Source organism: Eublepharis macularius, chromosome 11 (assembly GCF_028583425.1).
Source record: "Eublepharis macularius isolate TG4126 chromosome 11, MPM_Emac_v1.0, whole genome shotgun sequence".
In the NCBI taxonomy this organism is placed as follows: Eukaryota; Metazoa; Chordata; class Lepidosauria; order Squamata; family Eublepharidae; genus Eublepharis; species Eublepharis macularius.
Genome location: NC_072800.1, coordinates 29,074,481 through 29,362,838, shown reverse-complemented (window position 1 = coordinate 29,362,838; position 288,358 = coordinate 29,074,481). Strand labels below are relative to the sequence as shown.

At 43.1% G+C, this 288,358-nt stretch overlaps 4 protein-coding genes across 15 annotated transcripts; 1 reads left to right on the top strand and 3 right to left on the bottom strand.

Annotated features, from left to right (window-relative positions):
• Positions 1-43,330: 43,330 nt before the first annotated feature.
• DCLK3 (doublecortin like kinase 3) lies at positions 43,331-73,797 on the bottom strand. Its single transcript, XM_054991804.1, has 5 exons — positions 73,713-73,797; positions 54,214-56,126; positions 48,469-48,601; positions 46,296-46,463; positions 43,331-43,681 (listed from the first exon to the last, which is right to left on the bottom strand). The coding sequence occupies exons 1-5, from the start codon at positions 73,795-73,797 to the stop codon at positions 43,485-43,487; spliced, it is 2,496 nt and encodes an 831-aa protein (XP_054847779.1). The 3' UTR covers positions 43,331-43,484.
• Positions 73,798-106,372: 32,575 nt separating this feature from the next.
• TRANK1 (tetratricopeptide repeat and ankyrin repeat containing 1) lies at positions 106,373-177,441 on the bottom strand. 3 transcript variants are annotated; one of them, XM_054991040.1, is made up of 24 exons: positions 177,324-177,441; positions 170,387-170,539; positions 163,634-163,763; positions 160,782-160,932; positions 159,282-159,400; positions 157,731-157,814; positions 157,262-157,400; positions 156,532-156,663; positions 153,172-153,342; positions 145,607-145,765; positions 141,907-142,158; positions 140,215-140,391; positions 135,999-138,911; positions 134,531-134,730; positions 133,222-133,359; positions 131,101-131,244; positions 129,215-129,371; positions 126,911-126,999; positions 122,559-122,662; positions 121,364-121,496; positions 119,707-119,852; positions 115,523-118,563; positions 114,966-115,067; positions 106,373-107,376 (listed from the first exon to the last, which is right to left on the bottom strand). In XM_054991040.1, exons 2-24 carry the CDS (start codon positions 170,536-170,538, stop codon positions 107,264-107,266), a joined length of 8,946 nt encoding a protein of 2,981 aa, XP_054847015.1. In that variant the 5' UTR covers position 170,539; positions 177,324-177,441; the 3' UTR covers positions 106,373-107,263. The 3 variants fall into 3 exon arrangements, with proteins under 3 accessions (XP_054847015.1, XP_054847016.1, XP_054847017.1); XM_054991041.1 differs by lacking the exon at positions 177,324-177,441 and adding an exon at positions 176,833-176,921; XM_054991042.1 differs by lacking the exon at positions 145,607-145,765.
• Positions 177,076-214,838, top strand: MLH1 (mutL homolog 1). Of its 6 annotated transcripts, none has more exons than XM_054991046.1 (20): positions 177,076-177,152; positions 187,590-187,726; positions 188,269-188,359; positions 188,465-188,563; positions 189,339-189,412; positions 191,532-191,604; positions 192,693-192,784; positions 193,651-193,693; positions 195,473-195,561; positions 199,749-199,861; positions 201,553-201,646; positions 202,212-202,365; positions 206,089-206,447; positions 206,789-206,934; positions 209,905-210,013; positions 210,795-210,858; positions 211,646-211,810; positions 212,386-212,478; positions 213,165-213,278; positions 214,632-214,838. In XM_054991046.1, exons 2-20 carry the CDS (start codon positions 187,611-187,613, stop codon positions 214,797-214,799), a joined length of 2,256 nt encoding a protein of 751 aa, XP_054847021.1. In that variant the 5' UTR covers positions 177,076-177,152; positions 187,590-187,610; the 3' UTR covers positions 214,800-214,838. The 6 variants fall into 6 exon arrangements, with proteins under 6 accessions (XP_054847021.1, XP_054847020.1, XP_054847018.1 ...); XM_054991045.1 differs by lacking the exon at positions 177,076-177,152 and adding an exon at positions 187,038-187,088; XM_054991043.1 differs by lacking the exon at positions 177,076-177,152 and adding an exon at positions 187,039-187,115.
• A 925-nt stretch (positions 214,839-215,763) lies between these two features.
• Positions 215,764-287,922, bottom strand: LRRFIP2 (LRR binding FLII interacting protein 2). 5 transcript variants are annotated; one of them, XM_054991050.1, is made up of 27 exons: positions 287,792-287,922; positions 279,467-279,615; positions 264,540-264,626; positions 261,174-261,224; positions 258,727-258,780; positions 256,650-256,718; positions 252,861-252,923; positions 251,350-251,424; positions 249,427-249,474; positions 249,299-249,343; positions 246,564-246,611; positions 246,402-246,455; positions 244,894-244,962; positions 241,438-241,551; positions 236,646-236,690; positions 235,792-235,899; positions 233,970-234,041; positions 228,025-228,195; positions 226,227-226,319; positions 224,855-224,947; positions 223,195-223,296; positions 222,845-222,977; positions 222,240-222,289; positions 221,725-221,842; positions 218,759-218,838; positions 218,065-218,169; positions 215,764-216,301 (listed from the first exon to the last, which is right to left on the bottom strand). In XM_054991050.1, exons 2-27 carry the CDS (start codon positions 279,554-279,556, stop codon positions 216,191-216,193), a joined length of 2,148 nt encoding a protein of 715 aa, XP_054847025.1. In that variant the 5' UTR covers positions 279,557-279,615; positions 287,792-287,922; the 3' UTR covers positions 215,764-216,190. The 5 variants fall into 5 exon arrangements, with proteins under 5 accessions (XP_054847025.1, XP_054847026.1, XP_054847027.1 ...); XM_054991051.1 differs by lacking the exons at positions 244,894-244,962; positions 246,402-246,455; positions 246,564-246,611; ... (5 more) ...; positions 258,727-258,780; positions 261,174-261,224; XM_054991052.1 differs by lacking the exons at positions 241,438-241,551; positions 244,894-244,962; positions 246,402-246,455; ... (6 more) ...; positions 258,727-258,780; positions 261,174-261,224.
• Between the last annotated feature and the right edge of the window lie 436 nt (positions 287,923-288,358).

The following is a 288,358-nucleotide window of genomic DNA, read 5'->3' as shown; positions in this document are numbered from 1 at the left end:
ATCCTTGACATCAGCAAGACCATAACTCTGGCTTCCCCTCTTCCTGCCGTATGGACAGACAGATCCCTCAGTGTATGGACTCTGTAGTGCAGCACATAGCTATAAATAGCTCCAACTTTGCAGATCTGTCTTGTAATTGCTTCCCCTTGCCCACAGCCTGTTTGCAACTGGTTCCAGCTGATGGGACCAGAAGCTCTGGCTTTGGGACATTGAAGGTCTTTTGTCCTGCAAGGAGCCAAAACATGAATTCAGCAATGGGAACAATATTAGGAATATGGGACTCAACAAAGCAAAAGCTTTAATCACTCAAAGATTAATTAATATAGAGTCCCGAAATGATGAGGCTATATTCCCTCCAAGCTATAACAGCTTTAAAAAAGGACTGAGTTACACCATATCCCCATATCTTTCAGATATTACAAACGAGAGATGTAGATGGGCCTTCTCTAGAGCACGATTTGATGCATTCCCCTCTGCAGTTTTGTAAGGGAGATTCTCTCACTTGCCTTTAGAGCAGCGTTGTTGTCCCTGTTCAAATAAAGTGGTCGAAAATATCACACCCATACTTTTGCACTGCGAATTCTATCATGAAGAAAGGATACAATTAATTATCCCACTACTCTATAGATTTAAACCATTACAGTATTATATGGATTTTCGTCCTGAAACCCTTCGGGTATATCTTTTAGAGGGTAGCCAGAGAAGTGTATCTTACGCAGTTGCAAAATTGTGTGATAGCACTCAGAAAGCAGAATCACTTGATGAAGGAAACATCAATTGCTGGGAAGTGAATTAATGAAGTGAGTGAGTTTTACAGTTAGATATATATATATATATGACTTTATCTTTTATGTATTTATCCATTTTAAGTATTTAAAAACTGCTCTTTTTATCTGTACTTAACTTGGCTGGTCTTGCGACCATAACAAACCTTTGATTGATTGGTTGATTGGTTGATTGATTGATTGATTGATTGATTGATTGATTGATTGATTGATTGATTGATTGATTGATTGATTGATTGATTGATTGATTGATTGATTGATTGATTGATTGATTGATATTAGGAATGAATGGGGAAGGGAATTGGAGACTGTGTAAGGCTGTAATGTTTAGGCCGGCTTTTCCTCACTTGATTTAAACAGTGTTCAACTGTTTTCGTATGTCACGTTTCTGGTCAAATTTAATGTCCTTGTTTTATTGTATACTATTTTGAGAAGCATGGGAAAGTAGTATAGGAATACAGCATATAAATTTCTGCCATGACAAAGGGAAACTACACTTTACCACAAACGGGGAAAGAAACAGGCCAGTGCCTGAATCTTTCTGAATTGGATGTTGAGAGATATATTGTTGTTCATTGATCATAAATGGATAGAAGTTCAGTTTGGTAATTTGGGCCTTAGACAGATATGAGATCGAACTCGAACTCCTAAGGAACTCTCCTTGGTAAAACTGGGTAACCTCTGCTTATATAAACAGCAGAATCCACCAATACAGCCATGGCTTAATATGGACACCTGCTTAGTTTGGTTAACACGCAAAATCTATTGGTCATGGTAATTTGAATTCAATTAAATTGCCTCCACTTCAAGTGCTTCAGGGAGTCTTCCTGTTTTGAAAGCTTCCAGCTCACGAGATCGCTTAATCACAGACCATCTGCACATTGCCTGAAGAAGCATTCCTTATCATCAGAGAAATAATCGGAACAAGCAGCTCCCTGCGCAAATGCCTTCTGAAGCATAACAAGGGCCAACATTCTCCTGGGGTTTTGAAAGCACACCTTGTTTTAATGTGTAAGAGGCGGTGCAAGGGCGTTTCCATCACCACTGCCCCCATTCACAATGCATACTTTTCCTTCATAAGTCTGCCTGAAGGAGAGGCAGCAAAGCTAGACGTGAGGAGGAGAACTCAGAGTTCCCACCCCTAATTGCCCTCATAAGGTACGAGCAGGGAAAGGGGACTTGAAGTGAATGAATGAATGAATGAATGAATGAATGAATGAATGAATGAATGAATTTGCAGTCAGAGACCATAACAATGACAATACATCCTTATCAATCAATAAAATAATTAAATCCAGCATAAAAATGTAAATGACATAAAAATACATTTAGCATTTAAAATCTTATCTTAAAATGTGTATAGTTCTCTGGGAACTGCAGGAATTCTAATATTTAAAACATTGACATTAAAATAGTTAAAATCATAAAAACAGCAGGAGACTATGCATGGCTATTCTTTTTATTATGGAATTTAACCAAATAGAGACAGAATTTGGCTATTTGCCTGGAGATAGTTGGATTTTCATCAGTTAGCAGTTTCTCCAGGCAGGCCTTATTTGCCTCTGCAATTGGTCTGTCTAGGAGTGGGGAAATAAACTTGTCCCTGTAGACTTGATGGAAAGGACAACGAAAGAACATATGAATAAGTGATTCTACTTCACCAATGGAGCAACGGCAGCATCTGTCCTCATTATCCCTCATTGAAGGAATAACTTCACATCGGGCCCCCTGCTTTCCCACTGTCTCTGCAAATGCAGGGTTGGAAGTGCCTACTTGGCAGCAACCATGTGCAGTGTGCATAACAGGAGAGCATTAATGAATGGCTGGAAGCACGAAGCTAGGGTTGTGAAGAGAGGCTTGCAAGAGAAGGGGCTGAAGAATTGGCAACCTGCACTGATGCTGCACTGGAACTAGCCCTGGCCTAGAGTGTCCTGCTACCCTCCTCTAAACAGGGGTGGAAAAGGCAAGAACGGACAAGCAGAAGCTGCTGGGACAGAGTTGTTCCTTTTGTGTTTCAAAAATGCCTTCCATTTGAGATGATGCAAGGTGTGGTGAACAGGAAAAGTATGGTTAACAAGAAGCTAGCAGGTTATGGATCGTATGGGAATTTGCTGGAATCAGGGGAGGGGCCATTGCTTTGTGGCCCCGCCTTAGTACTTTGCATGCAGAAGGTTCCCATTTCAGTTACTAGCATCCGCAGTTTTAAAAAGGATCGAGTACAAAGGACCTCCGCTTGACACCCTGGAGGGCCACTGCCAGTGTGAGTAGAGACTTTAATACTGCCAGGGTCCTAGTCAGCATAGACCAGCTCCATCTATGTGTTTATCATGTGCACCAACCTAATCAATATGCCGACCCCCAGACTCAACCGGGGGTCTCAGTTGTAGGCCGTGCAGAGAGGAGAGTGGAGGCATGGCGGCCACCATGTTGTAGGGCGGTGAGGGCTCCCTGTGGTCTCAGCAGTGCAACCCGCACCGCCCAGATTCAAATGCCAGCACCAGCCAATCAGAGCAGGCTGGCCTGGGCAGCAAGGGGCGGGGAGAGGGCTGGGGACCTGGGAGGCGCCTTCTCCTCTCAGGTCCACTGCCACCCCTTGTAAAGGGAGGCAGCCCCCAGCCCCTCAACACTAGGATCGTGGCCAGAATCCTACCTGACCCTCCCTTTCATCACAACTTTCAAGGAAGCAGGCAGTTTGGGCATCGGACACTGATCCGTTTGGGGGGAAACAGGGCCTAAGAGCTTAGTTTCCTTATTATGGGGATCCCCTTAAGGGGTCTGGGGGGTGTGACCTGGCAGGTGCATGCCCAGTTCAGGAGCTGTCAGGTCCGTCTCACTCCCAGGTGGCAGGGGATCCACACAGAGGTACACACCCACATGGTATCCCGCTAACTGCCATCCCATGGTTTCCCTCCCTCAGCAGGGGTCTGAGGGGGCGTGGCAGTCATCAGCTGGCAGGCGGGCCTGCCAATGTTCGGATCAGTGCCCTCAGCAGCACCAGTGCTCTGTGAGCTGTAAATCAACAAAGTTGTGGCCTCTTTTAACTCCATCATGGTTGTCTGGTGCATTTTGTTACCTTGCCTCCTAGCTCTCCTCTCCTTTTTGCCGCTGGCCTGCAACAAGTGCAGAGCTACTCTGGAGCCAGTTGTGTTTGAGTGAGCCTGGTAAGTCATGGATGAATCTGGAATATACCAGTTACTTAACAGACCATGTGCCTTACCACATGTCACCAAAGAAGATAGGGATGCTCTTGTGCATGAGTGAGTGGAGCTGCAAACAAAAGTCCAGCAGCAAAGTCAGGGTCAGGATAGCAGCAACCCAATCCTGACTCAAAATGTACCACAGACCAAAATGGAGGAAATAAAATGGCATGAAAACAGATGGTTCCAGCCAAAGTAAATCAAATACACATAACACACACACATATGCACTATATTGCATTTATGTAGAAAATATCAGTCCCGTTTGACAACTGAGGAGCATTGAAGTACAGAAATAAGTGACTGGTCAGCTACTGCATCAGTGTCAGAGAATTCTCAGAGAATGTTAGTTTGAAAGGATGGCATATGATCAGTCTCATAGATTAAAGCACAAACTTCTCTCCATTTAGAAATTATGCACTGAGCCCTCCTCCTTCAGCAGAAAACCACTTCACCCAAGAATCCACTCCTGTTTCAGTGGGGGAAGCAGGGTGCCCAGCATTTAATTTGCATTTAACACTGATTGGTGAGATTTCCAATGGTGGGGGATAAGAATTTACATTTCAATAATCCATTTTATCCCCATTTCCTTGCTTTCCTCAATGAGGGTGTTGTGTTATGTGAACGAAAGTGAAGGTATTTTCACATCACCAGTAACAAAAGGATAAAAGTTACAAACTTTTATATACCACCATAATAAGCAACTTCTATGTGATGCCTGCTCTAGGCTTCAGCATTAGCCACTATAGATACATACAGCAAATAGAAATAAGAAACAGAGCTTCAGTATTAAAAAACTGGGTCAGTTAAGAGGGTGGACATTTCCTGGGAGAGTGCTTGGGAAATGCTGGTGTCCCCGCTGAATTGGAAGAGCTGAGATTTATGCGGAACAAACAGGTTTACTGGGAACAGTAAAATACTATCTGCCTGGCAACCCTAGAGAGAACAGAGCATTTTATGGCCGAGCTTAATTTTTGTCCCTGCCTCGAATCCAAACGTTTAGTAAACAAACGCCCCTTCTGTTCAATGACTGGTCTGGATTTCCCACTACATTAAGCATTTGGGGGAGGTTTAAATATAGCAAAAATCACTGTTTTAAACGTATTCAAAGTCATCGTAACAGATCGTCTTCGTCCTTCTGTGCAGCCCCACATTGGGACTGCGCAGGCGCAGGCCAGCCGCGGAAAAGATTTTTCTAGCTCTAAGAGATGTGAGGGGGACGTTCGGATCCACCGCGCATGCGCGCCGGTGTTCCCGCCAATTTTGAATGCATATATATCCGAACGTCCCCGGCATTCCCTCAGTTCCTTTTTCGCCGCCGTCGAAAAGGTTCTTATTGTCTAGCGTTCGTTTCAAGCGTCTCTTCGGAGTTTTGGATCGTTTCTTCTGCTGGTCGGTATTTTCCCCTTGTCATCTGTCGGGAGATACCGTTCACTATGTCGCAGACATCTTTGTTTAAAAAGTGTCATAAATGCGGCACTAAGATGACCCATTCGGACGGCCATGAGCTCTGCCTCATCTGCCTGGGCGAGGGGCATGTTGTCGAGCGCTGCTCCATTTGTATGTCCTTCACTCCGAAGGCAAGGAGTGATCGGAAGGCCAGGCTCCGTGCCTTCTTGTGGGATGCCAACCTTCTCCCCCCCAAGCCGTCAGGCTCTTCGGGAGATAGGCCGCGCTCCGCCGCTCCGTCACCGGCGCCGTCTCGTAAGTCGCCAGAGCCGCTCCCCTCGGAACCGACGGGGCAACCCGTTCCGGAGGCCCGTCCTGATTCCGGTTCCGGGGATCGTCCTTCGAGCCGGAAGGCCAAGAAGCGTTCCGCGCCCAAGCCGAAGTCCTCCTCCAAGCCTTCGGTTCGGGAGGCTGTTTCGGAGCCCCCGTCCAAGAAGGCCAAGGCGAAGTCGAGGGCCAAGGACCGTGCATTGTCCCCAGCTCCGACTGTGCTGCCTGGTTCTCCGGCCGAACCAGTCCTGATACCCGACGATGTGGTGAGTCTCCACACCCCGTCGCCTCCTTGCACGCCTCCTCCGTCGGTTCCCGAGGAATTTGTGCCGTTTCCGCCTTTCCCGGATCCGTTCCAATCTTTTGAGCGCTCCCTGCCGTCCGCCCCGGCGCCTTCAGAGGCCTCCGTTCCACTGCCGTCTACCTCGTCGGTTCCGATGCCTCTTCGCTGGCCTGCCCCGGTGCCTGCTCCTCTGCCCCCTTGCCAGCCGGTCGCGGGGGTTGGGAACATGACCTCCTGGCAGGATTTTGTGGCGTGGTTCCAGCAGTCGCTGCCCTTCCTGCAACATCCGTCGGTTCCGATGGTCTCCGTTCCGGCTCAGCCAGTCGGGCTCCCGGCACCCGCTCCTCCACCTCCGGGCTTACCTCTGCGACCGCCGGTTCCTGCAACTTATCCGTCGGCCCCGACCGCTCACCGGTCTTCGGTTCCGACGCAAACCTCGCCGGAGTTTTCGGATTCCGAGGATGATGAAGGTCTGGCGTCACCGTCGGAGTGCTCTTCAGACGCGGCCTCGGATCCTTCCCCGGATGACACCGTGGGTGGGCCCCGCTCATCGTCCCCGAATGACGATTACAGGCTATTCTCCGAACAAATGGTGCGGATGGCCGCCGCGCTGGAGATAGACGTCTCCTCCACGACCTCCAAGCCCAAGAGTAAGCTGCTGGAGGCGCTGTATTCCGGGTCCCCCGCGTCGGTGGCGTTTCCCCCTGTGGAGGATTTTGTTGATAACGCTCTCGCGCTCTGGCAGGCGCCGGCGTCCCTGTCCGCGACGGCAAAGAAGGTGGAACGGTACTACCGTTTAAAGCAAGATGATTGCCCGTACCTCTTCAATCACCCGAAACCCTCGTCGATCGTGGCTGAGGAGGGTCAGGCTCGGTTCCGTTCCGGTTCCTCGTCGGCCCCGGCGGACCGGGAAGGCAGGAAGCTGGATGGCGTGGGTAGGAAACTCTACTCATCCGCGTCTCTGGGATTCCGTATTGCCAACTTCCAGGCCATAATGGGATCCTATAATCTATTCCTGTGGAAGAGGCTGTCTTCTTACCTCTCCGACCTCCCGGAGGATCGCCGCCACCTGGTTAAGGCCCTCCAAGCCGAGGCCGTGAAGCTGTCAAAACAGCAAATGACAGCTGGCAAGGACGCCGCCGACTCTGCAGCGCGAGCGATGGCAACTTCGGTGGTCCTGCGTCGGCACGCCTGGCTCCGGTCCACGGCCCTGCCTCCAGAGAAGAAGGCGAAGGTGGAGGACTTCCCGTTCGAGGGGCCCCAGCTCTTCTCGGAGAAGACGGATGAGTCCCTCTCCCTGATGAAGAAGAATCAGCAGACGGCCAAGTCCCTCGGGGTCGCCCCCTCAGCCCAGTCGTCGGGTCCGAGGTATCGCTATGGTCGGTTCCGATCCTACCAGACCCCTTACCAGCCTTACCAGCAGCGTCAAGGGCGCTTCTTCTCGGGCCAGTCCTACGGTCACCGATCCTACTCTGCCCAGCAGCGTCACCCTTCCAGGCGCTCCGGCCGGTCCAAGGGCAGGCAACAGCCCTCTTCGCCCAAGCCTTCGACCTCGGCGCAGAAGCCCTCGGTCTTCTGACTGCGCCTGAACGCTCCCCCGTTGGCCTCCGAGGGTGCTTCCTCTGCTGCCCAGTTTCTGGACAGGCTTCGACCTTTTTTGCCCTGTTGGCAACGTGTTACTTCTGACGCTTGGGTCCTGTCCATTGTGGCCCATGGTTACAAGTTAATGTTTACGGATGCACCCCCTCTCTCTCTCCCTCCCCGTTGTTCTCCATGTTGTGATGTTGTGTTACACAATAATGTTATGGAGTTGGTTACCAAAGGTGCTGTCCGGGTGGTCAATGTCTCTACTTCCCCATGGGGATTTTACTCCAGATACTTCCTTGTGGATAAAAAGGGTGGAGGTTCCCGGCCCATCTTAGACCTTCGAGGCCTCAATGGTTATTTGAAGGCTGAGAAGTTTCGCATGCTGACCCTGGCGCGAGTCATGGAACTCCTGGAAGTGGGCGTCTGGCTGGCCATTCTAGACCTGAAGGATGCCTACTTCCACATTTCTATATTTGAGGGCCACAGGAAATACCTGCGGTTTGTGTATGGGGATTCTGTGTATGAATATACAGTGTTGCCCTTCGGGCTAGCCTCTGCACCCAGAGTCTTCACAAAGTGCATGGCCACCGTAGTGGCATACCTGCGGTCCCAGGGTTGCTTTATCTACCCGTACTTGGATGACTGGCTCCTGGTGGGACCCTCGCCTGACTCTCTCCAGGCCCATATTGCCCTCACCTTGTCCGTGCTGGCTAGGCTGGGCTTGGTGGTTAATGGGGATAAGTCTATCCTGACCCCAGGCATGGCCATTAGGTTTATTGGGGTCCATTTCAATTCCCTGCTGGGTAGAGCCTACCTGCCCCCTGACCGGTTGGCCAGGCTTTCCGCTTTGGCCCGGCATTTTATGCATTGCCGGTATCAGACTGCCCTTTTGGTTCAGACTCTGTTGGGCCTTATGGCCTCCACCACAGGGGTGGTTTTCTTTGCGCGCCTGCGTATGAGGCCTCTGCAAAACTGGTTTGTCCGGAGGTACAACCCCCTCACCATGGGTCAGCACCAGAGGTTTTCCATCCCCAGGGTGGTGCTGCGCTCTCTGGCCTGGTGGACTGTCCCTGGGAACCTGTCTGAAGGTTGTCCTTTCGGCCCCTTCCTAGCCGAGGTCACGGTTTATACCGATGCCTCCAACTTGGGATGGGGGGGGCGCTGTGGACAGCTTTCGGCTCAGGGCATCTGGTCCCCATCTGAGGCATCCATGCATATCAACCTTCTTGAGCTTAGGGCGATCCGTTACTCCCTCGCTTCTTTTGCAGATGCCATTCGGAACAGGAGGGTTCAGGTCCTGTCGGACAATACCACGGCCTGCTACTACCTCAACAAGCAGGGAGGGACGGTCTCGCTCAAGCTCTGCAAGGAGGCAACAACTCTATGGAATTGGGCCATGGTCAACAACGTCCTTCCCAGAGCCGTGCACATTGCCGGGGATCTCAACACCTCGGCGGATGCGCTGAGCAGGGTGTTTCTGCCTCAGCACGAGTGGTCCCTAAACAGGGTTTACCTCGACCAGGTTTTCCGCACATGGGGCACGCCGTTGGTCGACCTCTTCGCCACTGCCCGCAACAAACAGGCCCCGCTGTTCTGCTCCCGGGCCGGCATTGGCCGCCACTCCCTAGGGGATGCCTTCCAAATACCTTGGTCCCCAGGGCTCTTTTATGCCTTCCCGCCCTTCCCGCTCCTGTACAAGGTTCTTTCCAGGGTCAGGGCCTACCGAACCCGCTGTATCCTCGTTGCCCCTCGGTGGCCTCGCCAGGATTGGTTCCCCCTTTTGCTCTCCCTGTCCCAGGGGCGATGCCTCCCCCTGCCTCACGCCCCGGACCTCTTAACCAGGGACGGGGTGTGGCATCACGATGTGGCTGTACTGAATCTGGCTGCCTGGCTTCTGGGCAACCGGGAATGAACCTCTCTTCTGGGGTGCTTGGGGTGATCTTGAATGCCCGGAAACCGTCCACCAGGTTGTCCTACCAGAGGAAGTGGTCACGTTTTTCCCGGTGGTTGGCCCCAAAGGGGGTTTCTCCCTTTAGTTGCCCGCTCCCTGTCATCCTGGACTACCTCCTGGATCTCTGCTCCCAGGGCCTTGCGTTTTCCAGTATTAAGGTCCACATGGCTGCAATCTCTGCCTTCCATGAGCAGATTGATGGGAAGACAGTTTTTACTCACTGGCTTTCCAAGCAGTTCCTGAAGGGCCTGTTCAAGACCTTCCCTCCTAGGGCCCATCCCATTCCACAATGGAGTCTCTCCCTGGTTCTCTCCCAGCTGATGCTCCAGCCCTTTGAGCCTCTATCTTCTTGTCCCCTGCCTTTGCTCACTCAGAAGGTGGCTTTCCTGGTGGCAATCACGTCCTCTAGGCGTGTTGGGGAGCTGTCTGCCCTGCGGTGTGACCCTCCCTTCCTGCAGTTTTTCCCTGGTACTGTCATGCTCCACACTAGCATGGAGTTTCTGCCCAAGGTAGTCTCAAGGTTTCACCTACAGCAAAAGGTGTTCCTCCCTTCCTTTTTTCCAACACCTTCATCCCCAGGGGAACGGGCACTACACACATTGGATGTAAAGCGTGCTTTATTGTTTTATTTGCACCGCACCAAATGTTTCAGGAAGTCTCCTGCCCTGTTTGTGTGTTACTCTGGCCCTCGCAAGGGCTCACCTGCTTCTGCCCAGTCCATCTCTCGCTGGATTGTGTCTACGATTAAACTTTGCTATCAGCATGCTGGAGTCCAGTGTCCCTTGTTGGTTACCGCTCATTCCACTCGAGCGCAAGCTGCTTCTGCTGCCTTCCTACGAGGAGTGCCGCTCCGGGACGTCTGCCAAGCTGCGACATGGTCCACTGCAGACACTTTCATCAAGCACTATTCTGTGGATGTGCATGCACGACGTGACTCGGCTGTGGGCACAGCTGTCCTGCAGTCCTTGTTCAAGTAGACACTCACACCCGCCCCCATTGGTGAGATGCTAGTTACTCTCCCAATGTGGGGCTGCACAGAAGGACGAAGACGATAAACAGGGTTTCTCACCTGTAACTGTTGATCGTCGAGTCTCTTCTGTGCAGACACACATTCCCTCCCGCCTGCCCCGCTGTGAGTGCTTGGTTTCTTCCATTGTTTCTCCGGCGGCTCAGGTGAACTGAGGGAATGCCGGGGACGTTCGGATATATATGCATTCAAAATTGGCGGGAACACCGGCGCGCATGCGCGGTGGATCCGAACGTCCCCCTCACATCTCTTAGAGCTAGAAAAATCTTTTCCGCGGCTGGCCTGCGCCTGCGCAGTCCCAATGTGTGTCTGCACAGAAGAGACTCGACGATCAACAGTTACAGGTGAGAAACCCTGTTTTTACATCCCAGTGTTTTTTTCAGGGGGAATGCAGTGGAATAGAGTTCCGGCACCTCTTGAAAATACTCGACAATAGTGCTTGAAAATAATATTACTTCAAAGAAACCCGTGTGTTTCTTCCTCATTTCCCTCTTGAGAGTTCCGCCACCTCTTTTCCCAGAAAAAAAAACCCTGGTTACATCTAACGCTGACAATCCTTTCTGCGGATAAAAGAAAAGGGCGAACATAACAGTCTCAAAAGATCCACTAGGGGTTTTAATAGAGTTACCATGTGAAAACTCAAGCCATTATGATGATGTGATGCATGGGACAGTTTTGTCATAAAATGGCTGCTGGCTTTTTCAGAGGCAGCTTCCTGGCCATGTTATGTAAATTCTCTGAGTGTGGCAACTAGCTAAGAGCTGCAGACCTGCCTTCTTAACAAATTATATGACACACCAAGCCAAAAGCAGCACACAGCAGCTCCAAAGGTTTGGCAGTCCCAGGCAGAAAAAAGGTATCAAATGCTTTATAGAGCTGGTGAGCTGGATTCATGCTTGTTTGTAAGTCGCATTCCTGCGAGTTGCATTCATCATTCTGCTTGTTCTTTTGCATTTACTCTTCTTTGAGACCTATGTGGTGTTAGCAGCATGAAACCCTTATACATAACTGATGGAGAGAGAGTTTGTCAGTAAGGTTCACTACTCATTATTACTAATGTTCATAGACTGATTTCAGGAGCTCCATCCATAATAAGTTATGGACCAGCTTTGTTCATATTTTCTTTTATGCCTAAACAAACTTTAATAACTGAAAATTAAATTCCTGTCTAAGATGATAACATTTCAAGTGGCTATCTGTATTGGTCTGCAGGAGAAAAGTAGGTTATGCGTCCAGTGGCACCTTTAAGAGCAAAAAGATTTTCAGGGTATGAGCTTTCGAGAGTTGAAGCTTCCCTTGGGTGCTTATAAACTTAAAATCTTATTGATCTTAAAGATCCTGCTGGTCTAGGATGATAAAAGTAAAGTTAGTCCCCCATGCAAGCACGAGTCATTAATGACCCATAGGGGGACGTCACATCACGATGTCTTCTTGGCAGACTTTTTATGGGGTGGTTTGCCATTGCCTTTTCCAGTCATCTACACTTTACCCCCAGGAAACTGGGTACTCGTTTTACCGACCTTGGAAGGATGGAAGACTGAGTCAACCTTGAGCTGGCTACCTGAACCCAGCTTCCACCAGGATCGAATTCAGGTCATGAGTAGAGATGGGCACGAATGGGGGGGGGGGGGGGCGAAAGCCGAACATGATGTTCATTGTTCATTGCCATCCACGAACAGGGACTCACAAACAACCACGAACATGGCCCTGTTCACGAATATGTTCATGGTTGGCTGTTCATGGGGGCCAGCAGGTTCTCCTCCAGCCATCATCCAAGTCAAGATCCCTACTGCACCACTCCCAGAAACCTGACCTGAGCAAGCATGAGGAAAGGTACCAATAATAAATAATAGTTTGGGCCCAGAGCCTGGCAGCAGTCCCGGAACTTGAAGAGGTAGATCCCTACCGCACCACTCCCAGAACCTAAGCAGGCAGCAGGAAAGGTAACAATAATAAATAATAGCTTGGCCCAGAGCCTGGCAGCAGCCCTGGAACTTGAAGAGGTAGATCCCTATCCTACCACACACAAAGAAAATTCAAGCTCCAGTGGACTCTCTCTATCAAAATGCCAACAGCAACTCTCTCCTTCTCCACTGTCTGCAAACTAAGCCAGAGCAGGGAGCCCCCCCTCCCCCCTGGTCTTTGCTCCCTTGTAACAAATTTGGAGCTCCACACTTGAAAGGAAGACCTGCCTATCAAGCTAAATTGGGCTTAGATTGGGGTTTCCAGGGCAACAGCAGGAGTTCAGACAGAGTTCAGACAATCCCTGCCTAAGTTGCCAAGGGAATTGATTGCAGGTGCCAGACGGTCTGGCTTGATGAACAGCAATGAACAAGGCTTGCAACGCCCACCTGTTCATTTAGAATGGGCCCTCACGAACAAGTTATTCGCAAACAGCAGATTGGGCTGTTCGGGGCTTTTTGTGTTTGTATTGCTGTTCGTGCCCATCTCTAGTCGTGAGCAGAGCTTCGTCTGCAGTACTGCAGCTTACCACTCTGCCCCACGGGGCAGGATGATAAAAGGGTAAATGATAAACAAGTTGACCACTAGGAATGTGTGACTTTTTTCCCAATATCTTATATAGGATTGGAACCCAGCTAACATTTTTGCTGATGAAAAAGGAAGAAGAGAACCCCACCCAAAGGCTGAGAATCATGGAACCTGCATATACAATAGCCATATGGGATGGAGACTATAGGAAGGAGAAGAATTGGGTCAGATGGAATGAAAAAGGTGGTTGGAGCCAACCCATAATAAATTTATGTCACTAGATAGCCAACTATACATGGTTGCAATCAGCCCCCTTGATGATGTACTTACTTTGCTGCCCCATGGGGAGAATATAATTTGCCAAGTTAAAAGGTAGCCCCACTAAGAAGATTGGTTTCAAATGAATAATTCAAGCAAAATCAGCCTCATCCTATAAAGCAACGGGCTGCAAAAGGCTTGACTTCTATTCCAATAATTCAGCAACTAGGTTCATTTTTATTCAGGGACATGGTACACATATTTCCTGAACATGCTCCTGTAATTAAAAGATACGGACATTAACAAGACATGTGTATACTAGCACTCAATAAAGAACCTATGCAGCTCAGACATCAAACGTGCAACTGATTAACCCAAGATTTAGGAAACAATCCAGACACTTGAAATTAGCAATACATAATCCTTTTTTCTTGGCAATGGGCCTTATAAACACCTGGCAGAAGCTGTTGCCAGTAGCACAGAAAGGTTAATGGCCTTGGTGGTACTGTGCGCTGCAAGTATTCTCACTGTTTTTTAGGCAAGGAGGAATGCAAGACTGAACTATTTAAAAAGGGCTTAAAAAGAAAATTGACTTGTGCTGATAGATAACTTTGTTGCAGGTAATGGCAAACCATCTCTGTCAGTCTCTTGCCATGAAAACCCCGGCAGGAGTCTCCATAAGCCCGCTATGACGGTACTCTCTACCACTACCATCTACCGCTGAAGATTTTGGTATGCCAGCAAACAAAAGTGGAATAAGAGATGAGAGTTAGAGTTGGCCAGGCGCAATGGGAGCAAGCTGCCAGAGCCCTGCAGGCTTGTCTTGTATCCAGCAAGTGATGAAAAGCATAAGCTATGTCCATTGCCTTCTCCCACACCCCCTCCATGGGACAGCACCTCAGGAGCTCGCCTCAGTTCCTTGGGCAAAGAACCTGCTTGCCTACCAAGTGAAATGATCTCACATTATATTGTTTGGCATATCAGCTGCAGGGCCTAATTGCAACCTGCCTAAACCGGGTTTACATCTGTAAATGCTACCCTCTCCCCTCTTTGTTATTTCACAGTGAAGTGAATTGCATAAAACAGTTGGCTACCTGGAGGTGAACACTTTTTCCGTGGTCCATTGTTTAAGTAATTAACACCATTGTGAAGAAACTATCCAAGAGTACAACTTTGGCGACAGTAGAATCCATGTCGAACAATTTTGCCCACTAATTGGCCACCAGAGTCAGTCCCTCCTGGGGAACTGAACTGGAAATCTCTGGATCCAAAAGCGAGGGGTTCTGCACTTGAAATAAAAGAATTCTCTGTAGTTTTCATTTGTTTGATACTGGGTGCTTACTTCCAAATCCCCAGATTTAGATGATACCATATACAGGCATCATGGCCGTCTGCTATCCCTCTACAGATCAAACTCGTGACCTTTGGCTTTGGAAACACCAGCCGCTGTTCAGCAAGAGCAACAACCTTAGCAACACATCCCCAGAGAGAGAAGCAATTAACAGAACAGATGGTATGGGAGATCTAGATATTAAGGAGCTCCGGCCATAAGTTCACCTCCCAGGAGGACTGAGTCAGCCTTTTACTCTTCTAAGATAAAATGAACACTTTAGAGCCTCCTGTGTATAGATCAGTCTGAGAAGGCCTTAAAAGCTAAAAGAGAACAGAGACTAAATTCTGCATGCACTTGTACAAATCAACAGTTAACACCATGATGTTACACAGGGACAGTTTAGCACAGCAGTTAAATCTTCAGCACCCTTCCTTTGGGGGGAGGGTGTTTTTTCACCCAACCATTTCCAAATTTAACGAATCAGTTCCGTAGTGTGCAGGATGCTTCAAGACAGAAGTTCACTACGCCCAAATGTTTGATATCCAAACCACTTTTGCAAGTTTGATGCTTTGTCTTGTTGAACAGACATACACAGAGGATAATCGGTACCACTTTGTCAGGCAAATGCAGCGGAGCCCAACCGGTTATCCAGCCAGCTCACTAAACAGAGAAAGATGTATAACCTTATCAGCGTTTTAGGAAATGTTAACAATCAGTATCCAGCATATTATTGTTAACAATCAGTATTAATGTTAACAACCAGTATTAACCTAATTCACTTCAAGATGTTATGTTGTTTCAAACCATTGTGGTCAACAAATAGCTAATCTAGTAACCATCAGCCTCACTGCACATCGGAGCAAGAATATTTGGATTAATTTAAAACTATACCAATGGAACTAGGAAAGAAGTATAGCTCAACAGAACACGTGCCTTACAGTGCAGTCTTACGAAGGGTTCCTCCAGTATAAAGCCATTGGTTTCAACTGATTTCGGCTGGAGTAACTCAGCATAGAGGGATTCAAACGCAGTTCTCTCGGGTCCTAGTCTGACACTCTAACCACTACACCACACTGGCTCTAATCTTAATCCTAATCTTACAGAGGATCCTACTCACAGTTAAGTGTACATTAATTACCATGCATCTCAATATCTCACTTTAACATCTCCTTTATTATTATTTAGTATTATTTATCTTGGGACTGAAGAAGTCCCAAAACCTACAGACAGTTCTGACTCATTCCTAGAGTTTCTGTCAACTAAATATTTTTATGAACATATATTAACAGATTCATATATTAACAGATTATGTCTAATAAAGCTTGCAATAAAACTGTGAGGGGGAGGGACATGTAAGAATCTTCTCTGCAAGTAGAATCAAGAGGGAAAGCAAGGCCAAATTTCCATCCAGTGATCTTCCTCCATTTCCTAGCTGGAACATAGAACAAAAGCTGGAATCCGAAGAATTATTTCCTAGGAGTAAGTCCCACTGAATAAAATGGGATATACTTCTGAGTAGGATTGCCCCAAAGGCTGAGACAACGCATGTCCAAATCCACACAGCCATAAAATTCATTAGGTGGCTTTGGGCCTCTCACTAGTTCATAGCCCTATCTACTTGACAAGGTATTGTGAGAATAAAATGGGGAAGGGATACCCTGTGCGCTGCCCCTGAGTTTCTCGGAGGAAGAGTGGGATTTTCAAATATAATAAGTAACTATTCAGATAAAGGACTTCCACCAGCTAGCTGGTAATTTATATCTCCAGGCCTGGTAGGTAATAGGGTACCTGGTAAAAGAAGCAAGAAATAGGCTGTCCGTCTGCAGAGTTAACATTAAAGACCTGTCCCTCCACTCACCATTGCTCATCTCCCATCCCTCTGACAGCTGCAGACTTGCAAATAGGCTTAGGGCTACCAGTTGTCCACAACAGCATTGGATCGCTCATATTTTGAAAGGTCCATCCTGAATAAATCAAAACAATATAGGTGAAAATTGTTGGTATTTCCTGTTCTTATGAGTTACTTCGCATAAGAAACAAAATCCCAAGGGGCAGCGGTAAATTTTACATAAATTACAAATCACAGGTGAAGATTTTACCATGTGAACGGTTTGAACAAACGATGATACACTCTTGAAAAAAAATGGCAAGGGAGTAAAATTCTCATCAGGCTTTAGTAGTTCCTCAGGGTCAAGCGACACATAACGCTATAGTTCCATGACTGGAACTCGAGGTGTCTCATTTGACCCTGAGGGACAATGAGGAGGCCAACACAGATGGGAGCTATGATGCATGGAAAGGGTCTAGTTAACTCTTTCCCACTATGTCCCCTGCAGGGCTTTGTGCTCTGCAGATAAGTAGCTCCTGGTGGCCCCCAAACCGCAGGACATTCGTCTGGCCTTGATCAGGGTCAGTGACTTTTCAGCCTTGGCTGCGGCCTGGTAGAACACACTCCCAATTGAGATATGGGCCCTGCATGATGTGTTATAGTTCCACAGGGCATGCAAAATAGAGATGTTCCACTGCACCTTTGAATGAGAGCCAGCAAATTGTCCCCTTCCTGTTTGCCACACCCCATGTTCCGCTGGTGGCTGCCCAGGGCACTGCCACAGCTATGTACATGTTTTTTTAGATATTTATTATAGCCTGAATTGATCTTGGCGCCAGTTTGTTTGTATTGTTTTTTTGGTTTTTTAGATATGTGCGTGTGTTATGTGCTGTCAAGTCACCTGCGACTTATGGCAACCTTATGAAGGAAAGACCTCCAAAACATCCCATCATTAACAGACTTGCTCAGATCCTGCAAACTGGAGGATGTGGCTTCCTTTATTGAGTCAAGCCATTTCATTTTACATCTCCCTCTTTTCCTACTGCCTTCCACTTTTCCTAGCATTATTGACTTTTCCAGAGAATCTTGACTTCTCATGATGTGACCAAAGTACGATAGCCTTAGTCTTGTCATTTTAGCTTTTATGGAAGATTCGGGCTTGATTTGATCTATTACTCACTTATTTGTCTTTTCGTCTGTCCATGGTATCCGCAGAACTCTCCTTCAGCACCACATTTCAAATGAATCAATTTTCTTCCTGTCAGCTTTCTTCACTGTCCAACTTTCACATCCATATATAGTAATGGGGAATACCATAGTTTGGATTATCTTGATCTCAGTTCCCAGAAAGACTTCTTTCTCTTTAAAGATCTTATCTACCTTCTTCACAGCTGCTCTGCCAAGTCTCAATCTTCTTCTGATTTCTTCATTGCAGTCTCCCTTTTGATTGATGATTGAGCCAAGGAATAGAAAATCTTGAACAATTTCAATTTCCTCATTGTCAACTTTAAAATTGTGTAATTCCTCAGTAGTCATTACTTTTGTCTTCTTGATGTAATCCTGCTTTGGCGCTTTCTCCTTTAACCTTTGTAGTCGTTTCAAGTCTTCACTATTTTCTGCCAGTAAAGTGATGTCATCTGCATATCTCAAATTGTTAATGTTCCATCCACCAATTTTCACTCCAGCTTCTTCTAGATCTAATCCAGCTTTCCTTATTATATACTCTGCATAGAGGTTGAACAGGTAGGGATATCATTTCTGGTGACGTCACCTCGCAAGCACAGGAGTGCTCCTGCACATCGCAGCAGGCTGATTGGGGCCTCAAATGGGCCCGTTTGGTGCCCAAATCAGCCTGTGGCGAAGCACAGGAGAGCTCTTGGGGTTGCGCAATGACGTCAGTAACACTGTCATGGCACCCTAGAAGCGTGCCTGGGAGGCCTGTTCCCACGCCTTCCTTCCCTGCCATCCAGGTAATTGGAGGCAGGGGGTGGAGGGTGAAAGTGGGGGATCCCCTGCCCTCACTGGGGGAATGGGATCCCTAGTTCACAGGACACCAACGCCACCCACTTTTTATACATCTTTAATATCAATTTGTCCAAAAAGCAAAATAAAGACTGAGTCAGTTAGGATGGGACTCAAACTAATGCTGCCAACCTCCAGGTGAGCCTGGAGATCTCTCGGAATTTTAACTTATCTACAGACTATCGAGACCAGCTCCCCTGGAGAAAATGGCTGCTTTGGCATCTGGTCCCTCCTCTCCCTAAATGCCACCTTTTTCAGGCTGCACCTCCAAAATCTCCTGGAATTTCCCAAACCAAAGCTGGCAACCCTAGCAAACAGAAAAGATGACTATCACAGATTTTGAATCAAACCCTGCTTTATTATTTGAACTCTAAAGGGGAAAAAATAATTTGTGCGTTTTAAAAGGGCACACCTTTTCTCTTTCAAAATGCTAACAACAATGCAGGGGGCCCATTGTTGAAAAGGGAAACTGGTGGAAACGGAAGGGTTAAAACCTACTCCCTACCTTGCACAGCTCTGCATGAGCCTGAAATCTGGGAGTTGTGGGGGTGTAAAATCTTCCTCCCTGGCCTGCTTGAGCCCCTGTTTTCATCTACATTCAAGGCTCAGAGTTGCTTGCCACCCCAACATGACACAGCAGGCCGATACTGCCACCACGAGATAAGTACTAGCAGCACACGCACTTTTGTTAGAAAGCGAAGGCCTTGCATCCATAATCGCAAATGCGATTGTCCAGACCTGTCAGGCACTGGCAGCTGAATACATTTCATTATTACTATTTGGAGGATAATGGAGCATGTTTCAAACAAAACTATGTAGACAGAGCTGACTCACTCCTTATTCTGCCCTTCTGGATTTCATACTCATTGGCAAGAATGTCCATTCAAGGCATGGCTGGTAGCCGAATGCCTTCCTGGAAACAAACCAATGGCAGGACACATTAAGGGGTTCTAACTGACCGAGGAGGGAAGGGAGAATAAATACACTAGTTGGGAAGTGAGGTCTGGAACTTGCTGTGGGGCACTATTGTTGCAAGCCGGCTCTGTTTCGCAGAGCCAAAATCCAACACCTCTGATTTGTAAGCGCTGTCAACACCTGGTGTCATGGTTCTTTTTAAAAAGAGCCCAGCCTGGCAAGGAGACATATAGTGGCTCATTCATTTTCCCCTGTCTAAAATGTCCACTTTGCTTTCATCAGGATTTTTTTGGGTAGAGACTTCAGCTATCATTGCGCAGAGAGAAGCAAAAACCAGCTGACGGCTTGGCTAAAAATTGCCATACAAAAGGGAGAGACAATACCTTTTTACTGAACAAATTGTATCTGTTGGAAAAAAATAATATTCCACAGGCATACAAAGATTTCCACCAAGCTCCAAAAAAAGAGTTTACTTTGAGTTCTCATGTATTCCAGCTTTCCTGACTTGTTTCCTGATTTCTCAGAGAAAGAGGTTGACCATACTTCAGATGGTTGCCTCACAAACCAGGAGAGCTCTCATTTCAAGTATTATTGGAACCGTAGCAACATTGGGGCCCCGTTTCCACACTGCCTTAAAATAGCGGCAGGCCCCCGGAACGTTGGCGGCTTCTTCGCACGATATGAGCTGGAAAAACGTCCCGCATCTGTTTTAAAGAAAACATCGCGCAAAGAAGCCGCCAGCGTTTTGGGAGCCTGCCACTTTTTAAAGGTAGTATGGAAACGGCCTAGGTTGGATCCAACCAGTGTTTTCACTCAATTGCACTCAATTTCCCTCCATACAATAGCACCTATCTTACATAGCTTTGGGGAGAGCCATTTTGGTGTAGTGATCAAGAGTGGCAGGACTCTAAACTGGGGAACCAGTTTTGATTCCCCACTCCTCTGTTTGAAGCCAGCTGGGTGACCTTGGGTCAGTCACAGCTCTCCCCAAAGCTATCTTACATAGCTTTGGGGAGAGCCATTTTGGTGTAGTGATCAAGAGTGGCAGGACTCTAAACTGGGGGACCAGTTTTGATTCCCCACTCCTCTGTTTGAAGCCAGCTGGGTGACCTTGGGTCAGTCACAGCTCTTTTAGAGCTCCCTCGGCCCCATCCACCTCAGAGGGTGATGTTTATGAATATATTATCATGATGCTGGGAGTTAGAAAGAGACACAAGTAGATCACAAACAGATGTGGCCACAGATGTGGACTCTTTTCAATTTTGCTACTAAAGACTAACATGGCTAACTCCTCTGGAGATGTAGCAGAGTTGACGCTATTGGACTGTAAATGGTAAGCTGCACGTGCACACTGTGGCAATCCAGATCACGGCTGAATGGAAAGAGGCAAGGGGGGTTTAACCTTTCTTGCTTACTTGAGTTTGCTCTACTTCATCCTCTACTTGAGTTGGCTAATCAAAACTGGGCCTCCCATGCTATTATTATTATTATTATTATTATTATTATTGTGAAAGGGGAAAACAGGTTTTTGAAGGACACATCTTTTTAAATGCTAATAACAGTACAAAGAACTCAGTTTTAGAGAATGGAACCCAATGAAGGTCGAAGACGCTCTCCACCTACCCATGCAACATCTGATCAAAATCATAACTGCACACATGGGCATTTTAACTTTCCCAGGGTGAACGGAATCCTTGATCTTTGTTACTTTGTTGATCTTTGTCACTTTGTTTGCAAAGTGCAGAACCAGATAATCACTTCTGTGTAAAATTCTGAGCACGTAGTACCATGGAAAACTGATCGTCTCATCTTATGTCCATTTCCTGACTACAAGTAACCACAGCATGACATGATGGCAGAAGAAGTGTCTACACAGCACCACTCATGACAATATATCTCACCCGACACATACACTAAACATTCATTTCTCATACCTTTTTCTGTGCCAGTGTAAGCCACCTCTAGGATTACCGCATACCACATACCCAAAGCACTCATATGCCTAAAAGACCCAGAGATCATTATTTTTCTGACCTAGATATACCTGATTTATTTCTCTGTGCTCTGCATGTCTTGACCCCAGTAAACATTCCTCCCAGTCTCTCCTTTTCCCAACCAAATGGTTAACCATGCATTTACCTTGGGTCCTGCAGGTCGCTATCAAACTCTTCTCCTGACATGCTTCCTTATACAATGGCTCATGAAACCATGATTTATTTTAACTATGGCTAGTTTATGAATCCAGGATTTGGGTTGCAGACGATCACTCAAACTCTGGTTTACCTTGACAAATGCTGGTCTTGTCACTTGTCTAGGCATCTGTGTAGCTGTGGAGTATATGAAGGTAGTGTTGAGAAACAAGGGCGTCCACCTTGGTTTGTCACGTGAAGCCATAGATAACACAAACCTTGGTTAATAAACCAATTTCTAGCTATGATTTCAGGTGCTGGTTTGACGGCCTCTGATTAACCATGGTTAGCAGCATGACCTGCATTCAGACAATCATACTAATAACTGTTTAATTAAACAGAGTCAACATGTAATTGGGAGAGAAGAGACAAAACCTGCAAAGAAGAGTTTTAGTCACTCTCCATTCATAATACAGTCATTCCCTCTTCCCCCTCCCCCACCCCAAAACTATCCAAAAGAAACACAGTCTATACATGAATGATTTGTGATTTGGTCCATTGTGGTTTTCACAGCTTTGGCATACAGGAGTGTGAAAAAGGAGTGTGTATATATGCATTTACAGTCAACCAAACTCATCATCCAAACTCCCTGAAAATACAAGGTCAATAATGAAACATTTTAAACCAAGCTATTCAACCGTTTCACAGAGAGTACATTTCAAAACTGACTTTCATGCTTCATTAATAAAAAAATAGGCAGTTCTAGCAGAAGTCTCTTTTTTAAAACACTAACTTCCCAATAAAAATTAGAGCTCAGCCAAAAGTGAGGTGGTTTTGTGAATATTTTCTGCAGCATCAAAGACCACATTCCCTCCTGCTGAGGCATTTTTCAGACATTGCGAAGAATGGGGACAAAATTATCCACCAACTGAGAGCTTTCATCTTATATACTGAGGTGGCCCTCAAGTTAAAAACAACACAGTAAAAGTCATAAAACCAACAGCATTAAGCTCAGGTCTAAAAACAGCACAAATTCCATTCAGCAGCCTAAACTGATAGCCATAAAACCCTCCTCTAGGTACAAGCATGCCATACAAAGAGCTTTAACAGATGGATCCCCTCAGTTTAAAGTCTGAGCACAAAGGAATGGTTTGGTCTGACATCTCAATAGAATTATGGTACGGGACAGGAAACACAAGTGGACACCAAGAAGTATAGCATAGAGACCAATAAAAAGGCAGAACCAATGAGGAACCCTTACTTCCACTAAGACTCAAAACAGACGTGATGAAATACCTAGGTTCAGCTCGTGTTCTCTTACCTCAAGGTTTGTCAGGAAGTGTAGGCATCCTTGCAGCATAAAGTTTAGCATTTACAGAGCAGCAGGGAGGGAAGTGCAGGTGTCCTTGCAGCTTAAAGTTTAGCATTTACAGAGCAGCAGGGAGGGAAGTGCAGGTGTCCTTGCAGCTTAAAGTTTAGCATTTACAGTGCAGGCATCCTTGCAGCTTAAAGTTTAGCATTTACAGAGCAGCAGGGAGGGAAGTGCAGGCGTGGGGCACCTTTCCTCCCGCTCTCAAGGTGCAGTGCGGCATTTTCCCTTCCCCTCACCTGGCCTGGCCCTGCAGAGCGACGCCTGGCTGCACCGGGAGACTTTAAGCTGCAAGAATGCCCACACTTCCCTCCCTGCTGTTCTGTAAATGCTAAACTTTAAGCTGCAAGGACACCTGCACTTCCCTCCCTGCTGCTCTGTAAATGCTAAACTTTAAGCTGCAAGGACGCCTACACTTCCCGACAAACCTTGAGGTAAGAGAACACGAGTTGAATCTAGGTATTTCGTCTCGTTTGTTTCGGCTCTAACTGACCTCTTCAACCCTGTTATTCTCCTCCATGTACATTCGAAGAGAAGCAAGAGGTGTGGCTCCCTTGTTCCGTACACACACACAATAGCAGCAGAGGAAAAGAAGCAAACACCTTTGGTGGCTTTTAACCTAATGCACTTTCAATGCACTTTATCAACCGTTTGAGGTGGATTTTTTGTTCCGCACACGAAAAAATTCGTTCCAAATGATCTATAAAGAGGATTGGAACTGCATTATCCAACATGTGCGGAATCAGCGTATACGTGCTCGCAATCCAGCAAGTAGGTCTCCACAGTCCAACATGGTGATCAAAGACCTAATGCAGCCAAACTCACTTGGCTACATGCCACCCTGTTCACAATATCATCCCAGTTTCCAGGAACATCGAAGAGGCCTAGTAAAGAGAAGAGGGGGGGGACCTCTATATAGGGTCACTGAGACTTGGTGGAAAAATTCCTGGAGATTTGGGTGTGGATCCTGGAGAGGGCAGGGTTTGGGGGAGAGGAGAGACCTAAGCAGGGGACAACACCATAGAGACCACCCTCCAAAGCATCCATTTTCTCCAGGGAATTGATCTCTGTTGCCTGGAGATTAGTTGTAATTGCAAGAGATCTCCAGACCTCACCTGGATGTTGGCAAGCCTAGTACCAAAGCAGCAGCAGATAAAGAGGGAAAGAAAGGGGGAAAGGGCAAAGAATGCAGAGAGAGAGAGAGAGCATTCTCATAATTACAAAGGTCTTCATTAAATATTTCACCCCAGCCTCAAGCTTTGCTTTCTTTTCAAAAATTAATTCAATGCAGCCTTGGAAAAAATAAAAGCAATCTCAGTCATACGAATACCCAGCTTGGGAATCAAGTGACTCCTTTTCCCTTTGCTAATAGCACCCTCTGCTGTACAGAACTTCAAACTGATAACAAAGAGTGGGAGCTAGCGGACTACAGAAGAATTATTTGCTTTATTTCTCCCCGGCTTTTCATTTCTCACCCAGTGTGGCTTACATGGTTCTCCTCTCCTCCACTGTCTCTTCTGCAGGTCCTTGTGAGATAGGTAGGGCTGAGGGAGTGGGACTGGCCTGAGATCACCCAGCAAGCTGCTGTGAAAGAATGGAGATTTGAACTTGAGTCTCCCAGATCCTAGTCTAACCCAAAGTGCTCAAAATGCCATTAACATAAAATCCATTGAAGCAGTTAAAGAGAGATGAATATTCCACAAACAATTTTTTAAAAACCTTCCTTTCTTATATAACATGATTTTTTAAATCCTTCCATTGTTATATAACATGAAGGATGAATGCAGATCTAACATAAAAAGACAATTCACAGCAAATCCCCTTAGGTGCGAAAGGAGCCCAATTTCCTTCTGGTGTTGCCGTTTGGAAAACAAAATGTACATGAATCAACACTATCTTCTTGCTCCTCACCACATTTATTTGCTTTATTTATAGCCAGCCTTTCTCACTGAGACTCAAGGTGGATTACACAGTATAAAATGATGCAAAGAGAATGATAGGCTGCGATCTCTAATAAACAATGCAATAGGATTACAAAAATGAGAAACAATGCAAAAACTATCAGTCAGGATCTGTCAAACCATGCAGAGCATGAAATTACAGCATTAGAACTCAATATTACAATAGCAGCATAATACATACAATAAACAGATAATATATATCATAAATAGTGGTATATACTACAGGCCTGTGCCACATCTTTTACAGGCCACATGCTCCAGGCAGGCTGCTGGTGTGTTGTTCATTAATTGCGTGTTTTTTAAAAAATAATTTTAAAAAAATAATTAAAACCTTAGACTTGGTGAGAGGTTTCTTAGTTACATAATGGAGGACAGCCAATCTGTCAAACCAAGCCAAAATAGCCAAACCAAGGCTATTTTCACGTCTTTAACATCGCAGGTGGTTTGCAACTGCCCAATATAAGACTATACTATGAAGCAATTTGTCTGGCATGGTTAAAAGATTGGATAACATTAAAAAACTGTAAATTGCTGGCTTTGGAGGGACACAAAAAGTTGTTTGGATGGCATGCCTATCTGTGGTACGATAAAGTTAAAGCAGACTCTATGTTTTTGCACCACTATATTCGAAGAAGCCTCTTCACAATCTGGAAGAAGTATAAGGTTTATTTGGAAGATGGAATTCCTTCATCGGTGGTTCCGTATGAAGTAATAGATCCGAGAACTGTCGACAATGAACAGCAACGTTTGACCTACAAGGAGATAACACAAATACAATATTCAACAATAAGAATAAAGACAGAAGAAGAGCTGTCTCCTTGTTATGGATGGTTTCAATATAGACAGATCAGAGATCTTTTCAATTCGGACTGTTTAAAAGGAGGAATAAGAATGGAAAACTCAGAATTAGAAGAAGTGATATTACAAGAAGGCAAAAAAGAAATTTCAAAGATTTATAAAGTACTTCTAAAATGGCATACGGAGGATGAAATAGTAAAAGTCCAGATGGTGAAGTGGGCAGTAAATAAAGAAATAACAATGGAGGCGTGGGAGCACCTGTGGAAAAACACATTGAAGATTTCAACTTGTACGAACATTAAAGAGAATGTATACAAAATGATCTATAGATGGTATCTAACACCAAAGCAGATTGCGCTAGGAAACACTAACATGTCAGATAAATGTTGGAAATGTAAAAAGCACGAAGGGTCACTATATCATATGTGGTAGACTTGTGAGGTAGCTAAGCAATACTGGGGAGATATAATTGAAGCAATTAATGAAATTTTACAAATCCAAATAAATAAGAACCCAGAATTGTTGCTACTGAACTTGGGAATGGAAGGTGTTCCAGTGCAGTACAGAACATTGTTATTTTATATGACCACAGCGGCAAGACTTTTGTACGTGCAAAAATGGAAAATACAAGAAATACCAACTATAGAAGATTGGATTTATAAATTGCTGTACATGGCGGAGATGGACAAAATGACAAGAAAACTTAAAGATCTTGATCCAGGACAATTTATTGCTGATTGAGGGAAATTGAAACAATATTTAGAAAAAAAATGGGATGTGAAGGGAGAACTGTGGCAGTTTGAGAACTATTAAAATGTGATGTTGTAAACAGAAGAGAAGCGACTTTACCATTAAGGGGGAATTTAATTATTACAATCTAAGCTAGTATTATGTTTAAGAAAATCTTACTTAGAATATAGAGTTTAATTAAGGAAGAGTAAAATCGACACATTGGTGGATTAGTGATTTTAATACAGAATATATATAAAACAATTCGAATATGCTTAGAGTAAGAGATATTACAATATATGTGTTATAGAAGAATATAAGTGAAGTCAAGTTAAGTAATAAGAAGGGTTAAGGGTTGGAAAGCTGTTGGAAGTCAATAAGGAGGGGGGAGGAAAGGGTGGGGGTTAGAGTAAATTAGATATGATGGGAATGTATGTGTTAAATATGAAATATAAACTCACCAATAAAAATTAAAAAAAAAAACATCGCGCAAAATTCACAGAATGAGAGCGTCTTCAGGGTGCGATTTCTGACATCATCATACCACAAAAATGGAATCATGATGGGATGATGTCATAAATTGTGCCGTGAAGACACCCTCATTCTGTGAGTTTTGCACAGTCAAAGACGTGAAAACGGCCCAAGTTTCTCTGCCCTGTAGCAGAACAGGGGTTTTCCCCACCAGAGTTTGATTGAAGCAGAAAGGTACATTCAGTTAAAATCATTAAGGACACTTCCAAACCAGCCCCTAAAGACACTGTCCCTATCTTCACCTCCATTTTCTAGTTCTTCCTAGTGTATAAAACAGTATTAGATTCACTATTAGGAAGTGTAACAATACAGCCCAACTAGGATCTTCATGAGACTAGGAAAGGAAGCTAGAAATATAGTTAAATTCAGAGGATGTCCTTGGGACATCCAAGGAAGTTGAATATGTTTTGATGACTGAAATCTCCCTTACAAGGAGTGGTCCATTTGGCCCCATGGACATAGCAAGATGGAGGAAGTCATGTCTCTGGAAGAGTCCAGTGGGCTCAGAGGTAAAAAATCTGCTCCTGTTCTTCTTTGGAATTGGGAAGGTGCAATTTCCTCATGAAGCGGCTCAGAAAGAGCCACCATGAGTGATCATATTTAGGCGCTTCACACAGTAGCCACAAGCTACAGTTCTTCCAGTTAGTATATTCTGTGGTCATCTGTGTCCTAGTCCATCAAGACCCATCTGCTGCTAGTCTGGTACCCATATGTTTTAAAACATATTTTGAAGTACTGCACAGATATATACTAAAATATGAAATTGCCCTCAGAAGCTTGATCGAGCATGTTATGGTTTCAGAAGTGCTGAAGGCTTGGGAGTTATATGGATAAGGCAGTTGGTGGTGGGGAGCAAGATGGAAAGACTTCAGAACCAAGAGGTGGCACCATTCACACATTCCTCACAAAGACACTGCATTTCTGCAAACTGGACTGCTTCTTCCTTGTTCACTCTTCTTGAGATCTACTTTTCTCCTGAGTTGGCACCAGATTCCTAAGAACCTGCTTGGAAAGGACCTCCAGGTAGAAAATGAAAGGGGCTGGAGTCTTAGAGTTGGTTGGTTGGTTTGACACAAACACTAGGAGTTCAAAGGGCCAAGTAGATTGTGGGGGGAGCACAGAGAAAATTGCTCTGTTGCCACCATGAATGAATGGAGAATTGCCACTGTGTGGAAGCAGCTATAACTGAGAAAATGGATATGTCCCAGAATAGTTTAATGGTTCAAAGAATCCATTATAAAAATAAAATCTACTGTGTAAGGGCCAAAGATCAAGAAAGTCCATACATTTGTTGAAGACTGGTCCAAGTTTGTAATGAACTGAAATAAGAGACTTCACAATCGTACACACTGGGGCATCTCCGACCATGCGGTTTCCCTGATGGAACAACATTTCTGTTTGCAGAAGATGGAGCAGCAAAGTTCCACTGATTCCACTCTCCTGCTGCAGATGCCCACTTTGCACTGTATAGTGTTCTTGAGAGTCAAAATTTCAGGAGGCTCAATTGGCTGCAACAGGAGAGAAGCAGGGAAGTCCCACACTGTGAAGACCACAGATGTGTCCGGGAACTGAGGCTCAGTCCCCGGACTTACCAGAAGGAGGGGACAGGAGGCGGTTGGGGGACAGTCACCCAGCCGCCCAGGACCAGAACAGACCAACAACTGAAGGGAGGAAGGAGGCATCCCAGCCACAGGAGGGCAGAGAAGCTCCCAGGCAGGTGTGATGGTACCCCTAGTCCAAAGTCAGGCATACTGGCACCTCACTGGGCAACGCCCAAGGCAGAACCTGACAAGATGGTTTGGCACACCTTCTTGTTTTCACATGGGTGCTATCTGGCCTTTTTTAACACTATGTTTTAAGAACCTCAGGTGCCTTGCTGGACGAGATCAAAGCCCATCTAGTCTACCTATGAATCTCCAAATAGCTGCCAACCTTCTGCTTCCAGATGACCACAAGCAAGACAATGAGCATCTATAGGTTGCTCCCAGCAGCCAATACTCCAAATTTTTATTTTATATAAAATTATATAATCAAAGAATCTTGAAATCCTGCTCATTCTCATCTTGTGGCACAGGGGCCTGCAACTTCCGGCTGCTGAGCCAAATATGGCTCTTTTTTAAAAGTACACAAAATCTTTAAATTTTTAAGTATATCGGAGGAACAGATGTGATATGCTAGCCTAACCAGGACGTGGAGAGAATAGCATGGATAGATATCTGTTTATGAGGCCAAAGGGCTTCTTAGAGATGCCTCCCAGAAGGGGATCTATGATAGAGATGAATAGTTGCCAGTAATCCAAGTGCAAATCCTGCACAGCTCTATGCCAGTGCACTAAAACAATCACCTGTATATTTATTACTTATTGTGAGACCTCATGGGTGCCACTTCCTAACAAAGGATTACAGCAACCACTGGTTGTGTAGCAGAAACTTTATGTTGATTATTCATCAGCATGCCAATTTGTATAGGTTCACTTATGCAAATAGGCTGTATTATACCAGCTTTTTGCTTGATCTCTTGTTCTGAATTTTGACAGCATTTGGCTCTGTAGCTGTCAACGATTGCGGACCCCAAGTCTGATGGCTTGTATATACAGGTATAGCCCACAGCTCCAGCCCCATATTCTTTTCCCATAGATCAGCTAAGAGTCCGGGGCCCAAGTGCGGCAAGTTACAAGCGTCCTCCTTCCCATTCCTGAGAGATTTCCCAGCATCGCCTGCTGCGGATGCCGTCTGTCTTACCTATCAGTCCTCTGAGAATTAAATGTGACAGTTTCGCAGGCACTTAAAAATAAATGTCAATGGGATACTCGCTCAGTTGAATCTTTATTCAATTATTTATATGGTGGGGCAATGGCAGTTTTATTTCTTCTAAAGTTTGGGGTGTTTTTTTCCCTGCCTCACATTTAGGGAACGACAATCCCCAGGGAGAGATGTGTGCTTTATTAGACTGTTTATGCAGACTTCTTCTTCTCCCAAAGCCTCCGCAGGAAGAACCAGCAAATGGCAACTGGCGCACTAAGTGTGCGAGAGAAAACATTCTTTCATCTCCCCCGCCAAAGATTTGTTAGGCTGTTTACAATGCTGATTAATGTAAGAAATTAACATCATCTTGGGGGGAAAGAAAAGGCCACTTGCCTAATTATTAACTCTTGGAACATTTTGACTGGATCCCTGCTCAGGTGCCTCTTCAGATTTAGATTTGTTTAAACATAGGCATAATGCATTAAATCAGAGCAGAAAACTGGAAGCTGGGCCCCAGGCAGTCCTTTTGTTGGAATAGCACAATTCTAACATGAATGAGGAACAGGTCCCATTACCACCACATTCAGGTAACATCTCAGAAGAAGTGGGACCTCTGCACACACAATTCGCCCCTCAGAAAAAAAGGTGGGGTAGGCTTCAAAAAAACAATAGGTCAGATCCAGCCAGCTTTTTCACTCAATCTCACCCAATTCCTCTCCCTACTACAGTCTCTATCCCACACGGCTTTTGTACATACAGTCCTATCGGCTCCAGCATAGTTTTGGGGGGATGTAGAAGAGATCTCTCCTTATTTTTTCTCCAGCAGAAAAGCTGATTGGATCCAACTCTGTATAAATCCTTACCTGGACAAAATTGGAGGAAAATCATCAAGGAACCTAATTTTTTTTAAGGAGGAGAAAAAACAGTACTTTTAAAAAAAATCATCTCCAAAAGAACCTTATAAGCATCTGGTATGGATAGCTTTACAAAGGAAGTTTATAAACAGATATTCTGGCACCCCTTTCAACAACGTATTAGATGGGGATTCCAGATACATGGTATCAGACTAGGTCGATTGTCATCTGAAAGTAATTGAAAAGAGGCCACCCATCTGCAATCATATCAATCCACAGTCCTGCTTAAAGTTATGTTTGGACCTCAGAGAAAATGCTATGTGACATTGCTATTCATTCACAATAGACAACTTGGAGACTCCATCAGAAAAATATTGAAACATTATGGCAATCAAACGAACAAACCAGTTACCATATTGCCAGCAAATGTGTGTAAAACTCAGGGCTTTTTTTCAGCTGGAACGCGGTGGAACGGAGTTCCGGAACCTCTTGAAAATGGTCACATGGCTGGTGGTCCCGCCCCGATCTCCAGACAGAGGGGAGTTTAGATTGCCCTCCATGCCGCGAGTGGTGCAGAGGGCAATCTAAACTCCTCTCTGTCTGGAGATCAGGGGGCAGGGCCACCAGCCATGTGACCATTTTCTCCGAGGGCAACCCACTGAGTTCCACCACCTCTTTTCCCAGAAAAAAAAAAGCCCTGGTAAAACATGTTATGTTAGAATAGTACTTCTTGATTTATTTACTAAAGGTGGATTGAGGGGGGGGGACTTCTTTAAGACTGTCACTCCACAGTGCTCATTCTCCATGGCTGTGGTACGAACACATGCCCTAGGTTTCGCACCCTTCGCTCTCTTTTATTTCCCACTAAATTAGGCTGCCTGTTGTTTTCTGTTGATATTAAGAGGTGCTTTTCAGCTGTTGGCAGTTAGATGTTCCTCATGGAATACAAAACAATTCCTCATTGCCGTATCACTGCAACCTCAGCAAGAGTCATGGCTTCAGATGGCAAGCTAAACAGAGTCATTACACTCAGAGACGGAGGCTTAAGTGGGTCATCCTAGGGTTGGATGCACAGCCCGTTCTGTTTGCAGTTTCTGTAGCATCTCTGATACTTCACAGGGTTTATTATAGCATTTACTCTGACAGCCCAATATAATTTAAAGTTCTCATTAAGAAGGGCAATTGGTCAAAATGATTCTGGGTGGGTGGCATCTTTTCCCAGATTTTGGGGCGGCAGTTGGCCCAGTATGATGCCATTTGTCCAACATCATACCATCTTTAATATTCTAATATGTTGTTAAATAATATTGTTAAATAGGGTGCCAAGTATCTGAAAATGCTTATCTTGTGTACTAATAGCTAAGTGGCCCCCCACAGATACTTTAATCTGCAGATCGGGGCCAGTAGGGTACAAACCTGATGCTGCTGCTGCAACCTTGGGGAACCCTTCAGGGTGCCTGAAAAATCTTATACCATAAAAAAAAAACAATTGAAGGTTTAAATCCCCCCCAAACCACTTACCCAACAGCTGCATATGTGCAGTGGTGCACTATGGTAGGAGAAGCAGGAATTATCTTCCCTGCTGGCCCTCGCCTCTCCTAGGCCTAGGCAGGCAGCAGTGAGCTGCCCAGGAAGCACCTTGTAAAGCCAACATTGGGCTGTGGGAAGCACCAACGCACCCACCCAGTGCTGGGCCACAATGCACCTGGCCAGTGCTGGGACGCAGGGAGCCCCACCATGTCCAGCCAGCGCTGCAGCAGAGTGGGACACTACTGGCCCAGCTTCCCCTAGTAAGTAGGAAAAGGGAGGTATTTGGGAGGGAGGGGGAAGAAGGATGTTCGATGGGGGAGAGGGAAGGGGAAGGGTTTGGGGAGGGAACCAGGGAGGGAGGGAGGAAAGGGTATTTGCCAAGAGGGGATGGAAAGGTATTCACCAGGAAGGAGGGACAGCATAAGTATGTATGGGAGGGAGTCAAAGAGGGAAGGGGGTTGAGGTATTTGCTTGAAAGGGAGGGGAGGATGAAGTTATTTGCTAGGGAGGTAGAGAGAGGCACAGCCCCTAATTGTAACATAAATCGTGCTCAGATATCTGTCAGCTCCGTAACAACCATTTATAACTGTGCATTTGTTTTACCTTTTCCTTTTTCACCTCTCTTTCCTTTGTTATTACATTTTGTTCTTCTGTAACCGTATGTTTTTTTAAAAAATATATAATTTAAATAAGCGTGAAAAGTTTAAACCGGAAAAGTAACAAGAGGTGGAATGAGATCGCACAAATGTGCACATACCAAGTTTCCCTACACCACGTCAGGCCATTAGCTAGTACTGTCTGTTTTGACTGTGAGTGGCTCTCCAGGGTCTCAAAGAACTTTTTCCACACTGGAAACCTGTGACCATTTTTACTGGAAATGCCGGAGATGAATGTGGGAATTAAACAAAAATGGCTGTTCCTGTACCAAATAGACAAAATCCAAAAGAGAGTGCACTCACAGGAGCATACAAGTTATAAATTTATAAGTCAATTAATCAAGTGCTTTTGCTACATGTTACTCATAGAGAGAGACCTCATTCATTTTAGTCCATTAGAATCAAGATGAAAAAGTTCAAAAAGTTCATTAAGTGTTGTTCCCTTGTGGTTTCTTCTGTATCAAATGTATCAAATTAAAGCAACAGTGTCCCAAACGAAATTCTTCCCCTTCCTCTTCTCCGGAAAGGTTCCCAGTATATTACGCCGCGGTAGTGTTCCAAATGATGGTTAATGCCCAATCTGACTGCCGGCTGTATAAGCTCAGATTTCGTTCATTTGCTTCCTCAGGGGCATTATATACCGCTGTAATACATACATATATTCATACATAACCTTTGTATTATCAATACAGCAAATTAAAAATAATAAATAATAAATACTCCTCATCATTTTACCCATACAGACCTGTTGCTTTCTTGTATTTTCTAAATTCCCTTGGAAAGGGAGGACACCGGTGGCTGCATGTGGATTCGCGCAGCCTCCCTATTGTCCGTCGGTGTCTCTTATGCAAATTCTTTAGAATCAACCATTTCATTTAAAGGGACCGTTTCTAATTCTCAAGTAAAACCCTTGTTACAACAATTGTGGATTCATTTATCAGAAAACCATTTACAAAAAACAATTCAAAGAAAGTTCATTATTCAAGCCTGAAGGTTTAACTGTTTGTAATTCATGAATCCAAAAAGCCTCCCTCCGTAAAAGAACAGTTTGATCTGTTACCTCAAGGACCGCAACTTTAAAACATCTCTCATTGTGAGTTCTTTCCACAAAATGCTGAACTAGAGGCGCTTCCAATATTCTGTTCCGGATTCGAGACATATATTCCAGTATACGTACTTTAAGGGGTCTAGTAGTACATCCAACATAAAATAATTTACATGGGCATTCAATTATATAAACCGTATTGTAAGTTTGACAGGTAGCAAATTGTTTCAGTATCAGTTTCCTGTCTCCAATCTGTATCTCCTGCCCCTCCCAAATAAGTCTGCACACACTACAGTGACCACATTTAAAGGTACCTGACGGGAGTTTAGAATCAACTCGCGGTTTTCCCAGCTTAGCATGGACAAGCCTATCCCTTAGGCTACCTGTTCTACGTAATCCACAGACAGGGCGCTGTTCACATCCTTCAATACCCTCAATAATATGCCAATGCTTATTTACAATCTTGATAATCTGATTTGTCAAAGGGGTAAAGTCAAGAGCCCATTTAATTCTCTGTGTTGGTTGTTGGAGCTGTGTCTCAAACAGGCGTGATCTATCAGTGGCCTTAGCACGATTTAGGGCCGCCCGAACAACTCTCCATGGATAATTTCTATTAAGGAAATCCCTACACATATTTTCACTGTCCCTTTCAAAATCACACATTGTCGATGAATTACGTTTGATACGCAATAATTGCCCATAGGGAATATTCCTTTTCAAATGCTGTGGGTGAAACGACCCATATTCCAAGTATGAGTTCCGGTCAGTACTCTTTATATATGTCCTAATCTTAACCTTATTAGTTTGGTCCCTATAGGTAATCACATCCAAAAAATTAATTTCCTGTCCATCATAAGTCCAAGTGTACTGAACATTATTATCTCTGGTATTCAACCAATTGCAAAAGGGTTCCACTTCCTCCTTTCCCTTGAATATGAAAAATAAATCATCCAAAAATCTAGCGAAAAAATATATGCACGTTCTATATGGATTAGATAAATTCATAATATGTTGGAAACCTGTGACCATTTTTACTGGAAATGCCGGAGATGAATGTGGGGCCTACTGAACACAGGTGTGTGCTTTGTCAGCAAGCCTTGTCCCTCTCTGCACTTCTTTTCCCCCCTCAGTATTCATGTGACACTGGCCCTTTTCACACTACTTACCTGCTCCCGGAACATTGCGAAACATCGCACAAAAACCGCGAAATATAGCATCTTCTCACAAGAGTTTTACGTGACATCGCGCAAAACTCTCGCGAGAAGACGCTATCTTCCACGTTTTTTGTGCGATGTTTTGCAACATTCCGGGAGCAGGTAAGTAGTGTGAAAAGGGCCACTATCACACCCACAGGAGACATTATCTCCATGGTAGAAAGGAGCAAGAACACTCCTGCCAGAAGCCTGATGGATTTGCCTCAGGTACCCATACCCTGAGAAATTAGAAGGGGCAGAGATAAATGAATGCAGATCATTTTTAAAAAAGAGTAAAATGAAAGAGGAGAAAAGCAAGGAAGAGGAAGAGAAGGAACAGTTGTTAAATTTTGCTACAAGGGCTACCTCCTTGCAAGATATGGCTGGGCAGATGGAACTATTAAGCTTAGACAAAACAAAAAGAGGGAAACCTTAAAATGTTTAGCAGTATTTCATGACAGGCAAATATTTGCCTCAGCCTCCTTGTGGTAAAATTTTCAAAATAGCACAGCAAGCAAAAAAATCACAGGTATTGCTATTTACTGTGCTCTGCCTTCCCTGCGCCCCTAGCGGCTACAATGCAGAACTACATTAAAAGCAAAATAAATCGAAATGCAGCATTACTCAGACAGATATGGGAGCCCTGAATTTTGTCCCAGCCCAGTCCCCCCTCTCAGCAGCCCTTCCTGCAGCTCCCCATAAGCAGGTTGAAGAGTGGTAAAATGCAGATTGTCTCTTCTTTTCTCACATCTTGGTTATACATTTTGTACCACATTACCCTGTACAGGCAGCTACTCTGCAGTCAAGGCTGAGCAGAGTCAAGGTGATTGGGTCAAGACAGCAGCTGTATCAGTTCACAACTGACCAAGAATTGCCTCGTTTGACTTCAAGGGCCCGAGACAACAGCCCCATAAATACACAGGGGCTTTAATGGCAGAAAATGGAGAAGTTCCATTTGCGAATACAAGATGGGCAGAAATCTCTCCATAATCCTGGCTTTTGACTGGGTATCCTCATAAAATAGCAAGAAGATAGCATCCAAATCAGTCCAAAAAACCAAACGAGGGGGGGGGAATTAAGAGAGGTGACAGCAAAGTGCCACACTGAGCTCTGGTTTCTTAGGCTTTTGTGTGCATAGCGAAGCTGGGAGTTAAATAGCCAAAGAGAATGATAAGGTCCCTTCTGGGCTGCAAGTCATACAAAGAACGTTGTTTAATAATTGAAGCGAAGTCTTCTCCTCCTCGGAAGCATGAAAGAAAATCACAATAGGCGGTTTCTTGAAGGACAACAAAACACAGCCTGAAATCTAGACTGGCAGGATTTCTGAATTTGAGAATGTTTTCATCTCTTCCAACTTTGACCTTTTAAAATTACTCTGTAGCCTTCAGCCAGTTGTCTGAAGTGGCATTTTCTAAAATCAGGTTCAAGTTTTTAATCATCATTCCTGGATCTGAAAACTCTGAAGAGCAAACAAACTCTACAGCGTGCTTTAATAAAGTGTACATTATAGGCAAGACAGTTTTTATTCTTCTCTGAATACCAAAAGCGTTGGGGTTGCCATAAGTCGATTTAGTTCACGTAGAAAAATTCCACTCACAAAAATCTTGCATGTATGAAGACGGGGTCCCATCCGCTGCCATTATGGTATTCATAGTTCCAACTGCTATAGCCAATATAAGACGATTCATTCTCACTTCTACCCATCTACCTGACAGGTCTTCACATGAACACAGGAATCAAATAACTTGGAGATACCAGAAATTCTACACCTTTCACAAGAACAAGCTTTCAGTTTTCAAGATAGAGAAGGAAAATTATATTGGTGATGGGGTGATATCAAATACAGCAAGTTTCTGACTTAAACACCTGAGTTACAAATGATCCAGAGTTACAAGCAAAACAGAGACCAGGAAGTGACTCGCGTGTTTCAGAATTGACATTGGGGAGCTATGGGAGGGGAGAAAATGACCCAACAGGGTAAGAGGGAGTGTTGAAGGGAGAAGGTCAGGTGAATCTTTAATATGTTAAATTGGCCACAATTGTTAGCTGTCAGACCCCCTCCCTCATACTAAAAGGGCAGTTTATGGATATGAAATATCATAAACCCCTTGCTTTAAATCTCAGACACTGCCTGGTCCCAAGCAGGGCAGATGCCAGCTGGCCAGGAGACTGGAACATTACCAAGACATGAGTCATATGGTAATGACTGACTGGTGGCCCTCCACACCCCAGAGGGCAGCAGAGATAATAAAGCTTCCTGAGACACCTCCCTGCCTAATCCCATCAAGTCCCTTCCATGCTTCCCCTCACCCAGCTAATCTAATCAGGCTGTTCAGTGAAACTGGTAGCCTTCCTGTCCAACACTTACCAATATTTTTACCTATAGTCCAGCCAGGTTAGTCACATCAAACCTCTCCCAACTCCTTTGTCCACCTCCAGAGACAGCCATTAAGCCATTGTTTTGGGGCAAGATATCAGTTTTGCCTCAGGAGACACATATTTCTCTATAACCAGGCTTCCCAGCCATGTGATCAGTGTGTGTGTGTTCTGAGACCCAGACACACATTCTCAGGTTCACTTAAGCCTTCTCTATTCTCCATGAAACACTGGTCGTTTTGCTGCTGCTCTCAAGGACCTCTTCTCCTCTCCAGAACTGGTAAATATCACATTGCCTTGCTTTCCCATTTCCTCACTGTTTTCTTAGTTAGCTCTGTGTGTATGCTGTATATGTTTTCTGAATGCTTGCCTTTCATTTCCCTGTTAATTAAAAACCCTTTCCTGTTGAATATCTGCCTGTTTATTGGAACATTCTCTAAGGGAACTATCCTAGTATACATAGGTGGAGATTTCCCAGTTCCCCCCTCTCACTGTGTCTCCTTCAATGCTAATCACCCAACTCATAAGGAGACGCCCCCCCCCATTAGGGATGAGGGACACCTTCCCTTGTCTAAGTGTTTTTTGTTAGGAGCCCCTGAAAAAATACAAAAATCTGAAGTATTTTAGCCTCAGACATGAGTTAAAGACTCCCCTGCCTCCTGTAACGAAGTTTGATCTGTACCATGAAGCTGAAGGGCCAGACTGGACATAATTGTTTCCTCACAGCCACAAAGCAGTGGCAGGGAATGGATTTTAAAAAATAAAGTAGAGCTTGTTTGAGTTTGGAACACTTCAATGGAGAGAAGAGGGCTTCTGCCTCCCCTCCCACCCCAGCCATTTTCTCTGGGCCAAAATTACACTGGGGGACAGTTATTTTTCCCTTTTTGTTGCTCTATGTGAAGTATTCTGTGCACATGGAGCAAAAATGGGGAAATAACTCCCCCCCCCAAGCTGTTTTGTCATGGGAAAACAGCTCGGAGGGGTGGAGGAGCCCTTCCTCCCCCTGCTGTGTTAGTCCAAACCAAACAGGCTTTTCCTTTTAAAAAAAAATAGGTATTCCCCACAGCTGTTGTGCAACTCTTGGAACCTGAGGGCCAAGCTACACATGACGAATGACACTTGAACGGCAAGTGGATTGAGTGGAGGGCAAGTGAACAGGGAGAAATACACTTGCCGTTCAAGTGTCATTCGTCATGTGTAGCTTGGCCCTGAGATGGATCCAGAGAACCCAGACCCAACTCTTCAGAAACAAGCCCTTGCCCTCCTCCAATTAACCCTGCCTCCTATACGCAAGGCCACACCAACATTGAAAGAAAATAAAAAACAATTTCTTATTCAACATTTGTCTGTCTTATTTAATTACTGCACGATATGAAAACTGTATTGTTTTCCTCTGTTTCTCATTGCCAATGTACTGTATTTCAGCTGCATTATGGATTAAATGGCTCCTGTGAGCCAGCCTGGGAACATAATCACTCCTTGTTATATACACCTCTGGAAAAAATGTGTTCTGAGTTTCAAACATCCAACTTATAAACGAACTGCTGGAATGCAGACTGTTTGTAAGTTTAGAGACTTGCTGTATACAAAATCAAGCAGAACTGGATTCCTTATTTTCCTTATTCACAGTGTGGGGAAGCAGAGTATATGTAGCCCTGTGGCTCCCAGAAATTGACACAAGCTGGGAGAAACAAAAGGCCAGGTAACTTACCATTGGATAGAGCTGTACAGTCCATGCAAGCCGTAACTTGTATGTTTTCAGCTCCTAGAGATCCTAGTGAATTTATTTGCGGTCAGAGACCATAACAATGACAATACATCCTTATCAATCAATGTTTTCAGCTCTGAAAGTGATGAAACATGGGGAACCATGTTAGTTTATTCACATCCACCCCAGCTCGTCTCTAAGACAGGAGGCAGAGTCTAATTTTTCTACAGCTAAACAAGCACAGAGGTGAAGGGGGCTCTCCTACTTTACTGTTTTGCACCCAATTGCTTGAAAACACTTCTCTTTCCACTCCCACCACTCCCACGACTGATTTTAAATGTGAATAGGTTATACCAGGGAAGAACATCGCATACACTCTGGGCCCCAAAGTGTGAACTGTCTCTTTTTTTTAAAAAAAAAAAAAGCAAGACTTCGTGGAAAATATCTATGCTGTTAACAATGCATAATTTTAAATAACGATGCTATTAAAAGTAGCTGAGAAAACAATTCATGGAGGGACGATTAAAATCAAAATTGCTTTACAAACAGGAAGCTGTTCATTTCATGTATCCTTCACAAGCCAAAGCAGCAGATTTCTCATTGCTTTCCCTTTTTACTGGTTCCTCCCACGCCCAAGGAGTATTTAATAAACACAAGCAAAGATATTCCTGAGGGTTTTTTATTTAATTCATTCTGCTCATCAGTATCACAAACCAGCCAAAGGAAAAAGATACAAAAACCAGGCTGGCAAACTTGCAGTTCAGAGAAACACATTCTGCAGTGAATGGCCATCAATGGAGAAGCATGCCGCCACCACACACCATGAATTGTGGCTTCTCACATATCCCTTCCTTGGAAGCAAGCAGAGTTTTTGCAGAAACTGAATTTTTTGTTGTGATAACAAGGAATCTAATATGTTGGCGAGGGGGAGTTCTTCGTAATGAGCATCATCTAGTTTAACAAAAAAAAATCAGACCAATGCCCTGTCTGAGAGTCTTCTTTCTATTCACCGCCTGCATCTCACACAGGCCACAGCTAAATCAACGGATAGAGAATCTGAAGCCCGGAATTGTCAGGGGAGAAGGTAACACTCAGATGATCAGGTGGGACAGAAGACCAGACTTACCATATTGAGACTGCTCCTGGCCACTTCAGAGGCCACACATTGCCTACCAATTGCAGAGGCAGTGCCTGAGGCCTGAGCATATACTGTGCACTGTTCACTAAGTGAGGTTCTAACCAGTTTGGTGTTGTGGTTAAGAGCGCGGGACTCTAATCTGGAGAACTGGGTTTGATTCCCCATTCCTCCACTTGAAGCCAGCTGGGTGACCTTGGGTCCGTCCCAGCTTTTAGGAGCTCTCTTAGCCCCAACCAGGGCTCATTTGGAGCCGGAACGCACAAGAACGGTGTTACGGAAGATCTGAAAAGAGGTCACGTGGGTTTTGGCCCCGCCCATGTGATTCCTTTTCCTCCGAGTGCAAGTCGAGTGGTGCTGGGCTCCAAAGGAACGTAAACTGCTTCTGCTCTGCTGCTTTACTTTCATTTGTGACTCATGAGAGAGGGAAGGGGAGAGCGAGAGAGAGAAAATGAGTGAATGGGTGCAAGCCAAGTGGTGCTGGGCTCCAAAGGAATGGTAAGCTGCTTCTGCTCTGCTGCTTTAATTTCATTTGTGACTTGTGAGGGGGGGGGGAGAGAGAGTGAATGAGTGCAAGCCGAGTGGTGCTGGATTCATTGGATTCATTCTGCTCTGCTGCTTTACTTTCATTTGTAACTCATGAGAGAGGGGGGAGAGAGAGAGAGAGAGAGAGAGAAAATGAGTGAATGGGTGCAAGCCAAGTGGTGCTGGGCTCCAAAGGAACGTAAGCTGCTTGGAATTCATGCTGCTTTATTTTCATTTGTGACTTGTGAGAGAGAGTGAGTGCATGGGTGCAAGCTGGGCTGGCTCTCCAGAGGAGGGTAAGCTGCTTTGAGTTCATTCTGCTTTAAGGAAATACCTTGAGATTTTTGTGGAAAGGGGCCTGAGGGGTGGATGTTGCCTTCTGACACACTTCCGGTGATGGCAGGGGGTGTGGCATATGCTAACGAGATATGCTAATGAGTTATGCTAATGAGTTATGCTAATGAGTTCCTGCAGTTCTTTTTCTAGAAAATGACCCCTGGCCCCAACCCAACTCACAGGGTGATTATTGTTGCGGGGATAATAACAACACACTTTGAAAATCGCTTTCAGTGGGTGTTAAGTTGTCCTGAAGGGTAGTATATAAAATGAATCCTATTATTATTATTATTATTATTATTATGAGTCTCTATAGATGAGTCATCTTACACGAGGCTGTTTGAGTGAAGAGAGATGAAACGTTAGCCAGGAAACTTAGAGCCAAGCTACAAGTGACGTATTACACAGGTTGGACACTCGTCAGCTTACCTCAAGTTTTGATGGGAAATGTAGGCATCCTGGTCTTGCAACTGTAATGGAGAGCCAAGCTGTAAAACCAGAACACCTACATTTCCCATCAAAACTTGAGGTAAGCTGACAAGTGTCCAAACTGTGTAAGGCATCACTGGTAGCTTGGCTCTTAGGAGACAGAGTAGAAGGCTTCACTTTCTGCCCTCTACAAAGAGCAGGGAGGTTGCTCCTTGGAGGGTTTGTTCATTTCTTCTTTGCCTCCCTGAAGGGAGGTGAAACTAACATAGCTTTCAGGGAGAAGGGGAAAGGGGAAATTAACAAACCCTCCCAGGAGCAATCTCCCCGTTCTTTGTAGAGAGGTGAAGGCAGCGAAGCCTTCTGCTCTGTCTCCTATGTTTCCTGGCTAACATGGCGTCTCTCTTCACTCGAACATCCTCGTGTAAGAGGTCTCGTCTATAGAGGCTCTATGAGGTTCCTGATTCAAGCTTGAAAAATTAGAAGCACAAGGTTAGCAATCCCTCCCATCTCATACACTGTTCACAACAGCACCTCAATATCCCAAAGAAAGGATTCAAACTCAAGTTCTGGCCTCTCAGTATTGAAGCAATTTATCATTTTATCCTCCTGCACACCAAGTCACAAGATGAACCTGTTTATAGAGATGACCCAGTCTATCACCACTGCTTGGCTAAACAAAGAGGGACGCTGCTTATATGGCCCAAATCTGCACCTTTTATACTGAATTTTTATTTTTTTATTTAAGATCACTGAGGTTACCAGGATAGCTTAGTATTACAATAACCTTTAATTGTTTCCTCAATTTCTATTACATTCTTAGAATAATATATATATATATATAAAGGTAGTCCCCCATGCAAGCACTGAGTCATTACTGACCTATGGGGGGACGACCTTTTCTAGGCAGACTTTTTAAGGGGCGGTTTGCCGCTGCTTTCCCCAGTCATCTACACTTTACCCCCAGGAAACTGGGTACTCATTTTACCGACCTCAAAAGGATGGAAGGCTGAGTCAGCCTTGAGCCGGCTTCCTGAACCTCGCTTCCTCCAAGATCAAACTCAGGTCGTGAGCAGAGCTTGGGCTGCAGTACTGCAGCTTACCACTCTGCTCCACGGGGCTCTTATATATAATTACACTGGAAAGAAGACTCCACATGTACTATACAAAATACATCCAAGGTGTACCCGGCCCCCTCCATTCCTTATCATTAAAATATACAGATATTTTAAATATACAAAGAAAATAGACCACCAAGACTGAATTCAACAGCCAGGATCCAAAGAAACAACCAGTTTGTATGTCCCAGGGAAGGCAACCTGACTCTCTTCTCATGGTAAACACCTTTGAAAGTAAGTTAAATTTAAGAACTTTATATACAGTCCTATGACTGAAGTCCAAAACCCCACTGGCCATTGCCATACCCAAGTAAACAGACTTATTTCAAGTAGCTCTTTCGGTCCTCACCAAAATTGACAACACATAAAATTAAAATTGCACAAGGCCTTTACAGTTTTGCATTTCCCCCCTAGCACATTTAAAATCTATTTTTGTGTGCCTGAGCAGCAGCAAAGCACAGTCCTACGCTTCAAAAACATTGTAAGAAGAATGCATACAGGAACAGGATTAACAATAAGGCAGTCTTTGGGTGCATACAGGTGTACCGAACGTAGGGCGGGAGGTCACAGTGTGTATTTCACTAGGGAGTCAAGCCCAGTTTCCTTCTGCATTGAGAATGCCAATGATAGACAAAATTCTCAATGAACAGAACATTGATTCAGTCAACTGTCTTGCCCTGCCCTCCACATTTCTGGCAGGCCTTTTTTAAAATAAAGAATGCAGCATATATGTTTCTATTCAAAGGAATATTTAATACTATCTTCGCGACATCACAGGGAGACAGGGAGCCAATCAGTGCTTTGCATAGTTGGCATCAGCTGCAAAACAGCTGAGCTCAGTCCTTATCTGAACACACAAAAAAACAGAGACTGCGCACTTGAACAGCAGGCTCATTGCTCAAATGATGTATGTCTGGGCACACTCTTTATGTATCTTCACCAGTCCCTTCTTTCTTGCGCTGGCTCCGGAAGTGGCGTTCCAGATTGAGAGTCACCTCTCTCTGCAGATTTCTGCTGCTGTTTTTTCCAGCGGTCTGGATCCACAGGTGCTGAAGAACTTGCTGCGCAGTGTAACGCTTCAGAGGATCCACCACAAGCAGTCTGCTTATCAGGTCTTTTGCAGCTATTTGGTAAAAAAGACAAGAGCAGGTGTTAATGTGGACTTGCTTTGAAAAGACCCTTACGCTGGAAGAACTCCATTAGAGGCAAGTGACAGAACGTGGCAGTGCCGCGATGGACTGCTATAGAGACTTGTGAGTTTAGTCGGCGGTCCCCCCCCCCCCTTAAAATGGCAGTGAAAAAGCAGAGTCCCGCTTTGGGCAAGTCAATCTCGGCTGCCCTGCAGGGGAAAAGAGAGTCACTCGAGGACTTGGTGAAGAGGTCGGTTATCGAAGCCATAAAGCCCTTTGTTGACAAGCTGAATGAAACAGATCAAAGGGTGGGCTTAATTGAGAGCGAAGTGAAAACCATTAAGGAAGTAGCGGGGGGGGCAGAGAAGTCTGCTCGGGAAAATGTGTCACTCGTGAGGGCAACGAATAAAGAGTTAAAGCTGGTGGAGAACCAGCTGATCGGGCTACAAGTGGAACGAACACAGACAATTTTGCGCCTCCAGAATGTGAAAGAGGAGGAAAATGAGGATTTATGGGGTCTGGCCTCGGAACTGTTGGCGACACCCGCGAGGGCAACTAAAGAAGAGGTAAAAAGCGCCATTTTGGAAGTCCGTCGGGCTTCTTCAAAATATGCAATGAAGCGTCAGCTGCCTCGCGAGATCATCATCGATTTTTCATCTAAGAGGATCTGAGACACTATCCTATACAACTCATACAATGCGGATCTGGACTTTCTGGGCAATAAAGTTAAGATACTGAAGGACGTTCCATTTTTAGTTCAGAAAAGAAGATTTAAGTATAAAAAGTTTGCAGCCCTTCTGAGGGAACGTGGAATAAAGTATAAATGGCTATTTCCGGAAGGTATTTGGTTTAGTTACAAAGATCAAGCTTACAAGATAATATCAGAAGATCAACTAAGGGATTTTGAGGACAAAAATCAAGAATTTCAGCAAGACACCAAGCAAGAAGAAAAGGATTTGAAGCCTGAAGGGGGGGGGGAAGAGCACTGCGGTTGCAGTTGCTCAGAGAGAACTGCGTCCGAGGCCCAGGGGGGGGAGGAAGACTTAATTTGGATTGTAATCTGTATTTTGCAAGGTCAACCACTCCATCAATATCTTACAAAGTTTTAATTTTTTAATAATGGCAGTATGAAGGGAAAGCATTATTTGTAGTGTAGTGTTGTTATATGTTGCTGTTTTTTTTTCTTTCCTTCCCCTGCCCCCCTTCTTTCCCTCTGTATTATTAGTTGATGTAGGTAATAAAAAAAAAGAGAGAGAGAGACTTGTGAGTTTAAATGGTCCAAAAGAGTCCAATGTGGAGCCTGTATGGGGAAAGGCTTGTGGACACACTGCTGGAGAGGTTTCTGATCCCCATCTTAATTTCTCCATTAGAATAATTAAAAATACAATAATAATAGAAAATGCTAATTGATTTTTTAAATAAGGGTATGATCCGGCAAAAAGTGATGTTCACCTTCATTAAAAATGCAGAGGGAGGGGTTTCACAATATAGTATATGACAACCTGTAAATTTACACTGCACTCCCCCTCCAATACATCAAAATTTTACGCAATAAATTCAAACAATATTGAATTCTGTGATCAGTATAACTATGAACTGAGCAAAGTATCTGCTTACATTGTATAGTTCGTTCTGCTTCTCCTACCACACATTTTCAAGCCTGTCTTTTCAGATGTAAAACCTGGAAACACTAAAAATAAAATAAGGTTCCCGGAATGCTGTGGAAATGCCAACATGTTACATTGGCTGCTTCCACACAGAGGGTTTACTCCACCACGGCTCTCGTAATGGAAGGGGGGCTTTTCAGAGCATCAACACACCTTTCATTAGAGCTTCTTCCATCGTTTCCCCTGATTTCTAGAATCATCAAAGTCAAAGAGGATTTCTCCACAGCGTAGGTGAGAATATATGGATTTATGAACCTGCCTGCCTACATTCACTGGCATTATCACTCCCTAATTCTACCCACCATTTCCACCACCAGCAGCAATAGGTTTTTTGTCAGCTTTAAAAAAATTGGCAGTAAGTACAGCACTATAACTCTGTAGTGATATATCAAGTAGTGCTACCATTTAAAGCCAGTAAAAATCCTCCAAATATGGAGCCACTGTGAATGTCTCCGCGTTCTCAATGGCAGTAAGTCCAAAATATGTGAACACAGCTATATTAAACTGCCCGTTCACTCTGGTATTCTTCAGAGGTCCTGCTTTGGGGTCCCCACAGTCTGAGGCTGGTCAGGTGACAACCCAAGAAACGGCCTTCTTGGTCATGGCACCAAAACTTTGACTCCCTCCCCAGAGAGATTCATCTATCCCCTTCTATTGCTGTCTTCCATCAGCGAATCAAGACTTTTTTGTTTTGTTTGGCATACCTTCAGTAACTGTTACTGGTCCTTCTCTTTGTTCTTTGTGTTGTGTGTTTGTGTGTGTTTACTTAATTGTTTTTATACTTTTTAAAATGTTGTTTTAATGTTTGCTGCCTTGGGGACCCTATTGGGGAAGAAAGACAGTATACAAATGTTTTAAAATAAAAGCAAACAAATAAATAGTCACAATCATCATGCCAGGAAATATGCACAACTCAGGTTATAAACGCTTTGAAGTTTACCTGCTGAAATGTTGTCCCAATATGGTGAGAGAAATTCGTAAGTCCCGATCTGTATGATTTGGAATAGCTCCTCTTGATCTCGTTCATGACTCCGGAAGGGAGGGAAACCGCAAAGCAAAATATAGAGTATTACACCAGTAGCCCACATGTCCACTTCTAGACCATAGCCTAGGGATAAAGAAAAATAAGTCCAGAAACTTTGAGAAATGCAAATAAATTGTAAAGACCTGCTTCTATTGAAAGCTTAAAGACTGGATTCAAATGAATGACTGACAATATTTTTAGTAACATTAAGTCCTGGTCTAAATGATACATATTATGTGAAGTTTTGTAGCTTGTGATCTCAAGAATTTTGTGATGATTTCACATGATCTTAGCCTGTGGCAGTTTGAACCTTTATGTTTACAGGAGACAAAGCTTTTAAATATCTGCCAGCCACTAGTTTGATTCAAAACTGTCTACAACCGAGGCGGGCACAAACCGAAACACGAACCAAAATTTGTCACAAACTGGGCTGATTCATGGTTCAAGAACTGGCAGTTCATCAGAGCCCATTTCTGATGAACAACTACGAACTTTAGGCTGGTTCATTTGGTTCGGTTTGTCGCTGCAGACAGCCTGGCGCAGATTAATCAGTTTCCTAGGCAATGGGAGGATAGGCTTTCTGCAGCCCCGGTGGTGACTTTCTGCTGCCCCAGAAGTGACTTTTCACGAGCCAAACAAACCAGTTCGTGAACTCGGGCAAGTTCATGTGAAACGTGACAAACCACGAACTGCATGGTTCGGTATTTTCCCAGTTCATGCCCACCTCTAGTCTGCAATGGTGGAGATTATTTAGCTTTCTGTGTGTCTGTGGTTCTCCTTCAAAGTTTTAATGACTTGTTTTTATACAAATAATTTATTATTTTAGTTGCAGATCTCCTTGATCAGCTCTGCTCACGACCTGAGTTCGATCCTGGTGGAAGCCGGATTCAGGTAGCTGGCTCAAGGTTGACTCAGCCTTCCATCCTTCCAAGGTCAGTAAAATGAGTACCCAGTTTCCTGGGGGTAAAGTGTAGATGACTAGGGAAGGCAATGGCAAACCACCCCATAACAAAAGTCTGCCAAGTAACCGTTGTGATGCGACATCCCCCCATAGATCAGTAATGACTCGGTGCTTGCACAGGGGACTACCTTTACCTTTAGACCTCCTTAATTGGGAGAAACAATATAAAAACCTTCTAAATAAACAAATACTGGCTTCTACAACTTCCTTTAAAAGGCTCAAGGGAAAGATTTTTTTAATCCTTTCCACCATGCAATGCATATTAACATTTGCAACAATCAACACGTGCAGCAAATGCTCATGCCAGACATTAAATCACCTGCCAGAGAAACAGGTGATTTAGATCAGACCTGAGATAACTTTTTAAGAGTATTCCTCAAACTTTTGAACTTGGCTTCCCTACAACTTACTTGACCTTTTCCCATCCTCCAAGACAGCCCCAAAAATCTGTTGTGCATGTGAACATGTTTGTTGCTCACAGTTGTGAGCTCTCAGCCTTCTGATCCTGTGTGAGGATTTGTGAACTGATTCACTGATTCGCTTTTGAATTTTCAGCATATCTAACCCACCACACACACACACATCCCAAGGACAGGGGAATATTATAAAAGCAAAACTGCACTTCTTTCAAGGTCCCTTTTCCCTAAATCATGTTAAGATAACAGGAAAGTCTGGGAACTGTTGCATCTCCACACACACCCAGAAGCTAACTTAATATGGATAAGTAAGAATCCTTTGTCAGGAGGCATACAATCCACCCACAAAGGGATCACCTGTTCTACAATCCCCCCTCCTCTCTCTTTGGACTTGCTCCTCTCATACACACACTTTCACACACAGTGTCCCATGCCCCCAAAGGGCATGTGGCATCCCCCGCTTCTTATTGTACTTAAGACATTTAGGGTCAAGAATAGCCAGTGACAGTGTGACTGATGGGATATTTCCCTCTGAGTCTAGTAATCATGACAAGTCTGGTATTTTCTCCAGATAGCATCCCATAGATCCTGTTGTACTGAATGAAAATTAATGGCATTTCTCAGAAGATGCTGGCCAGAGGCAAATATCTGTATAATTAAACAATGCATGAAGTTAACTGATGGACATAAGAAGTTGCAGTTTAATATTCACCATTTTCAGCAAGTATTTCAGGGGCAACGTAAGTTGGAGTTCCACACACAGTAAAGATAGGCTTGGTCACCTGCTTTGCAAGGCCAAAATCTGCTAGTTTCAACGTTGTTGTTTTATCTGGATTACGCTGAACCTGTGCAGACAGAAACAGAATCCAGATCAATCTGTTAAGAGAAAATTTATATGTAGCATATGGAACATTGAGAACTTAAGCCCCACTGCTTATGAGCATACTGCTTTAGGCATAACTGCGAGAGGTTACAAGTTTCCCAAATAAATGTTACAGCACATTTGCAGAATAACCAAGGGTGGGACCGACTTAGTAGATCATTTACAAGTGGATGTCACCAACCTGTCACACGTAATCCCTTCTCACCAGACCATAGCTAAACAGATGCAATGTCAAAGAACACTTTTTAAACTCTGAACTTGCCGGGTTGCTAGCATGCCATGCTACTGTAGTAAATAAACTCCACAGGCAACACCAATGTTTCCCCAAAGACTCCCCGCCCTTCTTGTATACTGTAAATAAGCATATTTAATGCCTTGATATAGTATTTCATGCCTTGAATGTGGGACAGTATTGGAGCAATTTTGTTTTGTTTTATTTTCTCCCCAATGGGGACCCAAAGTGGCTTTTATCATTCTCCTCTCCTCCATTTTTTCCCTCAAAACAAATCCTGTGAGGTTGGTTAGGCTGAGAACGTTTGACTGGCTCAAGATCACCCAGCGAGCTTCCACAGCAGAGCGGGGAATTGAAACTGGGTCTGCCGGATCCTAGTCCATCACTCTAGCCACTACACAAGACTGGCTCTCAAAGATCATAGCTTATTTGTACAGCACACGTGTTGCGTTTAAAAGGTCCCACATTCAATCCTGGACTTCACTACTGAAAAGAGGACACTGAAGAGCAGGGCTGGGGCATACATGGACATGTATCATCCAGATAGCACTGAGAGCAGAACTACAAGTGACAAAAGGCACAGGTTGGACACTTGTCAGCTTCCCTCAAGTTTTGATGGGAAATGTAGGCAGCTTGGCGGAATGTTGGACAAGTGACAATTGAAACGTCCATTGGACAGCAGTCAGAGAGTCAAGCTGCAAGACCAGGATGCCTACATTTCCCATCAAAACTTGAAGGACGCTGACAAGTGTCCATCCTGTGCCTTTTGTCACTTGTAGTTCCGCTCTGAGTCTCTCTCTATGAGCGGGACCACAAGTGACGCCTGACACAGGTTGGACACTTGCCAGCTTCCCTCAAGTTTTGATGGGAAATGTAGGCAGCTTGGCGGAATGTTGGACAAGTGGCAGTTGAAAAGTCCATTGGACAGCAGTCAGAGAGTCAAGCTGCAAGACCAGGATGCCTACATTTCCCATCAAAACTTGAGGGAAGCTGACTAGTGTCCAACCTGTGTCAGGCGTCACTTGTGGTCCCACTCTATATAAGACATCTTACACAGGGGATGTTCAAGTGAAAGACCGTACACTTGTTCTCCCACTGTGGATACACTGCTAGGGAAACAGAGTACACTTCAATATAAGACCACACAGAAAGTAAGTCACTTAAGCGTCCCCATGTAATATGTCTTGCGTAAAGACACTTTCAGTGATTTCATAGATATAGGTATTCTCTTCATGTAGAATAACTGCAGGCTTTGAGCCTCAGTATTTTCCTCTGCTATACCTTCTGGCAACACAAGATGGCAACCCTATATCGTTATTTCAGGATATCCTCGCAGTACAAGCAACAAAATTCCTGATGTGTTCCCTGAACCATAGAAAAACAAGGGAATAGAATTAAATCCCAGCTCTCATTGTAGAAATTATGTTCTCTGCACATTCTTTTAAACTATATATACTCCTAAGTATTCTATCTGTAGAGGTGGGTTTAAAAAAATCTATTTTTTGAAGCATTTCTGATCAGAATTTACATCCAAACTGAAAATAAATTCTCACTAGAGGGCACATACTGTAGATTTATCTCTGCCTCACCATGTGCAGCTACCTGCCTGTTTTCAAGGTATCTGATGAAGAAATCTTTGACTTTCAAAAGCTTATATCCTGGAAAATTCTGTTGGTCTTTAAGGTGCTACTGCACTTGAATTTTGTTCTACCACTACAGACTAACACATCTACCCACCTGAAACTATCTATTTCCCATTATTCAAGTTTTCATGGAGCCTCTTTGTACAACACCACCAAACACCAGATGGCCAAGAGGGGGCAGAGGAGCAATGTAAAATAATTATTTTAAATGTTATCATTAAACCTGAATGGGGGCAACCCTAATTCAAAGAGTTGTTGGGTTCTCCAGCCACCTCTTAAGACGCTTGAAATGTATGCCCAAAGACGATAAGCAATGAAAAGCAATGAATAAGGCCTTTCCCAGTTCCTACGTTAGGCATCACCATGCCCGATTTTATGATTCTGTAGCCCATGTTACAAATCACAGAGAAGCAAATGCAGGTATTCCATCAAAGGTATAGTCAAGAGGAGCTGCAAGGAATCAGAGGTAAAGCGAGTAAGGAAGAGATTCACGGAAAAGAACAGAAGAAAAAGCACAAAGCACTGTGAAAAACTAAGCAACAAAATCAAAAACAATGTAACTATATCATTAAAGAGTGATTTATGACAAAATATCTTCAGCCTCATATGTTGTTTGATACATAATCAGGTGGCTGCCACAGAAATATAGACAAACTCAAAGGCCAGCACTTATTACCAATCAATGAATGACATACAATACCAGTCACAAGCTTGCAACAGTAACATGAGATTTTTAATATATCAATAAATAGGAAGAAAGTTACCTGTGCTCTTTAATGATATAGTTACATTGTTTTTGATTTTGATGCCTAGATTTTCACGGTGCCTTGTACTTTTTCTTCTACGAATCAGAGAAATGCAAGACAGAATTATTCAAGATGGCTTTTTCACACAGGTAATAGGGCTGTGCTGTAAGGAAGTGGTTCAGAGAGATGCTTTGGTATAGGAATAGGGACTGTAGACTATACTACTGGATAGTTTCTCCATGTCGTTTAATATGCCAATTGCTAATGTATTGTTTCAGTTCTATCTTAGATTTCTGCTTGTTTTTAAATTTCTATTATATTGTTTATTGAACGTCCCAGCCGTTGACTGGATTGACTTACACTGTGTAATCTACCTTGAGTCTCAATTAGAAAGGCAGATTATAAATAATTTAAATAAAAATAAAAGAGCTCCCGTACACGCATACATTTGCAAATCCCCCTTTGCCACATTCAAACTTAAAAAGATGTGTGTAAGTGAACATACACACCCTGATGACACAACATTAAGGAACTTATCTGGATTAAATGGGTCATGCTCAAGTCTCTGTATAGCAACTAGTAGACTGTCAAAGATTTAGGCAATAGAATTTAGCAGCCAGGTAAGTTTCAACTTCCAGACAGGTAATGCTCATGCATGCACAGTTTCACTTAGGAGGGGCCCAAAAATTTGGAAATTGTCCCCTACCCTTCAAAAAAAATATTTTTAGTACAGACTGGGGCAGGAGAGTGGTCTTTTGCAAATTGCTAATGCATTTTTTGTGGGAAAGGTGGGGAAGAAGAGAGACCGGGGACAGGGTTGGAGGGGGGCATGCACAGGCTTAGAGATTACCTATGTCTCATACCAAGATTAAGAATGGCACAGGCAGGGAGAGAAAGGAGAAGAATTTGTCCTGGCAGCTGCCTCCCACAGTGGCATGTGAAACAGGTTTTGTTTGGGACAAGGGATAAGAGAGAAGATAAACATCTTCTGTTTTCTAAGGAGCTGACCTATAGGAATGGACTATACTTCATGCACTCAGCCAGGCTAGCACTGCAAACAAACATTTCCCTGTTTTTGCTGCTCCGTGTGGAATATTCAGTGCACGTGGAAAGGCAAAACCTGGAAAACAACTCCCCCCACCCAGCGCTATTTCAACACAGGAAAAAAGCTTGGAGGGGAAGGCAGGAACCATTCCTTCCCCTGCAGTGGTGTTCCAAGCCCATTTGAATCCTTCTTTATTTTTTAACAGCATTCCCTGAAGCTGTGGGAAAACGAAGTTCCGTGGACCCAACTTTTTAAAAGCCTGAACTTCTTGTTTCACTCTAAGACAGTTTAACCCAAAACATTTGCTTCCATTATCAGAATTGTTATTTTCCATTCCAAGGTAATTCCTCTTCAATTCCTCTCTATATCATCATTTATTTTGTCTTCATCTTTCTTTTATCCAATTCCAGAAGACCTCACCCTGTGCTGTCTTCCTGCCTCAGAGTATACCCACCGGAGAGAAAAATCCCCTGATTTTCTGCCACCAACCAATTTACCACAGCTTTCTTTAATCTATTTACAGATCAAAGGAGGTACAAAGATGCTACAGGAAAGCATGTGTAGGGGAGAAAATACCATCTGAGCTAGGGCCAGGTACAACCAAGGCCTACCTTGCTCTCTCTCTCTCTCTTTTCCCCTTTAAAATCTCACTCATTACTCATCAGTATCAACGGGCTTCCCCCCACTCCAGACTGCTTATTTTCTGATATAGAAAGCCTTCCGTCTGGAGAGCTGTTAATCTTTTATTGTATAATCTTAAAACTTGGATACTTAACATCAATCTCCTCATGAAAGGAGATGGAAGAAATGTGGCTGTGTGTTGGGGAAAAGATGTGTGGGAGGAAAAAAGATGCAGTCACTGTACTTTAGAATCACAGCCAAGCAGACAATGACAGGAGTTAAAGAATGAAATGCCAAAATAGTGTGACTATGTGTTATCCCACCGTCAGTCTGCCTGTGATAGCCTCAGCCATTACGTCTCTCCTATGAAGCAGAAACCCATCCTTCTCCTCAGAAAGATGGAGCAGCACAGCGGTAGCTGCCTAACAGATGAGGAAGATAATGGACAAGATCTGACATCAGGAAAACAGGCCCAGTAAGAAATCAGGAACAAGAACAGAAGGTCGCATCAGGAATTCTGTCCAGTAGATACCATAACATCCTAACAGGAACCTACTCTGATTGGGAAACCTCTTTTTTGAACGTGATTGGTTAACTGCTATAGCTTGGAAACGTCCAGAAATTTGGTGACCCTCCACCTACACAGATCACATGGATATGTGGCATTTGTCATCTTGTGGGTTTGTCTACCCAAGTCTTCAGGAACACCTCCAATCCAGTTAATAAGAACACATGAAATCACTGCATTCTGAATTAGGCTGTTGGTCTATCAACATCCGTACTGTGTCTATTCTGATCGGCGGCAGCTCTCCAGAGTCCTGGGTAGTGGTTTTTCACATCACCCGCGCCACTACCAGAACCTTTTCACTGGAGAAGCCATGGATTGAACCTGGGACCTTCTGCGCATAATGCAGATACTCTACCACAGCTCTAGCATATGCATTTTCTGATATGAATATTCATGTCCAAAAAACAAGCAGGCCAGCAACCAATGGCTTAGAACAGATCTCTTTTACAGTTCACACCTTCTACAATTTCTTTCATAACAATAATGTCTTGCATTATGCTATGCTATTCCTGCAGTTGCAGTGCCCCATCAACAAATATATTTGATCATCAATATCTCCCATGTGTATATATAAAACGGAGGAGAGCGTAAGCCACTTTAGTCCCCTCTGGAAAGAAAAGGCAAGGTATAGATGAAGTAAAAATAAAATTAGAATACACACATTTTATACATTAAACTTCAACGGATGAAGGGAGATAATAAATATTTTCAATACTTACTAGAAGATTTTCTGGCTTGAGATCTCTATGGACGATGTTCTTCCCATGAATATAAACCAGAGCTTCACAAAGATCAGTCATCATGAGAGCAGCGTCACGTTCGGTGAATTTCACGCTCTCAATGATGGCATCAAACAGGTCCCCACCAGGAATGTACTCCATGATCAGATAAATCTCTGCCGCGGTTTCAAATACTTCTATGAGGCTGACAATGTTGGGGTGTGAAAGACTTCTGATGATCACAATTTCATTTTCCAGCATGTCTTCCTTTCCTTTCAGCTTAGACTTATCAATGATCTTCATGGCATAGTTCTGACTGTTGCTGCGGTGACGACACTCCATCACAACGGCAAAGTTGCCATCTCCGATGGTTCTGCCGATCTCATAGCAGCTCTCCACATCTACTCTGCTCTGGACTTCATGTTTCAGCCTTTTATCACTGGTCCTGTTTGAACTGTTCTCTTCTTTGCTGCCTTTAGTTTCTCCCTCCCTTTCATGCCTTGTTCGTTCACCTTCTCCATGGCCCACCTTCTCTTCTCCTCCTCCTATTTCCTCTTTTGATTTCCGTGCCTCTTCTCTCTTCCCCTGAATTTTTGGCAATTTATCCGCACCCGTTTCAGAACCCTTCAGCAACCAACAGCTTTGATTCACTCTAGAACATCTCCTGTGCTCCTTTCTTAGTTCATAAGCATCTCCTACAATGGTACGTTGATTTTCTATGGGCTTCATCTTTACCTTTCCTAATTCTCTGTCATGATTCTCCTGGGTTTGATGGGTTTGCTGCCTCTCCACGCTCCTCTTTGGCTTCTCCAGCTCTTCAGGGGCATTGTTTTGCGAGGCTGTCCACATACTCTGACCACCAGCATCGTTCCACGTAGTTTCACCTTCTTCTGCCGAGTTTTCGGACAATCTCCTGCAGTTTTGCAATTTCACAATCTTTTCCATGTGGTATCTTTGACACACTTTCATATTCATACCCCTGCTACCAAAAGGAAGATCAACTGGTCTCTCTTTCTTCAGTCTTTGCCTGAGTTGCCTCTCCCTTTGGCATTTCTCACATCTAACTATCATGTCTGAACTCTCTTCTGCCGTGCTTTCAAGATGTCTCTCTTGGTCAAAATATCTCTCTGTTTCTCTAGCTTTTCTAGAAGGTTTCACATCTTGCTCTCCATTCCAACTGTCTCTGGACCATTTCTTTTTGCTTCTCACCTTCTCCTCTTGCCTAGCCTTGGTTTGAGCTTTTACTTCATGCCTGTTAACCAGTTTAGGAGACAGGGGTTCCAGGCAGTTCTTGGCCATTACAGGCTCAAGTCCATTTTCTACCCTGGAAGTCTTTTCATACAACCTATTCTTAGGCTTTTGGAGTTGTTCCCAGTTTTGTGTGGATCCGGGAAGAGTAGTCTCAGCAGCAGGAGCATAAGGGTTATCTGGATAAAGTTCTTGGATTGCCACTTCAAGGTTCTTCAAGGTTAGCTGCTCCTTCCCCATAGCTATGAATGCGTCACCTTCTCTAAAGAAATCAGAAATGCTTCTAATTTCCCTTCCCTTTAAATTGTATAATTTCCGCACACGGTCATTCTTCCAGCGTGGAAATCCTAGAGCTTCTGAGATGTCCGCAATCAGCTGTTCAAATGACTGAACAGAACGCCGATTTAGAAGCAATGTTATCTTCCTGACCGTGTGCCCACACGGTTTTACTATCGTGACAATTCTTGGCTTTACTGGGCTGTTCTCTGAGTGGATCGTATGGAAACCAGCCCGTGAGTTTATAAATGGAGAATTGTAACAGTTTGTACCAAAGAATGGCTTCCCAAAATTTCCACGGCCAATTGGTGGGCAAGTACCTTGTAGCCTTCTCTCTGTTATGCCTGAGCTTATACAGTTTAGAGTATGATCAAAAAATCCGCGGGGCTCTGCAGAAAAGAAAGAAAGCACATGTAGGATGACATTTTTTCCCCTCTTCATTGCATACCTCTAAAAAACAAGTTCTGAAAGCAGATATATGAAGTACCCATATAGGAATAAACAGGGCTATTGAGGATATTGCTATTGCTCAACTATCAGCACCATGTAGCTGTTTAATGTGGCAATTTACCAAATGTTTTATTGTGCTTTAACACTTGTCTTGTAAGCTACTTTGTACAAAGCAAGGAGGCGTACATTTTAAATAAATGGGAAAAAATAAAACAGAGTAATCTTTTAGACTCATCCACCTCTACTTAACTCAGAAAAGGCAGAGGTAAACAGCCACATAAACCACATGGTTTCATAACAAGAATTCTGCCATCAATTTTCATACCATAGATAAGCCAATCAAATGAGCAGCTACAGCTTATTTCTCCTACACCGCTCCTCTACTTTTTCTGCTCCTCCTCTTCACGCTTGTGGGTGTGACATGTCTTAACATATATCTAGGGACTTTCTGCAGCATCCGATCTTCTCTATCTATAGACCATGGACATTCAATCCCTAGCAACCAGAGAGTCACCACTTATCCTTGATCACCTGCTCTGGTCTCTTAGGGATGTGAAGAAGCTATAGTAGTTCATGTGCATGCGCCACAGGCCCACCAGTTCCTGCTCATGCCATAGTTCACTACTTTGCCTCGTTGTCCTCCCTCCTTTACAGCTCATCAAGGGACAAAAAAAGAAAGTCCTCTACTCTGCTACTCCTCATCATTGAATGTACAGCTCCACTCCCTTGCAATGAAGCTCTCACATGTAATCCATCTACGCAGGATCTGAATGGTGTGCAGGAACTACACCAGTTCACACAACACTAAGCTATACTTCTGCAGTATAGGAATGAGCCCTGTGTTCTCATATTCCCTTCTCCCTGCGGTTTGAAACGGATTTGCAATCCTGAGTTTAGAGGACAACAACACTGTGCAGTTGGATGGTTCTGATGTAACAGTGAACTACGATTTGCACTAAAGTGCAAATCAAACTAAATCAAACTCTCCACAGAGTGGAGAGGAAAGGGGAAGCACCCAAGCATGAGACTCATTCATGCAACACCAAAGCAAGGTTTGGCATTTTGTGGGAACCAACCCAGTGAATTGTTGGAATATTGGTTGCAAGGTCTGACCTTGCAACCAAGGCACAAATAAACCTGGCACAGAGCCAATAGCCTTACCTATCTGAAAGCCCAGGAAACTGAGAAACTACTATTGGTTAATAGGTCAGGTGACTTCCTCTCTAAGGGTCAAGAAGCAGAATGGCCTTTTTTTTTACTCATGTGGTCATTGTAGAGTCAAGATGTAGGAAATAGAGTTCTTTGTTTCATAGCAATCATGTGTACCTTTTTTCTTTCAATGGTTTCTTAAAAGCAAACAACCGTCTGATTTTCTATTGCTCAAGATCCACTGCAACTCTGCATTTAAAACTATTTTAACCCACTTTTTCCCAACAGGAATGACACAGTCTCTCTCTAGACATGCAGGTTTTTAAAGAGTTGGGTCCAGGTTCCCAGACCCAACTCAGATTCCCTGCAGCAGCTGCAGGGCATAGCTGTTAAAAAAATTAAAAGGAGAGCCCAAACGACCTCAGAAAGCCATTTCCGCATGTAAAAAAAAGCACAGGGGGAGGGTATTTCCCTGTTTTTGCTGCTCCATGTGCACACAATACTCCACATGGAGCAATCCCACTTACTATTTTGGAAACCAGCCTGAGAGGGGAGGGAGGAGCCCTTCCCCGTGGCATGTTGAGGTCCTTTGTGCACTCCTTTATTTTTTTTAACAACCATTCCCTACAGCCACACAGCAGCTATGGGAATGCAAGATGGGTCTGGAGAAACTGGACCCAACTCTTTTAAAACCTCTAGAGAGCCCTGAGACCCAGTGCTGAAAATTAGGTTCCTTTAACCAGAAATCTCAGCTCTTAGTGCAGTACACCATTTTCCTCCTTTTGTAAAATTAGGCAGACCTCATTCATTCAAGGGAAAGGTTTTTCTAGCCAGGGCCAAGGAAAACCAGTACCTCAGCCCTGCCCCACCTGTATCAGTGGCACTATAAAAACTTCTTCTCGAGAAAGGATGTAGAACTGTCCCACTTGATTTGTGCTCCATCTGAGAATTGTTTTAATTGTTGTTTCTACTGTGTTGCTTTGTACTTGTTGATGCAGTTTAATAAAGCCAAAAATAAAATAGGGAGCTAAAACTAACAGTGAATTTCCAGGAACTATGCTAAGTATATCTCTTCTACATTTAACTTAAATTAGTAACTGCTTAAGTTACAACTGACCAAAAAAGCCATATCCCACTAAAACAAAAATAAAAAGGCTCATACACAGTTCTCGATTTCATTTTCAAATAAGCTGGTCACGGGTAGCACTTATGACCTATGAATTTCTCTCTTTTTTTCCAACAGCCTGTACTAATATTCCCTGTTTTATCTCCCCTGGAATAATAAATTATTAGTTTTGTGAAATAAGAGTCAGGAAGGAAAATGAAGCTCCTCTGTAACAACTGCAGTCCAAAAATATGCTAGGAATTTTATGCACATCTTTCACTGCTGGTTCCCTGTGCACATCTCAGTCTTCTATGTGGAAACAATGCCAACAAAAATAGTATCATTTTTCTATTGCAGCATGACCTTAAGGTTTGATGAAAAACGTAACCACCATTTTGCTCTATGGTTTATATGGCTATATAAAAATTTGTCTTACAATTCCAACAATGTACTGTGTTATCAGCAAGGCTTTTTTTCAGCTGGAATGCAGTGGAACGGAGTTCCGGAACCTCTTGAAAATGGTCACATGGGCCCTGCCCCCTGATCTCCAGACAGAGGGGAGCTGAGATTGCCCTCCCTGGCAATCTCAGCTCCCCTCTGTCTGGAGATCAGGGGGTGGGTCCACCAGCCGATGTGACCATTTTCTCCTAGGGCAATCCACTGAGTTCCACCACCTCTTTTCCCAGAAAAAAAGCCCTGATTATCAGCAAGTATAAATACCAACCAGGATGAAAGAGGCCCTTTTACTTAACAGGACATAAGGTAACAGGTTAAGAATGTGGTTAGGAATAAAGGAGGCTATGCTTCATTTCCAAAGAAGCACAAAAGAATTGAAAAATGTACTTTTTAACACAAAAAAAGCCAGTTTCTAGCCCTTATGTTTGCAAATATGTTTGAAAGTGTATGGGCATTCCTTTTTGCAGTCAATACCTTAAGGACTGGCTACTCCCATATGAACCTATCCAGCTACTATGGTCATCTTTCTGGCCACACTTCAAGTGCCCCCATCATCTGAGGCTAGACAAGTGGAAACCCAAGGAAGGGCCTTCTCAGTCATGGTCCCTAAACATTAGAATTCCCTTCCCAGGCAGATTTGTCTGTTTCCCTCTACCATTTTCCTCTGCTAGTGGGTCAAGACTCTTCTGTTTGGTTTGATGCTCCCTCACTGATTCTCATTGACCCTCTATTCTATTCATGCATCTATGTACTTTAATTGTTTTGAAATGTGTTTAAGTTTGTTTTAGTTCTTATTGTTTGCCACCTTGCGGCAAACAACTAGCATACCTTTCTTCCTGCCGCTACTTGGAACAAGGGTGGGAGAAAAATAAACCAAAAAATGACTGTCAGGCTGACATCACTTCCAAGTGAAAGTGGAACATAATATCAGTTCTTTCTAGAGATGAACAGAAACTCTGTGGTTATCCCACAGAGTTTCCAGTGATCCCTAGAGAGGTGTGATGTCACTTGCAGGTGTTCCCTGGAAGTGGTGTCACTCTGTCACAACCAGTGCCCCCCCATGTTCCCACCCCCAGGCTCCCACTGGTTGCCAGGCCATGTCTAGCAATCCTAGGACCATAAGTTAGCAGAAAGGTGACCTAAAATTATTTTAAACAAAAAAATAAGTAATAAATAACTTGTTGGCCTAATGAATTAAACAGCAAGGAGCTTTAATTCCCACCCACCCCCTGCCCCAACAAACTCAAGGAACTGTATTATTATTGTCAGAACCAAGATTATAGTGTACAAAGAATTCACAAATCACTGCACAAGAGTATGCATAAATGCCAAGTAAAAGATGAGCGACTTTTACGTACACATGCCTGAACTGTGCTCAGTCCTGGGCACTGTTGGCTTATGTAATGTGCACAGGTTTGCAATGCACGAACAGCCATTATCTGTAGGTTGTAACTTGAATCTTTTAGAACTATATTGACTTGGATCTCCTATTCCTTAAGTAAATTATTCACTCTGGCAACTTGCAAGGCCAGCGTACACTGCGTGTGCATGAGACGGTACAAAAGCAGGCGCAAAGAAGGTAGGACACTAAATAACAAGTGTATTAAATTAGTCAGATGGAAACAAAATGTGATCACAGGCATCCTTTTACAGCAAGTGAGTTTTATATCGGCATGGTTTACATACACCTTAGAACTAGAAACTAGCCTTATTGCCTTGGGACATAAAAGAGAAGTACATGCATGCAGTGAAGACTTAAGGAAGTAAAGAGCCCTGTGTGTTCAAAAGGAAGAAAATGCATACTTAAAAACCAAGCAAACAAATATACTTCCACGGATACTAGAAAGATCATTTGATGTATGTAAAGCGTTGCCTACTGCTACAAACTTTGCAGCAGCTCATTAATACAGACAAGAAAGCAAAATTTCAAGTAAACTTTTTTTCAGTTTTCCTAAGACGTAAGAAGGGGACTTCCCACCTTGCATATATCCATTTGCGCTAATTATTTTTGCAAGCCCATGTAGGCCTCTCCTGAGTGTGTAGTTTGGATCTAAAAGAACTGATGTAACATCTCCAGTGGCTCCTGTAAACCAAAACCAACCATTCCTGCAACACCTTATGAGAATCCTAGAACACAATCTCAATCTGAAACTCCAAAAAAGAAGAGTCTATGAAGTGGCCTAGGTAATAAAAGCCAGGAGCTGAAGGTCAAGTACTAATACTATCAAACAAGGTGACTTACGTTAGGAAAATATCAAGTATACATATTAGCATGTTAAAGTCTCCCGACCCTTTCAGTTCAGAGAGAGAGAGAGAGAGAGAGAGAGAGAAACTCAACTTCCACAACTTAATTTTAGACTATGAGACAAATAATTCAAAAAGTGATAATTTACTTTCAATGGGAGCAATTTTTTCCTCTAGCTTTGCAGACTACAGACACAGTAAACACATCTGAGAATACCCAAAATAGGCTTTTACACAAAACAATTAAGCAAACATGTCAAATATAAAGGTTTGGATCCTGCCTAGAATTCCTGTGGGCGTAAGGGGAGTGATTTTTGCCTTTCCCACCCCCACACACTGGGAAACCTGATCCCTCACCTCATGCTATTCCTGATGGTCCCTCATCCCCAGGCAGCAGCACTAAGGGGCATTTCAGGCTGCAGCAGGAAGGGGGAACTGGTGATAATCGTCCTCTGTCCTTGTATCCATAGAAAGTCTAGGCAGGATCCAAGCCTTTATTTAATGTGTAGTTTTTGCATATACAAGACAACATAAGAAAGCTCTCTCGTAGCATTTTTGTAAGCATATGTCTGCAGAGTTATGCATACTTACTTGTGAGTAAGTAGTAAGATGACCAGTGCAACCCTAAGCAGAGTTATACCCTTCTAAGCCCATTGAAGTCAATGGACTTAATTCTGCTTAGGGTTGCACTAATTAGTTCCAAGTAAATATACAGAGGGTCAGATTGTAAATTCAGCAGAGTAATCTCTCTATCCAAGAAAATAACACACACACACACACACACACACACATCTCAGGACTGCTTACATGAGCTATCTCATTTAATTCTCAACCACACTGCAAGGTAGTTTAGGTTGAGATACAGTGACATCCAAGGCTTGGGACAAACTACATGCAGCATGGCACATCTGCAAACCCTGACATTTTCTTTCACACTAAAAATCAGCCTGGACAAGGATCAAAGTGAGGCCTCAGCACTGGGGGAGGGTAAATTTCCCCCACTCTCAAAACTTCTATCAGGAGGGGGATGGGGAAGGAAAGACAGGAACACTATGTGTGCCCATCTTCCTACAACCACCCAGTGCAGCAAGTAGCAGCTTCCAGAGGAGACTCTTCTATCAAGGAAACAGCAAAGAGAAAAGAATTATCGCACCCTGTTCCAGTCCAATTTATTCTCCCTTCCACACAATGCATTTTGCTTCTCAGGGCCAAACTACAAGTGATGAATGACACAGGTTGGACACTTGTCAGGTTCCCTCAAGTTTTGATGGGAAATGTAGGCAGCTTGGCGGAATGTTGGACAAGTGACAGTTGAAAAGTCCATTGGACAGCAGTCGGAGGGCCAAGCTGCAAGACCAAGATGCCTACATTTCCCATCAAAACTTGAGGGAAGCTGACAAGTGTCCAACCTGTGTCATTCATCACTTGTAGCTTGGCCCCCAGTCTTTGAGAAAAGCATCAATTGACCCAATCATGAGACTCCAGAGAAAAGTGTAGTTTGGTCTGCCCAAAGGGGTTTAAACCCAAGTTCTTCTTTTCTACCACTAAACTAAGTCAACTCAAAGCCATTTCTGAATCAAAACAGACAGGTAACTGCTGAACAAGGGCTGGAATCCAGTACACCTACACTCCATGCTACACTCCAACATGAGACCTTAATTCTGCGGACAAGCATTTGGAATGACAGACTCTGCTTTAAGAGTGATTGCTGAAAGTCTTCATTACGTGTACAGGTAATTGCTCACATTAGCGTCCTAATTAGACTACATAAAATTACACTCTTAGAGAAGGAACCTGGGAAATGTTCCTGATTTTCATTTACAATGAAGCAAATTGCTTCCAAGCAAGATAAACAACTTTCGAGCTCTATTGAATTAATTACAACATGCGGCTCTGTATAAACTATTTATTTGTGAAGTCAAGAGAACACAGGAAGTTCACCCTTGAGATTGCCTGTCCCCGTTTTCTGAAGCCAGGGCTTATTTGTTTCCAAACGCATTAGTGATTTTAAACCCGCTCAGACATAGCATTCACCTCTCCAACAGACTCTTCCCTCTCCCACTGATTTAAAACAGAAACAGGGACTAAAGGAGTCTGTTCATTCCCCTGACATGTTCTACAGATAATTAGATTTACAAGATGATATAAAACATCCTGCTGCTAGTGATTTACAGGGAAGGGAGCATAATCTCACACATCGATTTCTGTCATGGGGACATTGGCAAGAAACACGTGGAAGCTGAAGTTCAAGGGTCTGGCTCTGGCCTGACTGAGCAAGAAACAAGGACAGAATAAACAGGCCCAGACACTGAGGAAAAAGCTCTACCAATCATAGAGGGGAAAGCAGTCGCAGAATCTGGCATTGGAAAATCATGCTAAGAAGGACCATGCAAGAGCAGATTATTTCGAGACTCTTTAATTTTAGGTTTATATGTATGTCATCCACACCTGAATCAACAGAGCGCAGGGAGTTTGATTGTTGGCAACCTTCTTGCCAGCTTCATTACATCATCTCAGCTGTGCTCCAATCTCCTTCCTGCTGGCAAGTATAAAAGCTAGGTTCCTGCCAGAGGCGCAAGCAAAAGGGCTCTTTGGCTGTGGCCACTCACTGTTGTAGCCATTGGATTTGGAAGCTACCCAGAATGTGATTATTATATTTTGCTGTTTGCTTAGTTTAAGTATTGTTGTAAACCGCTTCTGGTTCCCTATCAGGGAGAACAGCAGGGTAATAAATTATCTAAATAAATATTTACGCAGGTTAAGAATTCCATGCAATTTCACCTTATTTATTTAAATATATCTAGGATCTCTTTCCCCATGAATATGGGCTCAAAGCAGCTTATACACAAAAAAAAACCCACAACAATAAAACCAGACATAATCAACTGCCAGCCTACTGAAAGGACCAACTAACCCTGACATACATCCATAATACACTATTATTTATTCCAGTCCAAGCATATCTCCTTGCTTTAAATTGCTTTAAATCAAGCAAACAAAACAAGATCAGGTTAAGGCACAGTAATGTATTTCAGAATAACGAATCATGTAAAAGGCTACTACCACTTATTTTCCTTCAGATATTCCCTCAGCTTCCACAAGTCTCCAACACCATCCTACTCAACCCATTATGAGTAACGTGATTGCCATCCCCTGTACAGCTCTTGGAAGAACAAAGAAAGGAATGTATAGATATACTGGAAGTGTAACTACCTTATAGATGTACAGGGGTCATTTCATAGAAAAACAGCTGGAGGAACTCATTAGCATAACTCATTAGCATATGGCACACCCCTTGCCATCACCGGAAGTGTGTCATTGGTGTAACTGGTTTGCATATGCCACACCCCCTGACATCACCTATTCTGGCTGTTTTGGACCCAATTCTGGCCATTCGGGGCCCAAAATGGCAAAAAAGGGCTGAAAATGGCCGAAAAGGGGCCCAAAATTGTCAGGATCTGGCTGCTGCTGAGTGGGAGAGTGATCCACCACCCGTCAGAGGCCCAATCCGGGCCGTTTCAGTCCCAATCCAGGCTGAAACAGGCCCAAAATGGCTGAGAGTCAGGTGGGTGGGGCCACCTGACAGGTGACCTCTTTGGGGAACTGCCGGAACTGCGTTCCTGTGTGTTCCCCCTCGAAATGAGCCCTGTAGATGTATATTTCACAAAAGCAATATAGAATGCAAATATTTAGGCCTGTAATCAGGAGCACTGCAGTATATGAACTCATCTTACCTCGGTGTGAAATCAAAGAAAACCCCTAAATATAAAAGAGTCTAATATGTTTTATTCGAACCAATTTCACACAACAACTTTTTAGAACGTACTAAGTTAAGAGTTTGTCAGCAATCCCAGGCTTTCAACTTACTAACCAGGAGGTTGACAGACTGGGCCTATTTAGTTCTTCCCAGGCCACACAGTGGGAAAGTGTCTGTATGTAATCCTACAGACAACCTTTTTTAAAATGGAAAGTGAACATTCAAGACAGACGCTTCAGATAGCCACTCATCCAACAGCTTCCCTGCCTCAGCTGCAGCCCTGAATGTCAACCTGAAGCCCACTTCATACATCCAGTACAAGCAGTTCAGGTTTCCTCTTTACCAAACTGCCTCAAAGAAGTAGGGAGGGGGACAACAAATAAAAAGGAAATAAAGGAAACACGGAGTAGATTCTGCATCCTGCTATGTACTGTGTAACAATCAATAAAATACAAAGTGGACTTTCGTCTATTTTCATCCACTCACGTCAGGAGAAAAAAAAAGTCAGGCAGCGCACATTTTAATTTTTGAGCTAAACTGCCTCTTCTCTGCTGCCCCTTCCCCTTGCTGCTAGGAAGTATTTCCTTGGAAACCATCTGAGCTATGGGAGTCTTTTTTTACTATTCATAAAGAATGGCGATGTTTTAAACCAATTTTTCAGCTCTCACTGGGGTGTTTTTAATTGTTTCATGAATAATTTTTCAGCATTTCTTCATGAGTATCCGACAAGAAGTGCGTCCAACTGGAAATTATCATACAGGGCAAAACAATGAATGAAGAGGGGCAATAATCTAAATTTTTAAACTTTCTCCATCTTAACAGGAGCAGATATATTCCAGGGGAATTTTTTTGCCTCCTAAAATTTATATGAAGTCAGAAGAATTCAGAGTATTATTCCTGCTATTTAAAAAAGAAATACACCATGAAACCAAAATGTCCATGAGAGCTGAGAATTTAGAATACTGCCGAAGTAAATTTAACTAACCGTGAGTTTTACCCATTACAATCTGGTTCAGTCTCCATAAGCACAAACAACAGTTTCCCCCAAAAAACGCTTTTGGTTTAGCCTATCAGAGTCCTAAGACTAGCGGGCCATATTCACTATGGTGAAGATTCAAAGAGCCTCGCAGATTCGTTCATTTTAAGTTGTCTATGTTGCACTTTGTCACTTACAAGATTCAAGGCAGATCACAGTCTGTCAGATACAAGTAAACCAACTATCCACAAAATCGTCATAGATACAGACTCTAAACACTAAATGCCCATTTAAAAAACTCTGTCATACACTCCTTCCTGAATTCTAACATGAAGGCTAACAGCTTAACCTCCTCCATTCTACAATGACATGATTAATACTAAGACAGGCTCATGTCCTGGCTGCAACTGTTCTTACAGTCTTACACATTTCAATGCTCTGGCCTTGACCACAATAGCCACATAGCCTACAATTTTGTAAGGGAAGACAGCCTACCGTGTCTGACCACAGTTGGGAGGAAAGCAACCTCGGCTACCACACAATCTGTGAACACATCAGAGATGCCCCAATTTCCATTTCCAATCACAGCTTTTGGATTGCATTAAGTACCACCGCCCATTCATCTCTCAAGCTTTGGGAGCAACTTGGCTGAGAAGGCAGGGCTGCAACCAGAATGGGGGAGGGAGCGCACCAATACCTCACTGTGCACATTAACCAGTATTAACAACAACAGTTCTAATTAATCAGAATAGAGTATTAACCATTGTTTGTATGACAGAGGGCCAAGCTACAAGTGACAAATGACACTTGAACGGCAAGTGTATTTCTCCCTGTTCACTTGCCCTCCACTCAATCCACTTGCCAGGCAAGTGTCTTTCGTCATGTGTAGCTTGGCCCTCAGACATCATGGCAAATTAGGGTTAGAGGAAACCCAGAAATGAAGCAGGAAATTGGCACGAGTGGAGGAGGAAGCATACGAGCCCATGGCAAATTTCCAAATCTCCAAAGCACGACGTCTGATTTGGGCTGTATTGCGCAGCTAGGTGATAAATCACAGAGATTCAAGTAAGCAGCTGTATGGGTTGAGACTTCCTTTAAGGGGGCTGGCTCAGGCCCACTAGCTTCTTCACCATTACTTTTGCACTGAGAAACATTAGGACCAAAATCAGCCGTTCAGTTACTATGGAGGTGAAATATGAAGTCTGAGGGCCAAGCTACACATGACGAATGACACTTGAACAGCAAGTGTATTTCTCCCTGTTCACTTGCCCTCCACTCAATCCACTTGCCGTTCAAGTGTCATTCGTCATGTGTAGCTTGGCCCTGAGTGTACATGCAACATCGTGCTCTGCAGAAATGTGCTCAAATGACCTTCCAGTTCCTAAAGGGAAGGTCATCTGGATTTTGGTTTGGCAGAAATCTTCAGCAGCACACTGCCTTCACAAGAAGCAAGTGTGTGTGAAACACCCCATACAGGCAGTGTATTTTACTGAAAGTGGTATTCGCTTGTAGATAATACCACAGTGGTATTCGCTTGTAGGTGCACTTGTAGGCTGCACTGTAATCCAAAGGATTATTAGCCACTGAACTTGGTGGAACTGATTTCGGAACAAACAAGCTTAGCATTGCCATAAACAGCTTAATGATATCAGTGACCTCCAAATCACACACACTCTTACGTACATCATGCACGTTCCTATGCTCATCAGGGAAAACTGCAAAAATACCACAGGCAGATGAATGATGTTTTAATTTTGATCATTTGCAAGTGGGTTTTAGTCTTCCTGTCATATGTAGACAGCAACAGGTAAGCTGTCCACTTTTAGTTCTAAGGCAAGAATCCCCAAGATCCAAAAATTAAAACAGCAGTTTTCCAGTTAGGGTAATTTTTCACTTAACTCATAGTTCTGAGCCTAAAAACAATACATTACTGAATGTATTTCTGCCTTTTTCATGTTCAAATTGCTGGTCAGAGTTGTATCTATGCAATCTTCAAATAATGGTAAAATGTTTATTTAGTAAAGCTGAAGCATCAACTGCTTATCAGAGTCCACACTTGTATTTTGTGTTTACAATATTTCAGAGGGTAGCAGTGTTGGTCTGCAATAGAAGAACTCAAATATGTGTGTGTGTGTGTGTGTGTGTGTGTGTGTGTGTGTGTGTGTGTGTGTGTGTGTGTGTGTGTGTGTGTGTGTGTGTGTGTGTGTGTGTGTGTGTGTGTGTGTGTGTGTTTTATATAATAATATTTATGGTCTTTGTAACATCTTACAACCTTCCTATTCCATAACCTGTTAATATATATCCAAAGCAGTAAGTTCTCTCCTGTGCCTTAACTGCTCTCCTCTCTAACTCTAGCAAGATCTAAATCTGGATAATCAGTTGCAAGCTACTCCACAGCAACGTGTGTGTGAAAAAGTTGCATACAAAGACATGCATGTTTACAAATGCACACACACACAAATTGACACAGAGAGCTGCAAGGCAGAGCAGGCCTCAAGAAGAGACCGCCCCAAGCAAAAACTTGGGCACCTCTGCTTCTTTTCACCACGGCCTTCCTCCTTTGGTCGTGTAGAGAATAAGAGGCCTGGTGACCTTCTTAGCAAAATGAATTATTTAATACCAAGGGGAGAAAGTGAGAGAAAAACAATAATCTAAGGCTTTTCTAGCAGCCAGATAGGCCCGACTAAGGCAACGCATAGGCCTTTTTTGCACAGGTGATATTTGCCACTTTGGGCCCCAATACCTCTTCAGGTTTTCTTCCAAATTGCGGACACTTAACTTCCCCTTCAGATTTCAATGCGGCATTTCAAGGATTCTCTTCTGACAGAACCCTTCCAAGCGTGCAACCACGATAATGGCTAAAACACCGATGGAATCCCAAACACACTCTTTCATTTGAGAATGCCATTCTGTATTCTCATCTCAGTCCATCCCATCAGCCATATGATTATTTTCAGCAGATTTTCTATAGAGATATACTTAATTTCTCCTAACTTGGGGGGAGAACAGCAGAAAGTTTAAAGGTTGGCTATATTTTCCCTATTAAATCAAAAATCCTGAAGAACACACCACCCTTCTCTTTTTAAGTCCTGACCCGCATAGTCCAGGCAAGCCAGATCTTGGAAGCTAAGCAGGGTCGGCCTTGGTTAGTAATTGGATGGGAGGCCTCCAAAGACGACCAGGGTTGCTATGTAGAAGCCGGCAATGGCAAACCACGTCTCAGTCTCTTGCCTTGAAAAACCCAACAGGGGTCACCATAAGTCAGCTATGACTCGACAGCACTTTCCTCCACCACCTCTTTTACAAAAGAGACAGTATGAATGATCCTCTTCCAACATAATGTACATTAAAAAGGTTACTGAGGTCAAAACTGTACAGATGAAAATAGTGCGTATTTTTACTTTGAATAGCAACAGAATTACAGATCTCTAGAGCTCTGTTTTCTCCTTCTTCCAGAAACAACCACCACCGTCCTACAAACCAAAGTCCTTTTTGGGAGGGGGTCAAAGGTATCCATCTACTTCTCTTCTAATGGCTGTCTTTGGCTTAATATTCCAGTCCTGAGATATTCATGTGCAGCAGTAACAGCCACATGACTGCATACTAGCACCTGTAGAGAGGATGAAAATGAAATCCAGCCCTCAAGCCAGAGTTGACTTATGGCAACCCCTGGTAGGGTTTTCATGGCAAGAGAAGTGGTTGCCATTGCCTGCTAAGCCAACCCTGCTTCTGAGATCTGACAAGATCAGGCTCTCCTGGCCTATCCAGGTCAGGGCGTAGAGAGGATAACTAGTGTCAAGTTTGGTGTTATAAGTTTGGTGTTATAAGTTTGGTTGGGATAGCTCCCAACTTTGAAAAGCCTGAGAAACTCTGCATTAAGGGCAGGTACCTACACCACACTTTAGAAAAAGAATGTGAAGGGATGGATTAACTGTGCTAGAGACAATTTAATCACAGTCTTTTATAGTTTCCCTTTTTTCCCTCTAACATACCAATGGTCTGCCTATTTATTTAAGTTGACAAGAGTGCATACTCAAAATCACTTCACAAAGAAGTGTTCTTCGTTAAGTAATCTTGAGTATACTTTCTTATACCTCACTGAGATAAGCAATATCCGCTAATGCTCCTCTGCAAGAATCCCACCAACCATATCCCACGTGGTCTACCAGAGGACCATTCTCTACCTTCTGTCCACTCCAGACTTACCCCACTTGCCAGACAACTATCATATCTGACCCAGAGAAGGGGAAATGGATCTCTTTGTTCTCATGGATCAGACATCTGGAAGGGATCTTTTGCTACTAACGTACTGTGTTGTGTTATGTGCAGTCAAGTCACCTCCGACCTATGGCAACCCTATGAATGAAAGACCTCCAAAACATCCTATTATTAACAGACTCGCTCAGATCCTGCAAACTGGAGGACGTGGCTTCTTTTATTGAGTCAAGCCATCTCGTTTTAGGTCTTCCTCTTTTCCTACTGCTTTTCACTTTTCCTAGCATTATTGACTTTTCCAGAGAATCTTGTCTTCTCATGATGTGACCAAAGGTCAAAGCTGAGACACCAGACCAAGATGCATCCACCCCCTTCAGGAATCAATGGTCACATCAGCAGAAGAGAACTGAATGTTTCAGTGGTGATGGGAGCAGAAGAATTCCTGAAGGTTAATTATTGGGCAGCAGCACTAGAGGAAGGTGACACCGGTAAAGGATCTTTCACAGACAACGGCAGTATCACTTCTACTAACCCTGGTTAGTACTGTGAAGCAGAAGGCGGCAATGGTAAACCACTTCTGCTAATCTCTTATCTTGAAAACTCTATGATGAGACTAACATACTAGGATTGTGAAAATCTTGAGACTTGGGATGGGAAGCAAGACACACTGAGTTCAGTCTACATCTACGGGTTGGGAGTTTAATGTGTGGGAGACCTTAAGTCCATCTTATGAGAACAACTATGTTTGCAATTAATGTAAGATCAACCCTCCTGTATCAGAACAATGGTCCGTCCAGTCTAGCTGCCCTTTCCAAGAGGGGCCAGTCAGATGCCACAGGGAAGCAAGCCCACCAGCAAGAACCTTACCTACAGAATGTTCCCCCACCATCTGACAATCAGAGGTAGGCTGGCCCCTGTTTCCAAAGACTCCATTCAGTTACTAGCCATGGACAGACCTATCCTCCATCAATTTTCCCAACGTCCTTTTAAATTCATCCAAGCCAGCAGCCATCACCACACCCCCAAATAAATTAACTACTTTTTAAAATTTATTTTTTATTTTTCGAATTTTTATACCTCAAACAAGGCTCAAAGCAGTTTACAAAGATGAAAACCACAATAAATACCATATGTTAAAATTGGGAAGATCCCACCAGAATAGAGCAAGTAAAACAATGTAATCCCAATAACCGAGAAAACCCAAAATTAAGCAACCAGGTGGCAAAAATTCCAAATGCGGTGTCACTTCTGGTTAAATTCCTGCTTGGACAATTTCACCTTGCATGTCCTGTGGAACCCACTTGTGAGAAGTTTCAGATGGGTAGCCACGTTGGTCTGCAGTAGAAGAACAAGATTCGAATCCAGTTGCACTTTAAAGACCAAAAAGATTTCCAGAGTACGAGGTTTTGAGCGTCAAGCTTCTGACAAAGAGAGCTTGACTCTTGGAAGCTTATACCCTGGAAATCTTGCTGACCTTTAAGGTGCTACTGGACTCAAATCTTGTAAAAGGTAGACCTTCCTTTTGTGTATTTTAAATCTACTGCCAACCAGCTTCACAAAGGGACTCTAAACTCTAGTATTACGGGAGAAGGAGAAAAGTTTCTTGCTGACCATTTTGGCACAAATTATTTGCTCTGGGGTTCAATACTGTTGGGAAGCAGCCTTTTTTTCTTGCTTCCCCATTGCATCATGGTGCATTCCTGCATGTGGGGGGGGGCAGGGCTGGCTTTTCTCTGATCTTTTCCAAACATGCATTGCTCCAAAGTTTTGGGAAAGATCGCAACATAGCCTGGATGGGCAGAAAAGTTCATGTTTTATCAGTTCCACCTACATCAGCCATTTATCCCACAGCAGACATCCCATTCCACACCCTCTTAGCCACCAGGGATCTTTTGCATTTAAAAAAAAATTGACAGTTGAATAAAAGAACACACCTTGCAGTTGCAACTGATTCATGATGACCCCTTCCACAGGGCATTATGGGCAGGAGAGGCTTCTTCCATGTAGCAGCCTCAGTACTTCCTTTGGCAGTCTCCCATCCAAGTACTCACTGTGGCCGATCCTGCTTAGCTCTCTAGTAGTGACAAACTCAGGCTAAATTGGGCTATGGAGGCTGTCAACTAGCTGGCCTGATCTCATCAGATCTTGGAAGCTACTTGGATGGGACACTGCCAAGGAAGTCCAGGGTTGCTACCCAGAGGCAGGGAATGGCAAACCATCTCAGATAGTCTGTTGCCTTGAACACCCTGAAGGGTCACCGCAAGTTGGCTGAGAGTTGATGGCACTTGACGCACAATTTGCATACCAGGTCTCAGAATACGCCCCCCATGGGTTTTCACTGTGGTAATATAAAAGGAAAGGCACATCTGTACAAAAGAAGGGGCTAAAGAGGATTCCTTTTCTAAAGAAACAAAAGCTAGAAATTCAGAGAACCTGTTACACATACGGCTATTATGTTGCATCAATATAAAAGTATTCAGTTGCTGATTTTTTAAAAAGTAAAAGCCCAGAGGGCAGGTAATGGACCCTGCTGGCAGACCAGGGCTGAGAAACTACGGGAAAACACACGCCCGTCTCTGTGTGGAAAACACTCTAGCTGCTTTCTCTCCTCCAAGCCTCATTTTTCAGACCCACATCATGTCACCCCTTTTGTTAGACCAAAAGGAGGGGCTGCTGCTTTCGAGGCACCTGCAGTATCCTTTTAATGCCATTTTCCACATGAAGATAGCTTCATGTGGGTAGCTGTGTTGGTCATACCTTGGAAATCTAGTTGGTCCTGAAGGTGCTATTGGGACAGTATCTTGCAAGTGTTGATCCTGTCATCAGGGCATTAAGTTGAGAAACTGTCCCCAGCTCTCCAACACCCCCTTTTTGCTCTAACCCCACTCCTGGGCAGAAAAAGTTCAGGGCGACTCCTTTCTCCCCCTGTAAAGATCTCCCTTTGCCTTTGAGACAAGGGTACTCCAGAGGGGCTCGAGAAGATTCCCCCAACCAAACCAGATTTCAACCCTCTGAGCCATTGCGTTGCAAATCTTCCTTGTTCCTCCCCCCCCCCCCGCCCCCGAAAAACCCCTGCCCAAGGAGAGAAACGCAACGCCGAGCCTCTTTCCAGCATCCTGTGGAATCCCCCCCCCCGCCCAAGCACTGCTTCGGCTCTTGCTCCGGGATTAGTCACTAGAAGCAACAGGGTTGCCAACTCTAGGTTGGGAAATTCCTGGAGATGCGGGGGCAGAACCTGGGGAGGGGGCAGTCTGGGGAGGGGGCTCAGCAGGGATGCTACAGAGTCCGCCCTCCAAAGCTGCCATTTCCTCCAGGGGAACTGATCTCTGTAGTTCGGAGATCAGTGGGAATTCCGGGAGATCTCCAGGCCCCGCCTGAAGGCAGGTCACCATAAGAGGGGAGAGAGGAACGAGGCAGTTGTCCCCTATCCACGCGGCCGGGGGGGGGGGGGGGCTCGGGACGCGCTCATCTCCCGACGCTAAGAGGAACGAGCAGAGCCCCAATCCCGGGGACAGCCGAGCAAAGACGCGCCGGCAAAGCCCACGCAGGAAAGGCTGCGCGGGGCGGCGAGGGGAAGGGGGCGGCGGGCAGGCGCGAGGGTCCCCCGGCCCGGGGCCACTCACCGGGGTGGTGGGGGTACGGGCAGCCGCAGGCGCCCCTCTGCCCCGCCGCGGGGTGCAAGGGAGGCGGCGGCGCGGCGGCAGGCATGCTTCCCTCTCCGCCGCTCCTGGCGACTCCGGCGCTGGCAACGGCGGCGCGGAGGAGGCGGCGGCAAGGCAACGCCTCCTCCGCCGAGTGGGCTGGTCGCCTGCGCGCTAAAGCCCGGCGCCGGGGGAAGAGCCGGGAGGCGCCCCGGGCCCCGAGCCACGCCCTGCCTGGCCGCACCGCCTCGGGACCCGCCCGGCGCTTCTCCCCAAACTTTGGGCACGAACCGTTGGGGGGCCCGCCGAGCCGCGTTTCCAGGCAGCGCCTGCGTCTGGCGGGCAGGAGCGCAGACCCGCAGGGTCCCGCTTGGCGCGCCGTGCAGTCTGGCGTCCGGGGTTGCCAACCTCCAGGTGGGGCCTGGCCATGTTCCGGAATTACGACTGGTCTCTAGACGACAGAGATCGAGTCCCCTGGAGGAAACGGTGGGCTTTATGGCATTATACTCTGCTGCAGGCCCTCCCCTCCCTAGGCTCCCCCCTCAAAGTCTCCAGAAATGTCCCAATCCAGAGTTACAAAACACAAAAGGCTTTCCCCAGTAATAACCGTTCCAATACACAGACTATACACAGGGGAAAAAATAACAGTCACCTGAAAAATTAGTATGTACAAATGCAGTTCTTTTATAAATATTTTCACATAATTATAGATGAAAAAACCATTAAGATTGGTGCTCATTACACATAATAGAAGAAACAAACAGCTCAGTCCACAGTGTTCTTAAAGGTAGAGTCTCTAATTTCCGTGTTAATTTCACTTAGACGCTGAAGATATTGACAAATAAACACTTCTGGAATTGACCCTCTGTGTCCAGGAATGGAAACAATTTGTCACAAGCTGTCCTCTGCTGACCAGAAAAAATCAACAGTCAAGGTAAGTATGTTGAATAGTGACCTTCAAATGGTCCTTTTTGAATTGTATTTTCTCTTTCTTTGCAGGGTGGTGGAACTACAAAGATGTAAAGGTTCCCCTGAAGGGGTCCCCCCGCCCTACAAGTCGGCTTGTTTCGTGTTCTATCCACTTCCTCAGGGGCCAGATGCTTCTCCACCAAAGGAACACTTTTCAAAGAATCACTACAAACAATCTCTCGTGTATTCTTATTCAGCGCACATCAAAATGGTCAGTATAACCACCACACCTGACTTAACCTCACGTGTATTCCTCCCTGTTCACTGTTCATTTGTGCTCCACTTGCCAGGCAAGTGTAATTCCTCACTTGTAGCTTGGCTCTGACTGGCAGCAGATCTCTAGGGTCTCGGGGAGAGCTCTTTTTACATTGCCTGATCCTTTTGACAGGGTGTGCCAAGGACTGAACTTAGACCTGCACGCAAAGCCGATGCTGTCGCGCTAAACTAGAGCCTCACCCTAACAATTCAGAAGGAGGGGGTTCGAGAGGTCACCATGGCAGGTTTTTCCCTCTCTAGTGATGCTGTGATGGCTTTGGCTGTTGAATTATTTGCCAGTGATACATGTCAAGGGAAAAATAAGCCAGGAAACCCATCATTTAACCAGATTTCAGCAACAGATTTACACATTGTTTTTATAAAGTCCCCTCTACCACTAAGCTGTAAGGAATGCAGGACTTCCATTTCTTTTCCTGACAGATATTATCTTCGACAGCAGCACAAGGTGTAAGAATTCAACAGGTGAAGACTTTCTCCTCAGAAGTATTTGCCTCTTGCGCGTCTGCTACATTTATATCAAATTAAGCCAGAACTCCACAGCATGTATTTCCTGGCGCGTTACCTTCCCCTGCTGTTTCGACCTTTTCCCTGCAGGAATCTTCTTCTTAAGCAGAAATCTCTCTGGTGCAATTTCCCTGCTATGGAGACACAGTGGAAAGGGAAGCAGCACCCCTGTTGGTTGTCTTCTGGTCACATCGCCATTAAAGCATAAGAGACTGGTTTTGCTTTTGCTTTTTTTTTTGGTTCTGTACCTGCCATGTCATATTGAAATGCCATATCATATACCAGAAAAGTTTAATTAGTGAAATAAATCCAGTGGATATGTACTGGTTTGCACTTGACCCACGACTATGGGCCAAGCTACACATGACGAAAGACACTTGCCTGGCAAGTGGATTGAGTGGAGGGCAAGTGAACAGGGAGAAATACACTTGCCGTTCAAGTGTCATTTGTCACTTGTAGCTTGGCCCTATGTCATCGTGATCTGGGATGTTAATTGAACAGGCATGCGGAATTATTTGGGGGTAGGGTTGCCAACTTCCAGCTGGTGGCTGGCGATCTCCTGGAATTACACCTGATATCCAGGCCACAGGGATCAGCTCACCTGGAGAAAATGGCTGCTTTGGACTCTATGGAATTATACTATGCTGAGGTCCTTTCCCTCTCCAAACCCAGGCTTCTCCAGGCTTCACCCCCAAATCTCCAGGGATTTCCCAACTTGAAGCTGGCAACCCTATTTGGGAGGCTGAGGAAAATTCACCCCCCTCACATTCCCCGTCAGTCCAGTTCTCCCTCAGAACCTCTCATTGCATGGGCCTCCTGTATGGTACCTGTATTTCCTCCCTCCAAACACCTCACAAGACAAATAGAGATTTAAGTCAATTGAACTCTAAGAGAAACTAATTGGAACTAATTATGGAATTAATGGTGAGATGCTGGAGCAGAAGCTTTATAGCCAGAGCCAGTGTGGTGTAGTGGCTATGGTGGTAGGGTAGGATCTGGGAGACCCAGGTTTAAATCATATCTCTGCCATGAAAACTGGTTGGGTGACCTTGGGCCAACGACACCCTGTCAGCCTAATCTATCTGACAGGGCTGTTATGAGGAAAAAATGGATAAGGGGAGAATGATGTAAGGCACTTTGGGTCCCCACTGGGGAGAAAGACAGGGTATAAATGAAGTAAACAAGTGTTCTAGCCTTGACATTCCTCCATTGAATGTGGCCTAGAATGGCCCATTCCGACTCTCCCATTCTGTGACAGCCAGTATGAGAGAACAGGACAGATCCCTTCCTGCCCAGAGCCATGGTCCCAGTCTGAATCACATAACTCAGGGCTGCTTTTAGCCTTTTAAAACCTAGGCCGTTTCCACACGGCTTACCTTGTTCCGGAAAACAGCGAAATCTCACGCCAAATCACGCAAGAAGACGTTATCGCGTCTTCTTGTGCGATTTCGCGCAATAACAGCATCTTCTTGTGCAATTTCATGTGAGATTTCTCTGTTTTCCGGAACAAGGCAAGCCATGTGGAAACGGCCCTACAGCCAGGTGCAGAAGAAAAAGACCAAAAAGGCTAAAACCAAACAGAATGAGCTGAGTGTGAAGGTCACACAAAGCAGCCCCATGGAACAGTTCTAGGTGCAATTGCACTCTTTCATCACACTTTCCTATATTTGCGAGCCTGTGGCCACCAAAATCCTTCTTCACTTTCACCATTTTGAAAGCTGTTTTACATGGCAATTTGAAACGCCTTCAGTTTTTTTCACTTTTTAAAAATTTCAGCATTTTCTGAAAGCAGTTTTTATCCGTTAGTGACCAGAGACTGCGTAGTTCTGATAGTCACATTCTTATGCTTGTAAAGGTTGGTCTATTTTGATTTAGCCAGTTGGTTAGAAATGGAATAAATAGATTTAAATGAATAAATAGGCACAAATAAATAGACATTTGTTGTTTTGTGCTGCTGTTCAAAGATGGCCAAGACGTTTTAGTTCCTGCGACAGAAAATCCACATAGCATGCCTCGTGGTGGCAGGTAACGTGCTCTATCAATACCCCCAAATCTGCTGTTTGGGGTGGCTGCCTTATCCTCGGTCTTGTGTGGCCAACAAAGTTGCTGTAGTGAGCACCTATCCCTGTGGAGTTTTTCACTGTCACTTCGTTCTGTCCCTATTCCATGCTATGCAGTCAAGCATAGAGGATTGTAATTACTGAAGGAGGCTGGCTTGTGACCTCCCGCTTTCTACTGCTGGCTGGAATGAAAGCACCTGACATATTTATGGGTCTGTTCTCACAGCAGACCTCTTTTTTCTTTTTTTGAAGGGGAGTCATAATTACACCTCTGCCCATAGAATTTGCCATCCAAAGTTGGAAGACTTCAAGCAGAGAACGAAAACAAAGGATCAAGATAGCACAAAATGTACCCTTTGCAGCCACTGTTGCGGAGATCATGAGCCAGATGTTGGAATGGTTCTTCCTTGGGGATCAAAATGTGGCAATAGAGCTAAAACTGAAGAGCTGAATAAATGGGTCTGTGGTCTGGAGAGCCAAGATGGCCCTCATTCCTTCTTCGTTTTGCTCTGATCATATCAATTGGAAACAGTTATTCAAAAAGAAAGAAAACATATCTTGGGCCCGTCAGACCTACAGACTTCTCCACTAGGCCCAATGTTTTGATTCCATTTGTTTGTAAAATATACAGCAGCTGTCTGGTGCGCACAAGATGTTAGCTGCTTTAAAGCTGGCCTGTTTTATTTTCAGCAACTACTGGGAACTACCATCTGTCCTGCTGATTAACAGACACCTGACACGTAAGAGAGTACAAAAATAAAAAGTGGCTGTTATATCTATACTATAGCTTCCATAGTAAAAGCAGCTTATGCTTACCTTTATTTATAGAAGCAGAGTTCAGGGGAAGGAATTTCATTGTTAAAGAACAGCATTTATTGCTCCCCTAATGTCAGTGGCGGCGCTAATCCTCAGTGGTGCTGTTAAATTGATCCCACCAATGTGTAATGTGTCTAATGGTAATGGGATAGGATGCTGACTATTGTGAATGTGCTTATGAATCATGTCCTTTGGGACCATATCTAATCAGCATGGTATTTGTGGACCAAGCAGCAACTAACATCTCTTTATGTATTTAGTATTATATTATCGTTACACGGTTCTCCACTTATTCAAGGGATGAGAGGTTCCAGGGGTAGCAGTCACCTGGGCTGGTTCTGTTTGCAGGGAAGAGTACTGGAGACTGAAGTTACCTTGCTGTATTTACATGCAAAGCCCAGGTGAAAGCAGAAGAGGTGTTCTCGTGGGATCTGCTACCCCACATCGGATTCCCAGAGAGAGAAAGCTCTTGCTCCTCCAGGGTACTTCAACCTACTCAAAGCTGAGTCTGATTTCTCCTTCAGGTCATATTGAGGCCTGCCACAAGCAGTTTCAGTCAGAGACGCCTTGTGAGTTTCCCACTAGGAGCTCAGTTCTCAAGCACGTGTGTGGGGCTAATTCAAGTTGTGCCCATGGCATGTGGGGAGAGGGGTATAAGTGAAGCAAGGCTTTTTTTCTGGGAAAAGAGGTGGTGGAACTCAGGACTGCACAATGACGTCACTTTGGGTCAGCTGGAACAAGGGGGGAGTTTTTTAAAGCTTAAATTGCCCTCAGCGAAAATGGTCACATGGCCGGTGGCCCCGGGTGGGGCCACCGGCCATGTGACCATTTTCAAGAGGTGCCGGAACTCCGTTCCACCGCATTCCAGCTGAAAAAAAGCCCTGAAGTGAAGTAAAATAAAATAAATTTTCAATGCATATCTGACTAGAAGTCCTCATGGAAGACCAGACATGACTTTGAAATAGGCAATTAGACCTTCTTCCAGAATCTAAAACTTATTTTCTCACATACGCACAGATGTCTTACTGATGAGTGGCAACACAGGCACTAGGGCTGCTGTCTCAGCATTGTGCAAGCATTGAGGTGTTGACTGAATAGCAACCTGCACAACCCCAGTATGACATGATGAGCTCACCCTGCGCAATGCCATCTCTTCACCAGCTCGGTGCCTGCCAGACAGCAGTCCCAAATCTCCATTGTCACCTTCTGACACCCTCCAATAAAGTCCTCAGATTCCCCACTGTATGCAGCAGTGTTCAGTGGCCAAAGCTAATAACTTTTCAACAAACTAAACAAGCCACCGCTGGTCTCCACCGTGGTGTGACCAGTTGTACACAAGGCAAGCATGTCTACCACATACAGAGTTAATCAGCCATCAGGCAGGACTGTACAAACCCGTGACTCGCTCTCAAAAGGTAGGCAGCTCACCAGACACATGTCACATCTGACCACAGTATTTAATGCCAGCCTGCTCAAGACTGCAAAAATTGGGGAGGTGTCAAGCACATCTGGAAGGCCACAACATACGGCCATGCAGCTGGATGGATTATGAGTTGTGATGACCTGCTTCAATCTGGACCCTTTATTTCAAGTTGTCTGAGAGCCATGCTACAAGTGACATCTTACACGCGAACGGCACTTGATCATTTTCGCAAGTCTTTCTGTGAATTGAAGTCCCTCTCCCCCACCCCTTTTCTTTCTGTTCCTTCCCCTCTCTGTTAGAATGGCTGCCTGAAGAGACGGAGAAAGCCTGCTTTTGCAAATCACTCCTCCAGTCACAAGCCTGCTCTCAATGATCTTTGGGGGTGGGCAGCTGCGACTTTCTCAGCTTTCTCCAGAGCATCTCCCCCCCAGCAAGACGATTAGCAAAGTTGCAGCTGCCCACCCCCAAAGATCACTGAAAGGACACTAGGACTTCACCGACATGTCAGCTTTCTCCAGAGCATCCCCCACCCCCCAGCAAGACGATTTGCAAAAGCTGCTGTTGCCATAGGCTTTCTCCGTCTCTTCAGGCAGGCATTCTAACAGAGAGGGGAAGGAACAGAAATAAAAGGGGTGGGGGAGAGGGACTTCAATTCCCAGAAAGACTTACGAAAATGATCAAGTGCCGTTCGCATGTAAGATGTCACTTGTAGCGAGGCTCTGAGCCAGTGCCTGGAGAAAGAACTCTCTCGGTCCTGGTTGTTCATGCCCGAGCTTTCATGCTGCCCAGTGAAGAAGAACGGTCTTGATGTGCATCATAACTTCTCTTGACATAATTTTGGTTCGCAGACAAGGATGAGCAAAGGCCAGCTTGGTTATCACTCTGTACTTGGGAGGGATTACCCATACGCTGAGCAACTCAGTGGATGAACTTTTAAGGGGCCTGCACTAATTGGGGTGCTGAAGATCTTGCCAGTTGCAGAAGGTTCAATTAAAAATATGCAAGTATGCGGACATACATGCTTTGAAACTATATTGAGATCTAAAAGCTCTAGCATCAAACAGAGGGGAAAATAAATGTCGATTGGTAAAATAACATTCAAGAGAATAATGTGTTTTCTTTTTCTATCTTTCTTTGCTAAGATGTAGCCTTCTTTCTGTAACCAGGGATTGCTAGATTTCTGTTATGTCATTGCCGGGGAAGAAAGGGACTGGAAGCAAGGCTGCACACGTTTGTACAAGGCAGGTGGTTCCCTCCTTCCCCACTCTTCCAAAGTGTGGTGGGCTTGCAGCCACCCACGGTACTTGGAAAGGTCATGCCTGCAGAAAGACAAGGACTGGAGGAGGTGGAGGATGGAACAGGCAGCTCTGGGAGCTCTGTTCATAGGATTGCATTGTGCATATACATTCCACTATTGGGGTCACACTTCAGTATGAACCAACCACAAACACTAGAAAATGAGAATTTGAGGGGAAGGGTAGCTATGTCTGCTGCAACAAGAATAAAACACAAGTCTTGTGTTTCTTTCAAAACCAAGAAAATGGTAAAATAGAAATTATGTTGATCTTTAAGGTGCCACAAATTGGAACATGACAGAATTTGAACTGGCTGTTATGGAGAATCTCAATCAGATGGCTTAAAAGGGTCAATGCCTACCAGATTGTTAGAAAGGGGCGATGGTTCTTCCCTTCCTTCAACTTGGTTTCGTAAGAAACAGTGCAGTGACACAATCGTGTAGCCCCAGAATCAGAGCAACAAGAGCCTTTTAACAGTCATGTTATGCAACTGGCCCTGATAGACATAGCAACAACCACACACTTGGCAGAGCAAAGGCAGTCGCACAGCTCCAGCACTGGTCCCCAAGTAATATACAGAGAGGGCAGGCTCAGTTGCACAAGAATCAACACCGTACAGATAAGTACACTCACTGAGAAATAGAAGAATACCAGAGTACTACAGTGTGCACTGATCCTTCTCATGACTATTCTAGGTACATGTTCAGCAGCAATTCCTGTGATTTTTGGGCAAGGGTCTTGGAGTGTGGTAATAGAGTGTTGGTCTAGGATGAGGGAGATCTGGGTTCATATCCCTACACAAAGTACAAGCTTAACTAGATGATATGCCGGGAGTTCCATGTCAGGAGCTCCTAGTATTTTTTTAAATCTCTTACCAGGTGTTGGAGGGGTTCAGATTAGGACCAATAGAAGGGAAGTATAAGTTTTTACTAGAGCTGCCGGGCAGAGCCTGATTGGTAAGTGAAGCATGCTGTGATTGGATGGTAAAAGTGCCCTAGAGAGCTGAGTAAAGTGCGGTTTAATCAGATCACTGAGGAAAAGAGGTCAGTCAGTCAGTCTGTGTAGAAGCCTGTGTCTGTGTGGGTGAGAGATGAGTTATTCTCTGAGGGAAGTACTGAGAGGCGAAGTCTGTGTGTTTAATTTGTGGATGAACTCAGACTATGTAGCAAGTGAACTTCCAGGAACTCTGAGAATTTCATATTATTTTCTTTTTTAGCCTAAGTGGCAGCTGTGAGGAAATAAGTCTTTGTGACCGGGTCTACGGAGAAACATTTAAAGATGTGTACCTACTTTGAAACCACCAAGCTTATGAACTATTCTGAAACCAATACACCGATAAATTACTCTGAAATCATTATAAATATGTATTTATCTCCAGGAATTTCCCAACCCGGAGCTGGCAACCTTAGTGTTATGGTACTCACAGGTGTTCTTTCCTTCTTTAAGAATCGGCTTGTATGAGGCCAAAATCAGCCCCAGAAAAAGCGCAGGAGCACTCCCGCAACTAGCATGATGATGTAACTTCCAGAAGTGATGTCATTGTACCTGGCAAGGGCACACGTTCCACGTTTGCCTGGGTTGCCTGCCACAGGTGAGCAGCTTGCCACTTCTTGCCAATCACTAGTCATCTGCAGGCATTGGGGCAAACCTCTGGGAGTTTGCCCACCACCAGCAGTCACCTGAGACCCCAAGTTATGAAGGACACAAAATGTCACATCTGTCATGATATCACTTCTGGGAAAACCCGGATGTAGCATCGAGTAGCTCTAGAAATCACCATAAGCTCTACAGTGAAACCATTGAGTTTATGGTGATTCCTACTTTTAAAAAATTCTCCTGCCACCACTCTGAATGGCAGCAGGCAACATGGTTTGCCAGCAGGAGGCTTCTCACCATGGTGGGATACCTGGTAATCCTAGTCTTCACCTATTTCATTTTTGTAAATATAAATAGGCTGTTGTGTACTATTTGTCAAGTTAGGAAAACTTGACTGTATTGACACTGGTCTAGGTAGGCCCTCAGACCTTGGACTAATCACTAACTCTGTTCACAAGTTACAATGAAAGCGTGTACAATCTACGTACAGTGTACTCTTGATTTTTCTTAAATATCTACTGAGTAATTCTCATATCACATTCAACACTTGTACAACTGAACATGTAATACAAACCCCACATTTATCTAGCTATTGGTATCTGGTTTCATTCGTAAAGTGAACATACATTGGCTCTTTCTTACAAACATATTTCGTACAAATATGTACATGCAGGTTGTGTGTGCATTCATTGTCACACGTGAACAGCTTATCTTAACCTATCACACAGGAGTTTGCAGAGGATAAAATGGAGGAGGGGGAAAGTATGTGCCTCTAAGCACCTTGAAGGAAGGGAGGGATAAAAATGTGACAGACATTTCCATGTCATATTTTCCATGGCTGAATGCTAGCACTAAAAATTGATTCCAAGAGATACTTCTGACTCATCTTAGATCCTCCAATGACATCAGTAACACTGAATACATCTAACAATCACATCTGAAACAGTCATTTTTGAAGATTAAGAAGTACATAGTTTTTGACACAGCTGTTTATATGTAACTTTTGACACAGTCACAAGATTTTTAACTAATTAAGCCATACAAATATAGAATAATTAGAAGTCACAATAGCAGTAGCTTCTTGATCATGGTTATTTTATTGCTCGGAAGCTGGAGAATTCTCTGTAATTGCTTTTTTTCCTGAAACAGCTAATGTATCATGTTTTAATCTCTTGTCAGATTAATTTGGCAGAAATTATAACCGCTTGGCATTCTGTGCTCTTATACAACATACATTTTATAATGTGTGTTTTTTTAGAGCTGCAGTTAACTGTTTTGAAATTATACAGTGGTTGTGTTGATACACACGCCTCCACTCCACCCACCTTCCCTCACTGGATACTTCAGAAAGGATACATCACTTGGAGCAGCATTTAACAATCATAATTTTTTCATGGGTTGGGTTTCCTGGCCAGGTAAAACACAATTTTATTCTGTCTTGATAAATTAATTTGTGCTGTTGGTATGTCATTCGAAAGGTAAACCAGTAGTGAATGTATAAAATTCAGACAAATGTGAGTAAACTAACAGCGCAGTCCTGAGCTCTTACTTTTTCTAAGTCCGTTGAAGTCAATGAGGTTAGAAGAGTATGTGCTGTAAATGTAGGAGACATAAATGAGGAACCAGCCGTGTTGAGTCAGAGCAGAACTACAAGTGACAAAAGGCACAGATTGGACACTTGTCAGCTTCCCTCAAGTTTTGATGGGAAATGTAGGCAGCTTGGCGGAATGTTGGACAAGTGACAGTTGAAAAGTCCATTGGACAGCAGTCGGAGAGCCAAGCTGCAAGACTAGGATGCCTAAATTTCCTATCAAAACTTGAGGGAAGCTGACAAGTGTCCAATCTGTGCCTTTTGTCACTTGTAGTTCTGCTCTCAGATTCCATCTTCATCTAGGTGAGAATTCTGTTTTCTGGCATTGGCCAGCTAAACAGACCAAGAAAGTTCTTGAGCAAAGCATAGTGGATTTACCACTTGTTAACACTCCCCCCACCCACACACTCCCTACATATGGAGAGTAAAGATCTCAGAGCATGGGAAGCTACATTCCTGACTATTGTAATAACTATGGGACAGAACTAAGAAATGTGTATTAGATATAATACATTGGGTTGAATGTAGTGGACGTTGGACTAGATGATCCTAGTGATCCCTTCCAGTCCTATGATTCTATGATACATGAGAGGAAAGAAAAATGTGCTTAGCACAATGTCATCTGTGCAAGCAGTAGAGCTACAGTTGCAGCAACATAAAATATTTAAAATAATTATTAAGGAATAAAGATGTGCCTGTAGAGCAATGGAATGTATAACAGTTTAATAGTTAGTGTGGCAAACTAGGATCTGGGAGACCCAGGTTCAGATCTCCGCTCTGCCATGGAAGGCTGCTGGGTGACCTTGGGCCAGTCATGCATGCTTATCCTAACCTACCTCACAGGGTTGTTGCAAAGATAAAATAGAGGAGAATGATGTGAGCCACTTTGGGTGCCCATTGGGGATAAAGAGAGGTAATAAATGAAGTAAATAAGTTGTCTTTGATATTGTCTCACAGGAAATACTATGAGCTACATTTTGCATGCATGAAAAAGCCGGGGGGGGGGGCAGGAATACAGTCACTTAGTGCAAGCAAACAATAAGGAAGAATTTTAACATATGCACTTGCTCAAGGATTGCACACAGTACACACAGAAATCTTCAATGGAATCTTATCCAATATTATTTTGAATCCAAATGGTACTACTAACCTTTGCCTGAATAGCCTAGACTCTGGCCAAAACATCCAGAAAAGAAGAACTTTAGATGAAGAATATAAGAATTGTCTTACAAGCTTACTAGAGAGCAAATGTGGTGTAGCAGCAGAGTGCTTGCCTTGTGTTACCTTTTCTCAATCTAACCTACTTCATAGTGTTTGTCGTGAGGTAAAATGTGGGACCCTGTCTACAGTGACAATGACTTGAGCTCTCTGGAGGAAAGGAAAGATACGTATGAGCAAGAAAAGTAGGTCAGACCAAAACCAATCTATCTCAGAATTCCGCAAACAGCCAGAAAAGCAAGGGATTAAGGTGGCATCTTTCCCCGTTGCTTATCTGATAGTTAGAGTTAAACTGCCTCTGTACATGGAAGCTCCATTTATAGCTTACCATAGCTAATATAATTAAGAGGAGTTTTATCTACACAGTCACAATGACATGGAGGGCAAACTGAATTTTGGATAACTAGGCGACTCAGATAACCGAGGCTCAGGTGACAGCCGTTCTACTACTCTATCAGCAAATAACTTGGTGGAAAAAACTGTTTACCCATGTTTTATTTATATAAACCAAGTAACAAACTCTCCGTAAGATTTATTATTTATAATGCATTGGTATACACAGACAACTCTCAGTTTCATGAAGAGTGCTATGGTATTTGGGTCTTTCTGAAACTTCTTTCTCCTGGAGCCTGAGAAATCTCAGCATATATGATGAGAAACTGAATGTTGTATCAGTACAGAAAGTCACTAGTAATATAGATGTCATTAAAATATATTTGTCAGCCCCACAGACTGTATAAAGGCAAGGCTTGTGTACACATCTCACTGCTGCATATCTGTTTACTCCCTGCTCTGAGGTAGATGATAAAACATCCTTGGGGGAGCAGCTCATGGGAGATATTGTTTTTCAGTGTTATTAATTACCTTGAAAAGAGAATTTACGCAGTAGTGTTATGAAACACTATTCGACGTTGGGAGTCGGGACAGGTGCATTTACGTACATTGTTATAAAGAAGATTGTTTTGGAAAGACATATATTTTCCCTGCCATTGGTCCAGATTACAGACAAACAAAAAAGAGGAAAGAAAATTTTATTTCTAAATAAAATATTCTGATGTAAGATCAATGGTCAGTCTTTAGGGCATTTACAGTATAACCCTATGAAGGGTTCCTCCCCTCTAAACACATTGAAATCTTTGTGTTTAGACGGGAGAAACTTCATAGGACTGTACTGTTATTTAAGTAGGGGTCAGCAGTTGGATTTCTCAGACACATTTAGTTAAGGAGATCTCGAAAGAGAAAGCAAGATACAGAAGAGAAATAATTCTCTTATTTCCTGGACACATTTTGAGATGCAACAACCTTCCCTCATCAGTTAATCTTCATCTTCTAGATGTACAGTGTTCCCCGTCCCCCCACATCAGAAATCTCAAGGTTTGTTCTAAAAAAAATTCTAGTAAGGAAAGTTCCTTAGGGGAAGAAGTGGGAAGAAGTGGAGGAGAAATAATTTCTTTTCTCAACGGCAAAGTTTTTAGGCTGAATTCCATCTGTCCAGACATATGGACAGATGAAGCTGCCTTATACTGAATCACCCTTGATCTATCTAGGTCAGTGTTGTCTATTCAGACTGCCAGCACCTCACCAAAGTCTCTGATAGAGGGCTTTCACATTACCTCCAACACCGGGAGACTTGTTGAAACTAGACAAATGGGGACAGTATTTCACAAGGTGTCTGTGGTGGATGGGTATATGTTAGCTGCCTTGATAGCCCTGTGAGGGCAGAAAGGGCGGGTAAAAATCTTGTTAATAAAATAAAATGAATTAAATAAGCACACTGACATCAGCAGGCCAACTCCGCAATATATAAGTTACGTATAGGTCATGAACTTGTCCAGATGTAGCAGGTACAATAACATCTTGAGTTGCTTGCAAAAATATCTTTATGAGCCAGGTCCACACTGAATCACAAATGCACAAATATAGTTGCTTCTAAATTCTGGAAAACTGCAGAATTGTATAGCAAACTTGCACTTCTGTGCTTGGTGGTACACTGCTGCTGTGCACTAAGGATGTATCATCCAACAGCTTGACCATTGATGTCCAGATGCCTCAAATGTGGCATGAATACATAATGATATGCCATGCATAATACCTGTTCATGTGCAGAGAGGTATAGTGATATGCACGCCAAAGCTCCAACTCAGGGATCTGGTCACCCAGTTACCTTCAGAACTAGAATCAGAATCTGAGATAGGCAATAAAGGTTTAGCAGCCTTCAGATATAAAATCCAGTTCCACATGTGTGTTTTTTCCCTAGAAAGAACCATGTGACTTCTATTTACAAAGATTCTGTTTAGGGTTGCCAGCTGGCCTGGCATTCTTCTGTTAGTTTGAAATGAAATTAGTGGATAAGGCTTTGTCATTTGATAATTGCTGCTCATCAAAGGAACAGCTACTAGGACTGTTTCGAAAGTGGGAAACTCTCATAAAACCAGGGCTTTTTTTCTGGGAAAAGAGGTGGTGGAACTCAGTGGGTTGCCCTCGGGGAAAATGGTCACATGGCTGGTGGCCCCGCCCCCTGATCTCCAGGCAGAGGGGAGTTGAGATTGCCCTCCGCACTGCTCCAGCGGCGCAGAGGGCAATCTAAACTCCCCTCTGTCTGGAGATCAGGGGGCGGGGTCACCAGCCATGTGACCATTTTCAAGAGGTTCCAGAACTCCGTTCCACCGTGTTCCTCCTGAAAAAAAGCCCTGCATAAAACTATTAGGTAATTGGTGAGGCAATCTGACACAACCTTACATAGGCAACTGTGAGGGACGGGGTGTGTGTGTTTTCACTTTGACTATATCCTGCTTCCACTGTGCCTAGCTTCTCTTTTCTCATGGGGGGAGGGAGGCTGAACTGACACTCAAGATGAGTTTCCCCCCTCTAACTGGAAAAATAGTGCAACACAGAGAATTAGATTTTTATGCTAGAATTCAAATCCCTGCTGTTCTGTAAAGTGCGTGCGTGATCTTGTACTGCTTTTTACCTCCGAGCCTCCCTTGCTTCTTAGGATGGTTATCTAGATAAAATGAAATGGCATCCATTTGCACCCCACCTCAGTGCCTTGGAGAAAGGGTGTGATGAAACGGTGATTAAAACTAATAAACAAACACGTTTCTTTTGTTGGAGATGGCAGGGGTGGCAGGCAGCTCCTTGTGACCTTTTTATGTGCCTTGGCATTTTCAGCTTACAGTTAGAATCAATGGTTTGTGCAGGTTGACAAGAGCACTCCTGCAGATGTGTGAAACACTGGTCAACCTTGAATAACTAAATGAAGAGTTGAAATTATCAACTTTCATCTGTGTCAGGAAAAAATGCATGATAAGGTTGAAGAGTAAAGTTGTGTTTTCTTCCATGCACAGGAATATACGTTAACCTCTTTTCCAAATTTAGCCACACCCGAGGAAAATAAATGCTGCAGATATAGGAATCTAAAGGGCATCATTTCTGATATACAATGTTACTCAAAAAAGACACCACCCAGCAAGTTTTTCAGGTCTCTCTCTACCTCAGGCTCATAAAGTGAGAACCTGGTGTTGTTGCTGCATGGGTCCATTTCAGTGCTAAGCACTAGACTGCCTTTCAGCTGACATCACAGCCCTTACCAATTACTTTCTGTAAATAGCTTTCTTTTAAATTTTTCCCCTCAGAACAGAAACTAATTTTTTAATGAATAAGTACTAGTATTGTCAAGTCACCTGAATAAACTCCTGAAGGCTGTATTTTGTTAAAGAGAAGAGACAAATAGAGAATGTACAGGGTAGGGAGAAGAAAACGTTAATTTCCAATACATATTATTTAACAAGTAATTTGTTTTATCAAGCAGAACATTATGAAAATATCATACTGACATGGCAAAACAACCACAGATTTATTTAGTTAGATACTTATTGCAAATGACTGCCACACCTTTAAGTTAACAATGAGAGCAGAAGTTAAAATTACAGGGTACAATGAAATACAAATTAAAAAACAGAATAGTCAGGATCAGTCAGGAGATAACATCCAAGGTAACCATGAGAGTGATCACAAACCCAACGTCAACAGAAATGAGAATCAAGCATCAGCAGATTACTCCACCATAATCACCATTAACTCAGTCCAAAAGATTGCTGAAAAGGATAGTCTTCACTGGAAAGCTAAAAAGGGATTTTGTGTCTTTGTTTTTTTGTAACACATTTCTATTTTATACTCTCAAACCAAACACCCCTTAAGCTTTGTATACTATAAATTCAGAATATGGGGGGGGGGGATCATAATCACTAGTGCATATTGTAAGATTGGTAATGCAAGGGCTTTGTTGGATGCTACTACATCTAGGAATTTTTGGTAACCTTGGTTGTAGCATACAAAATGTTGGCATAGCTGATTCTGGGGAATTGAGTCACCTACTTTTCTTAAATGTAACAAAAAGAAACCCTCCAAGGAATGAGCATCCTTTTATCAGTGCGTGGAGGTCAGTCAAGGGGCAAGGAAGGGAAAGGGGAAGTAAATATGAATGACTGAACAGGACTTAAGACTTTCTTCTGAAGTTTAAAATAACCAGACTGTCTTATTATCCAGAGCTTGTGTATGTGCCTTTATCATGAAATGGCTCCCACTGGCAGCTCAAGGTCACCAATATCCTGCACCTGACCACCCTGGGGAGCCAGAGGAAATAATCTTTCTTCTCTGTTGGCTACCTGCCCAAGTTCTTCTTAAAATATTGTGGCAGGCTGCACATGTACTGCAGGATTTTTTGAACTCTGGTAAGATTACTTTCCTCTTGAGAGAGTTTACCCACCGTTTTGGTTGCCCGGGCAACAGGCAACTAGAAATGTCGGCTAAACTCCCGGGAGTAGGAACCTTGCAATAGTTTAGAAACTGGCATGCTGAGCAGCTTGCCAACTGCTTTTAAAGAGGCCTGGGGGGTTGAGGAGACCGAGGTTTCCTTCTTCTGGCTCCCAGGAGGAGGTGGCTGTCAACTGAAACTCAGTTGTCTAAACCAAGCGCAGTAGATAAGCCAGGTGATTTAGAAGGTAAACAATAAACGAAACTGTGACCGACTAACTAAAGCAATATCAGAAACACTAATATACAAATTTAATACAGTCAATAAATAATTAAAGTGAATAGTACAGCAGATACAAAATTATTAAGGATATAACGAGTTCCACATAAACATTCAAAATAGATTGCAAAGTGCAAACACTGAACTCTTATCAGTACAAAAGTACAAGGGCTCACAATCCCATCAGCATAAGAATCAGTTTCAATGCAGCTAAAAGCTTGCGTACAAACAAAGGATTATAAGGTGACAATTAACATAGCAGCTGAATGGCTTGCAAAAAAGACTAGCAATAACCGCTACGGGTTTGCATGCGAGGAGTGCCCGTTTCTGATTTTCCCTTCTTCCTGGCAGTTACAGATAAAGATTCCAAGGTAAGTCACACATATTTCCAAAAGCACAATGGCCGTTCGCTCAAGGGTGGAGGTAATTTAGAAGGTCTGTATTTAACTCAAGAAAGAAGTTCTAGTTTAGGAAACTGGCTGGCTAGGATTTCTTGGGTACTAAGAGCAGAACCACAAGTGACAAAAGGCACAGATTGGACACTTGTCTGCTTCCCTCAAGTTTTGATGGGAAATGTAGGCAGCTTGGCGGAATGTTGGACAAGTGACAGTTGAAAAGTCCATTGGACAGCAGTCAGAGAGCGAAGCTGCGAGACCAGGATGCCTACATTTCCCATCAAAACTTGAGGGAAGCAGACAAGTGTCCAATCTGTGCCCTTTGTCACTTGTGGTTCTGCTCTAAGTTACTTTTCCTTAGGAATCACTACCTGATTGTCTGTTTGATGGCTCACTATCTATCCAATCTGTGTATATGAGAAGGAAAATCAAGCAGTAAAAGCAACATGTGCAGTACTGAGCACCTTTTCGTCCACCCACCCCACTACCCCCCTTTGTACTGGTGCCCTGAGATGCCCTACCACACATATAAATGGAGAACAGGGAACAATTTGTTTTCCAGAATGGCTACACTTCTGCTTTTTTTGCTGATTAATCTGTTGCAAGACATCCCTAAATATACAGTGGCCTTTTTATCATGACGTTGATGTGATTAGTCAATCAGTTCATTCAATTTTAATCAGAGCTCTGTGGTAATGCTAGCAAGCTATTTGCTTCTCAGGCAAGGAGGCTAACAGCCAGGGGTCATTTCGTAGAAAAAGAGCTGGAGGACCTCATTAGCATAACTCATTAGCATAAGCCATGCCCCTTGCCATCACCAGAAATGTGTCATTAGCATAACTGATTTGCATATGCCACACACCCCTGACATCACCTATCCTGGCTGTTTTGGACCCAATCCTGGCCATTCAAGGTGGAAATTGGGCCCAAAATGGCAAAAAGGGGCTGAAAATGGCTGAAAAGGGGCCCAAAATGGTTAGGATCGGGCCGCTGCTGAGCAGGAGAGTGATCCACCACCCGTCAGAGGCCCAATCTGGGCCTTTTTGGCCCCAATCCAGGACGAAATAAGCCCAAAATGGCCGAGAGTCAGGTGGGCAGGGCTACCTGACATGTGACCTCTTTGGGGAACTGCCGGAACTGCGTTCCTGCGCGTTCCCCCTCGAAATGAGCCCTGCTAACAGCTGTTGCTAAGCATGCTTACTCTGAAGTAAGCGTAAATGAATTCAAGTATTAAAACACCATGTTTATAACAAGTTGTAACAGTGATTTTATTTTTCATCTTGAAAACCTTCATTAAAAAAATGGTGCTGTGACAGACGATATAAGGAACAGAGGAAAGAAAGTTTCTCTCAACAGACTTAGGAAAGCATTTCTAATCCCTCTCCGCTTATTAGGAATGGCCCACCAGGCCAAGGAGGATTCATCATTAGGCCCAGAGCCTTGGGACTCTGCTTTGCTACCATGGCAACTTATCTGCATCATCTTTAATACCCTGTGGATAGTCTTCTTCAAGCCCTATTTTCAATGAAGAACAGAATCAAGATGACTCAACTCATCCTTTTTGTATTCAAAATGGAAAAAAATAATAGAAAGAGGCTCAAATGACAAAACATTATTTGCAAATAATTACTCATAGAAAAGCCTTTTTAGATAAGTTGCTGCAGGATATTTCCCCCGCCTAACTATATATAGTTTTGTTTGAAAAGAGCAAAGAAAGGGAGTCCCTTAGCAAAGCTTTTAACATTTTGGCACCAGCTGGAGTGTTCAAACACAGACCGTTCAGTCTGCCTTGGAAATCACACAAAGAAATTAGCCTGTTTGTTAATGACACAATTGCAACAGCAACTCCATAGGAAGCCTGTCAGAGATCATTCATGAAGCACTTCCCTCCCAGCTGTTTTAGAAGTCTGAATTAATGTTTTCACATATATGTATTACAACTATTTCTTTCTCACAGTCTTCTTATATTCAAGCCCAGTGAATTATGGAAAGAGACAGACCAGTTTTGGAAATTTAAGGGGGTAGGAAGAGAAGCTTTTCAGTAATTAAAATAGAGGGCTGAAATTTTCTTGGCCGATTCCACACTACCTTAGCTCCCGCTTTTCTTGTGCAATGATTGCTCCATCTGTTATTGCGCGTTCTTCACTTGTTTGTCCACATCACCCTTTGAATAGCGCTTCTCCTGCGCAATCCGTTGATCACATCCCCTTTCAAAAAGACGGGTAAAGGGGCGGGAAAAACCCGAACGGCCCCGCGGTTTTTTTTAAAAAAGGACAAATTGACGCTATATCGACGAGTAAGCATCCTGGTTCAATGGTTCAACGACACCATTAATATAATATATTTTAAAAAATCACCCAAGACACTTACGATGAGCGCTCGGAACATCACAGCCTGCATGCTGGTTGAAATCATCCGGGAATGGGTGAGCGGTCACGATCACCTACAGCAGCATCCCACAGCAGAGCTTCATTTTGTCTTTGGAAAATTGACATCTGTGCCTAACTCGTCGGCACAGTGTCGGGGTGTAACATGAGCCATGATTTCAGTATCATGTGGATGCCCCCCCCCCAAATATATAAATTGAATTAACATATGAAATTGTTCCTCTGATATTTGAGGTCTGCCCGCTTTTTTAAAATGAGATTAATATGATGAGATGTCACCATATCGACACGGTACTCTTTTATTTTTTTAAAAAAGGGGTGGGGACAAAGGCGGAGAATTACTCCTTAATTGGGAGGCGGGTCAAGAGAGGCTCGGAATTCAACGGAGGGCAGTTATTCGTCAAAAGATAACCCGCGGCGAAAGTGCAATGGGCTGTGGTGACGCCATGCCGAATTAATGACGGCTTTGGAGACGATGCGTGTGAACAGATGAAGGAATGGCGCTGCGGAAGCGAAAAACTGCCGCAAGAACGACGGTAGTGTGGATTCGGCCCTTGTCAGGTAAATCAATAGATTAAAGGGAAAAAATGTAACCGAATCATATTGTTGATGGGCCTGTATTTTCAAAAGTCATCTTTGCTAATCGGTTCATTTTTTTCTCTAAGAATTCAAGAGATTGTATCAATTTAAGCACCAAGTATTTTCTCCAGATTTCCCCTGCAATATTTTTGAATTACTTGTGAGTTTAGAGCAAGGCTGTGAAAGTAGAAGGATTTGCCAAGAATCTGATGGGTCTCAGAGACAGGGTTAACCAAACTTCTGGTAGCTAGCTATTTCAGGCAGGGCGACTATGCCTTTCACAACTGCACATTAAGAAAAATCAGCAGGCATTGCCTTATTCAGCATGTGGAAAGATGGAAAAGATTTGTGCTCATCACATAGCTGTTCAAGGCTCAAAGGGGGGGGGCGGGTTATGGGATGGCAGCCATAGTGCACAAAATATTTTTTTTTAAACTCTGGTCTTAATGTTTGTTTTCTGTTGATTTCGTGAACCCTGAAAGTTCAGGAGCCCCAGCAGGAAAGAACTTGGCAACCCTACTGCATGTTTTCATTATACATATGCTGTGGCAATCAGGATGGAATTGGGGAGGAGAAGAGAGATGGGGGAGACTTTTGAGGTAACTGCCCTCTGGGCTTATGAGGATCTAAATACCATGTTCTGGCTTCTCTTTTTATTTGTTTAAAATTAAAAGCTGCCGTCCACAAGTATTAAAAAGAGGAGACAAGTTTTATTTATCTGGTTGGTAACATAAGCTTTTTGCTCCCTAAAGGTTCTTCTTTGTGACCCTAAAAGAATAATATGGAACTTAATTGTGAGGTAAGTATAACCCCTTTCACGGCTAATTTGACTTGACAGACAAGATGCAGATGAAACTGAACAACAAACATTTATTTACAAAAAAATAATGTCTAAAACAACTTAAAGAGCGTGGCTCTTGGGAACCAGCTATCACTGCGTCACCCACAGGTGTGCAGCGTCCCCCAGGGGGCGATACTCTCCCCAATGTTGTTTACCATCTATATTTGTCGCTCAGTTGGTGCGAAGTTTTGGACTGGGTTGTCATCAGTATGTGAATGACACCAAGTTATATCTGTTAAGGAATGGCCAGCCAGTTCTCCACCCTGGACAACCTGACCATGACTGTAGGGGCTATGACTGGATGGCTGAAACAGAGTCGGCTGAAATTCAATCCCATAAAGATGAAGGGCCTGCATCTGGAGCATGGGTTGATGGGTTTGGGAATCTGGCTGTAGGCCCTTGATGGGCCGCTGCTTGTGCCCGGGCCAATGGTAAAGAGTCTGGGTGTGGTCCTGGATGCTTCTTTATCAATGAAAGTCTAGGTCACAGCAGTTGTCAGATGTGCATTTTCCCACCTTCGTCGGATCAGGCAGCTCACTCCTACCTCTCGATCCATGACCTGACTGCAGTGATCCAGGCAATGGTCACCTCCGGATTCGATTGTTATAACTTGCTCTATACAGGGCTACCCTTGAGTCTGGTCCGGAAATTGCAACGACTACAAAATGCAGTGGCGCGTGTCCTTACAGGAACTCCCTTCCAGTAACATATAACACCTGTCTTGCGCCAGCTGCATTGACTTCCAATGGAATTCCAGATCAGGTTCAAGGTTTTGGTTTTCACCTATAAAGCCCCTAGTGGACTAGGACCAACATATATGCGGGACTGCCTTTCACCGTATGTTCCCAAGGGTGCTCTATTCGGCTGACAAACGTCTGCTGGTGATCCCTGCCCCCAAGGAGGTTTGCCTAGCCTCGACCAAGGCCAGGGCTTTTTTTGGCCCCAGCACCTGGCTGGTAGAACTCTGTGGAAACTAGGGCCCACCCAGCAGGACCTGTTATCATTCCACCAGGCCTGTAAGATGGAGATGTTCTGCCAGGCCTATGGTGGTTGAGGAGGACGAACTGTCCAGCTGGCCTCCACTAGAAGGGGGGCATTTGAGCTCCTCTCCTAAGACTACTGTCTGTTTTAAATAGCTCGCCACCCCTGCCCCACAGGTCGGAATGCTTTTTGGGCTACAATATCAAGCACTACATCTTAATCTTTCAAACAGTTTTATCGTAACTGTATGTTAGACTTTAAATTATGACTGTTTTAATATGTTTGATTATATGCTGTTATCCGCCCTGAGTCCACTTGTGGGAAGAGCAGGCTATAAATTTAATTGATTGATTAATTAAATATGGAATAATCAGTATGGAATGTACAACTGGATCTCAGTTTCACTCCTCATAAGTTATACTTTTCTCCCACTGTGATTTAACAGGTTGAACTGAGCCTTAGTTAACCAAACAGAAACACTGAAGAGAGATTTGATTCCTTTTTCTCCAGACAGGGTTCCTCAGCATTCAAGGTTCAACTATAACTTTTTTGATACAGCTGACAGGTTTACTACTCAGGTTCTAGGCTGCCTCTTTAACTCACAGAGATCCTGCTAGGGATCTCATCCCCTCAGTGGGGACAGAGGATCCCCTGCTCCCAGCTTCTACCCCCGCCACTACTTACCTGGCCGGCAAGGGGGAAAGGCAGGGAGGAATGGGCCCAGGAGGCAAGACACCTCCAAGGCAAGCATGTAGTGGGTGAGCTCCTAGCAGGTGAGACTGTATCACTTCCTGAAGTGACATCATCGCACTGGGACTGGGCAGGCTTCCAAGCTTTGCAGGGGCCAATTTTGGCCCCCACCGGGATGAATTGGCCTCGTGCAAAGCATGGGAGCATGCTCAGTGCCAGTACGATGATGGTGCTTCCCAGAAGTGACATCGTTACGTTGGCACTAGGAGTGTGTGCACACTTTGTAGGGGCACAGGAAGAAGACTCCTGGTAAGTGCCATGGTACTTGGGAGGGTATAGGAACCTGGCAACCCTACATCCTGCTCATAGAACCTGCACACAGGAAGTTTGATTTGAGGGGCCCTTAACAGGGTGCTTGTTTATCTTACTAAAAACCAGTTTTCTTCCCTAACCTGACCCCAAATCCTAACTAAAAGCTAAAAAGTCTATCTCAGCTTGCACTCTTATCCACAACCACCAAAATCCCCGTCTGAAGGAGAAAGTATCTCTTTTCCCTTCTTATGCTTAGGCTGGCTCACCCCCTCCCATCGAGTGGAGTTCCGGGGGCTCTGATTGGCTGGCAATCACTTCGATTTGCATAAGGCTTAAATTGCAAAGATTGGTTCAGGTAGGACTTTGGGGGATAATTGTTAGCAAGATGGCAACCATGGAGGGGGGTAAATGTGAGGCCCAGTATTTTGCATGGTGGTTGGTGTCCCCCGTCGGTCTTCCACTGAACAGCAATTCTAATTATAGCTTTTCACAATACCAGAAAACATCCAAAGGAGAAACAGAAGTGAGTTTCTCTTCTCTATGTCTATTTATGAGATGATTTATAAAGGAGGAACTCAACCATCTTCCCAGGGTGAGCAGAAGACAGAGCTGCTTACCTTTAAATAGTGATGTAGAATAGGTATTAAGCATGAGGTACTGGTAAGTGTCAGACTGGTTCACAGGGTGACCACGGACTAGTCACTCACGCAGCCTATGCTATCTCATCCCCGTAGTACTCCACTGCACACACTCCAGGGTATGAGTTAAAGTAACTTTGTATCTATCAGTATCAGCGTACTCAGACAAGGTCATTGGCAGAAGTGATGTATGAGAGTTTGGACGGGTCAATTATAGGGAAAGTTCCCGCCTTTGGGATAATGGTTGAGATTCTGGCGCGAAGGGGTCAAGAGGGGGAGGAAGGGCTTTCGAGACAGGAGGGGAGAGGGACTGGAGGAGAGAAGGAAAAATGAAGTCATTTTCAGTACCCAGGCTCAGCCGGCCTTCAAGGTCGCTCTCTCAGGCTGCTGTGAAAACAAAAGTAAATGCCACCATAGGCACCTGCAAGATAAGCAACTCCTAGCCAAGCAGGCTATCAATAGGCAACTTCGTGTACTCTCAGAGGATCATTACTCAGCATAGAACACAGAAAATACTCATGGCAGATATGTAGACAGACATATATGACAATGTCATTTATGAAAATAAAATGGGACGGAATTCTGTTTTCCATCATGACATCTTTGGAGGAAGGACAAGATTAAAATGCATAGACCTCCATCTATGCTCTGTCTGTATAAGAATAGCTTTTCTACTCTACATGACAAACGACACTTGACCACCATTACCTCTTCTGCATTAACTATGAAACAGGAGTCCTGCCTCATTTGTATGTTCTTATACTGGGAAATGTTCAAATCCTTATTCATATTTTATTGCAGCTGTACAAGTCACTTACAGTGCCATCCTAAGCAAAGTTACATTTTTCTAAGTCTTACTGAAGCCAGTGGGCTTAGAAGGGTGTAATTCTGTTTAGGATTGCACCATTAATGATGGGAAAGCAGCAGGGCTTTTTTTCAGCTGGAACGCGGTGGAACGGAGTTCCGGAACCCCTTGAAAAAGGTCACACAGCTGGTGGCCCCGCCCCCTGATCTCCAGGCAGAGGGGAATTTAGATTGCCCTCTGCGCCGCTGCGGAGGGCAATCTAAACTCCCTTCTGTCTGGACATCAGGGGGTGGGGCCACCAGCCGTGTGACCATTTTCACCAAGGGCGATTTAAACTTTTAAAAACTCCCCCCTTGTTCCAGCTGACCCAAAGTGATGTCATTGGCCCTGGGAGCATGTTTGCACTTTGCACGCGCACATGTGGTACCAGGGGCACCACCTCCCACCAAGAGTTGTCCCCTGTGCTGGCAACCCACTGAGTTCCACCACCTCTCCCCTGCCCCCAAGCCCTGGGAAGCAGGATAACAGCCAATCAATCAATAGATGAAAAACCAATAGGCAAGACATGAATGTTCTTCAGTAGCCGTTCAACAGGTCATTTGTCTTGGTAAGACCATATGAAAATATCTTTAGTTTTATATACCAGCAGAATATTTAGGTGAAAGAAGATACCCTAAATCCTTTGGGGGAAAGGTTTGTTTTAAACTCCCTCAGCCCACACTTTCTCAGCCAGACACAACTTTAAAGAGTTTTTCCTGCAGCTCAGCAGTAGCTTTCAATAAGACTTTCCGGAGTTTGCTTAGCAAATTGCAGTCCTTGGGGCTCTTCAGAGAAATCAGGCAATGGAAGAACAGAAAGTAGGACAAATATCCTGGAGGAAAGGGGAAGAAAAACAGAAGGCTGAGAGAGGCAGCGCTTGGATGTTTTTTCCCTATTCGTTGAAAATTTTGTTACACGGGTCAGCATTTATGCTGCTGATCCACATAACAAAACTCCCTGCTTCCATCATTATTGTGAACATGCCTCTGTCGCTTTCATTACTACACAACTATTTGCCTCAAAAGCAGCATCGAAAATAATGGGCCTTTTCTGTTACACATGAATTTAGATCAAATGATCCGCACATGCACACACAATAAAATTTAGCAGCTTGAAGGCAGGGCTGGCATCAGGCAAGCCTCTAGTGGGGAGATTGGGAAAAAAATGATGGGAACTCCCCATAATTCTTGAGGGAACCGAAGCAGCCAATAAAATTCTTGAGGTCTGCTTGTTTTTCAGGCTTCCTCTTTCTCTTTTATGAAGCAGGTGAGGAGGGAAGATGGTTTGGGAAGTGATACTATCCTACAGACCTCATTTAGAGGGGGAACGCAGGAACGCAGTTCCGACAGTTCCCCAAAGAGGTCACATGTCAGGTGGCCTCATCCACCTGATTCTTGGCCATTTTGGGCCCGTTTTGGCCTGGATAGGGGCAGAAACAGCTTGGATCAGGCCTCTGACAGGTGGTGGATCACTCTCCTGCTCATCAGTGGCCTGATCCTGACGATTTTGGGCCCCTTTTCAGCCATTTTGGGCCCAATTTCGGCCCTGAATGGCCAGGATTGGGTCCAAAACAGCCAGGATAGGTGATGTCAGGGGGTGTGGCATATGCAAATCAGTTACACTAATGACACTCCCGATGATGGCGAGGCGTGGCATATGCTAATGAGTTATGCTAATGAGTTCCTCCAGCTCTTTTTCTACTGAATGACCCCTGCTATCCTATGACTATATCCACCGGAGAAACAGGTGAGAAATTCACTACCAAGGGCAGAGGCCTTCAGATGGAGAGCTGACTGACCAGGAAGAAGAAAGCATGTAGGCATGAATATTAGTTTCCTCAAGACTTAACGTTTCTCTTGGTAGCCTGATTTTCTGTCACACTTAAGCCAGACTGGGTTGTGGAGCACTTCCAGCAAATGACATACATGTGGATCTCCCTATCTGAACTAGAGAGTCTGTTTCTCAGAAATTACCTCTAAGACTCTTTCAGTCACTGAAATATTTTGCTGAATATATTTTGCTGAATATTTTGATTGCAGGACCGTACAAGACCACAATCAGAGTGTACATTTAAGTGTTCTGTTCATTGGCAACCTGTTAAGTAGTGAAGGGAATTTTTTACCATTCCCGTTTCTAATTACCTTTTGCAATATATTACAAGTATCTGTAGGCACATGAAAGTAAAATGGAAGAGAACTAGGTGCCTCAGCCTGAGCCTCTTGGAGGGATAAAAATATATTAAATATATTAAAAATATAGTGTCATTATCGCACCACAATTCTGCTCTCGTGGTGCAATGAGGCCAGAAAACGTGCCAGGAAGACACTATCGTTCCGACAGTTTAGCGCTATGCCAGGACGTGTGGACTGAGCCAGGGTTTATTCTATGCTTCCATAGCAGTGCAGAGAGATTTTGAGTGGTACATCATGGAGATTACTCTGCTTTTATTTAAAAACAAGAGCTAAATTCCTAGTCTTTAAAGCTACAAAAATGCCTGAGAATGTAAGTGTTGCAGGGAGAAATCTCAGTGTGTGGCTGAGAAACTATTGATTTTAATTGTCTGCTTAGTTGCTTGCATTCCTCTGTGTCCAGCAAAAGCAAAAGGTTTCAAAACAAGGCACTTAATTGCATGAGGCATACATCTTACACATTTCAGTTTTTCAATGGTGCTGAATAGTTTAGTTCAGTAGACACAGCTCTGTGTGCAGCAAGTATGTGTAAGGTCCTTGAGTCACAAAAATAACTGGCTATCTATTGTGTTATTTTTAGTAATGCTATGGCTGCAGTGCTATGCACATTTACTTTGAAGTAAGCCTCCTTGAACTAAATGAGTCTTACTTCTGAGGAATGCATAGGCTGGAGCAGTACAACTTCTGTTTAATGTAATAAGAAAGTCGCTCGCCTTGATCTCCTGTCCTGAGTGGAAAACTTAATAAGCTTCAGAGCGTGGTTCTTGTATTCTTCACGCAGTTAGGCTTTAATTCATCCTTGTTTCACTAACATGTCATAAGCACACACCTCTTTGCAAGAGAAGCAACAAAAGATCAGATATTATGGCATAAAAAGTTCCAAACTCCCTCCCCTATCTACTGCAGGGAGAGATTTTTATTCCTAGACAATATGCTGGCTAGTTAAAAATGAGGCAGTTCTTTGCAAAATCATCTAGTGCCCTCCTCCACATGCACACCCACTTCCAAAGTGCTTCATGTTAATCACAACAAAGTGCATTTGCTTGCAGCGCTCTGTAGGTGGGTAGCTCATCTTAAATAGTACAGTTAAAATACATGTTTTTGAACCCTTCAATAGAATGTGATGCATTCATCACATGCTTGCCTCCCCTCACCCAGTTTTCAAGCTGTGTTCCGGGGAACCCTGGGGTTCCTCAGAAGCTCCTCAAGAAGACCTGTAATAGGTTTCCCAGGAACGCACTAATTGCCACAGATCTTCTCTTGGAAACGCACGGCCCAAAGGGAACATTGCAATGCATTCCAAGGTAGAAATCTTCAACAACTAGGCCACACAAGACTCAACTGAGTTGCAGAGCTGAACCTGCTGGGGAGTCAATCCCTATAGGACTGCTATCAGGGCCAAATTAAAACATGCAGCCAGGGATCCCCAACCTTTTTGAGCCTGTGAGCACCTTTGGAATTCTGACACAAGGTAGAGAGCAGAACACCAAAATGGCATCTGCAGGAGGTGAAACTAGGGTTCCCAGTCCCCTGGTGGGAGTAGGGGATCCTTCAATCAGACGCTCTGCTGTACAAGAGCCCCACCTGGCTCCACTCACCTTCTAAAAACACTTGGTAGGCACTGAGAAAGGTGTTAGTGGGCACCACGATAGGAACCTAAATTTAGGGTTGCCAGCCTCCAGGTGATAGCTGGAGATTTCCCAGAATTACAACTGATCTCCAGGCAACACAGATCAGTTCCCCTGGAGAAAATGGCTGCTTTGAAGGGTGAAATCTATGGAATTATACCCCCCTGAGGCCCCTCCCCTCCCCAAACCCCCCACCCTCTCCAGGTTCCACCCCCCCAAATCTCCAAGAATTTTCCAACCTGGACCTGGCAACCCTATAAACTATGTCAAATTTAAGACAACCCATAGCATTACCAAGAATGGTAATTGAGTAATTTTTAGGGGTCTAATTTAAAGGCTTCACATAGTCTGAGGCCCCTAAAATGTGCCTTGATTATCACATGAATAAATACAGCTCTGAGTGCCGTGTTTTCATGCTTTTTGGAAGGATCTGCTGCTAGTGCACATGCACAGAGAACAAGAGTGCCACGCCACTCTATGCATGCACACTGAAAGGAACAGTAGGATGAAGAGATGCTGTCATTCAGTGGTGATGACGACTCCTCAGTGGCTCTGACCTTCCTCACTATGGGGCACCCTCTGTTGTTTGACTTGCGTTTCTTGTTCCTGGGTCTCTTACCCACCGCCCACTATCCTGGCCTTGATACTAAATAGGTCTCAACATTGGCTCCCCATCTTCCTGTCACATGACTGATGTCACATGCTTAAGTAGGTCTTATGCTGCTGCCTGGGGATTAAAGGTCTGGAAAGGTTGAACATCCCTGTTCAAGGGCACATTTTCAAATCGTGCAGATTTTAAGTCCACACATTGAGAACATCCTACAGCTTTCCCCAGAATCCTCTGCAATCAGTGGCAGATGAAAGCTTTTAGGGGGTTCTCTGATGAATGAGGAAAGGCTACCATGAAGGTACGAAGACTGAAAAACCATGTTGCAGGTGGCCTAAGGAAGAAATGGATGTCTCTATCTCAAGTGAAACTATAGGGCTGCTACTGGACTGAGAGCAATGGGGGAAGGAGGGGTTGGCCTGTTTCTGTCCCTTTAACTGAGAGGTTTAATATTGAAAAAAATCAGCACATGCCCATGGAGCTTATCATTGCTGGGAGCTAAACATTATCATTTACTAATTACTGCAGATCAAGTTGCTGTTAAAGGGACAGATATAACGCCCCTTCAAAATTTGGCAAACCAGATGAAACCAGGGCAGCCCCAAATGGTAGCCAGCCTTGTTTAGGCTCAATACCTGAGGCCAGGTGCTGGAAACAAACTAAAAATCACCGTCACTCCCTGCTAGATAACCCAGAAGTTGGCTGATATTGGAATAGAATGCTGTCTTGGACACATCTTGGGCCGATTCCAGACGGCCCTCCCCATCCCGAAACGTTGCGCATCGTTGCGCGGAAAACGCGAAATATCGTGTTTTCTTGCGTGAGTTTTGCGCGACGTCGCGCAAAACTCGCGCGAGAAAACGCGATATTTCGTGTTTTCCGCGTGACGACGCGCAACGTTTCGGGATGGGGAGGGCCGTCTGGAATCGGCCTTGGTTTTATCTTGGTACAAATGCTAAGTTCTTAAACTACTTAAAGAACATGTTTAAAGGGAAGCCAACTTCTGCTTTTTTCAAACTATCTGCAACAAAGTGGAGAAAAGATTTTGATTGTTCGTGCAACAGAAAATAATCTTGCAAAGCAAGAAAAATCCATCTCTTTACTGAAACAGTTGCAGTATGTTGTGTTATCAAACGCAGTTCCATTTTTCCCTCTTCAGTCTCAAGGACTGAAGGAAATTTAAATCCCTTCATACTTTCCTGTCACCTTGGTGCCTTCTTCTCTACAAGATTTCACTTGCAGGAATTGGGCTTTTACAAAATCTCCCAAGTTTTGCCTTAAAAAAAAAAACCCAGAAAGTTTCTAATAAATAGACAACCAGAGAACCCAACTATAATATTTAACATCTAAGCACCAGCACAGTAGAAAACGGTAACTTTTCTTTGGACTTGACCTACCAAGTTAACAATGCTAGCTTACAGGGCTTTGTTGTGATGGTACTAGGGTTGCCAACTCTGGGTTAGGAAATTTCTGGAGAATTTATGGGTGGAGCCTAGGCAGGCAGACTTTGGGGAAGAAGCTCAATAGGGCATAATGCCAGCATCCACCCTCCAAAGCAGCCATTTTTTCTGGGGGAAGTAACCTCGTCATCTGGAGATCAGCTGAAATTCTGGGAGATTGACAAACCTAGATGGTGCCTTTTTCAGGGCTCTCCACAGTTCTTATCTCTGTATATCGGCTCACCTCACACAGCCAGAGAAAGAGGGGGACCCTCAGAATAATTTGGTGAGGATCTGCAAAGGGAGGAGGGAATTGGAGGAAATCGGCACATCTTTATATAAGAATACTAGCACTTTAAAAAACAACAAAAAAGCATTGCTAGCACATCTCCAACATCAAGGCTAGGCAGCATAGCTACAGCCCAAGGATTCAGTGTCACCCTGTAGCTGTGCAAATTGTTCCAAGGCTGCAACTAGAGCACCGCAAGCCTGCTTCTGGTTGGAGGTTGTTGCAAGTGTCCCAATCAATCAAAGGACGTTTGGGCAAAGGTTGTATGGTGAATTCTATCATTTGGTGTCCTAGACGTAAGCTATGATTAGCTCATTCCCTACACTCTCTCCTACTGTCCTTACATCATCTGGCTTTCACACCATTCCATCATTCTGTCATGATAAAAAACAAGCGTAGATACAAACTTAATTCTAAAGCACTCTCATTGAATTATATGGGGCAAATAAGCATTGCTGTCCCCAAGACACTGGCCTCAACAGTGGGTTCAAGGATGGGGACAAACAGGAAAAAAGAAGGTCCTTTGGCTAGAAGAAAATACAAATTTTCTTCACTGTTTATACTGGACAAGTCAGTATTTCAGCCTCAGGTACACCACTCGGCTTTCTTTATCTGTAATAATGATATGGTGAGACACAACTCTTGCAGGTGGGTTGCAAGATAGTACAAGGTTAACTGAGTGAAGAGGCCCTCTGTGGCTTCCTGGCAAATTATGGGTTGCTGCTGCTTCCTCCTCCCACGAGGCAGCCTGGTGGGTAATCAGATAAGGGGGGGGCAGGAGCCTGGTGCCACCCCAAAACTGGCAGGCAGGTGGTGGCAGCAGCAAGAGGGTGACCAAGTATGCAGGGATTCTCCCTCCATGGTTCTCACAGGTCCCCCACTTGTCATCTAATAGTGATGAGTGGCCCCACCATGCAAACCCAAGAAATCCACAAGGGGTACTACCAGGGCTAAGGAATATCTTTCTGTAAATCTGAGAGAAATCCCAGGTTTGCAGGAAAAGCACGGGTAAGAGGTTCCTCCCTCACCAGCGCTCCCACCTGACCATCTGCCATCCTCAGATGGGCAAGAAAAGGGGTTGCACCACCTTGTCCCTTCTCCAGCCTGCAAGTGACAGCACACGCCGTCTGCCTCTCCCTGTGATTCCTCCTCAGCTGCCAGGATTGCCAGCTATAGGCTGGGAAATTCTTGGGAGATTTCAGGGTTTGGGGAGGGAGCTTAGCAGGCTATCATGCCAAAGAGTCCACCCTCCAAAACAGCATTTTCTCCAGGGGAACTGATCTCTGTGGCCTCAGTTGCAATTCCTGGAGATCTCCAGCCACCCCCTGGAGATTGGCAACCCCATTCCCACAAACCTCCTTTTAAAGGACCCCCCCTTCTCCCCCCACCTCCTTGGGCTTCTTCCCAATCCTCAGCCATCTTTGCTGAGTGGCCCTTCTCCCAGCCTGTCCAATGAGAGGGCTGGGTAGACTCTGCAGCCTCCTGGCCCATTCAGCCCAGGGCTGGGCATTTGCTCTGCTCTCTGCCCGGCTTGCCCCTGCTCCCTCTGAAGCTTCTCCAGTGGCTCCCTTGGCAGCCTGGGGCTTGTGCTTGACCTGCTCGCGCTGCCAACAACCTCCTGTGGGCCTGGCTGAGGCTGAGCTGCTTGGGAGACTGCAAGAGGAAAGTGAATCAGCTGGGGGCCGTTGCCCAGGGCTGTGCATGGGTGATGGCAGCTGCTGTAGGGCTGGGGAGGGGCAGACAGATGGACGGAGTTGCCAGACAATGGATTAATCCCTATCCAAAATTCGATGTCTGTGTATGACCCCCCCCATATAAATATGAATGCATATACTTGCTCAGTACTAACTTATGTTTTATGTAAGGGAGGGGGAAAGTTTCATGAAACTACTTTGCAAGGTAGATCCCAATCCACACTTCAAAATATTTGAGAACGAACCATTGGCTTACAGGATTGATGTAAAGTAGTATCAATTATTTTGTAGGTTACTAATTCCTAAACTGATTTCACTTCTCTATTAAATGGTCAGGACGACTGGATACAATTTCAGTAATCTTTATTTTGTTCTAAAAATAATCTAATGCAAGTTTTTATTTATGGCATTCCAAACGTATAAAATCTTTTCAAATTTAAAATGCATATAAACCACAATGACTCTCTGAAGAAACATACCATATTTTTGACACATGTAAAGAACAGCTAATATCAAAACAAATTAAGGGGAAAAAAATCAAGAGAGCCTCTTGTCCCTTTCTGAGGGGCTCCGGAGAAAGACGGGAGCTTTTCCGTGTGTGTTAAGTTGTCTTTTGAACATTCTGAAAGTTTAAAATTCACTGGAACTTGATGAACAGTCTTCTCATTGAGGTCATTCCTAGACTAACTGGTAGATAAATAACGGCACTAAAATGGAAAATGGAATGTCGAAAAGAAGGGAGTAATTCTTTCTCCTCATTCTATTCTAAGGGCAGAATTACTCATTCACGGTAGACTGCAGTCCAAGAACCTGGCTGCAGAAGGGCATGATTTGAAGCAGATAATGAGACGGGCCCTAGATCCGGAGGAGGGGAGGGGGTGCTGCAGAGAAAGTGTGGCAAACTGGGGGGAAACTAAGCACTTCCCTCCCGATACTTAATCTGCTTTGAACGGCCCCTCCTTCTCCGTTGCTTTAGCTGTCCAGCTGAGATCTGGGTCTCTGCCAAATGTGGAATTCCAGACTGTCTTCCTGCTGAGCTGAATGCATCTGAAATTCAGCCTCTCTTGGTACTCTTAAAATCTGGTCATGATGATTATTAATTAGTCGTTAACCTGCTGCCCCAATTACAAAGGAAAAAAGAAAAAAACTTTAAACTTTTTTTTTGTTTATGCACTTCACTGCTTATTTTTCAAAAGAACCCAAATCAGAGGGCAGAGAGACCTCAGCATTTAAAAAATCATTTTCTTCTTCGCTTGCCATGTTTTCGCGAGGGCTTCTTGTGGTGTAGTTCTTCAAAGTTGATCTCTTCGCCTTTCACTTCATTGTCCAAGTCTTTGTCGTGGTCAAACTCTAGTTTAAGAAGAAAAAAGAAGACACTGTTCAATGCGGAAGCCTACTTTTGCCAAGCATACCAACAAAGCTTGTTTTTCATCAAGGATTCCAAACCCAGAACAAAGATGGCTAGAGATGTTTTCCACATAGCGACTACGATTCTGACAGAATCATTATTCTAAATGTCCATCATGTCATTTACCTTTTCAATCCAAGCAGTAAACTCTTGACAGAGAGAAAAACCTTGCCTCCTTAAAAATATGAACAGGACATGTGAGAAATTCTTTGCACATGCAAACTTAAGCTTGTGAAAGGAGGTGTTAAGTCTTTACCCCAAATTGATGCCTGCATCTGAAGTCCTTGGAATATCTAGAAGCATGCAGTTGCAGAACTTTGCATCTCATTGTTTCTCTGATCCCTCTGTCCTCTTTTTCCCCCTTACCCAAATGAAACCATGTACCAACGTAGCAGGCGCAGCTTCCCTATTGCAGTTCTCATCTTCATCAGGACACGGCAGTTCCATTTCTGCCTGCCACGCAACTCTTTAAGCTACAGAACTGCTACCAGACAAAAAGCTAACCTCCTTTCCCAGTAGATGTATCCTCGGCCTTGAAAGAGTGGGTATCTGTGTGAAAACTATCTACATGTTTAAAGTTGATGCCTCTGTTTAAACACCATACCGAATAATGGCCCACACAACAGTCTTTAGATGCTGGATAAAATACAGCCAAATAAAAGGAAACATACATTAAAAAAATAAAGAACTATTCCTTCATGTGAAGGAAAAAAACAGGGTTTCTCACCTGTAACTGTTGATCGTCGAGTCTCTTCTGTGCAGACACACATTGGGACTGCGCAGGCGCAGGCCAGCCGCGGAAAAGATTTTTCTAGCTTTCAGAGATGTGAAGGGGACGTTCAGATCCACCGCGCATGCGCGTCGGTGTTCCCGCCAATTTTGAATGCATATATATCCGAACGTCCCCGGCATTCCCTCAGTTCACCTGAGCCGCCGGAGAAACTAAGTCAACCAAACACTCACAGCGGGGCAGGCGGGAGGGAATGTGTGTCTGCACAGAAGAGACTCAACGATCAACAGTTACAGGTGAGAAACCCTGTTTATCGTCTTCGTCCTTCTGTGCAGCCCCACATTGGGAGAGTAACTAGCATCTCACCAATGGGGGCGGGTGTGAGTGTCTACTTGAACAAGGACTGCAGGACAGCCGTGCCAACAGCCGAGTCACGTCGTGCATGCACATCCACAGAGTAATGCCGGATGAAAGTGTCTGCAGAGGACCATGTCGCAGCTTGGCAGACGTCCTGGAGCGGCACCCCTCGCAGGAAGGCAGCAGAAGCAGCTTGCGCTCGAGTGGAATGAGCGGTAACCAACAAGGGACACTGGACTCCAGCATGCTGATAGCAAAGTTTAATCGTAGACACAATCCAGCGAGAGATGGACTGGGCAGAAGCAGGTGAGCCCTTGCGAGGGCCAGAGTAACACACAAACAGGGCAGGAGATTTCCTGAAACATTTGGTGCGGTGCAAATAAAACAATAAAGCACGCTTTACATCCAATGTGTGTAGTGCTCGCTCCCCTGGGGATGAGGGTGTTGGAAAAAAGGAAGGGAGGAACACCTTTTGCTGTAGGTGAAATCTTGAGACTACCTTGGGCAGAAACTCCATGCTAGTGTGGAGCATGACAGTACCAGGGAAAAACTGCAGGAAGGGAGGGTCACACCGCAGGGCAGACAGCTCCCCAACACGCCTAGAGGACGTGATTGCCACCAGGAAAGCCACCTTCTGAGTGAGCAAAGGCAGGGGACAAGAAGATAGAGGCTCAAAGGGCTGGAGCATCAGTTGGGAGAGAACCAGGGAGAGACTCCATTGTGGAATGGGATGGGCCCTAGGAGGGAAGGTCTTGAACAGGCCCTTCAGGAACTGCTTGGAAAGCCAGTGAGTAAAAACGGTCTTCCCATCAATCTGCTCATGGAAGGCAGAGATTGCAGCCATGTGGACCTTAACACTGGAAAACGCAAGGCCCTGGGAGCAGAGATCCAGGAGGTAGTCCAGGATGACAGGGAGCGGGCAATTAAAGGGAGAAACCCCCTTCGGGGCCAACCACCGGGAAAAACGTGACCACTTCCTCTGGTAGGACAACCTGGTGGACGGTTTCCGGGCATTCAAGATCACCCCAAGCACTCCAGAAGAGAGGTTCACTCCCGGTTGCCCAGAAGCCAGGCAGCCAGATTCAGTACAGCCACATCGTGATGCCACACCCCGTCCCTGGTTAAGAGGTCCGGGGCGTGAGGCAGGGGGAGGCATCGCCCCTGGGACAGGGAGAGTAAAAGGGGGAACCAATCCTGGCGAGGTCACCGAGGGGCAACGAGGATACAGTGGGTTCGGAAGGCCCTGATCCTGGAAAGAACCTTGTACAGGAGCGGGAAGGGCGGGAAGGCATAAAAGAGCCCTGGGGACCAAGGTATTTGGAAGGCATCCCCTAGGGAGTGGCGGCCAATGCCGGCCCGGGAGCAGAACAGCGGGGCCTGTTTGTTGCGGGTAGTGGCGAAGAGGTCGACCAAAGGCGTGCCCCATGTGCGGAAAACCTGGTCGAGGTAGACCCTGTTTAGGGACCACTCGTGCTGAGGCAGAAACACCCTGCTCAGTGCATCTGCCGAGGTGTTGAGATCCCCGGCAATGTGCACGGCTCTGGGAAGGACGTTGTTGACCATGGCCCAATTCCATAGAGTCGTTGCCTCCTTGCAGAGCTTGAGCGAGACCGTTCCTCCCTGCTTGTTGAGATAGTAGCAGGCCGTGGTATTGTCCGACAGGACCTGAACCTTCCTGTTCCGAATGGCATCTGCAAAAGAAGCGAGGGAGTAACGGATCGCCCTAAGCTCAAGAAGGTTGATATGCATGGATGCCTCAGATGGGGACCAGATGCCCTGAGCCGAAAGCTGTCCACAGCGCCCCCCCCATCCCAAGTTGGAGGCATCGGTATAAACTGTGACCTCAGCTAGGAAGGGGCCGAAAGGACAACCTTCAGACAGGTTTCCAGGGACAGTCCACCAGGCCAGAGAGCGCAGCACCACCCTGGGAATGGAGAACTTCTGATGCTGGCCCATAGTGAGGGGGTTGTACCTCCGGATGAACCAGTTTTGTAGAGGCCTCATATGCAGGCGTGCAAAGAAAACCACCCCAGTGGAGGAGGCCATAAGGCCCAATAACGTTTGTATCAAAAGGGCAGTTTGGTAACGGTTATGCAGGAAATGACAGGCTAAGGAAGAAAGCCTGGTCAGGCGATCTGGGGGCAGGTAGGCTCTGCCCCGTGGTGAGTCGAGATGAACCCCAATAAACCTAATGGCTGTGCCCGGAGTAAGGATGGACTTATCCCCATTAACCACCAAGCCCAACTTAGCCAGTACAGACAAAGTGAGGGCAATATGGTCCCGGAGAGAGTCAGCTGAGGGTCCCACTAGGAGCCAATCATCCAGGTACGGGTAGATAAAGCACCCCCTGGACCGTAGGTATGCCACCACAGTGGCCATGCACTTCGTAAAGACCCTGGGCGCAGAGGCCAGCCCAAAAGGCAACACCGTATATTCATATACAGAATCCCCATAGGCAAACCGCAGATACTTCCTGTGGCCCTCAAAGATGGAGATGTGGAAGTAGGCGTCTTTCAAGTCTAGGATAGCTAACCAGACGCCCACCTCTAGGAGCTCCAGGACCCGTGCCAGGGTCAGCATCCGAAATTTCTCAACCTTTAAATAGCTGTTGAGGCCCCTAAGGTCCAAAATGGGCCGGGAACCTCCATCCTTCTTATCCACAAGGAAGTACCTCGAGTAAAATCCCCACGGGGAAGCAGCGACATTGACCACCCGGACAGCACCTTTGTTAACCAACTCTATAACATTATTGTGCAACATAACATCACAACATGGAGAACAACGGGGAGGGAGAGAGAGAGGAGGTGCATCTGTAAACATTAACTTGTAACCATGGGCCACAATGGACAGGACCCAAGTGTCAGAAGTAACACGTTGCCAACAGGGCAAAAAAGGCCGAAGCCTGTCCAGAAACTGGGCAGCAGAGGAAGTGTCCTCGGAGGCCAACAGGGGAGCGTTCAGGCTTAGTCAGAAGACCGAGGGCTTCTGCACCGAGGTCGAAGGCTTGGGTGAAGAGGGCTGTTGCCTGCCCTTGGACCGGCCGGAGCGCCTGGAAGAGTGACGCTGCTGGGCTGAATAGGATCGGTGACCGTAGGACTGGCCCGAGAAGAAGCGCCCTTGACGCTGCTGGTAAGGCTGGTAAGGGGCCTGGTAGGATCGGAACCGACCATAACGATACCTCGGACCCGATGACTGAGCTGAGGGGGCGACTCCGAGGGACTTGGCCGTCTGCTGATTCTTTTTCATCAGGGAGAGGGATTCATCCGTCTTCTCCGAGAAGAGCTGGGGCCCCTCGAATGGGAAATCCTCCACTTTCGCCTTCTTCTCTGGCGGCAGGGCAGTGGACCGGAGCCAGGCGTGTCGACGCAGGACCACCGAAGTCGCCATCGAGCGCGCTGCGGAATCGGCAGCATCCTTGCCCGCTGTCATCTGCTGTTTTGACAGCCGTATGGCCTCTGCCTGAAGGGCCTTCACCAAGTGGTGGCGATCCTCGGGGAGATCGGAAAGGTAAGAGGACAGCCGTTTCCAGAGGAACAGATTGTAGGACCCCATTATGGCCTGGAAGTTGGCAATACGGAATCCCAAAGACGCGGACGAGTAGAGTTTCCTGCCCATGCCATCCAGCTTTCTGCCTTCTCGGTCCGCTGGGGCCGACGAGGAACCGGAACGGAACCGAGCCTGACCCTCCTCAGCCACGATGGACGAGGGTTTCGGATGACTGAAGAGGTACGGGCAATCATCCTGCTTTAAACGGTAGTACCTCTCTACCTTCTTTGCCGTCGCGGACACGGACGCCGGTGTTTGCCAGAGCGCGAGAGCGCTGTCAACAAAATCCTCCACAGGGGGAAACGCCACCGACGCGGGGGACCCGGAATACAGTGCCTCCAGCAGCTTACTCTTGGGCTTGGAGGTCGTGGAGGAGACGTCTATCTCCAGCGCGGCGGCCATCCGCATCATTTGCTCGGAGAATAGCCTGTAGTCGTCATTCGGGGACGATGAACGGGGCCCACCCACGGTGTCATCCGGGGAAGGATCAGAGGCCGCGTCCGAAGAGCACTCTGACGGGGACGCCAGACCTTCCTCATCCTCGGAATCTGAAAACTCCGGCGAGGTTTGCGTCGGAACCGAAGACCGGTGAGCGCTCGGGGCCGACGGACAAGCCGCAGGAACCGACGGTCGCAGAGGCAAGCCAGGAGGTGGAGGAGCGGATGCCGGGAGCCCGACTGGCTGAGCCGGAACGGAAACCACCGGAACCGAAGGATGCTGCAGGAAGGGCAGCGACTGCTGGAACCACGCCACAAAATCCTGCCAGGAGGTCATGTTCCCAATCCCCGCGACAGGCTGGCAAGGGGGCAGAGGAGCAGGCACCGGGGCAGGCCAGCGAAGAGGCATCGGAACCGACGAAGTAGACGGCAATGGAACGGAGGCCTCCGAAGGCGCCGGGGCGGAAGGCAGGGAACGTTCGAATGACTGGAACGGTTCCGTGAAAGACGGGAACGGCACGAATTCCTCGGGAACCGACGGAGGAGGCGTGCAAGGAGGAGACGGGGTGTGGAGCCTCACTACATCGTCAGGGATCAGGACCGGTCCAGATGGAGTACCAGGTCGCACAGTCGGAGCCGGGGATAAAGCACGGCCCTTGGCCCTCGATTTCGTCTTGGCCTTCTTGGGCTGGGGTTCCGAAGCAGCCTCTGCGGCCGAAGGCTTGGAGGAGGACTTCGGCTTGGATGCGGAACGCTTCTTGGCCTTCCGGTCGGAAGGACGATCCCCGGAACCGGAGTCAGGTTGGGCCTCCGGAACGGGTTGCCCCGTCGGTTCCGTGGGGAGCTGCTCTGGCGACTTACGAGACGGCGCCGGCGACGGAGCGGCGGAGCGGGGTCTATCTCCCGAAGAGCCCGATGGCTTGGGGGGGAGAAGGTTAGCATCCCACAAGAAGGCACGGAGCCTGGCCTTCCGATCACTCCTTGCCTTCGGAGTGAAGGACATACAGATGGAGCAGCGCTCGACAACATGCCCCTCGCCCAGGCAGATGAGGCAGAGCTCATGGCCGTCCGAGTGCGTCATTTTAGTGCTGCACTTAAAGACACTTCTTAAACAAAGAAGTTTGGGACATAATGAACGGTATCTCCCACCGACAAGGGGAAAAAATACCGACCAGAAGATCACGATCCAAAAACTCCGAAGAGACGCTGAGAGGATAAACGCTAGACAATAGAACCTTTTCGTATGGCGGCGAAAAAGGAACTGAGGGAATGCCGGGGACGTTCGGATATATATGCATTCAAAATTGGCGGGAACACCGACGCGCATGCGCGGTGGATCCGAACGTCCCCTTCACATCTCTGAAAGCTAGAAAAATCTTTTCCGCGGCTGGCCTGCGCCTGCGCAGTCCCAATGTGGGGCTGCACAGAAGGACGAAGACGATCAAAAGTGTACAGACACTGCTTTGAATACAAAACAGACACCTATACTGGGAATGAGTTTGACTTAGGACCAGATGTAAAAGGAGGGTTCCTGTATCTTTAATAGCTGCATAGAAAATGGAATTTTGATAAGTGCAAGTTGTTACAATATTATTTAGTTCCATGTATTACATTTATCTCATCATTCCTCTGTTCCCTTCCCATTTTTTCCTCACAACAACACTGTGAGGTAAATAAGGCAGAGCGATTGTGACTGGCCCAAGGTGAGCTACATGGCAGAGCAGCAATTTGAATCTGGATCTTTCTGGCCTGAGTATCATACCATCACACTGGCTCTCTATGCAAGATACAGTTTAGCCTTCAGTGAAGGCTACACAGAGGACTTGCACATCTCATGCAACACAGACTCACACATCTGTGCTAGCACTGGCGACAGCACTAAAGAATTTCCTTCTCTTTACAAAGGAGGTGCTTGTTGTCACTGCTTTTTCTTCTTATGTCTGCGAATGACACGAAGGGCCTCTGAGCAGAAGGAAGATTTTCAATAAGGGAAACTTCTCCTGTCATGTTGCTGAGAGCCAGTTTGGTGTAGCAGTTAAGAGACTCTAATCTGGAGAGCCAGGTTTGATTCCCCACTCCTCCACTTGAAGCCAGCTGGGTGACCTTGGGCTAGTCACAGCTCTCTGGAGCTCTCTCAGCCCCACCCACCTCACAGGGTGTTTGTTGTTGTGGGAATAATAATGGCATACTTTGTAAACTGCTCTGAGTGGGTGTTAAGTCGTCCTGAAGGGCGGCATATAAACCGAATGTTGTTGTTGTTATTATTATTACTTCATTATGGCATCCAACAGTGAACCCAACATCCCTAGTAATATGTTCCATGGCCATTTAAAGAGTATGCACCATATGCTGTATGCAATATTCTTACAAGCCCCCTCTAAACAACAGAAGTTTACTTTTTCAGTACATAAAATTACACAGCAACTTGCTATATTTGGATCTCATTAAGCTGGCAACATACCTTCCTCCTGTAGCAGGCTAGACTCCGTTTTTTTCAGCCATTCACAAGCATCGTTTAGATTAGTGCATAAATTCCTAGCCAACTTGGACATAACTTCTTCAGCTGGAACAGAAAACCAATTAAAGCACAAGTCAGAGAACCATGGTTCAAATGGAGACAAATCTTGTATGACTCAGCATATTATGAGCATACAGAAACAGATTAACCTGGAAATCAGAAAATGAATATTCATGAGGGGGGAAGGAGAAATAAACTGAACTGGTTTGGAACAGAAAATCCGTATGTACACATGTGATGGTCTCAGGGATTTTGGAGGTTGAAAGATACTGGATCTAATTGATATATACTGGATTTAATGCCTGATTCAAACAAGGAACCTGTTGTTGTCACAGAGCCTCATCAGAAAAAGCACATCTATATGATGAGGGCTCTGGGAGGGGTACTTTTCCATTTAATTGGGGGGGGGCTCAATTTTAGCCCCACCATTTCTTGGTTCATTGCGAAGAACTTTCTTGACTGCTAAGGTGGGACTTATGAAAACAATCAAAATGGCTCACCCTCAGACCATGCTTTTCGCTTGTAGATGTCCTCCACTGTATCTGAAATCTTTTTAATAGCTTCTTGGATTTTTGTTTGCTCTAGTTTAGAACGTTCCTTGAATGCAATGTGGCCTTTGATACATGTATTTTCTCCAATGCTTTCTACCACACTTATTCCATCACATAGCACTGGGTCTACCTCCTTTTTGAAAAAATCAAAGTATCTTTGATAAGAAACATATTTATTTTTATGCTCAGCTAGGATTATATGACTCTCAAAAGTTTCACCAGCAGTAATATTTTCATTTCTTTCCGCATTCTCTGCCCAGTCCCCCTCTATTGGTGTCGTTGCTTGAGTGGGTTCCTTTTCAGAATCCTCTGCCTGAATAACAAAGTTGTCAGGACTTTGGAGAAATTTCACTCCACAGAGATCACACTGTGTCCGGTCAATATCTGCTTTTTTAAAGACTCCCAAAGACATTTCCGAGGACTCCAGTTTTGAGCTGGAAACCCTTTTCCATCTAATACAACAGCGAACAAACCGGAAAAAGAACTGCAACTTCCGCTTTGCAGAGGCTTTCTGCTGTTGTTTCTGCTGCCTTAGGGATGCTATGTTAGCCAATGGATCCTCTCTCTCTTCAACACAGACATCTGTTTCAAAATCCATTTCTGGCTCTTCAAAGTCATTTGCCTGACTGAGATATGCAAATCTGTCCAAGTCTGCAACCTCATAATAGATGCCTCTCAGCACTTTGTTATCCTCATGCCAGGTACCCCTTGCTCCTCTTGGATCCCACCTCCAACGACAGTCGGCTAAAAACTCCTCATCTCGGCAATACAAAAGCTCCTTTAGGCCTTCCACTACTTCTTTAACCTCAGAAACGTCACTCATCAGATTCACAATCCTAAACAATCTTTCAGGAACTTTGGAAGGGCAGTTCGTTTTCATTTCCAGAAGGCTTTCCCTGATGGCTGGGAAGTGTTCCGCTAAAACCATTTTGTATTTCCAACTGAGCACCTGGTCAGCATTTATCAACATCACTAAGCAAAGCACCACCGTACGCTCAGCTTCTCCCGATGTGATATAATCCGAGTCACCAAAAGCATCCACAAGTACATTGAAGTCTTCATATCCACACAGAACATCCGCCAAATAGATGAGATGTTTTTTAAAATCTCTTACGGCTTTCTTCGTGTCTTCCGGCTTGTAGTCTTGTATGACAGAATACACGAAGTCTTTGTTGTGATCTCCCCTTCTGAATAAAAAATCCCAGTAATGGATGAGAGCAATGTAACTCTTGGGAAGGCAAAGAGTCATGTTTCTGCAGAGGCGCATCAGGACAGCACAGCCTAAGACAAACTGAAATTCTAGTAAAGCCACTGTGTTTCTTATGCTTGGAATCAACGGATCGATGCATTTCACAACCAGGATGTTCATGAAGCGGTAAAACATCCACCTGCAATCTTCGACATTTCTGTGAATGAAGAGCTGGTCCATGGAATCCTGCAGGAGTCGAATAAAACACAAGTAGGTGCTTTCAGCATTGTCTGCATATTTGTCAGGCATCACCATGCCATACCTGCCCTCTATACCTTTCGGTCTAACTCTTCCCCTTTCTGCAAGCAACTTGACTTCTCGGTTATACTCATCTTCCTCTTTGCAAAGAAGCCTCTCAAACTCTTCAGGGTAACTGGAAGTTAAAGCAAAGACCTGCATCGCCCTCAGCCACAGATCAGTCGATTCTCTTCTGTTTCGGGCAGTCTCATTTTTAAATTCCAATCTGATATATTCCCTCAGCACCATTTTGCAAGGATTTAAGGTTCTGTAGCCACCTCTGTGAAGACTTAGGATTTCTTTGCACGCCATGGGGTTTTCGGACACCATCCTCAGGTGGAAATGTTTAGGAAAGAAGGTATTTATAAGGGATTTACACAAGGCATACTTATCAGCTGTCAGAAGTTCGTCGATGGCATTAGGTTCACAAAACACATCTTTTGGAAACACTCGCTTTGCTTCCAACAGTAGGCCATTTATTGTAGCCAAATGCCTTTTGCACTGGAAAATGGATTTTATCTCATGACGTGACAAAGTTCTGTGGAAGTCTTCACAGTTTTCATCCTCACACTTCAAGCCGACAATGAATTTTGTGCAAATATCGGGGAAATTTCGTTCAAGTAAATTATGAGTAATGGCAACAAGCCTGTTCAATAAGTATTTATTTAGAGCAGATTTTACTTCTTCTAGACTTGTAACAAACTGGTCACTTGTTTTCTTCTCTCTCAGAGTGGCCTGTTCAGACAGAAACTCTAAAATACATCCAGCTTCATTCTGAGACACTTGGCAAAAAAATTTATCTATCGGCGCAATTCCAAAGTAATCAAAACATGACTTGACCATTTCTTTCTCAGCATTTGTGTCTGCTTTTTGGAAAGCTTTGACCAGGTTCAGAATTGCTCCTATGCCATGTGTGGCTATTAATCTCAAGATGCTCTCATTGCTTTCTTCACACTGAACTGCTCCAAAAAGTGCTTCAACGGCACCTGCATGGTGATTCACATGCAGAAACATATGGAAAGCATCCTTCAACTTATAGAAGTCCTTCTCTTCAATTCCCATCAGATACACTGCCTCGGCGCTGCTAGATTTTTGGTTAGTTTGTTCGCATAACTCCAAGGCTTCTTCCAAGATTGCTTTTAAATTCTCCAACTTGTAAACACCTGCGATGCTAAGGCGGGCTGCCGCAAGCAAACAAGACGCTCGGAAATCTCTCCGATTAGTAAGATTTGCTGCTTCCAACACAAAGCCATGTTGCTTCATCAGTTTTGCAGCCTCTTCATCTCGGCCTTCCCTCTTCAGCAGATCCGCCGCTTCAGAGAAGTATTTGTGAGCTTTCAAGAAAACAAGCTGATCTTCAGTGTCAAGGTGAGAAAGCACAGACATCATTTCATTGATCCTGTTTGCACTCAAGTACTTGGCAGCAGCTTCTAGATAAAACTGGCTGGCTGTATACGAAAGTTTTGAAGCCGGCTGCCCTTCTTTCTTTAGCAATTTCTCGTATCTGAAAAAAATACAGAGGTAAACGTCAACTGTGAATTAGAAGTCATCACAGTCAAACATTTACAATGCAATCCTAAACAGAGATTACATCCTTCTAAGAGCACTGACTTCAATGGACTTAGAAGAGTGCAACTCTGCTTAGGATGGCACTGCAAATCTATTAAGCTTTTAAATACGTCAAGAGTCAGCACTTAAAGGGGGGGCGGGATTCCATCCTGGGGAGAAAATCTTAAATGGAAATGCAACCCTTTTGTTGTGCTTATCCAATTTAAAGCATTAATTTGTCACCGCAACCAAGAGTACATGGCCGTGCTTCCCACTGTTGAGTAATGCTATATTTAAAATGAACAGGAACTTCATTCACAATTTTTCTCCTGTTAGAATAAGGGACAAAATGGAGCTAGCCACTTTGATTTGGTGATCTGAAAATTGCAACACACGTACAGGAGTTTCTTCATGCAGAATTTCTCCATTTCTCCATGCAAAGGAAGGCAATTCATAAATCAGGTCACTATTCCACACTGAGACCAACGCACTTTTGTGGGGGAGGGGCAGTGCATGCCATTTAAGTATGCAGCTTCACACACAATCTATGCACTTTCACAGCAGAAGTTAAAAGTTAACACACACACGTTGCTTCACAATACTTAACATCACCCACCCTCTTACCACTTTTTGAATGGAACAACCTACTTTTTGCACCTCTGAAAACGTCAGTGGTAAAATTTCTGCTGAAATAAGGACTTAATTGTCCCTGACAAGCAACTTTCACCCTTAAAAATAGCACGTGCGCACACGCACCTGGGGTGAGTAATATTTTTGAGAGCTGAGTAAATTAACTTTGCCTTTTTACAATCATCTACACAGTAAAGAGTGGGAGATAACATTTTGTGCCCAAGACATATAATTTGCATGCATGATTTCGCAAAGCTGATTTAAAAACAAAAGTATCCGCTGTTTTTTTAAAAAAGCACTTGTACTTTTCTATTATGCCTTTACAAAGTGTTTTAAAATATCCTCTGACACAAGGAATTTATTTTTTGCCAGCCTATCGGATAAGCTATACCAATGCCACATACATTTCAACCCAGGAATAATTTTTGAATTTGTAAAGGCTATTTAAAACGCCTCTTCAAGCACACACCTTTCCACATATTTTGCTGCTTCTTCATACAGTTCTTCGTAGCAACACATTTTAAGTGCTAGATCAAACTCTTGAATCTCTTCAAAGCACCTGAACGCATCTTTGTAGCACTGGCCTCTTCTATAGAAATAGGCAGCATCCTTCACCTGCACAATAACAACATATCACAAGTGTCCTTTCTATTTCATCCTTCCCTCCCCCTCTGGCACCCAGCTGACGGTTCCTCGCATTGCCGACTTCCCCTGGTCATCTCAGAGCTAAACTACAAGAGATGAATTACACGAGGATGCTCACATGAAAGGAGTAGCAATGTCAGCCAGGAAGCCGAGTTTTAAAAGACAGATCAGAAGGCTTTGTCAATTTCCTCTCTCTAGTGAGCAGCAAAGATGGCTCCTTAGAAGGTTTATTTTTTTCTTCACCTCCTAGGAGAGGTGAAACTGAGGGAGCCTTCAGGAGGCCAAGAGGAAATTAACAAACCTTCTGAGGAGTGTCTTTGCTGGCTCTGTAGAGAGGGGAAATTGACAAAGCCTTCCAATGTCTTTTAAAGCTCAATTTCCCTGCTAACATTGAGACTCTTTTCACGTGCACGTCCTTGTGTAATTTGTCTCTTGTGGTTTGGCCCTCACTCACCCCACTTATGCCAACTCAGTCACCGCCTTCCCCCAACCCTCCAGCCATTACTTTGCCTCCTTCCTTCTGCTGCTGCCTTTTACCCCTCAGTGGGTTTTGATTAGTAGATATATTGGTGGCTGTACGCCTCAAAGTTATTGGCAACAAGAGAAAGCAAAGGACACTAGGAGTTTGTTCACACTCGCATGGATGAGCATAACTATCAAACGATGTCTTGCCTATAGGAATTGCCTTCACACCAAGACCACTGACTGAATTTTCACGCTAACCATATCAAGTAAGCTGCATCCAATTACTGCTGTCTCCTGAAGAATGGGTGGAATTTCTCCATCTCCTTCAGACAAAGAAGGCTTGCCCTCTCCTGTAGCACGACCACAGAGTGAACAGAAGGGAAACTACTGGATTCAACCTTATGTGCTCCAACTGAAACAACTCACACATTCAGCTGCACATTTAGTCTACAGGAGGCTCAAATGTTACACAGGTCAACTAGTCCTGTTTGTCTGAATTATTTGCGGACAGCCGCCCCCTTTAAAAAGCCTTCTGGAAGAAACTTCATTTTCTTTACATGAAAGTGCTGTCATGTTGTAGCCAGCTTATGTTGACCCCAGCTGAGGTTTTCAAGGGAAGAGACAAACCACGGGTGGTGGGCCATTGCCTGCCTCTGCACAGCAACCCTAGACTTCCTTGATGGCCTCTCATCCAAGTACTAACCAGGGCTGACCCTGCTTAGCTTCCGAGACCTAACAAGATTGGCCTGGGCTATTCAGGTCCAGGCATGCACCTCCTACAGGCGTGCACCTCCTACCCTCTTACATATAATGCTTCACAACCAACATACAAACACCCATGGGCATCAGGCAGGCACATCTGCCTGACGGCTGGATGAACAAGTATCTCTGAGATATTAAAAAATTCGTATGTTCCATGCAGAAGGGAAAACTTCAAGGACTTATATATGCTTTCATATCAGACCAGTAAGATCTCCAGTTTTTAAAACAAACAGAAGAAGAGAGGCTGTAGTCACCCTTCCTAGCTTTTCGCAGAGCTGTGCGCAAAGTGGGTACTCTTTCGAATGGAACAGGCATTTGAGAGCCAGATTTGGTTCACCACATTCGAGATAGATTTTAGCCAGATCCATGTACTCCATTTGTTTGTCTCTATTAATAAAACAGAAAATTAATCATATATAAAGATATTTAACCATCCTAATAGATGGGTTAATTCGTTAAAATAAGTGATTTTTAAAGGCCATCACTCAGACAGGTAATGAACATAACAAATAATTAAGCTGCTTCCAAGCAGCCTTAAGTACTAAGCCACACACGTTGGCCACAGTCCAGATAAAGTTCACTTTGCCTGTCCCACTGAAAGCAAAGGGATTTAGCAAGTCACAGCTAACCGGTTGCAGTGATTCCAAATGGGACAGTAAAGCTTTAATAGGATCACATTACACCTCACAATAATTTCTGACTGCCAAACTGTAAAGCACTTGTGCACAGGGCAATAAGCAAGCACAACTGAGGCTCAGATTTGTTGTTAAGCTGGAAAAATTGTGGCTTGTAGTCTGGTTGGCAGGAGAAGGGACAAAACCCTTCTTTAATCACATCAGCAATCCTTGGAAGGAAAATGATGGGTCAGGTAAGTCTCATTAGCACCAGTCTTGGTTGTGGGGGAGGCCTGGGTGCCCACTGGCTAGGGAAAGCAAAGAAAGGTGCGCTTAGTGGATACCAACCCTTAGGTCTATTTAAATATAATATGTATACATTAATATCTATGCATGGATTATTAGTAGATGCCAATGTCAGTATCTTTCGTTTTGTAATAAATGAGCTCCAATAAAGTCACCAGCAGAGAGAAGTGGTTTACAGTCATGTCAGTCCAAAAGTAAAATCCAAAACACAGCACATGTTCCACAGTACAACATTCCAAGCAGTTACAGTTTGTGCACAAGCACCAGCTGGCAAGAAAGAAGATTGCTTAAGTTATTCTGGTGGGACCTGAAGTCTGCCATACATTTATCTTGCAATGTGGCATATCCTCTGGAGTGTGGTGTTTTTGACCTTGACTGAAGAGAAAGAAAAGGGTCCTTCCTTTGTGCAATGTTAGGTCACAGGTACAAGTACATGGGAAAGGAAGGCAGTAGAAGATTGATTTGTGGAATGATACCTGCATGTCAATTTTTCTGTGAAAACATAACAATATTTTTAAAAATCACTCACTTGGGGCTGATTTTCTTTGACTGCACTTGAAGCACAGCATCATGTGCCAAAGCCAGTTTTTCCTTTTCAACGGCTCCCCCCTTTTGATAGCACTTGGCTGCCACCTGAAACAGGATCACATTTATTCAGGGCTCTGAAATATACAATTAACCGATGATTAAAACAGCACACTCCAGGTAAGGTAAGGCAGCCAGCTTTTTCACCACACTGATTTTAAGCCCCTACCAGCAGCATAATCAACAGACCTTAGCTGGTGTTAATTCTCATCTCAGTGCAATAAAAAAAATTACCTGCTGATTTCTACAGGTAAATAACAACTGTTAAAGATACAGGAGCATACTTTTTTTCTTGACTAGCTGGCAACCTTAAGCCCTGATTCAAGTAAGTGATTGAGTGGATTCTCAAGGTGCTGTTTTTTTTTAAATAAGATACACAAAACTTTTTTCATGCTATTAGCTAGTATATTAAATGAGCCATCATTAGCAAGTCATGACTGCCAGTTAGTAAAGCAGTACCCGTAAAACTCATGAATGTCTTCACTTATCTTGAAAAATCATGCTTCAGACTAGGTCACAGAGTTAAGGTACATGCACAAGAATACAACTAAGTTAAAGGCTGGATTCAAAGAACTGAATGGCCACCAGCACGTGCGTAAGAACACAGTGTTGTCACAGGTAAGTTCTCTGGCAGTTCTCGCGCTGCCATTTGAGCAAAAGGTTGAGCACGTTCACTGCAGGCAAATCATAATTTAAATCTGAATTTAATAATGCAATATAAAACAATAATACAATATAAAACAAATAACAATAAGGTTATTGGTTTTATATCTGTTGCCTGTCTCTAAAGCTAATAAAATAAGTTTTGACCAAGCTGTGTCTGGAATCACTGAGATGTGAGTACATCCCAGGAATGAACCCAGGGACTGGAGGTTGGTGCCTCAGTGAAGGCAGAGCTTTCCATCCAATTAAGTAAAAGGTTAGTGCACTTTTTATATGTACCTTTTAAATATTTATTTTAAATGGCATGTCTCTCGCTGATGTGCAATCATGTAATTCTGAACTGATTTCAAGAATGTGATAGCCTCTGGCTAATAAACTTTGTTATTGTTGTATCTGTACAGTTTGTTTGAGAGGCTGGTGGTGGCATGCTACACTGGAAAGCGAGGTTCACTTCCCAGCTTTGTATTCTGTTCTTTTCACCCCTGGGAAGGGCGGCAGCCTTTTGGGGGATCCTAGATAGAGCTGTCCCCCCCTCTCCTTCATGTCACTTCTGTCTTGTCTGGGTTCAAATTCAATTTGTTCACTTTCAGTCACTTGGTCACAGCTGTCAGGCAGCAACTGAGGGTCTCTACTGCATTACCAGGAAATTTAGATAGATTTCTCCTAAAGGCTTTACATAGAGGTTGAATAAAATGGGGATAAGATTGCACCCTGTGGAACCCTGCAAGGTAATTCACACCCTGAAGACAGCTGGTCTCCAACAGCAACACTTTGAGCCTGATCCTTGAGAAACAAACCAATCCAAGGCACATAACCCTTATACCCACTTTGGCCTTAAAAACCTCAACAAGGTGGCATGATCTACTGTGTCAGAGGCTGCAGATTTATTAAGGAAGAGCAACCAAGATACATGGTCTTTGTCTACATTCAGACCGAGATCATTAGCTAAAGCCACCAGTACCATCTCTTTCCCATAGCCTGGTCTGAACTCACACTGAAAAAGGCCCAGAGCAGACATGTAAAATTTCTGGAAATTTTGAAGCCACAGGGGAAAAATAAAAATAACATAAATGGCGGTTCTCACGCTGCCATTTAAGCAAAAGGTTGAGCACATTCCCTACAGGCAGATCTGAATGTAAATCTCAATATTTCTCACCATCTGAGCTAGTGCTAGGGGTAAAAAGAACCCTTCCATCAGTGGCAGGCATCTTCTGCACATGGAAAAACACCTTTGGATCCAACCCAATGCGACTATGTGACCAAGTGGAAAATAACAAAACATCCACCTGCTACTACAAAAACTGTCCAAATGTTTCAATTGTGCAAGAAGTAAACTTAACGAAGGCAGGGATGTTATGTAGTATATAGTTAATTAGATTACTGAGTTAAAACAAAATTTAAAAAAAGAGGAATCCACCCTGTTAATCCAACTATGCCAATTTAATTATGTTCTGATATTTATACCAGAAAGCCAGGGGCAAGGGTTTTTTTCCCCATATGGTTGTGGGATTTGTTCCACAATTATTGATCTACTTGCTCGTCACATTTCACAGGCTGATACTCTATCAGTGACAATGAAAAATAAGCATTTGTGTTGCACTGCAAGGGAAAAAAAACATTTTTAAGTAAAGCAAACATCAATAGGGCACATAAGCTTCAACACAGTAGCTTGACAGGAAAACTCTTGGCACATCTATCAAAGACTGGAGGGCTTGATACCCAAAAGCTAAAATCAAAGGCCAAACCTACTCATTGAGATTGAAAATACTCACCAGGGAAGGACACGAAAAATACAGCTAAAAGTGGCCACATAGGATTGTGAATCTTTGCCACTTTCTGCTCCTCCCAGTAGCCATTGCTAACTCTGGGGAAAGGGATCAGAGGGACCCTTCCTGGAGCTATTAGACACACAAGTCAAGAGCCAATTCCCTTGTTCCTCCTCCATCAGCACTAGGCCGTTCTGTTCCCTTCTCCACCCTCCCCACTACAGCCTCCCAACCCACATGGCTTTTCCCAGGGCTGGAAATGGCTGCCGGGAGAGGAATGCAGGGAAAATTCAAAACCATCAATGCCTCCTGCTGATGGCTCACAAGATTCAACCCACAGCTCGCAGCAGGTTCAAGCTCTTGTTACTAGAAAGCAAATGTGATTCCTCCTCCTATGAGGACAGACACAGGGAAACCTCGAGCAGCCCTCCGTGTGCTTCTCTGGGGGTGGGTGGAAGAAGGAGACACCTTTTGCGGGAAAGGAGAAAAAAAAACCTGTAAGGGACAGAAAAAAGTGCAGAGAATCTGGGAAGGAGGACATTCCTGCCTGCCTTGCCCCCAACCATGAATTTACTGAAATATTTTATTTGATATATAGAAGCTAGGGAGTATTTGCACTTCCACAAGTCAGCAAGGAACCTAGAGTGCCCCTAGCAAGAAAATATCAGCAGGTTTCCAGGCAAGTTCCCAGGCCTAAAGCCTTTGTTCCAGAGGAGGACCCAGGACAGCAGAATGTTGTTTGTTCACTGTGCACTTGAACGGCTTCACTTTATCTCCAGTATATACAAGACCCAGGCACTCCAGAGATACAGGGAAAGAGGTCTGCATCAATACATCCTTAAGCATGATCTTCTAGCATTAGCCTCCTTCCTCCCACTCAAGGTTATAGACTTCAAGCTTCCATAGACCACCACTCTCTAAGGCTGTGGTCAAGTGTGTACAACATTCCTTCCTCTCCCTTTTGGTCCCCCCCCCGGCCAAAATGCCTCCCCCCGCACTTGAGGTGCTCTGGGTTTTCTTCCTTCCCCAACCAATGCCAAGAGGATATTCAGGACAGCAGTCTGCCATCCTTCCTTTAAAAAAAAACATTACAAGGCAAAGAGAGACTGCAGGTAAGAACCGGGAAGGGTGAGGAGGAGCGTGGTAGTAGTTACAGTATTCATGCTAGAGGGATGGAACGGGCTCAGGCAGAGGAATGAGACAAGAGGGGAAAGTTGCAGGAATTAAGGCTGGATGAGTGGTTGCAGCTTTGCCATTTGGATTAGGTGGTGGAAAAGAGAAAGTAGAGCTAGGGAAGAGAGAAGATGAGTAGGTTGGCTCTGGAAACTCATCACATATGAATCTGTCCTGCTTCCAACTCAAAATGATATAATGGACTAGGTTGTGTTTTCATTCAAAACTTTTTCAAAACTTTTTGGAGAAAGCAGTTCATCACTCTGTAGCATGATGGAAAATGTTACTTTTTTTTTTTTTGCATTTTCAAAAGGTTAAGTAGTAAAATAAGGATGTGTGATGTTGAGTGCAAGTTCATGCAACCTATAACCACATGTTGTTGTTTAAATAAAGAGAATCTTTGTTCTTCAATACTAACAATATGTCTTTTGCCGTATCAGGTAGCAACATATTAAACTATTTTAAATAAATAAACATCACACTTTGTAGGCATTTTCTTTACCAACGAAAAATTAGGTGATCAGAACTAAAGATGCAGATTATTAGATTTGGCAGTGGGGGGGGGGGGGTGAGGAAAAGTTGAGTAAAATGTGAAGGGGTTCCTCAAAGGCTTGAGGAGAGGCAGCTGCACTCCTGCCTTCTTCCCCACAAGCAAAAAAATAGTAATTTTTTTTAAGCAAGTTGGTGAATTTACCTTCCAACACTGGTGCTTAGCATAATATTCTCCCTGCGCAATCCATTCTTCCGGAGTGGATGTTTTAACAAACATGCTATCATCCAAGTCTAGAATTAAAAGTTTTTTTAAAAAAACATTTTACTTGTTACAAGCATGATCAGAAAAATGTATTGTCGAAGGCTTTCACGGCCGGAGAACGATGGTTGTTGGGGGTTTTCCGGGCTGTATTGCCGTGGTCTTGGCATTGTAGTTCCTGACGTTTCGCCAGCAGCTGTGGCTGGCATCTTCAGAGGTGTAGCACCACCTCTGGTGCTACACCTCTGAAGATGCCAGCCACAGCTGCTGGCGAAACGTCAGGAACTACAATGCCAAGACCACGGCAATACAGCCCGGAAAACCCCCAACAACCATGATCAGAAAAAGTTAACCAGGTAAATTTTGTGCTATAAAATGCACACATTCATTATATTATCTCAAATATTTGTATTCTTAGTTCAAATCATGGTAATAGTTTCTTCTAAACCAGCTAGTTATCCCATAGCCTGGCTAATTAGGTTGATATAATATGAAATTAGATACATTTCCTGTATAATATCTTTCTTAGTCATTGACAGAAACAATATCGGAAGTGCTTCTATTTGCTTTTGGCGATCTCTCTTTCTTGAATGCACACATTATTCTACAAACTGATAAATGGGCCGGTAGTACATTTAGAAGCAGGGGGGTAGACATAACATCTGAAGCGCTGATTTTGTCAAAGCCATGTCCTAAAATGGGCTCTGTGAAGCAAGAGATAGGATTACAGCCCAGATCTATACTTTGGTGCTCTGGACATGACATCAGAAGCACAGGTTTAGAAGCACTGATTCTTGTTATCTGTTACTCCAAGTTGTGATGCAATGGGCAAACTGTGCCCTGCAGAGCCACAGCTAAGATAAAGCACTTCTATGTGTATCTTCTCTATGTTCTGTTTGGTTTCAATTCAGAGGAGTTCTTGCACAAGCTACATACAACTAGTGCTTCTGCTGAAGCAGTCTAGAGAGCTCTGACATTTGATTATCATTCATAAAACTTCCAAACACTAATTGTACAAGTTTACTAAGCACAGATATCAGAGTGTACTTTAGCAGGCAATGATTAGAAATCCCACTTAACAAAGCTAGAGACAAAAAGAGGTGATAAAGGGATGGCAGTTGCTGAAATGAGAACTTGCTGACAATCACTGGGTATGTGTGCATTAGGGGTGTGCAGCCTGAAAATATTCGGGTTTCCTGCTTTGGGTTTACCAGAAGCAGGAAAAAATTTCGGAAATAGCATAATTCCGAAGCAGCATTTTACTCACTTCGGTATGCTCCGTAAATATCCTGCCACCTCCTTCATCCGCCAGGGTCGGGGCCGAGGAGTTCCCTGGCCCCGACAGCGCCAGCACTCAGCCGCTTGTTGGGGGAAGCCCCTGACGAGCAGCTGATTCAGGGGTTTAAATGCCCCTTTCCCCGCTGCTCACAGCAGCAGGGAAACGGGCATTTAAACCTGAAGCTTCCACAAAGCACACCCCCCTAGTGTGCATGTCTGGAGTAAGACACTAGATTTGCCCACTACTCTTTTCTCAACACGGCCCTCTGGCAGTTGGTTGCTGACCAGGAATGTGTTTCATTTTAACTAAACCCTACTGAAAACAACTGGAATATTCTTAAATACAGGCAGTGAAAAAACTCACAGCACCATTCTAAGCGGAGTTACTCCCTTCCAAACCCACCAAAATCAACGGTCTTAGAGCCAAGCTATAAGAGACGAATTACACAAAGAGGAGCATGTGAAGGGAGTCGCAATGTTAGCCAGGAAGCTGAGTTTTAAAAGACATTGGAAGGCTTTGTCGATTTCCCCTCTCTACAGAACCAGGGAGATCCCTGCTCAGAGGGTTTGTTAGTTTCCTTTTTGCTTCCCAAAGGCTCTGTCAGTTTCACCTTCCCTTCTAAGAGGCTAAGAGGAAATAAACAAACCCTCTAAGCAGGGATCTCCCGGGCTCTGTAGAGAGGGGAAATCGGCAAAGCCTTCCAATCTCTTTTAAAACTCAGCTTCCCAGCTAACACTGCAACTTCCTTCACGTGTTCCTCCTTGTGTAATTCGTCTCTTGTAGCTTGGCTCTTAGAAGGATGTATTTCGGGACTGCACTGTCAGTTACTTCACCGTTTCACCCTCGAGTGAAAATTACCCAAAGCAACCAAGTTAACTCCCTGTTACTTCAGTACTTGCATATGTCATGCAAAAATGAAAGAATAGTTCTGGGTCTGTCCACATAAAGAAATCGTAAGTCGCTCTTACCTTTATTTTCATCTGTTTTGACAACCTGAACAAATTCTTGCTTGATGAAATATTGAAATGCTGGTGCACGCCTGTCACTGTTTTCATCAAAGATCCACAGATTGACCCGGGCTCTTGTAATTGCAGTATATAATTGCTTTAGCTCTCCATTAAGCAACTAGGAATAGAGCAGTTCACGAATGTGTAACACACATGTAAGGCTTTGGTAAAAGCACTAATACAACTAAATGAGTTTCAAGCAACATCTCACAAACATATCTAATCTTACCCTCTTTGAATGGCCAAACACAATTCAAAGTACAATTTAAAGATGACCTAATTTGGTTTAACTCATCTCTCTTTTTTAATTTGCTTATATCACCTAAAGAAAGATGTATCTGAATAAAATCTGGCACACGTATCTAGGACACACTTAACCCTTCACACTTGCTTTCAAGCAAGCAAGGGAAGAAGCCCCTTGGAATTCTGGAATTCTGAGAGCTTAGATATGGCAAAGAAACGTAGTATGTATGATGATACAGTCTTATGGCTCAAACCCATTTAAACCCCCAACACCCCATCAGAAACTGGGTGACCCTAGCCTGTTCCTTGGTTTCTCTACCCCTTTGCTTCCAGTTTCTAGGCTTGGTTATACATAGAGGGCCTGTCTCTGAAAAAGTGCAGTCAGCATGACCTTGCAGTTATCAGAGGTAGAACAAAACCATGCAGATGTGAAATGACATCACAGCTTCCAGATTAAGCCAGAAGAGGGTTTTGCACTTACAATGTTTCATCTAGAGCAAGGGATCTTGGGTGGGAGAAAGTGCAATGCTTAGGAACAGACCAGCTGCAAGCAGCCTGGGATAAAGCTAGGGGTGGTGGTCTTCATTCCAGCTAACCCTCCCCCCTCCATTCTGTGAGGCTCACTGGTGGTTACCCTGTGCTACATGCTTTTTGGACCTGATTAGCAGGACTTCTGCCTTTGCACTTTTAACCTGACCAGGTAACATTTGTGTCAAGGGACTGAGGTCTGTAGAACCTGAGGATAGTTATTGAACTTTGCTATTTTCCTTTCCAGTTTGCACACTTTTTATTATTATTTATTATATTTATATGTCGCCCTCCCCACAAGTGGGCTCATGGCAGGTTACAACAGAAGATAAAATATACAAGATAAAATCACAATAAATTAACACAGCTTTCTAAAAAACACCTGCTCACTGTATAAAAACCATGTAACATCTGACAGAGGTGGAGGTGCAGCTTAACCATGCGTGGTCGCTCATCTATGTTTGTAATCATTGCACTGTTGTTAAATAACTCTATTGAGTATAATTCTGTGGTATTTGGATTTGGGGGCTTCAATCTGAGTCCAGTATCTTGGCATATTTGCCACAGCTACCCAAGTAATTGTTTTGTGGAACTCAGTCTGCAAGGTGGTTGACTTTGCAGAGCTGACTACTTTTTGCTGAAGACCTGGCAGCAGGATTTGAGATTTGTCTCTCGGTCTCAAGAGACTGGTGGCAGTTCGTTACCCTGGGAAGTAAGGTTTCACTCCTCAGTTTCAGATGTTTACTCTTGCCTTTCCACTCAGGGCAGCTTGTAGATTCAACTGTCCTTGACACACCCAGATAGATGCAAAATACAGCATAATTCAACATAAGAAATGAGTGCTGAGGCTACTATAATCTATGCCACTCAATATTATTAAGGGCTTTTCTCTTCCCCTTTCACTCATTTCTGAAGCTTCCCAGCCTCACTCTACCAAATACCTCATCTTCACTTTCCACGATTTCACTGATGGGGAACAGTCCCCTCCCCTCCCCACCAGTATAACCCAGATTGATCTGGTCACATGACTGAAATAAAAAACAAGAGCCATTCGGAAAATTGTTTTGATGTTTCACCTTGTACATTTCGACATTCAGAACCTGTGGCTTGCCTTGCTTATCAACATCTTTTTCCAAAGGCGTTTCAATGATGAGCTTGTTTTCTTCAGGGAAATGGCACGAAGGTGTGAACGAGGAAACTATCTTCCATTCTTTGTAAGCCTAAAATACCAGGAAACAAACATACAGCTCGACTGCAACACATACTATATTTCACAGGACGCAAGTGACTGCTTTTATACGCTATCTGGGATAAGCTACCATAAGAGAGCACTGTGAAGATCTGAAGCCATCTAAACCAGTGGTCTTCAATCCATTGGCCAGGACCCTCAGGTTTTAAGTACAGCCCCTTCCTAGGGGGTAGAGGAGCTCCTATAGGGCAGCCCTTTTTTGGCTGCCTTTTGGAAGGACCCGCTGCCTAAAAAGTAAGGATGCTATGCCTCCATGGCTATGAACTTTGGCTTGTACTTCACTACAGAATACATGACAACAACTGCACTTACACACTGCTCTTCTAGACAGATTAGTGCCCCACTCAGAGAGGTGAACAAGGTCAGTGTTACTATTATCTCCACAATGCAGCTGGGGAGGCGGGGCTGAGAGGAGCAGCTTACCCAAGGCTGAGCTCATGGCAGTAGTGGGATTCAAACCAGCAGAATGCCAATTTGCAACCCAATCCTTATGCTACAAAAGTTCTCTTATCCTGGTGATTGGTGTGATCTGCTACCTACAGGCATGATCATGATACTCGTGAAGTTGTAGCTCTGGCTCTCCTTCTTCCTATCACATGACTCTGATGTCAATGTGATTTCCTAACATGGGCTTGATGCTCAGTAAGCCCAAAGCTTAGTGGGTCTCAGATCTGGAAAGGTTGACGACCATGCATCTAAACCACGTAGCAGATTCTCTGAGAAACTTTTTTCACGCATCAGGTTCTGCTGTTCTCAGAATTCCTTATTTTGGCTAAAAATGGCAGTGGTGGGAGGAACCATGTTTCATTCCGTTCCCCAGCAAAATGTTTTGGGCCCCTGAAATGAAAGCATTCAAAGAGAACAGAAAGCCATCACGTTTGCTGCCCAATGTATTAGTGGCAACGCTATTAGGAAATATAGATCCAGAGGAGTTAGCCGTGTTAGTCTGTAGTAGCAAAAATAGAAAAGAGTCCAGTAGCACCTTTAAGACTAACCAACTTTACTGTAGCATAAGCTTTCGAGAATCACAGTTCTCTTCTTCAGATGCATGGAGGTCTCGAAAGCTTATGCTACATTAAAGTTGGTTAGTCTTAAAGGTGCTATTAGGAAAGTGACTCAATACCAACTGTGTCTACAAGAGCAAGAAAAATATTCTTGATGTGAGATGAAACAGAAGTGAATGAAACCAAACAGATTAAATGAAAAGGTGCATCACACAGTTAAGCAGGGACATAATATGTATTTATTGTCAGAATTACTTCCTTTTTTTTTGGAAAATAAAGTCCAACCCACAGTTGTACAGCAGGACCTTCATGCTAGCATCCCTGCTTCAAGCCTGTCTCTACACCATCCTGATTTTGTTCCAGACGCAAACTACAGGTACCCTTCAGAGTTCCTCAGGTATCTTTTCCTTTGCTGTTTCGTTTGCTACCATTCGTGGGGAGGGCGGGATATAAGTCAAATAAAATAAAATAAATAGTGCTGACCAAAAAAATGACCCAACAGCTAAGCAAGAAACAAACACTGCAGGGAAGACAAAGATGACTGCAGTCTCTGGTCAATCCAACCTGTGGTAGAATTCCCTCTTAGCCCCAAACATGGCATTTAGAGTATTAGCCTGTGAGAAAAGCACCTAAAAGAAAGTGTCTGACGGCATATCTCCACACAAGCCTGACATCCCAACTCAACAAACTAAAAGCAAGAAAACCTCTAACCTGTATTTAGTTAAATTGTTAAGATTGTTCTTTCGATACAAGCAAGGGAAATCAAAAGCAGCCTGGTGACAGAGCAAAATGCTGTGAGGAAGGGAGGGAGGAGCCTTCTTTGTCAAGCCGTCGGCGTGTTTTTCAGTTCTGGCCTACAGCGGACATATTCATCCGCAGACTACTCTCTCAGTCACACAGACGTGTAAATTCTGCAAAGCTAGAGGGTGAAACACGTTTCATACCTCTGAATCTGTAAAAAAGTTGTAGAGGAGAACATCATCAAATTCTAAACCTTTTGCTTCATAAATTGTCAGCACAAGAGCCAAACTAAGTTCCTCGGGTATCTTTTCCTTTGCCAATTCGTTTGCTACCAGTATCACCTACAATGAAATGAAGAACATTAGCTCACTGTCATCAAGGCCTGGTGCTCAGAGACAGAACATGCGCTTGCTCACTTGCACACTCACTCTCACTCTCTCTCTCACACCATGCTGATCCAGAGGAGTTAGCCGTGTTAGTCTGTAGTAGCAAAATCGAAGAGTCCAGCAGCACCTTTAAGACTAACCAACTTTACTGTAGCATAAGCTTTTGAGAATCACAGTTCTCTTCGTCAGAGACACGAAGCTCTCTGCTCTCTTATGCTACAGTAAAGTTGGTTAGTCTTAAAGGTGCTACTGGACTCTTTTCGATTTTGCTACACCGTGCTGAGTAACCAGTGAAGAACCTTGATAGTAAATAATGTACCACAGTAATGAGGACCAATACGTCTTGTATGCGAAGCATGGACTTGTTCTTCTTTGAGGAGATCCATGTCCTCAGGATTTCAAGGGACAATGGGTTGGATCCAAATTAAATGGAACATTTCCGCCAATTCCTTCTTCCCACTGCAGACTTCCTCCCCCCCCCCCCCGCCCAGTTGTTCCTCAGGGCTCTCTATTCACCAGGAACAGCATTTTGTGGAGATCAGTGGGCTGTAGTGGAAGGGAGAAGGTAGGACAGCTCTATTCTGTAAAATTTAGTCTGGATCCAACCCACTGTTTATCAACTCTAACTGGCATGAAGAGCTTAGAGGCCATTATTCTTGCCTTTGTAGCAGCCCCTAAGTTAGACAGCTGTAACAGGCGCTAAGGCACTAATCAGGATTCTCAATTTTGAAAAAATCAGCACCATTTTAAAAAAAGATCCAATTATGGAAAAGAAAGTACTAGTGTTGAAGGAAATTCAAGACCACTCACTCTGATTTATTGTAGTAACAATAATGGCTCAGCTCTTGGCTTGGATTTTGCAAAAAAATTCTGTTCATTTCCCCGTCCCATTGCACCCCACCGACTCTCACATCATGCTATCCCTGGGGGAATCGCAGTCCTCCAGAAGCAGCATTTCAGGGATCATTTTGGGCTGCAGCAGGAGGGGAGAGGTGAGGAAGTCCCATTCTGCTGATAGAAATTCCTTCCATGAGATCCAAGACATTGTTAAGAGATCATGAGAACCATGGAATTTGGTCACCAACAGATGCTATCCACAGAATATCATGTACTAAGTAAAGCATACTTGATGTGCTCCAAATTCTATCGGCTGTGTTTTCCTTTTGTTGCCTCTCAGCAGAATTGCCAAATCACTAACGCTGCAAGATTCCAACACAGTGGGCTTAGGCCCATCAAAGAGGCCCAAATCCCTAGGAAGACGATCAAAAGATTCAGGGAAATAGTACTGAAGCAAATCAACAACTCCAGAGGCCAAGTGAAGAATCCCTGCAAAGACAAGTGGGTGAAATTGACATAGTAAATCTATCTCTTCTGCGGGAAATGAAAAACATTAAGTGATAGCTGAAATAACATTAATCTTCAGCACAAAGTCTGGTTTAAAATGGTAACCGCAGTTTCTCTATTCCTGCTGACTGAGAGCGGGACCACAAGTGACGCCTGACACAGGTTGGACACTAGTCAGCTTCCTTCAAGTTTTGATGGGAAATGTAGGCATCCTGGTCTTGCAGCTTGACTCTCTGACTGCTGTCCAATGGACTTTTCAACTGTCACTTGTCCAACATTCCACCAAGCTGCCTACATTTCCCATCAAAACTTGAGGGAAGCTGGCAAGTGTCCAACCTGTGTCAGGCATCACTTGTGGTCCCGCTCTTAGACTAAAACACAGCTTAAAGCTGAGGTGTGGACTTTGGAGGGGGGTGTTACACCATATAGCAACCTCTACTCCCCACTGAAGAAATATGGTAATGCCAAATCCCCATCACAGAGCTGATGCAAGGCTGAGTAATATAAAGTGTTTGTGTGCTGCCTACTTCCACTGCCCAGGAGGAAAAACTGCAAATGATATCCGATCAAGGCACTGCTTTTAAGTCAAAGAAAATATATGATGTCTAGCCTCAGTAAATTATATTGCTTAAAAGGTACAGAGTGGCTATATCTGATATCATGACAAACAGAGGTTTGTTGATGTCCAGCAAAAATTCAACTTTTTTGCTGTGTGTGCAAGCTCTCCTCACCTCTCGCGAGTGCACAAGATTTCCTGATCTGATCATGCTGCAATTAGCTATGGCACCCAAATACAACTGCCTGCATGAAGTGGCGTTCGTTTACTGCCTATAAACTGAGATTTTAAACTACAACTTAATCCTAGTTTAGACTCTCAATTTGTGGGGAATTACTCCAGTTTCTCAGACTTTTGTTTCTGGATGTCCTGGTCAACTGGAGTTTGAATGAATCTAGAATTTTTCAATCAAGCTTTGGATTTAACAGGAAGTGGAGAAGGGGACCTTCTGAAGGCAAATAAACTACGTTCATTCCAAACATCAGCAAGTCTCTGTTTCATCTCAGTTTATGAGATTATATTAATATATTATATCATACTGTTATGTGGGAATGCATCCATTCTGTTCCGAAAGTTTTATCCACGACTGTTCAACTTGTTAGTTACACAGCTTTTGCCTCACAGAACACAAATAACCTCTTTTTCAACCTTCCATTCTGGCAGTCCTATAAATGTAAATATAAAATTTCAGTACCTGAATGGGATCTGTAGTTCTGATAAAGCTGATATATCCTTTTTGGTTTCCTTACGACATACTGTTTCTTGATAGCAGAGCTTTTGCTGGCATAATGGAAAAGCGATCTCAGGTCGCTGAAACGAAACGCAACTCCTTTCATGATGCTCTGAGCCGTATCGCCGGTCAGAAACATCGCATTTGGATCATCGATACATTTCATTAATAACACTAGCTCTGCCTGAGTGAAATCCTGAATTTCATCCCCATAAAGTTCATGGATGCACCACGGTAGATCATCAAGCCTCAAAAGTCTTTGGGACAAGTTGTACAAGAGGTCTTCTTCATCAAAATAGCCTCTTTGGGATCGTATTTGCTGGTAAACACTGAACAGTTGATAAATTTCACTACGATCTTCTTTGAAGTTCGGAGACCTCTTTCTGCCAAGTTTTTTATATTCTTCCTCTGTCAGTATGCCCTGGGGGCTGCTCAATGCTTCAATAGATCCTTTCAAAAAAGATTTTATTTCTTTCCAAACTAATGCTGGGTTGTAAGGACATTTGCCTTTTACCATTTTGGGCCAGATTTCATAAGCAAATATACTGTATGTCACGAATATTCGAGGATCGTGCTCTTTGGGGTGAACTTCTGCAGTCTTTTCATCCTCATCATAATCTACTTCTACATCAACATCCTCCTCTTCCTCTTGCCAATTTGAGATAAGAAACTCTTCTTTAGTGGACCAGCCAGTAATGGTGCGCTTGAGACTTCCATCTTCATTCCTAAGGAAAAACGGGTCTGGCATCGAGGCATCGAGTAAGAGTAACCACTGTTTTGACGTGAGGAAGAGGGGAAAATTTTCATCTTGAATATCCTGAAGTCTGTAAACAGTTGTCTCAAGTGGCTTGAAATGACTAGTTGCCTTGGAAGATTTACTAAGCTCAGAGAAGTTCCTCTGAACTTCTTGGCAAAGAACATGATTTTTCGTAATGAAGATCTGATGCAAATGTTCCAGTTTGTCAGATTCTTCTGCCGTACGCCTCTCTTCGTCCCCACTGTCATTCACCCAATTTATTTCCGGGTCATTTAACTCTGAAGAATCTTGCTCATCCTCATTGGGTTCTTGCTCATCATCTGTACTTTCAATTGTTTCCAGTTCACCAGAATCAACAGAGTTGCAGCTGTCTTGTTTTTCACTGTGATCTTCCTCCTCAGTGGTTGCACTTCCCAACTGCATATCAAATTTTACCCTGTGCCATTTCTGTCGTACCAGCAATGGACCTCCTGCATATTCCGCTTTCTCCCAGTAAGAGTGAAATTTCTTCCAAAGCCTGTACAAGCAACAAGTAGTCTTTCCTGTTCCACTCCGTCCAATTAAGATGATTGGCTCCAAGGGCTTAGGGTTCAAATCAATGACTGCATACTCTAATTCTCCAACTCTGAAAGGGTATTCGACAGTAGAAGTCATATCATTTATGATGTTGAGTGCCATGTTGGTACTGAAACTATGAAACTTCATTATATTGTATTCAGTTTCTACTGCACTAGCTGGGGGGAAATAGTCAGGTATGTCACAGTCTTTTGACTTTTCTGGCTTGGTGTCTTCAACATAAATGCGAGGAATGCGCTTTTGCGTTTTCAAGTTAGACGACACAAGAGCTGTATTTATACCTTTCAGTTTTTTCCTCAGGATGCAAGAAAGGCCACGCTTATATGCAACACAGATTGTTTTGATAGCCTGGTCAAGTTTGCAGTGATCGAGTACAATGTCCCATATCCGAATGATTTCAGTGTAAACTCTCCCTGTTTTTTCTGTAGGATGAACCGAATGCTCATGCTCGATGATCGTTTCTGCATTCTCACTGCAACGGGGAGAAAAGTCGATGGCAAGCTCCCACAGCATCCTTGCCCCTTTGTCCAACTTTGCTTCATAGAGTTGAATGTCAGTGTTCAGATGTTTCAGCCGCTTCTGCAAACCTTGTGTCCATTCTCCATTTCCTAGCTGTTGGATTACAAGTATTATTTTCTTCTTTATGTAACGAGGTGTGCTCTTGTTTTCCAGCTTCTTCAGTGTTTCAGATGTGCACTCGATTTCCCAGGTCATGTTATCAAAGTCTTGAGCATGCGCCTCAATCTCCTGAATATGCCCATCATCTTCAGTGGCTTCTTCCTCTTCTTTCAACTCCTTAAGCTCATCATGGGCCTTCTCTAATGGATCCCCACTGTTGACGCAAACATTAGCCAACCCCTCATGACTAAAGCTATGATGTTCACCCTCTTCACCATCAACTGTAGCTGTGGGTGGCTTTAGTATTTCAGGTCTCACTAAATCACTTCTTATAACTTCACCCAACGCCAATTTTTGGATTATATTTGCAATTTCTTGCACGAGGCACTCTCGTAGTGTTAATGGCTTATTACCATCTCTATCAGAGAAATTCTCCACTCCAGCAGCTTCTGCCTCGTCCCACTTAGAGCAATCGTGATCGGGTTTTGTCTCTCTATCCAAGGGCAATTTTCCATGTGGTGTTTTTGATACAGATGTAGCTGAAGAATGGTTTGTGCTTTTGGGCTGGGATCTGTTGCAAGCTGCACTCGGCTTTGCCATCCGAGCTTGGTGCCCGACCGCATCATGTCGACATTTCTTCTTGTTCTCGGCCACAGCTTCATTCCAAGCTATAAGCATTGGATCGTTCTTTTTTTTCTTGTAACGCACATCTCTCCCCATCTTATTTTTTAAATTGAAGTTAATAGAAAATTTTGCTAGCAAGCCTAGCATTTTCTTAACCTGCTTTGTCACTCCTTTCTGAAAAATAACGTGCATTACTGTATCTCCATTCTTATCTTGGTTGTTAGGATTAAGGTATGGAAATGTAGATGGATTTGAACCATACAAATCTAAAAGGTAGCTCAGGAACTGCAAACCAATGTCATCTGGAGAGGAAGAACAGTGTATTGAGATAACAGTAGAAATATTTGTGGAAAAAGAAAATATTCTTTTTAACAAGATCAATTTTCCCCCTATTTTAAAAGTGCAGTCCCAAGCAGGGTTACACTTTTATGTCCACTGAAGTCAATCGGTTTAGACAGCTGTAACTCTGATTAGGAACGCACTGTAAGAAGCCTTATGAAATTCACCTCTTTTACAGATGCTTCCCCAGTTTTCTACTTCCCTCTCCATTAACTTAACTTAAGTAAGGTGCTAACTATGACATTCTGCTGGAGAAAAGCTTCCCTTGTCTGCCCGTCCCCCATCAATGGTTTGGATCTTGCTGGTATATTCCATCAACAGGATACTTCCCATAGTACAAGGAACCTTTCCCTCTGCATCACAGCAAGGATCCTAGCACCAGGAGGAAGTATTACCAATAGCAGAATGTCCCTATGAGTCCCAACCCATAACAGAAAGAGTTACTCTAGCTAAGGAATACTCCATATGGATCCAAGTTCAGAGGTGTTTATTTATAAAGGGTTCAATAAAACAACACCGGAATATTTATGGACCATGACCTAAAGAGCTTGTTTGTTATATACCAAGACTTTTCTGTTTTAATCTGATTGACCCCCCATTTCTCCTGCCAACAGAACACTAGAAAAGTCCCCTTGAGCTTCAGAAATGGCTTTTTAAGCGGCCAATGGGAGAAAGAGAGAAAAGGTGAGCTCAGAAAGTCAGCTGTGATTCTACCCTCACAAATCCAACAAGCTCCAGCTTTCAATCAGCATCCATGGTATTTCGCCACCCCCCTCCCCAGTACCGTGTTTCATGTGCTCCCAATTAATGTGGAAGAAACTTCTCAAATCGGTTTGTTTTTATTCTCATTTCTCAGGTGACACTTCCAAACGGAGTAGTCTTATTCAACCAAATGACAAAAGGGGAGAGAAAGCATGTAATGCCCCTTGCCTCATATTATATTCCAAAGATTTAACTTGCATGAACACATGAAACAGTCAGATGGAATTAGACCACTAGTATATCCCAGAATTGACAGGGAGCAGTTCTCTAACCTGTCAAATTTTCTTGCTGTTCTTCATCTGGATGTGCCAGGGAGTGAATCTGCATGCAAATCACATGTTCTAGCAACGCACTAGTACCCCTCTCCAACTGATCACTTCCTGTTGCTATGAACCGCTCCCACTTGAACAGACTGTGCGCCGTAATACCAACTTCTTATCAGCAAGGAGACGGTGGGAGATGAGCTTTAGGAAGCTTATGAACCTATACAAGTCAAACGCTTACCTTTATGCTCAAAGCAAATGGACAACGCAGCATGTAAAGGAGTATCACCTTCCACCAAGGACAAAAACTGAGGATCAGCACGACAGCTCAGCAGCAAATATGCCAACTCAAAATCATGACTGTGCAAACATTTCTGAAGTGGTTTCTCATGGACGATTCCAGTCCCCTCTGGTGATGCTTTGAAAACAGATTACAAAACATCAACATTATAGTCATATGCTGGGGTCGGGAGGGGAGCTTCATGGATACAGGAGGTTAAATTCAACAGATAGTACAAATAGCCAGAAAGCATTTCATCTACAGTTAAACTGGTGACAACAGGTACATTCTGTGGAGGCTACACAGGGGGCTCCGGCTTTTCAGCCAGAAGAGAAAATGAGCTGCATGTCGAGTTTTCATGATACAGCCCCTTATTTTTAAAAAGATGGCAGTGATGGCCCAGGCTAGTCTGATCTTGGAAGCCGAGCAGGACTGGCCCTGATTAGTACTTGGTTGGGAAATTACCAAGTCAGTCCAGGTTTCTACGCAGAGGTAGGAAATAGGAAGCCATCTTTTGCCCGTAAAACTCTATGAGCTTGCTAGAAGTTGGCTGTGCCTTGATGGCATTTTACACGTATGCACGCACACACGACTCCATAGTCTTGCTTTGCATTAAGCAAGACACAGCTGTAAGAATGCCTGTGATCACTGTCTTGCTGCCGCTCCAGCCCTATACTCAGACATAGCGGCAGGGAGATGGTAACAGTCTTGGCAGGAGATACTGTCTTCCATCCTTGAATCTTGAATAAAACAGACCTTGAGGATTTTCATTTTATTTACGTTATTTATAGTCTGCCTTTCTCGTTGAGACTCAAGGTGGATCACACAGTGTGAGTTACTACAGTCAATTTCAAGGACATTTCAATAAACAATGTGATCAGATCTATAAATGCAAATTTGCAAAGATTTAAAACCAGCTGAAATCCAATATGGAGCTGAAGAAATGCTGAAACCGAGCATAAGCAATTCTGACGTATTAAACACCACCAAACTACCCAGTAGGATCATACTTAAAGTCACAGTCCATAGAGCTGGGCAACCACTTCTTCAGCAGCTTGTTTGCAAAAAAACACGGTTTGCAGCTGTTTAACCGGAAGTCCTTGTTGCCAAAGATGTTAAGCGCTCATTGTATTTTTATCCTACACTTCCTCAAAGGAATTCAAGCCAGTTTACATGGTTCTCTTTTCTTTCATTCTACCCTCACAACAACACTGTGAGGTAAGTTTGCCTGAGTGACAGATCAGGACTTGAATCCAGATCTCTTCACTTCTAGTCCACCATTTTAATTTATACCAGACTGGCTCCCCTTAAAGCACTTGAGGATATCATGTAAGCCTTCTCTCGAGTCAACAGTTCTCACGCAGGAACACGAAGCAGCTCATACTGCCAAAAATTCATTTGAGTTTGATTATATCCCCCTCAAAAATTATCTGTACTGCAGCCACAATGAATTTTATTCATGAGGCAGCGCTTCTGCTTTTTGAAGTTACACTTCAGCATACACAAAAGATCCTCTTGGGGATTTTGTAAATATGTGACCTCGTATTTCAGAAGATGGAGAAAGAGACAGACTGACTTTTAAGATGTCTGTTTTGGACAAGAATAGATATTATTCATATTTTTTACAACATTTCAGTATCCAAGAGTTTTCACCTCCTCTCTTTATCAAGCATCTTATGAGATGCACTCGTCGGTTATCCCTCCTGTCCACATGCTTCAAGATAGTGCCGATGTCAACATCTGAGAGGTTGCAGCTTTTAACAAGACCATCTCCTGACATCATCTCCACGGCCTTTCGGGTCAGCAGCAACAGAACTTCATGCCACATTTTCTTCTCCAGCAACAGCTTTATCAACTTGCTACCACAGGCAGGAGGAATGTCACAGACCACCTCTTCAGGGATTTCTGCCAACACACAAATACAGTCAGGACAAGATAGCCTCAGATTACCAAAGTACAGAGGCACAAAAACATATGTTGCTTTTCCATTCTGCAAGTGACAGAATTATGTTGTTTTACTGGCAGTCTCAGGGGGATGCAATCCCATAATGCATTCCACTATGACCCTGCTTGCTTACCACTGATGGTGGTGGCAGCACTAGTGCTGGCTGATGGTTGGCAAATTGGGAACCAGCGTCAGGAGTGTGTCTTCTCCCCCAGCACATTTTCCAACTCCTGCTCCTTTGCTGATCTTACCTACATTTTAGTGTTACATTTGCTAACCACAGTTAACATGATTCCTTTTTAAGAAGTGTTTGGAAATCCACTTCAGAAATATAGCTAAGGTGGGTGAGATTTGAGTCCACTAATGCCTTAAAGACCAACCAGATTTCCAGGGTATAAGCTTTCGAGTGTCAAAGCTCCCTTCTTCGGATAATTGTGATGGAAGTGGGAGGAAGGTGCCTTATTCCCCTAGACAAAGAGTTCCTGGAAAGGACCTGGTAATGGCTGCTACCACACACTGACCCCTTGAAAACCTGCTAAGAAAATGTCCTTCTAGCACAGTGCTAGACCAATAAGGAAATAACTGTGAGTAAACCCAGAAAACTATGTAGCATTCATGCGGTGTGGCACATAGGGAAGAGATGAAGAGAAATATTCCAAAGGAATATACCATACCAGACAAAGTATCTGACAAAGGGAGCTCTGATTCTTGAAAGCTTATACCCTGGAAAGCTGGTTGATCTTTAAGGGGCTGCTGGATTCAAATCTTGCTCTTCTCCTGCAGACCAACATGGCTACCCACCTGAAACTATGTTAATATGAGGAGCCTGGGTTAAAAAATTTCTGTAAAACAAATCAGGTCCACAGCTTTTTCCTACGGTTCTGAAAACCACGTATCGTGTGCACCAGTGACTTCCAGTCTACCAGACCCACCATAGCTTGGCTGCCTTTATCATTCTTGGTAAGTATATCACTGAAGTACTTCTAGCTTTTCTGTAATGTTAATACATCCTTACAACAACTGGCCTTCTACTACCACTTTACCTGTGGACCATCATACAGCTTCCCAAGGGACAATTAGCATGAAAATACTATCACTAGTATACTAGCTCAGAGCTCATTTCTTGCACAAAAATAAACGTGGAGCATATTTTTGCTTTTAAAAAAAGAAGCCTGCAGAAAATGTTTAAAATAATGCACTCTGAACTCAAGCAGCGTAAAGTTTCCTAACACGCTTCTTTAAAAAAAATCAGGAAACGTGATGTTTCATCTGCCAGTCTCTTCAAGACAAGAACAATGTGCTTTTTAAAAAAAATCAATTGTTTCTCTCCTTGCATCTCAGAAAGCTTCCCTTTGTGACAAGGATACAGAACCCTCTCCCGTTACAAATGTATTATAAACGCTAAATCACAAATAAGTCCTAGGTACGTCAAACTTCCTGGCAAACACTGAAAAGACTCTTGAAGTGAGACAAAGGTGGCAAAGCCTGTCTCCTTTTGATAATCCAACGATGCAATATGATGCTTCGGTTCCTCCACTCAGCTGGTCAGCTTTCGCTGCACATTAAAAGATCCAAAGAGAAGAACCTAAAAAAAATAATTGCAGCAGAGACTTTGGACTTGCTACACTGATCCCACTCAAATATTAATGGGGAGAAACTGCCACCGTATTCAGTGGAACCGGACGGCGTTAGTCAGTGTTTTATGCTACGAAACCTAAGCTAATGACTTGCTAGGCAAGGCAACTGATGGGTCAGTCAATAATAATACTTAACATTTATACAGGGGCTATAGAATGAACATTCAAAGCACTTCACAGAAATATTAGCTACCAGCCTGTAAAAATAAGACTGGTTTTTATTCCAGGCAGTGAATGACTGCTGAAAAAAAGTTGGTTCTATCTGCTGCCCAAGTTATTTTAAATCTTGTCCTGCTGCAGATTAAGGCTATAATCTTAGGGTCACTTTCCTAGAAGTAAGCCCCACTGAATAAAATGGGAATTACTTCTGAGTAGACCTGTTTAGGGTTGCTTTTACATTTGCTGTATTTTTACTATCCTGCTGCTTTTTCTATATTTCCTATTTTATTAGCTTTGGTTAGTTTCTACAGTTACGCTATTGTTTTTCTACATATAGGTTCACTACCTGCCCTTAGTGTCTTATTTGTGACAGGAAGGTGGGATATAATTTTTGTTCTATTTATACCCTACCATTCCAGTGAGAAGCTCAAGACAGGATATGTGAATGGAGTGTTCCCATTTGCCCCCCTCAACAACTCCATGAAGTAGATTAGATCAAGATACATTAATAAAAATACTGTAACTTCATACTGTAGTGCAGATAAGAAACTGAATCAGGGCCAAGCTACAAGTGACAAATGACTCTTGAACAGCAAGTGGATTGAGTGGAGGGCAAGTGGAGGGCAAGTGAATAGGGGGAAATACACTTGCTGTTCAAGTGTCATTCATCACTTGTAGCTTGGCCCTCAGAGGGAGAATGGTTTACCCAGAGCCACCCATTACATCACGGCTAAAAGCCAATCCAAGCCCTGCATGCTCATCCAAAAAGCAAACAAACTTCAATTCTTACACTGTTTTGGTCCTTCAAACATTATATTATTTAGGAAAGAACAAAGGATGCAGCTTGTGGCTGTTCCTAGACTATACCACTCTGTACAGCATGTGGGGGAATCCACAATTTTTTATGTTCCCCCAAATAAAAAGAACTTGCATGCAGAAAGCTACCACCCCAGGTAGAGACTCTAGAGTAAACTACTAGGACCGCCCAGAGAATGGAAGTACTTTAAATACTCAAAAGTGCTATACAATTAAGTACTATTAGAAACCATGCATTTATTTGTATTTGTGCCTGAGTACTGGATAGCCCAGGTGAGCCTGATCTCATCAGATCTTAGAAGGTAAGCAAGGTTAGCCTTGGTTAGTAATTGGATGGGAAACCTCCAATGATAGACCAGGATTGCAGAGGTAGGCAATGGCAAACTATTATGTATTTGGACTGTTGGAGCCACTGTAGTTTTGGGGGCGGAGCCACTAGTTCTCTTCAGAGCTGAGAGAGCCTGAAAAGAGTCAGTTACAGCCAGTTAGAGATGGCTGCAGTCGTTGTTCCCTGTTACTGGTTATTGTTCAGTGTTAATTGTTTGAAGCACTGCAGCTACCTTCCGGTCTCAATACGTATTACAAACCACCTCTGTTAGACACTTGCCATGAAAACCCCACCAGTCAACTCTGACTTGAGGGCTCTCTCTCTCTCTCCTCTCCACTGATTTTATAACAATAAAATGTTATTTGAAGAAAATTATGCTTACGCTTCAGAAATGAGAAATATATTCTTAGCTTCTACAAAATACTTCCCGGGGGGTGGGATGGACACCGACGGGGGGGCAACCTGTACCTCTTACTGCAGACAGCTGCTTCAGAAGCCCCTGAACTACTTTATGCTTCAGCAGGTTGGTGTTGTGGGCTTTGCTTTCCAAATGGCAAAAGCTTTCAAACTGCTCAAAAGCATCCTGAAGCGAGGCTATCAAGGTTTCACCTTCCGTCTGCCCTGCAGCTGAACAACATTGAAAAGCACAGTTGGGAAGGGGAGAAAACAGGGTTAACATACCTGTAACTTATGTTCATCGAGTTCTTCTGTGCTGACACACATGGGGACTGCGCAGGTGCAGGCCAGCCGCCGGAGAACTTTCTAGAGCTTCCATGGCTCCGAAGGGGCCGTTTGTCGCGCGCCTCAGCGACCGTTTTCCCGCCCAAACGGTCACGTGATCCTCCAGCGACCAACGGCCCCTTCCCTCAGTTCTCCCTTGCCGCCGCTTGACCAACACACTCCAGCCATAACACCTTAAAAACACCAATTTCTGTTACAGCCATCACAGTATTGTGCATTGGAGTTCACAGCGGGGTAGGAGGGAGGGTTGTGTGTCAGCACAGAAGAACTCGATGAACATAAGTTACAGGTATGTTAACCCTGTTTTCATCTTCGTTCTTCTGTGCCTCCACACATGGGAGTGTACCAAGCTTCACACAATAAGGAAGGCGGGGGTGAAGTCCAACACAATTTTATTGAACAAACAAGAACAACAATAAATAGATATGCATATATACATCTATATAAAAAACTGTGTAAGGACACATAAATACTCAATATTTACATATATACACACCCCCAGGTACATATATACACACTTTCACTCAAGGGTACCCAGCAGGTACGCCAAGAAAGTCATTCTAAAACTCCCTCAGGAAAAAAGGGAGTGTAAGACAGCCTTGGCCACAGATACATCCTGCTCCGCATTGACATCAACGGCGTAATGCCTGACAAAGGTGTCTGCAGAGGACCATGTGGCTGCTTTACAAATGTTAACCAGGGGCACCCCCCTGAGGAGTGCCGAAGAAGATGCTTGGGACCGCGTGGAGTGGGCTCTGACATGAAGCGGGCAAGCCACCCCTGCCAGGGAATAGGCCTTGCTAATGGCCGTCACAATCCACCTAGACAGGGTCTGTGAGGAAGCCCTGCTACCCTTGTCCTTGGCCCCAAAACATACAAACAGGTGAGGACTGGAACGGAATCCCTTCGTCCTATCCAGGTAATAGGCTAGGGCCCTCTTCAAGTCTAGGGAATGGAGGGCCTTTTCCCCCTTAGAGGAAGGTTGAGGAAAGAATGCAGGCAGCGAGATGTCCTGCGAGAGGTGGAAGGCGGACACCACCTTGGGCAGGAACCCGAGGCAGGGACGCAGGACCACCTTGTTGGGATGAAACACAAGAAAGGGAGGGTCAGACCGCAGTGCAGACAGCTCACTGACCCTTCTGGCCGATGTGACGGCCACCAAGAATGCTACCTTGTAGGATAGCATATCCAAGGGGCATGTAGCCATAGGTTCAAATGGAGGCAACATGAGACGTGAGAGCACCAAGGACAGCGACCACTGAGGCACTGGCGCCGACACAGGTGGGTAAAGATTGTACATGCCCTTAAGGAACTGGCGGGAATGTGGGTGAGAAAACACCGTAGCACCCTCAACTCGGGCGTGAGCAGCTGATATCGCTGCCAGGTGGACCTTGAGGGAGGACACCTTCAAGCCCAGGCCACGCAAGTGGCACAAATACTCGAACACAACCCCCAAGGGACTGCTGTCAGGCACCACTCCTCTGGCAAGTGCCCAGAGCTCAAACCTGCGCCACTTGGCCGCATAAGCGCGCCTAGTGGATGGCCGACGAGCATTCAGGAGGACCCTCTGTACCTCGTCAGTAAAGCCTATCGGGGAGGAACGATCCGCCAAGCCGTCAGGTGCAGCTTCTTGGGATCGTGGTGGACTAGGCTCCCGTTTAGGAGAAGGTCTTGCCGAGGGGGCAGACTCACATATGTCCGTTGGGACATTCGCAGGAGCTTCGGGAACCAAACCTGCCGTGGCCAGAAGGGGGCCACTAGGATGCAGTCCGTCCCGTCCTCCTCTATCTTGCACAGGACCCTGGGAATCAAGGGGAACGGAGGAAACATGTAGTGCAAGCCCTGCGTCCACGTAAACTGGAAGGCATCCCCAATAGAGAGGGGGTCGCTCCCTGCCCTGGAACAGAACGTGTGGGCCTTGGTGGTCGCCGCAGTGGCGAACACGTCTATCACTGGATGACCCCACATCTGGAAGATCGGCCCAACGCACTCTACGTTCAGTTCCCACTCGTGGTCCAGTAAAGGGACCCTGCTGAGGGCATCTGCCCGGGCATTGTCTGACCCAGCCATGTGTATAGCACGGAGCGACACGCCGTTCTTGATAGCCCACTGCCAAGTGAGTGTGGCTTCCCGGCACAGGGCCATGGACACTGTGCCCCCCTGCTGATTCACGTAGTACATGGCAGTCGTGTTGTCCGTCTGCACCAACACCTGACGATTTCTCAGCAGTGCTGTAAGAGACACAAGTGCGAAACGAATGGCCCTTAGTTCAAGCACATTGATATGGAGGGTCTTTTCCCTGTCAGACCAGACATCTTGCACAGACACATCACCACAGTAAGCCCCCCATCCCAACAGAGAGGCATCGGTGGTAACCGTGATGTCATGGTGTTGATACCCAAAAGGGGTCCCTTTAAACAAGTTGTCATCAGACAGCCACCAGTCCAAGGAGGAGAGGATGACCCTCGGGATAGAGAATTTGAGGGACGGAGGGTGCAGCAGAGCATCGTACCTCCGCACAAACCAGTTCTGGAGAGGGCGCATACGCAGCCTAGCAAAAGGCACCACAGAGGTAGCCGCTGCCATATGCCCTAATAAGCACTGGATAGTGCGCACAGACTGGAATCGGTTCCTTTTAAACATGGACACCAGACCCCTTAGGGACCGAGCCCTCTCCAAGGGGAGCAGAGCCTTACCCTCCACAGAGTCTAAGAGTGCGCCAATGTAGGACACCTTGCAGCTGGGCACCAGTTTGGATTTCTCCAAGTTCACCAGGAGCCCCAGGCGTTGGCAAGTGCTAAGTACCAAGCCAATGTCCTGCACCAGCCTAGACTCCGATTCAGCCACGATGAGCCAGTCATCGAGGTATGGAAAGATGGTACAGCCTTCTTCCCGTAGGAAGGAAACCACAGGGGCCACACATTTAGTGAACACTCATGGGGCAGTGGACAGGCCAAAGGGGAGCACCTTATACCGGAAAACCCTTTGCCGGTAAACAAAGCTCAGGTATTTCCTGTGCTCCTTCCGTATGCCCACGTGAAAGTATGCGTCCTTCAAGTCAAGAACCGCAAACCAATCCCCCTGTTTCAGCAAGGCGATCACAGCCGCCAACGTAACCATTTTGAATTTGGTCACCTTGAGGTAGGCATTAAGGCCCCTCAGATCTAAAATGGGACGTAAGCCCCCATCCTTCTTGGGGACCAGGAAGAACCTAGAGAAGAAACCCTTCACAGAGTCCCCATAGGGCAATTCTTCCACAGCACCCTTGGCCAAGAGCGACACGATCTCCGCATCCAGCTCGGCCATAGTGTTATTGACAGCTGTCAGGGGTGAACTGCATCTGGGCAGCTCAACAAACTCCAGCCCGTATCCCAGTTCAACAATAGTTAAGACCCATGAGTCAGATGTTATTGACTCCCACTCAGAGAGGAGTGGACTAAGTCTGTCCGAAAAGTTCGGGGATACGGCTGGCGTGACCCGTCAGTACTGCCTCCCGGCGCCCTGCTGATCTTTCTGCTGGGCCGGTTGCTGTGCCGGGCGAGGCTTGAAGGGCCGACGCCTCCTCTGCTGTTGTGCGGGAGGGTAAGGCCGCTGCTGGTAGGCAGGATACGGTTGGTAGCCCGGCCGCTGATGTTGGTATCTGCCCTGGTAGTGGTAAGGGCCGGACCGGGGAGCGTACCGTGGCCTGGAGGAGGGCTTGTCCGCTGGAGCCAGACCCAAGGACCGTGCCGTCTGCCTGTCCTCTTTTTTCTTTTTCAGGGTCTCGTCGGTCGATTTGGAGAACAGCGAGTCCCCTTCAAAGGGCATGCTCTCCACCCTGGAACGCACCTCCTGGGACAGGGCCGTAGACCGCAACCAGGAGTGGCGCCTGAGGACCACCGCCGAAGCCATTCCCCGAGCAGCAGTGTCGGCAGCGTGGCTCCCGGCATTCATCTGCTGCTTAGACAGCCGGACAGCCTCTGTTTGCAGCAGGGACACCACAGCCTTCTGCTCAGGTGGAAGGTCTCGAGTATAGGATGCCAACTTCTCCCAGAGGTACAATTGGTACCCTGCCATGATGGTCTGGTAGTTGGCGATCCTCAGACCCAGCGAAGCGACGATGTACTGGCGCCTGCCCATGGCATCCAGCTTCTTGCCCTCTTTATCGGCAGGCACCGAGGAGTGACCCGACCGTCGGGGGTTGAATTCCTCCGTGACCAAGGAGGAAGGTGGAGGGTGTTTCACCAGTGCCGGCCAGGTACCCTGCTTGACCTTGTAGAGCTGCTCAATCCTCTTGGATGTTGGAGGCTGATCACAGGGCACCTGCCATACCTTCTCCACGATTTCCTCAATACCCTCGAGCATTGGAAACCCAACGTACGCCGGATTATCCCCGTAAATACGTTTGAGGAGCTTGTCCTTGGTCTTCGGGGCTGCTGAAGAGATGTCCATCTCGAGAGCCTTGGCCATTCTTGCCATCTGGTCGGCGTAAATGCGGAGGTCCTCGAATGGGGAGTCCGCAGATGGCACTAGCTCCTCAGCTGGCGATGGTTCGGACCAGGACTCCGACTGGTAGCCGCCAAAGCTCTCGACATCCTCCTCATCGGAACCGAGCTGGGATTCCGGAACCTGGAGCGGAGGGGGAGCCCACGCCGACCTCGATGTCGAAGGCCTCGGTTCCGACACGGCGAAGCCCGCAGGTGCCCCCTCCCATTGGCAACGGTATGGCGAGGGGAGGTAGGAAGCCTGTCGATGCCGGGACGCAGTGGACCGGACTGATCGGACACTGTCCCCGGAACCATGCCGCTCACGACCGACCGGAGGTGGAGACGGACGGACAGGCGACGGACGGCTCCGACGAGGAGACGGGCTCGGTTCCAACCTCGGCGACCGAAGGGGAAGCGATGGTCGGCTCCGACGGCGCGGGCTCGGCTCCGGCCCCGACGAGAATTCCGCGGGCACCGTCTCGAAGGCCATCGGATCCGGCACTGGCACGGAGATGTCTTCTGGCTCCGGGGAGCCCAGATGAGGGGAAGGCGTGTGAGGAAGCACGATGACCTCCTCCTGAGGAGCGGGACGCGGCGACCGGTGATGCTTGGTCTTCTTCTTCTTCTTTGCTGGTTCCGAAGAAGACCTCGGAACCGACGCGCTCCTCGCCTTCGAAGGGGACCTCGGCTTCGACCTCTTCGCTTTGATCGGGATCGAACCGGTCGTCGGTTCCGACCGGGGACTCGGTACCAGGATCCTCGGTTCCGAAGCTGGTCTCGGATCCGACCTGGTAGATGACGCGCTACGGGGCGGCCGCACCGGTCCCTGCGCTGGAGAGGCCGCTCTCGACGCCGAGGTACTCGGGGGACGCGGTTTCGACCCCGACCTCGCGGAGGCCACTGAGCCAGCTCTCGAATGCCGTTCGGCAGAGGGGCTTGGGCCGGCCTTGGAGGAGGGCAACGGAGCGCCTCCGGACATGACCTTCTGCCACAGGGAGGAGTTCAGTCGGGCCTTGCGCTCCTGCCGGGCCTTGCTGGTGAAGCCCTGGCAAATCTTACAGGCCGTCACATTATGGGTCTCCCCCAAACAGAACAGGCACAGTTCATGGCCATCGGTCTTGGCCATTTTAGTGTGGCATTGCAGGCAATGCTTGAAGAGAGCCTTAGAGGCCATCTTCAGGGGCACGCGAAAGGAAGGTCAAAAACAGTCCGAGTCAAATTACCGAGTCCACAACAAAGTCCAAAACGAGATCCGAAGAATAGTCGAGGTCACGAAGTCCGAAGTCAAAAGCCAAGCAATCAGTCAGAATAAAGCACGAAGCACAAAAGCACAGAGCAACGAAGCTCACGTTCTCTCCAAGCGGCGGCAAGAAGAGAACTGAGGGAAGGGGCCGTTGGTCGCTGGAGGATCACGTGACCGTTTGGGCGGGAAAACGGTCGCTGAGGCACGCGACAAACGGCCCCTTCGGAGCCATGGAAGCTCTAGAAAGTTCTCCGGCGGCTGGCCTGCGCCTGCGCAGTCCCCATGTGTGGAGGCACAGAAGAACGAAGATGAACTTACAGATTTGGAACACACAAAGACAACAACAGCAGCCTGAACAACATTTCTTGGCCTCTCCCAGCTTGGTGCTATTCAAATATTTTCCATATCAGCCATCTGCCAAGGAATCTCCACCAACTGTATACAATCAGGAAAGTATTCTCCAGTAAACAGTTAAATTTATGTGGGAGACTGACCAGCCTGCTGAGCCTTGCCTTGCACTCTGTCGGTTTCCTGACCCTCCCCCTTTGGGGAATCTTATATTTCACCTCTCCAGAAATTTGCTCACGATGGCTCACAAAGTAAATACAATGCAATAAAATCATAAATAGAATTATTAATATTAGAACAAGCCAGGATTGTAAGAACAGTGTAAGACAACGTTTGGGAGCCTAAAATGTTATCCATAAAACAACCCTGCTAGATGCAGACCATGAAGACAACAATAAAAGGAACCTCTCAGTTAAAAGCAGAGGTTAAAAAAATGTTGTGGGTTGGCACCTAAAGGACAGTAAGGAAGGTGCCAGGTGAGCACATCCTGAACCCACCCACAATGCTCTGCCATTTCAAGTGTGCAGGGAAAGATTCAGTGGGCACCAAATGTCCATATATCATACTGATATAATCTTCACTGTAGCGGTAGCAGCTCTTAGGCTACAAGCACATCCTGGTTAGCATTAACCATGTTTTATGTATGTAAGGATGTAAAGACAAAACCTGCTAGTTAAAAGGGATGGCATGGTGGGGGTAATTCACACACAGAGGTGGTGGGAATATCCCAATCGATATATTGTCGAAGGCTTTCACGGCCGGAGAACGATGGTTGTTGTGGGTTTTCCGGGCTGTATTGCCGTGGTCTTGGCATTGTAGTTCCTGACGTTTCGCCAGCAGCTGTGGCTGGCATCTTCAGAGGTGTAGCACCAAAAGACAGAGATCTCTCAGTGTCACAGTGTGGAAAAGATGTTGGCAGGTCATTTATATCTACTCAGGAGGGGTGGGGTTGAGCCGAGTCATCCTGTAAGAGTTTCCCAGGGTGTGGAATGCTAATGGCGGGAGGGTTCACTGTATCCTGAGGAGCTTCTTTTGCATATGGATTGGTACTTGATGTGCTAATCTTCTCTGCAGGGCTATTGTCGGGTATAGAGTGTTTTGTTAGCCTGGTGTTTTTCAGAACTGGAATATCCCAATCCTTTAATCATGGCTTATATATGCAGCAGGCTATAACAAACAAAGGGTGCATTTTCACTAGCTTACTAGCAAATCGAAGGGGCAGCCACATTAAATACCTGATGACTCCTTGGAAAAGAAGGTGTTTCTCTCCATGTAGTTATTGATTATTTCTACAGGTCTGAACTTCTTGTTCTTTTTGAAGATATCTACGGCAGACTTTGAGTGTGCATCAAGGATCCTTGGGTCCACCCCAGCATTTAGAAGCATCACCACATCTTCAATTTGATCTAAATCACAAAACACACATAAGAAGATATAACCTTCATCATTCACAAGAGAAAAAGCTTCTTATCACACATTCGAGTTTGGAGACTGAGACCTCCAAGAAGAAGGAACCTCTGAACAGAACACGGCAGCAGTTTTGAAAACGGTCCAAAGTGCATTCAACAGCCATCCATTTGATGTATTCCACAAGATGGCACCAAGGTGCACAAGTCCCTCACCTGATTCCTGTCTGATATATAAAGCAGATGGTAATAACCACAAGACAAGTGAAAGAGTCCAGTAGCACCTGTAAGACTAATAAAATTTGTGGTCGGATATGAGCTTTTGTGAGTCACAGTTCACTTCTTCAGGTATCTGAAGAAGTGAGCTGTGACTCACTAAAGATCATACCCAACCACAAATGTTGTTGAAGTCTTATAGGTGCTACTGGACTCTTGCTCTTTTCTACTTCTACAAACACAGTTACCTATCTTGATCTATCTCCACGAGACAAGTGTGAGTTACACAACCCGCGTGGCAGAATTTCACTTTGTTGGTATGCACCAAATTGGTTGCATAGAGAAGTGCAGAGCAGATCCATTCTTCAGTTGGGCAGGATGAATGTGTGTCAAGTTACAAAGAATTCCAGGACTGAAGCCCTCAAAACCAGCAGGGCAACTCCTGCTCCCCACTATAAAATTGATATACAGCCATTCGAATTGTGATTTCAAACAAACACAAAAGGTGTACTTGGAATTATGCATGCTACATTTCAGGTAAGCAAACATGCTTGACATACAATAACCTAATCATCAGTACACACAGAAATCAAAAAGCTGTGAGGGACTCTCTTTCCCAGAAGTTTCGTGCAGATGCTGAAAGGCGCTACGGGTAAGGCTGAACCTTGTAATACCCCACAGCTCATGGTATACAGCAGTAACACCCAATGCTACTTTTTTTGACATTGACCCAGCACCCTGGGGGGGGGGGGAAGGTGCGATGGTGGCAGGCCGAAGAACCACTCACAGTACATGAACAAAAGCTGGACTCAAGCACCTCATTCTTTCATTTCCTTTTTGGCAAGGACTATGCATTCATCTGTCACGTTAAGTCTTTTTAGTCACAAAAATGTCTTCTGCTTACAAGGATGATGTTCATTGGGCAAGCAACAAAGGGATAGGATGTCGCAGCCGACTAGATTAATAGTCCCATACATATTACAAAGATAACCTGAATGAATTACAGGCCCACTGAGATGCTAGAATGGATATCTATTTCCCTAGTGCCACCCAGTGGAGTGAAGAAAAATCCAGTTTAAAAGAATTTAAACAGTGAGGCTGCAGATCTAGAAGAAAACATTGAGAAGCAGCGAGAGTGAGAGTGGTTTTTCACTGGGGGAAGAGGGGGAGTAAGTCCCTCAGGGTCAGACGCTGCTGATTGTTTCCATTTAAGCCCCGCTGACTAAAACAAGCCTCCTTTTGCAAACACGAACCTTAACACTTAGCATTCTGCAGGGTTTGCAACTGAGATGTCCAGGAATCGCAGCCAGAAGCCTGGGGAGGGAGGGGAAGCCTAAGAGTTGATGTAAGAGCAACAGCCAGCTCTCCCCACTTCCCTGACAGCGTAATCCTAGACGTTTGCTCAGAAATATGCTCTACTGAGGTCCCAGGTAAATGTGGGTTAGGCTGTAAGCCAGTGCCCATTTAGCTGGGAGTATGCCCCACTACATTCAATGCAGCTTACTTCTGGGTAAACATGCATAGGATTGAAATGAAAATCTTCTATATGCGCCAGTGTTCTGCAGCAATGGATATGCTCCACTTGGGCGAAGGCCTGGTTTGGTTGCTCATGTTCAGCATGCACGGTGCTGCAGCCGCGGTGGGGGGGAGGAGAACCAGTTCCAAACAGACTTAAGGAGCCACACCATGGGATTGATCTTCTAGGGTCCCATCAATAACAATGTTTCTCATCTCGCTTAAACTATGCCACATTTTGCCCTTGTGTTTGAGCATCCAGCAGACTCTTTTTAAAGCCTGGAGCAGAATTGCTACTAATTTCCTATAAAAATGTTTTCCCAGTCCTGTGACACTAAACAGAAAATAAACAGTCTTTATGTAGAGAACATTTCTCATATTTGGTCCAAGAGAAAAATGAATGCTCCTGATTTGAAATGCTACTGTTTCCCTCAAGTAGGAGAGGTTTTTATTTATTATCATTATCATTTAAAAAAATTTTTCCCAGCCTTTCCTGCTAAGCTCTCAGGGCATTGTACCTTGTTCTCCTATCCTTACAACAGCCCTGTGAGGTAGGTTAGGCTGAACAGATGTAAAGGCATCTAGCAATGAGTAAAAATTCCTGCTGGGTTTGAAGAAGAAAATAAAAAGGAATAGCATAAAAGAACCTTGTCATTATAAAGTCTAGTTAGTCCAGGACTTATTTTACTCTTACAGATAATATTGTGGTGGGATCAGATTTTAAAGTGGGCTACCAGCCACATTTGTGAGCCGTCTGTTTTAGATAAACATCTGAACTCCACGGAAAGACTCAGGGATAGTTTGACTCTGGGTACTCAAGCCAAATATGCTAGAATTTAGGGATCAAATCCTAGAACTTCTAAACAAAATTAATCAACGCAGGACCCCAACAAGAAAGAATGGCAAACAAGTCACAATCAATCATAGCATCATCTATAACAACTTATTAACACAATATTTATGTAAATGAATGAAAGAACTTCTCACTAAAATAACAGCATAAAAGTGAAATTGTTACTGCTAGTTGCAGCAGATTTCTGATGCTAAACTACCTCCCTACTTTGAAAGACTAGGAGATTTTTCACGTAATCAACTAAGGATTTGCCCCTGAGCAGAGCCTGCTGCTTGGTAAGAACAGTGAAGCCCATGAAAGTGTTGCCAGCAGCTGCTCCTTAGGTTTGTAACTTTCTTCCTCTAGAAGACTAGCAAAGTCAGAAGCACTTCTGCAAATGCACTGTTTAATATGGGCAGCACTTCCATGACTGGGAATGGGAATGGCACTCTTACAGAAAACATGCTTTATTTATTTTTCATGTGTAAGCGTTCTGATAAATTCTATTGTAAATGTTGTTACTTATGATAAGGGATAGGAGAGGCTAAAAGCAGAAAACAATTTCATGTCACAGCAAGTAAACATATGTTACAGCGAAGACAAGTTTCTAGCTGTGTTTAACTTACTTTTTAAAGAATATCCAACTGTCTGGGATGCTACAATGTGGAGAACTGTTGACCCATCTTCATTTTGCTGGTTGATAAGAGCCTTCAGTTCAGGTTTATGGGCAAGCAACCATGTGAAAAGGTGGTTTCCTTCTAAATAATTTAAAAGGCAGAAGCATACACCATTGGTCTAAGAGCAAGTTTTGTGCAGCACTTGCACAATGATCAAGGAGGGCAAGCAAACAATCTTATAACAGCACATTTGTTTTTACTTAATTTTATCTATTCTGTGGGTAATAGTTCATTGCAGGGCCCACTGTCAGACAATGGTGACCTTTCTGTTTATCAAGAAGACCACAATTCATGACCAAAGTATGAAAGAGTGCCACTCTAGTCCACATCTTATCAACTAGTTCATTTTTTATTTACTAGGTCAAGCTACAGAGTTTTTGTTTGCTAAACTAGGCCGCAATGCTATGCAGACAAGGCAGGCAGGCATGACTTCATGTCACAGGGAGACCCATCAATTTTCTGTTCTGGACTAGGAGGGCCATAAACCCCTGCGCTAGTGCCAATTACAGCACCCGCGCCACAAGCACTCTGGAGGAGGCTTTGAAATTTGCGTGGCTGTGGTGATTAAATTTTTGTTTCAGGTGTTCATTTTATAAATCGGCTTCAGCATTAAATCAAGTCCTCGAATGCTGCACAGAATTGTTCGGGCAGCCCTTCATTTACTGCTTTTTGAACTTACTTGCTTTGATACAAAGTTTGATGACTGCATGAAGAGGACAAGTGCCGACACTTTCTATGTTTGCTCCAATGGTGATCAGCCACTCCACCAGTTTGGGTACCCTTTCCATTCTCTCATACAGGCCAAAGAGGACATATTTCTAGTTTGAACAACAGAAAACACACTGTAAAGCCACTGGATATATGTAAAACCATTATTATAAATCAGGATAAAAAATATCCACAAAAGCCAACAATAAATTATGTTGTTTGTGGATCTCCCGCTAAGTCTTCAAATGGCTTTTCTGCCGATTTTTCCAATTCAGGGACACTGGGCTGTGTGTGCACTTCATGCAGGCACTTCTGGATTACAGAACAGGTATCACCTACCTTACCTGCTACTTATGCAAAAGCCCTCGGTGAAATTCATTTCCCAATTTTGCTCAACCAGTCCCAAGAAAAAGGACTCCTACTAGAAGGTTTGGACTCACATCAAACAGATCTTTCAGCGATAAATTGGTGACTCGCAGATTCCTTGGCAACCTGTCTTTTTCAGTTGCCAATAACAGACAAGCCTAGGAAGGAAAAAATATTTGTGAGCATGTGGCCTTTTTACGTATTAACTCTGATATGCGTCCAGGCCAATTCTTTTACAGATTAAAGAGATGTTTGCAAGAAACTTGCCCAGTTCTTAAAGGCCATGATGTTCCAGTGACACTGGGAGAGATGACAGGAGGCAACTCTCCAGCAGTATTTTCTCAGCTTGGAATTCAAACAAGTTCCTAATGCCAGTACCATTCTGAGGTTTTGTACGAAGCACTACTGTTCATTAAAAAAATCTCCAAGGTCCCATTTCTAGGGCCTTATAAGCCTATTTCGCATAGTGATGCCCTTAATTAGAAAGACCGTGTAATGCAAGTGCCCCTGCTGGTAATATTACTTTTTACTGAGTCCCCGGCCTGAACCCTTCTTACTCCAATCGTAATTAAAAGGCAAGATATATTTTAAGCTTACGTACTGCTTCTGCACCTGGCCAGTTGGTATTCATCAAACTAGATGACCAGGGATGGTAGCTACTCCCAGGTTACACTCAGAAGTTGATCATTTTATTTTCTTACTTGAACTTGAAGAAACTGTCCTGAGATTCTGGGAGAAAAGCGCAGCGACTAAACCACAGCAACAGGCACCTCTCTCTTGGGTGGCAGGTGTGACCCATAGGGCATGCAGCACAGTCACCACTGAAGGTACTGCTGCCATCTCCTCTCTTAGGGGACTCATGCCCAGGAAGAAATCTTGTGTCAGGCTAGTGACACAGGACGAAAGGGAGCACTGCCCTATGCCACATGTTGCGCCTTACTTCATACTACAATTTTTGAGCAGCAGCCAAGAATTTGTATGCACAAACTCTTGCTAAAACACACACTTTTTTTGAGCATTCACAGATGCTGTGCATAAATTGCTATTCAAGATGCTGCGAGTTTGCCATCACAAATTCTGAGCATACAAGCAGTGCTGTTTACTTGGACAGCAGTAACTACCTTTTGGGGGAGGAACATGATGAGCCCTGTACCAGATAACTTTTTTTTTAGGAGTGAAAAAGCACACTTCGTGCCACAGTGAGCACTACAAGAGAGATTTGCTTCCCTCTGCCAGCAGGACAGCAGATTGTTTTCACTACAGCAGGATACAAGAAAGGTGTTAATTAAGCTTCCATGTATTCGCTGCAAGACTGTTGTATTTTGCACAGAAATAAAGACATTTCACCTAACTCTTGACACCAGTCCCCACGGCACCTATCCACTCAACTTAATCTTTCTTCCCCCAACTCTAAAGATATGAACAAATTTTGAACTCCACCCAAAAACTGTATTAAGCATCTAAATTGAGAACTAACATTTACAGTTTACTCAACTAATCCCCATTATAAAAAGGGTTTCATTCCACAAAATCTGAAACTTTTATGTTGTCTGTAACGTCACTCTAAACTTAGGGAAAGCAAGATACCAGTATTTCAATTGTATAAATAAAAACTGTAAGCCTACCTGCCATTGTGCCCTCCTGACCAGCTTTTCAATCACGTGTTGCCAAACTGACAGACTGAAATTTTCTCTTACAATATCTTTAGTGATAGATAAAATCTGTGGGGTAATAGCTCTTACATCTAAGGGGGAAAAAAGCAGCTGAAGTTTACACCATTTTTTTTAAAGTAGTGTACTTATAAACTTGCAACACTGATGAACAGAATGGGGAATGTAAAAAACTGAAAATATGCTCGCTTAAAGCATTTTTTCATCACTAGTGGTGAGAATATCAGACTATGATCTGGGAGGCCCATGTATGAATCTCTACTCTGACAAGGAAGCTTGCTGGCTGACCTTGGGCCAGTCACAGACTGATCTGAGAAGTCTGTTGTTAGGATAAAATGGAACAGAGAATGGTGGAGGCTGTTTTGGGTCTCCACTGAGGAGAAAGGCAGGGTACGTTCTCATAGAAACAGGGAGTATTCAGGCCTATTCAAGCATCATTTTATTCAACCTGGTATAAAGAAGACAAACTTTTGGGCTTAAATGATCCCTTATCCCATCCCTGCCACCATGTAGAAAACAGTGTCCAAAGAGGGAGATCCCCTGAGCAGACGAGCACATTGTCTCACTGGGTCTATAATCCAATCTCTTTAAAAGAAGGAAACCAGATTACAGAACCTGAGAAACTCCATTTACAGGTAATCCCATGGGCTGATCATTTCAGAAGGGACTTCCACCAACAGAACTCCCCTGCCTCCCTCTGACCAGTACTGACCACTGACCTCTCCCAAAAGCTCCCATGGGACAGAGGAACCCCCCACCCCCACCAGAAAAGCATGAGGAGCAAATCACAGGAGTGAAAGTGGAACTGGCCAAAAATTATCACCAGGATCCAAAATCATGTCTCCAGGCTACTGGGATTTGGGGAGGAGGAATTAGCGTAATCCTGTTCCCTTTCATTTTTTAACTAAAATGGTATTTAAATAAGGCTTTAGAATGTCATTCCTTTGTTTGTTCACATTGAACAGTAGCTATGGTGGGAGTGGTACTTATTTAAGGAATTACGGAATATGAACTGAACCCACAGTCGGAAGTATGGTCAGCAAGAATTCTAAAAGGATGGCGAAAGTTAAGGGAAGTCAATGTAAGGGAAGCTAATAATATCCATCACGGCCATTACCCTAGATACTAATGGCTTGACCAAACCATCTGAAAATGTTTTCTTGACCTCTCCTACCTATGCAACAAGAGAAAGGCAGGCAGGTACACTCAGTCTAGGAGCTTTGCTCCTGAACTCTCAGAGATATCCCTCACCGAAGCTGCTTCTGAGGCACATATCTCTCTTGCTGGATTAGAGCAAGTACCTTAAAACAAAAGTGCACTGCAGAACCTTCATTTACAACCTAACTGAAATAAAAATCCACTTTGCAACAATTACAGTCCTCCACAGTGTCATCAGTCATTGAATCTACTCCTATTGCAAGTCTAGTTAAAACATAATTTCCGATGTTTACTCACTGTTAATGCTCGAGAAGATGCCAACTATAAACTCCGAAATTTGGATTACATCTGATGACTTTGGAAGAAGCTTCAAACCTTGATAAAATATTCTCGCTGCATCTAGAGGCCGCGACAACTTACTCAGAGAATAACCAGCTCTGTAGTAGCCCTAAAAGAGGGAGAAGTCATTATTACTTTTCAGTAAAACGTGAGTAGTGTGGCAGAGCCGAGTAATTTAACAGGGAGTGCATAATGGCCTGTCTTTCTGTATGAAGACTGAAGGAGAGAACTGTAAAGGACAGCCACGTGGAGAGACGACAGGGTGAACTGGTTCCATTCCTCAGCAGAGCTGCTCTTGTGGAAAAGGAAGGAGGAGCAATTTCACCTCTTTGTTCTTCCTGACTTCAGCATGTCCAACCTGCATGGCGATTTATTTATTCAGAAAACTTTTCAGATGCCTCTCCAGGAAAACCTGCCTGAGGCAGCTAACAAAATAAATCGTAATGAAAAACATAAAGCATTAAAAGGTGTTAATAAAAAAGCATTAAAAACTTGAGCCAAAGCATTAAAAGGTAGTTGAGCAGCTTAAAACAAATAACCGTTTTTAGATTAAATACACTACAAAGGTGATGTTAAAACATTAATCCCATAATTAAAAGCCTGAGAGAACAGAAACGGTTTGACTTAGCACCTAAAATAAAGTAACAGAGGAACCAAATGAGCCTCACAGGGAAGAGCGTACCACGGGCAAAGTGCCACTACTAAAAAAAGTTCTGTCTCTGATTACCACCTCTGATGGTGGAGCATAGAAAGCAGGGCTCAAGAGGATGAAAATTGGTGAACTGGACGGGCTATTCATCTACATGGGTCATGCAACCCTGGGAATGATCTCTCTGGGGGTCAGAAAGGAAGAAAGGCACAGAGTGGTGGGACAAATGCCAATATTCATTACCCCACCTGTTCTTATATACCAGTGTAAGTCGTACATGGTATAACCTTCGCCCTAACCTCCATTCTTGCCCAAAGAATTACTTCCTCATTTACTTGGATGCAATTCTTGCTAGTAATCCCAAATTTGGTTCAATATTTTGTCAAATCAAAAAGATTCCACACTCTGGTACCAAAATGCTTCAAGGAAGCCTCAAAAAGAGTTTCACAGGCAAAGCACCAACCCATTTGCAATCAATTGACCTCAACATGTAATGACTGACAGCCAAATGTGTCCCCCATAAAAAAGAACAAGATTTGAATAATAATAATACTAATAACTGCACTTATATACTGCTCTTCCAGACAGATTAGTGCCTCACCCAGAGCGGTGAACAAGTTAGTGTTATTATTATCCCCACAATACAGCTGGGGCTAAAAAGTGTGGCTTACCCAAGGCCACCTACTAAGCTCATGGCAGTAGTGGGATTCGAACCAGTAGAGCGCTGATTCGCAGCCAAACTACTTAACCACTGTGCTACAACAGCTCTCATGTTATTGTGATGCAAATCAATAGGGCCTAAAACCATACATATAGTGCAATCCTAGCCAAAGTTGCACCCTTGTACACCCACTTCAATAGATTTAGAAAAGGGTAAAGATTGCACATATGGCAACCAGCTAGCAGAGAAACTCCGGCACAAAACTCTAGCCGATCGTCATTCACAACGGAAAGAATACTTGTAATTATAAAGCATCAACCAGCATTGCATGTAGCAGGAAAAATAATCCTGAAAATTCTAAAGGCCATATTAACACTACAGGTGCCCGGATACCTTCCCAATCATTTCTGTTGCTTTTAACTCTCTCTAAGCAAAGGCCATATGGAGTTTCCCAATGTGATAAAATTACAAGTGAAACTCAACAAACAAATGTCAATTCCAAAGTTCTTCCTCACTGCAGGAACACAGTCAAACTCATTTCACCAAACACAAATGCAAAGGAGCAGCTCACCCAAATCTCCTCTTCCAAATGTCTTACCAAGTCACACGCTGCTTCAAATATGTTAAAAATATCAACATGTACCAGTATAAGAGAATGGCTATAAAATGTTATATAGATGGTATTTAACACCGAAAAAATTAGCCATAGCCAATAAACAGCTATCTAATAAGTGTTGGAAATGTAAGGAGCATGAAGGTTCTCTATTTCATATGTGGTGGACTTGCCATAAGGCTAGGGACTTTTGGACTGAAGTATGTGCTGAGATGTCTTTGATACTCCAGTATAACGTTGCTAAATATCCAGAAATGTTGTTATTATCTTTGCATCTAGAAGATGTTAATAGAAATGATAAGACATTGTTATATTATATGATAATAGCAGCAAGAATTGTATATGGTCAATACTGGAAGAAAGAAGAAATACCTGAAATTGAAGAATGGACTAGGAAATTGTTGTACATGGCTGAAATGGACAAGTTAACAAGAAATTTGAAAGATCAAGATCCGAAAAGGTTTTTGGAAGAGTGGAAAAAGTTGAAAAAAATACATGGAAAAGAAATGGGATGTTAAGGGACAATTATGGTCTTTTGAAGGGTTCTAAAGATATTAAGTAAGATAAGATATAGTTAAGATCTTTACTAATAACAAGTTAAGAACAATTATAGTATAGTAATAAGGTGCTAACAATAATGGGGGGTTGGAGTGCTGTTGGAAGTCAACATTGAAAAGGGGGAGGGAAGGGGGTGGGGAAATATGCATATGGGAAATGAAATGAATTGTATATGTGTTTTAATTTGAATATATTGACCCATCCAATACAATTTTTCAAAAAAAAAAAGTCACACGCTGCTTCAAAATTATTTGCTATTCACAACTTTAAATCTTGATCAAAGAATTTTAAAAAACCCAGCCTGATAAGCAACACAGAGAGCAGAATACCTTAACATAAGTTGGATCATACTGGATACTTTCTTGTGCTGAGTAAAATGCTTCATCCCATTTATTTAGATTGTAAAAGGCATTAGATCTATTGCACAGTAACACCGCCATGTCTCGGTCACGAGAAATCCTACAAGAAAAGTATTTTAATGTAACAGTCTTAAGAGGAATTGCTTTCAATCACTACTATGACAATACAAAGCAGAAATATTTCCTCCCCATTCTCTCCACAAGAAAAGAAGTATAAGGAAAAAATGTGTTGAATATTGTATTTGCTCTGTACAATTCCAACTGAATGCCACTAGAAAAAAGCACAAGATACATTTTATCTATTTGGAATAGCACTATTAATAACCAGAGATGGGCACGAACCAGGAAAAAAAACAAACCCTGTGGTTTGTGGTTCATTGCGTTTCACAAACCACGAACTTTTATGAGCCTGCCCTGGTTCGCAAACTGGTTCATTTAGTTCATGAAAATGTCACTGCTGGGTCAGCAGATCGTCACTTCCAGGTCAGCAGAAGGTCTGCAGAAAGCCCATCCCCATTGCCTAGGAAACTGATTGATCAGCGCCAGGCTGTCTGCAGTGACGAACTGAAAAACGAACCAAACTAGCCAGCCTAAAGTTCGCGTTGGTTTGTCAGAAATGGGTTCTGACGAACCACTGGTTCACGAACCATGAACCGGCTCGGTTCGCGCCAAACTTTGGTTCGTATTTCGGTTCATGCCCAACTCTATTAATAACCCCCAGACAGCTAAAACAGCTTACAGCACTTTTTCCCATTGTAGGGCTGCAGTTAGATGACATAAACTGGTGTTTATTTGCTGTGGATGTGAACCTGATTGTTGGACTTATGCATCAGTTTCCTCCTATCCCAATGGTATGCACCAAGACTGAAGTAAAAAAGTCTTCAATGAACTACAAGCCACTGTATTTTATGAAAATAGACACGTGATAAATGTTTTAAAATTTCTTATGTAACATTGTAATAAGTAACATCTTAATAACCAAATTCCCCCTTATATTATCTGAAGTCATTCCCAACTTGAAGATATAACTTCTTGGTCATTAAGTAGTGTACCACAGGAGTCCATGTATCTTCATAGCCTTGAGGAGAGAAATTTATCTTAGTCTCAAAAAAAGAGTTGTTTGTAATTCTACCCATAACATAGTTACACGAAAGTTTCTCTTGCCAGAGTGAGATGGGGAGGGAGGTGATTTCCATCCAGCAGCTAAAGTGAGTCTGGCAGCAGAAACCAATAAGGAGATCAGATTCTTCTGCTGTTTAGATTCTGTTTAGAGACAGCAGAAGAGGGCCGAAGATCTAACAACAAAAATTCAGGGGTAAACGGTACTGCAAAATTTGACACCCTTTCAATTTGCTCCGTCACCTCTTTCCAAAATGCTTGAATAACAGGACAAGACCACCAAGTATGAAAACAAGAACTTATTTAATTACAGTTTTTCCAACAAAATGGACTATACGTTTTTATCATCTTATTCCATTGTAATGGAGTATAATCCCAGAATGTAAACAGTTTGAAAAATTGAAACTGGGTATTATATGTTTGGATCTATTAGAGGGTGAGTTCCAAATTCTGGTCCATTCCTCTGGAGAAACATCTTTCCCCAATTCTTTTTCCCATCTCTGTAGATAGGACGTGGCAGAAGATGGTTTAGATCACATAACGATTTATACAATAAGGAACATACACCTTTATGTTTCTTCCCCTCCATATGAATAATTTCTTCAAATTAGTTAAGTGGCCTAAAAAGCTCTCCTAATTCATTTATGAAAGAAGTCTCTTAATCTGAAAGTATTGAAACCACCCCAAAGAGCATCCCAACTTATTTTCGACTTCCTCCTTAGTAATGTATACACCTGACTTAAGATAATCCGAAATATGATCAATTAGTTTATTATCCCAAGAATGGAAGGCTTTAAGTTCCTGCCAGGGGAAACCACTTCTGAGCAACAAAGGTCAAAACTGGTGAGATTCCCGGAGCTATTTTTGATCTCACTAAGTCCCAAATTCTGAGTGTATTTTTCAAACATCTACAACAAGAAATGCCAGCTGGATGCATTTTGGGATTGGTCCAGATGGTTTGAGCTAATGTCTAGTATAATCTGCCTCAATTTGCACCAATTTCTCCTCCAAATGCCCAGATAGTATTTTCACCAGAGGGAAGGTTCATTGCTAAATAATAATTTCTTTCTTTCCCAGTAACCAATATCCTTAAAGCATTCAGACAAACTGGAGTCATCTCAAGATTTCCATTCTCAATCTCAGTGCATTTAAAATTTTGAACAGAGTGGAGTAAAAGAAAACTGGGAGATTGCTGGAAAAACAGAACAGCTAAATGAAGTAGATTAAAGCAAGCAAAACCATGGATGAAGGCGTGTTCTGCACTCAAGACATCATGATTAAACTCTAGTTCCTAACAACATCCAACTGCAGGTTGCCAAAGTGGAAACTGTTGCTTGGTATTAAACCAGGATTCTAAATTATGGGTGGAAATTTTGCTTAATAAGCAACTGTTTAAACTACCAAAACATTTAACATTAGCAAATCCATAATCTAGCTAATTCCTACATATCAGCTCTGCTAGTGATTTTTGTTAGAAAAAATATGTTAATGTGGTTCCATCTCAGTCTTGTACATACACAATTAACAGCAAGACCAGCACGGACAAACGCATTCCCAGAATAACCAGGTAACTCTTTACCAGTTTTCTAAGCCTTGCTGTTAGTCAATGAATTCTCGTAGTTTAAACATTTAATGCCTATTCCTATTCTAAACCGTGGCTTGTATCTGACTTAACCATGGTTCATATTAAACTATTTGCTGTTACATCTGAATGCAGAAATCCCAGTTTGGTCAGAAGCACCACCTGCATACGGAGCAGTAAAATATAGCCATTTCAGCTGCTTTCAGCTATCAATAGTGCTTTCCCATGGAAATGCCCTTTTTCTCCCTTCTCTCCACCCACACATACCTTTCCCGTATTAGTAACGACTCACCAAGCAGAACCATGCAGCTCCAGCCACTCCAGAGAGGAAATTATTTAAATGGCAGTGGAACAAAAGATCTCACTTAATCACATACTTTTCTGCAGTCTGCCAACATGTACAATATAAATTGAGCTACACAGAACATTGTTGCAATCTAAAGCGCTTCACTGCCCACCTACTGCCTTACTTTCCTCCACAGATTTCAAAGCGAAATTAGAGAGACTGCTGAATTGCAACTGATAACGAAGCTCAAGACAATGCATCTCCCTGGACTGAATCGAAACCTAGGCTTCCTGTCTTATTACCAATGCTGATTTCTCCACACCCACCCCTCTGCATACCCCACCCTATTCAATCACACCTGCTATTGTCATTAACTGGCTATTGTCATTTGGCGTCTGAAATCATCCCACTCTCCAAGATACAAGGACAGATGGACTCCCATTCTAGCAGAAGCTGAAGAAGTGAGCTGTGATTCGTGGAAGCTCATACACGACCAGAAATTTTGTTAGTTTTATAGGTGCTACTGGACTCTTACTCTTTTTCCTACTCATAGTTCCTCCTTTAAACCCCTCCCCCAAAACCTCAAGATGGAGCAAGTAAGTAAATCAGTAATTGTCATGTTTTTCTTCCTAGGTTCATATGATATAGTAAAATGGAGTAAGAAAGGAATGAGGACTATGAATCTATTCCTTTCAGAGTAAAATAAAAAGTTCAGGGAATGCAGAAAAAAAGCTAGAAAGGGAGAGGAGAGCGTAGCTGCCATTTGAGACTGACAAAGGAGGCAACGGTTTAGCCTGCCCTAGCCATCCTCACCCTTTTCCTGCCAACGGCAAATGGAAGGCCCACACAGTGAGCTTCTGATGGCAACTGGGCAACTTCAAGGAGCTCAGGACAGCACCCAAAGATCCTGCTTACAAACAGGGCGTGCCACAGACGAACCAGGTCAATGAACAGAATGGAGTCTGTTATGAACACGTAACAGAATAACTAGGACTTATGTAGACATCTGAATGCAACCCATCAGTAGAAAAAAAGGAGCAATATTGTAAACTAACAAGTGGGGACCTGCAAGGACTTTAAGGAGGGCCAGTTTGGTTTAGAGGTTAAAAGCAGCAGGACTCTAATCTGGAGAACTGGGTTTGATTCCCCACTCCTCCACTTGAAGCCAGCTGGGTGACCTTGAGTCAGTCACAGCTCTCTCAGCTCCACCCACCTCACAGTTGTGAGTGACTGTTGTGGGGAGAATAATGACATACTTTGTAAACCACTCTGAGCAGGCATTAAGTTGTCCTGAAGGGAAATATATAAATCAAATATTATCAATGTTGTTATTGTTATTATTTAATTGACTCCGCCCCCTCTATTTCCTCTTTCCCTTCCCTGGCCACCCTCACAACCTCTCCACTTTTCCCGCTTTCTTCTCTCCCTCCCAGCCATTTTTTCTGCCCCCATCTTCACCTATCCACTCCCCAGCAGCCTCTCCCCTATGGCCAGTTGTGTGGTGTTGGCTGAGCCAAGCCCAGTGGCATGGTGGGGAACTTGCACGAGGTACAACATTTCCCTGTATCCCCTTCCCCACATTATTTCCTCTTTCCCTCCTCCTGGCAACCTCCATATGCTCATCTTTACCTATGTCCTTCTCTTCTTCAAACCCACTACATGACTTACCTTTTATTGACTCCCATCCTCATCTATATTTCTTAATTGACTTCATTTATAATAAAAACTGTGCTTATATACCATTCTTCTAGACAGATTAGTGCCCCACCCAGAGCGGTGAACAAGTTAGTGTTATTATTATCCCCACAATGCAGTTGGGGAGCTGGGGCTGAGAGGAGTGGCTTACCCAAGGCCACCTGCTGAGCTCATGGCAGTAGTGGGATTCGAACCAGTAAAGTAGTGATTCACAGCCAAACCACTTAACCACTGTACTACAGCCATTTTCCTTGTCTCCATATTATCCTCACAACAACCTTGAGAGGTAAGTTAGGCTAAGAGTGTGTGACTGGATCAAAGCTACCCAGTGAGCATCCACCACAGGGTGGTAATTCAGACCTGGGTCTCCCACATCCTGCTGAAATGCTTGGCGGCCGGGGGGTGGGGGCTGAAAAAATGGCTGGAGCCAACTTATTAAGTTAAACAGTTTTTTAAAAACTACAGTGCACCCTTTCAGACTGTATAAAGGTGAGATTCTGTTTTAAAGCAATACATTTTATAGCAGCCAATTACTAAACACTTCTATTTAGGAATAGTTTTTAAAAAAAATATTTAAATTGACAAATTAAACCAGCTTTCTTCGCTTTGTCCAGTGCAATCCTGAGCAGAGTTGCATCTTTCTAAGCCTACAGACTTCAATGTTTTTAAATTAAATGAATCGGGTTAGGATCGCAGTTAGCATTTGAAATCTATCTACCCCATTACAAATTATTACACCCTAATAAACCTTAACAGAAAAGCATCAAGGGATTGTGGGCATGCTTATTGAAGAACAAATAAAAGAGCACTCCAGCCTACTTCCATATTCCTTAATAAGATAGGGTTATGTGGCCTGAATGGAACCAGTAAGTGGGAAGGGATAAAACTTTTGCTTCACTCTGTCTATGCTACCCTTTATCTCCTAGATTGCAGGAGGCAGTTGACAGTATCTTCTTGCACTGGAATGTATGGAACACGGTTCAAGAAAACAACAGATCCCAGACCCCTGCATTCTGCTGCTTACTAAAAGTTTAAAGATGTTGTGACGGATCCCCCAGCCTTATCTGGCTGACACCCTTCGATGCCACCCCTTGTGAATGATTCTGCTAGCTTAGGACGGTTCTGATTTGGGATCTCACAGCTCCTGTCACCACTTGTGAAGTATTCACTGGTTGAGGGACCCTTCTGACAGGGAATAGAAATAGGGACCACTTACACTCCGGCTCAGTAGGTGTGTTGTAGACCTCTCCTCATGAGGCTAGAACTCAGGCTGGAAGCGGGTTCACTCTCTGGACAGAATGGAATCCTCCTCAGCTCTCACAGACACAAACTGGAACTAGAATGTCACTTCATTGCACCAGCACCTCCTCAAACTCTGCCACTTAGTCTGACAGGCTGAGGGCTGCTTCCCCTCAGGGTGTATAAGATAGGCAGGAATTATCAAACCGGACTCAGATGGTTAACAGAACAAATTAACTTTACTGAAGCACATTTTATCTTCCTCCTGCACAGCCTTAAACGGTTAAACGTTCCAGATACCTCATTAACTAGTCCTCCTCAGAGAACTCTCTAAACACATCTGCCTTCTCTGGTTGCTAGCCCTCCACTTTTCTTCTTCAGAGTCTCCCTTAACTGCCAAAACTCCCAACTAACTATTCTAAACTGTCTTAACTGCTCTTCACTGCCACTCTCTCTCAACATTCTATTCAGGACCTGTCACTCAAACAGGGCCTGTCCGTCACAGATGTTCTTTAGAGCCTAAAGATACTACGGACTTGCTTTCTCCTACTCCAAGGGAAACACACATAGAATTGACCCTAGGATGCTTTTTCACACAATACCGAATTTGCTCTGTAATTATTGTTATAGAATTCACTTGCTAGACTTCCTTGTAAGTTACTTTGGGCTTGACGATCCCCAATACGACTATCCAATATTCAGCTGTGGATTATATAAAGATGTATTAAATTAACTCCTGGTCAATTCACAGATGGTCTGCAAGCAGCCACAGTAATTTATTTTTTTTTAAGGAAAAACTTACCCTGCTGCTGGATACGCATAAAGCAGTGCACGCATTGCTTCATCATACTTTCTGATGGCCACAGAATAGTTCCCATTTTTGAAGTCATGATTTCCTGCCGTTTTCATGAACTCAGAATAAACAAAGGGATCTGCAAAGCCGAGGGGGTCCATTCTGATAGAAAAGGGAAAAAATAGTCTGAGTTATAATGCAACAACTATCCCCACCCCCTAATTACAAAAGTATTCACCTATGAAATCACAAAGGACCCTGTTCAAAGAGAGAAAAATGCAACTGAAAACAATCATCACTGGCTGATTCTGTGATCAACAGATGACCCAGACTGGCACCTAAAGAAGCAAGGTTTCCACATGAAGGAAGCATAAAGTAAGCAATAACCTGCCCTTTTTTGTATCCTTTTAATGGCAAATTTCCTGGGGGAGAAGACATATTAAGAATAAAACATTCAAGCTGAAGAATCAAAGGAATTAATGAAAGATCGCTTTGGGGGATAGCAAAGATCCCCATGAACACCTCCCTAGCAAGGCAGGCCTGTGAGCGGTTTTTACCAGGATGACTCCTTAACAGCATAGAGAGACTCGTACCCACATGCACAGCAGTGTTAATTGTGATTACTACAGAGGGTAGGCAGGAGGCAGCTTTGGTACACTGTCCCTGCCTGGAACTATTTGCAAACCTGTTTTAAACTTATCTCACAGATGTTTGGTTTTGCAGTTCTCCAAACTATGGATTTGTGTCTGCAGAGATAACGTGCCTCTTCTTAACAGCAATAAGCATATAGAACTGAGAAAAACCTCAGTCCTGTTGTTCCTCTACAAACCTGTGCACTCGGAATCAACTCCTTACCTCTTCTTAAGTGCTAAGTTTCAAGTTCAATTAATAGAACATTGTTTGTGGTGGAATGTATCTGGAGAAGTCAAGTGTGAGGAGGGAGGGGAAAGCAGTGCAAATGAAAGTGAAACCTTTTGAGCAGAATAACCCAGAAGTCTTGAGTTCTTTGTGAATTTAGCCTGAGATTTATCATATTATTCTCTCCCTTAAAGAAAGAAGCAGGCCATAGGAGAGATCCAGTTTGGAAATATTTTTGTTTAACGTGTTAGTTAACAAACATGAATGTTTAAGCAAATGCAAAGATACATATGCTATATAATGTTATTGTTTTAGTTAAATAAAACTATTTGATTATTGTTAACAATTATGTTTCTCCTTCCAATTAAGTACAGCAGAAAAGCTATCCAAATATCAATGACTAATCTATTTAATTGAAGACAGATAATTATGAAATCATTGCAAGGTGAACTATTTCAAATGGTAGCTAACCAAACAAGTGTTAGATTTCAGATGTAATTATAAAACAAACCTAAGAAGTGATCATTCTAAAAATTAAACCTTCATTTGGGTTGTAAATATTAAGGTTATAACAACCAGCAATAATGAGCCCTTATACGGAAAACCGTGATTTAAATTGAGTCTTACTGACTAATGATGTAGATCCAGAGGAGTTAGCCATGTTAGTCTGTAGTAGCAAAATCAAAAAGAGTCCAGTAGCACCTTTAAGACTAACCAATTTTACTGGTATTTATAACAATAAAATTGGTTAGTCTTAAAGGTGCTACTGGACTCTTTTTGATTTGACTAATGATGTAAATCAAATCCAGGTGATAAAATTATTTGGACAGATAGTGCAGTAGTTAACCTTTTCATGTATCTCTGTTTTCCAAGGAACTGGATTACATTTGCTAAGTGACACATTAAAAGCAACTCGACCACAACTTCAAAGCTAACACTATGTCTGAGACAATTTGTGCATTAGAATACACTCAAACACGCAACCCCATCCATGCATGACAGCTGTATCACACATCCTATCTAAACATGTGAATCAACATTGTTTTGTCTTAATCACAGAACTGAAAACTGTAAAGTAATACATACTCAACCATGCTGGTTTATAGTGAAATCCTAAGAAGAGTTGACTCCAGTCTGGAGTCAATGAGCTTAGCTTGGAGTAACTCTGCTTTAAAAAATACAAAATTACAACAACCTGGAGTTAGATGGAGTTGCCTATTATATATTCCACAGCTCAAGTATTTAATGACCAATAACTAAGTTATCTATCTAGTACATTTTCTATCCCACCCTTCCCCAAGGAACTCAGGGTAGCATAGCTGGTTCTTCCATTTTACCCTCAAAACCACCCTGAAGGTTAGGCTGAGAGTTGCCCACAGTCATCAAACAAGCTTCATGGCTGAATGGAGATTTAAAAGAGGTCTTCTAGATTTGAGACCAACCTAGTCCCCTTCTTCAGCAGCAACAACAAAACCTATCAAGGAATAAAGAATATAAAGTTCTTTCTTCACAGATTCACCTGAATGCGACATGCATTTTTCCATTTGGATACATACTGCTAGTAAAATGAACTTCTGCAGATGGTATTACAGTAGCTGGCATTCAATGAAGGATCCATGTTCTCAGTTCATGAAACAGGTAGTTTTGACTGCATGGTATACTCATACAGGAACTCTAGAGAGCCAGCACAGGTTTGAATCTCACCGAGCCATGCAAACTCAATGGGTAATCTTGGGGCAGTCACTCTCTCTAGCCCAACCTACCCCACGGCAATTGTAAGGATAAAATGGATGCATGAAAAGCATTGAGTTACTGTGAAGCAAGTGCTGATTCATAGGGTTGCCACCTCCACATTTTGAAATTCCTGGAGATTTGGGGGATGGGGCATGGAGAGGGCAGGGTTTGAGGAGGGGAGGTACTTTAGCAGGGTATAACGCCATAGAGATCACGTTCCAAATCAGGCATTTTCTCCAGGGGAACTGATCTCTGTTGCCTGAGGATCAGTTATAATTCTGGGAGATCTCCAGCCACCACCTGGAGGCTGGCAACCCTGATTCAATGAAAGCTTATGCTAGAATAAATTGTGTTAGTCTTTAAAGTGCCACTGGACTCCTCTTTAATGAAAAAGTACCCGATCTCTAAAAATGCAAGCTTAGGACTTGGTTTGGCTCACAATGACAATTTTAATTTTCTTGTGATGCAGAAAATTTTTTAAGGTACAATTTACAAGCCATCTGTGAAAGACACATTAATGGAGCCAAGATGTAAGACAATGACATCATACTCCTTCACAGCATCCCCTTGCTTACATTAATATCACAAAACTGATGTTCAGCAGAGAAGGCTAGGAAGGCAAAAGGCCTTTGGACACTACTAATATATTCAGACCAAAACAGTAAAGTTTTTTTAAGTGACCTTGCTTTAGATAGCAGTAAATGAGATGGCTTGACTCAATAAAGGAGGCTACATCCTCCATTTTGCAAGATCCATGCAGAGCTGTTAATGTTAAGACATTCTAGAGGTCTTTTATTCATAATGGTCGTCATAAATCGGAAGCAATGGAATGGCACATAACACACACACACAGAGATGGAACATTTCTGGAAATTTTGAAGCCACAGGGAAAAATAACGGCTCTTTTTCTAACAAAATGGAAATATCGTGAAAAATTAAATATATGTGCAATAATTGCTTTCCTATCATATCTAAACTTCTTTTACTGATTGAACAACATAAAATGAATGAGTTATTACTCAGCATAAAAATTGTACTGTTTGGCATATTTATGGAATTTAAAAGTATAAATATTTGCACTTCCTATAAGAAAAATTGCATGCATGCTAGACTTTTATAAAGAGTTTCAAACTGCTGCACTTTATGCTACCATAGCTCATGTATCTTTAATTTTTGCCATCTGAGAGGTAGGCCTTGAAGACAGAAAAGTAAGTTCTGTTGTAAACAAAAGAAATGCAGGATTTGGACAGAAATAAGGGCGCCCCGCTAAACTTTATAATACTGAAATCATTAAATACTTTTGCTGCCAAAATCATTTCAAATCTTAAAAATACTGTATGTGTCTACAGTTTAAGAGTTTTTTTCCCCCAGCACTCCCCCAAAGTTTCCACCTTTTCAACTAGAAAAACTGAGAACATCTTCAGACTTTTTCATTATGCATACTGGGAAGGAATGAAACGCTTTGCAATATATTTTTCTCACTCAAAAAAAGAAAATATTTCATATGAAGTTTTCTCCAGTGTTCCCCAAAATGTCTTATTTCTTCCAAAGACTGAAAAGGTCCTTTTTTCCCTTGCTATGCCCTTTAAATGTTTTTTTTTAAAAAAAACCGCCTTAGGAAGAATTTTGCTTAAAGGTTTCTTTGCAGCGCTTCCTCAAATTTTTACATCAGAAAAACTGAAAAAAAGATTTTTAGAACAAGCCAAAAATTTCATAGCACTACCACAAAAGTTAATGCAAGCAAGGAACTTGGAAGTCCATCCCTACTAGGAAATAGTAGACATTTCAAGTTTAAAACCCTTCTGACAATCACATTCCAAAACCCTTCTTGTTTATTAATTACTGGCCTAGGAAGTAATTTCTGAAACTGTTTTGGAAATCACTCTACTTAGCTTTTGGAGGCTTGTCAGCAAATATAGTATTTAATACAATAATATTTAATATGCTACTTGATATATTATTTAAATTAATATTTTAAGGGGAAAATCCAGCATGATTATATCCAAAAAGCCACTATTATTTCTAAAATGATAAAAACAGAGATTCATGCGGTCAGCACTATTTTTTAAAAAACAATGGAAGCCATACTTTCCATACAGAACAAAATAAATCCATATTTCATATTCCTAATCCACCATAATTCCTAATCCACCTTTAAGATCCTAGGAAGGCAGAATCACATGTACAGTAAACCAGAGTTCGTTTTCAGATGCAGTGGAAACTCCTATTCATGATATGAAGAATCACACGGGGATTTATGCCTACCCTGGCAACTGCACCTGCCTAATTTTCAGGGTTATTTATACCTACCAGATAAATGACTATGTCATGCATCTGATACGCCAAACACCGTAACACGTTCAAGTGATCAAAGTTCTCTATGACCTGGTAGTTTTCTTGGCTTCCAGCCTCATTTTAAGTATCCTATCAATTTCTAAGTTCTTGATTTAGATTTTCAATGCCCTTGTCAATGAAAATCCAAGGGCCTTCCCTAGTTCCTTGGAAAGCAGATGCTGGCCCCATAACTGAATGGTCAAAATCAAGCAAAGGGATACCAACTTTCACTGAACCGCTGATGTTTGCAAACTCTGGGGTGGAAATGAGCTCTCGTTTTTTGCTGCAGGCCAAATCTTATGAAGCAAGCAAACTTGGAGTCCCCTCACCAACTCAGACCAACTAAAGGCATTGTTAGCCATGTAAAATGAGTCATGTGCCACATTAAAAAGTGATGTGATTTAAAAAATTGTATTCGTCTTGAAGGCAATAGAAGAAAACGCTAAATAAAAACATAAATGTTTTAGTCTTTGGAGTGCCACTGGAGTCCCGTTTTCTCTCGTTGCTACAGACTACTACAGCTGGCTACCCATGGAGAATTATCTTTAAGGAGCCATATGGCTCCTATTTCCCCTGCTGAAGGCTAACTCCATGGCCCCTCTGAGATGACCTCTTTGGGGTGCTTCTCTTTGGGGTGGGAGTTGAACTAAAGAGAGTTTTGATCAAGCGGGAGGTAGAGAATCGGTCATCTACTTGCAAGCTGGGCACCTCTGGGGAGGTGCAAACAACACCTGGGGAGGTGCCTTCACAATCAACAATCAGAATCCAAATCCTCTTACAATCAGTATGGGAAGTTTATATCCAAGGCAATCCCAGACTTTCCAGAGGGGGCTCAGTTTTGCTTTCCTGCTCTTTCTATGCAAGAACTCTTGTGAGGACAAACTGGGCAATTACCAGTGCCCTTTGATGCAAGATTGCTCCAGTTGATTTTCCCTTGCCGCATCTATGCAGTATTGCTTGTGCTGAAATAAAGGTTGGTCTTTAAGGTGTCACTGAACATTTATTTGGGGATGGCAGGGTAACCACGCTACTACCCCTTTGCCACTCCAGTCGAAGCCCACAGAAACCTAAAAGTAGCAGTACTCCAGAAGAGAAATTTCAAGAGAATATTACAACTGCAAGATGGCTGCAACTGAGAGTCTCTCAACACAAGACATCTTACACAAGGATGTGAGAGAACTTACACTTGTTCTCCCATTGTGGGATACACATGCATGGGACAGAGAAAACTTGAATGCAAGACCACACAGAAACTAAGTCCCCCTGTAAGATGTCTTATGTAGAGAAACTCGAGTTTATTTGCAATTTCGGAACAATAGGCACCCCAGGGCTTAATAGAGACATTGGATTTTTCTCTCAGTAATGCTGATTTTCTGCTCGTCACACCCCTACTCCATCAGGCTAATTACAGTACTATTATACCTTACGCCCTTACTTTAAATACACCTTCTGGCTGGATAAAACTCTACATACTTCCACTTCTAAATGTATTTGAAGAAGGGAGCTTCGACTCTTGAATGCTTATATACCCAGGAAACTCTTGATCTTTAAGACGCTATGGGACCCGGATCTTGTTCTTCCACTGCAAACCAGGCAGAAACTGCAACCTCCACCTGGACTAACTCTGCACAAGGCTGGAGGGCAGGGCTTTGCCCCCTCCTCGGCACTGCTGGCTCTCTCGCCTCGTCCTCCCAGCCCGCCTCTTCGAAGTCTCGCCGGGAGGTTCACTTTGCAAGCAAGTTGGGGGCCTTTTAAAGAGGCGGCCGCTGCACTCCGGGCCGCCTCCCCCTTCTGGAGAGTCGCGATTCCCGTCGCTCCTTACTCCGTGGCAAACGCGCAGGAGAACCAGGTGCGTGCAGCAAACCTGTGGCTCACAAGGGCGCGAGCGCTCCACCCTGCGCGCCTCGCCTCGCCTCGCCAGCCCCGGGGCTGCTCCCTTTCTTCCTCCGGCGACTTCGCCCCCCGAGGCTGGAGGACACCGCCGGGCAGGCGCACGCCCCTTCTCCGCCCTCTGTCCTACCTGGGCTGCAGAAGCCCCCCGAGCGGCGGCGGCCGCCCCTTCCTCGGTCAGCGTGCAGGCGCGCCGCGGAGAGCGCTCAGCCGCTGCCCGTCCCCAACCGCGGCCGCTTCCATCGCGGCTTCGCCTCCGCCCTTGGAAAAGGCGCCAGCCACGTTCCGGCCCCCTCCCCGCCCGCCCGGCCGCGTCATTTCGGGGAACGGGGCGGGGTCTTTTCTCCCTCGGCGGGGCCGCCTTTGCAAAAGCGAAACTAAACCGAGCGGGCTGCTCCGCCCCGCCGCGGGAGAAAGCGAAAGGCGCGCCTGAGGCCTCTCCGCCTAGCTAGGCAGAGACAGCCCCTTCAGTGTGCAGCTGCCGCGTGCGTGAGCCCGGCTACACACGGGGCACCTTGACGCAGACACCACCACCACCCCCGCCACAGGCGCCGCAGTAAACCAAGATGCCAATTCTGCCCTCGTTCCGGCAACACAATTATTGGCCCTAACAGCACCCGCTATACCATCTCGGGCTCATTTACTTGCTCATCTTCCAAAGTGACATATGCCATCCAGTGTCAGCAATGCCCTTCCGCTTTCTGTTTTAGATAAACAGGTCAGTTCTCTCACAAAAGAATAAATGGTTAAATCTGGTACCCAAAATATCACAACATCCAAAAACCAGAGGGAGAGCATTTGAATCTTCCAGGCCATTCCATCACTGACCAAAGAGTAGCCGCTCTCAAGCAGGAAAACTTCAAAGGAAAATGACAACAGCAGATTAGGAAAATTGAGTTTATTTGCAAAGTTGGAACAGTGGAAAAACGCCCCCCCCCGGGTTTAATAGGGACATTGGATTCTTCTCTCACCACCAATGCTGATTTTTTGCTTTTCACAACCCATCAAGCTAATTGTAGTAGTAGTATACCTTATGGCCTTAATTTAAATTCCCCTCCCATCTTCTGACTACATAAAAAACCTACATAAGTCCACTTCTAAATGCTTCTGAAGAAGGGAGCTTTGACTCTCCAAAGTTCAGACGCTTGGAATCTGGTTGCTCTTTAAGATATTACTGGACTCTAATGTTGCTCCCCCCTCCAGAATCCCTCCTAGGCTGGGGCCCCAGACAGGCTCCTTCTACATCCTTTCACTGCATAGAGAATACGGCAGGAATCAAGATGCCATGTTAGTTGGAGTACAGAATCTCTTTAATTCTTCTTGACAGGAAGATGAACTTTCAGACATGTTGCTGTCATATTTGTCTCTGACTGCAAAGACAACTGAGAGTCTTGTGACATCTGAAAGACTACCAAATTTATCCTGGCAATTGCTTTCAAAGGCCAGAGTAGATGAGTGAATAATAATAATAATAGCAGCAGCAGTAACAACATTTGATTTATATACCGTTCTTCAGGACAACTTAATGCCCACTCAGAGCGGTTTACAAAGTATGCTATTATTATCCCCACAACAAACACCCTGTGTGGTGGGGTGGGGGTGAGAGAGCTCCAGAGAGCTGACTAGCCCAAGGTCACCCAGCTGGTTTCAAGTGGAGGAGTGGGGAATCAAACCCTGCTCTCCAGATTAGAGTCCCGCGCTCTTACACCAAACTGGCCTAATCTCAGTATGTCATGGGTACAGAAAGAAAAATAAAGGTTTTTATAAAGCTGAAAGGCTAAAGAATTTCAAGATACTGCTATGCAGAGCACAAATATAAACGTGATACATTCCAAAGATCCAGTGAGATACCCACATGACACAGCAGCAACATTAGTTTTGTTTCCTGCTTCATGTCTGTTTTTTTCACTCAGAGATTCAATGGTTTGTGCTTTAGTGCGGTCACAGTGACCTTGGAGTCCTTCCTCTATAGAGTCTGGCAAGAATTTTATCAGTATAATTCCCTAGTGAATAGTGGTAAATAACTTGCCTGTTTTTCCAGTGAAAGACAATCCATGCTGACTTGGTTTGCACAAAAGGCAGGTTATTGTTGTTGTTACTACATTTCTATCCTGCTCAGCATCCAAAGACCTCAACAGATCATATATGATCCTTCACTCGAATGTAAAGGATGTCAAGGGGGAAGATAGAAAGATGCCACTCTGCATTCACAGCTATTCAACTGAATACCATAAGTTCAAGTTTAGTGTGTAACTTGTCTATTTCTGTTTCCAGGTCTAGCTCTGAATTTTTTCCAGGTCTCTATCCACCCCTGTCCCTCTAGTCTCCTGCTAGAAATTATTAACCAATAAGGATATTTACCACTGTGTCCAGTACAAAGTCCCTTCCAATCAAGGAGTGAGATTGAGGTATGGTCCTTTTATGTTGAGGTGCTTTAGAATCAGCTATCCTTTGAGACTTGACCTTGTAGGCCATGTCGAAGCAATACAACATTTTATTTAAACTTATTTTCCAAGTATAGCCAATTTGGTCCTCACTGTATTGTTCTGAGCATCCTAGAGGCCTCTGTGGATCATGCAATGGTAGCCACACACTTTCAAAGGGAGTCTGTCCAGTGTATGGCTGTGGTTGGTGAGGGAGGATGGGAGGGCTTTGCTGTGAGGTCTGTGAAAAATTGTAAATCAAACTTGGAGTCTCTTGGTTGCTGAAGTTCAGCAATTGTGTGGAAAAGCCAGTTTGGTGTAGTGGTTAAGAGTGGCAGGATTCTAATCTGGTGAACTGGGTTTGATTCCCCACTCCTCCACTTGAAGCCAGCTGGGTGACCATGGGTCAGTCACAGCTTCTAGGAGCTCTCTCAGCCCCACCCACCTCACAAAGTGTTTATTTGTTATAGGGATAATAGTAAACCACTCTGAGTGGGTGTTAAGTTGTCCTGAAGGGATGATGATGATTGATGATGATGATAATAAAATTAGTTTTTGTGACTGGGTCTATGAATAAACATTTAAGGATCTATACCTGATTTGAAACCACCAAGCTTATGAACCTATGCTGAAATCAGTGCCCTTACTGCACTGATCTGTGCGACTTACTGCAATACTCTGCAACCATTACACATATGTACTTATAAAGTCTTTTTCTGGTTAAGCAAAATGCCTTTTTAATCTAGAATACAGACTCCCTTTTTTACCTCACAGCCACCCCCACACATTGACCGCTCTGTCATTCTACCATCTATAACTAACCATTTATAACTAACTATAACTATGCCTTCCTATAATACAAGGAGGCTGGGAGTGGGATTACCCACTTCCACCCGCTGCCACCACTCACGTGGCTGGTGGGGGGGAAAGGTGGGGGCACGGGCCTCCTGGGGTAAGGTTGCCAGGTCCCCTTACCCTTCCAGTGGAGGAGGGACCCGGCACTTGCACTAGGGTTGCCAGGTCTGGATTGGGATATTCCTGGAAACATGGGAATGGAGCCTGGGGAGGGTGGAGTTTGGGGAAAGGGGACCTTGGTGGGGATGTGATGCTACAGAACATAATGTAGGTTGCAACATCTAGAACATGATGTAAGTGATGGCCCTTGCAACATCATTTCCAAGTTATGAATTGCTCATGATGTGTAATCTAGGGAGCTACGTGCATACTTGTTTTCTGTGCATGATGCTGCATCAACATAGGGCAGGGGAAACTATTTTGAAGGCAGATAGGATGCTAACAGTAATAATCCTGGACTATAACCATCTGTCCTACAAAACCCATTACTCTATATAATGTCGGCCTTCTGTGGCTCAGCTGCTTGATGAAAAAGCATTGCACGGGCACCATAGGCTTCCAGTTAGCTTTGTCAACGCAGTGTGCTGTCTGCATTGCACCAGTGCAGAGAGATTAATTGACCAGTTGTCATCACTGGATAGGACAACATACCGGTCATCTTTGTTTTAATTTTTTTAACTACTTGGCCCTGTCACTTTGGTAGAGTGCTGGCAAGTCTCTGACAAAGATCCCTAGCTCCACTTCATAGAACTAGAACAAAATCCAGCATTATTTATCAATTTGGACGTACAGGGTAGTCTCATCCTTCACTCAGCATTGTGCAAGTTATACTATCTTCTTAAAAAACAGAAATGGAAGAAGCTTTCTGTGTACAGTTTTTATGCAGTATTTTAAAAATACTATCTGACAGATCTAAATACAGCTTTAAAATGTGTCAAAATACAAAAAAAGATTTAAAACTGTAATGTTAATGCTCTGTTTTAAACAGCCCTGTCAACCAATTAAAGCATTTTCCCTGACTAATGAGTTAAATATAAATAAACGTAGATGTCACTTGAAATAAGACATTTTGAGATTAGTGTTGCCAGGTCCAGGTTGGGAAATTCCTGGAGATTCTGGGGGGTGGAGCCTGGAGAGGTTGGGGTTTGGGGAGGGGAGGGGCCTCAGAATGGTATAATGTCATAGCCTCCAAAACAGCCATTTTCACTGGAGGAAAGGTAAGGTAATTTATTTAACAAACTAAAGTGCCCCTAATGTGAAGAAACTGCACTTTTTAATATTTCAAGTAAAAACATTACTAACACTTATAATAACATAATAACATTCGATTTAGAAACAGCCCTTCAGGACAACTTAATGCCTACTCAGAGCAGTTCACAAAGTATGTCATTATTATCCTCACAACAATCACCCTGTGAGGTGGGTGGGGCTGAGAGAGCTCCTAGAAGCTGTGACTGACCCAAGGTCACCTAGCTGGATTCAAGTGGAGGAGTGGGGAATCAAACCTGGTTCTCCAGATTAGAGTCTTAACCACTACACCCAACTGGCTCTCCAAAGTTGAAACAATGTTGGTTAAAACTTTTCATTCCATTATAGACTAATCAGATAATGCTATATTAGAGGAAAAACTCGCACTTACAAATTACTGTTTACAATTGCACTCTTACTCTTTTGCCACACATTGGGGAAAGTTTGGTACTATGACTTTGGTTCCATTTGGTTCCTTTCAGCAGCACTTAATGGGCTTGAAGCCTACCAGTTTTTCTGCTGATGAAAAAGAAATGAATATCATCTTTGACCACTCAAAAAGCGACGCTGAAAGTCAAAGGACCTGCACATACACAGAACACATATGGGATGGTGGTTGTGTCATGGAGGGGAATTGGATAGGACTGAGTGAAAAAACTAGCTGGCAAGAATCCACTGCCTTTTCTTCCTCCCAGCAGTTTATTTTCCTTGTCTTCAGTACAACTTCCCAATCAAACAAGAGTACTACTACCCATCCCCCAATAAAGTAAACTATGTTGCAACTACACTGACTCACAGTGTTTGCAGTCTCTTCCTCCTAACAGCTGGAGAACATTTCTGCTGTTCTTGCACACACTATAATGCATCAAAAATGGTATACATAGAGAAATCTCAACTACAACTACACGGAGCTGTGAAATAGGCAAGCCTCCAAAATTAAAAGAGAGCAAGAGCTGAAACTGTTTTTGCTGACAAGCTGCTGTGGTTTGGAGGAGGGTGGGAAGGAAAGCAAAACTTCGTAGGGGGAACTGCAGCAGAAAGAGGGTAAAAGCAACTCCAGGGTGGTTTTGTATACAAAGAAAAAGTTAAATTCTCCCTCCCTCATTCAGCTAACTTTGCAAAAGAGAAAAAAATATATGTTTAAAATAAGCATGGAAGAAATCTTAGTGGGGGGCCCTTCATCTGGTGAGGACACAGGATTCATTTCTTTGGGCACAAAATTCTACTTAATTTCTTAAGGGGGGGGGACGCGGGGCAGGTTCATGTGGTAGAAGGCAGTCATTTAGATCTCCTGTCTTTAGATCACACTGAATGGTGCCAGTAAACAAGTTAGCAGCCAATAAATACCTTTCAGTATTGGAGCGATGATCACTATGGTGTGTCTATCTGCTGTATTCTGAACCAGCACCACATGCAAGACATTTATAGTAATTAAACCTGGATGTAACCAGAGCATGAATGACTGGCCAGGACATCTCTTCCCAAAAGGAGACGGGGTTTACCAATTAAAATTGATGCAAAGTATTTGTGCCCTTGAATATCTGTTTGCACAACTGGATCTAGAAGCACTTTTAAGCTGCAAACAGACATTTTAGGAAGTGAAAACCAACTCAGAATAGATTATACCACCCCCACCCCAAATACACCAGAGATTAGGATCTATGTTGGTATAACACAAGGGCTATGCTAGCATAAAGTTATATGAAATCTGACAAAATTTGTGGTAGGGTATGTGCTTTCGCAGTCACAGCTCACTTCTTCAGATACCAGGAGCTACTGGACTCTTGCTCATTTCTACTGCTACAGACAGTCTAACACATACTAATGTGAGTTAGTATGCCTTGAATAGAAATCAAAAGCTGCCACAAGCAGTCAGTTCAACATACTTCAAAGAAAAGTTGGCTTGTGAACTGTAGTTGTATATTTGATCGGGGAGGATGAATCTGTGTTATAATTCCACTGTGCAGCCATTAGAAGGCAGATGCCCAGAGGTGATAAGCGTTACAAGTTGCTTCAAGGGGAAATGCTTTGTTGACAGTCCTCAGCATGTGATAGAGATGTCTCCAATGAATCAACAAACATATCATGAATAGCCCTTTAGTACTAATATGAGTAGTTGATATGAGGTGGAGAGCTTCAGGGGTGGGATGAGGGACAAACAAGAAAACCCAGTCTGACAATAACACTTCCTGGAGACTTTGACAGAAGCATAGACCCTTGGATTAAGGGGGAATGCTAACAATTTAGTATGTTATTTCCTAGAAGCATACCTGAGTCACACACTAGAGCTATAGTGACGTTTTAGTTGTGGGTTACAGCAAGTGCCTTTTTTAAAGAGCTTAGATGGTTGCAAATCCAGACACCAAAACGTTAAAAAAATAGTGACTCATAAAACCAGAAATATGCATTGACAAAGTAGCCTTATTTTTCCAAACAATCTAATACCTACTGTATCTGCGTTTTTTTTTAATTTGCTGTGGAACCAGGACTCCTTTTGCGACCGTTCAAAAACCAGCTCAGACATTACAGTTCATGTGTATTGTATAAGCAAAGCTGGTTCTTGAATATAAAAACTACGAAATGTCCTGTGCAGTCTGGTTATTCAAAAATCAAGTCTCACTGTGTTCAAATAAATACTGTTTTGAGTTGGGTGTTAGTAAAGAAAGGTAATATATAAATATTTTTGATAGATTAATAAATAAAGTAAGTGTGCGTGGGACTGCAGCATCACTCTGCAATCCTATGTAGAATTACTCCAGTCTAAGCCCATTGGTATCCATGGTCTTAAACTGGGGTAACTCTGCATAGGATTGTGGTCTTAATTGGAGAGCTCCAGTATATTCTTTGATGTTACTTTTTAAACATCAGTATGTTTGCTACATTTCCCCCCTTAAGAATTGATTTATGAAGAAAATATTCCCAGGAATATATACATATTATTGTTCTTCCACTGACTTGCTGCTTTATCACCAGGGGTCATTTTGTAGAAAAAGAGCTGGAGGAACTCATTAGCATAACTCATTAGCATATGCCGCACCCCTTGCCAGCACTGGAAGTGTGTCATTAGCATAACTGATTTGCATATGCCACACCCCCTGACATCACCTATCCAGGCTGTTTTGGACCCAATCCTGGACATTCAGGACTGAAATTGGGCCCAAAATGGCAAAAAGGGGCTGAAAATGGCTGAAAAGGGGCCCAAAATGGTCAGGATCGGGCTGCTGCTGAGCGGGAAAGTGATCCTCTACCCATCAGAGGCCCGATCTGGGCCGTTTTGGGCCCAATCCAGGCCAAAACAGGCCCCAAATGGCTGAGAGTCAAGTGGGCAGGGCCACCTGTCATGTGACCTCTTTGGGGAACTGCTGGAACTGCGTTCCTGCATGTTCCTCCTCAAAATTAGCCTTGCTTATCACTGTTGGTTTGTGGATAATTCGCAACATCTTGAGCCTAGGCATGTTTGCTCAGAAGCTGGTCCTATTGAATTCAGTGGGATTAATTTCTTCATCAGCATCATCAGCATCATCATCATCAATTTATTCTGCTTATATGACCATAGGCCTTAAGCACAATTTAACATAATTAAAATCAAATACAAATATACAATCACCAGATAGCAATATATTAAAAAAGACCTATAGAATGAAAAGTGAATGATAAATAATAATAATTTACAGAATAAATAAAAAATAGACCCATATAATTAAAATTCAGCATTTAAATGTAAGGAGAATCAAAACTTTACAGATTTTAAATGCAAATGACAACACAGAGTCTTACCTAAAAACTATATTGAGACTGTGGGTACGGCAACATCACTTCCGGAAGTGATGTCATCATGCCACCCGTGAGAGTGCTCCCGCCAAAATTGGCCCCAAGTAAAGTGCAGGACCACTTTTGCAGCCAGCGCGATGGTGTCACTTATGGAAGTGATGTCATCACGCCTGCTGGAAACATGCATGCCATGCTTGTGCCTGGGATGACTGCTGGTTGTGGCTGATTGCCAGGAGGCATGCAAGTGGGCAAATCTCCAGGAGGTTGGCAACTACCAGTGGGCACCCAGGATCCCTCTATAGAACCATTTTGGGTTTTGCTTCACCAACTTGCTGGATCAGTCTCAAGTCCAGGTCTCACAGAAGCCACCCAGATATTGCTGGAGAACCCAGAGGCAAAAATGGTAATTCACCATCTCATTGTTCATCCCCAGTATCTGACAATGAGAGGTATACTGCCTCTGAATATGGATGTTCCACTTAGGGTTGCCAGCTCCAACATGGGAAATTCCTGGAGATCTGGGGGGTGAAACCTGGAGAAAGTGGGGTTTGAGGAGGGAAAGGACCTGGGCATGGCATAATTCCAGAGTCCAACCCCAAAGTAGCCATTTTCTCCAGGTGAATTGATCTCTGTGGCCTGGAGACCAGTTGTAATTCCGGGAGATCTCCAGCCACTAACTTGAGGCTGGCAACCCTAGTTCCACTTGAGGCTATTAAGAGTTAACAACCATTTTCTGTTTAGAATTTTTCCAACCCTTTTTGGAAGTTGTGAAAGAGATGATCACACATCCCACATGCCATAGGCATCTTCTAATGTCTACCTCAGCTGCCTGTGCCATACTAGGATGCTTGGCTTGCAACATTTTGCAATGCGTCCTCTCCTCACGGCAGCAATTTTGTTATGACGCTCCCACTTGCTTATTGACAAAATTCCAAAAGCAGCCACAGGGTCTGCAAGGCTTTCCCTTTATTAGAGACTACTGCAGAATAAATTAATAAATACAAAGAGCAAGTGGAGAGGAGGCATGATATAATAACACTCGATGCCAAAATACGGGATGTTTTGCTCGTTCTGCAATTATACAGGCGATTCCCTATTTTCATTGCAAAATATAAATGTCCGTTCCTGTGCAACGGCGTTTGCTTGTTGAAACAAGGGGCTGCTCAAATTCCTTTATGATAAGTAAACCGCAAAAAAAGTACTTGAGATAAAGACATCCAATTGCGGGGCAATCTGAAGGCCCTCAGCTTTATGCAAACTTTCTTATCAGTCGAGATATGCGCGAAGAAACGCCCGAATCAAACGCACTCCATCGCCCAGCTGACGTTCTTCAGGGAAACAGGAGCGAGACGGAAGTAAAGTAGCGGTTCTTCGTTGTTTAGTTGCTCGGCTCGCAATGAGTTGTGGGAATTGTAGTCTTCTGTCCTCCTTTTCCTTTCGACGGAAACGCGTCTATGGAAGGAACCACCCCTCCGCCTTCCGCTTGATTGATGTCCGCACGGACCAATTACAGCGCGCTCGAACGGTTTTCTTTGGTGGCCCGCTGTTTTGGCGCGGGGTTGCTGCGGCCTGATTGGAGGCTTCTCTCAGTCGGGCAGGTAAAGGTGGGCTTCCCGCCCTCTCAGGTGAGAGGCGTAGGTGCGGTGCTTCTCTCTTAAGGCTTTAGTTCGCTTGCGTTATTTCCTTTTCCAGGCCGTCTCCGCGTGGGGGTCGTGGGGAGAAGATTAAGGACTGTGTTTTCCCACTCTGCTATTTTTTGCCAGTATGGACCTACTTCCCTCGTCCTAGGGTCGCCAGCCTCCATCTCCAGTTCCCTGTGAGGAAACAGCTGTGTTGGAGGGCGAACACTATGGCATCGTATCCTGCTGAAGTCTCTCCCATCCCTAGGTTTCAAACATCTCCTAAATCTGCAGGAATTTCTCAACATAAGGCAGCCTCATATTGGTCCAGAGTGTCAATCTCACCCCATCAGCATCCCATTCTCCCCCCGTTACTTTGTTTAATTCCAGTCCCTAAGTAAGGAATACTTTTGTGTATTCCTCCGTCATATAACTTCCAGCTCTCTCAAGTTCCACACCTGATCTTGTTTTCCGCAACAGGTTTCGCTCACTGCTCCAGCCATGGCTCTGATGGCAGGTGTAATCCGGCGGTTGGATGAGACTGTGGTGAACCGCATCGCAGCTGGAGAGGTCATCCAAAGACCAGCCAATGCCATTAAGGAGATGATGGAGAACTGGTAACCTTGTGCCTGTTGAGTGTTGTGGGGATCTGCTTTGTGGCACTCCTGTCTAGGGGTGTGATGCTTTTGGAAGCTTTAAGTATCCCTGACTTGACTTGGCCCAGCAAACTTACACATTCAGCATCAAATTTTCAATATCCTTATATAAATTAGCCCTTTGTTGAAACACTTATATTATCAGCTAAGACACTAGGAGTGTGTTTCTAGGACTAGGCTTTTTAATTAAAGACCTATAAAAGAGAACCTCATAAGCCACAAAGCGTCTTAACATGGTTTTAAAAGTCACTGTAGTAATTAACACTTCATTGCTGAGATCCTGTAACATTGTACATAAGTCCAGATCTTTCTGGGTGGAGGGGAAACATGACTACATAATTATTAGTCCTTGAATTATCTAGTTATCTGCTGCTTTCCTGTGCAAATAAATTATGAAATCAGGCTCATTTTGAATGGAAATGGAATTGAAATAGAGTTATGCAGTGACATCATGCAATTTGTTTCTGTGTCTAAAGGCTGAAATCTGTTTCTTGTGCTTATAGCTTGGATGCCAAAGCTACTAGTATCCAGGTGACAGTTAAGGATGGTGGTCTGAAATTAATCCAGATACAAGACAATGGGTGTGGTATTAGAGTAAGTAAATCTAGTTTACAGTGCACCTGTCAGGCTATGTCTAAGAAAATACAAACCTCAGAAAACTCAAAAGTTACCTTACTTACATCTGTATTCCTTCCATAGAAGGAAGACATGGATATTGTCTGTGAGAGATTTACAACAAGTAAATTGCAGACATTTGAAGATCTAGCTAGTATTTCTACATACGGGTTTAGAGGCGAGGTAAGTTAACCATGTTTAGAAACAGAGTATTATAAAGCATCAAAATTCTAGTTGTTCTCTTTTTTCTTTTGTTCCATCCAAAATATGTCATGTTTCATATATCAAAGCAAATGTTGCTCCAGAAATTTTGGATTCTGTGTGTACCTGTTGCTTTGCAGGGTAGCAAGTTGGTGGTGGCCAGTGAAATGTATGCACTTACCCAGAATTCAGTCATTTATAGCAGAAACCTATGATAGCAGAAACCTATGTTTGTCTACTGTATTCAGTGGAGTTTACTCCCCAGTCAATTGGTATACGATTGCAGCCTTAAACAGTGATTTCCAGCTTGCAATATTGCATATAAAACCAATCTGTTTGATTGATCATACCAACATTCAGGAAATGTTTATAAAAATATTTGCATTGCGTTGGCTAAACTGAAGGTCAGTTTGAATGTTCTACATTTTTAATTCAGAGGACTTACAGTTAGAAAACAGCATGTTGTTTAGTGCAGGAGAGGCTCACATGTACACACAGCAGAGACTGCTTTTATTCAAATGCAAAAACTATTTGTTTTTTTAAAAATTATTTATTTATTTTTGTTATTTATAGTCTGCCTTTCTCACTGAGACCCAAGGTGGATTAAATAAAATAAGTACAATTGATAAGGTGTACATCTAGTTACATTATTAAATGTACCTTTACATGTACATCTAATAATGTCATTTCATTTAGGATTGTATTGTTAGTTGCTGTACTTGGTTTTTAAGCATGTGTTCTTTCTTTCTTTCTCTAGGCTCTGGCTAGTATAAGTCATGTTGCCCATGTAACCATAACAACTAAAACAAGTGATGCAAAGTGTGCGTACAGGTATGTATATTTAAATGTGATAAACTTTTAGGAGGGAATAACTAAAGGGGTTCTTGGCCTGTATCCTACCACGTCAGCAAAGCAGTTGCATAGAGTTTTGCCATGTTCATCTCCATACCTGTAGCCCCTTCTGACTCCTGGAAAATTTGTTTGTTTATTTAGATTGCAGGTGGGAAGATGTTCCCCAGCAATTCCCCTCCTAATTTCTGTGGTTAATTTCTGCAGAGGAATATCTGTGATAGCTGGGGGATTGCATTGTGTAGGGGGAAGGCAGTGTGATCAGCCCCTCCTTTCTCTAGTCAGAGCAGGCCCTCAGCTGGTCCATGTGCCCTGTCAGCATGCCATCCCAGTGCTTAACAGTGCACATGCAAACGAGGCAAAATAGTTGAAAATATGCAGTATTACCTGGGTAAGTTCTTCCTGCTCTCTCAGTGTTAAACGTCATCTTAGCACAGCATAGTAGGTAAGACGGAGCTGTGAAATGAAATACTTTGCTGAAGTCTAGCTCTGCTAGGTAATCACAGTCTTTAAGCCTCTGTAGCATGGAGATAATAGTGATCTGTTATAAGAGACAGTTACAAGGATTGTTGAGATTATGCAAAAAAAGCTTTCAATGTGAAATCCTATATTACTGAATATTGTTGCTTTTCTTTTACTGTACACGATCTGATAAATTGATTGCAATTCTTATGTCTTCAGGTTGCTGCTGTAGGACATACATTCTTGCCATAGTGGCTATTATCAAACATGGTTTTCCCTGTCAAGTCAAATGTGTGCTAATCTTGCCAACAAGACTGAGATGCAGATAATTGCAAGGGTGGATGATAATGAAAACTGATGCACAAGTAGATGTCTCTGCTTCCTTGGGAAACTCCCCCCAAATACACAAAATACTACTTTGTAAATTAGCTGAGAGAAAGGGAGGGAAGCCTTGAAAATGATAGGATGAAATATGATCCTGAACAGAATATCTGAAACTGTAATAAGGCAAGCTGAGAGTGGCTGAGTGTTAATTAAAAAAGAAAAATTGGCCAGTTTAGGCCCCTCAAGTTCAGAGTAGGGAGATTGAGGTCAAGGGGAGTGGAGATTGTTTACACTGGTGCAATTCCTGCTGGGGTTTTTTTGCTGATAGCAAAGCCCTGTTCCATTTTGTGGTATGGTGTGGGGATCAGAGAGGAAGTTAAAATTAAAAGCACATAACTGTTCATAAATAAGACTTTGGTAGATGGTCAGTGAGGAGAACAGCAATGCAAATAAAGTATCGATGGAAAGCATAGCGTAAAAACAATATATCAGATGAAAAGAACCATAATTCTGTAGGACTTGCACTGATAGATGCTGTGGAAAAATTGACGCAGCCACGGTTGTTTAAAATAGTTTTGGTGAGGACTGAAATTTTAAGCAATCGGCAGTCTTCAAGCAACCAACTCCAAAAGAGAATAGCACCCCCTTCTCTTTCTGCATTATGCAATACAGCAGTACAACATCCAGCCACTAGAGGTCGGTTGTTATATTGATGCGAAGAGCCCCAATTAGCTTTCAAATATCCCTTTTAAGATTTTCTTTGGAAAATAAATACTAAAATAGTACTGATTATATCTCATTCACCTCTTCTCTTTGAATTGAGTGCATAGCTGTAAGATAATCCCCAGACAGCACTGTTTATTAAGTCATAGATATTCTGGGAAGATTTGGGATCTGCCTTGCCTATCATTGTGTAGCTGGACCTGTAACTATTCCCACATAAGTTCTACTTTGTTTAGAGGAGCTTGCATAGGATGGCAGGTCTGGTCCCTTTTTGGGGTGCAAATCTGCTGGAGGCATTTTTGTGATGGGGGGCGGGGGGGGGGCGTGTCTTCCCACCTACCAACTGAAGGAATCGCTTCATTCTTCTGAAGTTAACGTTGTTCAGTTACTGGTCTGCTCTGCTGTCTGTTGACCAGCTTCCATGTCCTACCAAATGACTATCTAATTGTGAATCGTCAAAAAAATAAGCTAGCTGCAGGTGGCTGGGTGATGAGAGTGTAGTGTCTCTTTCAAAATTACTGCAGATTTGAAATAATACTTGTGGAGTAATCTAATTGTAGAAATGAATGTGTGACTTTTATTCTGCTTTTAGGGCAAGCTATTCTGATGGAAAATTGAAAGCCACACCCAAACCTTGTGCTGGAAACCAGGGAACTCAGATTACAGTAGGTTATCTGCTTCTTCTTAAAGTTAGCTATCCAGGCCCAGATCGTTCCCAGTTAGTCCTGTAGCTTTTCTTTCATTGCCGGAAATTTCTTGTATATGGAGATTGCTGCTGGATGCAGTCTCTAAGGGCACTTCACAATGTCTTGTCCTCATCACTGTTGTTAGAGTTGGGCTTTTATTTACCAGATAACCTGCTTTCAGTACATTCTGCCCCATTCAGCAATTGAAGCAGTAATCATGAAAGTGCTTCTGATCACGTGCAAAGGGTTTTTGCGCTCTCCAACATTTCAGATGTTTAGGAAGAAGGACTTCCAAATCAGAAGATGTGACTTCAGGAAAATTTAAGCCCTGGTATCTGTTTAGAAACAAAATACTGCAGAGATGTGAAGCATGAGGTTTATGTATTCCTTTGTGGAAGTTTATAGTATTCTCTTGAAATGGTATGATCCATAAAAGACATACATTTGCATACAGTAAAGTTGAGAATTGTCTGTGTGCTGCATTTTCACATACCTCTTACACATAGCATCTTATGGAATTCTTTACAACTTTTAGTTAATTTACAGTCTTACTGAAGTATACTTTTTACATTAATGACTCTGAGGATAAGTTTATTCAATTTTAACTTCCATTTAATTATCAGATCAAAAGCTTCAGTTTTCAATCTGTTCATCCTATACAAACTGTAATTTTCTTTACCGGGCTTATTACCAGAACATTTAATTTGGAGATCTCATATTAGATGTAACCAAGATGTAGGATAAAGAAACACATTGACTAGAATTAAAAGTGGTTCTTCTCTCTCTGTTAACTGTATTCAGATGTCTAATGATTACGCACGACAATAAGGAATTGAACAAAAAAATCTGCACTGCAGTTCAGTCCCGGAATGCTGCCGTTGTGGCCGTCTCCTCCTGCCCCGCATCCTTCACCATGCAGGCCCATCAGCGTAGGTCATTTGTTAAGTGGCACATCAGAACATTATGCTAGGTCCAATTTTCTCTCTTACTGTTAGCTCTAAAGGATATTGTGAATAGTGCATTTTTGTTGTTGTTCTCTGTTTTAACCTGTCTATTTTCCTTTGCAGGTTGAAGATCTATTTTACAACGTAGCCACCAGGAGGAAAGCTTTAAAGAATCCTAGTGAAGAATATGGAAAAATATTGGAAGTCGTTAGCCGGTAATGTATTAAAATAAAGGGCTTTGGCTTCTGCTGTCTCTGTGATAATGTAACCTGCTATGGGTCCCCACTGGGGAGAAAAGTGGAGAGTAAATGAAGTAAAAGAGTGGGGGGGGGATGACCCCCCCCCCAACTGTTAAACTGGGGCATTTCTAGTTCAAGCCAAGCCAAGAATTAAATCTTTGATAGATGAATAATTCAGAATAGCAAGAGAACTTTCATGCTGAAGTTAGTACAGTGGCATACATCCTGCTTTAGCATTGTTTTTAACCTTGGGCAGAATCCCAACATTTTGATATCCAACATGGGCCCAGTGGTTGAGGAAGGACTGCAGACTTGTTTATGCAAATGGGAGTCAGCATGCTAATTCTATTATGCTTGTCAGCTTGATGACTCCTTCTGCTACCCGGGTTTTATATATATCCAACAGAAGAAAGCTATCAGCCTTTGCCTTCTTGTGGGCCATACAGCTGACCAGAATTGCCTGAGCATTTTCTAGACCATTCATGCTTAATTTGAATGTGGGAAAAGTGAGACAAAAATCCCTTAAATAATTTAGGCATTGCAGGAGCCATGTGGTTGCCCGTGTCCATCTCTCATTTGTTTCTCAGTAACATAGTAAAATAAAATGTGTGGTGTGATGTCATTTGATTTAAAGTTTCCTCTCCACTTTATTGGCTACTGTTTATTGGCAGGGACACCTGGATGATACCATGGCATACATGTAGGAGAACTGGATTACCAAGGGGGAGAGGAAGTGATGTCATGGTGACCTCACTAAAGGGAAATAATGTGTATGAAAATCTTTGATGTTTGCTTTTTTATATTCTTTAGTTTAGGGGTTTTAAAAGATCTTTTCTCCCCAGATATGCTGTTCATAATTCTGGCATCAGCTTTTCAGTTAAAAAGGTGAGTAAAACAAATTATTTCTTTTGTACTGGTAATATAGATCGTGGCCATACTTGTGCTGAAATTACAGGGGGGCAGGGGGTCCCTGTAGCTATGTTTGGCCACCACCCTGCCTCTGTTAAAGGGGATCTTCATGGTCCTCTGGTCTACATATGGTGGGAGAAGTCATCTGGGGATTTTGAATGTGGTGTCATTAATATGCAGAAGATACACAACTCTCTCATTTTTGGGTGAGTTAGGTGGGGCAGTGGATATCCTGAATCATTTTCTGTAAATGTTAATGGACTGGATGATGGCGTATTGAAATTCAGGCCATTACTCTTTTAAAAAGCCCCATGCTTTGCAAAGCTGTAATATAACAAAATACCATTTTGTTTTACAATATGTTAAGCAACTTAAAAATTGTTTGGGACCTGTCAGGGCTTGCCGCAGCTGCCGCTGGGCGTGGCACTGGGCGGTCTGCTCCTGACGTCACAGGGGGGCCAGGGACTCTGCAGGACCCTGCTCTGTGGAAGGAGGGGCGGTATACCTCACCCAGACTCCCTCTCAGTCCACTCGCTGGCCTGCTCAACCTGGCCTGCTTACCCTCTGTGTCCTCCATCTCCTCCTTCCAGAACTCTCCTCCAAGCCTCCACCCTTGCATCCTACTGCTCTCACTCCACATCATCACTCCTCACTCACACCCACCACCACAGAGCTCTTCCCAGCCACCCTTTATAGGGTTTCCTTTCTCCACCCCGCCCTCCTTCCAGGCTTGTTCCCTCTCCTGACTGGGTCCAGCTGTGCATTCCTCCAGGTGTTTCCCTCCAACCACTAATCCCTCCTGGGCCCTTTTGCCATGCTGGCAGGGTGGGGTTGAGTGTGAGCCATCCCCAGCTGAGGGCTCCTTGGCCTTGCTCACGAGGAGCTGCCCCAGCCAGCCCTTGTGCTATTGAGCTTGCCTGGCCTTGCTCACGAGGAGCTGCCCCAGCCAGCCTCTGAGCTACTGAGCTTGCCTGGCCCTGCTCACGAGGAGCTGCCCCAGCCAGCCCTTGTGCTATTGAGCTTGCCTGGCCTTGCTCACGAGGAGCTGCCCCAGCCAGCCTCTGTGCTATTGGGCTTGCCTGGCCCTGCTCACGAGGAGCTGCCTTAGCCAGCTTCTGCGCTGCCTGCTCAGCAATGCTGGGCGGGGTTACCCATCTCCTCCCCCAGAATGCCTGTGGCAGCCCCCCCTGGAGAGGCTTGGCTTCTAGCAACTCCTGAGCCAGGCTGCTGTCTTCTAGCCATGGTGTGGCTCTGGGCTGCAGCGGCGGCGTCCTCTCCCTGCCAGGTAAGGGCTCTGCTTGGGTTGCTGCTGCTGGACCCACCTTCTCCCTGCTGTGTCCCTTTCCCTCCGGCCTGCTTAGCCCCCTCTCTTCCCCCTGGAGGGTGGGGCTGGCTGGTTTCTCCTTGCCCCCTCCACCCCTCTGAGGTACTGGCCTTTTGCCCCTTCCCCATGGAGTAGGTAGGTTCTGGCCCTGGTTGCCGGCTTGGGGGGTGGAGTTGCTGCCACCCTTTTGTCCCCTGCTGTTCCCTCTTGTCAAGTCTGGGGGCTGGGGCTCAGACCCCGGACAGGACCAACATATTGCCAGGGAGCTTTGTAACTCTGTTGCTGTGTAGTCTTTTTCTTTAAGAATTTAGTAAATACTGGCAAGACAAAAACAAATTTCTTTTATGTGTACAGATTGCCACTCAGTCTGACTCTTGTAATTGCTTATTGTTCTTCGTAGCATTAATAAACGCAAGGTCTTCCCTTTTCAGCAAGGTGAAACAGTAGCAGATGTCAGAACGCTGTCGAATGCAACAATAGTAGACAATATTCGGTCCATCTTTGGGAATGCGGTTAGCAGGTATACCAGTCCCAACTGCAGTCTCACTTACAGATAGAACTTGAACATGTTAAAGCAATATCAGAAAAAATACGCTGTTGATTCGAAGCGTTATATATTGTGGAATACAGTTAGAATAAATTAAATGGCTACTTGACCAAGAAATTTTGTATTTAAAGGGTTTGAATATCTAGTATGTTTTAGTGTACCAAGGGGTGGGGGGAATTGTACAGCACATTTGATTGACAGGCTTTGCATACCTTCTTCTCTGTACGTATCTAGAGGGGAGTATAGTACTGAAACTTCTGGGAATCTGAGTTTCATGGGTGTATAACATACAGTATTCTGTGGGCAGGATACAGCCTGGCAGACTTTTGCTGTGTGCCACCCCAACTTCTTACATAAACTTGGTCTGCAACATGGTGACAAGTCCCGCCTCCCACACCGAGAGGGGTCAGAATTGATATTTTCAGTTGACAGTCACTGTTCTGACCCCTCCCCATGTGGGAAACTTCTTGCTGTGTCTTAAAAAATGAGTGTAGTGAGAAATTTGGTGGGGGTGGAAGATAGACTCTCAGTTGTTCTCTGATCTGAAAAATTGTTGTTCTGAGCCCCCCCAACACACACCAAATTGTATTTGCAAGAGCGTGGAATACAGTGGACAAATTTCGGGGTGGGGGTCAGAAATCTCCCCAGGGAAATTTCTCTGTTGCATCTCAGGGTCTGCAAGGACAAATTTCCCCTAGGTGGAGGGATTAAGATGGTCACCTTGGAGCCCAGAAACAACTAAGAGGCAGTGTTATGGTCCCCCCCACACATGTGCAGTTATGTGACCCATAATCATAGAATCAGAGTTGGAAGGGGCCATACAGACCATCTAGTCCAACCCCCTGCCCAGTGCAGGATCAGCCTAAAGCATCTCTGAAAAATATTCATCCAGCCTCTTCTTGAAAACTGTCAGTGAAGGGGAGCTCACCACCTCCCTAGGCAGCTGATTCCACTTTTGAACTCTGACCGTGAAAAAGTGTTTCCTAATATCCAGCCAGTACCTATGTGCATGTAATTTAAGCCCATTTCTTCGGGTCCTACCCTCTGCTGCCAACTGGAACAGCTCCCTGCTCTCCTCCAAATGACAGCCTTTCAAATACTTAGAGAGCAATCATGTCTTCCCTCAATCTCCTCTTCTCGAAACTAAACATTCCCAAGACCCTAGCCTTTCCTCGTAGGGCTCAGTCTCCAGACCCGTGTTCATCCTCATCGCTCTCCTCTGCACCCTCTCGATTTTGTCCACATCCTTTTTGAAGTGAGGCCTCCAGAACTGCACACAATACTCCAGGTGCAGCCTGACCAAGGCAGTATAGAGAGGGGCTATGACCTCCTGCGATTTCAACGCTATGGCCCCTTTGATACAACCCAGGATTGAATTGGCCTTTTTTGCCACCGCATCACACTGATTGCTCATATTTAGTTTACAGTCCACTCTTACACATATACATATCTTTTTCACATATACTACTGGCCAGAAGTGTATCCCCCCAGATGTCCTGCTAATGGAGCTAGCAGATGTCTCAGGGTGGCCCACTTCGCTCCAGTCAAGAGATTTCATGTCCCATGTAACTGAGTTATGCACTCCTGCCTTGATTTGTTGTCTGTGCAGAATATGCTCTCATTGCCGATGGGATACGAGGGACTGCCTTACAGTGGCTTGTCTCTTTTCTCCATGGTCGGGGACAGAGGGTGGCGCTTGGGAAGAAATTGTCATCCCGCCACCCTTTGGTGTGCGGGGTCCCCCAGGGAGCAGTACTCTCCCCATTATTGTTTAACATCTATATGCTCCCCCTTGCCCAGTTGGTGCGAAGTTTTGGACTTGGGTGTCATCAATATACAGATGACACCCAGTTGTATCTGATGATGGACGGCCGGCCCGACTCAGCCCCAGATGTCCTGGAACATGCTTTTGCAGTCGTGACTGGTTGGTTGAAGCAGAGTTGGCTGAAACTGAACCTGACAAAGACAGAGGTCCTGTACTTGAGCCATACGGGATTAGGTTCGGGACACCGGCTCCCGGCCCTTGAAGGGGCACCGTTAGTGCCAGTTCCGAGGGTTAAGAGCCTGGTGGTGATCTTGGATGCCTCCCTGAAAATGGAGGAACTGGTCACAGTGGTTGTCAGGTCCTCTTTTTTCCATCTGCGGCAGACCAGGAAACTTGTCGGTTACCTGTCAACCCGGTCATCTCTAGGCTAGATTACTGTAACTCGCTCTACGTGGGGCTGCCCTTGAGCCTGACCCAGAGATTACAGCTGGTACAAAATGCAGCGGTGTGTGTTATTATGAGAGTGCCACATAAGGCGCATATAACACCATTCCTACGCGAGCTGCATTGGTTGCCAGTGGAGTACCGGATCAGATTCAAGGTTCTGGTATTGACCTATAAGGCCCTGTGCAGACTGGGACCAGCGTATCTACGGGACCGTCTCTCCCCATATATTCCCCAGAGGACACTCCGATCAGGGGACAAACAGCTGTTCGTGGTCCCTGGCCCCAAGGAGGCCCGCCTAGCCTTGACTAGAGCCAGGGCCTTTTTGGGCCTGGCTCCCACCTGGTGGAACGCTCTGTCTGCTGAAACCAGGGCCCAGCAGGACCTACTATCCTTCCACCAGGCCTGCAAGACAGAATTGTTCCACCAGGCATATGGCTGAGGCTGGGCCTCCACCGTCCTGGAAAAAGGGGTGTATAAATCTTAAACCTCCCTGTGAAGGCTGTCCACCATCCTGTTTTAAATGTGTTGTTTTTAATGTACATGAATTTTTAATTGTATTTTTTAATACGTTGTTATCCACCCTGAGCCCGCTTCCGGGGAGGGCGGAATACAAATCTGAAATAAACAAACAAATAAATAAATTGCACTGGAACTGGAATTAGTATTTTAAAAACCTTATTTAAGAACGGGACTTGCTTTAAAAAGGTACTTGAGCTCTCCCATCAGTGCCTTGAGACTTTCAGTGATAGTTGTAGAAAGAATGTCCTGTAATTGCATAGGCAACCAGAAACAAATAAGCAGAATCGTTTGCTGCTGTTCTAGGACGTCCACCATCCCTGGCATAAAGGTCAATGAAAGACTGTTTCTAAATTTAGAAATGACCGTTACAGCTGTAGGGCTGAACAGTCAGTGTGCATGGCATGCCAGCTGATGGAGTGCTGCCCAGAGAGCCTTCCTTGTCTCTCGGAAGCTTATTCACTGCTGAGTTATCCATTCAGTGGCTTTGTGTAGCTGTTAATCTCTCTCTGCTGTGTGCTGTGTGCAGAAGCTTGCCTCTGAACTTTCATTTTCTGTCCCTAAATGACATAGGCAGAAGTGCACAAAAAAACCATAGTAAAGGCTGGTGTGTTAAAATAATATACTGGCAGATAAAAGAGAGAGTGTACTATTCATATTTCATCTCAAGTAGACACGGTCTTGCTTGAAATAGTGTCTGCTTTGGTTGCTGTTTATTTTGAACATTATATTTCAGTTGAAGTTATTATAGGAAGAGTAAAAACCTCAGCTGGTGAAAGGATTTTCATCATCCAGATGTGACTTCTCTGCTTCTCCCCTTGCACCTGCATTAGCCCCAAATGTCCCCCCATATGCTTCTTCTGTTGGACAAGGGATTTTCAGAAATGGTACGAAGAGGAAACTGAAAGTTTGCAGTGCGGGGTGGGGGGGTGTCATTGAAAATCATCCCTTCCTTCCATCAGCAGAAACAGTTGGTAGGATCCATCCCCAAGATTCAGGCTATTTTCATTTCATAGGAGATTTGGGATTGGAGCTCCTGGTGAATTTTTAATATTAAAAAACATCCTAGAGATGGGTGGGGCAGTAATTGGGCCATGATATGTGGGAGGGTTTTTAAATCTTTTTCAATAGAAGCTTGACCCCAGACTCCACTCTGACCTCTTTGATGTTCCTGGAGGTTCTCTGCCCCACGAGGGCACAATTTCAGGGGATATAAAAGATTGCAGCGGGGGGGGGGGGAGCAGAAGGAGGAAATTTGCTCTTTATGTAGCACAGTTCTGCTTGGGCTGTACAGGATCCAAGCCAGAGGCCAAGCAGTCTGGCCGAAAAGCATAGTTAAATAAGTAAGTTTATCAAGGTTGTATCCTGTCATAGGAAAGTGATCCTAAGACTAAGAAAAAATGAATTGCCTGTTTTTTTTAAATACCTCTAGAGAGTTGATTGAAGTGGGCTGTGAAGATGAAACACTGGCTTTTAAAATGACAGGCTGTGTTACCAATGCAAACTATTCAATGAAGAAATGTACCTTTTTGCTTTTCATAAATCGTAAGTACAAAAGTATGTGTTTCTCTTAGTCCATCTAAGCTAGAATGTTCTTTGGTGTTTTAACCAGGAAAAGTAGCTCCAGATGCTGAGTGCTGTTTCCTTTTTTAATAGAAATTTTATTTAAAAGAAAAGATATGAAAATAAAAAGTGCATAGTAAAAGGTTATAGAAACACTACTTTTGAAATTAGATTGAGACTTACACAAACTTATATAAACAGTATATTTGGAATTAATTTAAGTCTTATAGAAGCACTGCATTTAAAATTACATTAAACTAATAAAAAATACATTCAAAATTTGCCATAAATAAACATAATTGTATAATGGTTCTCTTTCCCCCTCCTTGGTTACTTATATAAATTATAATAACTTTTTTGATTAATCGTTTCCCTGTTTTATTTTCTTATCTTTACACTGTTACCTTAATTAATGTTATTTTTTGCCTAAGTAGTCAAAAAATTCTTCATCCATTTTTCCCAAAATTCAGCTGTTGGTCTGTTATGTAGATAAATATTTAATTTGGCGATTGATGCATGTTCATAAATCTTTATCTACTCTGACACATGTTTTCCATTTTGCTGCATATAGTAGTCACCATGTAACGGAAAAGGTCTCCCTGTTCTTTTCTAACATTAGTTGGTAGGATGTTTAAGAGCGTGCTTTTTGGATTTAGCTCAAATCTGAATTTGAGAATCTTCTGCATCTCTTCATTTATCTTTATCCAATATTTTCACACTCCCTTACCGGTCCACCACATATGGTAAAATGTTGGGTCCATGTTTTGACATTTCTAACTGTGCCCACTATAACCCTTCCTAATTCTCGCAGTGTCTTTGGGGTAGTTTTTTAAAGACAAAGTTACATTTTTATTTCAGGAATACAACAGAAATCACATCAAAAACTCATCGGGGCTGTGGTCCAAGTCCTGTTTCTTTAAAGGAAAAAAAGCACTGACTTGCGTAGGGAAAGCTGGAGGTGATGTGAGGGGTTTTCTGCATGCAGAGTACATCATTTGGGATTTGAGATTTGGAGTGATTTTTAATAAAGGGTCCCAAAATTTTGCTCTTTGCATATATAAAGGTACAAATTTGCTTTGTTTTGATAGTAAGGGCCCTTTCAGACTAAAGAATTTGCAAGATGAATCCATGTGCCAGACACTCAGTCATCATGAATGCCATGTAGTGAGGAGCACTGCTGCGCTCTAGGGTATCAGAATGGGTTATATAACAGCTGAGAAAGTAAGCTATAATGGTGGTTTGAGTTTTCCTCGCATTTCCATTTGGCACTGGAATAAATGGCTGTCTAGAAAAGATACAACTTGTGTGTATGAGGGCAGGGGGTGTCAATGTGGTGAATCCTACCTCTGTCTTACCACTCCAATGAGCAAAGTAAATTACAGTATTTATATCTCACCTTTCCTGTTATCTCAGGTTTGAACACTTCCACCAATCTAAGGAGCCTTTTAACTTGAAGGCTCCTTAGAGCCTTTTAACTTGAAGGAAGGCTTCTTGGAGTATAGTTGCATCCATCCCAATGTTTATATTTTTAACACTTTACCACGTATCTTCCATTTGGTTGTGTGAATGAAAAACTGAGGGCCTGCTATTGATCCACGATAGGTGTAAAAATAAAAGTTGTAGAGAAATTAACAATTAATGTAACCATCTCTCCTGCTTTTCTCTGTTTGCAGATCGACTGGTTGAGTCAAGTGCTTTGCGGAAAGCAATAGAAACTGTATATGCTGCCTATTTACCCAAAAATACACATCCGTTCTTGTACATAAGGTACAGTAATAAAGTAGCTATGCCGCCAAAGGCCAGATGGCCAAGATGAAGAAAGGGTGAACAAAAGGAGCATAGTTACTCAGCGACTGAAAGGTTATTATAAAATAGAAACTCAACTGCAAATTGAGAGAGAATTCTAACTGAAAACAGTGAATATGGGTTTAATATTATTCCTGTGTTCCAGTAACGATAACCTTGGGTTTATCCTTCTGGCACATTACAAAATTAACCAGATTCAACAAACAAAATTCTTGGACTGTGGACCTGTGGTAGAGCACAAAAGGTTAGGCTCAGTCCTCAGTGTTTCCAGTTTAAAGTACCTCTGATAGCAGGCGGGGGTGTATGTGTGTGTCCTTTCTCTGCCTGTGATGTTGAGTTAAATATTGAGATGAATGGCAGCTTCAGCAGTTAAACCAGCTTCATCTTCCTCACACCTTATTGTGCGATAAATTTAAAAATGTTTTCTGTAATGTAAAAGCTTTCAAATGCTGCAATTTTTGAGCAGAGCAGAGCAGAGCTTGCTGCTTGATTGTCTTACATGGCAGTGTGTTGAAATCCTTTGCAGCCTTGAAATAGCCCCCCAGAATGTAGATGTGAATGTGCATCCCACAAAGCATGAGGTCCATTTCCTTCATGAAGACCACATCTTGGAGCATGTGCAGCAGCATATAGAGAACAAATTGTTGGGCTCAAACTCCTCAAGGATGTATTTCACCCAGGTAAGTGTATTCTTTTAACCTAAAAAAGGAACAGTTTGCTTTCTTCGCGGCAGGGGCATCCATTTCTTGGGCATTCAAGACTTCTGTTGTGTTCCCAATGGATGCCAGTGCTGTGTCTGAGAAGCACAATTTTTTAGCACTCCCTCAAGCCTTTTGAAGGCCTTAGCCAGGCCTGGGGCATGCCCCATGGCCTCCTTCTACACAGAAGTCTTACTGGGATATGGCCTAGCCTGTGAAGGACCCATAGTGCTTCCTGAGCCTTTTTACATCCCTTCCCTGCCCCCAGGGTGGAGCTTCCCAACATCCAATTGTCAGAAGCCAGCTGTCAAAGAGGTGTCTGACTCTTAAAGGGCCAGCTTCCATTGATTGGTTTGCTGGGCTGTGGCTCTTTATCGGGTGCATCAGTCACACCACCGGGCCTGGTTGATGTCGAACTTGACTCTACGGGGGTTGAGAAGAAGGGGGCATGGTGTTGTCTCCACTGCTCCCCAACACTGCAATATTTCTGATGCAGACCAGATTGTCAAAGGTGAATGTCTTCTGCCAAACCATAGCTGTGCAAGTGCGCAATATCAGTCACTGGTTGTCACGACAGTATGCTGGGGCTGCAAACAAACTGATTCCTGTAAATGGCACACATTTTCTAGACTACACAGCTTTATGACAGGTATGGCTATATGAGAAAACAAAGTTTCTTGATGGCAGAACGTATGAAAACCACTTATAGGTGACTTTATTAAGCCAGAAAGGGGACAAAGGGTATTAAGTATCCATTTATGCAGATGAGAAAGGTAACAGTTGGTATAAATTTATTTCTTTGTAGTGGGCCTTTGGCTGGAAAGCCCTAATCTCTCATGATGTGATATTGTATGCCAGTGTAGGAGTTTCCGGACTCCGAGTTGCCAGCATTGAGCCTCCCACTGTTGCATATTACATGGCATAATGTTCTTATAGTGTAGATTCCAGAGCTTTGTGATCTGGTTTAAGATACCCTCTCCCCTTTCCGTTCCAAATAGTTGCAACTTTCATTATGATACTGGCAGAGAGGATTCCTCATAAATAAATGGTGTTGTATATGGTGGTAATGGGGCTTTGTGGACAAAGTACAAGGTCTGTAATCCCCAGATTCTGCAAGAGAGTTGATAGTATGGTGGAGCTCCATTCAGATTAACAGTGTAATCCTGTATATTATTATTCCTGTCTGTACTTCCGAATCAATGGTCTTAGACTGGAGTAGGATAGCATTGTAAGAGGCTTGGAGCCCTAACATAAAAAAATTGTTATTTAGGCTACATACTGCAACTAAGATTTTCAGAAAGTTCTTTTAAAATGGCTGACTTAATGTTTAGGTATTTTATTTATTTATAACTTCAGTTTATAGACTACCCTACCCCTGAATACACATGGCTTAGGGCAGTGAACAACATGATGATAAAAACATTCATAAAAAATTTAATTGCTCCATAGTTAAAACATTCTCAGAATGGCAATAGTACTTCAGTATTGTATTGACAATCAGTCTGTGATTCCCCAAATGTGTGTGCCAACGGTCTGGAGACCGTGCATTTAAAACTGCTTGTTATCTTATTTCTTTAATAATCATACCTAGATTACTTGTCTACTCATCAAGCAGGTACTCTGCTGGAAAGCAAATGATTATAGCATAAAAATAACCCAGAATTATCACTATAGCTGTTGCTAGAAGAGGTTTTACTTGTATACACTCCTATTTCATACATTAATGTTGACCTCTTAAAAACCTGCTCTGATGAACAGAGCCAACTTTGTCCCCTTTTTCATAACTTTGTACCTTGGTCTTGAGAGGAAGCCAAGCAGCAGCCAGTCGGGGCCCTTGGAACACTGGGAAGGAAAATGAGGGTGGGGTGGGGAAGAGCTGTTCAACAGATGCTGGAGTCAGAGAGGTTTAGAGATTCCTTGGGCAGGTTCAAGCACTTGCTCTATCTCCAGTCGTCACTGTTACCTGAATTGGTCTCCTTGTGAGTAAATAGAATTTGTGGGGAGGGATTAGCAAGCAAGGAAGACAGCTATGCGAGAGGCGGGTAACCGTGGGATCTCTTCACCAATAATTTACGGAGTCCTTTCCCAAGGATATACACACACGAAGCTGGTGTTCTTAATGAAAGGGTAATTTTTATTCAAGGAGCAAATGCACATACAAACACATAAGAGGCCTAGGAAAAGCAGTGATGAAGGTGGGATAGATTTGAGGGTTTGCGAGGCGATAATTACCTATCCGGAGAGCAGGGGGTCTGCGGAGGAAGAGCTTCAAACGCCAGTGTTCCCGGCCAAGGGAGCAAGAGGCTTAGGGCAAACCTCAAGGGAACAGCGATTGGGACCCGTTAAGCGTGTACGGAGAGAGGCTTAGGGAAGCAACCCTAAGGGAGCAGCCAGGAAGTGGGCACAATTTGAATGGACCAAGGCACTTACTATTATAGGGTAAAACATGCCCTGAGGTGGAGTGGCCCACCTAGCTGTTAGAACAAAGACTCCAATGGCCAGTTCCTGGGACCAACAAAAGGTTTGATTACCTTGATTGGTAGCTGCCGGAGCATGTGAAAGAGAATGCAAAATTTGTTCTAGCGCTGCACAAAGGGCAGTTTGTTAATGAATTCCACCGGAGCTAAGTTGATGAATTTAGTTGGGGAATGTACCTGCCCAGGAACGAACTGTAAATACTTATGAATGTCATTTGATTAGCTCCTCAATCAAGGACAGTTGATCTCATCACGGGGGGAGGAAAGGGATATGTTAACTGGGGATGGCTCTGTGAGACCTTTGTTGCACTGGATGCCTTAGGGGCTGAGGAGACTGCAAATCCAATCACCTCTAATCGCTCCGTATTGCTATGCGGCATTCCATTCATACCTGGATCTCCCGGGCGGGACTCAGCAACTGTTAGCTGGAGGTCCTCTGTCTCCAATACAAGCTGCCATTTTAAATCCAGAGGCCTGTTGATTTTTTATCACAAGCAGCCTTGTTAAAATGGCTATTGAAGATGGCGGAGGCCGGACCGACTGCCTACATCAGGGAAAAGGAGGACTCTTTAGTGTGGTGGCCTAGTGTGGCACGCACTGGTTTATGGTTCTCATATTTAGAAGCCCTGCAGCTTCTAAACAGGCTTTCAGGGCTATTTAGAAGCTGCAGGGCAGATGGAGGTCTGCGGTTTAAAATGGTTCTGGTGAAGAATCCGAAAGATTAGGAAACCTGTGGGGAAAGTACCATTTTTTGACTGAAGGGTCAGCATAAGACTGTTGAACTGCTGATGCCAACTGAGGGTTCCTGGCTCACTTTGGCATTGCACTGTCGTTTCATGTGGTCTCTGGTGAAGCTGTGAAAGTTCTTCAACATATGCTTAAAGTAAGTGTTGGATGGTTTTGACTCCTAAGAAAAGAAGTGAGCAAGTGAGTGAGGCTCCTGACCAGGAATGGAGCACTTGTGCTCCATAACCGTGTCATTCTTACTGGTCTTCATAATAGGACCTGACTCCCTGTTAAGCAAGGCTGTGTGATAAGGCGTTATCTGCCGTAGCCACTTCACATAGTTAAAATGCTGTAATTATTTTAATTATACAATAGCCCTGATCTTGGAAATAAACCCATAGTGGGACCTGATGTTGGTTCTGCCCAAATACATAAGTGCCATGCTTGGCCAGTCTATGAAAACTAATTTACTTCCCTTCTTCCAACCATCTGTTCGATGAAGACCTTGCTTCCAGGTATTACTGCCTCTTCCACTGATGTTGTGAAACCTGCAAGTTCTTCTTCAGCTAACCAGGGGATAGGAGACAAAGTCTATGCCCGTCAGATGGTCCGCACCGATTCCAGAGACCAGAAACTAGATGCTTTCCTTCAGCCAGCTGATAAATCTAAGACTTCTGGACTTGCTGCAATGGCAGCAGGGGAAAGCAATAGCAAGCAGACCTGCAAGGAGATTGGACCACAAGATGCTGAGATGGAAGAATGCAGTGACTTTAATGTAAGAACTACAAGAGTGGAAACTGTGCAGAAACCAGAAGGGACAATGGAAAGACAACAGACGTCTCCTGAAGATACACATGCTAGGTAAGAATTATCGCTGCTGAATGTTGCTTTGTTCTGTGTGTGTGTGTGTGTGTGTGTGTGTGTGTTTTCCTTCTTGCCAGGCAATAGTCTCAGCTCTTACAGGTAGGAGGCAAAGTGCCGAAGGAAAGCTGAAGCGAGGAGGGCTAGCCTTTCCTCCTTGAGATTTTCTGTCATAATCTGCATCCATACACTTCTGATAAACGGAGTGTGAATGCTCTTCATGGATGGAGTTTCTTGAAGTTTGCATAGCTAGTCTTGAATTCATCATTACATTCTACTTTGATAGCTAGTATGCCTTTCAAAACCATATAGGGTGCATTTCTTTTGTATCTGTATTGCAGCAAAAAACAGCGAATAGATGGTGATGTGGAAATGGAGGAAGATGCAAGACGGGACCTGACTGCTGCTTGCACCCCTAGAAGGAGAATTATTAACCTGACAAGTGTTTTAACCCTTCAAGAAGAAATTAGTAACCAGGCTCATGCAGGTAAACTCATTGCTCATTGCCCCTTGTTTGCTATGTTTTTATGTTTCTTTTCCTGGACCTCTTTCATAAACCTAAAAAGAAAATACGATTACCTTTTGTTAATGGCTTGCTACCATCAATGTAACCCTGACCTGGAAAGCCCAGGCTAGCCCAATCTTGGCAGATCTCAGAAGCTAATCTGTTACCTGAAGTGGTCTCCTTGCATAAATATGATTTATGGGGGGAATTACCTGGCAAGGAAGATGGCTATACCAGAGGCAGTAACTGGAATCTATCACCTATGTATACCAGGTCCCAATCCCAATAAGCCAAGCGAGTCTGGTGCTTCAAATCAATCAAAAATTTTTATTTTAAGGTACAGAACTTCATGCACATACACGCCAATTACTGGGGGAAATAACCACACGCACACACAGAGAGTCCTAGGAAATGATAGCCAGAAGCATGGGAATAGAGCAAGAGGGAGTAAGTACATCTACCTATCCTGGAGAAGGGGTCCAGTCCGTAGGAGAGAAGCTTCAAAGGTCCTGCGTAGTCAGCCCAGAGAGGTGTGGAACAGCGCTTGTGGATCCAGGAAAGCGAGCAAGCGTGAATGAAGAGAGACTTGGGGAAAGTGACCCTAAGGGAGAAGCCGGGAAGCTTTCACGATTTGAATGGGGCCAGAACCCTACCTTTATAGGTAAAATGTGCCCTAAGGCAGAGGAGAGTTCTCCTGGCAGTTAGGACAAAGAGTCTAATGGTCAGTTCCTGGGTGTAACAAAGGATTCAAGTACTTTGGTTGATGGCTGTCAGGGTGCGCGCAAGCAGATGCAAAACTAGTTCCTGCACTGCACAAAAGGGACAGTTTTCATGATGAAGTACCGGAGTCAGGTTAAGTGTTTTTAGGGAGGGGATACAATGTGCCAGGAACGACTGTACATGCTTATGAATGCCAATTGATTAATTCCTCGATCACGGATAGGAAATCTCATCACGGGAAGAGGGACAGGAATGTGTTAAGTGGGGGTGACTCAGTGAGATCTTTATTGCTCGGGACCTTCTGGAGCATGGGTGGACAGCGAGGCCAGTCGCATCACAAAGCCTCTACATTCTAATGCGGCATTCCGTACATGCCTGGTTCTCCAGGGCAGGATCTGGCAACGACAGGGGCTCTCTGGTTGGCAGTGCTGCAGCTGTTTTAAACTCCAGAGGCTTGTACACTTTTAATATCCTGAGCAGTCATATGAAAACTACTATTAAAATGGTGGAGGCCGGGCTGACTGCTCACAAAGCGAGGTCGGCCCTGGTTAGTACTTGGATGGGAGACCATCAAGGAAGTCTAGAGTTGCAGCGCACAGGCAGGCAATGGCAAACTATTTAACGTCTCTTGCCTTGAAAAACCTACAGGGTCACCATAAGCCAGCTGTGATTTGATGGCTTGTTTCTTAGGTATATTGGCCAGAGAAGCAGAGTTAAGACCACTTGATATGCTAAGGTATTTGAGGTCAGCTTCAGCACTAATAGCTCTATTTAAAGTTATGCATGTCTGTATACCAAGCTATTTACTCTTTAGTTAGCCTGCCTGGTAAACTTAACACACACCTCCCCTGAAACTTCTAGGGCAAAGGTCATTCACCAGCGTGCTTAGAGGATGCTATGCTAATACTTGATTTTTCTTTATAAGGTACTAACTTGGGCTCGATTGCTGATGGCCTGCAAAATGTCAGTCTGGAAGAGCAAAGCATTATTTATATTCTTTGGCTACAAATGCAAGAACGCTTACGCAGTTTGTGCTGTGCTGCTTTTGGAGGCTAGATTGCAGCAAAGTTTGATTTTGGTTTGGAAACGCTGATCAATGAAAGAGGCACTGATTCATCATGAATACATTGGCTGCTGCTTATGCCTAGTTATGGAAGCCGTTCTGAAATGTCAAGTCACATCCTGCTCTTAGGTCCAGTAAACATTTAATTGGAAGGAAACCAAGTTAGTTTGCACATTCCTTTGGGGGTGGCTTCCTCTCAACCTAATGTTTAAGGATGCATCCTGTTGACATAGCAGTTTACTTCCAGCTTACTAACTTAGCTGCAAAATCAGTGATGTTTGGAGGCAAGATATACTCGTGTGTGTAGTTTTATTTAGTTAGTTGTTAAATATTCATGCTTAAATATTAAATTGTTGATTGAATGATGTGATAGCAGGGGTCAACTGGGTTCATTGGGCAGTCCAATGGAGTTCTTGAATTTGAAGCAGTTTAAGATGGTTTAAATCCACAAACTTTTGTTAACCATGTTCATGGAATGGGCTTTCTTAAAATTCATGGCAGGGTTGCAAGTGTAAAACACAAGCTGTCTAAAGTAATTGGCTTCCCATTTGCTTAAATCCAAGAAACTGCCGAATAATTCATTGAAGATGATTCTAAGAGTAAAGCCCTGTATGGATGTAACACTGTTTTCTCTTTGAATCTGTGTATGACCTCCAGTTGCTGCCTGTTGTGCTTCTTGTGTACAGCCATTCCTATGTTCCATGTATAAATTGCTAGTATTTGTGGGCTAACAGTGCTTTAGTTACATAGAGCCATAAATACAATTCTCATATAAAGTTATTCACAAAATATACTCTGCATGAAGAAAGTCTCTGTATGCAAGTACAATGCAGTGCAATGCCAGTTTGTGTATCCAGCTTAAAATGCAGCGTTTCCACTAAATCTTTTAAGGTCCAATTTGGAACCCTGGGCAATGAGTGAAGATTGGATAAAGTATATTCTGAGGAGATTTCATAGAAAGAAAAGAAGTCTAGGAAAAGTATGAGCAGTCAAATGCAAGGGTTTTTTTTTTTAAAGAAAGGACTGTAGATTGAGTTATATGAAACAGACTAGCTGGTTAAATTTGTGGTGCCTCAGGAGTTTGCTAACTCAAGCAGCTGAGCTCTTAAAGCAGAGAGATTCTTGGTCCTGTGAATTGCGCTGAACGCAGATACTTTGTCTTCTTTCAGGCCTTCAAGAGATGCTTCGCAATCACTCCTTTGTTGGATGTGTTAATCCTCAGTGGGCACTAGCGCAGTATCAGACAAAACTGTATCTTTTGAATACCACAAAACTCAGGTAACAGTCTGAGCAATGTTAGGTTTGCTTCTAATCTAGTAGAAATAATTGGCATTTAGCGCAGTAGTTTGAGGCAGGAAGGAAAGGATTAGAAATAGGTGAACTGTTCACTGTTGTGGGTTGTAGCAGTTTTGCCTGCTCTTGTAACATGGCTCACTGCACAGAAATGCTAGGGTCATATGTTGTATTTAGGGCAGGCAGTTGCGGGCTGTGTGATAAGGACACACTTTGATGTGGAAGAATGGGATTGGGCGTTAAGACCAGCAGGCATTGGTTGTATTATAGCCTACTGCATGAGAGCTGAGGAACCTTCTGAAGAGATCGGGTAATGCAGGTGGGTGTAGCCTGTTCGTTGGTTACCAGTGAGAGGGAGACGCAAAATAATAGCTTAGAGTGCTTGAGATCCAGGAGCTGCTATCACATTTTCTGTTATGAAATGTTTTTTTTAAAAAAAAAAATCTTGTACGGATGAAATTCTTTGTTTTTATAATACTCATGGATTACAAATGCCATGTTGGCAGTGTGCCCCAACTTTTTAGTGACTGTTGAATACCTGAGTCCCAACTTAGCAACTTCATTGAACACGTTTTTTTATTTGTGATAAAATTTCCAGTGAAAATTCCAGTATTCTAAAAAAAAAAAGAACTTGCATCTGTACTTCCAACATCTAGTAAAATATCATAGATTTATTATTAGCATTTGCTAGTAAGATTTTCCTTTTTGTGTATGCCCAGTACGAAGAAAAAGAAATTACATAAAGCAAATTGACTTTCTTTTCCAGTCAAGAAATGTTCTACCAGATCCTTGTTTACGACTTTGGAAACTTTGGTGTTCTGAGGTTGTCAGTAAGTATGTTAATTACTTTGTTAGTTAGTTAGTTACTTTGTTAGTTAGTTACTTTGGTGCTTCATGAAGAAGTATCATCATTTCTCCATTTGAGAACAGTGTGAATTACCACTACTTTAATAGACAATAATAGATTGCTAGCAATACTGCAGCTGCTGAATTTAGGGTTGGTGGCTTTCTTACCATTATCTAGTTCTTTTCTGAACTCCACAAATTTATCCTAATTACTGAGTAATTTGGTTTAAAATACATCTTCTGTTTCCTGAGGCCCGATAATGTCTCAGCATTTCTGATATGGTTGATTTTAAAAAACACAATACACTTCTGTTTAGCAAATTTGAAGGATTTTTTCCCTTAAGCTTTAAAATTGAAATTGCTTATAAATTAATGACATGCATGATATGCAATACACTCAAAAGAAAAAAGAATACAAGAGTATTCCGACAAAAATACATACAGAAAATTAAAGAGCTAGTTTAAGAGAGCTCCAAGATGGTAAAACAAAACCATACATACCTATTGAAAGAACTAAAGACTGTTTGGGGTGTGTGTGAAATTTTCTTTGACTAGATTGGTTTTCAGATTAAATGGGAGAGGGATAAGAGAGACCTTAAAGATGGTGACATTTAACTTCCCCATAACCAGTGCTACTTAATGATACATATAAAGTGAAGGAAACTTTCTAGTTTCACAGTGACACTTAGATGGCTATAAATGTAAACCATGGTGTGTTTTTGTTTTGAGTGTAGGGATAAATAAGTGGTAATTGTATTTTGGTAAATATAGGAACCTGCTCCTCTCTATGATCTAGCCATGCTAGCCTTGGAGAATGCTGAAAGTGGTTGGACAGAAGAAGATGGTCCAAAAGAAGGCCTTGCTGAATACATTGTTGACTTTCTAACAAAGAAAAGCGAAATGCTGAAAGACTACTACTCACTTGAAATTGATACGGTGATTACAGGTTTGGGTTTCTTTAAATATGAGACAGTTTTGTGTTATTACTGGACAGTTCATTTCACAATATTCATAAAAGGTAAGACAAGGTAAAGAAAAGATGTAGGCATTAGGGAAAAGCTGCATATAGAATACATTAAATTCTTTTTCTTGCAAAATCTGAAGTAGTTCAAAGAGAGTAAATCATCTGTAGTTGGTTCTTGTTTTTAATCAGGCTTTGTAGAAATCTGACATTCATTCCCATGGATACATTCTGCTAGTGGAAGCACTTGTCTCTAGTAGAAAGTGCCTACACTAGTGGAATGGATCAGGGGAATGCAGTACCTCCCCCGCTTTTGTCTTATTTGATAAAAGTTGCAATAAGCAAAATTATAGATGGTTACTGTGCTGATTCCAAAGAACAGAAAATTAAAAAACTAAGTGTGACAGAGTGGGTGGGTTTTGCAAATGTGCAGCTGAACTGGTTTATAACCATTAGGTATAGTTGGTACACAAGTTTAGTTGGTACACAAGTCTGTACAGTTCAGAAGACTGGACATTCAAGATCATGGGAAATTTTTTTTTGTTTACAGGATGGGAATCTTACAGGATTACCGCTTCTGATAGATAATTATGTCCCCTTGTTGGAAGGTTTACCTATGTTTGTTCTTCGACTGGCCACAGAGGTATGTTGATGTTTAGCCATGATCTTTGCTTGATCAAGCTATATTCATCTGAAGGTTTTTTGCCCCCAAATGAAAAGAGTTGGTCTCCCACTTCATTCAGTGACAAAAGAGTTAGCAAAGAGTAGAGGAAGTGTGATGTCTTTTTAAAAATCCCTCTTCCCAAATAACTTCATCTATCTCTAAGAGGACGACATACTATCATCCTGTTAAACTGAGAATGACCTGTACAGGTAATACATTCCCTTGCAGGTCCATTATAAAAATGCTTAATGCAAGCTCTGTTTATATAACAAGATATTCCCTGGGAAAAACCAGAATAGATTAAGCTAACACCCTTTGTTTGCCCTCCATTCAGGCTACTGATAAGTGGAACATGCAACTGCATTTGTTATGGAGATATCTTTCCTAACCTCCCTCCATGTGGGGGACTGCTGATTGAGAATCACTTGCCACATGGTTTTTAGCCATTGTGTTTCAGGCCTTCACTGTAATGGTCAAGCTCTACTTTAAAAATACCAACCCAGTACCAGCTTGAATTCTAAGAACTGAACCTCTCATAGAAAGGAAAGCAATTCAGTACTTTAAAACATGCAGACTGACTCTGTATCACACAACAGCTGCTAAAATAAAAGATTTTTTAAAAAACTAAGAATGCAGCAGTATTTTTTTCATATACTTTTTACCAGGTAAACTGGGATGAAGAAAAAGAATGCTTTGAAAGTCTCAGTAAGGAGTGTGCTTTGTTGTATTCCATTAGAAAGCAGCATATAATGGATGAGTCGGATCTTGATGTTCAACAGGTACTGTAATCAGTGACTGTCGTTAATGGATGATAGGATAAAAAGTTTATCTTGTATCAAAATTGTATCTTGAAACCCTAATGATGTAGAGTGTTGTGGAGTTTTTAAGGGTTGACTGAACAGAGAGAAGATTGGTTAATTGTTTCTTATTTAGACTGTCTCACAGGTAGAAAAGAAATTGAATTGGGTTTGACTATTGGGCTAAAGGACTAAGTGGCAGCCATCTTGAGTAAGGTATAGTAATGTCACAGTAACTGGAAAGATAGAGAACTCAGTCTGTAGCCTAAATCCCCACAAGTTTCTAGCTTCCTTCTTACTCTCTTATCAACCAAGCATCACTTGACATTCCTGTATTCTTAGCTGTGTTGCAAAAGAAATACACCCAATCATATAGAAATATTTGGTAATATCTTCCATAAGCTTGGGTAACAAGTAGGGGTGTGCGCGTCGGGAATCCGATTTGGGTAAAATACTCGAATCAGACCCAATCTGGAAAGCTTCGGGATATCAGAGTCGAAAGCTTCCCGAAGTATTCATAATGCTTCAGGAAGCTTCGGGTTTAAATGCCCGTTTCCCTGCCGCTGCAAGCAGCAGGGAAAGGAGCATTTAAAGCCCTGAATCAGCTGCTCATCAGGGGCTTCCCCAATGAGTGGCTGGGTGTGGGCGCCACTGTCAGGGCCAGGAAATTCCTTGGCCCCATCAGCGGTGGGCAAAGGAGGTGGCGGGGATGCAGGCATAAGCCTGCACCCACCCACCCCGCTGGGCGCTCCGTTCGCCCGCCAATGTCAGGGCCGAGGAGCTCCTCGGCCCTGACACTGGCTGGTGAAGGAGGTGGCGGGGATGCAGGCATAAGCCTGCACCTCCCCGCTGGGCGCTTTGCAGTCGAGCAAAGGTAAGTTGGGGGGGGGGGCTGGGTGTTGTGGGGTTTTTAAAGGGCCCTGCTGCTTGGCAGGACAGGGCCCTTTATCAGCTAGCAGGCCAGCTGATAGGGAGGGGGGAGCTAAGGGGGGGTTGGGAGTCGGGGGGGTGGGGGTGCTGGAAAACTCAGCCACCTGAATCTCTTTGGAATGCTCCGAATCTTTACGGAGCATTCCGAAGCAATTCAAACACCCGAATCCGAAGTGGCTTGCCGCTTCAGGTTTTGGGTATTTCCGAATGTTTTTCCTGCTTCAGGAAATCCAAATATTTCCAGCATGCACACCCCTAGTAACAAGTAGGACAAATAATTCAAGAATTAACTTTCTGTGTTCTTAAAGAAACACTAGTGCTTAGTATCATTTGAAACTACAAGTGTTAAGAAATAACTAATGCATGGCTTTTATTTGAATTAAAGCTTTTAAAAAACATTTTCAGGCTGACAAATTGGGACCTAATATGCACTCATGGAAATGGACAGTGGAACACGTGCTTTACAAAGCTTTTAAGGCATATCTTTTGCCTCCTAAGAACTTTACAGAAGACGGCAACATTTTGCAGCTTGCTAATCTACCAGACTTGTACAAAGTCTTTGAGAGGTGTTAAATATAAATGTATGAATAAAGGATCACACCTATTTATTAACAGCTTGTTTGTCTTTTTATCTGTTTTTATACTAGCCTTTCTCCAAGAAGCATAGGGCAGCATGTGAGATTTGGCTTTGCTACACTGTTTTGTAATAGAGAAAGCATGACTAACAAGTATAGATTTTAAGTCTTGATTGAACTGGCTACTTCCCTTAATATGCAAGTTTTGTGGCCGCCAAATTACACAGGTAGAATGTGTGATATGTAAATTCAGAGGCTCTAGAGCTCTCTCTGTTGACCCAGCAAAGCTTCTGTAGCAACTCACCGGGCATTTGCTGCAACTCCAGCATCACATTAAAATATGAGCAAGTCCAAGGATAACAGACTTAACAAATATCTTGGATAGTAATTGGTTATAAAAAGCTTAGATAGTCTGCCTTCTGTGTAAATAAGCTAAGCTAGCTATATTCTCTTCAGTTGAATTCTTGGGAGCTATCCCTGGATACAACTCTTAACAGTTCAGCCACTGAAGTGAATGTAACACAAGGCTGATTTGGAGTTGCATTGGTATTTCAGCAAATTATAATTCCTATATGAACAATTAATCACATATTTGCAGCTTAAGGAAGAAGACATAACCAGACTTAGTCAACATCATTTTTGGTAAGTAAAATGTCCATTTAATACATTTTCTGACATATTTCCCCCACCCAATGTTTCACTCCACCCTTAAGTAGATCACTCCAGGTTTTACAATGTACAACAAAACAATTGCTACTCTTACATTAAGAGCAGTTGGGGACAGTACTTTTGGAAACTGAGAACTCAGATGTGCATCACCCATGCAACAAAGCAAATTTTATACAGTCACTTCTATTTTATATAAATTTAAATATTTTACAAAAGTGTCTTCCATCAAAATGTATAAAGTTTAGCAAACAGACCCCAAAATGTATCTTAAAATAAAACAGTATGCAATTCCAAAGGTTTTGAATCTATTTACTGAAGTCTACATTGCACCATATAGAAGGCACTTGTGCCCTGTGATGTCTTGAGCACGTAATTGGTTAGTTTGTAATGCAGCATCCTCTTCAATCCATGCAGTTGTATTCAAGAATGAAGCATTATTAAAGCAGTTGGAAGTAGTTTGATGAATAAACTTGATTTCACAATTGTGAAAATAGTTTATAGCAGACTCTAGAATTAAGAGGCTAAAAAGATCATCATTCACATGGAAATCCAAACTCATTTTTCATTCTCTCAGGTTACAAAATATTTACCACTTAATTATGAAACTAAAACTCACTGAACAGTTCACTGTTCAAATTTGTGCCAAGGAAAGTCTGTATTAAAACAAGCAAGGGGAAGTTATTTCAAGGAGCAGTGCATAATTTTTTTAAAATTTCCTTTCTACTGTTGAGATAAAAGTGCAGATCTGTTTGCCTTCATCTTCTCCAGCCTTTTTACTAAGTGGCTATTGGTCATCTCCATCTCTTCTGCCCTGTCCAATGCTGTTCTCAACTTTTAAAAAAGGAGAAAAATGCACATTAAGTATCATACATTTTGAGTGGATGTGCAGGTTTTAAATCACCATAAAGGAAAATAAAATCTTTCAGTGTCAATGAACTTTTAAAAAATCAAGGACAAGTTTGGTTATTCTAAAACAACTTCTTGTCATCTCAGCCCTGCCAGTTTGGCCAACTCTGTGAATTAGCAGCAATCACACATGCTCAGAAAGACGGCCTGTCATGCTAAAGGCAAGAGAGTGGTGCATGGTCCCTTGCGTACGACACTGCAGCCCCCTGGAAGAAACCCGCAGGCTCAGAGGATTCTGTTTCTGTCATTCATGCATATTCCTGTTAAAACTGGACCTTCTTCCTAGTTTCTACATACTCTGGCAAGTTCAAATATAAACACACAGATCTGCTGCTATTACACCCTGTTTAGCTTGCTTCGTCTTCTGAAAAGTAGACTTGTCGTAGCTCATCTTGCCAGCTGGAAAGCTTTGCCTCTCTTTGATGAAATTCATCATTTGCTCCCTAGATAAATGTATAACAAACCTCAATTCCTCTCTTGTGAACATTGAACCCAAAAGATAACATGCAGAATGTGCAGGGGATTAAGTAGACAGGAGCTGTAGATAGTAACCCTAACACTGGAGGATTTCTCATCGGTGGATTGGAAGGTATTCTTCCCTGCTCTAGTTGGCAGAAGAACTGGAGAGGAACTACCCAGTTTGATGTGGAGACTTTAGGGGAATTGTCGATTTTCTGTCTTTACATTATTTCCAGTTACAGGTCTCCAAATGAAGTTAGTTGTACTTGGAGATGGCTACATCAGGGGTGGATCCATCTCTACTGAAGCCTGGCAAGACATGAACTGTGTGAGTGAGTGAGAGTGAAGTGTCTCCTCAGGATGGTGGAAGCCTGCAATAAATTGCATATGCCTTGCCCAAGGAGGATACCTTCCAATCCGCTGTTGAGAAGAAACTCATGGTATATTGTCGAAGGCTTTCACGTCCAGAGAACGATGGTTGTTGTGAATTTTCCGGGCTGGATAGCTGTGGTCTTGGCATTGTAGTTCCTGACGTTTCGCCAGCAGCTGTGGCTGGCATCTTCAGAGGTGTAGCACCAAAAGACAGAGATCTCTGTGTCACAGTGTAGAAAAGATGTTGGCAGGTCATTTGTATCTACTCAGGAGGGGTGGGGTTGAGCTGAGTCATCCTGTAAGAGTTTCCCAGGGTGTGGAATGCTAATGGCGGGAGGCTTCACTGTATCCTGAGGAGGTTCTTTCGTATATGGATTGGTGCTTGATGTGCTAATCTTCTCTGCAGGGCTATTGTCGGGTATAGAGTGTTTTGTTAGCATGGTTTCCAGCCCTGAAAAACATCTTTTCCACACTGTGACACAGAGAGATCTCTGTCTTTTGGTGCTACACCTCTGCAGATGCCAGCCACAGCTGCTGGCGAAACGTCAGAAACCACAATGCCAAGACCACGGCTATACAGCCCGGAAAATCCACAACAACCATCAAACTCATGGTAAGTCCAATTTTTTGTTCTACATAATACCTCCCTGCCTGGTGCTATTCAGCCAACAAGAGCTAGCTCAGGTGGAAGCTTCTTTGCAGGCAATTCCCTGAACACAGCTGCTTCAAACATACAAGGCAGCATTCCATAGGCAGAATATTTTTAATCTATGATGCAAAGACAGCACTGGCTCACCTTTAAATAAAATAGTCAATTAACATTTATTACTTGCTCTCACAGACGAAAAAACAATTACCTCTCGCTGAAGTTTTCTTTTTTCTGCTTTGAGTTCATCTTCTACTTTTTCTGCATTTTCTGCAGCAGTTTTGTATCTTACCACTTGTCCTTCTAGTCTTAAAATCTGAAAGACCAATCCGGTTTAGAACAGTGATTCAGTGACCTTGCCATGTACAAATAGTGTCTACCCTCTCTGCCTTGCCTTTTGTAGCATTAAAACAAGGACATGGAATTGGTAACCAGTGATTATTTGTGGTAATTTGTAGGACAAAAAATAACATTTGTACGCAGAACACTACCTCAGAGCCATAACGAATACCAGTGAATTTGTCCATTAGAATTTAAGTGAATTGGAAGGTGGTATTATATATATGAGAGGCAGTATGTACCCTTCCCCTTCCTGTCCCAAGACTTAATACAATGAAGCGTTGGTTTTGTCTTCATTTTTCAACTTGAAAGGTACAGTTATTAACTTAGTCCGTATCTGCCAACACATGCATATACCCACTAGTTCTCTATAAGGTTGGACCCATCTACAGAGCAGACCATGAAGTCCTGGTATCATTTTGTTTGTGCAAGGAAAGGATTTGCACACTGGTAACAGAAGCAAAAGGCAATAAACTGGAAGACTGATAGGGAGATTAAAAAGAGGTCTATAATACACATACGTATATGTATGCACCCACATGCACACTTCAGTGTCTAATACCTACGTTTTGTTCTAAAGTAGTTATATCCTGTTCAGCTTTTGAAAGTTTAAATTTGAATTCACTTATTTGCCTGTTGGCATCTCCTAGATAAAAGGAAAAAAATAATAAATCACAAATTCCTGGACATTAGATAGGTAACTGCTTCAGTTTTTAAAGGGGGAGGGACCTTGGGCTTTGGTTTTTTGGTCTTGAGTGTTGAATTTCTGTTTTTCAAAGGAAGGCAGGCATTGGTATTCATTTAGTTGCAGCCAGATATGGGTACGAGCAGAAAAAAACCTGAACATGGTATTCATTGTTCATTGCCATCCACAAACAACGAACACTGATGAACATGATCCTGTCACGAACATGTTTGTTGTTCGTGGGGGCCAGCAGGCTCTCCTCCAGCCATCAAGGTCTCTACTGCACCACTCCCAGAAACCCTACCTAAGCAGGCAGCAGGAAAGGTACCAATAATAAATAATAGCTTGGCCCAGAGCCTGGCAGCAGCCCTGTAATCTGAAGGGGTAGATTCCTATCCCAGCACACACAAAGGAAATTCAAGCTCCAATGCACTCACCCTGTCTAACAGCAGCTGTCTCTCCCTGAAAGCCATCCTCCCCCCTGGTCTTTTCCTCTTGTAACAAATTTGGAGCTCCATTCCACACTTGGAAGGAAGACCTGCCTATCAAGCTAAATTGGGCTTAGATTGGGGTTTCCAGGGCAACAGCAGGAGTTCAGACAGTTCATACAATCCCTGCCTGAGTTGCCAAGGGAATTGATTGCAGGTGCCAGACTGTCTGGCTTGACGAACAGCAACGAACAAGGCTTGCAACGACCACCTGTTCGTTTAGAATGGGGCCTCACGAACATCTTGTTCGTGGTTTTTTTTAGTCTGTACTGCTGTTTGTGCCCCTCTCTAGTTGCAGCCACCTGTGAAAGGGTCCTCACGAACACCAAACCCATTCCAATACTGAGGTTGTGATGGAGCTTGGAAAACACTGGAAAATTAAGTTGTATCATTTAAAGAGGTTCTTCCTTATGCCTGCAATCTTTTTGGAAGTACTTCTTCACCCCACTTTTTAAAGAGGCTTAAAGAGGAAGGCTATTACTGTTAGAATGACTGGTTCCCTTTTTTAAAAAAAAAGTATTTCCCAAATGTTTGTCATCTTTGAGGCATGCTAGCATGCCTGTTTACAAGCCATAACTCATTATGCATTGGTTACAGATTCAGGTACAAGGAATCAGTACCAAGAGACGTTTCTAACATTTAAAAGCAACTTTCCTACCCCAAAAATGGAAATGGAGTTTTCTAATTAATTTCTAACAAGTGCCACAATAACTTGCAGGGGCATGTCATTCCGCCCCCCATAACCTCTCTCCCTCCCACCCTCCTTCACCTTCCCGCTGCGGCAGCCTCTCATGGTCCAGTTGCATGGCGCCTGCAGAGCTGGGCTCAGTTTTGTAGTAGAGAACCCGCAAGGGCTTGCAGGAAGGTATTTCACTTTTCCCTGTGTTCCCTTCCCCACACTTTCTTCTTTCCTTCTTGGCAGCCTCCATATGCTCACCTTTTCCTATGTCCTTCTCTTCTTCAAACCTACTAAACAGCTTTTTATCTGCTCCCCATCATAATCTATATTTATTAATTTACTTCATTTGTATACTGCATTTCTCCACAATGGGCCCCAAACCAGCTTACATCAATCTCCTTGCCTCTCTATTATCCTTACAATAACCCTGAGAGGTAGGTTAGGCTGAGTGTGTGAATGGATCACAGTCACCCGGAGAGCTTCTACAGCATAGTGATGTTTCGAACCTGGGTCTCCCAGATCGTACTCTGAAACTCTAACCACTATACTACACTGGCTTGTGGGAGGGGGCTCTGTTGAACAGTGGCAAGCAGCTAGGCCTGGATGAGTCATGTGGTATGAAGTCACGCAGAGGTTGCTTTTGGGCTGACCCCAATGTGTCCTCCCCTCAAAGGCCCAAACAGCCCTAGAAAGGACCCTGCCCCTCCATCTTTTACTGACGGAAACCAAACCTTTATGGCAGCTAGCCACTGAGGGCATCTGGTTAAAGCTACAGAAGCTCCTTTTATTCTTTTGGTTTTTTAAAAACCTTCCAGTTTTTGGGGTTTTTTTAGATTTCAGATTTTTCTGTACACCTGGGGCATTTTTCAGGTGTGTAGGAAGATCTGACTGGTCCATTCACGACTCCAGTCTCTGGCTTTAAGTATTCAAGACCAGAGCCACTTAGCTATTAGTAATAGATGGCTACATTACACTACAATCTATAGAAAACAGATAATCAAAAGACCAGCTCTTAATCATCTCAAACTAGTATAACATATCTATACAAGTTTATATGGATATAGAGGATAGCATATGCACAGCTGTGTGATAGATGTATACCACAGGGCACATAAGGAACCCGTTATCAATTGTAGCTTTTCAGTGCATGTATGCACAGCAAAATAAGGCTATGTGATCTGCACATTGACAGCACATTTCTTCTAAAATGTTTGGACAGAATGTCATTGGTAGTGCAGCTCTTAATATTTAAAGCAACTGGAACAGAAATTCATAGGAATTTTAACTAAGTAGGCCTCACCTGTTCAGTGGTATTTACGCTGGGTAGCACCTTTATTACCACAATGATTTAACCACATCTCCAAATGAGTGCAAATGTTCCATCTCTCATTTAATTTTACAGCTTCTCTGTGAGGGTTTTAAGACGGATGTTAAGGCGAGGGACTTTGAAGGCCCAACAGGAATTTGAACCATGCATGGTCTCTTTGTATTCCTTCTTACACTTCATATATGGGATGACCTTGGTACAAAGTTGCAAACCACTTTTGAACACTGAGAGCTAACACAGAAACAAGTATTTCTCCAGACATGATTGTTCCTACCATAAATCCTCTTTGAATGTAGAAAAAAGTATCAGTTTCTTCACAAACGTATGGAATTGCAGATTGACAAGATACATACTCTGCATTTCAATTAACTGCAAATCAGAACCGTTTTCCAATCCTGTTAGATCGGTATTTGTGCCATTGTTTCTAGAAGACTGCCGTTCCTCTTCCAACTGTAACTTCAGTTTTTTAATCTGAAATGAAAATAACATTTTTGCTAGTAGCCTGCCACTGTGTAGCCCTATTTGAAAAATCCATTATCACCAGCAATCCTTTTTTTCTTTTTATAGTCACATCAAGTCCCAACCTTAAATGACTGTTCTGGATTTGTCTGATCAAGATTTTCTAGAATGTCTTTGCTATTCTCAGATTAAGGTTGATTTATAGATACGTACAGTTACACAGATTGCTTAGATACAAAACACTAGCACCACAGCTTACCAGCAGTAGCAATCTGTTTATTTCTTGTGGCCAATGTTAAAAAGCAACACGAATTGCAACAGGAAAAACCATAATGCCATAAATGTAATTCACTTTTAGAAAAAAGTATCTGCTACTTTCATGACTGATTTTGAAAAAAACAATTTTTACCTGTGACAACAGCTCTTCCTTTTCTCCTGCTAGCTTTCGTAGCCTAACATCTAAAAGAAAATAACTCTATTAGAAGACAAAAATTTGATACTGGAAAACTAATATTTTTTTGTTACCATGAGGAACATTTTTACATTGAATTTCATTTAAATATTCTCAGAGATACAGGTTCTAAGATACAAACCGATATGAAGTACCTCACAAAAAACCTCAAAGGTTAAGCTGTAATCCTTTTATTTACACTCCCAATGTTAACTATATTTTCTTAGAAGTAAGTAGAGTATGCCACAATTAAAAAATAGGAAGAAAATCAACATGTTGTACTAAGACAAGCTAAATGGGTGGATCAATGCATAGATGGAGGTACAAGGCCTGTTTTTTGAGTAAACAGATCAGACTGTTGTGTAATACTGGTGTGAGACCACCATCATTTAAAGATACAAAGACAATACTCAGGCATATTTTTCTATTCCTTGCACATACACACATTTTAAACACTTCAGAAGTGTCCCAAGTACTTCTCATATAAGGCTTCTATTTTTTTAAAACAAATTTTATACATTTCCCACTAATGTTCTGAAGAGAGAGGTTTCTATAGTTTTTACCTAGTGGTCCTTCCCCTGCTGATTCCAACACCTGCGCAGCTTCCTGTGATACAACCGTTATTGCACCAACTACCGGTTCATGGCTGACATCACCATTTGGAGTGCCATCTGGGATTATAACTAATCCATGTTTCTGGGAAAAAAAGTTAACACTCTCTAAGTGAAAGGTGAAATTTGCCAATACACTCATCATTTAATCCAAAGAATAAATACAAACAGCTCCTGTTAAATGGGCTCCCTATTTAAAAGAAGGATGATACGTTGAAGTTGTAATATTGTACTATTCATCATGCTGGCTGTGGATCCATCCCCCATTCTTAGAGGAGAAAGTGCTGCTAAAACTAACCTACCTCTCCTGTCTTCACTGTTTCCTTGAGGTCAGCCAGCTCATCTCTGAGCTCATCTCGTTCAATCCTAATGCAGTCAAAGTACTCTTTCTGTCTCTCTAGGGCCTGGGTGTAGGCAGCAGCACAAAGAAAGTGGCACAGAGAAAGAACATGTGATAGGTAAAGAGAGATTTTCTTGCAAATAAAGATAGTTACTGTAAAAAAGAAGCAAAAAGAAGAAACAAAGCTTTTGACAGCTCTGTGTTTGCTCCAGAAGTTAACGCTTGGCACAATCATTCCTCATTTGCAAAAGATCTGGCAAACCTTAAACATTCAGTAGGTTAAATACTAAACTATCAATAAAATTCTAACAAATTGTTTCAAAAGGAATCTTAAGCTTTCAGCCCAGCACTTATACCAAGCTGAATGAACCAATGGTTCTTCAGTTCCAAATATGTTTGGGCTTTTTGAAGAGTTTGATTAAGTCAAGGGCAGAAATTGGTTTTATAGTTGGCATAGACTTTGAATTCTAAGCATATAAGCTTATGACTGTACACACACCAACTAACAAATCCAGTTCTCTTTCTGTTCTAAAAAGATGGGGAGGGGGCATTAAATTACAAAGAAAGTGGTTGCTGGATTTTTGTAGAGCTCCTAGAAACATTCTGTTCATTGTATTAGCTCTTCCAATTTCCAAATCAAGGCAATCACGGAAGCAAATTCTTCTATACCCATCTCACCGTATCAGATAACCAATGTTAAGGTCTGCTTAGACATTAGTTTGATTTCTTCCCAGGCTCAGATGTAAGAGCCTGCATTCAATCAACAATTTGGTTGTTAACCTGTGATAAGACGAAACAGCAAGCACACAAACCCAAAAGATTAAACCCTGAAGAAATGTACTAATTGTGGAATCTCAGTTTCACAAGTGGAGGAGGAGAGAGCGCCTGAGCTTGAGTTCTGATACTGACCTGTATCAGGGAAACAATCTTAGAGGGGAACTGCCGTCCAAGCAAGCCTTAAATCTAAACCCTGTATCTTTCCACTATGCTTTAAATCAAGTCCTACCATAACAAGTTTTTAAAAAGCTTACTATCTTACATAAGCTCTCCCTTTCTCCACTTACACACACAAAAGATTTAGCATTTTAATTTAGCAAGAATAACGTGAATTCACTTTATCAAGAAGAATTAACTGCAGCAAGTATTGAAGATTTCTTAAAAACATTTTTAACTTGGTTTGTTACCATCTGGGAGTCTAAAACATCTAATCTACATCCCCTGCTAATATTTTGGAGAGGAAGCTTTTTAAAATGGATCAATAAGCTAAAGCTCCAAATCACAGAACTTTAATCATGCAGAAGTCGCATTGACAGCAACGGGTTTTAAGTTGATTGGGGCTTAATGGTGCCCTTGATATCAATGCACCATAAGAACTTATTTTCTCATAACTGAGACTGTGGGGTGATGGTAGTCCCTCAGAAACAACATGGGGTGCCTGCAGGGGGAGGGCAGAATCAGCAGAAGGCGACAGGACAAGCAAAAGCATTGCTTGTGCTAGCTAATGGAAACCACTAATGGAAACCATTCATTCAACAATTCACTCCTCTCACCATCAACAACCCTAATGCCAACATATACCAGTCTATTCCTAATCACTCTTCACCTCAGAATTGATCTCATACCCCAATTTTTTTATCTTTCCAATTAACTGTCTCCTGGAGGTCAAACACCTCTTTGGTTATAGATTCTATTTTCTGCTGCATGCGTTGGCTCTCCTGCAGTACACACAGGGAAAGGAATAAAAAGAGGAAAAAGAGAAGTAAAGGAAATTACAAGAGGATAGACAGGAGTGAGCAGTTAACTTCAACCAAAGGCAGAGATGAAGGTTCTATAAACAAAGGCATGGAGTTAAGATCCTTTCTTCCATTGGTTAAACAATTTTACTGACAGCATTATGTGTGCTATATTGTGTGCTATATAGTGAATGGAAATGTTCTCTTTGTTTCAAGAACTTCCACAAGGTTAATTCACTTAACAATTCAGATTCATTACCACAGTAATAATACCAAAGTACCTGGCTGCCAAGAAGGTCTATCCCTTAGACAGCCTGCATCAGCTCAAGAACTATGAAGCTTTACTGAAATGTGCAGCAACGGTCCGTGTTGTTAGCTCTTCCTTGACCATGCTGCTTTACACTGCACAAAGAGATTACATGACTGAATGCCTGTGTGTGTGATGTGCCTTTGACCTATGGTGACTTGATGGCACATAACACATAACTTCTTTTCCTACTGCCTTCCACTTTTCCTAGCATTATTGGCTTTTCCAGAAAATCTTGTCTTCTCATGATGTGACCAAAGTGCGATAGCCTCAATTTTGTCATTTTAGCTTCTATGGAGAATTCACACTTGATCTGGGTATTATACATTTAAGAAAACTAAAAACCAAACTTATAGTGTCTCTGCGTACTTTGCCCTCAGTCTATACATTCAAATTGCACTATAGGTATTTCTTATACTTTCAGCTGTCCCTCATTTCTTCAAAACTTATCATAAGAAATCCAAATCCCCATTGCTAGTGCTTTGTAGATGCTTCTGTAGAAAAAACCTTATGGCAGAAATGCATGGATTCCACAAATGATATCAGTTTTCTTCCAGGATGGCTCTAACAATATCCCTCAATGCTAGAAGCCCCTTAAAGTCACAGAAGTAAACAGACACTACAAGGAACTGTATATTATATAATCAGTGGTATATTCTCCACAGAAAAGTCACTGAGAAAAACTGCAATAAGTGTTGGAATTATTCAGAGGTAAGAAGTGAATCATTTCAGTGCTGGCATGGCTTTACAAAATACCAGAAAGACAGATAATTAAGATACATACTAGATTCAAAAGATATTTTCTACTAACCCATATATATTTAGCAGAATTCATCCTTTTTTTACTTGTGAAGCTCATTTGAATGCATGTATGTGATATGTACAAATACACTGCATAGTTTCAGTTGAATAATAAAAATATCTATTTCAATCAAGGTTATTTGAAAAATATACCTCTATTAGTTCATCTCTTTGGCGAAGGCCTTCCTTTAGTTCATCTACCTTATGCTGCAGAACAGAACACATGTGTTTCTGCCTTTCCAATTCCTATATTAAGACAAACATCAATTAATCTTCTCAAGCTTAATATTAAGTGTAACATTCATTCGTCTAGATCAAGATGGATGGCCATGTGAGTCTGTCTGTAGCAGCCGAAAAGAGCATGATTCCAGTAGCACCTATAAGACTAACAAAAATTTGTGGTAGGGTATGAGCTGTGATTCATGAAAACTCATATCCTACCACAAATTTTGTTACTTATAGGTGCTACGGGACTCTTGCTCTTTTCTATTAATTAGTCTAACATACACAAGATTTAGTAATAAAATAAAAGCAAACATGTTAGGAATATCAATATAGCATCTTTTGCTATTAATTTGTGCCCATTATCTTAATTAGTGATGGATGTGTTTAGATGTGTGCACGTTCTGCTCATGTTCCAATACTAATATCTCATTAACAGGAGTAGGTCAACTTTAAACTTTTTTTAAAAAGCCATGTAGTCCTGCGGTACATGTTTTAAACTTAAATGTTTTAAATATATGAATATACAGGATCTGACGACAGTTTACATACAACCAGTATAAGTACACACTGTAGCTTAAGACCTGGTGGACGAGCTCATGGTTGAACTAGGCCCCAAGGATGCTGGCTATATGTTACAGGAAAACCCATTAAGCCAGGCATGTTGGTGATGTAAGCATCCCTATTGCTTGTCCCTAGTATCTGATAATCAGAGGTATACTCCCTCTGCACACAGAGATTCCACAGGCATTTCTGCTTAGAACTTATCTAATGATATTTTGAAATCGTTGTAAGACCAGGGCACCCAAGCCATTCAACATTCATCTCTAGTAGTACATGAATGAAGATGCGCCTGATGTTATAAATATCTATATACTTTGCAAGATTTCCACCAAATAGCGACTACTAACCAGTCTATTAACTGGCCAGAAGTCCATCACTTGATCTCTACCTTAAGTCCTACATTAAATACTTCACAAAATAAAATGGGCTTACACATCCCTTCAATATTCAGGTGAACCGTAAAAGGAAGAGAAAATGAAACCTACCCTGCAGCCTTAATGAACAATTCTCTGCTAAGGCTCATGTCCTGTCCTTCTACTCCAATCTTAACTAGTAATCTGGGGAGTTTATCCACTACTTCCTTGGGAAACAGCTTCACATTTTGAAATTACTCATTGCTATAGTTCACTACCCTGCAGCAAAGACAAGCCTCTTCCTATTAACTAATACAAGGCTGAAGCAAGCAACGTACCAGTGTTCTGTCACAAGATAGACACCTGCATAAGCAACAAGGCTACAAGCTGTCAACAGCTAAATATCATAAAATCTGGCTCTAAGCTATAGGAAAAGCTGAACTGATTGAAATCAATGGGCTTAGACTGAAGTAACGGCATAAGATTGATCTGTAAGAAACACTATGACTATCTCTTGTAATCCACTATACATGGTTATCTATCAGAATTACCTAAATCTAAGTTTAAACTATCTTTTGTGTTTAAAATATTTGTGCGTGTTAATGATACAGGCTTCTCCTCCGTTACTCTTTTTATTTTTAATAATAAACAATCACCCTGAATCCCAAACTTGTCTACTCTTCCACCTTTTTCATTAAACTTGGTCTGTTAGATTTAAAAATATCAGCATGCAGGAGTACGTACAACAATCTTTTTTCATTAGCTAATCAAGGCACACCATCCATTATACAGGGAACACAAACTATACGTACCTTCGATTTGTCTTCATTTTCCCTGTAGTATTCTGCTAACTGCTCTTCTCTTTCCTCAATGACATCCTTCAGAGTATCCACCTGATACATCAAATTGTTTTTCTCATTATCCAGCTGGGCATTAGAAACCATTGCTTTCTTGTATTTCTCTTCTACTTCAGCCAGTGACTCCTAAGTACACAACGGACATAAAGCTATTAAAAATTCATAGTATTCTAAAATAACATTCAGACTGCTTTTTTAATGTTAACAGTTAAGATTTTTTGTTTGCATTATTTCCATGATTGATTCTACCCTACCTTACATCTGTAAAATCCAATTAAGCTTACAGAAACGGCTCCAGAAAACGAAAGTGCAGTCTCATCTTCCATTTTTACAGATGTAAGGTATCTGTCCCATCATTTAATCAAGGTTCTTTTCAGTTAAGACTCTCAGTACACTGTAGCTTTCTAGGTTAATGTTAAATAAACTTCAGTCACTTAAACTTCATTTGGAGGCCATTCCATAATTTTAACACTGTTTCACAAGAAATGGTATCTGCAGATTTGGTTATTTTAAAAGGCTTTTCTTCAGCAAAAAGAATATTTTGCAATAATGAATTCTTAGGAATTATGGAAGAATCATATTGACACAGACAATAAGTTTGCTAGATATTATCTAGCAAATGCAATCCATAAATATATATGAAATAAAATGTATAGAACTCCTATCAGTGTATTCTGATCAACTTTATAATATCTTTATATAATAGTTCACATATACATTTATTCATACTTTGAAAAAAAGGATATAATGGTATGCAGTCTCATGTTCTGTTTGAAATGCACAACAATGAGTGATTTCTATATGCTTTGTTTTCTACAAGATACTGAGAACTATTAGAAATCATCTTCCAATCTACTGCTGTACTACTTTGCTTCAGGAAGCCATCCAGAGAGTTGCCGAATACTCCAAAATGCATCAACGCATTTGGGCTCAGACAGAAAACACAACAGATTAGAAACATCACAAACCAGCAGCATTAACAATTATGAAGGCCCACAGATCTTCTACAAGACATATGCACATAATTAGTTAGTAAGTAAAGGGGAAGTGAAGAATGCAAATGAGAGAGGACTAAAGTGGAAAGGCTTACAAAAGCAGAATGATTAAAATACTAAGCAGAGCAGAAAGGTACACTTGCTGTGGCAAATGGATATTCAGTCTGTATGCTGAAGGAGACAAGAGTCTAGTGCACTAATTAATTTTAAGCATAATCTTTTGTTTTTGTTAGAACAAGAAAATACAACACAAATGATGCAATAGCATAACACAGCAGCATAATTATAAAGAGATAATTAATATAAAAATAATCATACAAGTTGTAATGTACATAGTATGCAATCAGTGAAACTAAAAGTACAGGGAAATTAATCTAGGCTGGAAAATAAAGAGGACATCGCATAAATATGCTTATTAGATACATCCATGCTCCTATATTTTGCAGGAACACACTCACAGAATGGCAAGTATTCTCATATAAGATAAAGAATGACCAAGCTGCCATAATGCATTTTTTCTGAGCTGGAATTGTCCTGTTTATCACTGCCATCCATCTCTTTATTCACTCATCACTGTTTAGTGAACTGGTGTGGATATTTCCAATATTTAGTGATGCAGACAAGTTACTGTATAGAGTTACATAAGTAATTCCTTATGTAGATAAGGGGGGAGTCAACTTGTTTATAAAGTACATAAAGCAATACTGTTCAAGGGAGACATGACTGGTAGCATGAATCAGATCTTGACAACAAAATTAGGTAATCAGCCTCCTAAAGAACAGGATGTTTAAGCTGTTTCAGTAATGCACCATTATTTTTAACCTGTGATCATACTAGTTAAAAACAGGTTTAAACCAGCACCCAAAATGCTCAAAGAGTCAAAAAGTAATGCATATGACAAACAAAATCTAATACAGGTATCTCTGAATGGGGGTGGGAATTCTTTGGTGATCTGGATTCAGACTTGATGGGAAAGTGCCTGGCTACTTGCTGTGCACCTCTGCATGACCTTAGCAACTGCAGCTGGAAGCTAGAGGAAGACAGGCTCACAGCTGGAGCTAGGCACAACAGGAATGGATGCCTGGTTCCTTTTTCAACTTCTTCAACAGCTCATTGGCAGTACTTACCATCTGATGAGAACTTTGAGGCAAAAATTTACATATTTTTAAATTAACACCCAGGTAGATTTAGAAGGAACAACTGAGAATGCTGAATGGCAAAGTGGCAGGAAGAAGAGGACTGGCAGTATCCTGAATTCTGATATAGAAAAGCTTCTCCTCCAAGATGGAGAACGGAGGATCTGCTGATTAGCAGAAATAAGGCTTTAGGGAGAGAGGGTGGCAGCATCCAGTTACATCTCAAAGTAAGGAACTGCCTGGTTATTCAATACGCATTTAAGGAAATGCCTTATCACCATGAACAGACAAATGCAAAGATTAGACTGATTCAGCTTTCTTAGAAGTTTTCCTCATTTAGCAAACCAGTCACATACTACATTTTCATAGGTTTCCTTGCTGCAGATCTGGATGGCAAACAATTGCTAGTAGCAGGGAGAGGCCAACAGTAGCTAGATGATTATCATGCCTTTTACTAAACAATTGTTCAAAAATGTATTTAGTTGGGAGACTCCAGAGCAGGGCTTGTAGAGAACTTTTCTGAAACATTAAACTAAGGTGTTTTTTTTTTGAAGGAAGTGTTTAAGTAAACAAATGGCAAAGAAGCCAACCAAACTGTTTAGATTGAAACTAAATAATATTGTTCATTTAGATGCTAAGAAAAATTATTAGCTGTTAAATATGTACTACACAAAGTCATATTTTCATATTATTTACTAGAATATACCCTGTATTTAACATACCTTGTGTCTATTTCATATATAACACTAAACATAAGTAGATTTAATTAATAGCTACACAAATTATAGGGGCAACCCAGTCCTAAGTGGGGGGTGGAAAGCGCTCAGGGAGAGGACTAAGGCTTATGTAGGCACAACTCGCACTTACACTGCTGGGGTGCTGCCAGCGGGCATGCTTGGCGGCTGGACAGAGGCATAAGTGCAGAGCAAGTGCCTGCACCAGCACTGGAGGGGAGCAGGGCAAGGGGCAGGCTGCGAGTTAGTCAACTTCCAAAGCTGCCCAGGCCCAGGAAAGCCCCCTGCAGTGGTGGAAAGTTACACCATGAAAAAAGGAAGCGTAGCCCATAGGCACCCATTGAATGGGAAAACTCAGGGCCCTGCCTGGCACCCAGCCCTGCCCACGCAGTCTGATGAAGCAGTCAATCCGTGTGCGCCCCCATGGTGGATGAACCCCCCCTCCCCATGCCCTGCCATGGGGACTTAGGGTCAAGCCACACGAGACAAAATATACTCAAATTACACTTGAATTACACTCAAATACAATCTAAATTACAAAATACACTCGAATTACCTGTGTAATTCAAGTGTATTTTGTCTCATGTGGTTTGACCCTTAGAGTGCAAGGTGGGAGAGTGGATACTCATGGTGGCTGGCCACGAGAGCACTGGGGGGCCTTAGTGGAAAGCAGAGAGTACTTTGCACTCAAGGGAAGTGGAGCAAAGTCCAGAATGTCTGACTAACAATAACCACTCAAATCCTCTTTCAGGTTATCTGACTTCAGGGTCCCAGCTTGGGAAGGGGCAAGGGAGCACTGACAGATTAGAAGGAGCTGAGACGGCAGCTACCCCAGCTCGCTGTTTTGTGCCAGCTGCCCCCTAACGCCCAGCCTCTGCAGGTGAGGCTTGCCGGGGGGGGGGGGGGGCAGCGGCAGCACTTGTCTGCCACTGCTCTTGACGCAGTCATGGGGGGGGGCACCAGCTACCCATTTGGGGGCTCTGCTCAGACTCCCTCAGCTGGGGCCCCTCCCAGCAGAGGAGGAAGTGCGACCACAGGTCAGGTTGACTAGGTGTTCATAACTCCCTGTTGATGGAGGGTGCTCAGCCCCTTGACTTTCTCCTTCACAGGATAAAACCATCCTGATGTAGAGCGCTTTCTCACCAGAGGGTCATGCATCACCTGGTTAAGGATTGCACCTGTGACAATAGAGCTGCCGCTGCCCCCAACCATGGACACACTCCCAGAACGTTGCAGACTGGGCTTGGCTTTGGACCGGGCTGGGTCTCTTGCCACACATGTATCTGTTTCCCTTGCAAGCAGGTCGCAACTCATCAGGGAGACCAAGGAGCATGGCTGTTCCAGCTCCCGGTGATTCTCCTGAGTGCCATTCAGATCCAGCTTAGGGAGCAGTTCCGCAAGGCAGCCCACATCTCAACCTCGCCCCTGCGAGGGCAGGATGAGGAATGGATTTTGCAGCTCTGACTGCTGCGCAAACTGCCTTTGCTTCCTTTCCTGCCGAGGGACACTGGAAAGACACATGTCCAGACAACCTCTTCACCTTTTCCAGTTTAATAAAATGTGTAGAAAAACAACGAACTGCCTGTCTGTTTGCTTGCCTGATGTCATTAGCCTCCCCCTCTGCAACTCCCCGTTTGTATGTCTTTTCACACATCAGCAAATCATTCCTGGATTAGGGCTGGGGTGGATGGGGTTGGCTCAGCTGCCAGAAGGAGCAGGTGTCCAGTGGCACCTTGGGGCCCCATCCAGCATCCCTGCTCCTTCCCCCCCTCAATGTAATTTCAGGCAGTGGGGTGGGAATTGTAGTATGGCCTGTGTATGTCTGGCAGGGCAGGGGAGGCCCCACATTCTCTGACAGACCGAGCTGCTGGCATCTGATAAGCCAGGCAGATGACTGCTGCATGCGGGGGAAGGGGGGGTTGCTGCTGGGAGGTGGAAGATGTGGAGCGACATTTTGGGATCTCTGGGGCTCCTCCTACAGGAGGCTGGACCACCCTCCTTTTTGCTGTTTGTGGAGCCATGGATGACTTGGGAAATCTGGTGCGGGGGGTGGGGTGGATGACAGCCCCCAAAGCAGTTTCTCTGGTCTTGCAGGCCGTCAGTCCACTCTGGAGGGCATCACCCTCCAGAGCATGGCTCTCGAGGTCCAACCTGCATTCTCCTCACATCTTTGTAATGCATTGATGTGCTGAAATAGTGCCACTGCAAGTCCATGGGTGTTTGTCACTCTCATCACCTCCAATGGGCCTTCTGACCTTTCGTGTGGTTTCCAATGGGCATTCCTGTCATTCATTGAAGAACCTGCCTCTCCGGGACCTGGGGGCTGATCCCAAGTGCTGAAGGCTGCAAGTGTGACCCACACCAGGACCTGCCGCCTTTCTGGGCTCACTTTTCAGGAAGGGGGTCATCTTCCTTGGGGCACCAGCGATGGGAGTGGTGGAGGTTGCAAGCGAGTGGTGTTTCCCCTGCCAGCCTGCTCCTTGATGGGAAAGGAGTTGGACGAGCACCTCGTCTGCACCGTCAGTGCCCTCCCCATGGGGCATGGCTCCTCTCAGGCAAGCACCTCTATTGGGGCGTGGCAAGCCCGATTGTGGGGGTCTCTCTCTGTGGGGCGGGGGCATGGCAGCTGGGGATGGGAAACGTGGCCCGGGACTGGCTACGCCTTCCTCTGCCACTCACAGTGCTGTTAACTGCTGCTGTCCTGCAACTGGTCGATCCTGGAGGTGTTGCCTGGGCAACGACAGCGCATTCACTCCTGAATGCACCTTGCCGGGCTTGGCTGGCTGGCCCAGCTCTCCCAGGAAAGTCCTTAGGAATCATACGAGCGACACTGCAATTATACTGATGCACGGCCACAGGCGTGAGATGGGGCACTAGGATTGCACTGATAGTCCATTACAAGATTTGTAGGTTAGGCACATGCTTCAAAAGAAAACGAAGAGCTGTGTTAGTAAAGCTCTGTTAGTGAAACTGGCAAGAACTCCATCACCAACATATTACCACAGTGAATGCATGCTTGGGATGAACCCTGATACCTTTAGTTCTTTAAGGCCCTGCATGTATCTCCCTTCTACATCTTGTATCTGGTCCTTAAGGTCATAGATATCCTGCAGGACATAGGAATGAACCACTGTATAAGAACATTGCAAAGTACTTACTATTATACTGTGAAATTAAAACAAAAATAAATTGCCTTGGCTTACGTTTCATTAGAACAAATTATGTAAGCGTTTAATCCTGATTTTCTAATTTGATAAGATGTGCATTTTTGTGTAATCTTTGCTACAAATAAATGGCCAACATTTATTATGTTTGTAAATTTTAAGTGTTCATTGCCTAAATTTCTACCCTAAAAGTTACTGACCAAAAAAAAGAAAGAGCAGAGCTCCAAACTTCAATTATAAATTACTTTACTGTTCTATACTATAACAATTACTATTATGTGGTCTTAGTATTACACTGAAAATTATCTACTAACCATGGTGAACTAGAACCACCTCTAGATAACTTATAGCTTGTGTCCTTCTCCCCTTAAAGTACGGTAAGTATTAGAACACTGATCAATAACCATTCTAGAGGAAAAAATATGAAATTGCTTTTCTATTTACAAATTTTAAAATTTTACTCTGGAAAAATATTAAGTTTGTGGCAAGTTCCCAACAAAAATAAAAGCAGCCATAGCGGATGTGAAGGAGTAGTAGGAAATACGCCTGCCATATCACACCGTCATGTTTATGGGGTGAAAGGCAATTTTTATCTCAAATTACTGCAGGCAGACAAGTTTAGACTGACCCTTTGAAAACGGGAAGACTCTGGATAAGCCCAAATGGCCATATGACTAAAACACTAAGTGGCAACAAAGAGAGTTTTTAAATCCAGCTCAGGCATCAGAAAACGTCCTTATCACAACAGGGGAATAATTGATCAGTCAGATCTTGGCAGGAAGAGCACAATCAAATGAATAGAATTCTGATTAGGTCCACAAAGATCCTTCCAAGCTGGATGCAAAAAATCAGCTTGGTTTGGCAACATGCACCAAGGGAGAGGAATGGGAGAAGGAAGCCTGAATCTTGTGTCCAGACTCAGGAGGAACAGTCTTTGTTACAGTTCCGTTGCCTTGAGCCTATTTCTCAGGGGAGAAATGCTGAGGTAAATTAATGGTCAGTTTAAGATTAGCAAAATATTCTCTTTTTGGTTTCTTTTTAGTAACCTGCAATATCTGTAGCTGTGCTCTGATTAATTCCTATTTATCTCTGTTAGGTTTATGTAGCCTTTAAAGATATTTGGTGGGTACTGACTCTCTTAACACCTGTGCACCTAGACACTTGTTCCGGAATACAAGGAACTAGCCATGCTAGAGGGACAATTAAGCTATGCGAAGAAAGAAGTTTCATACTCTCATACTCATACCCCAGAGACTCTGGGCATTTAAGGGGAGCTATGAGATAGAACACCATCAGTGGCAGTAGATTACTCAAGAGGAGAGCCTCAGGAATAGGGATTTCTAAAAGGAGTAGGGACACCCATACACAATCACAAATTGCTCACTCTCTGGAGAGAGGCAAAGGGAGCTGAGAAGGTGACATTGTAACAGTGGTCTAGTTTTTGGCAAAATTCTGAGTTTTTTTCCTCCTCTCAGTGATCATATGGACATCTGAAGAAAGTAGTTCCATATGCCAAAAGGGATTCTGAACTTGTTTTTCTCGGATGGCAACCCCACCGCTATGCAGGAAAATATACTGAAACCAAAGAGAATATCAAAAACCAAGCCCTTGGCTATACAAGAAGTTGATCTTTAGTTCCTGATCCTCAGTCCTATTTCAAGCCTCTTTGCATTCTCAACCAAAGTTTGCTCACCCGCAATTCACTTAATGAGGTATCAGGATCCACCAAACTGCCAGTATCCCCACTTCCTCGTCTAGATGAATTTCCACTCAAAGGAGTTGCTGAATTGCGAGATGATGGCTGGAAAAAAAAAGACATGTTAGAATTCCTACATAGTTACCCCAGATGTGTTTTTCTAAATTCCTTGATACAATACATTCATGGCTTTGTGACCTTTTCAGGGTTGGATTATCCCCCAGCTGAATCTCATGGATCCACTGCATTAGCAGTGGTACTTTCCTCCATTAAGAGAAGATTGCTTCCACCATTTCCACTAACAGAATGGATCCAAAACCCTTTTTGCAGGGTGCTTAGATCAGCAGTTAAGGTGTACAGAACTTCTTTATAATTAGTTTTTCAGGCAAAGATAGGTCATGGATTCATCACGTTATCATTTAAACTACAATCTGAAAATTCAAGTTAATATACAAATGAGCAATATCAACAAAAAATATTCACACTAATGTACATGCTGTACATATATTTTAGGTTTCCAAGGAATATGAAATAAATCACAGAACATGTTCTGAAGGTATTTAAAACACAATTAAGCCATATATAAGCAAAGCAAACAATCATAGAAAATACTATCAAGAAACAAGGAACATCAGTGATCCAAAGTCCTATTACATGTGCTTGTGGAAACTAAATAAGTAATGAGCATAGGAGAGATTGGGGAACACTGCTGTCTGACAGCCAAATAAAGCCCTGCTATGCATTTGCAGATATCCCAACATCCATCTTTAAATAGTCATCCATTTGTAGAATTCAGTAAGCTTTAAATTTATCCGCCATTAAAAAACTGCCCAGTCAGTTTAAAAACTCACCCTTACATAGAAGTCAGAATACTGCTTATCACATTTCTCTTCCTGCTGGAAAAAAAGACATACTTGTATATTAAATATGAACCATTTATTTGTTTTACAAATCTGGATACTGAGATGCTTCTTAATCCAAGGAAACACAAAACGAGATCATCAGCATTAAATTGCTCAAGTGATTATAAATAGAAGATTCTCCTCCCTGCATTTTTTCCTACATGAACATAGAACTTGCTTGTAATTTGTTACACAGAATAGCAGACAGTCCCATACACGTGATACTGTCCTACAAATCAGTATCATAAACACTTAAATTATATTTTTAGAACAGCCTTTTATGAAGCTTATTACCACACATCATTACATACACTAAATCCATGAAATATTGCAGTAATAAAATGATTTTAAATGATTTTTTAATTTAAAAACAAAAAAGAAGAAAAAACAACAAACCCCAAACATAAACTGCTATAAGAGGTCTCCAAATATCTAAAAATAAGTTAACTTGCAATTGTTTTCTATACGTGATATGTTAAAATGTTGGTAAGTTTATAAGATGCTCAATCCAAGGAGCATTGGGAAGTAGGCTTTTGTCTTTCCAATGCTGTAACATAAGTCTTTCAGCAACTGTAAGGACATGGAGGGTCCATTTCTGTTGACTATCCATTAAGTTCAATGAGACAGGCAAATAATTTGAAAGTACATAAACATCCTAAAAAATAAACGAGAATTCTAATACAAAACTAGTATCAGTAATGACTTACTCCCAAAAGGATTGAATAACTGGACAGGTCCAATATGAATTGCAACACTAACAACTGGTCACTGCACTTAATCTTCTACTAAAAAGTGCTGTGTTGTCCAATATACCCTGAACATAATTTTTTGCTAAATAAGTTGCAGCTTAATATCCACAGAAGCAACAGGTATAAGGCTTAAAGCCATGACTAGGGCTGTACACGGGTGGGTAGATTTGGTATACCCCCAAATCCGAAGAGGCAAGCCGCTTTGCCTGGAGCCAGCTGGCTCCTCTGCCGCTGCACCGCCGCCCAAGCCTGCGGGGTGGTGGGGAAGGCCGAAGCCACCGCCTCCGGCCCTTCCTGCCTCTCAAATGGCCACGGCGTGGCGGCGCCACGGCGGCCATTTGAGGGCAGGAAGGGCCGGAGGTGGCAGCTCCGGCTTTCCCCACCACCCCGCAGGCTCGGGTGGCAGCGCAGCGGCGGCAGCAGAGGAGCCGGCCTGGAGCCACTGCAAGGTAGGTGGCGGGGGAGGTGGGGGGTTAATGTTTAAAGGGCCCTGCTGCTGCTTGCAAGAGCGGCGGGGCCCTTTAAACAAGCCCCGAAGCTTTCCGAAGCATTTCCGAATGCTTCGGAAAGCTTTGCCTCGGTATTCTGAAGCGGGGCCAGCATGCTGGCCCTGCTTCGGGGAATACCAAAGCATTCCGAAGCGCACAGCCCTAGTCATGACCTATTTCTTTTGCAGAACTGGATGATCTATCTCACTACTATTTTATTCCTCTCTAAGACTCTGCATATCATCTTTATTAACCGACATCAAATATTTATAAAAAAAATTGTAGGTTTCATTTGCAATAAGAGTTTCCAAAAGTGGAGGAGATTCTGAAGCACTCAAGTTGCAGGGCCATATTTGAACACAACAGATGTTGCAATTGTAAATACTGCCATTCAACAAAAGTAGGGCAAATCATATCTAGACCTCACCTGAGAAAATGACAAGAATTCATTATCATGACCTATCAATTGATCTTCTAAAGTAAAAAATCACCCTGTCTGTCCAAGCCTGCCATAAAAAAAACATTTTCTCACAATTTTTAATCTGGATTGCCCCATAATGTTAGTTTAGCATATTAGAATGGGTCAAATGGATATTGTTGTAAAATTATGTGCTATGCTTCTCTAGCTGTAGCGATTGCAGGAGGAACAGAATGCTTTTTAACATAAGTAGATCCTGATGTGTTCCATTTTAAAAAGTGGCACCAAACAAGAAGCCTTCAAGAGAGCCCAAAATGGATAATCCAATTTAGAGGAACAATCCCAATAATTTGTACAAACTAACATCAGGAAAATCAAATCTCCCTTCATTAATTGAAAGTTGCATCCTTTTTAAAGAAACCCCATATAAATTTCTGAAACAAAGTATTAATTTTATGAATATCTCTACAAGGGATACAAAAAAGAATTGCACACAAAACAGTAATGAAATTAAATGGCATCGCTTCTTGGGCTCATCATGCAAATCTCCTCTCATTTTCAATATTTGCAATTACAATTCAGGAAGACAAATCATCCTTCTACTTTTAATAATCTAGTTGAGATAGTGCTTTGCATTTAGTTGTAAAACAAGAAGAATGTTCTGAACTAATAAAAACATTAAAAGCTTGAGGCTGGCAGCTACCTTGCATTATGTGCACCCAGACCAGGATATAGGTGGCTAGGCATGCGCAGGGGCTTTTCTGCCTGCACATTCCAATAGTAGCTCCCATGCTCCCCAAAAAGTCATCCCAGAAGACTGAGGATCCTATGGCACAATATTCCAGAAGGCATGAGAGAATACCACCAGAAGGGAAAGAAAAATCAGCAACACACAAATGAGCACAGGCCTCTAGATCTTGCTCACAATTAAGAACTGTGCTTTGGCAGAAACAGACAGACACTAGGCTTGTTGGTAAACAATCTAGAGTTATTCTACAAGGCATGAATCTGATTGCCCTGAGCACAAAATTTTATTTTCAGGAGAATTATTCTTAGTATTTTTAGTTGAAGACTCTTGGCTCTATCTAAGCTATCTTAATCAGAGCCTTCAGACTATATTACCCTTCTCTTGCCAAATGCATTTCTTAATAAAGAATGGGACTTGATATTCTTATGGTTCAGGGATTGGATGTGCATCACAAGCTTTATTGCTCTTTTCTTCTCATACACAGAATATGAGTTCCTGGGAACAAGAGGAAAATTTTGGGGAATAACACGCCCCCCTCCCGCCAATTTGAAGCTCTTTTTTAAATTTTTCCAGCAGAAAATTTGGAAGAAATTGTGGCATGCTCCTAAAAAGAAACTCCTATGAAATATTTTTCCCATTTAGAATGAGTAAAATGCTTCTGAAGGCAATGTTTTTCACATTCAAAATGTATAGCATAAAAAAGTCTGAAGACTGGGACATTTGAGGAAACACTGAAAAAAAAATTCTTATACTATTGACATAATACTTTCAAGATGTTTTGTTTAAATATAAATAATTTTGGCAACAATTAATATATTCTAATGTGTTTAATAATTCATTATTAGAGAGTTCAACGTTTTCAATGTTATAAAGTCTAGCTTAAAGTCTAAACATTCTCAGAGTCCTATTGTGACTGACAGTTTCTGACAAATTACAGAATTTTTTTCCTACCTTCAACTTTTTCTTTTTCCTACTTCTCAGAAGGTAAAAATTAAAGATACATCTACTGGGGTAGCATATGGTACAGCACTGCTAGTATTGGGTATACTTGCAAGTTTTCTTATAGAAAATGAAAATATGTATACTTTTTAATTTAAAAAATTCCAAATAGTATAATTTTATATATTGACCAAATTATAAACAATAATATTAAATCAGTAAAAGTAGCTATGCATTTGGTAGGGAAGCATTGTGCACACCAATTTTCCCCAAATTGTCTACTCTCCCCCCCCCCAAAAAAAAAACCAGGAAAAAAGCTTGTCTTCTCCCCAATAGCTTCTAGATTTCTGGAAATTTTACATCTGTACTCACACATGAACTGACCCTGCCAGCCTTGACTCAGAACTGCAGCACTGTGCTTTCTGTGCTGAATCCTCACTAGGGTTAACAGTGAATCAGGATTTGAAACCATGAAAAAGCACACAATTAAGTTAGGAGTGTCATATGCCTCCTGCTCATCATATATAGCATTTTTTTTTTATCTATGCCCATAATTATTCTTAGTTTACCATAGTGAAACTAACCCCACTCCCCTACTGTACCACTCTGGGAGAAAAAGTATTCTGCCACATGAACATAAGAGTAGTCTTGCTGGATCAGACCAGAAGTCCATCTAGTCCAGCCTCCTGTTTCACACAGTGGCCAATCAGCTGCCCTTGGAGGGCCAGCAAACAGGGTACAGAAGTCAAGGCCTTCCCCAACACAAAAAAATTGTTCACAGAGAAAAAGCTTTAAAAGATTTAGCGGAGTAATTACTCTAAATGATCTAAAACCCAGTAATTCAATGGTAAATACCAACAGGCTAGCTGTCAACATTTCACAGTGAAAAAATAGAGCCATTGAGAAATCCCTATTTTTATACCAAGGACCACTACTTTAGCACACCCTTCCTTTAATTACACATTGTGGAATGGTTTTTGTCTGCCTTCTGCATTCACTTATTCTGCAACTGCTTCAGGAGCAAGGTGTGACAAATAAGCTGTACGTGGGTATTTTTAAAGGATTTATAAAATGCTTATAGCTGGATCCTATGCATGTTACTCACAAATATGTATGCTCAGGATTTTATGTACAATACTATAACATTAACAGAAGCAACTCCCTACATTCCCCTGTATCTAGTTTAAAAGAACTTAGCCATACAAGTAGGGTACTGTATTTTAAACCAGTAACTTCTGTAACCGTATAAAGTTCTGCACAGCTGGCAACAAAATATATTACCAAGTCATGTTTGCTACTAAAGCCAAACGCTAGGAGAATGCTGGCACCACTTCTCAAAGAAAAAAAAGATACATTAGTAAAACAGTGATGACATCAGCACAATGCTAATCACACTCACACTGTTCAAGTCTGGAATGCTGACATCATCCAAGTCAGAAACAATGCTTCCCCTACGATTCGAACGGCTAAAATAATCAGCTGCAGTTTCACTATGATCTGAAAAGTCAGTTGACTTCAATGACAAAAAACAAATGGAGAAAAAAATGAGTTGAAAACATTTCAATTCCAAATCAGAATATTCCTACCAAAGATACAGCTATGTTTGAAATTAACATTATTGCTACATTGTGGCAACACTGGAAAATTGTAAGCATCCTTTGAATATAACCACAGAAAACAACAAAATTGGCAAAGAAGATGAGACAAAGACAAAAAAGAACAAAAATAGGGGCACATTGAATTTAAATGAGACATTGAGCCATGTTATTCTTATTTCTCTGTTAAAATTAGTTTAAGGAATCTTTCTTTTGCTAAATAAGGTTTACTATTCAGTAGGGAGAGCTTAAATTCTTCATGCCAGTGGTTTTTAGACTGTATTTGTGAAACCTGGGGTTCCATACAGAGATTGCAAAGGGGTAACCATGCAAGTCTATTTTAGCAAAATAAAACAAAAAAGTGGTATGTTAAAGACTTGCAACAATTATTTCAATATGAGTTTTTGAGAGTTAGAGCCCACTTCAGATAATATGTGAAGAGAAAACTGTTACGTGAAATCTTGGGTCTCCCCTTTAACTTTCCACATAAGATCTCCTGGTACAATTTTCTCTTCACGTATCTATCTGAAGAAGTGGGCTAACTCACAACAGCACATACTGAAATATGCTGTTAGTCCTAAAGGTGCCACTGGAGTTTTGTTTTATTTTGCATACTGAGAAACTGCTTAATTGTCATTACCGATATTATTTAAATCAATTGATTAATTAAATTTGTATTCTACTCTCCCCGCAAATGGGCTCAGAGTGGATCACAACAGTATAAAATATACAATAATAAACCTTGGCACCATAAATATAAAATCAGCAATTAGTAATACAGTGTGTAAGACAGCACTTATTCCACTACCCATTCAGCCTAAACAAACCTGTGGGCAGGGTGGCCAGTTATAGATGGATACCGACCTTCCATGGATACCAACCTTCCCATGCATGTGTGAGCTGGAGAACAAATGAATGAAGCATGCTGATGGCACTGCCATGAGGGCCTTTGGTGTAGGGGGAAAATCAAAACACATAGCTACCCTTCTCCCATGGCAGGGCTGCTTTCCTTTTCGGCATCTAAACCTCTGTATTTACATACACTACCAACCTACATCATCACTGTTACTTCAGTTCTGTTGCCCTACTTTTCTAGATAAAGGACCAGTACATGTTGCCTTGCCTTCAACAGCCAGCTGCCTTCAGTTCTCTACCTAAAGAACCTCAAACGCTTTCTTGGCCTCAAGTGCTAGGGTGGAAGAAGATCTCTCATGCTGGGACCACAGGCTTAAGATACAGAACCTCTGATGGTCACATACAGCTTCACTTGAAGCACATACAGCAGTCATGATAGCAATTTTTTGCCAGTATGATCAAGCTCTATATGTTTTAAAAATTGTAACAAGATTCTTATCATTTTAAACTTGCTTCTTAGTCACATTAGGTATTACATTAGGCAGGACTTTTTTTCAGGGGGAATGTGGTAGAATGGAGTTCCGGCACCTCTTGAAAATACTTGGAAATAGTGCTTGAAAATGTGTTTCTTTCTCATTTCCCTCTTGAGAGTTCCGCCACCTCTTTCCCCAGAAAAAAACCCTGACATTAGGAGGTTTGTGAATGGACCTCTTGCAATGGTAGTTTTTTTAAAAAAAAAGACAAAAGAGCAACCCACTGAGGAGGGATTCCAATTAGAGCTATAATATTCCTTTTAAAATATCTTTTCTCTTATCCCGTGCAATGTTTTACCAAACTTAACAGGCCCTCAGAAGTTGCTATTTGCTCCATGTGGGGAGGGCAGGGAATACAAGCCCGTATGAGGCAAACATCAACAGGAGGGGCAAAGTTAAAGCCTTATTTAGACAACGCCAAGGAGAAGAGTTAATATCCCTTTCCCTGTGCCCCAATCTGAATCCTCCTCCAGCAACTATTTGCACACAGCAACTATGAAAATGTAGGAGATTTACACCTCTCCTGATGAAATGCTTTGTTTGTCCCTAAGGCTCAACTTTAAATTGCCCTGCCCAGCTCTGGTTTAGTTATGTACGTGATCCCTGCTCACTCATTTCCTGCTATCTGTAATCGATCGGTAATTATTTCCATCACATAACTCTCCTACTTGTTCTCTCTCTTTTCCAATGCATGTGGGGGTGGGGGGAAGCTTAACTGTCACACTCCTACGCACTTTGAGCAAGGTTTCTAAAGTATGGTTGCTACATGTAATGTAAGCACCAGTGGTGCTGAAAGAAGGATCCTATTAATATTGTCACCTTCGCTGCAAGAAGTGTCATCACAGAGAACTTACTACTTAATTATTTTTCCTAGCATTTCTTACATGACCACAAACAAGAGCGAGTTTGGTATAGTGGTTAAGAGCGATGGGACTCTAATCTGGAGAGCCGGGTTTGATTCCCCACTCCTCCACTTGAAGCCAGCTGGGTGACCTTGGGTCAGTCACAGCTCTCAGGAGCTCTCTCAGCCCCACCTACCTCACAGGGTGATTTTTGTGGGGATAATAATGACATACTTTGTAAACCGCTCTGATTGGGTGTTGTCCTGAAGAGCAGTATATAAATCTAATGTTGTTGTTGTTGTTAAGAAAAACTACCTCCTAGTTACCAGACTTACTGAAACACTACCACAACATTCATTGTTATTAGTAATCATAAACATCAAGAATATTACAAAATCTACACGCCTGTATGTGTTTCAATAACAGAATGGTGAAATTAGACAGTTACTGAACATTATCTGGGAATTCTAAGTTTACTTATGGGACAAAGTCACACATATATGGTATTAACTTGAAAAGAAGATGACTCTGAATGGAAGTTGACCTCATAAAAATATCACACACAATATATTTTTTACTGGATATAACTTTAACTTGTATGCAGATTTAAGATGGCCCCCTCCTTGGGGGGGGGGGATGGTATACCTGGGGAGGTGAACAGTCTTGCATTTGCGTAAATACAGAAATTTGTTAACACCAGTATCATCACTCTGTGCAAGAAACATTTTCTCCATGCCTTGAGCACATACTTTTTACTAATAGTAAAACAGGTTTCAGTATGATGGGTGGGCTTTTACTACAGGATACCAGACCAACACATACACATTTCTAAGCTGTGAGATACAAATGCCATGCAACTCCACTTTATGTGATAATAAAACAGAAGAAAACTACTTTATATATGCACACAATGTGAACACTGCCAATTAATTTATTAATTTGCAATCAGGACTATAGTCTTTCATGTGCTATAAGCCGATGTTATTAGAACATAGCAAACACATGATACAAATCATGCAACCCAGCTCACCACACTATCCCTCCGCCCTCGCATGGCACGATCAGATGACACAGTGCTCCCTGCTTCATCATCTGTAAACTATAAGATTCAAATACAGGTAATTAACTAAGTTTCAGTTAGATAAGCATTTGACTGGATTAAGATTAATTATTTGTATATGTTAGTAACTAATGTGCATACTAAAAATATGTAAATCAACTCAATGTGCTGAGAAATGATATCTTCACAACACCCCGAGGGCATACTTACTTAACAAAACCACCACGATAGGTAGAATGTATATACAGAGACAGTTTCATAGGACAAGGACTGGGGATCGGGATACAGAGTGTATCTCTGTGTACTTTGCACAGAGATAAAACACACTTTTTGCGGGATCCCTGTCAATGAGCACCAGGCTACTCAATAGTAGAAATGGAGTGGAAGTTGTACCTTGATTGCAATAGTGTCTCCAAGGATGGTTCTTTCTTTTTCCTCTTAGGAGTTAAAGAAAGTAAGCTAATTCCAATGTTTACTTTCAGAGTACAAATAACTTGTCCTTTCTGATGTAATGTCCCAAACACTGTCACTTGCAGCAAGATTTGTGCGTGCTGGAGGTCAAGCACAACACAGATCTTCAGAAGGGCCAACTTGACTGACTGGAAGAGATTCTTGGTGGTTCACTTGTACACAAGAGTAAGATGTCAGACAGCTTAAGCAAGAATGATTTAGACAAGATCCTTCTCTGACTGAAAACAGCATAGGGCATAACAAAGCATGCCACACTTTTAAAGGGAATGGCAGGACTGCATGCACTTCCCAAATCCCCATCCAGATTGTCAAAAAAGTGAGTTCAGGGTAGACAGAGTGAACAGGGGTAAGGAAAGTACCAAAAATGTTCAATTTCCCATAACTGTTTGGTGCCAAAGGCGGGGAGAAGGTTGAAAAGAGGTCCCATTACACTTTTTGGTGGAGTTTCAGTGCATGAAAAATGTATGCAGGTAAGGAAGTATCATGTCCAAAGAGTATAGCTGGGAAGGAGACACAACAGATTATGGCTTCATGAGCATACAACAAAAAGTAATCCAAGATGCTATTACAGCACCAGCTCCTGACACAGTCTGTACAGAAAATGAAAATTGTTTAAGAAGGTAAGTTACACTCCCTTTTTTACCCAACCTTAGTAAACTGACTCAAGGACCGGTACAAAACAAACACTAGGGACAATTTGTTTCATACTTATTAACACATTTTCTAATTTCCATGGTGATTTTGCTGGACATTTTATGCCTATTATCTTTAAAGTTTGATTACATACTTCAGATGCTAACATTCAAAAAGAGCTTTTTGTGAAAGTAAAATGTTCACAGGTCTCCAGAGCAATTTTTATTTTTGCTTAACTCTAATTACATGCACTTCTTAGTGATCTACAACCCATACATTGCTCAGTAGAAAGGTTAATGCAAAGGAATAAAACAGGAGAATGTTAGTCAAAAGTGGAAAAACTTCAAAACATGCAAACAAACAAAGCCTCTCACCACTGGACTACTTCGAGCTGAACTTGCCCGTGAAGAATAACTGTATTCAGAAGGCTAAAACCAAAGTTGCAAAGGAAGGGAAAGGGAAGTGTTTGATTTGTCAGCTACTGAAATTTTCAAAAAATATTTTGTAAACACCAGAAGAAAACCCTGTAAACTCACAGTATAACAGCTATGTGAGTTATGCAATCCGTCACCATACAATGATGCCTGGAGAACAAAGAAAACATTTGGTATACTTTTGGAGAATAAAGGTCATATCTGCTTGTCCTTTTGAGCATTCCTCTACCATGCAATTCAACTGCACCTTTACAAAATGCAAGTACACTTGCCTAAAAGTATGATTTTTTCTGAAGTGTCAACTCTCATAGTGTAAGCCTGCATCCTGTAACAGCTGGTTATTTGGTCACACATCTTTTAAAAAATCTTGCCATATCAAAATCTGACAGCATGATAGCATCCCAATATTTGTTTTATTTATATGTAACTCTCACACATAACCAAGTTGAAAGTGAAATACATTTTTCTTGCTAGTTTTCACAAACACACAATTAACTCAATCCAATCAATTATCTTAGAACACAAATTTATACTCAAGATTCCAAGCTTATACCTAAGATTCTTTCCCATCCTTTTTACTGAAAAGCTGCAGAGATCTTACAGAGAATGCAAACAGCCTTTGCTTATCCCTCCAAAAAGTGCTGTAATTTGGACACACAAAAACTAGCTCTCAAGCAGTAGCAATGTGCTTGTTACCCATACATACTGGGATGGAGATTGTCTTATTTTTAAGCAGCAGAAACACTGTATACATTTAATGCCACACTTTTAAAAAGCAGCACTGTTAAAGGTGTGAAATAATTGCATTTTCCTTGTATATTTCTTTCCTGACTTCAACATGGAAGACAATATGTAGTCCATTTGCTAAAATTCTGACAACCCAAAGCTAATGAACCATCCTAGTTCCAATTATTAACTGCTTCAGGAAAAGTAAAAAAACAGAGGGCAGCTTAAGCCTACCAAGCCATTTACCTAGCCATACAGAGTCTCCTGCTCTTTTTACGATTTTAACTATTTTAATGTAAATGTTTTAAATATAAGAATTCCTGCGGTTCCCAGAGAACTATATACATTTTAAGATAAGATTTTAAATGCTAAATGTATTTTTTAATGTCTTTTATGTATTTTTTACGCTGGATTTTATTGATTGATAAGGATGTATTGTCATTGTTATGGTCTCTGACCGCAAATAAATTCATTCATTCATTCATTCATTCAGGTCTCATCTTCCAAGGGTTTGATTTTAAAAGTCATTATTTTCTTAGGAAGCTTTTGTCCAGCAGACATTCAAACTGGATCCCAACATGGTAGATTTTTGTTGCACCACTACAGTAGACAGTCCTTAACTGACTTCACCCTTCTTAAACCTTTATCAGCTTTAAGAGCACCTAGCAACTGAAGGCTTTCTCATTTATCTTCATGGACAAAAACCTTCATTTGTTAAGACTTCTGTAAAAGGCACATAGCAAGTCCACTGGGGAAAAGGCAGGGTCAGCACTACCACCCATTTCCTGTTCCCCACTTTTCCTTAGGGCTTTGACTCTTCCATCTACACCTTGAATTTATTGCCTTCTTCCTCCAGTCACCCTACCTTTCTTAGAGCCCAACGGCAAGTAACGTGGCCAAAGATCCATCCCATGGCCACCACTGCCATTTTAGAAGCATCTGTAGTTTTTCAAAAAAATTGCTACAAGGCCCTGATCTGGGGGACTGCATGTAGCATGGTAGCCCTAGAAGCTCTTGCTTCTCCCCCTGCTGCACCTTCTTCAGGGGCTGTTGTTTTGGGGGAGAGATCTCCAGGGCTGCCATGCCCCACATACACTTCCAGGTTCTCACAGCAATTTTTAAAAAAATATAAATACTTCTAAAATGGTGCTGGCACTGGGATAGGTCTGTGGCCACTGTCCCTTAGCTTTCCTACTCCCTGGAACTTCTTCCTACTGAGTTTCCTGTCCTTGTCCATACAGTTCTTCCTCTGAAAAGGTCTGTGTGAGGGTTTTTTCATCAGACTGTTGAGCCTTTGTTCCAAATCATAAAACAAGTATGATTTAAACTTTCTAACACTGTCATCAGGTAGAATGGGTAGATGCATTCCAGATCACTCAGTTGCTGCCAGAGAGGTTGTGTCACTAGAACTACAAAATTCATCAGTGCACTTAGACAGACAAGCTAGGAAAAATCTACAATATGTTCTTCATGTGTAATTCTTTATTTTCTCCTTTGCAAAATAAGCATTCACCATGCCTTTGAGATTGTCCTCATATCATTCTTTAAAAGCAGCAGAGACACTACAAAGACGTGCAGCCACAATCTATGGTATATGACGTGAATCCTAACTATTCTGACAGACTCCACAAGAATTAAAGCTGCTGCAATGCAGCCCATATAGGTCACCTGTAAAAGCAATATAGCCCTGGTTGCAAATCTGATGTGCCCGCAATGTATACATGTAGGCTACAGCTGGGGAGACTGGGTGCAATGGGACATGTGTCAGCATCCAAAATCCTACTCACAGGCCAGCAGAAGAAGAAATGAAGCCCAAGTACCATGCACATATAAAATTAGCAAAGACTGAAGCACAGAAGGCCTAGTGTAAGCATTTCCCACTTGACAGAAAAGCTGTCTGTCTAACATGCCTTGATTTTTTCACAATTGTATCATCATCAAAAAACAGCCTGCAGTTTTCATAAGCATTGACTTGCCCCCAAGATACTTTTTAGATATTCTCCATCTTTAGAGGTTCCTGTACACTTAAAGAGTTTCCAGCACCATGCTCTCAAGCCCAAATATTCTTAAGAATGCAAGTTTAAGGCAACCATGCAGATCTGCATACGAACCAAACTGGCACTTCTTATTAAACCAGCTTTTACATCTGGAGACACCTACAGAAAAGAGTTGGGTTTTGTTTAAGCTTCACAGAACTTTACTAATCTAAATATAAATTATTACATTATGTTGTACTAACCCTGTAACTCTTAGTTGTTGCCAGGGGATCACTGTAGAGAGAAGATGACTGTGACAATAATAAGATATTGTATTACTTTTGACTTTGTACAAATGAAGTGCACAGTTCACATGAAACTTATAAAAACAAGTGTTAGTACTGTCACAAGCGTGGTAATAAAAACATTCAAAGGAATAACTCAAACTGACAAATATATCAGACTAAAATTCCTTCAGTCAATTAAACAGGATGTGCCATTCTCAGAGTTAATGAATTATGGTAGCTCTACTTCTGCAAAATGAGTATGCTGTCTAAAAACCAAGATCCTCACAATATTAATCACAGCTCAGAAATCTTATTAGCCCTAAGTCTTTTGAATCATGTAAAGAATACTGACTCTGCAGATCGGCATACATTAAAAGCATGTTGTAATTTCCAATACCAGAATATGAAGGAATTCTATATGCATAAACAAATTGTGCCATGACCTGGATAGCCCAGGCAAGTCCAAGCCCCTCAGATCTCGGAAGTGAAGTAGGGTCAGCCTTGATTAATAACTGGATGGGAGTAGGGCTGTGCACGGGTGGGTAGATTCGGTATTCCCACTTCAGGTTTACCCAAAGCGGGAAACAGATTCGGAATACCCCGAAATCCAAAGCGGCTTGATTCGGGGTTTGGGAATCGCTTTGGTATGCTCCGTGAAGATTCGGAGCATACTGAAGCGAGGGGGGAACTCCCCAGCCCCATCCTTCCTGGGGCAACCCCTCCACCTCCCACCCACCCCGGGGAGACCCCCCCCCTGCCCTGGGGAGATCCCTCCAACCCCCACCCACTTACCTGGGTTATCAGCTGGGCGGCAGCGGCAGCACAAGGCTACGTGGCCTGGAGCCAGCCAGCTCCTCTGCCACCACCCGAGCCTGCAAGGTGGTGGGGAAGGCCAGAGCCGCCGCCTCTGGCCCTTCCTGCCCCTCAAATGGCCACGGCATGCCGGCTCTGCGGCGGCCATTTGAGGAGCAGGAAGGGCTTTCTCCGCCTCCTCCAGCCCTTCCTGCCCCTTAAATGGCCGCTGCGGCGCTGGCACGCCGCGGCCATTTGAGGGGCAGGAAGGGCCAGAGGAGGCGGCTCTGGCCTTCCCCACCACCCCACAGGCTTGGGCGACAGTGCAGTGGTGGCAGAGGAGCCGGCCTGGAGCCACCACAAGGTAGGTGGTGAGGTAGGTGGGGGTTAATGTTTAAAGGGCCCCGCCGCTTTAAACAAGCCCCGAAGCTTTCCGAAGCATTTCCAAATGCTTCGGAAAGCTTTGCTTCGGTATTCTGGGGAACACCGAAGCATTCCGAATCGGGTTGTAAAGTTACCCAAAACAAAACCCGAAGCGCACAGCCCTAGATGGGAGAGCTCCAAAGACCAGAGTTGCTGAGGCAGGCAATGGCAAATCACCTCTGTTAGTTTCTTGCTTAGAAACTCCAAGTAGGGGTTGCCATAAGTCAGCTATAACCTGAAGGCACTTTACACCAAACACAAACATATTGTGGCTTCTTTGCTCCCACCACCTCTCCAAGGCAGCTCCTCTTGAAATCCTGCTTTCAGAATTGTGGAATACTTGGAAGAAGTCTCCAGTGAGCATTTGAATTAAAAACGGCAATGGAGAAGTTTGCTAACTGTATCATTAGAACATGCGGGCAACTTCAATCAAGCAGTATTATAAAATAGTAGATGCAGGTCTGAACTCATAAGCTAGAGATATTCCAAACTCTAATTAAATTCACACGATAGTAATGGATGCAGAACAAAAGGAAGCAGTAGATATTTTGGAGTCTAGTATGTTCCAAACAATCAAGCAAACAATTTCTGCTACAGTGATGTTAGTGATCATGCTCCAAGTCTTAATTAAGAAAAGGTCCTCTCAAAGTATTTCGTTCTTTGAACAAATTAAATCAAACAAACCCGAGGGTGGTAAGTAGAAAGTGGTTTGCTATGTCTAAGGCTGCTGTAATTTCTTTGGTCATGGTAAAATCCACTCTGTCAAAAGAAATTGAATATATACACTTAAACGCATTGCACTTTGCTCCAATAGTCAACACATATGTAATGTTCTAAAAGACTGATGTAACATTAAATTATAGAGAATAGGTCTTTATATAAAGCATATCAATTATGTTACAAGATGATCATACTGTATATACTTACTAAGGGCAGCTGCCCTAACCAAGCAAGGTATGATGTTTTGTTTTGACCTATAGGTATCATCCATTTCTTTTACTAGATAAAGAGTTGACTATGTGTATGATATAACAGAAAGGATTTTAAACATATTTCATTATATTTAAATAGAAAATTCAGCCATGTGTTAAAAATGTGAAATTAACTGCTATAAAATTTTAAATGAAAGCTGAACTGTAAGGAGATGAACTTACAGTGTTTGTTTCTTATGATCACAGTAACTTAAGTCAGCTCCCAACAGAATTCATCACCACCTGTAGCCATTTACAGTCTATAAAAAACCCGTTATCCTAAACATCCAGATTGAATTGTTCTGAAATGTTTTCTGTATTTCAACATCCTTCATTTGTGTTGCAATAATTCACTGAAGTAGTTTCAGATGTTTACTTTGGTTTAAGCTTCTAACCTTATATAGCCTGTTCCTCAATGGAATTTCAAGCACTCATTACAGAGGAGCTTAATGAACTGGATTCCTATGCCAATTGAAAATAAATGAAGAAAAATATGTCTAGTTTTTCATGGATTTAATATGAAGGTAAATGGCTGAAAAGTCTCTGAAAAGTCTCAAAAAGGGACAATAAAATACCACATAGACAAACCCAGTACTATCAAGAAGAAAGACTTCTCCAAAGTTTATCATCTGGGGTGTTAAGAGTTACCAGATGCCTGCTGGAGGTGGGCAACTCCCAGCAGTTTGCCCCTCTGTCCAACAATCACTGACTTCTGCGGGAGAAGACAAGCCTCCCGGTGATCACCTGCCACCAACAGGAAGCCTGGGCAAACAGGCATGCATTCCTCCATGTGCCACCATGATGACATCACTTCTGCAAGTGACATTATTGTGTGGGGGGAACATGCATTTTGGGGCAATTCTTAAAGAATCAGTGCTGGGGGCAAAGTACATGCGTACTTCCACCCCCCCTCACATGGCATCATCACTTCCGAAAGTGATGTCATTGCAGTGGGGCACAAAGAAAGGTGTGAGGATAGTCAAGGTAAAATACTGCACCCCCACCTTCCCAATCTTCCACCAGTTGCCAAGGAGACCTGGCAACCCTATCTGATGTAAATCATTCATATTTTCTACTCTACCAGCTTAGTTTCTATCACAAAGGAGACAGAGTTTTCCAGGTCAGCAAGACTTAAGATGCAGTTTTTATCAGCAATATACCAAGCACATGTAGGAATACACTGCATAAAGAAACCACTCATTAATGCTGATAAAGATCACTAACCAAAAGATCTTTATTTGAGCTAGAAGACTTCTTCCCACTGTGTGAATCACTATAACCATGGCTCTGTTGAGTAAAAGTTGAGTAAAAGTTGAGTGAACGTTATAATCAACAAGGACAACATAAGTATCAATTCTAAACCACTATGTGATAATTTTATTTAACAGAATACCCTCTTACAGATAGAATTAAAACATCATTCTCCTATCTCAGGGGAAAAGTTGGGAGATGTACAGTAGGCAGAAACTGTGCATGATTTAGCCTGTCCCTCTATTATATGCTGAATATGCTTATTTTACTTGCGCACACTGACACACATTTGTGAGTCTGATCGCAGAATGTGGGATTCAGAAATATAACCCTGGAGGTCACAGATGAGATTTTTTCCTGGTGGCAGGTTACCTGCATCTTGTACCACAAGGGGATATATGCAAACACTTTGAAGGTTTTCCCTGAGGATATGAGGCAAGTCACCACTTTGATGGCTTTTCAGCATTTCTGCCAGGCTAAATTATTTAAAAGAGCTTCTAAAATGTAAGATAACCATCTATATTATACTTACTTTTCAATTTGTATGTTTTAAATTTGTTGTCTTTTAAAAATATAATATAGTGTGACATGTAGGAAAAAGCAAGCATTAAATTAAGCTACACTGAAATATGTCAGTGATATGAAAACAAGTGCCTTCAGTATTCAGTTAATAGAACTGATATTTACATTCTATAAGAATCTAGGAAATTAAAGAGGATATGATAAACTTAACTGAATAAAGAACTAATTTTACAATGTCAAAAAAGGTCTCAGATTATTTTTAATGGCATGCAGAAAGCCCTCGGTAAAAATGATTAGCAAACTCATCATCATCCATGCAGAAAAACCTGCTCTACCACATCATGTCAAAATATGCACCCCAATTTCATAACAGCTTAACAGTAAAGACTACTGATCCATAAGTATGACAATTCCCATAAGCCCAGAGGGCAGAACCTGCATCCTCAGCAGACAGCAGAGGGTTGCCTCAAAAGAGACAATACACTGAGGCCTGGGCCATAAATCCCCCCTTACATAAGCACCTAAAATCTTCAAAGTGATGCTTCCTACAACTTCTTTTTCTTATCTACCATGTGCTGAAAATATTCCTCTTTTAAAAAATACCTTCACTAAAAAGAAAAAAGCAACAACAGGACAACAGTGGAAATGGTTTTACCAAAGAAGAGATACTATGTCTTCAAACAACAGGAACAATGGAGAAAAAGAAAACTGCTTTCCCATTTTTTTAATGAACATAATGGCTCATTATTATTATTATTATTGAATAAATAATCTCTTGATAAAGAAAGATTCTAGCAGACAGAGTCTTCCTCTAATAGGGAATTCTTCTATTAGCATCAAAAAACTGGGTCCAATCTACTATCTATTCTATTGCATAAAGGCCCACATGAACTCTGTTCCTTCAACAGGAAATTCTGATATGTCAGGTTGAGGGTCATTATATCTTATCTTTCAGGAAGGTGAGACCAGAAGAAATTAGTTTTCTTATTGGCAACAGGAACAAATCCATGGCTCTCCAAATCGCAAGGTTTGCTGCGCCATTATAAAGATTAGACATGGGCACGAATTGAAATACGAATCAAATTTTGTGACGAATCGGGCTGATATGTGTTTCACGAAATGCATTTTGTGGGGCCACGGTTTTCACAAAATTCATGACTTTTTGGCCTGATTCGTTCTATTCATGAACTATTTGTGATGCCAGACAGGCTGGTGCCGATCCATTGATTCCCTAGGCAACATAGGCCCAGAATGTCTGCAAACCTTTTCTTGCCATTGGAAACCCCAATCTTAGCCCACATAACATTGATAGGCAGCTCTCCTGGCCAACAGGAGAACTTCCATTTTGCCCTATACAGCGAGGAGCAGGAGGGTTAATCCCCTAGGCAACTGAGAAGATGGGCCTTCTGTAGCCATGGGAACAATCTCATCCCTCCAAACCCTGTTAGGCAGGTCTGTCTGCCAACCACAGACCTCCTGTTCTGCTCTATGTGAGCATTTGTTATATAAGGCATCTGTCTCTGCTGTGTGCTTTTAGTTCCAGTAGATAGAGAGGGGGGGAATCTGTTTCTGGGATCTGGAGTGAGAGAGATTGGAGTTGGAAGCTTTTGGATTGATTTGCTGCTGCTTCAAAAGAGACTGAAAAGCCTCTTTCTTATTTTCCTCACTTGTCCTTGCTGGGAAGGTCTTTGGGTGAGGGTGCCTTTTTTCCACCGCCCTACCCTAGTTTCAGGCCTTTGCCTGGCTCTGGAGCCTAGCTTAGCTGAGGCCTCCCCTTTTTTTTCTTTGCTTGTCTTTATTTCTTCATAATTCTTTCTCCACTCCTTTGAGGGCTCACACTCTTGTTGCTTCCTTTGGTTTTATTTTGTGCACCTTCCCACCTGGGCAGGTGTCTGTGTGGTGGTTTTGGGGCCCCTCTCCCCAAGCCCAGTCACAGGGCCATTGCCTGGCTCTGGGGCCCAGCTTTGTGGGTTCTGGTCAATGTTTTGCAATCTTAGCCAAACTGGGAGGGTGGGTGGAAGAAAACCTGCTGAGGTCTCCCTGCAAGTTTGGAATCTCTGGGTATGAGGGGGGATGTTGAAGTGCCCCAGATTCTGACGAATCATGAAACTAACAAATCATATCGTGAAATGGGACAATTTGTGTTTCATGATTTGTGGAATGTGACGAAACATGAAACTCTCATTTGTTTTTTCCCATAAAGATCACAAAGACAATGAGGCATGCTGACCCAGGCATTGTTGATTTGCACATTAACCACTCTACTCTGGATCATTAGCCTTTGGATACGATGGAGCTTTTATTATGAGATATTTCAAATGATTATTCTGTATTTTAATCTTTTTTATGAAAATGTCCAGAAGTTTGTTGTTTAATTTTATCTTGATTGATTTTATCTTGTATTGTTGATATGGCTTGCAGCTAAGCAATAAAAACTGACTTCCTTCCAGTTTATGTCAAGATAGGTAGCCGTGTTAGTCTGTCTGTAGCAGTAGAAAAGAGAAAGAATCCAGTAGCACCCATAAGGCTAACAAAATTTGTGGTTGGATATGAGCTTTCATGAGCCACAGCTCACTTCTTCCTGTTTATGTGTTATTGCTTAATTGTTGTTTTAATTGTTTCATAAGTATTTTAAAGCTGATTTTAACATTTTTGTTTGGGTAGAAATACAGCATAAAACGTTTTAAATAAATAAATACCTGCTCCTTTCCCAATCACAAATATAACTGACCACACCAATTCATGCTGAACTATTAACCATCAACTGAACCATTATTGCATTCATACAGGAACTGTAAATTGTTGACATCTGAATGTGGATTTTTTGCATACTGTATTTCCCAAAGTCACATATAGCAATGAACTCAGGCAACATTACAACCCACGGCAATATTAATTAGAAAACAAAGTACTAGGTATTGTAATGGCAAGTAAAAATAAAAAGACGCCCAGAAATTCAACCCGTTAGGCATAATTAAAATTGGTGACAAGGAAAATACAGTTCTCAAATAATTTTATCATCTTGTTTTAAGTTTTTTGTAGACTTTCTATGGGTCTTCCAATATACTATGGGCTATAAATAAAAGTTAACCTCTCCCAATGCCTCATTTATTAGGCCAGTTCTTATGTCTCTCTAGCGCAGCATTTTATTAAAAGTATTTTCCAACCACCACTTCTCATTGGTATGCACAAAATACTATGTGAACAAATCAAAAGCATGTTAGCTCTTAACCTACGCACCACAAGATCTCTCCTTCTGGAAGTACTTGCTCTGCTCCTGTGTGACCCACTGACATCCAATGAAGAGCTCTTAAGAACAAAGTTGTTAGAAAATAATGAAACTCAGAATTAAAGTTCTTTCCAAAAATGTTTTAAGCTGAAGTTTTTATTTGATTTCTATCAACTTCTATATTTTATTTTTGCTTTATGATAAAGTAATGGGCTGTATCCTGCCATTCTGCTCACCTAAAGCTGTTACTTTAGGTAGTGCAAAATGCATTTTGCACTAACAAAATGACCACTTTTTTAGCTGATTGGGATAACAGGATACAACTTATCATGTCTGCAATTGTAATTCTCATGTTTCTTTTACTATATTTGTAAATGGCATTCCATCTCAGATCAACAAACACTATTCTTTTGCAGATATCATCATACTAGGCTGCCAAATTTCTAAAAAAAAATCATAAACCAGCTTCCATTTTTTCTACTTCAAACCAGCAAACCTATATGGTACTATAATTCTCAAAAATGTACTGATTTGGTTGTTCAGATCTGTTTAGCAATTCTAAGAAAAATCTTCATCTTCCAAACATCATTTTTAAAACTTACGTTAACATTAGGTATTCTCAACTGCCAGACCTACTACATCCTTGCTAATTGCTGTGTGCATACATTGCTACCTTGACTGAATATAAAATGATACAGATTAAAGAATGTAAGTTAAAAATTTAAATTCATATAGCATGCAAAGTCATTCATTTTTTACATATACTATAGCATAACATGCTAGAAAAATCTGCTTCAGGACCACATTTCTTAAGAATTTCTACTCCTACATTCCCCTACAAATGGACCTTGAGCTTGTTTGGAGGTTCTAGCAGGGGAGTGAAGCTATCGTATACCCTTGACCGAAGAATGGTACACTCCTCCTATCTGGGATGGTCATCCTCTTCCACCGAGCGTGCAGCTTCGGGAGGGACGCACATGGAGCGGTGAGGGAGGAAGGGGACACCTGCCTAGCCAGCCAGATCCGAATCAACCCTGGAGATCAATGGGGTGACAGATGTCGCAGCCAAATCGCCCTCACATCCAATTTCTACTCAAATATTCACATTTTTAATTTAAAATGCTTGATTTAGCTGAGTAATTTGAAAACATACAACAACGATTTGCATGATGTATAGAATTTCATTTTTATTCACATTATTTAATCCACAGTATGTTACATATTCAGATGTTTCTTCACTGTACACCCCCAGTAATCTAAAAGCAGCTGGGTGAAATTTTGTAATTGATGCAACGTAACCAAAGCTATTAATGGGTGCAAAACATCTTATATGTTTGGCTATCAATTGCTGTTGTGTTCTGTTCATTTTGACACACAGCACTTTACATTTTTTTAAAAATCCCAAGCTTCAAAATTAACCTGTAATGGCTGTCATACAAAAAGCAGACCTAATTTCATGGCACAAAGAATGATGTTATATTTCATGGAAAATCTGAGCAGAGAAATTTTTGGAGGGATCTGCCCCAGTGACAAAACACACCAATTCTCCAAAGTGCTCAAAAAGTACTTTATTACGTGTTTCTATAGAGCATAGTCGACTGCTTTGAAATGCACTACACAAATAAGGAATCCAGTCTGCCCAGAATTACTTTGACTTAGACTTGTGCAAATGCACTTCTTGTGGAAAGGAAGGCCATTCTGCTTGCACAGGAGCCAGAATAATAGACAGGTATGTCAGGATCCAAACAAAGGACCCCCCTCATTGCTAAATAAGAATCTTCTGCTATTGAAGGAATATTCCTCCCTTAAAGAAAAGAAGTCCTTGAATTGAAGTCTTTATTTTTGAAGCCTTTCAAGAACTATATAATCTATAAAAATTAAAAGTAAAATCAAAATACTTCCTACAGGAACATGGCTATATGAACTTTACCATAAGCAAAATGTAAATATTAACCCTGTGACTACCAGCATTCCAAGTGGAAACCAAGCCATCAGTTCCCTAGTCACAAAATCAAACAACAAATGAAGTGGCATTTAAGAGAAGGGGGTGGAGGGAAAGGAAAGGAGATTTTATAAGTCAGTACAAACCATATATGACCGCCGGTTGGACCGGTGTGAATACTTAGCCTTCTCTGAATCGTCCTATGAAAGGGGATATCAGATATCAAGTTATTAAAGAAAAAAATAAAGAGCAGAACAGTTAGTATTTTAACCAAGAAAAAGATGCAGAAATTTTGGCAGAAAATAAGGCCATACCAATTATGTAAGTCAGTCTGATTATTCTTTCGAGGCAGTCTGCTTCAGTTTGCCACATGTGAACATTCTGCCTAATTTTGTCCCAGCTTTGAGGCAAATTATACCGAAATATCTGGATTATCATATGAAGGATAAGGAAGCACCACTCATATGCAACTAGTGAAAACGAAGTCAGACTTCTATCATTTTGCAATAAACTGCTGGAATACTGCAGCATTTCCTTTAGAGAAACAGCCAATGAAAACTTTTAAAATAATCTTATATTGTAACAGTAGAGTGGCTGTCACTGCACCATTGACAAATGCAGCAACTGACAAGAAACGGAAAATTCAGCGAACTACCCGATATGCAGATAATATGACAGTTTAAAGTTAATCAAAAGGGGGGGGGGGGGCTGAAGACAACCTCATGAATACTGAAAATGCTCCAGCACAGGACCAGTTAAGAAGCAGCTATTGGTCAACTGAAGCCCCCTGACTGAGCGCAAAGCACTTCACTGACTGCTCAGTGAATCCTGGAAGGAAATATCTTAGGGTGGGGACTTCCAAATTGTTCCTTACAGAGCCTGCAAGAACTATATGATGGATGGATGGATAGCTTTAGTAACACGATTACACAACAAAAACTACATTTTTGTTGTTGTGAATTGTGATCTTACGGTCCAACAGCAAATGACTGGAGAAGTGTATTGACAAAATGAACATTTTTAAAAATCAATAACCAACTAGGGCTCAATAACTAAAAAAGAGACATATGTAGACCAAAAATCTGACCAGCATGCACGCTTACACCAGCTTTCTTAACAATGATAAGGGCAAGGAAAAGAATGTGGTTATATAATGGTAGCAGTTTCCAAGTATAACCTTGAAAAGAATTTTTCACCTTTTCTGAATTGACATCATATTGATTTTAAGGCACAGTGCAGTAGGAACAGAAAATGTTTATAAAACATTATATGGGACACATACTTTTGCCCATTGAAATGCAGCATGCATAATTTACTACTTATACCTGCTATCCAAATGAAGAGAGTGAAAAACAAGTCTAGATGGCAACATAGAAGAACTTGGAATTCAAAAGTTTTGGCCATTAGAAAGAAATTTACTAAAATCCAATGACAGCGATGAACGAGCATATATTTCATGCGCCTAGAATTAGGCTTTATATGTTGCATTGTTATATCAAACCCATGTGAACATTTATGGTGCAGTGACTGGGGCAGATGGAGTTAACCTTTCTCCCCCCCCCCCCCCCCCCGCAACGCTCTTCTAAAACCAGGTAGGGGTGGTGATGAACTAAAACAAAACTGAAAGAAATGTATTAATACTGCATTATACTGGAAAGGATGCAGGGAGCAAGCTCATCTGTATTATGTTCCAGGATTAGCATTTTGTTCTTTCCATTAAAAGGTTAGTATCACAGTAATCAAAGTATCTGGGTTAGTATCCCAGAGACATCTCTATAATAATATTGCTAACAACTATGAATGTTTTTTGTAAAGAACATTCATAGTTGTTATCAATATTATTCTAGAGGTATCTCTGAGATACCAAACCAGTAGACTACTGAATTCTTAGTCTTATTAAGATTCATTCTTAATCTTACCACCAATACTAGAAAGTCCCAAAGAACAATGGAAAACAGCCAAGGAAAGCTTGGGATATCATTATCTTGGTTAGACTGTAATTTATATGCTATGTTAAACAAAGCTTAATCTAAAATTCTTTGCCTCTTGTTTCCCCTAACTCAAGAGTATGATCCAGGCAAAGTTAAGCAGTTTTAAGTCCCATGGGAGAACTATAATATCGTTGTCATGTGGATTTGTTTTTATGTCTTTAGGTGAGGCTATCATTGAATTATATGCACTCAGCAAATCAAAACAATTTATTTATTTCATCTATGTATATGCCTGTCTTTCTTCTAGACAACTGGAAACCAAGGTGGGTAATGCAAGTAAAAAATAATTAAAAACAATCAATAAATAAATACAAAGAAGATACTGACAACTATCAAAAGCAGGCAGTAAAAACACAGCACACATCTTCCATTTTAAACACACCTGCCCAGATTCCTCCAGGGTATGTTTTATTTTGTCATGTACATTTCTATATATAAATTTAAGTTCTTACTCAGACACATATTATTGTTCATGCAGATCACATGAGTCTATACTGGACTCTGACATTCAAATTGTATACACTATAACAAGCTATTAGTTAGTGGATCACTGCAACCATATTAGTGTTCTTATACACACACAACAGGCAATCCTGGCCTACCATCCACTTTTGGATATGTCCCCATTTTCTATCATAACTTCGTTGAGAAAGCTACAAAAAGGTAAAAACAATCTTATTTCACAATAAAAAAAATAAGATTCAACATTTGAGTCCTGTTCACAGATAATTTTCAAAATACAGAAAAACTGAAGATGTTCATATTTAAATACTGTATGAAACAAGCTATCTTTAAAAGCTGCATTGTGACTGTGTCCTTTCGACTTCACAATTTTATTCTATTAGCAAAGGCTATGTATGAATAAACCTTCTAGTGTCACAAATAATTAAAATGTATCTGATCCACATTAAGGGTTAGTCTACCCAATACAACTGAACTTACCACTTTCCTAGCTGGGGATCTGACGTCTGGCAAGAGTACTACCCCAAGTATTGAATGCTAACAGAGCTAATTTGCAATGCAAGGTGTAAAAGATTTTTAAAAACTTCTCTTGGAGCTCTGGGGGTTCCATATCCTATAAATTATTGCTACCTTTCTACAGGAAGTTGTAGAAACACAGAACACCTAGCAATCCATAACTACTTCCTACATAGACATGCTTAGATTGCAATCTTACACGCAACATTAACCTATAAGTAAATCTACTGAGCACTGTGAGATTTGCTTCTGAATAAATACAAAGGGTACACGGCTGTTAAAACTCTTCCCTTGAAAGGATCAGAGCTCAGAAACACATACTCCAGCCAAAATCCCCTAGATGACGCTCTCTCCCTTAAATGAATCTCAGTATGGCAATACTAGTGATGGGACTAAGGAAAAAAGAAATAAGAAAAATATGGGATGGGAAGAAAGTGGAGGATCAGCAAGAAGTAGGGACAAAGTTGTTTTATAATTTATAAGATGGACTGGTATTACTTGCCCTGATTTCAGTATTTTCCATTAAGGAATATTTCACAATGAACACTGAATAAAGACTAGAGGAACCAAAAGAAAAGTGAGTTTGAATTATTGTTAGAAATATCACTGCGGAAAAGATGGAGTAATATATAATGCCCTGCTACTTAATTTACAGAATAGATGGGAAGAATTTAAGAAAGAACAGAAAAGGATATAGGAGGATCTTTTACATGGAATGAATGGGAATGGACCTGGGATACATGTCTTGGGATGTAATAAATATATCTATTAAGTTTTAAGAAACTTCATTAAGGTGGTATTTAATGCCTCAGAGATTTAAACATATTTACAATTTACATCTTGTGGTCTGTCAGCATTGTTAAACTCCCAGTGCATATTTAATGCATATGTTTTGGAACTGTTCCATTAATGATAAACTTTTGGAAACTATTTCAGAGATCAGAAAGCAAGAGTGGTTAGAGTGTCGGCCTAGGATCTGGAAAACCAAACCCAAGTCTGCCATGGAAGTTTGCCAGGTGACTATGGAGCCAATCACATTCTCTGTCACCTACCTCATAGGGTGGTTGTGAGGATATAATAGAGAAGGGGAGAATGTTGTCAGCCACCTTTGGTTACCGTTGAGTACAAAAGTGGGGTATAAATGAAGTAAATACAATAGTAGAGATATTACTGGATATGAATTGTGGAGATATTACTGATATGAACTGCTGAGGATCCGAAGGTACTTTTTACCAGGATTTATTAAAAAAAAACAGATGATACAGAACTGGTTACAGTTTTAATAATTGCAGAACAAAAGTATGTGGCATTTGGCTGCAAAACAAGGACTGCATATCCATATTGGACTGGTAAAAAAAATGGGCTGTGCCTCTTTCTTTGTAACTAAAATGATTAAAATCTGTTTTTAACTAAAAGAGAAGAGGTGACATCCCAACAATAGATTTGTTCTAAACTTGATTTTGTTTATAGAGCACTGGAATACAATCTTCCATGATTCACAGTATTTTCATGTTTCTATATTCTTTGATTTAGAGCTTTTTTAACACAGTAAAAAAAAAACCTCCATGTAACTGAACATCAATGCCAGTATAAAAAGCAACTGGTTAAGAAATGAATTTATCCATTATTGAATGGGGTAGGTTTACATATAAACAAGCAGTGACAAGAACCTCATACATATTGTTACATCATACAACAAAACATTCTGATGCAAATTGATTAAAAAGTTTTGTATTTCCTCTAACAATTGCTGAGAGAAGCTATAATAAAAATTACTGCTGAAAATACTAGGCACCACAATGACATTTCTAATCAGCATAGTAAAATCGGTAGTCATTTTTAGCACAGGGCTATAATGGGGAAAATGTAGATTGTTGGTACTGTCAAACCCTCAGTGTGGATCTCTGTTATCCACATTAAGAATGCTTCGCTTACTACTTTACTACAGCTGCTAATTTTCTCACAAGTTTTAGGCCCTTAGCTGGGGTACAGCAGGGATAACTTGCCTGGGAATGTAAGACAGTGTCACTATGAAGCACTCTCTGCAATGCCCAGAGGTTGCTCTTTCATCACAGGTGGAACATGTTCTCCACCCTCTGGCCACATAAGCACAAGAACAGAAAGACAGCAAGACTTCTTTGCTTCCAGCCTTAAATCCTGCTGAAATCCCATTGAACTCAACAGAGGAATGTGGAATTCCATGGTTCTTGGTTGCATTCCATGGGTTGCATACAAACGATAGCAAGCAGAGCACCATTCACAAAACGAAACTTCCATGCCAATCTCCTCTGCCTACAGCCACTTGCAACCTCCTCCCCCAAAACTTCCCCCAAGAATTGTGGGACCTGCAGGAACAGAATGGGAAGAAACACGGAGAAACTGCAGCTCAAAGGGGAAATCCGGCTTGCAAAAGTACCTTTCTTCCAGTTATGCAAGGGCTATTTTGGATCTAGCCAATATGTTTATTAACCTACATTACGTCTCCCCCGACTATCACATTCTAGTACTCATTTTACTGACCTCGGACGATTGGAAAGCTGAGTCAACTCTGAGCCGGCTACCTGAACCCGGCTTCCACCAGGATCGAACTCAGGTCATGAGCAGAGCTTGAGCTGAAGTACTGCAGCTTACCACTGTGCCACAGGGCTCTGCGTCATGATGCGACATCCCCCTATGGGTCAGTAATGACTTGATGCTTATTATGCCAATAAAGGTTACTGGAACTGGACTTGATGCTTGCACAGGGGACTACCTTTTCCTTTAAGCTTTATTTATATACATTTATGATGCTTTTCATCAGAAAATTTAAGATGTAAATAAAAAGCTACTAAAACTTTTTAAAAATCAAAAATAATTTAACACATCGTAAGAACCATATTAACAAAGAAAACAGTGAGGAATTAGAATATGACAAAACCAGATAGAAATCAACAAAAAGTTCTGTGCTAAAGATAATTAGAAGTTTGCTTTAAATATAACTGTATCAGTACCTCTTTCTGCTGTCGTTCCAGTTCCCTCATGCGTATATCTCTTGCTTCTGCTCGGGCTGCACGTTTGGCTGCAAGCCGTGCTTCTGCCTGCCACATTGAAAAAATATGCTTTTTAAAAGCTATCGCACTCAAAGAAACAAGATTGTTGCACTATTTAAAAAAATGGCTAATCAAAACATGAACAGAAAATATGACTTGGCCTAAATATAGAAGTGATGTACTGATAAAAATGTTACTCTTCATCAATGTGAAAACATTTTTATTAGAAAAGTATAAAATTACAATGTAAGAGAATACAAAATTGTATACACGAAGAAACCCCACAAAATCTCTATGATGTTACCACAGATTCTATATGACTATTTAAATGAAGCGGGTCTGTAGCTCAGTAGGAGAATATGTTTGCATGCAGAAGTTTCCAGGTTTAATCCCCAGCATCTCCAGTTAAAAGGATCAGGAAGTAGTTGATGTGAAAGATCTCTGCCCAGGACCCTGAAGAGCTGCTGCCAATCTGAGAAAATAATGCTGACTTTAATGGACCAGTGGTCTGATTCCTTATAAAGCAGCTTCGTGTGTTCATATGAGATAGCAGTCTTACCTTTCATTTAATCATATTAAATTATTTATTCAATTTTCCTCTTTGCTAAAAGCAGTTTACAGTAAAAACAAATTAAAAACCAGTCAGAAACCTGACATAGTATAACACTAAACACTGTTAAAACCAAATGAGAAAAAAGCCTGTTTGAATAATACAGCCATATACTGCTGTCTGAAGCGAAGGATAGGACACCCTTACTTGTTTTCACTAGGACATAAATGGATGTCAAGGCTTTTTCAATTCCTCACGGTTATTAATTTATTTTCCTAGAAACATTTACATCAAGTCACTCTTATATCAAGTGTGTGCAACCATACCTCAGTTCCAGGTAAATAATCTTGTTTTCCAAAATGTAACCAAAACAATTCTAGCTGTAACGTAACTAACATTTATCAACTAAACTGAAACACCACTGGATTATAGGGAACAAAGCATTCAGATATTGTCCTGGCATTCAATATATGTTTTTCTAATAATTCTGCACAGCTTCCCATTGCCACAACAAATGGAAGAAAGATTCAGGATGCGCGTTACATCTTCACAGCAGAGAATATCCTGTTACATGAGACCTTCCCACACACTAATGTCAGTAATGTGAGCTCCAAAGGTAACAGCGTTGCACTTATCTGTAACTGTTGTTCATCGAGTGTCTTCTGTGCAAGCACACATGGGACTGCGCTTGTGCAGGCCAGCCTTTGGAAAGAGATTCTATAGCTCCATACCTACGGGGGGGGGGGGGAGGGCTCTGAACACTCACTGCGCATGCATGAGGCTTCCTGCCAAAAACGTGCTGACGATTGGAGTGCCCTTGTCCTTCCCTCAGTTCTTCCGAGCCGCTGCAAGACAAGGACACAGAAGCCTTTACTCACAGCGAGGCAGGAAGGAGGGAACGTGTGCCTGCACAGAAGACACTCAAGGAACAAGAGTTACAGGTAAATGCAACGCTGTTTTCGTCATCGTCCTTCTGTGCAGTCCCACATGGGAGAGCAACAAGCTACTCACCAGTGGGGGTGGGGGTGAGAAGACTCATGTTAACAGTGAGTGAAGTACTGCCATTCCCACAGCTGTACTGGTCCTGCGGATCGTATCAACTGAGCAATGTCATATGAAGGTGTCCGCCGATGCCCAAGTTGCGGCCTGACAGATGTCCCAAAGGGGAGTTCCTCTCAGGAACGCAGCTGAAGAAGATTGAGCTCTGGTGGAGTGTGCCCTGACTGTCACTGGGCAGGGCGTCCCTGCTGAACAATAACATCTTCTGATCACTACAACAATCCACCTGGAAAGAGACTGGTTAGAGACAGGTAGACTCTTACATGGGCCAGAGTAACAAATAAAGAGTGCTTGAAATTTCCTAAATGGTCTCGTTCTTTGTAGATAATACAACAGTGCCCTTCTGGCATCCAGTGTGTATAGTGTTCATTCAGAGTCTGTGGTAGTATTAGGGAAAAACACCAGAAGTATGATTTTTTGTTGGAGGTGGAACCTGGAAACCACCTTAGGGAGAAATTGTAAACTGGGGTGCAAGATGACCTCACGGGGGAAAAATAGGAGAAATGAATGATCCACCCTCAAAGCACCCAACCTGCCCACCCTTCGGAGGGATGTGATGGCTATTAAAAAGGCCACCTTCCAAGAAAGTAGGGCAATAGTGCAATGCGCCATTAGTTCAAATAACAGCAGCATTAGCGGAGCTAGAACTAAGGATAAATTCCATTCAGGAACTGGTACTATCCGAGGGGGAAAGGTACTAATTGCCCCTTTGAGGAATTGCCATGAGGCATTGTGGAAGAATACTATCTTACCATCTATAGTATCATGAAAAGCAGATATTGCTGCTAGGTGTACCTTAACAGAGGATACAGATAAACCTCCATGTAGTAACAAAAGGAAGTAAACAAAAACAATGGCAAGTAGGCATGTAAAAGAAAAATGTCCTTTATCAGTCACCCATTTAAGAAATTTGTCCCATTTCAGTTTGTATGCAGCTCTAGTAGAAGGTTTGCGAGCGTTTAAAAGAATCTGAGTCACTTCTGTGAAGAAGGATGATTCCTGCAAAACAGGAGCCATGCTGACAGAGTGGTCGGGTCGTGATGATACACCTGCCCTCTCTGTAAAAGGTCTGGTTCCTGTGGAAGCCTTATGACATGGCCTTCCACCAGTTCCCAAAGAGTGGGAAACCAGTCCCGATGGGGCCAGAATGGGTCAATTAGGATACACTGTGTTTTGAAAAAGGCTATTCTGCACAAGACCCTTGGGAGCAGAGGTACAGGTGGGGAAAGCATAGTAAAGCCCTGTCCCAGGGAACTTAGTAAGCATCCCCTATGGATTTCGGACCCCACTCTACTAGGGAGCAGAACTTCCTGGCTTTTGTGTTGCTGGAGTCTGCAAACAGGTCGACATCTGCAAACCCTCATTGATGGAATATGGATCAAATCTATCTGTCGCTGACTGACCACTCATGGTGAAGGCGAAATAGACGGCTGAGCGAGTCTGTCCTGATGTTTACAGTGCCGGCTATATGTACAGCCTGGAGGTAGATGTTGTTTTCTATCCCCCCATCTAAATCTTTGTTGCCTTGGCACACAGAGTGAGTGATGCTGTTCCTCCCTGTTTGTTCAGGTAAAAGAGCGCCATGGTGTTGTCGGTGTGCACCTGAACCTTCTTGTGGCGTAGTAAGCCTGCAAAAGTAGTAAAGGAGTAACAGATCGCCCTCAATTCCAGTAAACTGATGTGTGACCCAGACTCACCAGTGGACCAGGTACCTTGTGAGAGATCCAGACAGTGATCTTCCCACCCTGCTAAGGAGGCATCAGTAGTGATCGAAATTTCTGGATGTTGTATGCCAAAGGGTATCCCTTTAAGAAGGTTATCCTGTAGGGACTCACCACTGCAGGGAGTGAACAATAACCCTAGGGATAGATAGATGCCTTTCAAATGAATCTATCAGGGTATTCAAGTATCGAGCAAACCAGTTTTGCAACGGTCTCATAAAGAGTCTGGCAAAAGGAACTACACAGGTAGTTGCAGCCATCAATCTTAACAATCTCTGGATGGACTTAGCTGATTGGAAATGATTTGACTGAAAACTTCTTGCTAACCTCTGTAAGGAGGTGTCCCTTTCTAGAGGGAGAAATGCCCTCCCCTCCACAGTGTCTAACCTGGCTCTGATAAGAGAGTATATTTTGAGATGGGGTTATAGTGGATAGTGGACTCTTTCCAGTTGACCAAAAGGCCTAGGGCTGATATCGTCTGAAGTGTCAAGTGTACCTGATCAACTACCTGATCTCTTGACTGAGCAACTAAAAGCCAGCCATCAAGGTACGGATAGATGTGACATCTTTTGGACCTGAGAAATGCCACCATACAGCCATACACTTCATGAAGACCCTGGGGCTGAGGACAACCCAAAGGGAAGGGAAGTGAATTCAAAAATGTGTGAACCATACAGGAACCTCAAATATCTTCTGTACTGAGGGTGGATGCTTATATGGAAATAGGCATCTTTAAGGTCTACAACTGCAAACCAAGAGCCAGGTTGTAAAAATTGAATAACCAAGGACAAGGTTAACATTCTAAATCTTCCAACTTTAATGAACTTACTTAACTGGCAGAGGTCAAGAATCGGTCTGGTTCCACTATCCTTTTTGTCAACCAGGTAATATTTGGAATAGAATCCCATCCTGGAGTCCCCAGGAGGAGGGGTTCAAATGGCCCCCTTGTGCAGTAGCTCAGTGATGACAGCTGAGGTGTAGGGACTGTTGATCGACTTGGAGGGGACAAGGGTGGCAACTCCTCAACATGTGAACAATATCCGAATTGAACGATGGAGAGCACCCAAGAATCGGATGTTATGGCTTTCCACTGCGACAAAAAAGATCGAAGCTTGTCCAGAAAAGTTCCAAGGACTGCTGCATGTGTGTCGGTTAGTCAGAATAGGGACTTCCGCCCCTGGGATTGCTTGGGTGACTGCGGTTGGGGTTGCTTATTTCTGGGTTTGAAGGAACAACGCCCTCCAGAGTGCTGGTACAGAATATAACTTCTTTGCTGCTGATAAAGATTGTTAGGGATACCTATTGGAATGTTACTGATACTGTTGATGCCCCTGATAACGGTATCTCGAGCCTTGTTGGAACTGCTGTTGTTGTTCCTGCTGGCCTTGTGGCACAATCACTCCCAATGGGCGGGCTGTTGGGTGGTTTCGTTTCATCTGGGTAAGAGAATCATCCATTTTCACAGAGAATAAAGAAGGTTCTTCAAATGGGAAGTCCTCAATTTTGCTACGCCTGTCATGCGGTAGAGCTGTCACCTGAAGCCAAGCGTGACGATGCAGGACTATGGCCAAGGCCACTGCACATGCAGAAGAGTTGGCTGCATGTTTGCTGGCGGAATCTGCTGCTTAGCCAGCTTAATGGCTTCACCTTGAAGAATCTGTGTCATTGGCTTCTTGTCCTCTGGGAGGTCCTGGATATAGGTAGACAGTTTTTCCTAGAGGAAAAGGTTGTATGAGCCCATAATTACTTCAAAGTTAGCAATTCTAAAAATTAAGGAGGTTGAGGAATAGACCTTCCTGCCAATATTATCGTGTTTCCTGCCCTCATGGTCAACAGGAGATGAGCGAGAGCCATATTTGTATCGGGACTGGACTTCTTTCACCAAAAGGGAAGAAGGGCACGGGTGAGTAAACAAGAAAGCGCAGTCTTGTTGCTTCAATTTATGGTAACGTTCAATCTTTTTAGATGTTGCTGGGGCAGAAACCGGTCTCTCCTAGTTACCATGTGCAATGTCTAAAAAAATTTTCACTAGTGGGAAGGCCACTGTCGCAGGGGACTCGGAGTACAGTGCCTGCAAAACCTTACTCTTTGGCTTGGTGGTGGAAGCCGAGACATCTAAGTTGAGCACCTTGGCCATCATGAGCACCTGCTCCGAGAAGAGCCTAAAATCCTCATTTGGTGATGTAGCAATGGTGTCTCCCACAGTTTCTTCTGGGGAGGGATCCAAAGCCACATCCAAGATAGAATCTAAATGGGATCCTATGTCCTCCACATCCTCTTCTTCAGATTCCATGCAGGGCTGGAACCGTGAACCTGAACTTCTTGGTTCTGAAGGAAGTGGATGGCTCAAAAACCAATGGTGCTGTCAGTGCAGGTGGCATGAAGGGAGTGTTCTGAGGCCACGCCATGAAGTCCTGCCAGTTTGGGGCCGGATTTGGAACCGGTGGCTGGAACGCCCATGGCATCAGAATCTTTGCAGTTCCTGATGTGGATGGAATTGGAGGAATCCACGGCTGGGTTTGACTGTAGGTGGTCGGAACCGATATAGAGCCCATAGGGGCTGAAGGAGTTGGAGTCAAAGGTAGCATAGCCACAGTTGACTGCATAGGTTCTGTCTCAGTTGAGATGAGAACAGGATTGAACTCGTCCAAGGGGCTCTCATCTTGGTCCTCATGCTGCAAGGACGGGGTAGGTGGCGGTGATGAGGTAGCAACTGGTAAAATCTCTTCCTCTACTCTCAGGGGTGCAGAGGAGACTGAATGATGTTTGTGATGGGTATGAGTCGGCTTCTTGAGATGCTTTGTCTTAGCCTTTGATTTTTTTGCAGGCATTTCCAAGGAGGCCCGTTCCAAGTGTCTTGGTTCGGGGGAACGCCTCTTAGCCTGTTCAGTGGCTGCTGAGGACTGTTCTGAGTGAGACATTGGAACCAAGCAGAGCGGTTTCGAGGGCTCCGAATAAGCCGACCTGGGAGTAGCCGAGGGGTCTGCCTAGGAGGTAGGGTCCTGCTCAACGCATGATTTTCCTGCTGGCTTACCTGACCCAGAGAGAACCGTCTCCCACACAGCAACCTTGAGATGGGCGGCCCAATCACTATGAGCTTTTGTAGTGAACTTCTGGCAGATGTAGCAAGTTGAAACATTAAGGGCCTCGCCCAGGCAAAGTAAGAACAGGGAGTGCTCACCATGTTGCATTTGGAGCACTTTTTAAAAAGCACTTTCTGAGACATTTTGTCTGTTCAATCGGTGATAGCAAGAAGAAAGGCAAGGAAAGTAGGGAAAAGGACTAAAGAGAAAGCAAGCCAGAGCAGAGCTGGAAAGAACATCTCTCTAAGGCGGTGAGAGAAGAACTGAGGGAAGTACGGAGGCGCTCTGATTGTCATGTGGTTTTGGCGGGAAGCTCACACATGTGCTCATTGCACACATGTGCAATGAGCATTCAAAGCGCCCTTGTAGGTATGAAGCTATAGAATCTCTTTCTGAAGGTTGGCCTGTGCAAGCCACGTGTGCCTACACAGAAGGATGATGATGATTATTTCGTCCAGAGGCATGGGGCAAAGCAGGAGTATGGGATTTAAGCCCAAGAACATTTTGGCTCAAGATATCAGATGTGAAGAGAAATGCATCTCTTTTCACATAAAAAGCAGGTTCCTTGATCAAAGCAAAGTACTGATAAAAGAAACTCCCAACATGGGAATAACCTAACCTTCTGAATACACAATAAATACATTGATCAAAACCCCCTTTAAACCTTCAAAATTCCTCAACCTTTGGGGGCCATAGAGACAGGCTCAGGTTTGCAGGATAATAAATGCTGCTCTTGAATTTTCTTTTACAAACACAATTCTGGATAGTACAACTGTAAATCCAGGAAAAACCATTTGTGTTAAGAATGACACCTTGTCTTAATCATCTACCCTTCATCAAATTATCACAGGCATGCTTATTCAAATGTTCCTTATGCTATAGGGGGGACTGCACTATGCTCTCACAGCCTGGATTCTGGTCTGGCGGCAACGGGGTCCAGGATCTTAAGTGTGCACCAAAGTACAGCCTAAAGTTTCTCAATGGGCAAATACTTTTTTCAGCTGATGAGAGGGGAATCCTCCTCCTGTCAGCCCAGACGGCATTTAAAGGGCTTTTTTCAGCTGATGAGAGGGGAATCCCCCTCTCAGTTGAAAAAAGCCTTTTTAATGCCCACTGCTTTACAGCTGATGAGAGGGGATTCCCCTCTCATCAGCTGTAAAGCAGCGGGCATTTGAAAACAACACTTCTTGCAGCTTGCAAGCTGCAAGAAAAGTGTTACTTTTTGCCCCAAACTTCCTGATGTGATACAAATCGCTTCAGGAAGCTTTGCTTTGGGATTCTCAAATCGGCTCAGCAATGCTGGGGCCGATTTAGGAACCCTGAATCTTTCCAAATTGGCCTGATTCAGGTTTTTAACACTGAAGTACACATAATGAAATCATTGTAATTTCCTTCTCAAGGAAGGCAGAGTATGATGGTTGTTGTGGGTTTTCCGTGCTGTATTGCCGTGGTCTTGGCATTGTAGTTCCTGACGGTTCGCCAGCAGCTGTGGCTGGCATCTTCAGAGGTATAGCACCAGAAGACAGAGATCTCTCAGTGTCACTGTGTGGAAAAGATGTTGGCAGGTCATTTGTATCCAACCCAAACAGGAAAAACCTCCCAGAACCCGAACAAAACACACTACCAGGTGTATCAAATGATTTCTTCAATACATATGTACAATACATGCAATAAATAACATCAACACAATAAATATTGTAGTCCGTGTCTTTCTTCAATCCATTAGTTTATGCAGTCCTCTTCCTACATAATGCAGTAACTAATGAGAGCTATATTTGAAAGCCCAATGGCTGCTGTGGCACTCAGTCAGAAGGCCAATCCGGTGCTTCCTTCTGACCCCCAAATTGATCCAATGTGCAATAATTCCTTCGGCTGAAACTCGCCCAACAAGGTTCTTTTGCATATGGATTGGTGCTTGATGTGCTAATCTTCTCTGCAGGGCTATTGTTGGGTGTAGAGTGTTTTGTTAGCCTGGTGTTTTTCAGAACTGGAAACCATGCTCTGTTCATTCTTAAGGTTTCTTCTTTCCTGTTGGAAGTTTTGCTTATGCTTGTGAATTTCAATGGCTTCCCTGTGCAGTCTGACAAAGTAGTTGGAAGTGTTGTCCAGTATTTTGGTGTCAGCAGTGAAAAATCAGCAGTGGCTGAACATAGCCTAACTCAAACAGGGCACAGTATCTTATTCCAGGACACCAAAATACTGGACAACACTTCCAACTACTTTGTCAGACTGCACAGGGAAGCCATTGAAATTCACAAGCATAAGCAAAACTTCCAACAGGAAAGAAGAAACCTTAAGAATGAACAGAGCATGGTTTCCAGTTCTGAAAAACACCAGGCTAACAAAACACTCTACACCCGACAATAGCCCTGCAGAGAAGATTAGCACATCAAGCACCAATCCATATGCAAAAGAACCTCCTCAGGATACAGTGAAGCCTCCCGCCATTAGCATTCCACACCCTGGGAAACTCTTACAGGATGACTCAGCTCAACCCCACCCCTCCTGAGTAGATACAAATGACCTGCCAACATCTTTTCCACACTGTGACACTGAGAGATCTCTGTCTTCTGGTGCTATACCTCTGAAGATGCCAGCCACAGCTGCTGGCGAACCATCAGGAACTACAATGCCAAGACCACGGCAATACAGCCCGGAAAACCCACAACAACCATCGTTCTCCGGCCATGAAAGCCTTTGACAATACATCAAGGCAGAGTATGTTTCTCTGTTTTCCTTCCTGGAATTAACTTTCCACTTCTTCCTATCTACTTTGGTTTCTTAGAAACTTGGAACTTTCTTAGAGCCAGCTCTTCCCATAGCATCCTCACCCTATAACGGGAATATGGATTAGATCACCACCTGTTTGGTGTAGTGGTTAAGAGTGCGAAACTCTAATCTGGAGAGTCGGGCTTGATTCCCCACTCCTCCACTTGAAGCCAGCTGGGTGACCTTGGGCTAGTCATGGCTCCCTGGTGCTCTCTCAGCCCCACCCACCTCACAGGGTGTTTTGTTGTGGGGATAATAATGACATACTTTGTAAACCGCTCTGTGTGGGCATTAAGTTGTCCTGAAGGGCAGTATATAAATAAGATATTGTTGTTGTTGTTATTAAATATACTCTAGTTATACATGTGTATTCTAGTGAGCTGTGTATGTAGTTGAACCACACAGATGTTCCTTTTATCTTTGACTACCAATTAAAAGTAGTGGACAATAATAGATAAATGATTCCTTAATTACTAGAATGGGCTGATCATGATCTGCTCACTTAACTCTTTTGTCAACTTCTAGAGATTTAGGACGCTTATCTTGCACCTGTACCACGGCATCACTTTTGGCTTGGTAGAATATCACATGGTTGAAAATCTGAATAATCAGCTAAATCTAAAACCAACCTTGTTTATATGATTGTCACATGTGAAAGATCTATTTATAGCACATGGCAATTGGTATAAAAGATGCCACCAAGAAAGGTTAGGATTTTGATGAAGGATTATGAAGTTCTAGGTGAGAAATATATTTATCTGTGTGCTTATTGAAAATTCAATGCATTTTATAGCAGATCTGATTTTAGATCATTCTTAACTTTATTTGAGAGATGTTAGGAGAGTTAATCCTTGTTGCATGTACTTGTTCATTAACTATAGGTTTATTTTTACTACTCTATTATATTTTGGTATCTTGCTGAATTAAAAAGACTAGAGTTTACTTCAATAAACATTAAACTCTAAAAGAAGTCTGTGTGTGGAAACAGTTAAAACAAGATGGAAAGAGTTAAAACAAGGAGAATCCATACAAGTTATTTGTGATAAGTAACAGGGTTCTTTAAATAAAGATTTATTTTTATATCTCCTTATCTAAAACCTTCAGAACTGTTCAGAATTGAGATATAAATCTCAGAACTCGACAGTTTGGATACTTTAATGAGTCACAGATAAAACAATCTATTACAAATCCTTCCTTTTTTCATTTCAAAAATCTCTTCTTTCTGGGCTGGGCTTTCTCTGGACAATCCAGGTAGGAGAGATATAATTTGGAGTAAAAGTAACTATAATTGTGTAATAAAATTGAACATTATGGTTATGCAAAGCAATTTTAAAAACCGTATTGCCATAAATGACTGTACTGTTGCCATTAAGCTGTTCAGTCTTATTGTCTTCTTCTACTGTTTTTACTTCTTTTTTTTCCATTCTGTATCTTAGTAAGATCTAATTTCTGGCTCCCTTCCACCCTTCCCCCACTGGGAGATTTATTGTGCTGAAGTGGGAACTATGTCTAAACAGGCCAACAGTACCTGTACCTCTGTAACCTCAGAAGAATATAGTATCATCTACACAAACTTTTTATTTTCCATTGAACCAAATTCAACATCTAATAAGGTAGTATGAATGTCTCAGTATTTCAACCAAGAGTAAGTGATGTTAAGAGATTTTTAAAAATTTGACTTTGTGCAAGTTGTTGTGACCCCCCCACACACCTTTTACATACCACCACGCATCATAAATCTCCATACGCAGGTTTGGGGCTTCCCAGGAAGTTAAAGGCAGTCACAATATGCCACCTGTCTAACTTCTGTTTATCAGGCAGAGATCCCTGACCCAAGGCCACACTAGGACTCCCTTTCTCCTCTTTCTAGGTAGGCAGCCAGTTCTGGTTATTGACTTCTCCTCATCCAGATACTGTCCAGGGCTACTGGGGTTAACTTTCCCTAATATGTTGCCACCATTTACTTAAACTTGGCCCATTGTTCATGACCAGAGTGTTTAAGGTTTGTATGTGTCTTCTTTCCCCTCAGTCAACAACTTTAAGCCAGCCAGGGTTAAACCAGAAACAACTTTTACTTACAAGACTGAGTAAATGATTTTAAAACACAAATCTATTGTGCTTAAACAGGGAATGTTTCAGTATCTCAGAACAGGTTTCAAAACAGCCAGCAATATCTCTGTTGCCTTCCTTAGCAGCTCCCCCGCCCTCTCCTAACTGCCTTCCAACAGACTTGCAACTGTCAACAGCCTAACATTCCCTCAGCTCTCATGGCTATTTTCCAGAAGAAGCAGAGCTAGAACCAGTTCTGTCCGTCACAGCTGTTCAATTTGTTTAAGTCACCCATCATAACATATATCTATATCCTACACAAGGTTTTGTTGCAGTGGAGGATTTCAAACAATGCTCACTCTCTTGGTTCCTTGAATATATTAAAGGAACACTGTATCATCTGAATATACCCCTTTACCTGAACAGGGGAGTAAAGACAGTATATAGTCACAGTATATTTTCTGCCTAATATCTATAAATGTCAATAGCTCTTTCCCTGAGAAAATACAAAAAATGTGGTACAAACATTGACAAACATGTTAGGAAGGAGGCTAGCAAAAGAGGACGTTCAATGCAATCCTAAGCAGAGTTACTCCAGACTAAGTCCACTGATTTCATATATTGAAGATAGAAATTATACAGACTGTGTGGTGGCACACATCTCTGTGACACCATAGCCCATATCCCTCCTGAAATCAGGTGGACCTGGATATGGACTGGGCATGGAGCTCTCCTGAAGCAGTGGTGAGACCGCAGCCATGACTGGTGCTGGGGGATCAATGTAGCAAGCAGCAACAGGCTGGTAGGGGTTTCCATTACTTCATGCTTTCATCATAGATTGCAGAAACAGCTACACTTGGATGCAACCTTCATTCCTCTGCTAAAATGTACAACATATTCCTCCTGTTACCTCATTCCTCCTCACACATGTCCAGATTAAGTTGCCTCCCTCTCTCTCTGGCTCTACCCCTAGCTTCTAGTGGGCAACCCTTTCCAGAGCTCAGCAAGCCATGTGTGGTCCCTCTGCATGTCTCAACAACCCCACACTCCTATGATGCTCCACCCATTAGCCAAGTCCCTGGAGGGGCCAGGCTTTCCATCCCCACCCTAAGAGACCATTGTATGGCCAGACCCTAGCTTCAGGGGTTCTTGCCCTGATCTCCACTGATCTGGACCACTTGCCCCAGCTCTCCAGTCCCCTAGTGTTTCTGGCTGCCAGCATCCTCTTCCGAGCTGCAGCTGCCAATGAAAAATCAGAACTCAGCCATATCTTCCATGGCTGCCACACTCAAGCGGCATAGACTTCTGCCCCTTGGCTTGGAGAGGATTGCAGTCAATATCCCAACTAGTTGTGCCACTGTTCCACAACTCTCAGAAGTGATGAGCTGGCCATCACCTCAGCTAGTGCTAAGACAGACAACAATGACTTTTTAAAAGTGCAGACAAACAAAACAATGAAGACTAGGGATTGCAACAAGAAAGCTACGAACCAGAGAAGATCAAAAATGTAAAAAGAAAATGAACCAGAGCCCTCAGATTTTTTTTGGTCTCTTGACGGAGGCAGAAAAAGACTTGAGGATCAACAGCATTAAAGGGAAGGAGTCAAAGGACTTGAACCAATTTCCTGTCTCCAAAGGATAATGGGAAAGTCTTACAGTACTCAAAATTATATTGAATTTTATTCAACAATGACTGGAAAATACTTAAGAACAGAACAAGAGGAGTAAGAGCCTAAGTAACATGTTCACCCATTCAGGACAGTTTATAAAGAGACTCTGAAATGATAGGTTCCAAATTGTCCAAGATCACAGAACTAATTTCATTCAAAAACAAGAGCCCCAAACAACATATCCCTTCGGTTTGCTAGTTTGAACTATCAAGTTTCTGGGCAATTTTGCTTAATTTTAATACCCAGAAGTTCCAGTTTAAAGAGGTTAATTGTATAGGGATATAAGGAATGGGCCTTGTCTCAGTGGTAGAGCAGTTGCTTGGAATGTAGAAGAATCCAGGTTCAATCCCTAGCAACTCCAGGTAAAAGGATCAGGCAAAAAATGATGTGAAAGACCATTACTTGACAACCAGAGAGTTGCTGCCAACCTGAGTTGTCAACACTGACCTTGATGGAACAATGATTTGATTCAGTACAAAACACTTCCATGTGTTTTAACTCATATGAGTTTAGAAAGACAAATCTCCCTGAGGAAGGAATTCCATCATTTTAATGCCATGACCCTTTCTGGAGTTCCCACTCATCTAGTGTCAAATGGCAGAGCAGCTGAAACCGGGCCCCTGAAAATGAATGTATTGATTGGGTAGATTCATACAGTCAATTGAGATTGCAGGACAGTACTGAAATATTTGTTCATTACAACTTTTACATGCATTCAAATATGGTCAACAGACTTGGCACAAAAATTCCTTTTTCAATTTGCACGTCTTTGAGTGATTGCTGTATGGCTCTTTCTGAACCATTTTAAGTTCTGTTAAGTACAGTTTCTAACATTCATACATTTAGGAGTGTGTAGTTTGGTTTGGTATTCAGAATTAAAAACCAAACTTTAGCTGTAAAATCTGGGTATTCCTGATCAAAATAATGAATACCAACCAAGTTCAGAATACTGAACTTAGTGCTACCGAATTAATTTGGTAAAATTTGGTAATGCAGGTTGGCCTGTTCCTTTGCTGTTTCCCAGCAAAGAAACAGCAGTTCCTGCCTTTTTTGCAGAGAGGGTGTGGGGGGGGGCGGATTTTTCAACCAAACTCCACCAAATTTTCAGGTAACCTACTTCTGACTGTCCTCTAAAAGACTCTTCATGTTTTATGAAGATTGGACCCCGGGGGGCAATTCTATGGGTCTCCAAAGAAGGTTCCCCCAACCACTCTCCATTATTCCCTATGGGGAAAACAATCTGGGGACTGTCCAGGGGGCTGAGAACTCATCCTAGTGAAAGCCCAACAGAACCAAACTGAAGACCGGGAATGGAATCCTTTCAGAACCAATGTGAAGCAAGGGGGCCAACATCACACCAGAGAATCACATCCATTCCACCCAAACCAAACTGAAGCAAGGGACACTGCTGCAACTTAGTCCATCAGAAGCAAACTGAAGCAAAGGAATGCCTTGTGCTTGTGGACTGGGTACTGTTTGGTTCTGTTCTGTGGTGCTTCCCTAGAGGCTGAACCCAGTGCCTGGCTGCTGTGAATGACAGTGGTTCGGTTGGACTAAATTACTGCCATCACATCCATTTGTTTGTGGCCCCACTTACACTCACCTTTGCAACATTCCTATGTTGTACTGTGGCATTGTCCAGCATTGTGCAATAGTGTGAAGGGTTGTCCTACCACAAGATCTCTTCAGTTTATAAAATCAGTAATATGGTACAAATTGCAAGAAGGCTATATTAAGAAAATTTCAAGCACTTTGAATTTAACACAAGCTTTGGAAGTACGTCAATTTTTAAAAAATTAATAAAAAACAGGTTTTTTTAGTTTTAAGAGATCAACATACATAATTTATGACTTGAGATTTCATTGCAAATATAGTATCAACTTTTTAATTCCAAGCTATGCCATTTTTAAAACAAAAATCTGCAGCCATATATCCTACAAGTTTTATCAATTTCTAATATTCATTTTAACCAAAAATTATATACCAACCTCTCTAGCAATATGACTCAAGGCTTCATCTTCTGCTGAGAATCTGTCTTTTACTTGTGTTCTTTTCCTTCCCGATCCAGGAGTCCCCATGTTTAAATATGCGTTCAATAATTTTGTCACAAGATTGGGTCAGACCCAAGTGTCCAGATCTAAAATGAAATTAGAGGAGTAACAGATTTATTTTTTAGATACATGTATCTACTACTAATTATTCAAAGACCTGAGCAATCAAATTCCATTTCTACAATGTCTCCTTCCCATAAATATATTCTTAATACTGACAATGTTATGTTTGATATGCAAGTTAGTTCTTTTACAAGCTGGAATTCTAAGTTCATCGTCTGAACGTAGTGGAGATTTAAACACACTTAACGTTGCGCAGTTAGTAAAGTTTCAAAAAATTCTAAAAACACCTCCTACTGTTATAAATATGTTTCTATCTGCTTATCACTAAGGACCACATTCCTAAAAATAATACTACATATCTATCTTTACATATTGCCAGACTACGGAGCGTTACTCCAGTCTAAGCCTATTGAAGTCAATGGGATTAGACTGGAGTAACTCTCCATAGGATTGCACTGCAAATCTTTCATGCAATGTATGCACAGATATGACTTTTTAAAGTCCTAATAGCCATTATCCTAACAAACAAAACAGTGCTGTTTCAAATTATTTTAGACAGCCTAAGGTTCTTATCATTTCCAATTCTGAAGCTAAGTTAAAGAAAAGTTGCTCCAGATATTTTACAAGAAGTTACTCAATGCTTTATTGGAAGAAAGGAATCCTAAACAGTGAATCCTAAACAGAGTTACTCTAGTCTAAGTGCACTGAAATCTTCTTAGGATTGCACAGATAGTTAGTTCACTTAATATTTCAGTATTCTAAACACACCTGAATTTTGTACTGCAACTTCTGTTTCTGAATATTCTTTAAGGCATTTTCTTTCATTCTACTGCATTTGGTTTGCCCCAGTGACTACAAGTTCATCATAAATCTACAGTACCTCACCTCAGTTGGTACTATTGTCTCCTCAGCCTCCAAGAATACAAGATTTGTGGAGTCTTCTAGTCTCAAAAAGAGAAATACTATATACTACAGGACACAGTACTCTCAAGCTCAGTTGGTACCATCTGCTCTGGTGCCTGGTCCTGTGCCAGCAGAATGGGTATCATATATATGCAATGCAATGGGTATCCTTGTTAAGAATGTACTATAAATACACAAGACATATTTTTATGTGCACATGTTCTTTAAAATCCACCTGGACAGAAAAGTGACACCTGTTGAATCTCTCCGTCAATGAAACAGGACAAACTACGACTTAACATGAAGCTGTTTTAACTGAAAAGTTTCTTCTTCCATACAACACAGGATTATGTTCATAACAGCAGGGGCTGCAACTGAGACTGTTGCCATGTTCCTATCACTCAGCGATGGGTCCTTCATGATATTCCTGCATAATCAAGCACCTCAGAAGGCAAGTGTCACTAAAGGTCACTAAAGATGACAGTAGTGTGGTAGAATGGTCAGAGGTCAGACAAAGATCTGCAAGACCCAGGTTTATACTCCCTCCCTACCATAAAGCTTGCTGAGTGACCTTGGGCCAGTCACACACTTTCAGCCTAACCTACTCATAAGATTATTGTGAGGGTATAATGAGGAAGAAAGGATGGAATAAAAATATACTAGAAAAAGGTACATATCAAAGATTTACATGAGGTCTAAGAATAAGAGTTGTGAATAACAGTAGAAAGGAAGGTGGTACAGAAAAGGACAAGGCAGGCCAATGTTTGGGAAGCAATGAAGAGAGGCTATTAGGTAAAAAAAAGTTAAAGGTAAAGAAAAGGAGATAAGAGTAAGATGTGGAAATTAGATTAGGCAGGTTATGGGTAGGCAGATGAAATGGAAAAGTGAGGAAATAGAGGAAGGCGGCTGCGGGAAATCTACTGCATGGGCTAAGGACTGAACAATATGTATTATTATGTACTTTTGGAAAGAAGGAAAGAAATAGAGTATCAGGAAAAGGAAGATGAGAAAATGTCCTGCTTGGACACAGGAGCAGGCAGCAGTTTTCATGAGCACAGTCAAACAGGTGGGCAGGGATAGTAAGCATTATCAGAGCTGCTGATGCCACAACAGCCAGTGCTGGACTGAGACTATTTACAATAAGCTAGTGTCTGCAACTGTAATAGTGGCCTGAAGTCTGTAGGTGCTTACAACCAGGCCCTGTCCAACATCCTGCAAAGCCTCACAGTGGATGTTTACCTTCTAAGGCCTCCTGGGCACAGGAGAGGCCCCAGGCCAGTTTCACACTCTACTGTCTGAGCTAAACTTCCACTTAGGCTTTCTGTCTTCTCCTCTCCTGGAATTCTGGGGCAACCATGGGAGCCTTGACAGAGCCTTCCTGACCTCATTAGGCAGGCTGTTCCATAAGTTGGAAGCCGCAACAGAGAATGCACGTGTACAGGTAGTTGTTGATTTTGTCTGTTGGCAGGGTGGCATCTACAGAAGGCCCAACTCAGATGAGTGAAACTGTCATGGCAGAGCATAGGAGGAGAGATGATCCCACAGAGCTGATGGCTCCAGGTCATTATGGGCTTTGTATGTGATGGTCAGTACTTTGGAACTCAGCCCTGTAGCTGATGTGCAGCCAGTGGAGTGACTTCAGAATAGGAGTCAATGCATGCTTCACCTAGCTCCTGATAATAAGTAAGCCATGGCATTCTGCAACAACTTGAGTATGGGCGTATGTTGATTTTGCCCATTTGCAGGGTAGTATCTGCAGGAGGCCATGCTCAGATGAACAAAACAGCTGTAGCAGAGTATAGGGAGAGAGGTGGGTGTGCAGATATGAGAGGCCAAGGCCATGAAAAGTTTTGTATGTGATAGTCAAAACCTTGACTATACACAAGTTTTGATGGATGAGCCAATGCAACTGCTTTGTTTCACACTCAAACCAAGCAAAATTATTACAATAAGGAGATTTGGATTCGCCTTAAAGGACCACCTGGCCTAAGAATGACGAAACCAAATTTTAAAAATAAAGGACTCAATATTTGCCATAAAAAACTAAAGCATGATCTCGCAAATATTTCCATACTGGGATGGAATATTCATATGCCAACAAAAGAGAAAAAAGAATATTCACAGGAGCAGGCTGGCACAATATTTGGAAAAAGTTCTTCACAGGACTCAAAGTGGCAATTTCTATTATGGTCCACCCTTACAAAAACACTTTATAAACTCAAAATTAGTATTTCTCATGCATTTGTACAGCAATCTCCACTCCCCACTTAAGAGAAACGAGCATTTCTAGCCCATTTGCATGAAAATATGCTGAAATTAAGTGTCTTCTATTTAAACAATTTCTACAGCCAAAAACACTTACCAAAGACAGATTTCAAAATGTTGTATCTAATTAGCTGTAACTTGAACAACTGCATCAACTTACTAGGCAAACAATCAGGAATCACCCAAGCTTCTGGTTTTTGGGGGGGCATGGGACTGCAAGTAAAGAAATTATAAAGCTTTTGAACCACAATTTATTTTAACAATTTGTGAACAACAGTTGCCACATAAATGGATTATGGAACTTGCTCAACATCCCATACATTTCAATGCCTGCTATCCAAAGATAGCATGGTAGCCTTAGAGTTATTCACTTTTGTATCCCCTTGCTTTGGGGTATCTTAAATTGTCTTAATTTTATGCCATGTTTTTACTGAACGTAAAATGGAAAGAGAGTCCTTGAATTCAATTCTGTTTACTTATGTAATTTATGTGTGAATTACTGTCACTGTACAAAATACATATGGTTTGATTGTAACATCAATATACTTCTTGAATTTTTGATTTTTGGATTATTGCCTTCACCTGTGGTTTATCCACCTTTTTCCTGGTTAGTTTACTGAATGTAAAGCACTGTCATTCCCCTTGTAAAATGTTTTTCATTCCATCATCCCAGATAAAGAAAATTGTACTACAGATAGGCAAGATGAACAGCCTCCCTATTGCCTCTAGCAAGAGGACTAGCTGGCACAGTTCCTTACCCTCGTGTCAGCTGACACCAGAGGCCTTTTCAATAGGATGTCTTTCCTGGTCTGAATTCCCTGAAGCCCTCAAAGGTAAAGTAAGAAGTCTTAGTAGTTTCCGCTGTGTTCTTTTAACTGTTATATCCTTCATATTGCAGGGAATTAACTTTTATCTGACCTCCCTTTTTTCTGGCTCTGCCTTCTGAGTCCCTGGACTGCAAAAAAAATATCTGCAACCCTTGTGGGGAGGCAGAGGAACATGAAGCCACACAACTTGCCATCAAACTGCCAGTAACTCGAGTCTGACAAAATGAAGACAGATACAATTTGGGGAATGAGGGTTTGGTAACTAACAAAAAATCATTTAGCAGCTACAGAGAAAAAACTGCTACGTAGCAAAATTACAGTTAGATGTGCTCTTCTAACCTGGTTCCAAAACTTATCTACACAGATGTGGTTACAGCATTTTTCATTTACCAAAAAAAGTGATACAAGTAGCAAACGTGATCAGTCCATTATTGTCCTCTTCCCCAGCCCTGAACTGTTCGGCAATAGTCCTTCCATCACACATTTTGGCTATATTATTTTTTTTATTACATATGTACACAATTTCATTGTCATAGTAAGGGTTTTTTGGCTTCTTCTGTACATGAACAAGATAATTTGGAGACCAAGAGCTTACATTTGGGAGCACTAGCTATTATTAAAAGCAAGGTCTTGTGAGAAGAATCTAAAAATGCAAGAGCCTGATTTTCTGAAAAAATGACTAGAAGTGATTATGGTAGTTTTCACTTTTTCACAGAACTTCAGGAGGAAAATTTCATTATCATTGTCTTTAGTTCATGTATACAAAGTAAGAGGACAGTATCCTCACCAACCTCTATTTCAGCAAAATTCTGTATTTACACAGCAAACTTCATTAGAAAATGACTAGCCCTATAACTTACTGAAGTTACTGCAGGTAGCTGCAGAATTATTCATTACCAGAAAACAAGTACTATTAGTGCTACTTCGAGAGATGTTTGTTTCCCAAGGAATTTAAAAAATGCTGCAGTTGTAATCATAACAAAGTACCCAACAGTACCAGAAATTGCTTAAGAGTTATGCCCTTAGTCACTGACTGATCTAGATAACAACTGAAAAACTCTGATACATATCACAAAAAGTTAACTCTCAGCCCTATCATAAATCTGTTAAACCTCACTCTGGCTAGTGAAGAGCCATATTTGCAATTACCACCAACTAAGAGTAACGACTACTTCATGTCATGTGCATAACCCCAGACAAACACATTCAATAATATAACTATTAACAATGAATATATAACTTTAACCAGAGGCTGTGGAGAAGGGGAGGAGGTTGTTGTAGCAAATAGGTCCTTTACTTCCATCCATGGCATGAAGCTAATAGCTCAGCAAAGCTAGCAGCTTACCCATCCTTCAGTCCCTTTGGCAGTGGCTGTTTCAAAGGCAAACTATCTGCTAACGAAAGCCCTACCAGGCAATGGCCTGGCCTAATTTCCTGGAATGTGGGGTGGCTGCCACATAAAGGATGCAGTCAACAGTACTAGAGACATGTAAAAGAAGCGTGTTCAAATTATCATTCTGTTTAGCAGATGGCCACATCTACTGTATTCTGCCACACTTCAACCAGTATGCACATGATAAACACGAAGCAGTTACAATAATCACTCACTAAAGTTATCACAGAAACTGAACATTCTAACTGGATAGTTAAAACTTAATAGATTATTTTCCTTCTATATCCTATAGCCTTTATTGTCTCAAGGGAAAAGCGAGCTTTAGTCCTTTCCTGTAGATGCCATAGGGGGAAAAAAAGACAGGATACAGAAATAGAGGCTTCATGACACCCATCTTTAAGAAAGCAGAAAAAAGTTGTCTAATTTGCCATGTTTATAATGATTACTGCAGTTACAAATACAAAACAGTATACTGGGATCCAAAACACAGACTTGGATGCAAGCACCACTACAATCAATCAACTTACTTCTAAGTAAATGTGCTTAGGATTAGAATAATGCCATTAACTTAATGCCAGAATTCAGGATCAGAATTTGATAATGCCATTAATAATGATAAAAGTTCATACCAGAGTTCAATGTTCTTTCTTGCTTTCCCAATGCAATTAGAGACAGCAGCTACTACCCCAAAACTTGAAAATATCACTGAGCTTCACAGATTCTTAGTTATGCAAAATGTGAAAGCTGAACATACCTTCTTGACCCCTACTTCCCAATATGATTTAAGCATACTACCATTAAACTGACCTTCCTCTCATTCTTACTTCATCCACCCAGAGTTCCTGGTACTGGGAACAAAGGAAGCCTCCCACTTGCCCTATTTGGAAGTAGAAAGAAATTTCCAAGCATCTAGAAAAGATCACTTAACATTAGGGTTGCCAGTTACAGATCCTGAATGGACTCCCATTTTCTCCCAGGCTATGATCATTTACTTCTGGCTGACCTGGATAACACTGGCAAGCCTGATCTCATCAGATGTTTGAACCTACTAAGCAGGGTTGGCCTTGGTTAGTAATTGGGTGGGAGAGCTCCATGGAAGACCAGGGCCGTTATGCAGCAGCAGGCAAAGAAGACAAGGGTCTCTATGCAGAGATAGGCAATGGCAAACCACCTCTGTTAGACTCTTGCATTGAAAACCCCAGCAGGGATTGCTATAAATCAGGTATGACTTGACGGCACTTGCTACCACCAGATTATTTACTGATACAGCATAATAAGAATCCACTAATCATTCATGAGAACCCACACTGCCCCTTGTCCACTGTTAGGATCCAACACACACAAAAATATATAGCTATTTCCCAAATAAGCATTCAATATTAAGGGCAGTGAATGAGGCAAACACATGCATACACAAAACAGGAGAGGCAAGTGCCCCTTACTAACCCCTCTATCAGTGCATTTCAGGTTACTGTTATACCATATACTGCAGTCTTGTATTCCCACCTCACTAACCTGCCTCAAATATCTCCCATTTCACCTATCAGCACACACTGGGATCTTTTCTTCACATAATAATCATTTGTACTGTATTCGCTGTTCATCTCGTCAGTCTATTACTGTTATAACAAAAAACAAATACACCCAACAATAGAATGTGTTGACAGGATGGAAAACTCAATCCCAATTTCCCATGCCGACTGAGTGTAAACTAGAGGTTAAAGACTGTTGATGGTATCTGCATAAAGTGATCTTAAGCACACTCACTCACATAATATTAAAACAATGCTTAAAGGAATAACTAACATGCATTAAGATGTGCTGACAAGTCCAGACCCTGAAGGTCTTCTGTAACTCTTCAATTCCAGTTCTGAGAACACATCTCTAAAAATTATCATCAAGATTAACATGACTCACTTTTAAGCAAGCAAAATTAGGATTGCAAGAGTTGCACAGAAGGGGGGGCAGGTCAATTTTTGCTTTTCCTGTTATAAATGTACTCCTGTGAGTTCTTCCACGTGCAACCCTTTTGAATACAATCCTAGACATCTTTGGGTTTCAATGCACCTTGCAAACATCTTGGGAGGTGAGACATCTGCCTTGTTTTCATTTATTTGCCATTTTGGCTTTGGACACTTTGCACAGCCCCAAGTAAATAAACACCACCACACTGAAAGAAAGGCCGCTGGCTTCAGTCGACCTCTTTTCCTAAGCAAGCATGTTTATATGGCAGCCTGGAAGACAACAGGGCTCCCCCTCAGGATCTGAACAGGCAACCCCAACAATAAAGCGATCTTCGGCAGACGCCCGGAAACCGTTTCCACTTCCCTATACGGCCAGCGGGAGCTCTTTGCCCGTCCCCAACAGCGGGGGCAGCCGAGGTCCCACCACCTCCCTCCCTCGGGAGAGATGTCAGATCTCTCTAGGCCGTATTACTCCTCCCGGCCACGGCACGCCTTTGTCGGGGAAATCAGGAGCTTCCTGTGCGGCTGCCCTGCACGTTGCGGGAACCAGCAACCCACCCCGTGCCCGGGTAGGAGCGCCTGCCGGTTCCCGACCCATTCCGGCTCTGGAGTCTCTACATTCCCTCACCAGAGAGTACCTCAGTCTCTTTCCAGAGAGCGACGAGCCGCCAGGCTAGCCAAGCAGGCAGGGCGGGGCACCAACCGAGAGCGGGGATGAAGCTGCCGCCGCTCCGGCCGTCGAGTTTCTCCTCACAGCCAACCGCGCTTAAGAACTGGAAAGAGGGCAGGGGAGGGGGCAGCCCCGTCCTCACCCGCCCGCCGTTAACGGCCACAGTCGCGTCCTCACCTCGTGCCGATACCGGGGCTCCCCCGGGAAAGCGGCTCTCCGTCACGGCGCTGCTTCGGCCACAGCCGCGCGCTCTGACCATCAATCCCGGCCACCCAAGACTTCAACCAGCAGCCGCGCAGAACTCTTCCCCAAACACACTCCACAGGGCGCATGCGTCACTTCTTGGCCCGGAGGAGGAGGAGCCGCAGGCAGGGGCTGCGATCAAAAGGCGCATGCGCAGAAGTTACGGGGAGCGGCGTGGTGCCTGAGGTGTGGTTTGGGGGAGCCCGTTCCGCTGGCACCGGAGAAACGAACAGAAATGTCTGTGGGTCACAGCTCGGTTCTTCAGAGGGTGAACCGGCCTCCAGAGACAGGGAGGAGAGGCTTCCAGTCAGTGGCCGGCAACCCACCTTGGCTATTTCTGCCCTAAAGTGGGCGCTTTTCTGGTATGGCCACGGCACTTTGATAATGTGGATGTAAAACCGGATTTTTCTGTATAGTATATTTCTGACCCGCCTAAAGAATAGTGAGAGACTCAAATAGATGTGTCATGTGGAAACACTCTATTCTACTTTTCGTTATCAG

Excerpts from the sequence above, each read along its gene's own strand:
- DCLK3 (XM_054991804.1), bottom strand. The coding sequence starts at position 73,797 with ATGCCTGCCGCCGCGCCGCCGCCTCCCTTGCACCCCGCGGCGGGGCAG. Across the intron at positions 56,127-73,712 it reads CCCGTACCCCCACCACCCCG|AGCCCCGCGGATTTTTTGAT; the intron begins GTGAGTGGCCCC and ends TCTTTTCTGCAG. Across the intron at positions 48,602-54,213 it reads TCAAGCCAGAAAATCTTCTA|GTTCAGCGTAATCCAGATAA; the intron begins GTAAGTATTGAA and ends CTGTCTGCACAG.
- TRANK1 (XM_054991040.1), bottom strand. The coding sequence starts at position 170,538 with ATGGACCCCCTCGGCTTTGCAGATCCCTTTGTTTATTCTGAGTTCATG. Across the intron at positions 159,401-160,781 it reads CATCTTCTCGAGCATTAACA|ATGTAAGAGCTATTACCCCA; the intron begins GTGAGTAAACAT and ends TTTCCCCCTTAG. Across the intron at positions 121,497-122,558 it reads TCAAAGAAAATCAGCCCCAA|AGACAAACAAATGGAGTACA; the intron begins GTGAGTGATTTT and ends TTTTATTAATAG.
- MLH1 (XM_054991046.1), top strand. The coding sequence starts at position 187,611 with ATGGCTCTGATGGCAGGTGTAATCCGGCGGTTGGATGAGACTGTGGTG. Across the intron at positions 199,862-201,552 it reads CTTTTTGCTTTTCATAAATC|ATCGACTGGTTGAGTCAAGT; the intron begins GTAAGTACAAAA and ends CTCTGTTTGCAG. Across the intron at positions 206,935-209,904 it reads TAGTAACCAGGCTCATGCAG|GCCTTCAAGAGATGCTTCGC; the intron begins GTAAACTCATTG and ends GTCTTCTTTCAG.
- LRRFIP2 (XM_054991050.1), bottom strand. The coding sequence starts at position 279,556 with ATGGGGACTCCTGGATCGGGAAGGAAAAGAACACAAGTAAAAGACAGA. Across the intron at positions 234,042-235,791 it reads CCTCATTAAGTGAATTGCGG|GATATCTATGACCTTAAGGA; the intron begins GTGAGCAAACTT and ends TATGTCCTGCAG. Across the intron at positions 228,196-233,969 it reads AGGGCCTTAAAGAACTAAAG|GAGTCACTGGCTGAAGTAGA; the intron begins GTATCAGGGTTC and ends TTGTGTACTTAG.